General features: G+C 43.2%; 1 protein-coding gene across 6 annotated transcripts; it reads left to right on the forward strand.

The window, feature by feature from the left end:
• The first annotated feature begins 870 nt into the window (after positions 1-870).
• ARHGEF7 (Rho guanine nucleotide exchange factor 7) lies at positions 871-221,459 on the forward strand. 6 transcript variants are annotated; one of them, XM_030568714.1, is made up of 23 exons: positions 871-1,490; positions 26,389-26,475; positions 78,161-78,245; positions 86,627-86,757; positions 96,525-96,726; positions 118,368-118,456; positions 127,548-127,642; positions 128,029-128,124; positions 137,855-137,977; positions 152,766-152,904; positions 153,992-154,051; positions 155,356-155,502; positions 157,130-157,216; positions 165,392-165,470; positions 167,252-167,391; positions 173,000-173,224; positions 181,169-181,189; positions 181,738-181,831; positions 190,487-190,576; positions 193,644-193,820; positions 206,948-207,047; positions 207,642-207,696; positions 218,075-221,459. In XM_030568714.1, exons 1-23 carry the CDS (start codon positions 1,326-1,328, stop codon positions 218,195-218,197), a joined length of 2,610 nt encoding a protein of 869 aa, XP_030424574.1. In that variant the 5' UTR covers positions 871-1,325; the 3' UTR covers positions 218,198-221,459. The 6 variants fall into 6 exon arrangements, with proteins under 6 accessions (XP_030424574.1, XP_030424582.1, XP_030424611.1 ...); XM_030568722.1 differs by lacking the exon at positions 181,169-181,189 and having other exon boundaries at positions 873-1,490; XM_030568732.1 differs by lacking the exon at positions 193,644-193,820 and having other exon boundaries at positions 875-1,490.
• Positions 221,460-288,358: the final 66,899 nt, after the last annotated feature.

A 288,358-nucleotide genomic window follows, 5' to 3' on the forward strand; every position in this document is an offset into this window, starting at 1 on the left:
AACCAATTCTGCTCCTTCAAAAAACTGTAGTTTTCTTGTGGAAGTCTTTGTTAAGCTATTCCACGAGGTTTCTTTTTTCTTCTAGTGCCTGTATGGCTCCAGAAGCAACACTGTCACTGACTGCTTCAAATATAATAGTAGTAAAACACCTTCACTTGGAAATATCAAATGATACAAAACCATTATTTATAAACCTGTTCTCTTATATGGTGAGTTCAAATTGCAATTAAGTGGCATAAACCAACCCTCCACTAGAGGGCACATACAACATAAACTGTTTGTTCAACGTTAGATCGTTGTTAACGTTACCAAGGTCAAGCACAATACAGCGTAAACCTATTCCTGACAGATTTATGAGTCTATTCTGCACTGTTTAGGATCCATCTGGTTACATCGTGAATTAAATTGTTCACTCAGCAACTGCTGGCTTCCTGGGTAGTAAAAGAGTACATGGCGCACATACTTATTTGAATGCTAAAAAATCCTGACGGATGCCACGATTTGAAGATCAAATATCCACTTTACCTCTAGGTGAAATGCCAGTATAAACATTACCACTATTAGCCACCATGTATATTGGGGAAGGGGGGAAGGGTTTAAATGGTCTCCCAGACAATCTGCCTAAATCTGATCGTGGATACTGGGGATGTGTATAAAGTATATGATTTGCCACTGTGTGCATGGGAACATACATCCCCATGTAATATGTGTGACTATATAATACACACACACAGAGTCCCTATTACTTACGCAGGATGCATTTGTACAATAGCTCAGACGTTTGCATTTGTATCCCGCGTGCTGCAGATGCCAAGCTCTGCGAGACGGCAGCTCCCCACATATGTGCAAGCAGCGCTCGATGCGTGTTACAAAGGAGACCTGCCCGCAGCAGCTGTGCCCTGAGTGAGCCATGCCCGCCGGAGGGGCGCGGGCTCCGCCGCAGGTTTGTGTGCAGAGAAGGGGCCTCGCGTCTTTTCTTCTCCTCCGGCTGTCAGTGATGTCATGCGGAGGCAGCCGCCGCGGCGGGGGGAGGAGGCGCTGCAGGTTCATGTGTATGTAATGAAAAGGCAGTTGACAAGCTGCCAAAACGCACGAGAGAGAGAGAAACTGGACCCACTGGATTTCGCAAAGCGAGTCGTCATCTGCAGCAGCTCCATGGCGAGGGAGGAGGGAGCGGCGGCCCCGGCCTCTGCTGCTTCAATGTGAACCCCCAAGCCAGGGGTGGGGGATCCTAGGGGGGGCACAGGCCAAATACAGCCTCCTGCGGCGCGCGCTTGCTTCCCCCCTCGCCGGGATTTACCCTCCGTGTGGCGGCGGCAGCGGCCATGAACTCCGCGGAGCAGACCGTTACATGGCTGATCACCCTGGGCGTGCTGGAGTCGCCCAAAAAGACGATCTCGGACCCCGAGGGGTTTTTGCAATCGTCTCTGAAAGACGGAGTGGTGCTGTGTCGGCTGCTGGACCGCCTGCTCCCGGGCACCATAGATAAAGTAAGTGCATGTTCCTCTGCCCCTGAATCCCACCCCTACCCAGCCAGCCAGCCTTGGCGTGTGTTTGCACCAGAGAAGGAACACACACACACACACACACACACACACACACACACACACACACACCATCCCCCTGCAGCATGCACAGTCCCACAGGATCTAGGCTCACGCAGCTCAGAATGCACCGGGTGCTGAATAATGCATCCACCCTGCAGGGTGTCAGATGCACCCCGGCTCCCGTGGCAGCTGAGCCGGTGACTGCAAAAGCCCAATGTGCAGAACGAGCCTGTGACACTAACGTCGCCTGCTCTGTGGGGAGGAAAGGGGCGCCCGGGTGGGGCAAAGCTTAAGCGCCCCAGCCGAGAGAGCGCGGTGCTTGCTGCACGCAGCCACATGGGCTGACGAACCCGAGAAGACACGTCCCCGCCCTGATTCCCCTGTCGGGGAGTGAACTGAGCCGGGATTAGATTCACGCGCTTTCCTTTGTGCAAAGATCCCCCCTTACCCCACCCTTGAAAGCCCGGGGAGCGGTAAAGGAAACGGGCGGCTTGTGCCCTCTGCATGCGGCCGCCTCCCCCAGCCCGCCGCACGGCAACCTCCTCCAGCGGGGAGCGCTGCGAAGGCGCCATTGCCTGGGGCTGGGGGCAGAGGAGGGGGCGCAGGCAAGGCTGGACTCTAGTAGGTCACGTTTAAAGAGACAGGAGCCTGGAGCGGGCTAGTCCAGAGCTGTGGAATAACCCCTCCCCGTGCGAGGGAGAAGAGATTCAGCCCAGTGGATAGGAATGAGGTTATTTTTTGTGGCTGTAATGTGTTAGCCTCAGTCCTGGTGTATTAAAATGGCCAGATAAAAACAAGTTCCCAATCAGACATCGTCCTGTGGGAACCACGTGACATGAGTTTATTTAGGAAAATGCTAAAGAAGATATATTAAATATACACTATGGTCATTATTGGTTATGAAGTACTGGCAGTGTGCTAGGTGCTGTGAAGACAGAGTCCTTGTCCTGCGTAATTTACAGTCAGAAGCCCCGATTTCCTTCCTGTGGGTGCACCTGAATGGAGCCCCAGTGGTTCTGTGCAGGCACAGGGATCCACCCGATTGCAGGATTGGGGCCTAAGTAGAGGTAAAGATAATAAGCAGGGAGAGTGGATGAGGCAAGTAGTGTGCTCAAATGGTGAGCTGAGTTAGTACATAGGTTTTTGGGGTTTTTGAGTTTCATAATTTTTGTGAGATTATTTTATAGGGGAGAAAATGCCTCTCAGTATTAAAATCCTAGCTGTATGCGAAGGAGAAATGTATACAGGATCAGATGTATCCATTTCAATCTTCCTTTAGGACATTCCAAAACCAGTCCATATAACGTCTGGAATACAAAAAGTGTTTCAAACAGCACAGGATGCACTGTGACCCAGTCTCAGTAAACATTAGAGGAATGTTTTTAAATACTAGAAATAGTTTTCAGGAGGACTGTTTGTTTTTGTATTGTTTGGGCCTTTTATTGTTTACCTATCACTCAGAAGATCCTACTTTGTTCAAAGTGACATAAAAATGGCATTACAGTTTTATTTTGCATTGTGTGACAAATATAAATATATGGTGTGAAATAACTTCCATGTACACTTATATACAATAGTTCCTCTAGTATTCCAAATAGAGAGGATTTATTCCATGCTCAAAAGAGGCTACAGTACTTGGAATGTTCAGGTTGAAACATCGGGGCTTTATTTACCAATTTTTCTTCAGAATATTAGAGGAATTAGTGTTTGTATGGACACTGTGTTACATATATTATTTTTTCTACAGAGCACATAGGCAAACTTTTATATATATATCAGCACTTAAGTTCAAACTTTGCCTTTATACCATATAAGATACCGAGGAAAAGAATGTTGAAGAGTGTTTGGTGGGCCAATGGGAAACCTCTGTTTTTTAAAATACAGTATGATTAATGAGGCAGAATGGTTTAGTAGTCAAGGCACTGAACTAAAATAGAAGAGATCTGGGTTCAATTCTTGTCTCTATTACAGACTACCATTACTCTTTATTTGCATTGTCATTGCAGTGGTGCCCAGGGGCCACCAATCAGGGATTAGGTCCCATTGTGCTAGGCACTGTACGAACACATAACCAAAAGAAAAAATTTGGTCCCTGACCCAAAGAATATGCAATCTAACGATGAGATATGGCAACAAGGGGAAGTGACATACAGAGGGCTGAAGCACAAAATATCAATGAGGTGCATATGAGCAATGTGATAAGCAATGGTCACAGCACATCAGCGAGCTAATCGCTGTGTGCCTCAGTTGCCCATCTGTAAAATGGAGGGGATAGTACTTCCTTTCTCCCACCCTGTATCTTGTCTGTGTAGGATCCAGTGCTGCAGAGATTCACCCCTGGTTTAATTTTCCACACTGTGCGTAATCCCAGAGTAAGTCTTTGCTGGGTCAAAGCTTTAGATTCCTTGGTGCAGGGACTATCTCTTACTATATGTATGTACAGAACCTCGCACAATGGGGCCCTGAACTTAACTGGGGCCATTAGATGATACTGTAATATAAATAATAATAATTAAGAAAGTGGAATGGAAGAGAGCATGAGAACAGTATCTTCAGAGAGTGCATGAATTCTACACGAGTGCCAAGGAATTGAGTATTGAATTGTTCATGCAAATGATGGACTATCTGCCATTTTTATACCAGGTGCCAGAGTAACTAGAACCAGCAAAGTCACACAACTTTTCAGACAGGATGAAACTCACTCACCCATGGCGGGTCCATTCAAGGCTCACCATGACACTTAAGCTCTGTAGTAGGGTTGTGCAGTAAGGCACAGTACTTGGTCCACTGCGTAGAGGGCCATTCACATTCCCTGTGTGCTGAACTTGCTGTGACTAGGTCTCTGTTAAGAGGACTCAGGAAGAGCCTATTGGACCCACACTTTGACAGATCTAGTGTCTTGGAGCCACTATCTAGGGCAGTAGTTTTCAACCTGTGGTCCGTGAACCATGGGGGGTCCAGAGACCATGTCGAAGATTTCCACAGGGGTCCGCACCTCCATTCAAAAAATTTTAGGGGTACGCAAATGAAAAGTTGAAAACCACTTGTCTAGGGGGTTGTACAGCAGTGTCAAACACTGTTTAAATTCATTGACTAGAATAGCTACCATACAGGAGCTGTGGTCTTCTCATTTTGGGTGTGTGTGTGGATTGTGTCCCCCTAATCCTCAGATACTTTCCTGAATAAATTCCATTAATTTATTCATTATAGGGGAAGGGATGACTTTCATTCATACTGCACTTTCATATCCAAAAAACTACACTCAAAAAACTTTGCTAATGCTCCATGTCAGCATTTTAAAGATTCTGTTTAAATTACGAACACATATCACACATTGCTAGCAATAGGAGTTTTGGTGCACAAGAAATGTAGGATTGGCTCCATTTTCTCTAATTCTCATTTTGTTTCTCTGTTACTAGAACTATCTGCATGAAAACAGAGTAGTTGTTTTTAAGTGTTCATGTTCTCCTAATGTTATCATTCTGTTTGCAACATTGTTACTACTACCAAGAGTAATTAATATAGCTCGAGACACATGCAGAGTTCTTTTCAAATCTGGGCCTTGGTACTTTACTCCTTGGGACCCAAAAGCCTACTGACTTAAATGGGCATTTTGGAGGCCCAAGAAATGTAGGATTGGGCCCATAAACTAAGGCCTTGTCTACACTACAGAGTTTTGTTAACAAAAGTAAGCTTTCATTGACAAAACAGTGGAGGTGTACACACTACAATGCTCCTTCCACTGACAAAACCCTCCTGCTTTGCCGACAAAATAAAACCACCTTAATGAGAGACGTAAAGCTTTTTGTGACAAATTATATTGACAAAGGTTCAGTGTAGACACTGAGCTTGGTTATGTTGCTATAAATGGCCTCCTGGAGTTGTCCCATAATGTCCATCCTGACCACTCTGGGCAGCAGTTCAAACTCCGCTGCCCTGCACCAAGGTACACAGGCATCCGCCCCCCCCCCCTTTGAAGACCAGGGGATTTTTGAAATTCCACTTCCTGTTTGTTTGGCACGGACAGTTCACATCACATCTTCCCAGCTGATCATGGCTGCTCCCCACAGCAAACGCTGTCCCGCTTGGAGCACATCTGAGTTGTTAGATTTGCTAGCGCTGTGGGGAGAAGAGGCTGTGCAGTCCCAGCTCCACTTTAGCTGTAGGAACTTTGATACATACAGTCAGATTTCTTGTGGCATGTTGGATAAGAGCTACAACTGGGACACACATCAATGTTGTGCAAAAGTATAGGAGCTGAGGCAGGTGTACCAATCGGCAAGGGAGTCAAACCATCACTTCGGTGCTGGGCCAAAGATTTGCTGCTTCTATAAGGAATAGGTGCCATCCTTGGTGGCCACCCCATCTCCACCACCAAGAGCCCTGTGGATAGTTTGGTGGGGCTGGAGACAGTGGACTCAACTCCGATGAGGAAGTGGTGGACGAGGAGGTCAAGTTGGAGGATGATGTGGAGCACCTGGCAGTGTCATCCAGTGGGGCGGCGAGTCAGGAACTCTTTTCCATTCTGGAGGGGTCTAGCCAGTCCCAGCAGTCTGTCTCTGGTGTGCATGATGCAGGAGAGGGGAGCTCTGGTAAGTGATCTTTTTGAGTTGTTGCTGCTTGGTTATATGAAGCAGAGCTGTCCTTTGCTTTATTATATGCTAGAAATGGGTGACGGGATAGAAATGTACAAGACTAGCTGTGTTGGCACGTGCCTCATGTTCCCCTGGGCAGCTTTGCAGTGCGGTGGAACAGTGTATTAATGCACACTGAGATTTCATGGGAATCCTTCAGAGAGATCTCTAGGAAGCTTCCCTGGAGATACTTGCCAATCCTCTGTTGAAGGTTCCTTGGCATAGCTGCTTTGTTCCTTCCCCCATTGTAGGAAATTTTCCTGTGCCAGTCAGTAATCACTTGTATAGTAACCAAAGTGGCACACAGGCGAAAAGCATAGGGACCTGGTCTGAAGCCACACTCATGCAAGAGATGCACCCTTGCATCCTTCCTTACCCTCAGGAATGAGATATCGTCTTCTATGACCGCTGCCTGTGGTAAATGGTGGCAGAATTTACAATATTGGCCCTAGTCACCTGCAGTGATCCCCTTAAAAAAACGAGACCCTTTGCCCCATCTTGAGCGCCCGCCCCCACTGACCTGGGCTGAACTCACCATATTTAAGGTGTTCACCGAGCTGTGTGCTTGCCAAAAGAGACAGTGAGAAACTGATTCGTATTTTTTATAAGGTGCATTTTACTCTAATGAGTTGATGCCGTGCGTGCACTAAAATTCATGCTTCTGTTTATTGTTTCTTGTGCTTCTGCAGATGTGGACTTCAGTGGAACCCTCTACACACTGGCAGAGCACCTCTGCTAGATAAGGAAGCAACCAAGGAGGTGCAAGGAGTACCTGTTTTGAGAGGTGTTCCAATCCTCAGAGGCCAAAGAACAAGAACGCAGGTTGTGGAGAGAAAGTTTAAAGGAAAATGATAAAATAGAGAGGCAGGACAGAAAGGAGAGCCAGGAGTGAATTTTAATGGACCAGGAGCAGATGATAAAAGTGATGGAGGAGCAAACAGAGATGTTACAGTCCCTAATCACACTGCAGGCAGAATTCATGCATGCTCGACCCCCCTGCAGGTGATACAGAACTGCTTTCCATGCCCTTCCCAAACTCCTCCCACACATTCCTTGCAACTTCCTGGCCCATCTTGGTACCTGGTCACTCCACGTCTTCGGACTGCTTCCAAAATGATATCGGGACTTACACATAGCTATGAAAGCCTACACAGCCCTTCATTGTTATCTCCCTGCCCACCAAGCTTTTGTGTGTATTGTTTATGGGTATTTAATAAAAACAAACTTGCTGAATGATAACCAATCTTTATTTGTCTCCAAAAGACTGTGGTTGTTGCTGGAATGAATACACAGTGGCAATTTAATAATTTGCTGAATAAAAATCCCAGTCAGGAATCATCAAAATTTTAATGCAAGGTGGCAAGTTAACAAAGCATGGCAGGAGTGCTGTATGGAATGACTTATTACTGGAGCTGATTGTCAGAATGGTGCCTCAAAAGCTCCCTGATTCAGATAGACCCCTCTTGTGTCCCTCTAATAGCCCTGATATCTGGCTGCTCAAAATTAGCCGCAAGGTGATCCACCTCTGTGCTCTACCTGGGGGGAAACTTCTACCCCTTAGCTTCACAAGTATCATGGAACACACAGCAGGCTGCTTTGACCATGAGAATATTTTCCTCATTTAGGTCTAATCTGCCATAAAGGCAGCGCTAGCATGCTTTTAATCTGCCAAAGGCACATTCTATGGTCATTCTGCACCTGCTCAGCCTATTGTTGAAGCACTCCTTGCTGCTGTCTAGGCTTCCTGTGTAAGGCTTCATGAGCCACTGGAGTAAGGAGTAGGCTGGGTACCCCAGGATCACCATGGGCATTTCAATATCCCCACTGGAATCATCTGGTCTGGAAAGAAAGTCCCTGCTTCCTGTACAGGCCAGTGTTCCTGAAGATGCATGCATTATGCACCTTCCCTGACCACCCCACGTTGATGTCAGTGAAACGCCCACGGTGATGAACAAGCGCCTGTAACACTATGGAGAAGTACCCATTCCTATTGATGTACTCCGTCGCAAGGTGGTCTGGTGTCAAAATTGGAATGTATGTGCCATCTGTTGCCCCTCTGCAGTTGGGGGAAACCCATTTCTGCAAAGCCATCCACTATTTCATGCAAATTGCCAAGAGCCAGGGTCCTTCATAGCAGGATGTAATTAATGGCCCTTCACACTTGCCTTAATGCAGCCCCAGCGGTGGACTTCCCAACTCCAAACTGATTTGTGATCGACCAGTAGCAGTCTGGAGTTGCCAGCTTCCCCCAGCGATCGCCACACGCTTCTCCACCAAGAAGGCAGCTCTCATTTTGGTTTCCTTACACTGCAGTGCAAGGGCGAGCACAGCACACAGTTCCAGGAAGATGGATTTCTGCATCTGAAAGTTCTTCAGCCACTGCTCGTCATCCCAGACCTGCCTAATGATGCGATCCCACCACTCAGTGCTTGTTTCCTGAGCCCAAAAGTGATGGTCCACTGTGTGCAGCTTCTCTGTGAATGCCAAAAGTAATCTGGTGTTGTTTCTTTTCATGGCACGCAGCAGGTCAAGCAGATTTGGTCCTCATGATATACTGCAGGACGAACTGTGATGTTTTCATAACAGGGACTACAATAGTAGAGAGCAGTGCAGGATCCATCCTTTTAGACAGAGAAGGTGGGCGCATAGTAAACAGGGGCTGTTGAAAAATGCTGTGAAACACAGTCAGAAGCCCAGGGAATCATGGGATGGAAAAAAACTGCATCATAGGACATTGAGCCCTCACCCATGATGCATTGCAATCCATTCTGCCTTCCCACAGCTCCTAGCTACAGAAGGCGGTGAGTAGCGCAGTGGGATAAATACCCACAGTGCACTGCTCTCTCTGTCAGTGCTAGAGCACCAATTGTGGGCATGCTCTGTTGACAGAATAAGCGTTGCTTGAACATGCACAAACGATATAATTATACCGGTTTTTGATTGTCAGCTTAACTCGCATTAACAAAATTCTATTGTGGATACAAGGCCTAAGACTCTTTCACTTCCCCAAAGAGTTAGGATTGTGACTCACTAGGCATAAACAATATGAACAGACCTCATTTTCATGCAAATACCCTAGTAATTAAAAACAGATGGGACATACAGAAAATACATGACAGATCAGCAGGAGAGGATCTAAATAGAATGTTTGTCAATCAGCTGCTTTTTAGAAAATGCTTTTAGAAAATAGTATGTGTTTAGAAGACATCTGTCTGGGGAGAGGGATTGAGGAGGAAATTACATATAACAGTATTAATACTTTTTAATGCCCTGCTTTTAAGGCCTTTGAGCACCATAATAAAAATTAGTGAAAACAGAAGTATAATAAACAAAGGCAGTGTGCCCATTAAAAGGCAAAAAGCTCAAAGAACAGGTTTGTCTTAAGCAGAGAAACAAGTCAATGGATTTTGATACTAGATGGCCTGACCTTTTTGTCTACAGTAAATACACTACCTCATGCACAGAATAACAAGGAGAGGTTCCTTTCAGAAAGCTGTGGTTAAATTATTTTCACATTAAAACTGTATTCGCTCTTCAATACAAGAAAATTCTAAACTTACTAGATTTCAAGATGTGTAAAATGAAAAAATTAGGAAAGCATTGTTACTGTAGATGGTGTCTCTTATTTTTAGGCAGTCATGTGAGATCATATTACTCTCTGCATTTCAGAATAAAACACGTTAATGCTGAACAGAAATTTTAGCATGCTGGTTCTGCTGAAAACTTTGACTTGAATATGAGAAATGAACGAAAGAAAAAACAGTTCTTAAAAGAAAATTGTTACAAGCTTTTTGGAGCACATATGTTTATATTGGGGAGCTGTTCTCTTTTAAAGAGTAGGGACCTTATCATGTGTATCACCATCAATGTTAGAAATTGTTTGACTGAAAAGCCATGGCTTCAAATTACAGCATTTCAATCACGTGTTTTAAATTAGAGTTACGATGAGAGTGGGACGGAGGGAACTATTCATAAAAGTTGCTGTGGAGATGCCTTTCATTATAGGAAACATTTTCTAAATAAGTTGCTCTATCTTAGACCAGTTGACCCACATTTGATACTGTATATAGGGATTAAAACTAGAGTGGGAACCTTCCTTGTCATTTCAGAGTAGCAGCCATGTTAGTCTGTATCCGCAAAAAGAACAGGAGTACTTGTGGCACCTTAGAGACTTAGGTGCCACAAGTACTCCTGTTTTTTTTTCCTTGACATACTCCACTAAGTTTTGTTGTACTTTTGCTTGTAGTTTGATGTCCCTATTTATAAAGAGCATTATTCTAAAGAGACTCTTATTCAGCTAACTGCCATGTTGAGGAAAAGACGTAGGGATTCCTCATTGTGATCTGGCACCTTTATTGTGCTCCTCCGCAACTAACAGAATCATCCAAAGCACAGGACTTGGTGTTGATGGGGGACTTCAACTACCCAAACATCTGTTGGGAAAATAATACAGAAGGGCACAACTTATCCAACAAGTTCTTGGAACACATTGGAGACAACTTTTTATTACAAAAGGTAGAGAGGCTGTTCTAGATTTGATTCTGACAAATAGAGAGGAATTGGTTGAGAATTTGAGGGTGCAAGGCAACTTGTGTGAAAATGATCTTGAAATGCTAAGTTCATAATTCTAAGGAATGGAAGGCGGGAAAACAGCAGAATAAAGACAAAAGATTTCAGGAAGGAAGGCTTTAGCAAATTCAGAGAATTGGTCATTGAGAGCCCATAAAGCAAGTCTAAGGGAAAAAAGAGTTCAGAAGAGTTGACTTTTTTTAAAGAAACATTAAGGGTACAAGAGCAAACTATTCCAGTGCATAGGAAAGATAGAAAGTATGGCAAGAGACCACTCAGGCTTAACCAGGAGTTCTTCAGCAAACTTTGAAACTCAAAATGTCATGCAAAAAAGTGGAAACTAGGTCAAATTTCAAAGGATGAGTATTAAAAAAACCCCAACACCACAAGCATGCAGGGGCAAAATTAAAAAGGCCAAAGTACAAAACATGATTAAACTAGCTAGGGACATAAAGGGTAACAAGAAATATTTTACAAATACATTAGAAGCAAGAGGAAGACCAAGACAGAGTAGGGCCATTACTCAACGAGGAGGGAAAGACAATAATAGAAAACACAGCAATGGCCGAAGTGTTAAATTCCTTTTTTGTTTCAGGTTGGCAGTGATAGGAAAACTAACATAGTGAACATCAATGTAAATGGGGTAGGATATGAAGCAAAAATAGGGAAAGAACAAGTTAAGAATTACTTAGACAAATTAGATATCTTCAAGTTGCCAGGGCCTGAAGAAATATATCCTAGAATAGTTAAGGAATTGGCTGAAGAGGCAATCTCTGAGCCATTAACGAGGATCTCTGAGAACTCGTGGAGGACAGGAGAGACCACAAAGGACTGGAAGAGGGCAAATTCAGTACCCTACCTATAAAAAAGGGAATAAGAACAACCCAGGGTATTATAGACCAGTCTAATTTTGGTATCCGGAAAGATAAAAGAGCAAATAAACAATCAAATTTGTAATCATCTAGAAGATAATAAATTGATAAGTAACAGTCAACATGGATTTGTCAAGAAGAAATCTTGTGAAACCAACCTAATATCCTTCATTGACAGGGTAAAGAAGGCAGTGAGAAGCCGTGGATGTGGTATATCTCTACTTTATTAAGGCTTATGAGACTGTCTCACATAAGCCAGCTAGAGAAATATAGTCTAGACGAGCCTACTATAAGGTAGATGCACAACTGATTTGAAAATTGTACTCAGAGAGTAGTTATTATCAATGGTTCACAGTCACGCTTGAAGGGTATATTGAGTAGAATCCCTCAGGGATATGTCTTGTGTCTGGATGATGGCATAGAGAATATACTTACAAAGTTTGTGGACATTACCAAGCTGGGAGTGTTTACAAGCATTTGGAGGACAGGATTAGAATTCAAAATGATCTTGACAAGCTTGAGAAATGGTCTGAAATAAATAGGATGAAATTCAGTAAGGACAAACACAAAGTACTTTACTTGGGAAGGAAAGTCAATTGCACAAATACTGAATAGGAAATGACTGCTTAGGAAGGAGTGCTGCAGAAGAAGGTCTGGGCGATATAGTGGATAACAAATTAAATATGAGCCAATGATGTAGTACTGTTGCAAAAAAAAAAGTGAACATAATTCTGGGATGTATTAGTGTTGTAATAAAGACATGGGAGGTAATACTTCCATTCTACTCAGCACTGATAAGACCTCACCTGCAGTACTGTGTCCTGTTTTGGGCACCACACTTTGAAAAAGATGTGGATAAACTGGAGAAAGTCAAGAGGAGAGTAACAAAAATGATTAAAGGTCTAGAAAACATGACATATGAGGAAAGGTTGAAAAAATTGGGTTTGTTTAGCGTGGAGAAGAGATGACTGAGATGGGGACATGAAAACAGTCTTCAAGTACATAAACATTTGTTATAATAAGAAGAAGGCGATAAATTGTTCTCTATATCTACTGAGGACAGGACAAGAAATAACTGTCTTAAATTGCAGCAAGGGAGATTTAGGTTAGACATTAAGAAAAACTTCCTAACTGCAAAGGTAATTGATCACTGGTACAAATTACCTAGGGAGGTTGTGGAATCTCTGTCATTGGAGGATTTTAAGAACAGGTTAGACAAACACCTGTCAGGGATGGTCTAGATCAGGGGCAGGCAACCTATGGCATAAGTGCCGAAGGCGGCATGCGAGTTGATTTTCAGTGGTACTCACACTGCCCAGGAACTGGTCACTGGTCCAGGGGGCTCTGCATTTTAATGTAATTTTAAATGAAGCTTCTTAAACATTTAAAAAAACCTTATTTACTTTACATACAAGTGTTTAGTTATATATTATAGACATATATATAATGGGTGGAGGGATAGCTCAGTGGTTTGCGCCATTGGCCTGTTAAACTTAGGGTTATGAGCTCAATCCTTGAGGGGGGATCTAGAGCAAAAATCAGTAGCTGGTCCTACTAGTAAAGGCAGGGGGCTGGACTCAATTACATTTCAGGGTCCCTTCCAGTTCTATGAGATATAGGCATATCTCCATATATATTTTTATTTTTTTAAAGAGACCTTCTAAAAACATTAAAATATATTACTGGCATGCAAAACTTTAAATTAGAGTGAATAAATGAAGACTCGGCACAGCACTTCTGAAAGGTTGCCGACCCCTGGTCTAGATAATATTTAGTCCTGTTTCAGTGAAGGGGACTGGACTAGATGACCTGTCGAGGTCCCCTCTAGTCCTACATTTCTGTGATTCTGTGTAATGGGGTTTCACAGGTGAGATGGCTTTTTGAAGCCCTTTGAATAGGAGGCATGCTGGGGAGAGAAGGGGTATGGCTGAAGCCTAGCACGCTTTGGCTGTTATCTGTGGAACAGACCCTAGTGAGTTCCTGAAGTTGAGTGTAAGTTATAGCAACCCTGAAGCTGCTCTGATTTATGTAGGAGGCAGGACTAGAATACAGGAGTGCAATGCTGATTTAAAGCCACCTTTGCCACTTTCCCCTTCTGTTCCTGCATCAAGGAAGAAGTATAGTGGTGGGAAGAGCACAGTCTGGTTTAGGAAGAATAGAGCGCCATTTTTTTGCTGGTTGAGACTCGAAGGAAATTTATACTCATATAAGAATTTATTTTCTACATGGGAAAGCTCGGACACCAAAGTAAAATTAATCTGGTTATTTAAAGGGATAGTATCAGGATTGAGGGGGCAAATACATTTGAGTCCTCTTAATCCCTTTAGGAGTGAGGTCTCTGGCCTAAATAAATGTCTCGAGCTTTAATTTTGGACAAAAATAATTTAATTTGCTAATGACCCACAGAAAACAAATGCAGCACTGGATGTACATTGAATAGGAGCACAAACATTTATGCACAATCACTTCCCACAAAGGGAGCCCAAGCATTCATGCACATCTGCTTTTCCTTAACTGTTCTGCTTGCAGGCAACTACGGTGATTAGCAAAATGAGAACGATGTTTGAAACCAGTAACGATCATTTGTCTCTGACTTCACACTGAATTCTTGGGGCCACATTTTTCTATCAGATACGCAAGTCTGAGGACAGAGTCTAGTGTTTTGAGGATTTGGGAGGAAGAAAGAGAAGGTGGTTAGGAATCAGAAGAGAATGGCATTTGGAGGTGTACTGAGCTAGAAAGCAATGGCATTTTTGGTGGGGAAGCCTGGCAACGTTGTACATAGTGTGAGTTTATAGTGCTAGCTGAGAGCAGATTGTGGGGCACAGACAGTGAAGCAGGTTGGTCCCTGTGACATCAATCGGGGCATCAGAGTATCTCCACCTGAGGGCTGTACCATGCAGATTAGCACCAAAAGGATGTTCCGTTCCCCCCTGTTGAAATCCAGAGAGAAACAGTTTGCAGGCCCTCATCACAGTAGTTGAGAGACATAGCAGGGCTGGACCTAGGGAAGAGGAGACATGTTTGCGTATTTATGCGCATATGGTCTCTCTCCTGGCAATAGTCCCTTACTTACTAGCCTCCCAAGGAGGTTATCTGTGCTTCTGGCAGGAATAATGTGCACCAGGATTCCCTGTGCAGATTAGCTCTACTTCTGCAGTATTTTGAGGGCTGGTTACCACTTTCCCTGCATTGGCCAGAATGTGGCCCATATAATTTACTCAGAGAACGTATTTTATTGCCTGTGTTTTACAGCTGCTCCAAAGTCTAACAAAAATGACAGCTTAATGCTGTTAAGGATTCATTCATAACACATTTAAGGCCCCTTTGTCCCCTTCATCCCTGCTGCTAGAAGGGATGAGACTCTAGCAGACACAGATAGAGGGGTGGTACATTGCCATTTCCACAGTGACTCCTCCCCAATGGTTCCCCGGACTTAGGCAACTGTGCCGTCAGCCAAGGAAGCACTGTATGCGTGCCAGAGAAGAAGGGAGCTTTGGTGGCTCTTCTTTGAAAAATGGGTCTTGTCAAGAAGGGTGGGTGTGGCTCTTGGGTAAAATCAGGGCTGCTGAGGACTGAGGAGTCATGGAGAAACCCACCTCCCCAAACAATGAAAATACTGAGTGAGGAAAATACTTTTGTGACAAATACTCCTTAGGTGCTCCAGCCCTGGAACACCACAGAAAAAAAATTAGTGGGTGCTTTGCACCCACCAGTAGCCAGCTTCCCCTCCCCATCCCCAGCACCTCCCATCTGCTGCCGGACCTGCTGATCAACTCCTCCCCCCCATACCCAGCGCCTCCCGCTTGGCTGCGATCAGCTGTTCCACGGCATGCAGGAGATGCTGGGTGGAGAGGAGCAGGAACAGGGCACGCTCTGGGAAAGGGGTGGAACTGGGTGGGAGCAGGAGAAGGCAGAGCAGAGGCGGTGCTTTGGGGGAAGGAGTGGAGTGGGGGGTGGGACTGGAGGTTGAGCACCCCCAGGGAAAGGAGGAAGTTGTTGCCTGTGCTGTGAGACAAATTATTTTATTGGTATTGTTCTCATTCATATTGCTTCCCTGGACTCTGGTTGCCACAGGGCTTTCCAGACAGGCCTGGTTCAGCCATTTTCTCTCCCTGCCAGGAGGGCAGATGGGATCCTCTCTCCTTAGCTCTTGGGTTCTCAGTTGCCCCAGTGTTACCCAGCTCAAACTCAGAACATCCTCCATCTGTGGGAGGAAAGGAGAGAGCTTTGAGCCAGAATCAGCTGCCTGCCTCCCTAAACCAACCTACAGTCCTGACTCCTTGACTCACTGGCGGTGTGCAGATGCCAGACGTTCAAAAATCAAGCTAAAGAACTCTTGAGAATGACTTAAAATTGAGATTTTCAAAAATAATACAGTTTGGGTTCTTTTTATTTACTTTCTGGCTTTTGAGCCTGTTGGGGTCACATTTTTCAAGCTTTCCTCCAAAAAATGACTTTTAAAAAAAATGAAAGTTGAGATTTTCATGCAGCCACTTAGTTCTGAAGCAGAGGCTTTAAGAAAAACACAAAATATCACGAGGCTTGTGATAAAATCATGAGAGTTGGCAACCGGTTAGAAATGGACTCCAGCTGGCACCCTTGGGAGCTCTGCTCCCTGGCTCCTGGTCAAATTTGGCAATCCTGGCCTCACTAACAAGATCCAAGCTTGGCTCCATGGAACAGTGTATAGTTCCCTCCAGACCTTGTTGGAGAAGTACAGTGGTGGTTCCAGTGCCCCATGCTCTTCAGAGCAACCTGTGTGATATGCTGGATCTGTCCTGCTCTGGACGGGCTAATGGCTGCAAAGATTGGAAAGAAATCTCCTTTTCCTCTTGGCTACCCTTTTAAGGCCAGCAGAGTGGGAGCATAGGTTAATAATCCAAATAGCTCTTCCTTTCAAGGAAACGTGGAGACAAAGAGGCAACTGCGGGCAGGCTGGTGTATGGAGAAGGAAAACAAAACGTGGGGTGCCTGCCTGCTGCAAAATGGAGAATTCTGCATCCAAAATGTTGAATTTTGCCGCTTCTTTCAAAATTTCAAATTTTGCAGCAAATATCACTGATCAAGAATCACAGAGCATACCAGTTACGCTAATCTTATTTCTGACCCCAAAGCCAGAGATATCCCCTAACATGTTTGTATAAAATATTTCCATTACAATAAACAGTCCTTACTTTCAAGTTTCTGAGGGGAGGAAATAGGAATTCATTTGAATGGAAGTTAGGTCGCAAAGTAACAATGAGGCAGTAAATTCAACCTACAAGGTGTTAAAATAATGATGGGGGGAACTGGCGGGGCCCCTATATTTATGTTGTGTAACACTTTACATCATAAAGGGGTCTTGTTACCTTTTCTTTTAGAAGCTCTCACATCTTCAGTGTTTGCCGTAGACCTTTGATCATAGAATATCAGGGTTGGAAGGGACCTCGGGAGGTCATCTAGTCCAACCCCCTGCTCAAAGCAGGACCAATCCCCAACTAAATCATCCCAGCCAGGGCTTTATCAAGCCTGACCTTAAAAACCACTAAGGAAGGAGATTCCACCACCTCCCTAGGTAACCCAGTGCTTCACCACCCTCCTAGTGAAAAAGTTTTTCCTAATATCCAACCTAAACCGCCCCCACTGCAACTTGAGACCATTACTCCTTGTTCTGTCAGCAGGTACCACTGAGAACAGTCTAGATCTATCCTCTTTGGAACCCCCTTTCATGTAGTTGAAAGCAGCTATCAAATCCCCCCTCATTTTTCTCTTCTGCAGACTAAATAATCCCAGTTCACGCAGCCTCTCCTCATAAATCATGTGCTCCAGCCCTGTAATCATTTTTTTTGCCTTGCACTGGACTCTTTCCAATTTTTCACTGTTCATCAGGGGGAATTGCCCCAGGCTACAGAAGTGCCTTTTCTTTGACCTGTGAAATTCCATTCAGATTTGGCTGAGATATAAAATATTAACAGTTGCCATTTCCCTTCTCTCCTTCCGTTCCTCAGGAAAATGTTGTCAGCCTGCCTAAATCATTGAACATTCTGAGGCTGGGCTCATGCCACCACAAAAGCAGCAGTACACACTGTAGAGAGAATACCAGAGTGCTCCTAGTGGAAGGAGAGGTGTAGGCAGGGAAGATAACTAGGCTGGGCTTTCCTGCTCAATAAACCCCAATGCCTAGGTCATGGCTCCAATGCTCCTCCAGGGAAGCACCACAGGGGGTAGGAGCGCCCTCAACTCCTGGTCTGGGAGAGATAGGCTGGGTTCCTTTCAACCACTCGCTGGAGCAGCAACCCATCAACTTCTCTCCTAACGTGCCAGCTCTGGAAAAATAAACCTTAATCAGCTGGCAGCTAATGTTAGTCCTTGTAGCTCAAGTAGTAGCTGTAATGCTGACAGATGTTATGGTTCAAACCCTGCTGATGATTCAGGGTGAGGGTTTCTGACAGCTGTACAAAATAAAAAATCCATACACTTAGAAAATTACAATGTAAAAATTATTTAGGCTGCAGAGTCAAACATTTGAAAATTAAGAAATGCAAAGGATAAAAGTTGCCAGAACAACCTTAATTTGACTACCTTGGGTGTAGGCATTAAAATACAGTCATTAATTATACAATCACATACTAATTTTTTCACAGGACTCCTGCCTCAGTACACAGGATGGAACCACAAGGGGGCAGGATTAAAGTTGCATGGACAACTGTAAATGTTACATTTCCTAACTTTCAAGAGCTTGACTTTGCAACTTAAATAACATTCTTTGAATGTCCTTTTGTGTATAATATGAACATATATGGAAACAAATGAAAACAAGTATGTCATTAGCTAAAGCTGTCATGGCATCTTTAGTTCATTCTGTTGTGTTTAAGGGCTTGAACCAAAGTCCACTAAAGTCAGATGGAGACTTTCCATTGACTGCAGTGGGATTTAGATCAGGCTGTGAAACAGATATTGAAACACAGTATTTTACTTACTGCACAGTATATAGTGTTTTTTCTGAATATTGATTAATGTTAGCATGGGTGCAAATTAACAAGGTGAGTTCAAGTTGCTGTGTCAGTCTTAAAGCATAATTTGCTTGCATCAGATTAAATTAAAAATGGGTCCAATTTCTGTGCAAGCCCCATAGAATCAATCTTTTGAGGCTGGTACAGAAGTGCATTGGAGTTTTTAGTGAAATGGTAGTGTCTATCCCTAATTTACTAATGCTATTATAACTTAGTTTTTCGCTATCTACATTGGCTGTGCTTGAGCCTACGTTTTCAGAGCTTTCCCATACAGAAATGCAAGTATGCAGCACACAGCCATTGCTGCATGTCTGTTATGCATATTATCTCTACAAACTCTGTGTACACAGATGTTCTTATATACTTTCCAGGTCACTTAAAGTCAGTACTAAAGAACTGTAGCACCACAGATGCAATATAGTTTTATCCATAAGATGTGGTAAGACACTGCATTTGAAAAGAGAACTAATTGTTAAATACATTATTTGTAAAAATGAATGAATTAGGCTGGGATTTTTCAAAGGGGCCTAAAGGAGTTTGGTGCCCAATTCTTGTGAAAAGTCAGTGGAAGTTGGGTGCGTAACTATCTTGTACCCCATTGAAAACCCCAACCTACATTTTTAAAAATTAGTTACATATATAAGGGCTAATTCAAAGCCTATTGAAGTCAATGGCAAGAGGATGGCCAGCCCTTGTGGTTTTTGGACCAGATCTTCAGGTGCTGTATGGTGCTGTATGTTGCTGATTTACAACAGCTGAGGATCTGGCACTTTAACTGTAGCTACAGATGCTATTATTATTACTATACTGCAAGAGTCTAATTCTTTTCTGAAACCTATCAAGAATGTAATATTCAGTTTAAGGTGAATATGTATCGTTTATATATATCATGTAGTATTCTATTACTTACCACATTACTCTCCATCTTTTTCATACTAAACTTTTGTTCACTTCTGGATCAGTGCTGTGCATCTGTCCTCCATAATAATTTCTGAGCGATTAACATTTAATCAGAATCCACTGTATGGTTTAAATTGTCCCTGCTACACCTGCTACATATTTTACCTTGCACTTATCTCTTTGAATTTCTTTATGTCGCCCCAATTCCTACTTAAATATTTGTTAGATCATTGTGGCATTCCTGTCGTTTCTAATTATTACTATTCTCTGTTATTTGTATTACTGTAATACTTACAAGCCCCACTCAGGGAACAGGGGCCCCATTTGGTAGATGTTCTACCAACATGTAGTGAAAAGATAGTCCCTTGGTTAATAACAGATGTGAATAATCCAATAGGCAAAAGTGGGGAAGGAGCGGGGGATGTGATAACAGAATTACAAATATTTTTTTCTCAGACTAGGTGTGCACAGTATTTATTCTTTATTAAGCTAAATAATTTTGGGTCATGAACCTATTTTGCTGCTTCTGTTATGCCTCCTATCTTCTAGATAATTAGCAAATGTAACTGAACAACATCTTTCTTAGTGATTGGTAAGACAGCCCATTGTTGGCCTCCTTTCACGTTGAGAATTGGCTGTTTATTTCTACTGTTTCCTATCCATGTTTTAAATAATCCATGGACAAGACTACTTTTGAGTGTGAGCGGTAAAGTTTCCAGGTTTCCTATAGCTTCTTGTAAGGGATGCATTTTGAAATTATATCCACAGTTCTCTGAGTTTATTCCTTGTGTCACACTGTTTCTAAGCCATTTGTCGAAGAAGATTGCAAGGATCTTCACACAATTTTAAGAATTCCCTGAGTAATAACTGGGTGTTGTTGCTTCTATTTTTAGGCTCTTTACTCTTGTCTGTGAATCTCTGATCATTTGCCCAGATGCTTTTATTTCCTGGCAGATGCAAAGGTAGTTCTGTCGAAGCAGCTGAGAAAATTGAATCTATGTTTGTGCCATTGATCTGACAAACAGTAAAGCAGGGCTTTGAAATGTCTTCCCTTTTTTGAGAGAAAAGGAACTGCCTTTTTAAAGAATTGCCAGGGTTTATTAACTGCCTTTCTTCTTTGGAGGGAAGCACAGTTGTCAGCTAGAAAGGTGCATGTTTTTGACAGGGATGAGACATCTGGGCAAGTCTAAAACATTCTGAAAATGCCATATGATCCATGTTTAAACTTCCAGAAGTGGAGGGTATCCTCTGCCATTTTTGCAAAGCCTTGGTTGGCAGTTGTCTCCATACTACCATATTTGATGGCATCTTTTTCGAACTCTTTGTTTGTCCTGTTACCAGGTACTGTAGCCACCTAGGAGATAATTTCTGTGACTTCTGGGCCAGCTACACTGGGTTAGAAGTGGCACCTTATAGACTAACAGATGTATTGGAGCATAAGCTTTCATGGGTGAATACCCACTTTGTCAGATGTATGTATGGAAATTTCCAGAGGCAGGTATAAATATGCAGGCAAGAATCAGGCTGGAGATAACGAGGTTAGTTCAATCAGGGAGGATGAGGCCCTCTTCTAGCAGTTGAGGTATGAAAACCAAGGGAGGAGAAACTGGTTTTGTAGTTGGCGAGCCATTCACAGTCTTTGTTTAATGCTGACCTGATCGTGTCAAATTTGCAGATGAACTTGCAGTTTCTCTTTGAAGTCTGGTCCTGAAGTTTTTTTGCTGCAGGATGGCTACCTTTACATCTGCTATTGTGTGTCCAGGGAGGTTGAAGTGTTCTCCTACAGGTTTTTGTATGTTACCATTCCTAATATCTGACTTGTGTCTATTTATCCTTTTAAAATGCCTGAATCCTGTTTTTAGCTAGTTGAGAGCCTAGGAATAAGGATTATTGCTTATTAAAGAGATAATCCTGATTGAGTCACAAGACAAGAATCACTTGATGGACAAGGAATTTGTTTCTTATGAGAGAAACTTGGATTTATAGTGACTTGTTACGTGTCATTCTTATTTTTGCACTGTGCATAGTTTTGGGGGTTCCTTATTATGAAAAGAGATCTTGATAAAATGGAGACAATCTAGAGGAGGATGTAAGAAATGATAAAGGTACGGTGACCATATTTCCCAAAGGGAAAATGGAATACCGTGTGGGGCTAGCTGAAGCCTCTCCTCCTGCTGCACAGGGTTATCCCAAGCCACTTGTCCAAGCCTCCCCTCCCCCATGCAGGGCTGGCCTCAGCTGCTTCCCGAGCCCCACGCAGGGCTGGCCTGAGCTACTTGCCAACTTGGCAAGAGCAAACTGGACAAATACCCACTTTTGCCAAAAAAAAGTCAGCATGGCCAGGACCGGGTTTAAAAAAGGGACTGCCCCAGCCAAAACGTAATGTATAGTTACCCTAGATGAAGGGATTAGAAGATACAAACTATGACTAGAGATTAAGAGAATTTAATATGTATACATTTTAGAGAAAAGACCCAGTGGGGGATATGATCATGCTATACATACTTGAAAGACAACACAGAGAAGAAAATATTTAAGATTGCACAATACAGAGCATAGACATAGGAGAGAAAAGGGAAAGGTAGACTTTAGGAAACATATTCTAACCACATGTTCATTTGGGTAATTTACTGAGGGAGTTTGAGGCACTGTCGTTAGAGTTGTCCAAAAGTAAATTAGGCAAAACAATTAGGAGGTATCATAAAGAGTCCACTAATGCAAGAGGGATGAACTTAATGAACCTTTTCAGGCATTTTCTTCTACAGTTGTTCCCTTTTCCAAAGAATTACTTGCTGAGGTTCCTGATCAGTGTGGTGTAGTCCATTATGAAAATGTTCTTGTTTTTAAATTATATTTTTGATTTTCAATAAGTATAGAACAGGGGTCGGCAGCCTTTCAGAAGTGCTGTGCCAAGTCTTCATTTATTCACTCTAATTTAAGGTTTCACGTGCCAGTAATACATTTTAACATTTTTAGAAGGTATCTTTCTATAAGTCTATATTATATAACTAAACTATTATATGTAAAGTAAACAAGGTTTTCAAAATGTTTAAGAAGCGTCATTTAAAATTAAATTAAAATGCTGATCTTACGTTGCCAGCCTGGTGTTCTGTTCACCTAGGCCGGCAGCGGGCTGAGCAGGGCCTGCGGCAGGGACCCCAGACCTGGGGGGGTGGGTAGGAGTGGTTTCAGGGGTCAGGACAGAGGGCTGGGGGAGGGGGTTCAGGGCAGAAGGCTGGGGTGGGATGGGGGATCAGGGCAGAAGGCTGGGTGTGTGTGAGGGGTGCAGGACAGAAGGCTGGGTGTGTGGAGGGTTCAAGGGTCAGGGCAGAGGGCTGGGGATGTGTGTGTGGGGGGTTCAGGGCAGAAGGCTGGGGTGGGGTGGGAGTTCAGGGATCAGAGCAGAGGGCTGGGGAGTGTGGGGGGTGCAGGGCAGAATGCTGAGTGCATGTGGGGGTCAAGGCAGAGGGCTGAGGGGTATGGGGGGTGCAGGGCAGAATGCTGAGCGTGTGGGGGGGTCAGGGCAGAGGGCTGAGGTGCTCGGCTCATTGGGATGCTCTCACCCCCTGCCCTGAGCAGCTCATGGCAGGGGGCTGGAAGGGATATGCCCTGTTCCACCCCCTTCCCCAAGGCTCCATCCCTACCTCTCTCTGCGTCCTCTACAGAGCTGTATACATGCTGCTGGTCTTCCCTCTCCCCCTCGCTAGGGCCATCAGCTGATTGGCGCAGGGATGGAGAGGGGCGGGCAGGAAAGCACCCCGCTGGGGGAAGAAGTGGGGGAGGGGGAAGCTTGGCTGCCACAGAATCAAGCTTCTGCCTCCTGCCCCCGCAGGGGAGAGCAGTGGGCGGGGCGGCTGAGTGGGGCTATGGGCCAGGACCGCGGAAGGCAGTTGCGTGCCGCTCAAAATTGGCTCACGTGCCGTGTTTGGCATGCGTGCCGTAGGTTGCCGACCCCTGGTATAGAATATACTCAGTGAATGTAATACAGAAACACTAAAACCTTTGATTGCTGAAAGATAAGCAAACATGAAAGTAAAAACATTAAGCAGGCAATCATGTCTAGTAGAGTATTAGCAAAAACAATAGTTTAAGCATGTTCCTGAAGTTTTTACGGACCCTGTATATTAAAGATCTTCAAGGGCTTAGGGCGCTGAAGTTGAGATGCAGAATTCCCTAAAAATTTAACACGTGGTTTAAACCTCAAATCGGCTTGCTTGATGTCACTTGGATCCTGATCTAAAGGCGCTGGCATTGGTTGTTTTTTATGGTCATTCCCCAATTGCAGGCCGACTTCACTACAATTTACACTTTAAATCTGGAAGCTCGTTGTGACTAAGTATTTCTAATAATTCAGATTTTCCTGATTCAAGCAAATCATCCATTTTTATTGACTTTTACTTAAATTAGCATAGAGCCCAAAATGTCCTTGGCACTGTACAAAGGCACTGTACAAAGTCCCTGCCCAAAAGAACTTGATGTCAGCATTTCAGGAGTTAAATATTCTAAGGGAAACCTCAAGTCTAATGGAAGAATTATACTTGTGTCTATAGTGCTATAAGCATGCCTGACATACACGGATGACTTTTTTTTTTTTTAAAAAGTCACTGCCTAAAGTCGTTTATAATCCAAGGGACAATTCTTGTGTGGTGCTGAGCCCTCTCAACTCCCATTTATGTTGCACTTGCATACAATGTTTTTCCTCCTTCCAAATAGAGCTACGTATTCAGGGCTCAATTCTGCCCAGCGTTACTCAAGCTGAGCAGTATCTTACTTGGTACATTTTCCCATTGAAATCAATAGAATTATTTGTGAAGTAAGGTCCTGGTACTGCGAACATTTAAGCACATGCAGAACTTTACTCATGTGAGTTGTTCTATTGAAGCTAATGGGACTGTTTACACATGTGGAAGTATGCATGTGCTTATGCATTTACAGGACTATGTCTAAGCTACCACTCTATGAGTAAGGGGGCTGTAATAAGTGATAATTGGCTGTGGAGCACAGACACTTCTGTTTTTTAAAAGATCTTTATTTCAGTCAAGTCTTTCCCCTTTGCAAGCTTCAGAAATCACAGTGTCTGGTAGACTATGGGCAAACAAAGTTAGCTAATAATCTCTGTTAAATTCCACTATCTGGTGTTATCTTTTTGATAACTAGTAAAGCACATACTGATGCTTTGCTATAAAGTTTTTCTTGGGATTTCCATTCATGATTTTAAGGCATAGGGGCACATTCTCCTCTCACAGACGGATTGATTTTGAAGTGCAAATTGGAGTCAAACAGAGTGCTGCATACACAAAAAACAGCAGACTACATTTATGTTCCCTGACATTAAATTGCATTCTTAATTGACATTTGAATTAAAGTTTTGTCTGTAGAGCCATTACAAAAATAAAATGAAAATTATTTGTTTTTGAAATGTCAGAATTTTGGATGTTGGTTTGGTTCTGAGCCAGTGAACACATTGGGATTTCCAGGTCTTGGTCTTCAGAAACAAAGAACCAGCTCCTATAAGGTACTGAGCACCTCTTGAGAGGCGCTGATCACTCTCCTCTCCCCTTGAGTTCAACTTTCATTGACTTCAGTGGGAGATGGTGGTGCTCAGCATCTTGCAGGATTAGACATTGTAGCAGACATGATTTCAAATATGGTCTTTTTTACTTGCAGATAAAGAGTTTTAATGGTACAATCAGTTTTTCATGTGGTCACTATTATCTCTTTACGTTTTTTGTATTGTGTGCTCTGGATTTTTTATTTGCCATTACTGAAAATGATAAAGATCGTACAAATCTGCTCTTTGTTGTCACACATTTCTGTCACTGTTACCCTTGTCTTCCCTTGCTTCATTCGTTACACCCACTTGTGTCTTAATGTAGGCACCAATCCTGCAATCTAATCCAGATTGCTACACGTGTATGGACCTCTTTGATTTCAGTGGGAAATCAACTTAATGGGCCTTTGCACAGGTACAGTGGTCTGTCTGTCTGGATCAGACTGCAGGACTAGTGCCTTTGGTTGAAAACTCTTTGGGGGCAAGTACCCTCTCTTACACTATATGTTAGTGCAGCGCCCCAATACAATGGGCCTCTGGGTCCTGCCTAGGCACTACTGTAAAATTCTGAGTGAGGTGCAGAACAGCCTGGCTGCATTCACTTTAGGATCTAACCCCACTCTCTTTGCAGATTCAGTGTGTTTGAAAGATGCTGTGCAGAAGGAAGTTGTGTTGCACCCAGTATCTTTTCCAAGGCAGGGCTTCCTTTCCACGCGGCTCAGGGAGAGTCACCGTTTTTTTTTTTTTTTACAAAGAGAGCAAATTGCGCTGTTAGATGTATAGGTTTGAGGCATGTTATCGCCCACGCTCGGCAGGGGCAATGGCCAGTGGCTGGCTCCCAGGTGGCGGCGGGGTTAGTCGCTGATGGTGCTGCACGCGGAGTTTGTCCATTAGGCAAAGGCGACCACAGCAGCGCGATTGCCCCCGTTCCTGCTTCATGTTGTGTATTGGCCAAAGCCGGCCCGAGCGCCGGGGCTGGGAGCGCAGCCGGGCCCCGGACCCATCCTGCCGGGCGGGGAGGCGCTGCCCCTGCCTGGCTCCGGGCTGAGCCCCAGACTCCGGCTTAGGGGCAGCAGCACCCGGCGCTGCACAGCGATGGGGGAAGGAGGCAGGGGCCAAGCCCTGCACTTTCCTCGGCCCCTCCCCGGCCCGCACGTGATTTCCTGGCTCCCTGTTTACTTCCCGGGTCAAAGCCCCTCCACGGCCCCCGTGCAGCAGCTGCCGCCTGCGGAGGGAGCAGGGGGGTGAGTGGGGCAGGATCAGCCGGGGCAGGATCAGCTCCCAGCGCGGCCCCCTCACCCAGCGCCTCTTCTCTTGCAGGTTTATCCGGAGCCCCGGACCGAGAGCGAGTGTCTGAGCAACATCCGCGAGTTCCTGCGCGGCTGCGGCGCCTCCCTCCGCCTGGAGGTGAGTCTGGGCTGGGCAGTGGGGTTTGGGGCCGGGCCGGGCTGGGCACGCAGGCTTTTGTGGTTTCCCTGAGCCCCTTGAATTCTCCGGGCAAGTTGCAGAATGTGTTCCCCTTTCTCCCATTACCCCCCCCCCCGCCCATCTTGGGGTTAAATTTCCTGCCTTCAGCGGGGCTGGAACAATTTGTACAGCGGGGCGCTGAGAGCCATTGAACCAAGCTGTAAACTCTGTATATGATGGAAACCACTTCAAGCCAGGGGGTGCAGTAGCACCCCCTGCACCGTTAGTTCCAGCACCTAGGCCTGAAGTTAGGCCGGCTTTAGGAAGTGCGAGGCCCGATTCAAATAGTTTCGACGGGGCCCAGCAGGGATGACTCACCCGGCGGTGCTCCGGGTGGCACCGAAGGACCTGCCATTGAAATGCTGCCGAAGACCCAGAGCAAGTGAGGGACCTGCCACCGAAGTCCCGGAGCGCCGCCGGGTGAGTAAAAATTAAAAAGCACCTAAGTTAGGTACTCTTCTTTAGGATGCGGGGCCGTCTTAGGCACGGGGCCTGATTTGGGGGAATTGGCCTAAAGCCGGCCCTGCCTGAAGTGATTTATGTTGGCATTTTTTGGTCCTGGGGGATTTCCTAGAACTACTGGTGGGGTCTTTGGAGTTGCCTTTGGCCCCAGGAGGTGAGGGAGCCATTGAACAGTGATCTGAAAAGGGTTCCCATTTCTGTATGGGGAAGTGGATGCTGCTGGGAGCCGTTGGAGGTAAAACTGATCTGTAAAAGGTGACGAATGTGATGGTGCTAATCTCTTCTCTTGAGTCCATGCTGAACAAATGACTCAGCGTGGTGCTGAAGTGTACTTTGAAGGGGTTTTTTAGTGAGACGTTATATCAAGTTTTTGATTTCATGTGATCATTCAAGATCCCACAGGCCAGATTCTGATCTGACAGGTTTTGTTTTTCCTACTTAAATTTACTCTCCAAACTGAGTATCAGAGGGGTAGCCGTGTTGGTTAAACTCCTGATCTCAGGTATTTATTGTAGCTGGGTGCTCTGTTGGGGTATTCATTCCACCACAAAGGTTGCTGCACTTCAGAGGTGGATAGGGTAAACTTTGGTTATAGTTAGGGTCCTACCAAATTCACGGCCATGAGGAACACATCATGGACCGTGAAATCTGGTCTCCCCCCTGTGAAGTCTGGTTTTTTTGGTATGCTTTTACCTTATACTATACAGATTTCACAAGGGTGACCAGAGTTTCTTAAATTGGGGGTCCTGACACAAAAGGGAGTTGCGGGAGGTTGCAAAGTTATTTTAGGGGGCGATTGTGGTATTGCCACCCTTACTTCCGTGCTGCCTTCACAGATGGGTGGCCAGAGAGCAGCGGCTGTTGGCCAGGTGCCCAGCTCTGAAGGCAGCACCCTGCCAGCAGCAGTGCAGAAGTAAGGGTGGCAATACCATACCATACTATCCTTACTTCTGCGCTGCTGCTTGCAGAGCTGAGCCCTCAGAGCAGGGCCCCCCGGCCAGCAGTCTCCACTCTCCAGCTGCCCAGCTCTGAAAGTATGATAACCTTGTGACACCGCCCCCCTCCCCCCCCCAGTTCCTTTTTCAGTCAGGATCCCTACACTTATAACACTGTGAAATTTCAGATTTAGATAGCTGAAATTATGAAATTTACAATTTTTAAAATGCTATGCCCATGAAATTGACCAGAATGGACCCTGAATTTGGTAGGGCCCTATGGTTCATGATTCATTTTAAATGTGTATAATGCATAGGGTCCTATGCGATTAAAAACACTATATACAAAAAATACAGGAGTACTTGTTACACCTTAGAGACTAACAAAGAGTTTATTAGAAGTGAGTGCACATAGCCAGTTTACAGAAGCAGTTAAAATGATATTGTATCTGACTGTAAACAGTATTTACAGGCTCAGTAGGCCCTGTGGTGCCTTTTCTAAAGCAGGAGAATTTCATCTGGTGATGTTTCATGTTGTTAAAACTGTGATTTTGGATCGACAAAGGGAACACTAACTTCTTGTCATTTCCTCCTCAGAAGTATTGAGGAGTTTGGGAGCGTACTGTTTCATTACCTATAAAAGAGAATGGGAGGGATATTTGCAGAAGGTTGCCAAAATTCTGTTCAGTGACTTGATATGATTTGTTTATGGGTTTATTGACATGTAGATATAAAGTTTATTTTGGCAGGTGAAAAGATCCTGTGTGTAGTGTTTCAATGATAAAATTCAAGTTGTATTAATTTTGTTTACTAAAACTGCTCTTAGATGATGACTTGTCATATAGGACTTAATTCAGTAAAAGTCCAATGAGATTTTTTTTTTTTTTTGATATGTAGAGTTTAATAAAACTCTTAAGGAACCTTACTGCAGGAAGCGGCGCCTGCCCCCATTGGCCTGGAGCAGCGAACCACTGCCAGTGAGAGCTGCAATTGGCCAAACCTGCGGGCGCTGCAGATAAACAATCCAGCCTGGTCTGCCAGAGGGCTTACCCTGGCGTGCCACGTGCCAAAGGTTGCCAATCCCTGGTCTTATAATTAAATTATTTTTAAAATGTGTTTTAGATAAAATACTTATCATGGACATTTTCTATATTTCCTTTCCTGTCATTGCAGATTACCAGGATGTTGCATATCACTTGTAGATTTTGCTATATAACCAATCCCTGGTGCCGTCTGACTTCTTCAGTAATGTCAAAAATTTAGTGTTCATGTGACATTACAATGGGTTGAAAAGTCTGCTTAGTCCTGGTGACTGAGAAGATATCCTTAGCAATTGAGCAGACCTGCAATAGTTATGTAGAATTTAAACTTTCTTTAAGAAAAAAGTTTTTATCCCATATGATTATAAAGAATAACTTCTGAATCTAAATCAATGCAGTGCTTGTGACGTTACTGTTATAAACTGGGACGATATAGAACATGATTTGCAACCAAGGTCCTGTAGTGGTACCAAATCTTATGTAAAGGGGGTCATATAAGATGTCTAAGACCAGGTTATGGGTTGCTAATTATGATTATGCTGTCTGTATGTCTGGATCATTTTGTAGTTGCAGTTAGGAATATTGGATCTATATTGTCTGTATTTCAAGTTTGTGCTGTGTTTCTGGGGAAACACCCCAGACAACTTGGTGTTAGTTCTGCCTAGCCTGCTTTATGGCTCATTAAGGACCATCAGCTATACAACTGACCCATTGAGAGGAGGCATATACGCCTTGTGACTCAGCAGGGTGTGCAGGAACTTGCCTATGTGACTGCAGACTCCATTTTACTGTAATTTTCCACAGTAAGAACCTCTTTGTTCTTACGCCTGGAAAAGCCTGTATAAGGCTAATGCCTCATCTCCATTGTGGCCATGATTACACTGGCGCTTTACAGCGCTGCAACTTTCGTGCTTGGGGTGTGAAAAAACATCCCCCTGAGCGCTGCAAGATACAGCACTGTAAAGCCTCAGTGTAATCAGTGCCGCAGCGCTGGGAGCGCGGCTCCCAGTGCTGCAAGCTACACCCGTAAGGGATGTGGTTTACGTGCAGCGCTGGGAGAGCTCTCCCCCAGCGCTGGCGCTCCGACCACACTCACACTTCAAAGCGCTGCCGCGGCAGTGCTTTGAAATGTCAAGTATAGCCATACCCCTTGTCTTCAGTCCTGCTTCTTACCTCTGGAGGGAGTTTGCTACAAACTGAAGCTCTGCACAAAGGACTGATGACCCATCCCAGCGGGGGATGTTCTCCAGAAACTTGATTTGAACCTGCAGTTTACTCCATCGTTGCTACAAGCCTGAACTAAGAACTTTGCCATTACTGTATGTAATTGATTCCATTTAACCAATTCTAGCTCTCATCTCTATCTTTTTCCTTTTATGAATAAACCTTTAGATTTTAGATTCTAAAGGATTGGCAACAGCGTATTTTTGTGGGTAAGATCTGATGTGTATATTGACCTGGGTCTGGGGCTTGGTCCTTTGGGATCGAGAGAACCTTTTTCTTTTATTGGGGTGTTGGTTTTCATAACCATTCATCCCCAGGACAAGTGGCACTGGTGGTGATACTGGGCAGCTGGAGTGTCTAAGGAAATTGCTTGTGTGACTTGTGGTTAGCCAGTGGGGTAAAACCGAAGTCCTTTTTGTCTGGCTGGTTTGGTTTGCCGTAGAGGTGGAAAAACCTCAGCCTTGGGCTGTAACTGCCCTGTTCAAGCAATTGGTCCTGAATTGACACTGTCAGTTGGGTCCAACCAGAACTGCATTGTCACAGTACCGTCTTCATTAATCCATAGATCAGTACAGTGCCTGTGGTGCTGCTCATAGTTTTGCCAAGCAGCAATGGAATGAAATTAGCAAGCCCATGGTCAGTTTTGCTGCTGTTATTCATAACTGTTGAGACATCAGTGAAACTTACAAGAATCATGTTAATTTTTGTGTTTCAGCTTGGAAAAAGTTATTAGTAAAGACAGGGTTTAGAGCTCCATTGCTCACCTCTCAACCCTTTTGGGTTTGGTAGAGGGAGAGAGATGGAAGCTCTTGAAGCTTATCAGCCAGAAGGGGTTGTACAAGGTGAAGTATTAGGTTTATGGACAGTAGTAAGTATTCAGCATTGTCCTCCTTTTCCAGCAGCTGGACATCTCATTGGGGCAGTGCTCATAATGCCTGTTACAGAAAGGCTAAGTGACTAGCCCAAGGTAACACAGGAAGTTGGTGGAAGAGGGAATCGAACCCAGATTTTCTACATCCTAGGCTTGTTTCCTGATAACCAGACTCTGTCTTTCATGGAGTGCAGTAGTGGGTTTCCCACTCATCTTTTGTATCTATTTAAAGCAAGCAAGAGTTTTAATTTTTTGTGTGTGCTCTGGACATATTATTTTGCAACATATCTGTAAACTCCAAATGAAGAAAAAACATAGGGGGTTGGAAAGAAACGAAAAGAAAATTAATTTCTAAATCTGAATTTAGAATGGGACTCTGCTTGTGGTGCAGGTCAGCCATGTCACACCTGCTGGGCTAATGGGACTCTGCTCATCAGGTCTTTTTCAGTAAAATAAAGAACAAGAGGTGTAGGAGTCTCTTCTAGTTCCCCATAACACAAACCTTTCTAGTGCAAAGGTTCCAAAATTGATAAGAAAGGGCCCAGAAACTGCAGAGGGCTCCTTATATTAATCTTCCTGGGACCAAGGGCAGGCTTTTTGGACTTGGAGCCAGAGCTCACAGAGGAGAAAGCTCAGAATTAGTTTTTCTTTTGAGAAGGTGTATTTTTAAACCAGTGTGCGGACTTTATATTTCTCCAGGTGAGTTCCTGAAGAGGGAACCATGGGAGGAAGTGGAAAAGAAGGGGAGTGAATCCACCCACAAGTAAATATGTCCTAATTTATACTTCCAAAAAGTTCATACAACCCTGAAGTCTGGGTAAAGAAATGGAAAGTGTGCATTTAAAATAACAAGAAACCAAGTAAAGCCTCTAGCAATCCATGCATTTGCTTCTTCCACATTATGGCTAAAGCCATGCATGCAGAATCAAACTTCTTAGTGCCCACACTGCAATTCCAGGTCAGAAGATCTCTGGTCTGGGAGCATTCTTTGAGAAAGGTTTCCTTATCAGTGACTACATGTCAAGGTTTTTTCCCCACTTTGAACTTAAGCGTCCAAAAAGTGGGGACCTGCATGGACCCTTCTAAACTTAATTCCTAGCTTAGATCTGATAACGCTGCCACCAGCCAAAATATAGTGTTTGTCACGCTTCCTGTTCCCCCCAAACCTTCCCTGGGGAACCCAAGACCCAAACCCCTTGGGTCTTAAAACAAGGAGAAATAAACCATCCCCTTACCTTCCTCCACACACCTCCCCCCCACGACTTTCCCCTCCCTGGGTTGCCTTGGGAAGCTGTACAGATCCAGACTCCTTGGATCTTAAAACAAAGAGGAATTAACCATTCCCTATCTTTTCCTCACACCAATCCCTGATGAGTTTAGACTTAATCCCTTGGATTCCAAAACAAGGGGAAAAATCATTCAGGTTCTTAAAAAAGAAAGCTTTTAATAAAAGAAAGGAAGAAGTAAAAATTATCTCTATAAAATTAGGATGGTAAATGCTTACAGGGTATTCAGATTCATATAGACTAGAGGGATTTTCGCCCCCCCCCCTCGCCCCCAGCCTGAGATTCAGAGTTACAGCAAACAGAGGTAAAAATCCTTCCAGCAAAATGCACATTTACAGGTTAAGAAAACAAACATAAGACTAATCCGTCTTTCCTGGCTAGTGCTTACTATTTTGAAACATGAGAGACTGATTTAGAAAGATTGGAGAAAACCTGGGTGTACGTCTGGTCCCTCTTAGCCCCAAGAGCAAACAACGAACAAAACAAACAGCACAAACAAAGACTTCCCTCCACCAAGATTTGAGAGTATCTTGTCTCCCCATTGGTCCTCTAGTCAGGTGTCAGCCAGGTTCACTGAGCTTCTTAACCCTTTACAGGTAAAAGAGACATTAACCCTTAACCATCTGTTTGTGACACGCCCCCCAAATCTCAAACAGTGTGGAACCACATTGGCAGTGATTTCTTCCTAGAACTTTAGAATAAACAGATTAATAAAACATATGCACCTTTACTAATTATGTGAACTACCAGACTTTGTACATTTTAAGGACAATTTTTTACCAGTTGATTCTGGGAAACTTTTACGGGAGAGTGCATCATCTACTTTGTTAGAAGCTTCTGAAATGTGTTGAATTTCAAAATCAAAATTTTGGAGAGCTGATCTCCATCGAAGCAGTTTTTTGTTATTTCCCTTGGCAGTATGAAGCTACTTTAGCGCAGCATGGTTGATTTGTAGCTTGAACCTCCGTCCCCAAATGTATGGGCGTAGCTTTTCCAGGGCATACACAATGGTGTAGCATTGTTTTTCACTGATTGACCAATGGCTTTTCCTCTCAGACAGTTTCTTGCTGAGAAACACGATGGGATGGAAGTTTTGATCCGGCCCTTCCTGCATTAAAACTGCTCCTACACCACGCTCAGATGCATCTGTGGTTACTAGGAACGATTTGTGAAAGTCTGGGGCCCTTAGCACAGGGTCAGACATGAGTGTTGCCTTAAGCTGAGTAAAGGCCTTCTGACACTCATTAGTCCACTTAACTGCATTTGGCTGGGTCTTTTTGGTCAAGTCTGTTGGTGGGGCAGCGATTTGGCTGTAGTGTGGTACAAATCGCCTGTAATACCCGGCCAAGCCTAAGAAGGATTGGACCTGTTTCTTTGACTTTCGGACAGACCACTTTTGGATAGTATCCACCTTGGCCTGTAGGGGTTTTATGGTTCCTTGACCCACCTGGTGTCCCAGGTAAGTCACTTTGTTTTGGGCTATTTGACACTTTTTAGCCTTAACAGTTAATCCTGCCTGCCTAATGCGCTCAAAGACTTTTTCCAGGTGTTCTAGGTGTTCGGGCCATGAATCAGAAAAAATGGCCACATCATCGAGGTGGGCAACTGCATATTCTCCCAATCCTGCTAGGAGACCGTCTACAAGTCTTTGGAAGGTGGCGGGTGCATTTCGCAGCCCGAAAGGAAGCACATTAAATTCATACACCCCTGCATGAATGAAGGCTGACCTTTCTTTGGCGGGTTCATCTAGCGGTACTTGCCAGTACCCCTTGGTTAAGTCTATTGTAGAGATGAACTGGACATGTTCCAATTTTTCCAATAGCTCATCGGTGTGTGGCATTGGATAGTTGTCAGGACGAGTTACAGCATTTAGCTTATGGTAGTCCATGCAAAAGCGTATTTCCCCATCTGGTTTGGGTACCAGAACTACTGGAGATGGCCATGCACTGGTAGAGGAGTGGATTATACCCATCTGTAGCATGTTTTGGATCTCCCGTTCTATAGCAGCTTGGGCATGAGGGGACACCCGGTAGGGTAGGGTTCTAATTGGGTGAGCATTACCTGTGTCAATGAAGTGGTATGCCCGTTTAGTCCGTCCTGGGGTGGCTGAGAACAATGGGGCGAAGCTAGTGCACAGCTTCTTGATTTGTTGCCGCTGCAGACGTTCCAAGGTTGTGGAGAGGGTCACCTCTTCCACGCCACCGTCACTTTTTCCTTCATAGTAGACACCTTCCGGCCACTCAGCGTCATCTTCTCCCTGGGCTTTAAACTGACAAACCTTTAAGTCTCTGGAATAAAAGGGCTTGAAAGAATTAACATGGTACACTTTAGGCTTTAGGGAGGAGGTGGGAAATGCTATGAGATAGTTAACAGCTCCCAGGCGCTCTTGGACCATGAATGGCCCTTCCCATGACGCTTCCATCTTATGGGCCTGTTGCGCCTTCAAGACCATAATCTGGTCTCCTACCTTGAAGGAACGCGCTCTGGTATGTTTATCATACCAGCCCTTTTGCTCTTTCTGGGCATCCTTTAGGGTTTCTTTAGCAAGGGCTAAAGAGTGTCGGAGGGTGTTTTGTAGGTTGCTTACAAAGTCTAGAATGTTAATTCCTGGAGAAGGCGTAAACCCCTCCCATTGCTGCTTCACCAACTGTAATGGCCTCTTAACCTCGTGGCCATACACAAGTTCAAATGGTGAAAACCCTAAACTGGGATGTGGTACAGCCCTGTAGGCAAAGAGCAACTGCTGCAACACTAGGTCCCAATCATTGGAGTGTTCGTTTATGAATGTACGTATCATGGCCCCCAAAGTTCCATTCAACGTCTCCACCAGGCCATTGGTTTGATGGTGGTACGGGGTGGCAACCAAGTGATTCACCCCATGAGCTTCCCACAGATCTTCCATGGTCCCTGCCAGGAAATTAGTTCCTGAATCTGTAAGGATGTCGGAGGGCCAACCTACCCTGGCAAAAACGTCTGTTAAGGCTTGGCACATAGTTTTAGCCCTGGTGTTGCTTAGAGCTACTGCTTCCGGCCATTGGGTAGCAAAGTTCATGGAAGTCAGTATGTACTGCTTTCCTCTGGGGGTCTTTTTTGGGAAAGAACCCAGAATATCCACAGCTACTCTCTGAAATGGGACCTCAATTATGGGGAGTGGCTGGAGAGGCACTTTGACCTGGTCTTGGGGCTTTCCCACTCTTTGGCACACCTCACAAGACCGGACATAATTAGCAACATCCCTGCCCGTCCCCTCCCAGTGGAAGGACTTCCCCAACCTGTCTTTGGTTTTGTTCACCCCAGAATGGCCACTGGGATGATCATGGGCTAAGCTTATGAGCTTTCCCTGGTACTTAGTTGGAACTACCAACTGTTTTTGAGGATGCCAGTCTTCCTGGTGTCCACCAAAAAGAGTCTCCTTGTATAAAAGTCCTTGTTCTACAACAAACCGGGATCAGTTAGAAGAGCTGAGAGGCGGTGGGTGCTCCGTGCCGCCTCCCAAGCTTTCTGAAGGCTGTCATCTGCTTCCTGCTCAGTCTGGAACTGTTCCCTTGAGGCTGGAGACACCAGTTCCTCCTTATACTGTGGACTTGGGCTTGGTCCCTCTGGAAGGATGTAGGTGATGGGGTTGTTTTCGTTGATGGTGAACTGCTTTCCGCTGGTGCACCAGGGGCTATTTCAGGCTCTGGCTGAGCCTCTTGGGTAGGGCTGTCTGCTGCTTGTGCCAGTTCAGGCCCACTGGCACCCTCTGGCGTTGGAGTTGGAGATGGGTTTGCAAGCGCTGGCGTCAGTGCTGGCAACGGTTCTGGTGCTGGTTGCTTTTCCAGTTCTGGTTCTGGGACTGGAGGCACTGTGGCTGTTGCCATCATTGGCAGGGGATCCGGGTCCACTGCCTCTGTCTGGGTCTCTCTATCTGGGTCTCTGGTAACACATACAGGGCCCTTGTGGATGGCTCAGGAACAGGGATGGGTCTGGTAGCTTTCCTGGCTTGGCTGCGTGTAACCATTCCCACCCTCTTGGCCCGCTTCACCTGGTTGGCCAAGTCTTCCCCAAGTAGCATGGGGATCGGATAATTGTCATAGACAGCAAAAGTCCACATTCCTGACCAACCTTTGTACTGGAGAGGCAGTTCAGCTGTAGGCAAGTCTACAGATTTTGACATGAATGGGTAAATTGTCACTTGGGCCTCTGGGTTGATGAATTTGGGGTCCACTAAGGATTGGTGGATAGCTGACACGTGTGCCCGCGTGTCTCTCCACGTGATAACCTTCTTTCCGCCCACTCTCAAATTTTCCCTTTGCTCTGAGGGTTTTTGAGAGGCATCTGGGCCTGGGGATCTTTGGTGTGATGGTGGTGTAATGAACTGCACTCGGTTAGGGTTCTTGGGGCAGTGGGCCTTTATATGTCCCGGTTCATTACATTTAAAGCACTGCCCAGCTGACTGGTCACTGGGCCGAGGTGAGTTGCTGGAGACTGGTGAGGTGGGACAATAGGGTGTCTGGGGCTTTCCTTGGGTTGTAGGGGGGGATGTCTTGGTTTGGCCTTGGTGATAGGGTTTATTTTCTGTTTGTCCCCTGTTATATTCGCTCCCCTTGCTAGTGGCTCTTTTCTTTTCTGCCACTTCCACCCATCTGGCTCCAATCTCCCCTGCCTCGGTTACAGTTTTGGGCTTCCCATCTAGGATGTACCTTTCTATTTCTTCAGGAACACCCTCTGAGAACTGCTCCATTTGTATTAGGAGGGACAGCTCGTCCAGAGATATGACATTTGCTGCTGATTTCCAGGCATCCCAATTCTTTCCGGTGTGGTAGGTGTATCAGGTGAATGACACATCTGGTTTCCACCTTAGGGCTGTGAACTGCTGACTGGCATGCTCAGGTGTTAGCCCCATTCTGATTCTGGCCTTGGTTTGAAAAAGTTTATAATCATTCATATGTTCCTTAGGCATTTCAGCCACCACCTCTGCTAAGGGTCCACTGAGCTGTGGCCTCAGCTCTATCATGTACTGGTCTGTAGAGATGCTGTACCCATGGCAGGTCCTTTCAGCATTTTCTAAGAAGGCCTCAGTGTCGTCACCTGCCTTGTAGGTGAGGAATTTCCTGGGATGGGGAACAGTACCTGGAGAAGGATTGTTAGGGTTGGCTGTTCCGTCTGGCCTAGTCTGTGCTAAGTCCAGTTCATGCTTTCTCTCTCTTTCCCTCTCTTCCATTTCTTTTTCTTTTATTTCTATTTCTTTTTGTTTCATCTCCATAGCTCTCCTGTGGGCCGCCTCTATGGCTTTCTCTTCTCTTTCTCTCCTCTCCATCTCTCTCCTGTGGTCAGCTGCCTTGGCTTTCTCCTCTGCTTCCAGCCTTGTCAGCTCCTGTTTAGTTGCTTTCTTGGTACTCATTTTTCTGCTTTCTTGTGCTACCCGCACCCCTCTGCAGCTTACTGACTGCTTGGTTAACAGAGATTTTCTAACTAGCTATGCCCGAGAGGTAGAAAGAAAGAAAGAAAACAATTCACCTGTAAATGCCTTTTGCTGGCTGTCTGCTGGCTCACAGCTTGAGCCTCTTCTTAACAAAGACCCTTGTTAAGAAACTTAAGACCTCTGCCCTCAGACTGCTTTCCAAGCAGCCAGAAAGGAGAGAAAAAAACCTCACTGGCTTTGGTTCTTTAACCCAATCCCACCGCTGTGCCACCATGTCAATGTGTTTTCCCCACTTTGAACTCTAGCATCCAAAAAGTGGGGACCTGCATGGACCCTTCTAAGATTAATTCCTAGCTTAGATCTGATAACGCTGCCACCAGCCAAAATATAGTGTTTGGCACACTTCCTGTTCCCCCCAAACCTTCCCTGGGGAACCCAAGACCCAAACCCCGTAGGTCTTAAAACAAGGAGAAACAAACCATCCTCCTACCTTTCTCCCCTCCCCCAGACTTTCCCCTCCCTGGGTTGCCTTGGGACGCTATACAGATCCAGACTCCTTGGATCTTAAAACAAAGAGGAATTAACCATTCCCTTCCTTTTCCCCACACCAATCACTTAATCCCTTGGATTCCAAAACAAGGGAAAAAATCACTCAGGTTCTTAAAAAAGAAAGCTTTTAATAAAAGAAAGGAAGAAGTAAAAATTATCTCTGTAAAATTAGGATGGTAAATGCTTACAGAGTATTCAGATTCATATAGACTAGAGGGACTTTTCCCCCATCCCCCCCCAGCCTGAGATTAAAAGTTACAGCAAACGGAGGTAAAAATCCTTCCAGCAAAATGCACATTTACAAGTTAAGAAAACAAACATAAGACTAATCCGTCTTTCCTGGCTAGTACTTACTATTTTGAAACATGGAACACTGATTTAGAAAGATTGGAGAAAACCTGGATGTACATCTGGTCCCTCTTAGCCCCAAGAGCGAACAACGAACAAAACAAACAGCACAAACAAAGACTTCCTTCCACCAAGATTTTAAAATATCTTGTCACCCCCATTGGTCCTCTGGTCATGTGTCAGCCAGGTTCACTGAGCTTCTTAACCCTTTACAGGGAAAAGAGACATTAACCCTTAACCATCTGTTTATGACATGCCCACACTGCCATTCTAGATCAGAAGATCTCTGGTCTGGGAGCATTCTTTGAGAGAGGTTTCCTTATCAGTGGCTGTTGTGGGAGATTGATTGGGGGAGGGCATTTACAGTAAGAGCAATGAGTTCTAACTGTCACAACATCAGTCCTGCCTGAGGCTGTGGAAAACCAATCCCCAGACAAAGAAGGCACTGGGTTACCACTCACCAGGCTCTTCAGGAGGGAGACTTTTCAGTGACTATAAAGAGCTGCCATGGAAACCTTTTAAATAAAAATAAACTTTTAAAATGAAAACTCAGAAGGCCTTTGTAGCTCAAAAGAAAACATAGACCCTATTACAATTCTTGTTACTCATGATCCAGCCGAGAATTGCAAGAGGGATCACCAACTGGATGACTGAATATATCAAGTGGCATCAGAGAGAGCGGAGATATGACAGGAAAACCATCTGCATCCTTCAAGCATGCAGGTTGACTCTATATGATGTGGCTCCCAAAATATGGGACAAGTGGCCAGAAGTCTTGAAGTGTTGGATCAATAATATGTTTACAAAATAAATAAAAAAAGCATAGGTAGCAATATACCCAGCCAACTTTGCACTTCAGAATTAAATGCAGCTACAGACCCCAGGTTATTGAAATCCCTTCTTCCCCTAACCAGTTGAAACAGAAATATCAAGACTGCAATATAACTGCTTCAGGCTGGGGTAAATCAAGGAATCAAAGGTTTAAGATTCTTCACCATCCTCCTCTTATTGTCCGAGTGTTCCAAACACAGAGGAGCACTCAACCAGATGTTTTGAACACATTCCTCCAGGAGCCACAGTTCAGCATGGAGGACCTAAATTCCACCAAAACAGCAATTCCCCAAAGGAAGACTTCAGTTTCGCTAGCAACAGATCTGAAGAGGACCTATCTACACATTATTATGTGAATCTCCCATAAGATATCTCTGCTTCACATGCAACTCACAGTGCTATCAGTATGCTGCTTTACTGCCTCTCTAAGGGTGTTTCCCAAAGTGCTAGTTAATGTGTTTTTATTTGGGCAGAAAAGGGTTAATGCTTATCAATTCTAAGATGACCTGCTTATTGGAACACTTTTCCTGCAAAAGGTCGAAAGGAGCCAGTCCAGATTCTAGTCTGGAATAACATGGATGTGGCAACCCCACTGGGAGCTAAATGGCTCTACGCAGTTGATATTACTTATCAGAGTTGTTGTAGATAGCAATCTCTACAAACGTTTATTTCTGTCAATGGACAGGTTTCAGAAGCTGATGGTCACAAGTCACAGTGTAATATTATTTTCCAGTGACATCTCTCAGGATGCTTTTTGCCTTGGATCAGAATGTTTGTCTCTTGCACCAATACATGTGTCCTCCCCAGAAGTTTCTTAATTTCTGGGTTCCATCATTCCAATTGTACCTTATCCTGTTGCTAAGGGGTGTTTGGAGGGCCTGGTACCTGAGAAAGGGAGAGGATTAGTGAAGAAATCTGTGCTAGCCGCAAGAGCAGGGAAACTCATTAAGGGAACAGTTTGATCCAGGGTTTATGGAAGAACAGCTCTCCAATATAGTATCAGTTCGCCCAAGATTTGCTCTTTCCCCACGGAAAAATTAGTTTAGGACAGGGTGCTTGTAAATAGTGGTTGAAATTGGGAAAAAATGAAATAATTATTAGAATATACTAATGAAAGTTACTGACACATATTTAGCAATTTGATACTAGTTTTGCAGTAGTATGGTTTTGTTTAATTTTTATTCAAGGAAGTAAGATAAAACAAAGCTTCAACCTAGAGCTGCAGGCTATTGGCTTAGCTACCTCAAACAGCAACTGAAACATATGAACTTGGGAATTCCCCTTCTTTGATAAGTAAACAAAGGAGAATTCCCAGATTCAGAAACTGAAGTTTCTGTTTGAGGTAAACTGCCTAACTAACTGCCCAGTCCAGTGCTCTGTCTCCTGATCAGGCTAGCTGGAGTGTAACTGCAACCAAACTCAGTGAGTACAGTGACTCTTGTCAAAATATTTCAAAGATGCAAAACCAATTGACCCAATTCATGGCTATTTTGAGAAAGTTAATGAAGATGGTGCAGAAATTGCAAAGCAAAAGTGAGTAGAAAGGCTGCATGAGGAAACATTTTGAAAAATGCAGTGGAACAACAAAGACACGAGAACCACTGACTTTGACTCAATGTACGTGTGTATTAGAATCAGTCTCTGCAAATGGAAGTACTGATAATACCTGCATTGCCTTTAACCAAGTACATCAAAAGAAAGCTGGATCTAGGTCAGCCAAAGAAAACGAGGAGGAAACTGAACTGAAACAAAAGGTTTGAAAATTGCAGCATTTTTTTTTTATGGTTGTAATATTCTTTTCCATTATTGAGCATCCAGGAGTGGGCGGGTGAGGTTTTGTGGCCTTCAGTGTACAGGAGGGCAGACTAGATGGCCACAGTGGTCCCTTTTGACCTTAAAGTCTATGAATCTGAGCACCCAGTCAAAATCAGGTAGCAGGTGAACTGTTAGATTGATGATTTAAAGGTGGAAGTACACAGCAAATTACATGGAAAAGCAGTTAAATTAATACAAGGTGGCTGGAGTAATGCGCGTAATGACCCAGTGACATTTAATGGTGGCTTATGTATCCGCAGTTGATAGTAGAAGCAATAAGAAGACTTGTAAGTACTGTGCTACCCTGGCAAGAGAAGCCAAAGCATTAGTCAATGAACAGTATGGTTGTGGTGTTAAGAACTACCTGACAGACAACGAGAAAAAGATCCGAAGTGATTTGGAACAAGGGGATGACACTTTGGTTATGTATGGATGTGCAGTTTTACTCTTAATTTGAACAACTCTAAATTAACTTCCTAATCTACTTCCTTATGTAGTCACAATTTGAATATATAACTAAAACTAAGTGTATGTGGTGTACATTGCTAATGGTAAGCGCCCCCAGTGATCCACCAGCACTTGCATACCCTGGAGAAGGGTTCCTTTTTCGGTTTATGTACTCACTGGGAACATGGGGTGGTGGCAGGATAGAGACATATATCCCATATCCCATCTGTCACCCCACCACAGTTCAGGTAGCTCCAAATCCATCTTCTGTTTCCTGCATATTGCTGAGAATTGCAGTGCGATGCAGCAGGGTATGCTTGATGGTCTGGCACGCTCGAATGACAGCAGCCCCTACTGTGGATTTTCCAACTCCAGACTGATTTGCTCACTGACCAATAGCAATCCAGTGTTGCAAGCTTCCAGAATGCAATTGCCACTTGCTTCTCTGCTATCAATGCAGCTCTTGTTCTGATGGCCCTGTGCTGGAGAGTTGGGGCGATTTTGGCACATAGATCCAGGAATATGGTGTTTCGCGTCTGAAAGGTCTGCTGACACTGCTTGTCATCCTAAGCATTCATTATGATGTGATCCCACCAGTCAGTGCTTGTTTCTTGTGTCCAGAAGAGCCAATCCATCATGTCGAGTGCTCTATGAATCCAGTAGCAACCTGACATTTTTACCTGCTATGTCCATTAGCATTCACAGTCCTCAAAAATCTCTTCCGTGTCCTACCACAAGCTGTAGTAGTAGTCGCTGACGTTTCACAAATACAGGATAATAGTGTGTCCTGTATTAGCAATGGTCTTGAGAATTGCACTGAGCTCTGCAGGGTCCTTCCTTCTATGAAAGATGGCGGAGATGGAAAAGCAATGCACGGGACTGTATGAATTTTAAAATTGATGTGAAATTTATATGGGATGGAATAAGCACTATGGGATGGAGAAAGTGGCATTGTGGAAATTTAACCCCTAGTCCAGATATCCTGGGGCTAATTGCTGGTATTCACAAAGCAGTGCAAAAATGTTCCACAAAACATTGTGCAGGACTGCACTGTGGGGCATGCTGGAATGCCTAGCTATGGTGCATTGCATTTTCTATAGACACAAATGTTTATGGTGAGGACTTGCAGTGCTGATGTGAATAGCTGAGGTGCACATGCCTGAATGGTATACAAATGTTGCGGGCTATATTCTGACATATAAATCAATATAACTGTAGTGTAGACAGAGCCTTAGTGTTACAAGTTGGGAAGCTATTTTAACTAGCAGACTTTGATATTGTAAACTGATAGGTCATAAGAGTTAAACTGACCACCTCTACATATTATTTAAGTTAACTAGTTGGCTTGGAGGACTCTGCTGTTTCAAAGGTGCCTGTCACCTTGTTCATTTCTCTGGCCTACACTTGCTTATTAGTCAAGGCGGTTCAGTGTTTTGCTTTACTACTTTAGTTCAAATTGCATTTTGGATGCAATGAACATCTAGTCACAAACAAAATCAACTGATATTTCAGGATGCCGTAAATGATTGTAACAAAACTATTTTTATTGCTATTATCATCAAAACAATATTTTCATGGCTCCAGAGCAGTCTGGATGTTCTGGACTCTTCCTTGCAGAGACAGAAATGAGAGAGAAGGTATAGTATACCCTAAATTATTTATCGGAGGGGTAGCCGTGTTAGTCTGGATCTGTAAAAAGCAACAATGAGTCCTGTGGCACCTTAAAGACTAATAAATGTATTGGAGCATAAGCTTTCATGGATGAATACCTACTTCGTCAGATGCTAAATTATTTAAAAGTACAAACACACATAAACACAAATATTAGATGGGAAAAGCAAAGTGCAGCCTATAATTCAGGGCTTGTCTCCATGCAGTTTTTGCACTGGATCACAAAAGAAAGGTCCATATGTGAAAGGCATTATCATAATCTCGTAGCCAGGTGCAGGTGGTAAAAAGTGCTCCTTGACACTGCTGCTATATGATCATCTAAACCAGGGATTGTCAATCTTTGGCCTGTGGCCCATCAGGGAAAGCCACTGATGGGCTGGGCCAGTTTGTTTACCTGCTGCGTCCGCAGGTTTGGCCAATCTCCACTCCCATTGGCTGCAGTTTGCTGTCCCAGTCCAGTGGGGGCTGCGAGAAGTGGTGTGCGCTGAGGGATATGCTGGCTGCTGCTTCCCGCAGACCCCATTGGCCTGGAGTGGCGAACCGCGGCCAGTGGGAGCTGCGATTGGCCGAACCTGCGGATGCTGCAGGTAAACAAACCGACCCGACCCACCAGCGGCTTTCTCTGATGGGCCGCATACCAAAGGTTGCCGATCCCTGATCTAAAAGCAGCTTGGGGATCCACCAACATATGCATCACAAATGGTAGACACACACTAGATCAGAGTTGAAGAAATCATCTTTTAAAACTTCAAAGCCCTATGTGTTGCTTTAGTCAGTGAAATGCAGAACAAAGTTAGCACGGCAGTCAATATTTCAGGTGGTGTACTGCATATAATTACTTCATCATACATGGAACATTGGGCCATATGCCATTTCCTGTGTGGAATGTGTGCAGGCTACTCTAGATGTATCTTATGTCTGTGGAAAAGCAAATGTTTATACTGCACAACCAATCTTTAAAAATCAAGCTTTGCATTTGTGGAGTCCCCTGTATGGATCTGATTTTTCAAAACCCTGCATGTGCAATTGCATGCCTACTGTTCACATGTAAACATCATGAGTGCATGCACAAAGCAGATGCATAGCTGTATGCAAAATCCTCTCCACTTTCATTGGCTATTTGCACCCACACTTCAGATATTTGAGAGAACTTTTGCAAATCATTGTCCTAGACTTCTAAATCGGAGAAATTAGAAATGACTTGGCTCTCTTTTACATTGTCATTGTTCTACCCTGCACTTTAATATCTTGGTTTACTGTAGGGAGACCAGATGTCCTGTTTTTAAAGGGCCAGTCCCATTTTTTGGGAACTTTTTCCTATACAGGTCCCCCACCTCCGGTCCCGTTTTTTCACCCTGGTTTAGATATTAACTCTCTCTCTTTGCCTCCTTTCAATGCCATACACACTGTTTCCCAACCTGCCATTTTTTCCTGTTTTCACTCCTCTCTCATGAGTGTGCTCTCTGTCCAATTTCACTTGATTGCCTTGAATGTTGCGTCCCTCCAGTCCACATCTTTCTTGCCACATCTTTGTGTTTTTTCCGCAGATGGCAGTAGTCCTGTATTCACACCATGTACAGGGTAGAGTGAGAGTACTATAGAATGGGCAGTGGCATGGGAAACAGACAAGCAGGGTATACTACTGATTAGATAAGGGGAATGAGACACAGACGACCATTGTAGGAGAGAAAAGGATTAGGCAGCTGAGCCACAGACTCAGCCCCAAAATATAGCTATCTAAGGCAAGCCAGTGGCTAGCATGTGAGCAATGGTTTGGCAGAGTTTGAAATAGTATTCCTTGAATAAACAGAGGGCAGCATTTGCTAACCCCCCCCCCCCCCACTGGGTTTACTTATTTTGTGAGTTTCTGTTCTTTCCAGGTCATCAGTGTGGCATAATATGCTCATTTGTGAAGCCTAGGTCTATAACAGGGTATAAAAGAGAACTGGATAAATTCCTGGAGGTTAAGATGAGGCTGCAGACAATTGGAACAGGTTTTTCTAGGTGTGTTTCAGGTTAGAAACAAATCTCCTGGTTTTTCGTTTGACTTTTTAATATTTGGGTAAGATAGATTCTGTCATATTACTGTCTTTGGCTCATCTCAGACACCATCTATGCATGCTGATTCAATCATGCAGTCTTACCCAGCTGAGCACTCTGCACCCCCTGAAAATGGTTTGATAATGTTGACTTTATGCTCATCTTTTTACTGTATATCTAATTGGCATCTTCCAGGCTGCTAAACATAGTATGAATGCACATAAAAATACCCTTTTTTTCCAACCTTTTGGAGGCTGAAGAAAAGAATGTTCACTTGAGTTGTTTGCCAGAACTGTAGTTAAGACACACACATGAAAGGAAATTTGTACCATAGCAGTGGTTTTTTATTATTATTATTATTATTATTATTTATTAATTACTATTTTTTTCTGCAGCATAGCTATCTGAAATAACTTATCCATGAAATGACTGGAGTTTCAGTCTTCTGAACCGAATTCAGTTAGTTATGGCCATCATTCTGGAAAATGACGTAATTTGTAACACCAACTGCGTGAGAGTCTGTAGCCAGAGATTGTAAAACAGTTCCACTTCGCTGGAGCTAAGCTTTTGATTTAATCAAAGTTTCCAGCAGCATCCTATTGAATGACTTATTGTTTGGCTCTTCAACCTACTTCTGGGGTTGCTTATTTTTTCCATGATGTTTTCCTAAGTAATTTCATTCTCTTTTTTATTTGTTGCATCTGTTGTCATTTTGCGTTTTCACCTGAGAGCAACCTATAGGACTTTGGAAAGCTGTCAAAGTCCCTAAGCATTTATTGCACATGCACAGAAGAAGAAGAGAATAGATAATAACCTGTTAACTCCTGATACTTTGACTTTTGGGGGAGGAGGAGTAGGATTAAACGTAGACGCATATGGCATGTTAGAGGAATTGGTATTGCCAGCTCTGTTCCAGGTACCCGGCAGACTTGAAACTCACTTGGTGCTCACATGCAGAAGTTGTTGCAGTGGTGTGTAGACTTTGCTAGCAACTGCATTTGCCCAGGACAAGTCTCACCATAAGTGTATCCTGCAGCAGGTCATTCTACATCACTGCAGTGCTAATCTGGACTGAAAGAGCTGGCAGTGTAGGTGCACCGGCGCAGCTAATCCTCCCGGTGCAATCCCATAATGCGCCTGCAATCTCTTCAGTTAGAATTCTGATGTCTCAGAGTGCTTATTCTGCTATCTGCCAAGCTACTTGCAGGGGAACTCTCCCAAGTTTGAACTCTCCCAGTTTAGCATGTATGTCTTGTCTATGCTGGACTTTTAAGATGAGTTAGTTAGTATGTGTTAGATAGTTGCATAGTTAAATTCTAATGTCCTTTGAGTGTGTTGCAGACACACCAGCCTTCTTCTGCTACTTCACTTTGTACGCAAACTTGACATTAATTGCTACTACGCATAGTTCTGTTTCTCTTCCCACTTCAAATGAGAGAGCACACCACCTCAGATGTTGCGGGGCACAGTAGCAGAGTTTGACATTTACAAAGCATCTTGCTGAATGCCTTATTGAACGGTTCTAAGACTTAATGGAAAATTAAGTTCTACCTGGATCTACTCTGTCTGTTTTAGTTAAAATGGAGTTCTTGCCCTAGTAGCTTGTTGATGCACAAATAACTTTTTACTCAGGCAGTGTCTACACTACAAGCACTATCTTGGCACAGCTGCAGCATCGCTGCGCTATGCGGCTGTAGTGTAAACACTTCCTGCAGCGATGGAAAGGATTTTTCTGTTGCTGTACTAAATCCATCTGTCTCAAGAGGTGGTAGCTAGGTTGACCGAAGAGTTCTTCCATCAACCCCAGTGGTGTCTATACTGGGGGTCAGCTTAACTGTCTCTTGGGATGTGTATTTTTCACACCCCTGAGTGATGTAGCTAAGTTGACCTAACTTTTAGGTGTAGACCAGGCCTAAGTGTGACCCCTTGTTCTCCAGTGTCACCTCTCTCCACTCTTCAGCACTACCTTAGCATCCCACCTAGTCTGTCCTATCATATAGTCCTGGTCTCCTGTTTAATATGTAGCTCCAACAACACATACTAACTACTCTACTGTGTCCCTCTCCCCGACCTTCCTTTTAGCATTAGAGGCCATATTCTTATCACACCACTGACTTCAAATGGAGTTGCATCAGTGTTATATGGGTGTACTGGAGATCAACCTCACATGTTTCTTGTTCTAGCTCACTCAATAGCTGAATATTTTAGCCATTTATGCCTTCATGTTGATTTACATGATAGATGGTATGAGTTTATAAGTACATAATAGTTTCATGCATTTCCATTAGTTTTCTTTTTTATTTTTTGAAATTGTGTTTAAATGATATGTTTTCAGTATGACTTCCCTTTCCCCATTAGGGCTTCTTGTGCTTTGATGTATTTGGTGTCAAAGGATAACCCTGAATCACCTGCAGAAGTCCCATTAATGTCAGCTGTGTCTATGAACTGAGAGCAATATATAGCCTGTAATTTATAAGATCACTCCTAGGCATGGTAGAATGAATTCCGGATAGTATTTCAGCCTTAATTCTGAATTTCCTTTGTTGTAAGTGGTAGTCTACATCATAATTGTAAGCTCTCCCCCTCTTCCCCCCCAAAAAACCCGAAACAAACAAAAAGAAAACACCCCACTGACACTTGTTAGTGTAAGATCATACATAGAGGAATATCAGAAAAATAACTCCATCTCTTACCATCTCCAGGTCAGTGCTCATCTTGACATTGATTGACTGGTAGCTGTTTTTTGAAGAAGTACTAGAGATTAACCCATATCAACATTTTCTAAATGGTTTATGTGAATTCAAGTTCTGGGTCTGGTTCTGTTCAATATCTTAATCAATGATTTATAAATACGCACTCTGTGCCATTATCTATCTCACTCGATGGTGTTCTTTACCTTCAGCTGGGGTTTTGATATTGGGTTCACCTTCCCTACTATTTTTTTTTTTTTGAATTATAAAACCTACCAGCTGACAAATCAGAGTTACCGGTTACTCGCTCTTAAGTCTGCAGTAGCCAATTGCTCAGGAAAGTCTTTCCTACTTAGAGGGCAGCACTGCCCCCAAGTATCCCCTGGACAAATGGATTAGTGGTTCTTTGAGGTCCTACAGTTTTTGTGTGTGTTCATTTGGCTGTTTCTGTTCACTGTAATTTGCCAGAGATTTTAATCAGTTAGTTCTGAATTTCTCTCCTCTTTCATAAACTGTGGCATAAAATTCCCTGGAGAACTTTTATCACTAGATATAGGCATGATCTCCGTTCTCTTAGCTCAGTGTTTCTTGGCATCTTAGTTGAATTTGCCCTGTTCTGGATTGTAAAGTTTGAATGGTTACGTTGCTCCCCAGTGGTTCAGCAGTCCGACACCCTTTCGTTTTAGTCAGTGCCCATAGTGAGCTTCCTTGCTTCAAGAGACTGGTAAAATGCCTTTCATGTGTCCAGTTGCTTTCCAGCTACTACTGTTTTGCCTCTGGTAAGTCTGTCATGCAATCCTTCAGCTTTTATCCATTTCAGATCTTGACAAAACTCTGGTAGCTGCTCACTTCTGGAAGAACAGGATCTTGTTAATTTCCTACCTTCACTGGCTGGTTCATGAATCTCATTTTTCAGAACGTTACCATTTACCACATCTTAGTTGTAGTGCTGGAACCTGTTCATAGCTATGGAACTGGACAAGAGCATGCTCATCCCACCTCAGAACATCATCTTTCTGAGTCTACTTGTGCAGTGGCTTTGAGAGACCCTCCTTGATTGTAGAGAAGGCAGCCAAAGTAGTCCACAGACAGGGAACTCCTCTCTCCAACACTGTTCTCTTTGCCAAGGACTGTACATGAGCAGCCATTTTCTTTGTCCTCGCAGCTATTCCCTGGGCCTCTTCCTAGTTTTGGACTTGACGTCTGTTCCTTAGCTGTGCCTGAACACATGGGACCAAAGACTTAGGGTGTGTCTACACTACGAATTTAGGTCGATTTTATAGAAGTCAGTTTTTTGAAATTCATTTTATACAGTCGATTGCGTATGTCCACACTAAGCGCATTAAGTCGGTGGAGTGCATCCTCATTACCGAGGCTAGCATTGACTTACGGAGCGGTGCACTGTGGGTAGCTATCTCATAATTCCTGCAGTCTCTGCCGCCCATTGGAATTCTGGGTTAAGTTCCCAAAGCCTAATGGGGCAAAAACGTTGTCGCGGGTGGTTTTGGTTACATGTCATCAGTCGCCCCTCTCTCTGTGAAAGCATCGGCAGACGATCGTTTCATGCTTTTTTTCCTGGGTTACCTGTGTAGACCCCATACCACGGCAAGTGTGGAGCCTGCTCAGCTCACCGTCACCCTGCTGTTGCATCAGAGGGGCTTTGAAAAACCAGTTTGACTGGCCAGGCTTCGGTGTGACAGTTTTGTGTGTGTTTCTCCTTGATGCAAACCCACCCCCTTTGTTGATTTTAATTCCTTGTAAGCCAACTACCCTCCCCACTTTGAAATAAAGTCACTATTGTTTTGAAACCATGCATTCTTTATTAATTAAAAAATTAAATAAATGAGATAACGGACAAGGCACCCCAGGTGTGGTGGGGGAGGAGGGAAGGACAAGGCCACATTGCTATTGTAGCCATACTAAAAATGAAACTGTTTGAATGACAGCCTTCCGTTGATTGGGCCATCCTCTGGAGTGGAGTGGCTGGGTGTCCGGAGCCTCCTCTCCTGCATTCTTGGGCATCTGGGTGAGGAGGCTATGGAACATGAGAAGGGTAGGCGGTTATACAGTGGATGCAATGGGGGGTCTGTGCTCTTGTTGGCTTTCCTGCAGCTCCAGCTGATGCTTCAGCATGTCCATTTGCTCCCTCATTAGCGTCAGCATCATGTCCTGCTTCTGCTCTTCGCACTCACTTGATTCTTTCCTGGCCTCTGCCACTGAATTAAGCTGTGCCCTATCAGTGCGGGAGGACTGCATGAGCTAGGAAAACATGTCATCACGAGTGCGTTTTTTTTCCTCGCCTTCTAATTTGCAATAACCTCAGGGACAGAGATGATGGGAGAGCGTAGAAACATTCTATGATCCTGGGGGGACTGCATGGTCACCTGTGCTGCTGAGTTCGCCATGCTGACCGAACAGGAAATGAAATTCTAAAGTTCCCGGGGCTTTTCCTGTATACTTGGCTAGTGCATCTGAGTTCAAAGTGCTGTCCAGAGCGGTCATAATGGAGCACTCTGGGATAGCTCCCAGAGGCCAATACTGTCAATTTGAATCCACAATACCCCAAATTGGACCCAGCAAAGTTGATTTTAGTGCTACTCTCCTCGCCAGGGAGGAGTACAGAAGTCGATTTTAAGAGCCCTTTAGGATGATGAAACGGGGTTGGTTGTTTGGACGCATTCATTTTTTAAATCGACCTAATTCAGTTAAATTCGACCTAACTCCATAGTGTAAACCAGGCCTCAGAGACTGATAAACTGCCCTTTTCGTGTGAATCTCTGAGACTTGAACTTGTTAAAGGGGATTCTCTCTTCCATCTCCAGTGGATAGCTGTAATGCAAGATGTGAATTTACTTGGAAAGGGAGTAGGATGGCTCAGGTGAAATGTTCTCTGTTCAAGTGTGAGCAATAGTAAATAATTGTTCTAATAATGGCCTTATTTCCATTCTGGGAGGTATTGACAAGCAAGTCCTAGTCCAATGGGATAACTCAGTCATGGCTGCCTAACTAAATTGCCTAAAGTTACGAAAAGCCACTGCCTCTTCAGTCCTGCCTGCTATTTCAGTGGGCAGAGAGGAATCAGACTTTGCCTAGAGTCTGTTACTTGTTGAAGAAGTAAATCTTTTCCCAGATGAGCTGAATAGACAGTTGTTCCTACCCGTGAAATGTTGTTGACTTTCTCACAGTGGTGTTTAGGTGTGTGGGTTTTCTTGCTACTTTGCTTTCTGGACTCACAGGTGTTTTGGGAAGTGCCTTCCTTATCTCCTAGCCTAAGGGTCTCTTTCCTGGTTTCCTAACTGCCACACCGCAGTAGTCATAAAAACTATTTGATTGGCATGTGTGTGAAAGCTTAACCCTGAAGCATGAAAGGTTTTCGAGTAATGAAGATTTTGTTAACCAGAAGTCCTCTTTCTGCTTTATATTTTAGAGTCAGTGAATTTTTTTTTGAGTACCATGACTGGTTTATTGGGACCCAGACCCACTAAAAGTCTTCTCTGTAAAATGATATATGTTTTTTTCAACAGGAGTTTCACAAGGGTTGCATTATCATGTCCTTCAAGCATTAGTGTTTGGGGTTTTCAGGAAACTATTTTGAACTATCCCAAACTTTAAGTCTGCTCTTCCAAACTATTTACTTAAATAGCAAATGAGCCTAGACCACATTTTAAATACCAAGAGCCTGTAAAATTAAGTGTTTATAACTGTAGTCAAGCTTGCCGAAAACAAAATTGTAAGTTGTGGATAGAAGGGGTGTAGGGAGGGTTATTTTTTTGGTTAGTTGTAGTTTAAAGATGTTATAAGCAGTTTTAAACCGTTTTAGTGGATTATAAATCAACTCTTTGCATGCCAAATTTCATCTGGTTCCAATACTAGAAATAGCAGAAACATACAGCCCCTAAAATAGGATTCTAAATGAAAACTGTACAGCCAATAACTATAGAGTTCCTGCAATAATTATTCTTGTTTTGGTTTTTGGCACTTTAACAAGGATCTTAATTTGCTTCCTGAACACAGTGAATTCTTCCCATCTGCAAGAAGACTGTTTGGTAACACTTATTTTTGTATTTGTATGATTAGTGCTGCATTTTAAAACGTCCTTTAAATAGCTTTCCTTTTTCCCTTGTTCTAGATTTGTCAGGGCTTATGCATTCTATCTCCTCATAAACCAATCCTGTCCTATTGCAGAAATGTGAAAAGAATTTTCCTCCCCCCTCTCAGTTAGTAATCTAAATGTTTTGTTTCAGAAGGTGTAGGAAGTAGCCAGGGGATAGCCATTTTAGACTTCATGCTGATTAACAGTGAGGAATTTGTTGCAAATCTGAAGGTTGAAGGTAATTTGGGTGAAAGTGATCAGAAATGATAGATGTAATGATTCTAAGGAAAGGAAGGAGTGAGAGAAGCAGATTAAGGGAACAGCAGTAAACTATCCCTATTTGAAGGAAAGACAGGGAGAATAGTAAGAGGTCAATATGGCTGTATTAGGAGCTCTTTAATGACCTGACAATCAAAAGAGAATCCTACCAAAAGTGGAAACATGGACAAATTTGCAGGAAGGAGTACAAAAGAATAGCATAATAGGGACAAAATTAAAAAAGCGAAGGCACAAAATGAGTTACCCTTAGCCAAGGTGATAAAGCAATAAGAAGAGGTTACAGTGCACTAGGAGCAAGAGAGACTAAGGCCATGTCTACATCTAAAATTTTGCAGCGCTGGTTGTTACAGCTGTATTAGTACAGCTGTATAGGGCCAGCGCTGCAGAGTGGCCACACTTACAGCAACCAGCGCTGCAAGTGGTGTTAGATGTGGCCACACTGCAGCGCTGTTGGGCGGCTTCAAGGGGGGTTCCGGGAACGCGAGAGCAAACCGGGAAAGGCGACCAGCTTCGCCGCGGTTTGCTCTCGCGTTCCCGGAGCCACCCAGCAAACCGCAGGGAAGGAGACCTGCTTGCTCGGGGTTCCGGGAACGAGAGAGCAAACCGGGGAAGGAGACCAGCTTCGCCGCGGTTTGCTCTCGCGTTCCCGGAGCCACCCAGCAAACCGCAGGGAAGGAGACCTGCTTGCTCGGGGTTCCGGGAACGAGAGAGCAAACCGGGAAAGGAGACCAGCTTGATTACCAGAGGCTTCCTCCTTCCACGGAGGTCAAGAAAAGCGCTGGTAAGTGTCTACATTGGATTACCAGCGCTGGATCACCAGCGCTGGATCCTCTACACCCGAGACAAAACGGGAGTACGGCCAGCGCTGCAAACAGGGAGTTGCAGCGCTGGTGATGCCCTGCAGATGTGTACACCTTCAAAGTTGCAGCGCTGTAACTCCCTCACCAGCGCTGCAACTTTCTGATGTAGACAAGCCCTAAGTAATCCTGAGGGAATTCTACACCAAAAAAGTAAAAATCCTGCGCACAATATTTGAAAATCATGCAGAATTCTGTAAATTTTATTTGTTAATAAATCTGGAGATTCCAGAATGGGAAGCACAGGCCACTGGTTGCATGGAGTCAGGAGATTGCCCTGCAACCCCCCCATTTCCCTCCCAGCCCTGGGGCAGGGACTTGCTGGTGAGGGTGCACCAGACCTTGACACAGCGCAAGGGCTGGGCCTTCCCCAGAAACACTCCAGGGTCCTGGCCCTCTGTGCCAGGAGCACCAGATGTGGGCAGGCGGGCTCAGCCTATCTGGATCCAAGTGTGCAGGGGCTTAGTGTGGGTGGAATCCAGGTGTGGGGTGAGAGGGTTCTGTGTGGAGCAATCTGGGTATGGGCAGCTCAGTGTGGGGTCCAGATGCTGGGTGGAATCTGGATGCACAGGGGCTCATTGGGGATTTTGGGTGCAAAGACAATAGGACTGCAGGGAGTTCTAGGTGATGGTAGTTGGGGCTCAGCAGGGGGGGTTCTGGGTTTGGGGTCATGAGGGTCAGCACGGGGGTATGGGTGGGTTCAGTGTGGGCGAGTCTTGGGTTCTGGGGCTTGGTGAGGTGGGTCTGAGTGCAGCTGGTTGGGGATCAGTAGGGTGAGGGTCCAGGTGTGGGGAGCTTGTCGAGTTGGTCGGGATGTGAGGCTCATCAGGGTGTGGGTTTGATGGGCCTGCTTAACGAGAGAGCCCCAGCTGCCGCCGGGACACCCCATACCGGGTGTCCCACTTTCCTGCACAATTCCCCTATACCCTTGATTCCCCCTTTCTCTCTCCCCACTGCACCCTATCCCTCTGCCTCCCACATCCCCTTTCTCCTGCCCTATCCCACCTTCTTTCCCTGCCACTGCCTCTTCCCCCCTTACCCTGCCCCACCACGGGCACTCACTGTTGTACAGAAAACAGGATGGCTCCCAGCACACAGAGGAGGAGCATGACTGGTGCTAGGACCCAGGAGGCAGTGTCCAGCTGCAGAATCAGTGGAGCCAAGCAGCACCCTCCTTCAGCCGGGCATCGCTGCACTTGCAGAAATGGTGTGGGGGAAGGGTGTGGGGAGACAATGGCATGTGACCCCGCATTCTCCCCCCTCACCTTTGGGGGGGCAATATTCCACCCCCAAACTACACCTCCCCACCCCCATGTGGCTTCCTTTTCCTTCCTCGTCTTTTTCTGCAGGGAAGCAAATAAATTCTGCAGAGGGACATGAATTCTGCACACGCGCAGTGGCACAGAATCCGCCTAGATGTAACTAAGGTGTAACAGGGTCAGGACTCACCACTTTTGGCGCCTCCTGCTGGTTGCTCCGGGAATTAGCTCTTGTCAGCTGTGGAGCGCCCTCTGTGCATGGTGTCTCACCCATTGTCTGCTCTGCTGATTTGGGAACCGTGTTGCTCCCCACTCGGCAGTGTCTGCTTCAGGATACTGCCCTCCGGCAGCTCCCACTGCTCCACTCTCCACTCCTTCCAGGGAGTGTGTGGGTAATGACAGTCCTTTGGCAGTCTAGCTCCCACCTCAGGGCAAGTTGCAGTCTGTCTTGGCCACACTACTCCGTGGCTAGGTACAGTGCAAGGGGGGGACCCAGGCCCACCTGCAACTCCGGATCCAAACCTAGGGACCCTTTAGCGGCAGCCTTTCTCTGCTCTCCTCTCCCCTCTTGTCTGCCTATCTTCCCTGGGCCACTTCCCCTTTGGCCCTGTGCACCTTGTTGACCCTTTTTAGTAGGGGCCGCAGCCTGGCAGGTAACTGGGCCGGAGCTCTCCTCTACTCCTCGGAGCCTGCCCAGCACTGCTCTGTCCAAGGTGCTACCTCCTTATCTCAGGAGCCAGTCAGGGAGAGACTGCCCTCTCCTTTGCTAGGCAGCCTTTATATAGGGCCTAGCTCGGCCCTGATTGGCTGCCTCTTTCTTTGCCCTGATTGGCTCTCCACAAGACTTTGCTGATTGGCTGCTGGTCTGTGCGGCCTCTCTGGCCTGTTCCAGCCCTTTTTCTCATGGAATGGGGCTACACAAGGAAAATGTAGGTCCTCTGCTTAGGTAAGGAAGGAGAGTTAACTGATGACATCAAGGAGGCTGTGGTGCTTAATGACTTTTTTTGCTTCAGTCTTCACTAAAAAGTTTAATCATGACCAGACACTCGTCAGAAAAAACAAGAGGGAAGAAATGCAAGCCAAAATAGGAAAAGACCAGATTAAAGAATAATATTTAGATAAGTTAAATGTACTCAAGTTGGCAGAGTCTGATTAAGTTCATCCTCGGCATACTTAATTAACTAGCTGAAGCAATCTCAGAACTGTTAACCATATTTGAGAACTCATTGAGCGTGAGTGCGATCCCAGAGGACTGAAAAAGAGGAAACCATAATACCTTCCTTTAAGAAGGTGAAAAAGGTGACCCAGGGAATTATAGACCAGTCAGCCTAACTTCAATACCTGGAAAGATCTTACAACAAATTATTAAACAGTTAATTTGTAAGCTCCTAGAGGATGATAGAGTAACAAAAAATAGCCAACATGGATTTGTTGAGAGAAAATCATGCCGAATGAACCTAATTTACTTCTTTGACAGGGTTACTGGCCTAGTGGATGAGGGGGAAGCAGCTGATGTGATATATCTTGATTTTAGTGAGATTTTTGATATAGTCCAACATGATATTCTCATAAGCAAACTAGATGAAATTACTATACAGTGGATGCACAACTGGTTTAAAAAACCATACTCAGTAGTTATCAATAGTTCGCTGTCAACCTGGAAAGGCGTATCTAGTGGGATCCCTCAGGTGCCAACTCTTGGGTTTGGTACTATTCAATATTTTCATTGAATGTATAACAGAGTGGAGAGCAAAATTTGTGGCTGATGCCAAGCTGGGAGGGGTTGCAAGCACTTTGGAGGACAGGATTGGAATCCAAAACAGCCTTGACAAATCAGAGAATTGGTCTGAAATCACAGGATGAAATTCAATAAAGACAAGTGCAAATACTTAGGAAGGAAAAATCAAATGCACAACTACAAAATGGAGGATAACTAGTTAGGCAGTACTACTGCTATAAAGGATCTGGAGGTTCTAGTGGATCGCAAACTGAATATAAATCAACAATGTGGTGCAATTGGAGGGGAAAAACCAGTGTCATTCTGGGATATATTAACAGGCGTGTCATACGTAAAACATGGGAGGTAATTATCCTGCTCTACTCAACACTGGTGAAGTCTCAGCTGGAGTACTCTGTCCAATTTTAGGTGCCACACTTGAGGAAAGCTGTGAACAAATTGGAGAGAGTGCAAAGGAGAGAAACAACCGGATAAAAGATTTTGAAAACTTGATCCATGCGGAAAGGTTCAAAAAAAACCCCAAGTGATCATATTTAGTCTTGAGAAAAGAAAATGGAGGAAGGGGGATCTGATAAGACTTCATATGTATTAAGGGCTGTGGTAAAGAGGATGGTGATCAGTTGTTCTTCATGTCTGTGGAAGGTAGGACAAGAAGTAATGGGCTTAATTTGCAGAAAGGGAGATTTAGTTTAGATATTAGAAAATTTTTCTAACTTTAAGGATAGTTAAGTACCTGAATAGGCTTCCAAGGAAGGTTTTGGAATCCCTGTCAATGAAGCTTTTAAAGAACAGGTTAGATAAACATCTGTGAGGGATGGCATAGGTTTACTTGGTCATGTGTCCCTGCAGGACTAGGTGATCCCTCGACGTCTCTTCCAGCCCTACTTTTCTATGATTCTATGAACAGAATTACCTTACAGTATAATTTTCCTTGTTTGCACAGTTGTTGATACATTGAAAGACATCTTAATGTATAATAAAATTATTTGGTCAGGATGTGAGCCTATTACTCAAATTGGGAGGCAGAATTACCCGCGTGAGAAGCTGCATTGAAGTTAATGGGACTGCTTGCATGTGTAATTACCCACCAGTGTAAGGAAGGGGCTCACATTTATTCTACTGAAGGTATTTATGTGACCCACACTACTGCAATATATGAGTTCCTCACAAACTTGAATGTGTTTATCCTCACAACTCTGTGAGATAGGAAAGTGTTTTTATCCCATTTTACAGATGGGGAAGTGAGGTACAGAGAGACTGTGACTTGCTCAAGGTTGCACAGGAAATCTGTGGCCACAGTCTGACTCTGATCTATCATGGCAAATATTTTGTTCCTGTGTTTGAGGTGTGAATATGTAACTACTTAGTTTAGTTGATATGTTCCCATTCTTTGCATTGTGTAACAAATCTAAAATTTAATTTTTTAAAAGCCCTCCAGAATGAGACAACTTCTTGTTTCTGTTTTTGGTTTTAAAAAAACAAAAACAAAAAAACAAAAAACATTCTTCCTAATTGTTTATTTCCTAAAACATAGCTTTAAAGTTTCCTCTTATGTCCATAGCAGAATCCGTATTCTGACTAGTATGGTGAGTTTTTCCTCAGTTCAGCCACTAATGAACAATAGTTAATACTGCAGAAACAGCATGTACATACATGACTGGGCATATATTTATATTCAGGACGAGCATGCTGAACTGAATGAGCAAGAAGACTATTTTCTCTCATTGCTGGAGACCAGCTGGGTGGTTTGTTTCTCTAATCTTAAGAGTTTATGATTGACAGAGTCCAGTCATATGTTTTGATTTGTGCTACAGTTATATCTAGTCTGTTTGAGGCAACATGATTCTTTTTATGAGCACAAATTTTTGTACCTGTATTTAAAAAATGGCTTTGTAATTGTTTCTGTTCTTGTGTGTATTTGTTTTGCATTGTTGTCCCCCCCCCCCCCCCCCCCCCCGTTTTCCAACTGTATTTAGGTATTTGTTTTTCAACATTATCCAGACTCTGGAAGAAATCTTGATTTATTTATTTATTTATTATAAAATACATCTGTACTATCAGACATTATCTCTGGGAAGCTGCCTATGACTGATTCATACTGCTTTATGCTTTCAGATTGGAAATAGGGTCATGAAAATTTCACAGAAATCGTCTTGCTTTTTAGATATAGAATTAATTCTGACATTAATTACCAGAGACAGAGTGAGTGCTCTTGGCCCCACAGTTGTACCCAGGAGAAGCCCAGTGTATAACAAAGACCTCTACATTTCAGACCTGTCTTCCTTTCTGTCGGGGGTGTGTGTGTGGGAGTACCCCTTCAACCAGGATAATGTTCATACTCCTCTCCAATTATTCCAGTTGCTTCCCCCAACCTTCTTGCATTACCTCAGTCATGTCTGGATTGAATTTTAGCCAGCTTGCTGTCATTCAGACTCTGAACTTGTACAGACACTGGGTCATTTGTTTCACTGTGTTGGCAGGATTGGAGTGATACAGGCATACACGGTTATTGTCAACATGCTGAAGGCATTATAGCCTGTGTATGCATGCTAACCCTTCCAATGGCCTTTTATACAAGTTAAACAGGATGGGTGACAAGATGGAACCCTGTGGGTACTCAACATGGGAAAAACTTTGGGGCAGATGATCAATTCCCCAAAACTACCCTCTGGGACCGTACATTAAAATGAATATACCTACTCAAGAGGGACTCCATTTATATCTGCCAGGGACCGCAGATGTGTCAACACTATCAAAGACAGATGATAAATTTAGAAGAACAAGCATTAAGACTTAATCTAATTTCAGAAGAGAATAATCAGACAGTGCCACCAGTTCAATTTCTGTCCCCATGCCCAGGCCTACAAACCTGAGAGAGGGTCTGAGGACACCAGATTTGCCCTGCTATAATCTTTTTCCTCCAGCTTAGCCCAACAAGGGAAATTGAACACAGGTGGGTTGCTAGCAACATTACCAGCATCAAGAGATGATTTCTTGAGCAGATGTCTCACAACATCTTTAATAAAAAGCGACTGATATTCTCATCCCTTTTCCTCCTGTAACTCAGTACGTTTGACAAACTGGCCACTTCTGTTGAGGAGCCTCATTATTTGGAGGTCCAAGTTTAGGTGCCTAGGTTTGAAAAAATTGGCCTGAAGTTTTATTAACTAGGATTCTGTATCTAATACTAATTACAATGTTGGTCGTTAACCACCATGTGCTTTTAAGTTTGTGCCATGCAGTGGCTGAAGATAACATTGATGTTGAGGTGGCAGCCTGTGTTTAGCAAAAGACTTACTGACAAGTTTAATAGTAACATACACATGCTGCATTCTCTGTCAGCATAGGTGTTTTTATCACTTATGCTGCCAAGACAGCACATTCATTCTCTGGGCTAGAGACAAGATTTTATAGCTCTCTCAAGGGACTTGCTGCTGGTTGGTTTTTTTTTTTGCAAAGAAGCACTAACAGTCTCCAAAAGTCCAGCTGTGGGTGAGTTGCTGTGATCTTTTAGTGGAGGGTAGAGGGAAGTCCAGTAGGACCTTTCTTCCCTGTTCTCAATGTGTTGGAAAAATGTATACTTAATTTAATAAGTGCCTAGTTTTGATCCCTAGTACATGCAGTTGTTACATGGGTGTGTATCAAAGCAGATACACACCCAGGCCCAAACACTCTATTTAAAGGTGGCAAGAAAAAGGAAAGGGATCTCAATATCTTCAACTTAATGCATCAAAATACTGTAATTTACTCCATTTCTGCTCTACTTCCAACAACTTCTGTCTATTCCTCCATTTTCAACCTCCTTCCAGTGGACCAAAACCTAAAGTAGGATCCATGCCTGTATCTTTGGTAAAGAGAACTACCTTTGACTTCTGATAGCATTCCTTACACTCCACCACTATAATGTTCATATTATTTTTTTTCAAATCCTTAACTGTTTAATCATATTTTTTTCTTGGTGTCAGACAGGTTGACAGGATTTGTGTATTTTGTTAACGTATTGAGTCAGAAAACATCAACTGTACCTGGAGAGTTATGCATGACAGCTGTCTTCGTGTGGTCCAAGGTGAAATAGACAGTCACGATATGACACAATACTTCATTTTGAATGCCAGTTTACAAAAGCATAAGAAATACATGATGGAAATGTCATTTATTTTGTTCTCTATTTCTAGAGAAGGTTTGTGAAGCAAGATGATGTGGCAACAGTTGTTTGATCAGAATGTTGTCCTCATGGAGTGAAGGCCATTTTAGGTCTGATCACTTGTCTGTCCAAAGGAAATTAGATTATTTTTTTAAAGATTAAATCAATTTTAAGATTCTCTTGTATAAATGTTGAATCACTGATATGTGTGCAGTCATGCCACCATGTTATAAGCTAAACAATGTGAGGCTGAGTCATTGCTCTGCTAGGAGACCTCCAAGGCACACCTGGGTGTGCTGCAAGACATGGAATTAATGATTCTGCATATGGCATTCTTTCCATTGAGTCAATATTAAACTAATTCCACAGTGTGCTGTTAAGAACTCTGAGCTGCTCAAGACACTGATTTTTCAGAGGAGATCTAAAACTGAGGTTCTACCACTTTCACAAATTAAACAATCAGTGCACACATTTTTGTTTGCAAGAGGAAGATTCTTAGCTCTAGTGTTCTGGTCAAATTACAACTCCTGCAATTGCATTCTGACAACCCACATTCCACCTGCAATTCCAACTGGAAAAAATATCCTTTAACTCTTGCCTTAAATCATTTTGTAGTGTTGTAAACACTTAACAGTTTGCAACGGTATTTTACCCTAGCTACATTTCAGAGGTGGATGAGATTATCCCTGTGGGCACTATTTTAAATTTATAAAGCAATTTGCAATGCATCAGGATGAAGGTGTGACTCTGTTAGTTTATTATAATTAGCTAAGCAGGTAGGCACTTTGAAGATGCTGAGGCTTTTTCATGTGAAAGTACAAATGCAGTTGCATTCTCAAACCTTTCCTCACTGTTTTTTTTTTTTTTTTCATTTTATGTCTCCTTTGTTTCTTCCAGTAACTCTTAAGCCTAGTAAGACTTGAAATATTCTTGAAAGATTCTTTCAGTTTTAGGTTTCAAAGAAAGTCTACTAAGAACTCACTTTAAGATACCAAGAAAGCCCTCCTGCAAACCTGACAATGCCAATTTAAGGGCCTAGCTGCACACAAAGATTCAGAAAACCTAGGCAGTTGTATTGTCTGTGTCTGGGAGGGGAATCTGATACTACCTGAAGTCTCTCAAATTACATTTTCTGGAGCCATCCACGCTGGAGTTCACAAATACAAATTGTAAAGTGTGCCTTCAATACTTTCACTAATGTTAAAATTTGAACTGGGGTTTGCCACCCTGCATACAATAAAATATAACGTAGCATTTAAAACTAAAAATATGCACCACATAATTGATATAGCTAGTGTCCTAATGCTAAAGACCATTGGAAAAGGAGCTTGGGGTTTGACAATGTGAATTGCTGAAATCAAAGTGATTTAAATTGCCAATTTTAATCATGATTTGAATCAGCAATCAGGAAACCTTCATTTAAATCATTGATTTTATTTGTACTTTTTAGTTACTTTCCTTAACGAGTTGATTCTCATTGGCTGGTAACCATTGAAACATGTGATTTGCAATTAAATGTAACTTTTACACTAAATTTGGTGCTATTTTTTGTTTAACAAGGATGATAAACTATTTATACAGATTTAAGCAATTACATCTTATATTTATTCAGATTCTTAATTTTTGATTGTAAGAAAATGGTGAATGATGCATTTCTTATTTACTAGATAATTAATTTTTTACTTATAATTTGTGTCAAACTGAAAATGCATAAAATCTTTTCATTTTTTAATTGACTAAAACTATCTTAAATGCTCTGTTACATAAACTTTTTTCTTATCTAAACATCTTTGCCGTTTAAAACTACTGTAATTGTTTATTAAACAAAGGAAGCATTATCCATAACTAGTGAGTTGAACTGGTTGTTTCTGCTCACTATGCTTTTCAAGATTTCAGTAGATGTCATCCTTTCAGGCCTCATTTTGATTTATAGATTGGAAGAGAACAAGTATTCCTACTTTTTCAACTCTCAGTTGATTTCTAATGTTTAAAGAACTAGTAATTGAACTGAATATTTGAATCAGCTGAAATGAAGGAAACATTCTCTCTGCACCTGCAGAAGAGGCTACTGCTGTCAAAAGCTGGCTTAGGACGTCAACAAACCCTAGTTCCAAATGCATGTTGTGATGCTTCTTGCGGCACCCAGGGCTGAGGGTGACCTTGTTGCCACCACCCACCAATGTGAGAGGGTTTTGCCTGTGCCAGCTGAATGTTAGCTCCTGTCATAAACAGATAGTTAAGGGTTAATGTCTCTTTTACCTGTAAAGGGTTAGGAAGCTCAGTAAACCTGGCTGACACCTGACCAGAGGACCAATGGGGGGGACAAGATACTTTCAGATCTTGGTGGAGGGAAGTCTTTGTTTGTGCTCTTTGTTTTGGGGTTTGTTCGCTCTTGGGACTAAGAGGGACCAGACGTCAATCCAGGTTCTCCAAATCTTTCTGAATCAGTCTCTCATGTTTCAAAATTGTATGTAACAGCCAGGCAAGGCGGATTAGTTTTATTTTTGTTTTCTCAACTTGTAAATGTCCCTCTTTTTTTTTTTTTGCTGAGAGGATTTTACCTCTGTTTGCTGTAACTTTGAACCTAAGGCTAGAGGAGGTTCCTCTGGGCTGTAGGAATCTGATTACCCTGTAAAGTATTTTCCATCGTGATTTTACAGAGATGATTTTTTTTTCCTTTTCTTTCTTTAATTAAAAGTTTTCTTTTTAAGAATCTGATCGATTTTTCCTTGTTTTAAGATCCAAGGGGATTGGATCTGTGTTCACCAGGGAATTGGTGAAGCCTCTCAAGGCTGCCCAGGGAGGGGAAGGTTTTGAAGGGGACAAGAAGTGATCCAGACACTGAAATTTCTGGATGGTGGCAGAGTTACCAGATCTAAGCTAGTAATTAAGCTTAGAAGTGTCCATGCAGGTCCCCACTTTTGTACCCTAAAGTTCAGAGCGGGGAAGGAACCTTGACAGGTCCCTAACACAACCAGTCACTCAGGCACTCTCTTCTGGGCTGTACCAGCCCTACCTTTTCACTGCAGGTTGACAACCAAGGAAGGCTTCCCAGTCCCGGAACCTCTTCAGCATGTCCCCTTGCAATGTCCAGCCTCCAATCACTGGATGGACCCACAGAAATTCCAGATCCTATATTTCCAAAAATCCTAATTTTACCTTAGACTACCACTCCTGCATACACCCAGCACTTGAGTTCAATTATAGTCAAATATAGGGGGATTAAATCAAGAAAGAATGGAGATTCAAAACAAATGTGAGTGATAAATACAAATGGTTACATACAGAACAAAATAATAAAATGTGAACTAGGGCCTATATGTATTAATAGTTAGCTTCCCTATCTAATAAAGTAGATTCTCACCCCCAAAGTTCAGTCTTTTGCAATGCTTGCTTGCCCTAAGGAGCTAGGACCCAGTATTTCATGAAGCACCCCCACTCATGAAGGTACTTCCTCAGTGAACGGATCTGTAGTGTCTTTCTCCATCCTGTGATACCCTGAAGTAGTTTTGTCTTTTATTCACACAGAGGGATTCCCTCACTGTCATGTTATCCTTCTCAAATGGTGTTGATGTTGATGGTTTCTTTGCTGGCTTTCATTGACTTTTCTGGGGTGGTGCAAAGGTAGACAATTGAGCAATACATTAGATAATAGGCTAGCCAGGGAGGGGTGACTACTCAAATGGGCCATCATTGAGCCATTATTCCCTGGTGATTCACCTTCACTCCAAGACCGTAAGAGCATAATTTTCAATATGGTCCCATTATTCCTTAAATATTATTCATACATACATCTCACAATGACTGAGTATTGATAAGGTACAACCTTTCAGTAGAGACCTCACATGCTGCCCTTTGTGGGTAAATATCATGGAAGTGATGTATTAGATGTAGTGAGTTTGTCAGGTCTAAGACAGGAGCTGCTTGGGAAGAATGGTGAACCCTTTGCCAGTTGTCACCATGGGCCTCTGTGTCACCAGTGACTTCTACTAGTTCAGTGGTTTGACTTTCTCTACAGTTTGGCAGCAAACATGTACTGCTTAATTTTTTTTTTGTATTTTAATTTATTTTAATACATTATAATAATTATAAGCCTTAATGAGTTGTGAATTTCAAATTTAATTTTAAATAGGTTTATTTAATTTAAACTTTTTTTAAATCAGATTTTTTTATTTTTATGTACTTCTTTAAATCATTCATTTTTATCTACCCTGCCACTGGAAGGGCTTTAACAGAGGATTTTCAGATGGCTTTAAAAAAAAAAAAAAAGAAATTTCTCACCTCACTACAGTACTCCTTGAATTTTTCTTCAGTGTGTACCAATATGTACATTTTGTCTATGTAGTCTATATTTGTATTACCTGCTCCTGTAGCTTTCTTAAAGATGTATTACTAAATATTGGAATTAAAACTGTTTAGGTTTTGCAATGCATTAATGCAATGAAGTTTTACCTCCTGAAGAAATGGATTTATATCTGGGTGAGATTTTATACTAGGTTCCTTCCCCCTCCCCCCCCCCATCTGATGTTTGCACACATGAAACAATGTTACATTTTAATACTAATTTTTTTTTTTAGCTACAAAACTATGTGGCACTCCTACCTTGAATCTGCTTGGCCTCCCAGTCACATATAACTCCTCTTCCCCCCCCCCCCTTCTTTTAAAAAAAACCATATGATTCTCAACTTTTTGCAGCTAATTAGCAGATGTGGGTGGGAGCAGTCTTCCTCATGTCATATCCCAGCAAATTGTCATCACCATCTCTTCTTTCCCCGTCTCTGTTCCTGTTGTCTTGGTTCCCTTTTTTCCTTGTCTGTCTGCCTCTTTTTTGTTTGTTTGGTTCCCTTCTGGGCTGCTCAAGGTTATGCGCTATTCAGGGTGGGAGCTGTCAGTTGTTGGCTAAAAGAGGCCAGCTACATTTGTTTTCTCAAAGGCTGATGTGAGTGGTAGGAGAAGAAAGAGAAGCTTGAGCGGAGGGGCTTCTGTCCTCGCCTACAGTCTTGCATACCTAGTCTGCTCCCAAGGCAGGCCGCATTAGTGGCATCTGCAGGAGCAGAGGAAGAACCTTTCAGGGAGCCACCAAGACAGCTGGTCCAAAAAAAGGGCAGGGGGTGGGTGAAAGAATAGGAATTCTGGGAGGGGCTGAGAGGGAGTTTTTTTTCTTGGTGGCTTTTTATCAGTGTCCCACTTTCAAACGTTCAGGTATTTTTTTCCCCAGCAGCTCCAGCCTAGCTGCTGCTTTGGTTTCAGCCACCAGAACATACTTGCAATGTGGAGAGGAAAATAATGAAAAGGACAGGTCACTCAGCAATCTGGGTCCCCTTGTAAATGGGCCCAAGCAAATGATGATGTGGGTTTTTTTTTTGTATTGCCAAATGTAAAGTCAAACATCTAGGAATAAAGATTGCAGGCTTTACTTACAGGACAGAGGAACTCTTTCTTGGGAAGCAGTGAATCTGCATAAGGGTTGGGAGTCATGATAGATAATTAGCTGAATGAGAGCGCCACAGCACTGCACTGGGCAAAAAGGGCAGATGTGATCTGTAGCTGTATAAATGGGAATATTGAATAGGAAATAGAGGATATTTTACATCTGTATTTAACATTGGTACAATTGCTATTGGAATACTGTGTTCAGGGTGGATTTGATTTAAATCATTAGTCAGGAAGACTTGATTTTAATCATGAATTTCTACATAAAAGCGCCTTCTTGTTGATTGTTATAACCTTAATATGTATTCTTCACAATTCAGAGATAGATGTAGGTTTTATTTTTAGAAGGTACACACTATATATGTTTAAAATGATTTATTTTGAAAACTTTTTAGGTTAGTTTTACAGCTATATCAGAAAATGAATGGTGGTTTGATTATTTCATTTACCAAAGATACCAGAAGCAGATATTTTTGAAGTTATTGGGAGGTGAACTATCTCCAATTCAATAGATTAATCATTAATATTTGTAGGATTTTCTTGCCATGCTATATTAGGAGGAGAACATCACCAGACAGACATTTAAGATGTTTTATTTAACTAAAACAACAATGTTATGTATTCTGGATTTTTTTTCTTCAACAGCAAACATGTAATATTTTAACAAAACAAGCATATGAATTTTTAAATTTAGTTAAACCTTCAAGTATTTTAAAATCAGGTTTGTTTTTGTTAATTGTTTTTAACTAATAGTTAGATTTTTTTTAATTTTTTTAATATTTCATTTATGTCAGCCAGGTCAACATGAGAAATTTTAAATATTGGCTTTTGCTGCTAGCTCAGTCGTCTTCACCTTCATTTTCCTGTTTGTTCATAATCTGGAAAAGAAAAACAAGCTTTCCTGATTTTTCAGGTCCCAAACAATTTCTCAATTTGGAATGAATTAGTCCAAAGGAAGAAAATATTCTTTCGACACTGGCAGAAGAAGGTACAGCTGTTAAAAGTGAGATTATTACTTCAACAGCCTCTGAATCCAAGTGCTTAAGTGACTTCCCCCAGTTCACTGGTGTGACTTAATTTAAAACATCATCAGTAAACATATATTTCTTGAATGGTTCACCCTTAGCTCTGAAGTTTATTAAAGTTGGCATTATGGATGGATGATTGCTCGATGTCCATGTCATAGCCATTTCCTCTCCTTCAGCAGTTAAGGGTTGACCCTGGCACCGAGTATTGAGAATATTTGCAAGAAAAGTGACCTGGAGATAGTGCTTGTCCCATTCATTTGTTTAATGCTTGTAATTTAACACTGTCATTGTATAGTTCTCTTTTTAAGATCTCACTCAGTTCCTTCCAAATTTCAACAGCTTCAGAAATAAAACAGCTATTTCCCTGCATTTTGTTCAAGGTTGCAAAAATAGACTTCAGGGTACTCAGCATGTGTTCAACATTTCTCTTAAGTCCAGTCTTGAGAACTTTGGCTGTGAGAGTTCCATCTATTTTTTTACTATTTTGTTCACAAACTGTCATTAGATTAGGCCAGTTCTTGATATAGTGCTCAAAACAGTCCACTGCTGAGTTCCATTGCACATTTTGTGGGAGAATTAGCTTTGTTCCTCCCACTTTTTTTCAGAGCAGCTGCTGCAAAGTGGTTGTTATGGAAGTATTTTGCAATTTTAACAACATTAGCCTTTATTTCTGGAACACTGAAGTCTTTGGCTCGGAAGTGCATCAAATGAGCACTGCAATCGTATGTTATTAGTTTGGGACTGTCTTCTAAATATTTTCTTCTCATCTTGGATACATTTGCAGCATTGTCTGTGACCAAAATGTGTACTAGACATTTGAATTTTTTTTCGCAGTTTGTTATAGCTTTTACTGCTACTTCTTGTAAGTATTCTGCTGTGTGTGCATTTCCTGATGTATCAATTGTTTCTGTAAGGAAGACATTCCCTTCTTCTGTTGTCACACAAGCACATACAACAGGATCATTGTTGACATTGCTCCACCTATCAAGACTCAGGCTAACAATTTTACCCTATTGACCTTTTGCATACTGCTCAATTTGTCTTACATACACTTTATCCAGCAATTTGCCTGTGACATCTGCTCTGTTGGGTGGACTGTATCCTGGTCTTAATGATTGAACCATGTTAATGAAGTGTGGGTTCTCAATCATACGGAAAGGAGAGTTTGTTACATAAACAAACCGGGCAATTTTTTCATCAATTACCTCTTTTTGTAATCTGCTGGTTCTTATTACGAATTTATCTGTTTATTTCTGGATGATGGAGATTTTTTTCTTTTTGCTACAGGTGATATACTGTGGCTATGTGGCATACGTGATGTGACTGAAACACTATCATTGGCAGATAGCTCTGAAACTATGGAAAATGATGGTGATCTTGAAGGTGGATAGTCTTCAGAATGCTGTATAATTGAGGATGGATTCTCCTAAACAAAATAAGTCAATGCAGTTATTTAACTAGTATTACCATACTGCTCCTTCATTATAACTCATTGTATTCACTGACACGCAGTACTACTTTAAAGGTAAAACTGTAAAAGGAAGATCTGCCTATTTCAGCTATTTATTTTTTATCACAACTGCATCTAAAATGCTAGTACCATAGAGTAACAACTAATTTTTTTTGCTCAAACATGAGAATTCAAGAATAATATAGAAAGAAGACACGCAGTCCTTAAGAAAAAAATATTAAATAAAGTTTACCAACCTGAAGATGCTGCATGTTCAGACATGTTCCTTTCATCATCTTCGGTGCAGCTTCCTCCTGAGAAGGAACAGTTCTCATGGTATTGTTTCATTTGGGCAACCAGGCCTTGCATGTCTTTGTTGCACTGTTTGCATTTTGCAGACGTGCCTGTCTTACCACAGGTAGAGGAACTTCATTAAAATAGTCTCAAACTGTGCCTCTTTTATGGTCTGCTGCCATTATAGGTTTTCCCTTCTAGTGATAGAATGGTACGATAGATCTCAAATCAATGAAGGCTACACACTCAGAAAGACCTCAAGATTTATGGAATATGCTGCTCAAGCAGTTTCACTTTTGTTTCTATTGCCTGTCCCTCCCTTCTCACATTTATCTCCAGACTTCTTCTCCTTGTCCAAATCTATTCATTGAACTTTTTTGAAACTTAGCACTGAGTCTTATAGATAGATAGAAAGATTAGCCTAAATAATATATACAGAAACCCCTGGAACCCTATAAGATTGGGTTCCTAATCTGTGAATTTTTGGAACTCATTTACAAAACTTTTCTTAAACATTACATGAATATATTGTCTCATACTATAAAATTAGAATTTATAATCCCTATTCCGTGATGCAATGTCTTTGAGCCATAACATATCTTAATTAAAACTATTAAAACTATCTTTAGGTTTTTTCCTCAAAAAGCATTTTATCGAAAAAAAATCTAATTTTAAATTAAAAAAAATCCTTTAAAAAAAAAAAAAACTTTTAAAAAAGGCCTCAGTACAGAAGCAGAATCCTTTGTCACTTACTGTCTTGGCAAAACAGCAATTCTGATATGCCCCTGGAGAACCCCACACCTTTCTGCAATTCATTCTGCTTCTCATCATTTTACAGTGCTTGGTGTGAGATTGCCTTGGATTACTGAGTACCAGATACCTTCAGACAGTTATTCCAATTTTCCACTGGGTCCCCTCACTTCCCTCCCCCTCCCCACTCTCCCTTTGGGGACCTCTCTCACAAGAAACTCCTGTAGCAGGGGGGAAAAAAAAACTTTCTTTTTCCCCCCTCCCCTAAAAGGAAGATTATAGAGAAACTTCCTCCACAACATCAAGGGAAGGGGTTCTACTCCAGATATTTCCTGATACCCAAGAAGGGAGACTGTGAGAGACCTGTTCTGGACCTCAGAGACCTCAGCAGATTTACAAATAATGTTCAAGTTCAGGATGTCACTAGGGGACTGTCATTGTTCAGCCCCATCCGAGGCATCTTCCTGTAGTAGGCCACAGCATGACAGGTCTGTATGCCTCAGTTTCCCTTCTTCTGAGTCTCCAGAAAAAGTCCCCCGAGTCTCCCCAAATATAAATACAGCCCTTGTAGCTTTAACTTATTACAAAGGTCCCACAACCATAGTCCAGAACCCCCCTGGCAGAGTCCGAAAAGTACATGCCACCAGTGCTGTTGCTAGGCATAAGCAGACTAAGCAATTACATAGGACCCTGAGCAGCTCAAGGGGCCCCCCATTCACTTTTTTTTAATGTGTTGTGTGTATGGGAGGCTCCTCAAAATATTTCTACTTAGGGCCCCTAATGGGCTAGCACTGTCTCTGCATGCAACATACAGCCCTGGCATCCCTCCTCATGCCCTGGCTCTCCAGCGCAGCCCTGGTGTCTGTCACCCCACACCGAGTCTCCAGTGCAGCCATCTTCTGTCCTTGTATCATGACAGCCACACAAATCCTTTCAAGTGGAGTGCAAACCTGCTCTTCCCAGCAGGAATACCTCTCTGCTACGAGCAGCCTTGCCAGGGGAGCATCCCTCACTGTTCCCTTGGGTCCAGCTCTCAGGCCCTGGAGATGTCTCCTCTGCTCCCCTGCCTTTAGCTATCTCTGCCCTTAACGATCTCTCTGCTTCTCCCCCTGTCTTCAGCCCTGTGACCCTGATTCAGACTTGGGTGTGCCAGCCAGCACATTCCTCCTGCTGCTCTCCTGCCTTCAGCCTTCTCCCAGGTCCCAGACATATAGTCTCCTAGCCAATTCCTCCGTCTTCCCAGGGAGAGTCTGCAGAGAACTTGCTACGCTCGGCAGCGTTCGCCAGAGAGCTCCTCCTGTCCCCTGAATGACTCTCACCAGGACTTCTGATGTTTATAGCCTCTGATGCTGCCCCACCCTCTTCATTGGCTAAATGGGAGTACCTGTGCTGGCACAGGGGAGCTGTAGCTAGTTTATTTACAGGGGCCAGCCGCACTGACAGGGACATTATGCCTCCAAACTTAAATGATACTATAACAGGATGATCTACCCCTTCGATAGCGGGTAATGCCAACTTGAAAAAACTAGACGCTTCTTACCTGTCAGGGGTACAGAATGACCTATCAGACCATCTGAGCCAGGGGTGGGCAAACTTTTTGACCTAAGGGCCACATCTGGGTATGGAAATTGTATGCCAGGCCATGAATGCTCGTGAAATTGGGGGTTGGTGTGTGGGAGGGCTTGAGGGCTCTGGCTGGTGGTGCAGGCTCTGGGGTGGGGCCAGAAATGAGTTCAGGGTGCAGGAGGAGGCTCTGGGCTGTGGCACGGAGTTGGGATGTGGGGAGGGAAGGAGTGAGGGCTCCGCCTGGGGGTATAGGCTGGGGGTGTGGGAGGTTGCTCCGGACTGGTTCGGAGGGCAGGAAGGGGATCAGGGCTGGGGCAGGGGGTTGGGGCGTGAGAGGGGTGCAGGAGTGCAGGCTTTGGGCAGTGCTTACCTTGAGAAGCTCCCAGAAGCAGCAGCATGTCCCCCCTCTGGCTCATATACAGAGGCACAGCCAGGCAGCTCTGCATGCTGCCCTGTTCGCAGGTGCTGCCCCTGCAGCTCCTATTGGCCACCGTTCCCAGCCAATGGGAGCTGCGGGGAGAGTGCTTGGGATGGGGGCAGCATGCAGAGCCCCCTGGCTGCTCCAGCATGTAGGAGCCAGAGGGAGGACATGCTGCTGCTTCTGGGAGCTGTGCAGAGCAGGGCAAGTCCCGCTCCCTGACTGCAGTGCCAGAGCGGGACAAGCCCCGTATCATGATCCCCAACAGGAGCTTGAGGGCCGGATTGAAATGTCCAGAGGGCTGGATGTGGCACCTGGGCTGTAGTTTGACCACCCCTCATCTGAGCAGATGGTTTATGATTCACCACGAGTGGTCTTTTTGCCCAGTTGTGGCCAGATACATCTTCCACTGGTGGGGGTTTCCCCACGTAGCCTTATTTGCAACAATGTCCATTTGACAGTGTCAGCATTTCTTCTCCCTATGGGGTTATGGTCCAGGTTCCATCATAAACATGTTTTTTTATGATGATGTCAGGCAGGCTCCTCTGTGCTTCCCCACCAGTCATGCTCATTCACAAGGTATTACTAAAGATAAGATAGGACCAGGCCAGTGTCATACTTACCATCTCAGTATGGGCCCATCAACTCTTGTTCTCCGCTCTCCTGGTACTGTCAGTGATATCTCTAATTTCTGTTCCACTAGATTTGAACCTAATCCTCCAGTATCATGGTCTCCTACTCCACTCGAGCCTACAATCGCTTCACTTACCTGCATGGCTAGATACTCCAGCTCCATGGCTAGATATTGTAGAGCAGGCCTACTCAAAGACATTCAAGAGATCCTGCTAAAGAGTAGAAAGCGTTCTACAAGTGCTGCTTCCCTCTCTAAGTGGAAGCGTTTTTCTGTCTGGTCTCGCCAGTGTGAAGTATCACTGATCTGTTCTTCAGCTTAACATATTGTGGACTACTTATCATATCTGAAACACCAAGGTTTTGCAGTGGAGTTCCATCATCTGGAAGCTATTCCAGTGGTCCAGTCTAAAGTGGACAATCACATTATTTTTTCCAATGACGTGCATAAGATTTTTAAAAGGCTTAGTCAGATTATACTCTCAGAGACAAGACCCAGTTCCCCCCAGGATCTAAATTTAAGATTGTCAAGAATTAGGTTATCCATCTGAGCTTGTTCCCGTTCTCTGCTGCAGCAATCAATGAAGGTGGTGTTTTTGGAGGTCGTTACCTTGGCCAGAAGAGTAGGGTAACTATGGGCATTAGTGTCGGGGCTTCCATATACAATCCTTTTTTTTTTTTTTTTTTTAAGGACAGGTTTACCTCTGTCTTCATCTGTAGTTCGTCCCAAAGGTGGTTTCTTCTTTCCACATCAAGCAATTTATTTGCCCGTATTTTACCCAAAGCCACATACGAGCAGAAAGGAACAGCATTTGCATATCTTGGACGTCAGGCGATCCTTAGTGTTTTATCTGGACAGAACCAGGCACTTTCATAACTCCTCCCAGCTCTTTATAGCAGTGGTGGACAGAATAAGAGGTTGGTCAGTATCCATCCAGAGACTTTCTTCCTGAATAAAAAGAACAGGAGTATTTGTGGCACCTTAGAGACTAACAAATTTATTTCAGCATGAGCTTTCGTGAGCTACAGCTCACTTCTTCAGATGCATAGAATGGAACACACAGACAGGAGATATTTATACATACAGAGAACATGAAAAGGTGGAAGTATGCATACCAACAGGAAGAGTCTAATCAATTGAGATGAGCTATCATCAGTAGGAGAAAAAACTTGAAGTGATGTATCCTGTATATGCATGTACTATGACTTGGCTAATGTTGCCCTTTCAGACAGAGTCACAGCTCGTTTGATGAGGCCACAGTCGGCCTCAGCAATCTTTCTGGCACAAATTCCAATTGCTGACATTTGTAGAGTGGCAACCTGGTCCTTTGTCCACACATTTGTCTCCTACTATGCTGTGGCTTAAGACTCCAGAGACTATGTTAGAGTTGGATGAGTTTTTCTCCAGTCTAGATCCCGATCCCATCTCCTATTCTTACTACTTCCGGGTCACCAGGAGTGGAATGCACTTGTGCAATCGCTCAAATTAAAAATGGTTACTAGCTTGTTCCATAACTGTTGTTGTTTGATATGTGTTGCACATGTCTGTTTCATGACTCATCCGCCTGTCCTTCTGTATCTGAGTTCCAGCAAGAAGGATTGGAGGGGTGGGGGGTTAAGGCCTCATGCTGCATGGCAGCAGGAGGAGTTTGAGCCAACTGCAGGGTACCGCTGAGGGGAAAAAGTTTCTGATGGCCATGCGCTGGGTGCACTGACACTGAGTGGCATGGACGCGTGCAACATGTCTCAAAGAAGAGTTGTTACAGAACAGGTTAGTAACTGTATTTTGTCATGGCTAGACAGCCTTTATAAGGGCTGCTTTGTTTCTAGTAAAATGATGTATTACTCACCGGCAAAACCTTCCTCTATCTTCTCACTGTCTGTCTGTCTTCCTCTGAAGTCATACAGACTAGATATGCTTCCTAGTTACAGTTTCTAGATGCCGTTATGCATGCTGGAATGACCCATTAAATTGTTCCCAGTATCCCATATAAATCTCAGCATAACAGGAAACTTAAGGCTTTTTTACTTCCTGCTATTCTTGAGTTAAACTAGTTTGGGTGCAAAGCTTTTCGCTGTAGGAGAATCCACAATGAAGGTGAGCTTAAATATACTTTATGCTTTTTATTTGAGACTTGCATAAATGTTTTCCAACCTTTTGTTCACATTTTTAAACTGTATTTTTTAAAAAGAGAAGTTAATTTTTTATCTTTGATCTAATGTCTGTCTGGGGCATAAATTCTAACGCTGTTGATTTACATGGCAGGAAAGTAGCAGAGAATTCTTGTTCCTCAGTATATAATGGACATGGGCTCATCTTTATGAGCAAAAGACTTACTTTTTACTTAAAAAAAAAAAAAAAGTTTAGGAAAATTTGAAATTGAGTCACTATTTGTAAGCAATACCCTCCTATCCTTTTATTTTAATTACTGCCTTTAATAAAACAGTCCTTCCTTGTGGTACCAGGTTATGAAGCATTTCTGATGTGTACTTATTGTTAGAATCCCCAGTCCAATAGAGGGTTCTGAAAGCACAAATTATAGTCATATTGAAGTCAACAGGACTCTGTGTGGGAGTCAGAGTCTGCTCTTGTGGATCCCCTTATAGGATCAGCACACTGTAGTTTCATACCTCTATTACACTTTGTAATTTATGTCCACTTAAAAGCTACCTCAGTAAACAAATACTTGCAGGAAGTCTGAATCTTTGTAATTCTTTTGGCACTCTCTTTATTTTTCCAAATTGGATGCCAAATTAAAAAAAACCAAACAAACACACGTCAGCAAGTTGATTTCCAGTAGAATATATACAACCTATGCCATCCTCTTAATACTGTGTCATCCTGGTGTCCTTTTTTTTTTTCTCTTTAGCTTAAAATGCAACTTTGCCAAAAGGGCAAAATCAACAAATTCTCTGTTCCCTTCTTATAGAGGCCAGCAGTGTCTCGTCCACTTACGTTGTATATTATATATGTAGATGTTGGGGTTTTTTTTAATACTTTTATCTCATGTTTCATAGTTGGCATCACAGACTCGCAGCTGGGGGATACTTGAGAGCCCCTTATTATTTCTTCCAACTTCAAATAAGCCTGTATGTTCTTTGAATTGTCTCTGGTATGGTGATATTTAAAGAAGAAGTTCTCTGAGATATTTTGTACAAGCTGTACTTGCTTGGAGGACTTTAGTACTTAGCCACTGACTAACAACTTGATTCTGTAGGCACACAGAGCTCTTGAGCCTTGACTACACCAGGGGCTCCCAGTCTTTCCAGACTACTGTACCCCTTTCATGAATCTGATGTCTTGAGTACCCCAGGTTTCACCTCGCTTAAATACGACTTGCTTTCAGAATCAGACATAAAAATACAAAAGGGTCACAGCCACACTATTCCTGACAAATTGCTTATGTTCTCATTTTTACCATATAATGATAAAATAAATCAGTTGGAATATAAATGTTGTACTTACATTTCAGTGTATAGTATATAGAGCAGTACAAACCAGTCATTGTCTGTATGAGATTTTAGTTTGTACTGACTTCGCTAGTGCTTTTTGTGTAGCCTGTTGTAAAAATAGGAAAAATCTAGATGAGTTGCTGTACCCCCTGGAAGACCTCTGCGTACCCCCAAGGTTGAGCACCACTACACTACACTATGAAAATTATCCATTGCTAACAACTAGTGTCAGCACCAGTGCAGCTAAACTGGAGCTGAATGCTGTTCGTCTGCACTTAGAGTGAAGGACAAGCTGTGATTTTGGCAGCCTTTTTTTTATTTTTTGGTAATCTAAGCAACAGTGCAGCTAAGAACAACTTAGATATAGTGAATCCTTTACAAAAGACTTTCTTTATTAGGAGACTGCCTGTTCCACCTTTATTAGAAAATCAGCTAAACCCATGGTTCTCAAACTGTAGGTTGGGACCCCAAAGTGGGACGCGACCCCATTTTAATGGAGTCACCAGGGCTGGTATTAGATGTGCTGGGACTCAGGGCCGAACCCGAAACCCGAGCCCCACCGCCTGGAGCCCAAGCAAAAGGGCTTCAGCCCTGGGCAGCAGGGCTCAAGTTACAGGCCCCCTGCCTGGGGATGAAGCAGATGGGCTTTGGCTTTGCCTCTCGTGGTGGTGGGACGTGGGCTTTGGCCCTGCCCCCGCTTGGGGCAGCAGGGCTCGTGTGGCTTCAAGCTTTGGTTCCCCCTCCTGCAGTCATGTAATTTTTGTTGTCAGAAGTGAGTCAGTGCAATGAAGTCTGAGAATCCCTGAGCTAAAAAACTGCTTTGTCAGTCCCATAAATGGTCACTTGAGATAAGTTTCAGTCTGCATGTCTTGCATGTCTTCTCATTTCTCAATTCCTCTCTCCTTCTCTTCCCTTGCCCCGAAAACATATCATCTTTTCATTTCCCTTCTATCTGAGTTCTCTCTTTGGAGGTACAGACTCTTTCTGACATGCCTGTGGGGTTGGGTATCTTATTAGGAGAATAAACAGGAGCTTGTTGACTTTGTAAATAAAAACTGCTGTGCTGGAGGAGACTGAGATTCTCTCCCTGTCTTACATCAGACAGAGCAACTATGATAGTGCTGTCATTGTTCTCTTTCTGTTCTTGCGCATGAGAATTCCATAACTCCTTTCAGCATGAATAGGGTCATGTGCAAGATCTGTTTTCATGAGGTTTTGGTTAAGTTTTACCATTACCTCAAGCAAATGTTCAGGGTCATTTTTGTCTGCAAATCCAGATGTTACATGTCCTCACCTAGTTCTGCAAAGTTTCAAGTGTGTTTTGTCTACCGAATAATTATATTTAATTATGGATTTTGTGAATTTAGATTCCTCTCCAATAGTTTGTATTTAAAAAAAATTTTTTTTTGTCTTAATATGATTAAGCTGCTAAGTTCCAATGATTTGACTGTTCAGAACAGAAAACTTTATTGATGCATTGTCTGGGGGCTCATGTCTTCTGCGTTTTTGTAGAGCAAAGTGCTTTATGAACTATCGTGCGTGTGTGTATGTGTGTGTGTGTATGTAATATGTATACATACATTTAATTAGTCACCACTGTGGTGGAAGCATATCTCAGGTAAAACACAGCAGCCATTTAACAGTACAGTAAGAATAGATTTAAAATTTTTATTGAAGCTAATGTTAGAATTATGTAATACACAAGTTAAGGAAGGAGTGTCTCTGTACAACTGCATATAGCACTTAAATTATCCAGAAGTGCAAAGTTTGGTTTAAAAGTCATACAGCACATATATTATATAATGAGGAATAACTCAAATTTAGATTAATAAATTTAACCATACAGTTTAGATGTTAGCATCCAAATATTCTGGTACCCTCAGGAAAATTTTAATACAGACGGTTATAGAAAACAGATATAGCAATGAGTGTAGATTGTCCTCAGTAACTGAGCATTTAGGACAGGTTGTCCCTCAGTAGATATAATCCATCAGAGAAGTATTCCAGTTAGTTTCACAGCTGTTTCTCAATGGCTCTCCAGCTCATCTTTCCTGGTATTGCTGATGTCTGGTGATGTGCTCTAGATAGAAGTCCTTCAACCACCTGATGGTGTCCAATACCATGAGTTGCTGCATCAGCCGAGCATAGTGCTGATTCTGCATTCCCGCTCGTTACTGGGGTCCCATCCACCCAGGGCTCTGACGATCGGCATGTGTATTCAAACCTTGTAATCCCCCATCAGATATGATTGGAAGAATAACATTTTCTGCTTGAAAACTATAGAGAGAATCTTGGTAGGCAAACTGTAATGGCCAAAGCTGGACCAATTCTGCATCATTATAATTAACACTCAGCTATCTTAAACTCGCACTTCCATATCTCACTGTGCCCAAATAGAACTATCTGTACTCTGTCTCTAGTTTAAAATAAAATAAAAACATGCACACTAATTCTTACCTTGTAGCTTAAAAGAAAAATAGTACAAAATTTTGGTAAGAAATGTTTGTTCTTGTACTTGTTTGTTTTTCTCATTACTGGTAACTGTAAACTTACTTAGCTTTTAGTAGTATTTTCTCGATGACTGGTGTCCTAATGTTGTTGTTTTCATTTTCCTTTTCAGACTTTTGACGCAAATGATCTGTATCAGGGACAGAACTTCAGCAAGGTTCTCAGCTCCTTAGTTGCTCTAAATAAAGTAACTGCAGGTAAGTAAAATCTGTTCTGCTTTGATGCATACTGTGGGGAAGCGGATCTATGATATCATCCTTAAGCAGCTTGGATAAATTAATATAATTGACTTTTCCAAAAATGCTGCCAATGGTCATTTTGCAGAGATAAGAACATAAGAACGGCTGTACCGGGTCAGACCAAAGGTCCATCTAGCCCAGTATCTGTCTACCGACAGTGGCCAATGCCAGGTGCCCCAGAGAGAGTGAACCTAACAGGCAATGATCAAGTGATCTCTCTCCTGCCATCCATATCCATCCTCTGACGAACAGAGGCTAGGGACACCATTCTTTACCCTTCCTGGCTAATAGCCATTTATGGACTTTACCACCATGAATTTATCCAGTTCCCTTTTAAGCATTGTTATAGTCCCAGCCTTCGCAGCCTCCTCAGGTAAGGAGTTCCACAAGTTGACTGTGTGCTGTGTGAAGAAGAACTTCCTTTTATTTGTTTTAAACCTGCTACCTATTAATTTCATTTGATGAAGCCTAGTTCTTGTATTATGGGAATAAGTAAATAACTTTTCCTTATCCACTTTCTCCACATCACTCATGATTTTATATACCTCCATCATATCCCCCCTTAGTCTCCTCTTTTCCAAGCTGAAGAGGCCTAGCCTCTTCAATCTTTCCTCATAGGATCCTCTCCAAACCCCTAATCATTTTAGTTGCCCTTTTCTGAACCTTTTCTAGTGCTTGAATATCTTTTTTGAGGTGAGGAGACCACATCTGTACACAGTATTCGAGATGTGGGCGTACCATGGATTTATATAAGGGCAATAATATAGTCTCAGTCTTATTCTCTATCCCCTTTTTAATGATTCCTAACATCCTGTTTGCTTTTTTGACCACCTCTGCACACTGCGTGGACATCTTCAGAGAACTATCCACAATGATGCCAAGATCTTTTTCCTGACTCGGTGTAGATAAATTAGCCCCCATCATATTGTATATATAGTTGGGGTTATTTTTTCCAATGTGCATCACTTTACATTTATCCACATTAAATTTCATTTGCCATTTTGTTGCCCAGTCACTTAATTTTGTGAGATCTTTTTGAAGTTCTTCACAATCTGCTTTGATCTTAACTATCTTGAGTAGTTTAGTATCATCTGCAAACTTTGCCACCTCACTATTTACCCCTTTCTCCAGATCATTTATGAATAAATTGAATAGGATTGGTCCTAGGACTGACCCTTGGGGAACACCACTAGTTACTCCTCTCCATTCTAAGAATTTACCATTAATTCCTACCCTTTCTTTCCTGTCTTTTAGCCAGTTCTCAATCCATGAAAGGACCTTCCCTTTTATCCCATGACAGCTTAATTTACGTAAGAGCCTTTGGTGAGGGACCTTGTGAAAGTCTTTCTGGAAATCTAAGTACACTATGTCCACCGGATCCCCCTTGTCCACATGTTTGTTGACCCCCTCAAAGAACTCTAATAGATTAGTAAGACACGATTTCCCTTTACAGAAACCATGTTGACTATTGCTCAACAGTTTGTTTTTCTATGTGTCTGACAATTTTATTCTTAACTATTGTTTCGACTAATTTGCCCGGTACTGACGTTAGACTTACCGGCCTGTAATTGCCGGGATCACCTCTAGAGCCCTTTTTTAAATATTAGCGTTACATTAGCTAACTTCCAGTCATTGGGTACTGAAGCTGATTTAAAGGACAGGTTACAAACCTTAGTTAATAGTTCCGCAACTTCATATTTGAGTTGTTTCAGAACTCTTGGGTGAATGCCATCTGGTCCCGGTGACTTGTTAATGTTGAGTTTATCAATTTAATTCCAAAACCTCCTCTAGTGACACTTCAATCTGTGACAGTTCCTCAGATTTGTCACCTACAAAAGCCAGTTCAGGTTTGGGAATCTCTCTGACATCCTGAGCCGTGAAGACTGAAGCAAAGAATCCATTTAGTTTCTGCGCAATGACTTTATCGTCTTTAAGCGCACCTTTTGTATTTTGATGCTTTCTCTTTATATTTTCTTCATCTTCCCATGTATTAGTCTTGCATTGTTTTAAAGGAGCTTGTAAGGATTTGTCAGGTTTTTTTAGAGGAGGTTTCACAGTGAAGTAAATGTGGAGGTTCTTAATTTTTTTTAAAAAGTACCTGATCAGTATGTTTGTTTCTTTAGATGCTAGAAACATACACACTGGGTCCAGTCCTGCAGTCTTCACACCTGGGTCAATTTTACTGGTGTGACTAACTTACTTGAAGTAAATGACACCACTCACAGGAATAAGATTTGCAGGATTGGACTGATTGCCACTAAAGACTTTCTCCTTCCTTTTTAAGTTTCATTCTGATCCTGCATGGAGTCCATAATCCTGTGTTTATGACAGGACACTGTTTTGTCACAAAAATGTTACGAAGTAATCATTAGGTCATCATATTAAGTATCAAAACGAGGAAGAGAAGATGAGCTTTAGAACAAAGGCCCTTATTTAAACACTCCAAACTTTTAAGGAGATAAAAGGTTTGTATAAATGGATGTAAAGAGGAGTCAGCTGTAAATGAATTTTCCTTAGTATGACAGTAACTCTTCAAATGCAATTTCTGATTTTTCATTGTGCTCATTGTTATGTCCGTGGCATAAACACATAGAAGTTAGATAGAAAGTAGCAACGTACTTTATTTCTTAGAAATCAGAATAATAACACAAGAACCCTAAAACAGACACAAAACAGTCTGCTGCCTAATACAGAGAGGCACGATCCACCCCACCTAACTATATAGGCTTTCTGTCTGTCTGCAGACTAAGTCAGAGGTCGCACTCTTCCCTGTAGAGCTCCCGAGCTTGCAAGCAGAACTAGGAAACGCGCTCTCCCCCACTCTGAAAGTAATGGACTGCAGTTCCAACAGAGGCCTCAATATACCACACTCATTTGTTGTATTACACAAGGAAAATTGTGTTTTTGTTTTACATCAGAAAATATTTTTTTTGCACTGGTTTAGTAGATTAGTAAGAACATTTAGGACCAGATATACAGCTGGTGTAAACCGGCATAGCTTCAATGAAGTCACCAGCTGACCTTCAGTCTAAGGGCTTGTCTACATCACAAAGTTGCAGCGCTGGTGAGGGGGTTACAGCGCTGCAACTTAGGAGGTGTACACATCTGCAGGGCATCACCAGCGCTGCAACTCCCTGTTTGCAGCGCTGGCCGTACTCCCGTTTTGTCTCGGGTGTAGAGGATCCAGCGCTGGTGATCCAGCGCTGGTAATCAAGTGTAGACACTTACCAGCGCTTTTCTTGACCTCCGTGGAATAAGCAGGTATCCCAGCATACCTGAGGAAGCGTCTGGTAATCAAGCAGGTCTCCTTCCCCGGTTTGCAGGGGGGTTCGGGGAACGCGAGAGCAAACCGCGGCGAAGCTGGTCTCCTTCCCCGGTTTGCTCTCGCGTTCCCCGAACCTCCGTGCAAGCAGGTCTCCTTCCCTGCAGTTTGCTTTTGCGTTCCCCGAATCCCCGAGCAAGCAGGTCTCCTTCCCTGCGGTTTGCAGGGGGGTTCGGGGAACGCGAGAGCAAACCGCGGCGAAGCTGGTCTCCTTTCCCGGTTTGCTCTCGCGTTCCCCGAACCCCCGTGCAAGCAGGTCTCCTTCCCTGCGGTTTGCAGGGGGGTTCGGGGAACGCGAGAGCAAACCGCGGCGAAGCTGGTCTCCTTCCCCGGTTTGCTCTCGCGTTCCCCGAACCTCCGTGCAAGCAGGTCTCCTTCCCTGCGGTTTGCTCTCACGTTCCCCGAATCCCTGAGCAAGCAGGTCTCCTTCCCCGGTTTGCAGGGGGGTTCGGGGAACGCGAGAGCAAACCGCGGCGAAGCTGGTCTCCTTCCCCGGTTTGCTCTCGCGTTCCCTGAACCCCCCTTGAAGCCGCCCAACAGCGCTGCAGTGTGGCCACATCTAACACCACTTGCAGCGCTGGTTGCTGTAAGTGTGGCCACTCTGCAGCGCTGGCCCTATACAGCTGTACTAATACAGCTGTAACAACCAGCGCTGCAAAATTGTAGATGTAGACATACCCTAAGTCACAAGTGTGAATGTGGACCATTTCAGTATTCCTTTAAAGTTGCTACTATCCACTGGCTGTGGTGGTCTGTGTGTTAAATACCATACGTTGGTGCTCATGTTTCAAAAGGGAGAACAAAGACTGGATGCTCCTGCAAGCTGAACTGTCCTTTTACTTGTAGAAGTGGCCAGAGCTGTTAAATATCTGAGGCTGACTCCTCATCCAAAGAGTTGCTTTTCCTGTTTTGATGGGGAAAGTATGTGGGAGGCACTCTAGGCAGTATTTCAATGGTTAGTCCTGATGGACTGCTGTCATGATCTCCAGTGAGTTCTTAATAGTAATGAATATGTAGCTGTTATATAACACTTTTCAGCAGAACTCAAAGGAGGTCAGTATCAGCCCCGTTTTACAGATGGGGAAACTGAGGCACAGGGAGGTGACGTGACTTGCCAGTGTTCACCCAGAAGGACAATGGCAAGAATAGAACCCATGTCTCCTGAGCCCCAGTCTGGTGCTCTAGCCATTAGGCCACACTGCCTCCCTCAAAGACTCTTAACCGTACAGACCTTTCCAAGAGCACAGTTCCCAGCCTACCCACAGGCACAGGGATATGGCTAGAGTACTAGTCAGTGAGATAGAATGCTACTGTGCAAACATTCACTCCAACCGTATTTCTATAACCACACATGGGGTGGGGATTAGCACACTCCAGGCAATGTCCTATAATCACAGATTACATTGCAGGAAGATAGGAGAAATTCTAAGGGGATAGAGGGGAATCAGGGATGGGGGAAAGTTGAAGGTTTGAAAGTGGGAGTCAGAGAAGTGGTAGGTATAAGGTGGTGAGAGTCTATGCAAATGAGACAATGCATATTTTATTAAATATGCAAATTACAGTATTCCATCAACTTCTGTATTTATGCAAGTTTAGCAGAGACTTTTTCAAAAGATTTTAGTGGAAACATGACCTTTCTATGGAGCATTTTTGCAGAGTTTAATTTGTTTCCACTAACTCAAAAATTGGGGGGGGGGGAAATGAGCCTTCTATTTTTTCCCCTTTTTCTATTTTTTTTTCTTTTTGCCTTTCCCTTTTTGAAGTGGCTGAAAATAATTGTTTCTTGTCCATTTTTGAAAATAAAAAAAAATTCAGTATTGCAAAAGAAAATGGGGCAGAGAGAATTAAAAAAAAATCATGAACAAATTAAACACAAATTGATCAATTTCAAATCCTGGAAACTACTAAACAATTTCAAACTTTTGAAAATTGTAATGAATTATTTTCCTTTTTTTGTCAGCTCAGCGTACCAGATATGAGCAGTCCCTTCTGTTTGGCGTTGGGGGAACATGGACAGGGCATTTTGGCATTGCCCTTGCTATCGTGTACTGGATAATATTTTGCAATGGAAAAATAGAGAGTGACAGGCATTCCATAGGCTGTCCAAACTAAACTAAAAAAAGAAAAGAAAATAGAAAACATTATCAGCAAAGTGAACGTTATCATAGATCTTTACAATATGGATACAAGAAACAGTTAGTTATATTAAAGATATTATGCAAGTACCACACCAGAGCAAAACTGCAATGTTTTCCTATGATATGGTAGTTGCAAATCTCAGCAGAAGTCCTGACCCTGATTTCATGGAAAAGAGAATATCAGGACGCAGCACACATCTCTTAAAAACAGGATTTCCAGATAAGAGGTTTCAAACTGGTCTTCCTACCACGTTCAATACAAGCTGGATAACAAAGCAATATATCAAAGAGGAAATACCTGATGATCTCCATTTGCAAAGCAGGAAGTGGCGGGTAGGGATTTCCATCTGGAAACGCAGAGATGAACTGCCTCCAGGTTTACCACTGGATTTGGTGACATGTCGGTTCCTCTGCTTCAGTTCATTTGCAAATTACAAATATGTTTTCTTTTTTCATGGTAATATATGCATCACAAGGACATTTCAGGTCACTGTTATCCTTTCTTTAAAATATCTTGGTCTCTGACAGTCCTCATATCTGGAATTTTAAAGTTGACTATAAGAAATATTAAAATAACCAAGATAATTACCTTGATATTGAACTTGTGATCTATAAGTGAAATGTTCTGTCTTGTGCAATGTTTTCTAGTCCCTCGTGCTTCCAATGTATCATAAAAAAAATTAGAGTTTAGGCATACTACAAATGGAAGAAAACCCCAAACCTATTTTAAGCTCTTATATTAACACAACGATTAAAAAAAGAAAAAACAAATTAACGTAGGAAATTTCTAAACTGTTTGGAATATAAGTGCTCCATTGATTTCAAGTTATAGTATGTTGCTGTCAATCTGAATAAAAAATATTCACCTCTACCCTGATATAACGTGACCCGATATAACGTGAATTCGGATATAACATGGTAAAGCAGCACTGCGGGGGGGTGGGGCTGCGCACTCCGGCGGATCAAAGCAAGTTCGATATAATGCGGTTTCACCTATAACGCGGTAAGATTTTTTGGCTCCCGAGGACCGCGTTCTATTGGGGTAGAGGTGTATTTTAGTGAGAAAAGAGAAAAATAACTCTAATAATGCACCAGTTAAACACTGTGCATTTGTAACATAGTATATTTATGATCTTTCTGAAAGATAAAGATGAGTTGTTGGTACAAGATAAGAGTATTAGGAGAACTTCTTGAAGGAACTAGAGCATCCTACGAATACGCCAGCACTCTGCTTCTCTGCTGCACCATTCATCTTTCACCCTACATACACACATCCTTACATTTCTGCCACACCAAATGAGTTGCTTTACTCTCAGATTTAATTTGACATGGAATGGTGGGTATCTTACATTTCCTTTTGTTTCTGTACATGGCACTGCTGGGGAAGTGCAACAGCTAGAGACTCAGATTACAAGCCGTGTGTCTGTTTCACTTAGGGTGACCAGATGTCCCAATATCATAGGGACAGTCCTGATTTCTGGGTCTTTTTCTTATATAGCCTCCTATTACCCCCACCCCGTCCTGATTTTTCACACTTGCTGTCTGGTCACCCTAGTTTCAGTCTGCTGCTGAGAAAGTGCCATGTGCAGGAGCATAGTTGTTTCCCCACCAACCAACAGAACGTCCATGCTACAAACAAACAGGAACGATGGTAGAGAGGCCCAAAGAAAGGGGAAGAGTTGCCTGGTAGCCTACTAGTACAGCATCAGAGCTGGGGTGAAATCTGTTACCTTGCTGTTTGGGATCACTAGGCCAGGAGTTCTGCCCAAAGAAGTGACGTTGTGTTGCTGTCTGATGAAGGAGCAGCACTGATGAGCTCTAAAGAAAGCTGAGTGTGGCACTCCTCCTTTGGATGGAAGGTCTCCGCTGTGTGGTCTGTTGGGAAGGGAAGCAGATGAAGAGGTTTAAAAAAACAAACAAAAAGCCCACCACAACAACACCCCTCCATCCCCAGCAACAGCCTAAGCCTCGGCGGAGAGAAAAAGGAGACAAATTAATATAGAAAAAAGGGGCAGTGGGGAATGTTGTTTTTTTTTAATTAAATGATGAATGGGCAGAAATAAAGGGTGTGGATGAAGAACTAAATGAGCAAAATCCAGGTATCAAAGTGGGTAGGAGGAAGAGGGCAAATAAACAGATACAGCTGGCTTAAATATAGGCAAAAATAATGTATTTGAGTTTCTTTTGACTATCAACTGAAAAGATGTTGGTTATTAGACTCTCTTTAATTGGACTGGTAGCGGATAGGAAATGAGAGATACTCTCAATCCTTTCTCTCCTCCTAAAATCTTGGTCTTCATCCCCCCCCCCTCCTGACCTCCATAAGAATGTGTATGAAGTAAACTGCCACTGTCACAGGAGATTAGATTAAATTAGCCCCTTGTAAGTAGCGGGAGTTGATTGAAGATTGAATTATGGCTCGAATCACTTGAAATCGTGTAACTGGTGTAAGTATTAAGCATAGTTTTTAACTGACATTCTAATGTACCTTGTTTTGTTAGAATAAATATTTTAACTTCAGAAATATGTTTTCATAACGGAAAAGGGCTGGTATGAATTTTTTTCCAAAATCTTTAATTTTCTGAAAATATAATAGGGGAAATTAGTTAGTTTTCATTGTGCAGATCAATGACTGACTACATTATGGTTGTGTGGAGTTTTTTTTTTTTTTTTTTTTTAGGCCAAGATTTTCAAACTTGTGTGCTTAAGACTGGACACTTAAATCCACATTTAGGTATATTTGATCTTATTTCTTGTGTTCAGAGGTATTGAGCACCCACAAATTCCATAGTTCTGCTTCAGGCACTCAAGCTTGATCTTGGTGTGTAAAAAGTGTATATAGTTTCTGCAATTCTAGTATTTTGCTGTCATCTCTACAGACATTGGACTAGGAAGTGATTCCGTATGTGCACGACCTTCATCTCATCGGATAAAATCTTTTGATTCCCTTGGATCCCAGTCTTTGCACAGTAGAACGTCAAAACTCTTTCAGGGACAGTATCGAAGTTTGGTAAGTTCTGCTGGAATTTAATCATGTTCAAGGATTTTTTTTTTCTTTTTATCAATCTAGATTAAAACACTTTTGCAAGCCAAAATGGGTGAACTCAATTTCACAAGTCCTTGACTGCTTTTTTGCTCTTGCATACATATAACTGGTGCCTCTGAAGTTATGCTATGTTTCAGTGACCTTTTTTTTATTCTCTTCTGAAATAGTCAGTCTTCTTCATGCCCGCAGCCAGAAGTATTTCTGTTGTAACACTAAGCACTTGTTGTTGTATGAATGTGTACATATTTTTTCTTTTCTTTTTTTTTTTTTTTTTAAATAAAGAATCACCTCTCAAAAGGGCAAATTTTCCATCTCCTCCAATGGGGGACTGTGTCATCCCAACTCTCCAGGGTTTCCAACGGAAGGGAGCCTCCTCTAAAGCTTTGTTCACTCAATCCCAGAGAGGGCAGTTTGGAAGATCTCCCAGCCACTTAGCAGTTTTGGCAGCCTTGTACACTGAGACCCTGAGTCCCAGTTTTCTGAGGACACGCGCGCGCGCACACACACACACACACACACACTTTCACTCACTCTCACTCTTTCTTCATACACAGAACCACATTGTTGAAGTGTCAGGTATACACATCTTAAGAATCTGTGTTGCAACACCTAATATGGGGTTTGCCACCAAATTGAGAATCTCATAGTTAACAGACTTGTAGCTTTACTGGAGTCACAGAGGACAAGAGACTGCTACCAACAGCACGGTCCTCAAATAGCTCCTAGTTCCTTCTTATCCCCAAAGTATGGTGGCCTGAGAGAGTCTGTCTTTGTGCACTTGTAATAACTGATTCCTCAGCAATAGCTATAGGATCACTGTGATACTATGTGAGTGTACTGTGTATATGTCACATGCTCTAAGCAGTTGACTTCCAACTATGTTTTGAACACAGTATAGTCAGTGTATAGTAAAAAAAAGGACCCTCTTGCAGGTGGGGACATGTGAGACCAGGTTCAATTTTTTCAAGCTTTTTCTTAAAACTCCACTGTGGGAACATCAGTTGCAGGACATCCCAACCCAGTGGAATTCTAGTTATAAGACTCCTAATTACTGAAGTCGTGGTATGAAAACTGACTTTGTCTGTCTAGGAATATACAGCCTGTTCTATAAAGAAGGTAGTGGTAGTTATTGGCTGGCTTGTCCATTGGACTCACTTTCAGATTTAGAGACAGGAAATGTGGAGGCGTGCCACAAAACACACTGGGCTGTATGGGCTGCCCTCGCCACTGGTTTTCCAAAATCAGGTTGTCCAGCAGAGAAGTCATGTACCAAAACGTACCTTCCTGTTCTGACGCTTCCAGGGGGAACCCGGCATTGTGAGACATCTCACTATTACCTTCCCTTCACGTGAGGAAGCCTTGTCTGTGCCTGCTGGGGGTCAGTTCCCCATTTCTGGTGGCCCCAAGCACTCTCTGCTAGGCCTCCCAGACCTCTCAGTCTCTACAGGTTAGTAATAGGCACACTCCAACCCTCAAGCCCTCTAAGTGTTATCCTCCTTTCGTGAGCCACACACGCTGTCAGCTTGCCTCATGGATGAAGGATCCAGATATACCCAAACAATCCATTGTCCTTTTTTTAAAGTAGGACATGCTCCTGCTCTTTGTTCCATCCTGTAGACTTCCTCTGTTGTAGATTTTGCCATCTCTTACTGTATGTGGCTCAGTATGTAAACGAACATACTCTGTAAGGCATATGATACACAAATGACCAGACAGTGAGAGAGTTTTCTGTTATCTCCTGCCTGAAAGAAACATTCCTGAGGTATGTCACCTTCTGGTGGAGTTAAACCAGGTCAAGACCTTAAGAATCTTTGCTTTTCAGTATAAATACTTAACTCCTTAAATATTATCTGTACCTATGTTTTGGATGATTATGCCAACCAGTGGGCTACTGGCTCTCAGAGATCTCACATGCTACCTTTCAGTGAACTAATACACATTCATCCAACCCAGGGGATCCCTGTATAAGCCTGTATAGGAAAAAAAGTCTGCGTGATCATGGGGAGCTTCCATTTGAATCGCACATGCTGGTGCTCTCATGCTTCCAGTATTAAAACAGCCTGGGAACTTCTAAATATTATAGATGATAGTTTCGTAACTCAGAAAATGTTGCATTAGATCTCCTCTTGACAGATATAGAGGATCTGGAATTGATTACATTTATAATGTGCAAACAGAATGAAGTCCACACCAGTGATATATATACTTCATACTTTAAAAGGATTAACTTCACAAAACTGAAAATAATTATGAGCCAAATCAGCTGGGAGGAAAATTTAATCAGAAAAATGTGAAGGATAATTGGGAATTGTTGAAGAATATGTTACCAAATATCCGAAAAGCCACAATCCCACAACTGAGAAAGAAGGCCATATTTGTTTAAAAAAAAAAAAAAAAAAAAAAATTGATTTAGAGGGTAGGTGAAGGCAGCACTCAAAAATGGAAGAATTGAGAATTTGATAATCATCAATATAAATCAGAAGGTATAAATGGGAGAAAATTGACACAAGGAGAACAATATAGTCAGCAGAGTTAAGGAAAATGACGAGTTTTTAAGTATATGAGGAACAAAAAAAATACTAACAGTGGTATTGTTCCATTAGTAGATGTAAATGGTGGAATTATCAATAATAATGCAGAAAAAGTAGCAATGTTCAATAAATATTTGTCCTGTATTTGGAGAAAAAACAGATGATGATGTCATATAACAGCATTCTTTCCATTCCACTAGTATTTCAAGAGGATGTTAAACAGCTACTAAAAGTTAGATCTTTATAAATTACCAGGTTCATATAACTTGTAGCCAAGCTTTTTAGAAAAGCTGTCTTGAGGATCTTGCTGGACCAACATGTTGAGTTTTTTCCAATAAGACTTGGAACACCAGGGAAGTTCTAGAAGACCGGAAAAAAGATAACGTTCCAATATTTAAAAAGAATAAACAGGATGACCTAAGTGATTATAAGCCTGTCAGTCTGACATAGATCCTGGGTGAGACAATGGAGTGGCTAACAAGGGAGTTGATTGATAAAGAATTAAAGAAGTGTAATATAATTAATGCCAATCAGCATGAGTTTATGGAAAATAGATCCTGTTAAACTAATTTGTTACTGTTGTTTTGCTGAGGTGACATGATTGATAAAGGTAATAGTGCTGATATAGAATACTTAGATGTCGGTAAAGCATTTTGCTTGGTAGTGTATGACGCTGATTAAAAAAAAAAAGCCTATAAAGATATAAAATTAACATAGGCCACACTGAATGGATTAAAAAATGGCTAACTGATGGGTCTCAAAATGCAGTTGTAAACAAGGAGTAGTATTTGAGCACGTGTGTTTCTAGTGGGGTCCTGGAGGGAGCAGTTCTTGGCCCTATGCTGTTTTTAACATTTTTATCCGTTACCTGGAAGAAAATGTAAAAACATCACTGATAAAGCTTGCTGATGACGCACAAATTGGGAGAGTGGTAAATAATGAATACATTGATACAGACAGATCCAGATTGCTTGGTAAGCTGGGTGTAAACAAACAATATGTGATTTAATATGGCCAAATGTAAATGTATACATCTAGAAACAATGTAGGCCATACTTACAAAAGGGAGAATCTGTCTTGGCAAGCAGTGATTCTGAAAAAGATCTAGGGGTCATAGTGTATAATCAGGTGAACATGAGCTGTGGCCAAAAGAGCTAATACAGACCTGGGATGCATAAACAGAATAATCTTGAGTTGGAATAGACAAGTTATTTTACCTCTTTGTTTGGCGCTGGTGCGACCACTGCTGGAATACTGTGTTCAGTTCTGGTGTCCAGAATTGAAAAAGGATATTGATAAATTGTAGATGGTTCAGAGAAAAACTGTGAGAATGATTAAAGGATAAGAAAACGTGTTTTATAGTGATGGACTCAGGGATCTCACTCTGTTTAGCTTATCAAAGAGAAGGTTAAGGGATGACTTGATGAGTCTATCGTTACCTATATGAGGAACAAATACTTAATAATGGTCAGAGAATGGAGCAGAGAACAGTGTAATATGATCCAGTGACTGGAAGTTGAAGCTTGAGAAATTCAGACTGCAATTAAGGCATACATTTTTAATGGTGAGAATAATTAGCCATTGGAACAATTTACTGACACTCATGGTGAATTTTTATGCCATTGTCGTTATTAAAACATAGTTGCAATGATAATTTAAGTCCCATCCCAATTCTAGGCCTTCCAGAGCCTCTAAACAAATTTTATTCTGGAGCAGTCTCTGTTAGTTTTCGACATAAGAACAATAGCAAAAAAATTGTTCTGTAATTATACCAAAAACAACTGAAAGGCAAACACTTTGACAAGAAGGTTGCACCCATTGAAATGAATAACATACACTCATAGACTTTAGGACTAGAAGTGTGATCTCCTGTACGTACCCAGGCTACAGAGTTTCACCTACCCACTCCTCTGATAGGCCCATAATTTATGGTTGAGTTACTGAAGACCTGAAATCTTGATTTAAAGACTTCAAGTTACAGGCACCAACCATTTATACTAGTTCAAACCAGCAAATGGCCCATGCCCCATGCTGTAGAAGAAGGCAAAAAAACAAACAAACCAGGGTCTCTGCCAATCCGACCTGGGGGAAGATTCCTTCCTGACCCCAAATTTGGTGATCAGTTAGACCCTGAGCACATGGATGAGACCCATCAGCCAGACATCTGGGAAAGAATTTTCTGTAGTAACTCAGAGCCCTCCCCATCTAGTGCCCTATCTCTGGCCATTGGAGGTACTTGTTATTTTTAGGCAGGCGCATTATATTATGTCCTCTGTGAATTTATCAAGCTCAGTCTTGAAACAAGTTAGGTTCCCCATACCCCCTCTTCTCCCCTGGGAACTGCCTTGCATGTGGCACAAATCAAACAGAAATGATTGAAACACTTCACCCTGCATTTACTCCTCCAGTTAGATTTAAAGTTGCAGGTTTGTTAATAGATGCTGCAAGTGAGGGATAGAGGAAAAAAGAATCAGCAATGATACTAATGCAAGATGGTTAGTTGAAACCAAACTATGACCTGATAATGGCTATAAGCATCCATACAGGCAAATATTGTTACACTTACTGCCATTGATTCTGTGCCTCAAAATAAATCCACTAACTATTGTGTCCAGGTTTTTGTGAAAGCACCGTCCCAGAAAGCAGAGGAAAAATATGACCAGGATGTGACTGCCATTTGCTCAAACAATGAAAATGTAAGAAGTATGGGTAATAAGCAGGAAGAACTGGAAGTGCTAATAAATAAATACAACTACGACATTGTTGGCATTACTGAAACTTGGTGGGATAATACACACGACTGGAATGTTGGTGTGGATGGGTATAGTTTGCTCAGGAAGGATAGACAGGGGAAAAAGGGAGGAGGTGTTGCCTTATATATTAAAAATGTACATACTTGGACTGAGGTGGAGATGGACATAGGAGATGGAAGTGTTGAGAGTCTCTGGGTTAGGCTGAAACGGGTAAAAAACACAGGTGATGTCGTGCTGGGATTCTACTACAGGCCACCTAATCAGGTGGAAGAGGTGGATGAGGCTTTTTTCAAACAACTAACAAAATCATCCAAAGCCCAAGATTTGGTGGTGATGGGGGACTTCAACTATCCAGATATATGTTGGGAAAATAACACCGTGGGGCACAGACTATCCAATAAGTTCCTGGACTGCATTGCAGACAACTTTTTATTTCAGAAAGTTGAAAAAGCTACTGGGGGGAAGCTGAAAGAATTTGAAAGTAGAAGGAAGCGTGGATGAAAGTGATCATGAAATCATAGAGTTTGCAATTCTAAGGAAAGGTAGAAGGGAGTACAGCAAAATAGAGACAATGGATTTCAGGAAGGGGGATTTTGGTAAGCTCAGAGAGCTGATAGGTAAGGTCCCATGGGAATCAAGACTGAGGGGAAAAACAACTGAGGAGAGTTGGCAGTTTTTCAAAGGGACGGTATTAAGAGCCCAAAAGCAAGCTATTCCGATGGTTAGGAAAGATAGAAAATGTGGCAAAAGACCACCTTGGCTTACCCTTGAGATCTTGCGTGACCCACAAAATAAAAAGGCGTCATATAAAAAATGGAAACTAGGTCAGATTACAAAGGACGAATATAGGCAATTAACACAGGAATGCAGAGGCAAGATTAGAAAGGCAAAGGCACAAAATGAGCTCAGACTAGCTATGGGAATAAAGGGAAACAAGAAGACTTTTTATCAATACATTAGAAGCAAGAGGAAGACCAAGGACAGGGTAGGCCCACTGCTCAGTGAGGAGGGGGAAACAGTAACGGGAGACTTGGAAATGGCAGAGATGCTTAATGACTTCTTTGTTTCAGTCTTCACTGAGAAGTCTGAAGGAATGTCTAATATAGTGAATGCTTACGGGAAGAGGGTAGGTTTAGAAGATAAAATAAAAAAAGAGCAAGTAAAAAATCACTTAGAAAAGTTAGATGCCTGCAAGTCACCAGGGCCTGATGAAATGCATCCTAGAATACTCAAGGAGTTAATAGAGGAGGTATCTGAGCCTCTAGCTATTATCTTTGGGAAATCATGGGAGACGGGGGAGATTCCAGAAGACTGGAAGGGGGCAAATATAGTGCCCATCTATAAAAAGGGAAATAAAAACAACCCCGGAAACTACAGACCAGTTAGTTTAACTTCTGTGCAAGGGAAGATAATGGAGCAAGTAATTAAAGAAATCATCTGCAAACACTTGAAAGGTGGTAAGGTGATAGGGAATAGCCAGCATGGATTTGTAAAGAACAAATCGTGTCAAACTAATCTGATAGCATTCTTTGATAGGATAACGAGCCTTGTGGATAAGGGAGAAGTGGTGGATGTGATATACCTAGACTTTAGTAAGGCATTTGATACGGTCTCACATGATATTCTTATAGATAAACTAGGAAAGTACAATTTAGATGGGGCTACTATAAGGTGGGTGCATAACTGGCTGGATAACCGTACTCAGAGAGTAGTTATTAATGGCTCCCAATCCAGCTGGAAAGGTATAACAAGTGGGGTTCCGCAGGGGTCTGTTTTGGGACCGGCTCTGTTCAATATCTTCATCAACGATTTAGATGTTGGCATAGAAAGTATGCTTATTAAGTTTGCGGACGATACCAAACTGGGAGGGATTGCAACTGCTTTGGAGGACAGGGTCAAAATTCAAAACGATCTGGACAAATTGGAGAAATGGTCTGAGGTAAACAGGATGAAGTTCAATAAAGATAAATGCAAAGTGCTCCACTTAGGAAGGAACAATCAGTTTCACACATACAGAATGGGAAGAGACTGTCTAGGAAGGAGTATGGCAGAAAGAGATCTAGGGGTCATAGTGGACCACAAGCTTAATATGAGTCAACAGTGTGATACTGTTGCAAAAAAAGCAAACGTGATTCTGGGATGCATTAACAGGTGTGTTGTAAAGAAGACACGAGAAGTCATTCTTCCGCTTTACTCTGCGCTGGTTAGGCCTCAACTGGAGTATTGTGTTCAGTTCTGGGCACCGCATTTCAAGAAAGATGTGGAGAAATTGGAGAGGGTCCAGAGAAGAGCAACAAGAATGATTAAAGGTCTTGAGAACATGACCTATGAAGGAAGGCTGAAGGTATTGGGTTTGTTTAGTTTGGAAAAGAGAAGACTGAGAGGGGACATGATAGCACTTTTCAGGTATCTAAAAGGGTGTCATCAGGAAGAGGGAGAAAACTTGTTCACCTTAGCCTCCAATGATAGAACAAGAAGCAATGGGCTTAAACTGCAGCAAGGGAGATTTAGGTTGGACATTAGGAAAAAGTTCCTAACTGTCAGGTTAGTTAAACACTGGAATAGATTGCCTAGGGAAGTTGTGGAATCTCCATCTCTGGAGATATTTAAGAATAGGTTAGATAAATGTCTTTTAGGGATGGTCTAGACAGCATTTGGTCCTGTCATGAGGGCAGGGGACTTGACTCGATGACCTCTCGAGGTCCCTTCCAGTCCTAGAGTCCATGAGTCTATGAAAATAGAATGAAAAAAAGAGACTTTCATGAGTGTCGTCAACCTAAACTTCTGAGCCAAGGACTATTTAATATCAATGAGGAAGAAGTAACACCTAATACAAACCTAAAACACATTGTGAATGTTCCAAAATACTTCTGCAACAGTCATTCTTATGTTTGAAGAATGGCTATCTTAATAAATGTATCACATAGTAATTGTGTTACTTCCAATAAACCTTTGTGGGTTTTTTCCAGAGCAGAGTTGTCACGATTTTCCCCAGTTTAACTAGAATTCAAACACTTCAGTCCAAACACTCCAGATCTGAATCTCCTAATATGATGTATTACAGAAATAAGTTTGAGATGCAAACACTGACATAGATCTAAACGTTAAGATTTTGGTTCGGGTCCATCTGTTTTCCCTTCCTCACCCCTCCAGTCTCGATCTCGGAGAGAACATTTTTCCGTGAAGCAGTTCTGTTTCTTGGTAGTTGTAGGGTTACCACACTTCCGGGTTTTCCAAGACATGATTCTCTTTTTTTGGTCCGCCGATCTCTTGAAATGTGAAGAAATGTGTGGGATTTTTTCCTTGCTTGTGGAAGATCAGAGAGACCCTCCTCCCGAGGGCCATAGCTAGACTCTTTAGCTCCTGGGGCAAGCAAGGGGAGGGATAGCTCAGTGGTTTGAGCATTGGCCTGCTAAACCCAGCATTGGGAGTTCAGTCCTTGAGGGGGCCACTTAGGGATCTGAGGCAAAATCAGTACTTAGTCCTGCTAGTGAAGGCAGGGGCTGGACTCGATGACCTTTTGGGGTCCCTTCCACTTCTGTGAGATAGGTATAAGCAAGCATATGTAAGCTCCCTGCCTTTGAGTCCCTGTCATTATTCCACTCCCGTGGCTTTGCGCCCTGGGTCCTACTTGCCCTGGTCCTGTGTTTCCTCCACGCTCCAATTGGTCTCGCCCCTTTATCCGCAGCTGCTGGATCCTGCCTGGCCTGCCAGGTAAGTGGAGCTGGCCAGCACCTCTCAGCTGGGCTGCCTGCCCCACTGCTGAGTTTCAGAGCCTAGCAGGGAGGGGTGTCAGAGCTAGGCCCCAGCACCCCCGCAGGGAGGTACTGATGGATGGGCTGGTGCTGTGTCCTGGGCCTGTACCAGCCATCCTGCCACTGTGTCAGGGAGCGCAACACTGCCCCTTACTTAGAGTATGAGGCTGTATGCTCTGCCCTCCAGCACCCCCCAAATAATGCCTCCAGCAACACCCTTGAATACCCCTTCCCAGTACACACACACACCCCGCTAGAGCCAACCAACTGTACTACCCCCAGCTCCCTTTCTCCTTCCCCTGGCAGTGTCTTCTGTTTGGGAACTTGAAACAGGGTAACCCTAGGTAGTTTCCAAAGACATTTTCAATTTGTGCTATTCATAGAGATCTTGAATCTGGTCTTTGAAGAGCACAAATCTTTTTCTTTTTACTTTTGTTGGCCTTGTCTGATTCTAAGAAGTCTGAGTGGGATAAAGTACTGCCTAGATTGGTAGACACAAATCACAGAAATACAATGGCGAGATAGATGAACCCTTGCATATTGGGGTCTGCAGGTCTTGTTGTACTGCTTCTGATAAAAATGGTGTTTTAATTTTAATATTGTTCTTTTTGATGAAGAGACTTGTATATTGGTCATGAAATAACCCTTGTGCACCTAAAGTTCTGTCCTTCATTTACGTTTTCACTTTTTAGGACATGACAGATAACAGCAATCATCAGCTGGTGGTGAGAGCAAAATTCAGTTTTCAACAGACCAATGAAGATGAACTTTCTTTTGCAAAAGGAGACATTATTCATGTTACGAGAGTGGAAGAAGGAGGCTGGTGGGAAGGGACTCACAATGGCAAAACAGGATGGTTTCCTAGTAACTATGTCCGAGAAATAAAATCAAATGGTAAGTCTGAAAGAGAGCATATTTGCAAAATGTGATTCTTGGCTTTCAAGAAGAGATGGAAATAACTGATTATGTTTCCTAATGCTAATGAATGCATGATTAGTGTTCAGTATGTACACTCAATCTGTCCCAGCCATAAGAATCCTTAATTCTTACAAATTATTAGCAGTTTTTGTTCCTAGATTGAGTGCATGGGGGAGGAACATTTTTCAAGGTGCTGAGTATGAGTGCGCTATAGAGATGTAGACCTATCTCTGTTTGTATCCACTATATTTACAATCACATTTGCCTTTGTCACCTATAACTAATGATTTCAGTATTGGGGGGGGAGGGTGTTAAGTGGTGGTTTGTTCTGGTGTTGACTTCTGTTATTGATCGATAACCTTTCCAGGGAGGCTCTCCACATTCTCAAACATTTTCTACTAAAATCTTACCATCTACCTAGGCTGGTTAGTACATAGGTGTTTCATGGAAATTACCATAGACTGTCGGGGTTGGAAGGGACCTCAGGAGGTCATCTAGTCCAACCACTGCTTAAAGCAGGACCAATCCCTAGACAGCTTTTTGCCCCAGATCCCTAAATGGCCCCCTGCAGGATTGAACTCACAAGCCTGGGCTTAGCAGGCCAATGCTCAAACCACTGAGCTATCCCTCCCCCACTTTGTGCTTTTTTATTATTGACCACTGCATGGACAACCCTTAACTTTTAACGTTCTGTACTTTGCATATAATATCTAAAGAAGCCAGAGTTTTCTTAAAAGGTAATCTCCAACAATATGGAATTGTAAGTTTTAAATGGAACATGTCGTATTTTTCATAAAACGTTTATCTTTTTGAAGTAAGTATGAATAATCATATTTCTATGTTGCTAGCTATATATTTTAAGCATGTCTTTGTACAATTTCGAAATGATTCTTTCTGTCTTCCTGCTCAAAATATGCATATTATTTTGAGAGGAGACAGGCTTTCTATTTCATTTTGTATTTCAATAAATTGTCTCCACACACTGGATTTTTTTTTATATACATTTTTTCATACAGTGTAAAGGGAAAAATACTGGTGAGCGTGCACACACACTTATTTAATATTCATAAGCTTTGGGCAAGATTAGCTTCTTTAAACAGAAGGATAATTTGTTAGTTAAATTTGGATGCATGTTATGATGATATACATGTAACCGTTCCCGTCTGTCACGCTGATTTTTATATGAAATCTCTCTTCTTCCTTTAATAAATTTCCTTTTCATTTTATAATTGAGGTCAAGTGCTGTGTGTCATACAGGCGTGGTGGTCTAAGGTAAAACTGGTAAACTGAGATATGCTATTCCTTTGGAAACAGAGGATCTGGGATTTCTGTGTGCATCCAGTGATCAGGGACTGGATTCCAAAGGGAGCCACTTTGAAGGGGTGCATCTGTTAGCAGGCTTGTCTTTGCCTTGCAGGTGGGCTTATGCACATATTCCCCATGATTTAAGAGGGAGAGTACTTAAGTAGCTGATAGGCTGATTTTGTTAGGGAGTTAACGCCCATGCAAGATAGGTTGGGCCCTACCAAATTCATGGTCCATTTTGGTCAGTTTCACAGCCAGGGGGTTCTAAAATTAACCACTGTAACTGTGAGAGGTCCTAACCCAAAATGCGGTCAAGGTGGAGGGGTTCACAAGGCTATTGGGATTGCTACCCTTTCTTCTACTGGCAAGGGTGCTGCCTTCAGAGCTGGGCCGTCAGATAGGAAGGCTGCTGGCAGGGCATCCACCTGTAAAGCCAGCATCACCTCCAGCAGCAGTGCAGAAGTGAGGGTCACAGGGTATAGGGGATGGGTTACTAATGATCTGGTTTTCCTGGCAGTCTCCTGTCCCAGTGTGGGGCTGACAGTTGGGGCTGCAGCCTCCCCATGTGGGGGTTATAGTTCCAGCCGCAGCTTCGTGGGGCGGGGGGAGGCAACAGCTGGAGCCATCCGAGCTTCCTGCAGCTGGAGGAGATCCCAGAGGTGGGTCTAACCCACCCCAGGAACAGCCCCTGCAGGGGAGGAGGAAGTCTCCTCCCTTCTCATCCCCAGCGGATTAGCAGCTGGAGCTCTGTGTAGGGCAGGAGCCCTAGCTGGGTGCCATGTTTCACAGAGGAGATTAGATTTCACAGTCATGAATTTGGTAGGGCCCTAAAAATATGCAAGACTGCCTGATGCTGGAGGCAGGTGGTAGCAAGGTGACTGTTAGCCCTGAGTACCCCCGAAAAAGTCACAGTGGCATGGTCGGCAGGATCGGTACCCTGTTTGCTAGCTAATCAAAAATCGCTCTTCCAGCATTTATAAGCCAGAGACTCGGAGATTCAGAAGTAAAAAGGTTGGAAACAAATAAAGTAAAGGTTGGAGTTTATTAATTTGTTTATTTAGGGTAAAGGAAATAAATTATAAGATAAGTAAATAGATTAAATGGCAAAGAGATCAGACTGATTAACCAAAAGGGGACTGAGCTCAAGGGATTGACAGGCTTAGAGGACCAACATGACACAGTTTTCAGTGAGGCAGCCAAAAAGGTGGGTTGTTACCCCCCTCCCTCCTAAGGGGTACAGAGGAATGTTTAGGGGGTGAGTAATGACACCAGATGTCGGGCCTGGGACTCCCAGGCTCAGCCCAGGCAGCGGGCCTCAGGCTCTTAACCACAGCCCCAAGTGGTGGGCTTCAGGGAGACTCGGGCCAGCCCTGTGTGGTGTTGCATTTTTCCTTGGGAAATATGGTCACCCTATGTAGGAGTTTCTATTAAAATGGTATCAAATTACACCAGAGGAATGTCGCCTCAAATTTAGAAACCTCAAAAAAGTTGATATGTTAAGTCATGGGGAATATGACGGTAGATTGTTTGGGAACATGGATAAAGAGTAAAGACGCAGACAGCCATGATGAGTTGATAGCAGTTCTTTGAGGTTGGCTCTGAGGAAGTGCAAACTGCTGTGTGGGAAGAAACTCCAGCATTACTGGAAGCAGCGGTGGAAACAGCTGACTTGTACAAACGAGAGACTATTCAGGGAACTCAGGCTGCATAGGGAAGGCCAGGAACCTGGAGTAAAAGTGGATTCCCAGTTTGTCTGTGGGAATACAGAAGGGATTGAGGGAGCCAAGTCCATACTGCCTCAGTACTGGTCTTCTCCTAGTAACTCTAGTTATTGGACCCTGGCCAAAGAAGGTTTTACTCTTGGGTCCCTTGATCACATGAAAAGGCAATGCCCTAAATATGGTGGTTCCAAGTTCATTCCCCAACCTATCTGGGTTAATGCAGCTACCCTTGAGTCAGACTTCAGTGGTGGCAGAGGGAGCCCTGTTTAATGTCGTCAGGTCTGTCTTCATGGAGGGAGACAAGAGTTCATTAAAATGCCAAAGTAAATGGTAAAGTGTGCCGGGGTGATGAGAGACTGGTGCTCAGATTTCCCTGGTCAGGAGGGATGTGATTCAATGGAGAGTAGTATGCTTCCTGAGGAGAGGTAAAGCTGCTAGCTTTAGGACAGATACAATACTTTTAGCCTGCATCAGATTGGCATGGAAAAGTTTAAGGGGTACCTTTGGAAGGCGGGGCTTCTTGAGAATTTACCATCTGATGCACTGGTTGGGAATGATGTAATCTCACTGCCCAAAGCTGCTGATATTGTGACCTGTAGTAAAAGGGAATATGTCCCTAAGTACACAGAGTAACCGCTGAGGAGGGAAAAGGGAGCGGAAGCTGCTTCCCTCTTATCAGCAGAGAGAGGTACGCCTCTACCTCGATATAATGCTGTCCTCGGGAGCCAAAAAATCTTATCGCGTTATAGGTGAAACCACGTTATATCGAACTTGCTTTGATCCACTGGCGTGTGCAGCCCCGCCCTGCTGGAGCATTGCTTTACCGCGTTATATTCGAATTCGTGTTATATCGGGTCACTTTCTGTTGGGGTAGGAGGTGTAGTTTATCACAAGGGCAGAGGGAGGGAGAGTCTTTTTCACCTGCGAGAGCTCTCTTTGAAAGCAAAAGCTTAACAGATTTTTGCTACAGAGCAGGATGCAGACCCCTCCCGGTGCAGGTCACTTGGGTGCAGAGAGGACATATGGAAGGTTAAAGAAAAACTTTTATTGGCCTGATATTCAAAATAAGGTAAAGGAATACTACAGCACTTGTGACTTGTGTCAGGAATGGAAAAAGCCTGTGGGACTCTGCAAGAGTCCTTTGCATCCCTTGCCAATAATCAAGGAAACATTTCACTCTGTTGCCATGGACATTAGAGGCCCACTATTCAAGGCTCCCCAGAGAGGAAACAAAAAGTATATTGGTGGTAGTGGATTTTGTCGCTAGGGGCATGTCTACGCTACAAAGTTAAGTCAATTTAAGGCAGCTGACTTTGACCTAACTATGTAAGCATACACATTACAGTGTTCATCCCACTGTTGTAACTCGCCTACTATGCTGACCTAGTAAATCCATCTCGAGGAGAGGCGTAAGGCTTAGGTCAGTGTAGTTCGGGCTTCCCTGTGTCTCTATAGAAACCAAGTGTCTGTTGGCTGTCAGGGTGGCTGACAGCCAAAGCAGTGAAATTGACAAGAATTCTGCTGGTAGGATTCCTGTTTTGAAATTGGGTGGAGGGTGTTCCAACTGTGAGCTCAGCGGTGCTGACAGCTGCAGCCTCACTGCCTGGTGCTGAGAATCGAGGGTGTGGGCTCCCCACAGAGGTCCCAGCTGGAGCCTGTCTGGAGCCCGGACTGGGCTCTCAGTTCTCTGTTGTGCATGGAGCTCCCAGCTGAAGCCTGGCTGTCCCCCAGGCACTCAGCTCCCCACTCCGCACGGAGCTCCCTCCTGGGAACAGAGGATCTGGGATTTCTGTGTGTATCCAGTGATCAGGGACTGAGTACCCCAGGGAGTCACATTGAAGGGACTCAGTGGTTGGGGTGCATTGGCTTGCAGGTTGACAACAGAAGACAGGGTTGGTATAGCCCAGAGGAGAGTACTTGAGTGTCTGACAGGGCAGTTTTGTTAGGGAGTTAACACCCAGGTAATATCAGCAAGACTTTCTTACAGTGGAGGCAGGAGGTAACAAAAGACTCTCAGCCCTGGGTGCCCTGAAAAGCATCACAGTGTTGTTTTGAATTGAGGGACTGTGCATTTTCAGGAGGCTGTACTTGATTATAATAAATATCATCAATCTGTTATAGTTCATGTTCTTAACAAATTAAATAATAAAAAAATAGAAAAGGCATTTGTTACTTAAATACTCTTGTAAATCTTATAAGACTTGTAAAAGTATACATTTTCTTTAAAGGTTGTAAAAAAAAAAGAAAATGTATATTTGTTGAAATTTATGCTGAAGTCAGGCATGAAACTAGTCTTTAATCTTTGATATAGGAAATGTTAGATCTTAACTTGTAATACCGCCCTTGTATAGTACGTAGCGTGTGAGGGTAGTATGGTGGAGAGATGAGAGATCTGGAGGGAAAGGTAGAACAATATGGATGTACATGGGATTAAATCTGAGATTAAATTTTGGTTGTTGCCTCTTCTGATTTGCAATTCAGTTGCTAACTGCACTGTAATTAGTGTGATGTTCAGTTTAGGGTTGTTAACAAAACTAACAACACCTGTATGGTGCATCATATGATCTGCAAAGAAAAAAAGAATCTGCTGCCTAATTTTATTGCTTTATGATGTGCAAAGAAAGTCTGAACTTTGTACTAAAAGGATTTTTTTTTTTTGCTGTTTTAACATGAGAAAAATCATGTTTTGTCTACTCTCTGGAAAAAGAATAGGATTATGTCTTTGCAAATTCCAAGAAAGGAAATCTATCAGTTGAGAAGGGAAATTATTTTTATTCCGTTTTCATAGACTCATAGAAAGGTATGTCTACACTAGAAATGTAAATTGATCTATATTAGGTCGACTGGCAGGCACCACAGTAATTATTGTGGTGGTGCATGTCCACACTATGCTCCTTGGGTCGGTGGTGTGCGTCCTCACCATGAGCGCTCCCACCAATTTAAGAGGGGCAGTGGGGGAGCTGAGAGCCCCATCTTTCAGCTCCATTGGCAGCTCCCTGCTGGGAGCCCGGCTCCCCACAGGCTTCCAATGGGCTGGCCCCTCTTTCTCTCCCCTGTTTTCTGTTAGGAGCAGGGGAAGCCGCCTGGGGCTTCTCACTTCCCCGTTCCCTGCCAGGAGTGGGGGGAAAGCAGCCCAGGGCTTCTTGCCCCCGGGGAGTGAGGTTCAGCTGTCCCAGCTTCTCAACCTCACCTCTCTTGCTTCCTGCTTGGAGCCGGGCAGCCTCATCAATTTCATGGCCCCCAGCACAGAGCCCTGAAATAGACAAGACAGCCCATGCAAGAGACACTGTGTCTGCACAGATGCTGTGTCGCCCTAACTACACTGATGTAAGCACTACGCCTCTTGTGGAGATGGAGTTATTATGTCATAGGGCACTTACATCAGCAGGACAAGGCTGTAGTGTAGATGCTGATATAATTAGGTCGACATAAGCTGCCTTATGTCGACCTAACTGTGTAGTGTAAACCAGCCTATAGAAATGTAGAGCTGGAACAGACTTTGAGAGGTTATCTAGTTCAGCTTCCTGCATTGAGGCAGGGCCAAGTAAAGGTAGATCATCCCTGGCCGGTGTTTGCCTAACATGTTATTAAACCTCCCATGATGGGGATTCCACAACCTCCTGTGGAAACCTGTTCCAGTCCTTAACTATCCTTATAGTTAGAAGGTTTTTCCTAGTATCTAACCAAAATCTCCCTTGCTGCAAATTAAATCCACTACTTCTTGTCCCACCTTCAGTGTACATAGAGAACAATTGATCATTGTCCTCTTTGTAACAGCTCTTAACATATTTGAAGACTTATCAGGTCCCCCCAGTCTGTCAGGTCTCCTCAATCTTTCCTCATGAGTCAGGTTTTCTAAGTCTTTTGTCATTTTTGTTGCTCTCCTCTGGACTCTCTTCAATTTTTCCGTATCTTTTTGTGACAGGTCCACTTCCCTGCCCCTCTTCCTAGGCCTGCTAGTTGTCCCAATAAAGTGCAGAGAGGTCTCCAGTTACGCAGCACCGGTGGCTTTATTTATACACACAGTTCTCCCACCACCAGTGATGAGCTATATACAAGGCTTGCAGGGTTAGTTCCCTCTTTTCCTGCAGTCAGCCTGCAGCTAGGAAACTGACCTTTCCCTCACTGCTTTTCTGTTGGCTCCCAGCCCTTATGACTGCTGGCTTGTCAGGCCCGCAGGTGGAGCCAATCCACAGGCCAGGCATCAGGTCTGTTTCATCAGCCCCAACCTATTTCTCTTGATTGGAGCTGGCTGAGCAGGGGTAATTAAGTGCTTTTGCACCAGCACCCTGCCACACTTTCCTGAAGTATGGTACCCAGAACTGGACACAGTACTCCAGCTAAGGGCCTGAGCTGAGCAGGGCAGGACAGCTACCTCTCCTGTCTTACATTTGACACTCAGATTAACATACCCTAGAATATTAGCCTTTTTCACAACTGCGTCATACTGTTGACTCAAATTCAGTTATTGATCGCTGTAACCCCTGAGGTCCTTTTCAGCAATACTATTGTCTCACCAGATATTCTCCATTTTGTCACTGCAGTTTTTAAACCAGTTTTTGGCATCTTGTTTGAGATAAACAAAAAGCAGGTTTTGTTTCTGTCAGAAAAACGAACCCCTTTTAACCCTTTGTTTACACTGTAAAGAATCAAAAAGAAGGGCACATCTTTTGCCCCCGCCCGTTGGTCCCCTTTGAAGTCTACCTAATACTTCTTTTTCTTCCAAGAGATATTTTGAGCAGCAGATAGCAAGTTATTTGAAGTGAGAGACTATCCTTATTTTCATCCCTCTGTGTAACTACTACATATGATGGGGCAAAAAAGATTCGCTGGCTAAAAAGACTTACTGGGTAGCGTATTTTATAGCATGTCCTCTTTGTTTAAAAAAAAAAATCCCAAAAGTGAACTTGAGAAGGTGCGAAATGTGTCATTTCACATCAGGTTGGATTTAATTTAAATCATTTAAATCACTAGTCAGGAAGACTCGATTTAATCATGGATTTCTACATAAAAGTGCATTCTTGTTGGTTGTTACAACCTTAATACATATTCTTCACAACTCAGAGGTAGATGTAGGTTTCATTTTTAGAAGGTACACATGATACATTTTTAAAGTGATTTATTTTGAAAACTTTTCAGATTAGTTTTACAGCTATATCAGAAAATGAATGGTGGTTTGGTTATTTCATTTACCAAAGGTAGTTGAAGCAGATATTTATGAAGTCATTGAGAGGTGAACTATCTCAATTCAACAGGTTAATCATTAATATTTGGAGGATTTTCTTGCCATGCTGTATTAAGAGGAGAACATCACCAGACAGACATTTAAGTTGTTTTAGTTAACTAAAACAACAGCGTTATGTATTCTAGATTTTTTTCTTCAACTGCAAACATACAATATTTTTACAAAACAAGCATATGAATTTTTGAATTTAGTTAAACATTCAAGTTTCTTAAGATCATGTTTGTTTTTGTTAAAATTGTTTTAAACTAAAATAGATAATGAAATATTTTTATAAAATGAAACAAAACAAAAATTATATCTATGTCAGCCAGGTCAACATGAGAAACTTAAAATATTGGCTTCTGCAGCTAACTCAGTCGTCTTCAGCTTCATTTTCCTGTTTGTTCATAATCTGAAAAAGAAAAACAAGCTTTCCTGCTTTTTCAGGTCCCAAATGATTTCTCAATTTGGAATGAATTAGTCCAAAGGAAGAAAATATTCTTTCTACGCTGGCAGAAGAAGGTACAGCTGTTAAGTGAGATTATCACTTCAATAGCCTTTGAATCCAAGTGCTTACATGACTTCTACCAGTTCACTTTACCAGTGATTTCCTTTAAAACATCATCAGCAAACGTTTGTTTCTTGAATGGTTCACCCTTAGCTCTGAAGTTTCTTATAGTTGGCATTATGGAGGGATGATTGCTGGCTGTCCATGTCATAGCCAACTCCTCTTCTTCAGCAGTTAAGGTTTGACCCTGGTACCGAGTTTTGAGAATATTTGCAAGAAAATGAGCTGGAGATAGATTTGTCCCATTCATTTTTTTTAGTGCTTGTAATTTAACTCTGTCATCGCATATTTCTCTTTTTAAGATCTCACTCAGTTCCTTCCAAATTTCAACAGCTTCAGAAATAAAACAGCTATTTCCCTGCATTTTGTTCCAGGCTACAGAAATAGACTTCAGGGTACTCAACATGTGTTCAACATTTCTCTTAAGCCCTGTGGCAGGGCGACAACTCACTGGCGCAGCACCTCTTGCTGGTCGTCCAGGGAATTAGCTCTTTCCAGCCAGAGCACCCTCTGCAGGCTGGTGTCTCGCCTGCCCCTGGCCCCATGTCCTTTCCAGACCACGGTGCCCTTTTATGTCAGGGTTCTGCCCCCGCAGTAACCCACAATCTGGGTCCTCCCCCATCCAGGGGAACCCCCAACCCCCTATCCTCTCCTTGCCTCAGTAGCTACTGCCAGTCATTGTCTAACTGCCACTTCCTGGGGCAGACTGTAGTCTATAAACCACCCATCATCGGCAAGGGGGGTTGGACCAGCTGCCTCTGCCTAGATCTGGGCTGCCCCTCTGCAGCCCTATTACCCTTTTGTGGGCCCTTAACTTGGCCTGCAGCCTGGAGCTTTGCTAGGCTGGAGTTTCCCAGCTCCCTCTGCCCTTCCCCAGCACTGCTCCACCTCAGGGACTCTGCTCAGCTGCCAGGCAGCCTGGTCCTTCCCTCTCAAAAGCTAGAGAGAGAGTGTTGTTTTAGCTTCTGGCCCTCAGCCCTCTGATAGGGCCAGCTGTGGCCTGATTGGGGCGTGACCCCACGTGTGGCTGCCTTCCCCATCAGCCTAGTCTTTGGCTCGCAGCCCCAGCCCTCTCCCAGGGCTGGCTGTAACCCTTTCAGGACTACAAGCCCAATCTTGAGAACTTTGGCTGTGACAGTGCTGTCTATTTTGTCACGATTTTGTTCATCTCTTGAAGCCGGAAAGAAGCCATGGCCCTGCACCTGCCGGGAACTGAGAGCACCAGCACCCGCAGCCCCGGAGTTCTCTGTCCCTGGAAGGCAGGGAGCTGCGACTCCTCTTGAAGCCGGAGAGAAGCCGTGGCCCTGCACCTGCCGGGGACAGAGAGCACCAGTGCGAGCAGCCCTGGAGTTCTCTGTCCCCGGCAGGCGAGGGGCTGCGGCTTCTCTCCCCTGCAGTGGTGTTGGGGACCACTGGTACTGTACAGTACCGTGAAAACATTATCTAAGTTGTATCTGCTTTAAAGGGGAGCCGACCTATGATCGTGTTATATGCGATTTTGTGTTATAGTGGGGCGCATTATTGCAAGGTTTAACTGTATTCTGCTGTGTGTGCATTTCCTGATGTATCAATTGTTTCTGTAAGGAAGACGTTCCCTTCTTCTGTTGTCACAAAGCACATACAACAGTATCATTGTGGACATTGCTCCTCCCATCAAGACTCAGGTTAACAATTTTACTCTCTAGACCTTTTGCACACTACTCAATTTGTCTTTCATACACTTTATCCAGCAATTTGCCTGCGACATCTGTTCTGTTGGGTGGACTGTATCCTGGTCTTAATGACTGAACCATGTTAATGAAGTGTGGGTTCTCAATCATACGGAAAGGAGAATTTGTTGCATAAACAAACTGGGCAATTTTTTCATCAGTTACCTCTTTTTGTAATCTGCTGTTTCTTATTACAAATTAATCTATGGTTGTTTCTGGATGATGGAGTTTTTTTTTCTTTTTGCTACAGGTGATATACTGTGGCTATGTGACATCCATGATGTGACTGAAACACTATCATTAGCAGATAACTCTGAAAGTATAGAAAATGATGGTGATCTTGAAGGTGGATAGTCTTCAGAATGCTGTATGTTGAGGATGGATTCTCCTAAACAAAATAAGTCAATGCAGTTATTTAACTATTATTACCATACTGCTCCTTCAGTATAACTCATTGTATTCACTGACACTCAGTACTACTGCATTTTAAAGGTAAAACTGTGAAAGGAAGATCTGCCTATTTAAACTATTTATTTTTTATCACAACTTCATCTAAAATGATAGTAGCATAGAGTAATAACTATTTTTTTTTTTTTTGCTTAAACATGGGAATTCAAGAATAGTCCAGAAGGAAGACAGGCAGTTCTTAAGAAAGAAGTATGAAATAAAAAAGTTTACCAACCTGAAAACATGTTCAGACATGTTCCTTTCATCAACATTACATGAATATATTGTCTGATACTATAGAATTATAATTTATAATCCCTATTCCATGAGGAGATACATTATAGCTCAAAGATATCTTAATTAAAACTATTTTTAGATAGGTTTTTTCCTTAAATAGCATTTTATCAAAAAAATCCATTTTTAAATTAAAAAAAATCCGATTTAAAAAAAAAATCATTTGATTTTTATCCACTCTGTTTCACATAGGCAGTGACATGTCTTGTATAGTAAAAGGATAGATCTGGAGACTTGTTTTAAGACAGTGGTCCCCAACCTTTTTGTGGCTAGTAGCACATTCATGTTTTCAGAAGAGTGTGGGAGGGGCCAACAATTTTTAAGGCTTAATTTGCATTTGTACAGTAAATAACATGAAACGCATCATATTTAATATTACATAATATATGAATCCAGAGAGAAGCCGGAAAGAAGCTGTGAGGACAGAGAACACCGGCGCCTGCAGCCCCGAAGTACTCTGTCCCCAGCAGGTGCGGGGGCCCCAGCTTCTCTCCCTGTTGGGCACTAGTCAGGCCCCGCGCCTGCCGGGGTAGGGCTGGCTCTAGGTTTTTGGCTGCCCCAAGCAAGAAAATTTTTGCCTGCCCCCTACCCAGCCTTGGGCTCTCCCCCACATGCACCCAAATGCACATGGATGACATAGGGATTAACCCTCAAACCTTGTACTCAGAAAGTGATGGGGATCTAGTAAAGAGGGTTCAGGCAGAGGAGTGGGTGTGGGGGTGCCTGGGGGCTCTACACTGGCAGTGAAGCGGGGTGTGATGTACTCACGAAGGAGGAGAGGGGGTATCAGGAGGGTTGCGGGAGAAGAGGTGCAGGGGAAGAGGGAGGTGCGGGAGGAGAGGGCTGGGGGAGAGTACAAGGGAAGAGATGTGGGTGAAGGGAGAGTACAAGGGGAAGGGGTTTGGCGAAGGAGCGATGAGGGGAGGTACAAGTGAAGAGGCTGCGAGCGGGATGGGAGATGCAAGGGGTGAGAGGGGCAGGCGCTGACAGCTGCTCTCCTAGCCCTGTGCAGGCAGAGCCGAGAGGATGGACACTGACTCGCAGGTGCCTGAGCTGCTGGTGTCCCCGAGCGGGGCAGTATCCCCTACTGCCCCGCTCAGAGCCAAGCTCTGCCTCTCCCTGGCACTGTGTGGCCTTGGGCAAGCAGCACAGGACTGAGGCGGGGAGGTGCACAGCGGGCTGGGTCTAGGGGCAGGAGGGGGCAGCTCCCTGACAGCTCGGGCTGCCCAGCCACTCACTCCATCAGCGCACGAGCCGGGATCCATGCCCCCTGCCCAGCCTAGCGGTGCCCTGCACAGCCCACTCAGGCGGGGAAATGCCGTGCTGCCCTGGGGAGACTCAGAGCAGCAGCAGTGGTGGTAGCGGTGGTGGCAGCAGGACCCCTCTTCCCTCCCTGCATCCTGGGCCCCGCTTCCCTCCCTCCCTGGCTCCTCTCACACTCCGGGAGCCCCTCTCACCGCTGCAGGCAGGGCTCTGGCTGGGGCCGGCTCCCGGCTTTTTGCTGCCCCAAGCAGCCCCGGAGTTCTTTGTCCCTGCCAGGCATGGGGCTGCGACTTCTCTCCGGCTTAAGCTGCGGCTCCGCGTCTGCCAGGGACCGAGAATACCGGCGCCCGCAGCTTGGAGCCCCGGAGTTCTCTGTCCCTAGTAGGCGCGGGGCCACAGCTTCTCTCCCCTGCTGGGCACTAGGCAGGCACACATAAATGCCCTGGCGGGCGCCATGGCACCTGCGAGCACCGCATTGGGGACCACTGTTTTAAGAGATGGTTAATTTGAGATGAATAAGAAATCATACTTGGCAATGATACAAGTACTAACGTGACTGTCATCTGATTCACAGATCTTTAATCAATCATGCAATCACTCGGTAAAACTTTAATGTTCTTTTCTAATTACACTCGAAATAAAAAAAAATATTCTGTAGTCAGATGCTGGACACGCTTAGTTATGTAGCATACTAATTTCCAAGGGAAAAAAAGCATGGCCATGTCTCACCTGCCTATGAACTGTTACTGGACATGATCCTGTAACCTTTCTCTTACGGAAACCTTTTAGGATTGGTACCATGTGGCACTGATCACTCTCACAGTGGGTTGACATAAGGGAAGACAGTAAAAGTCATAAAAGTCATGTTTTTCCCTCCATGCTATTGTCCGTAGTACATTCTATCTTAATGTTTGTTGTCCAACAGCTGTTCTTCACCTGTAAGGGTTGCTTCTTCCTCTTGCCTTCATTTGTGCACTAGCTCTTCTGATTGTTTTGCTGTAGCAGAGATATTGCTTGCTTGTTCTTTCATTCAAATTCTTAGCCTTGGAGACAGCATTTTATCCAGGCTGTAATAGTGAGGAGAGAAGGTCTGGTTTTATCAAACTTTATTTTTATGCACTGCTGACTTACTGAATAATTTTTTAATTTTTTTTTTTTGCTTTTCCTGCCACTCTGTTCCCATAAAATGACTTTACCTCTTTCTGTTTCTAAAATTTAACCTGCTACTTAGATTCATTTTCAAATCAGCTGCCTTAATGACTGTAGATTTATTGAGCACTTACAATGCGTTTGGTGCTGTACAAACATTAAGGAAACTAGGAATTTAACTCTAGTGTAAGTATAAATAGAACAGTTAACACACACAGTCTGGTGATAGGAATTTAAGATCACAAAGAAATCTTGCAATTGAAATGTTTTGCTGAAGAAGTGTGTTCTGGAGGGCAAGGAGGTAGTTTGCCTCGTGACAATAAACCTGAGGTCATCTAGTCCAACCCCCTGCTCAACGTAGGGCTAATCCCCAGACAGATTTTTGCTTCAGATCCCTAAATGGCCCCCTCAAAGATTAAACTCACAATCCTGTGTTTAGCAGGCCAGTGCACAAACCACTGAGCTATCCCTTCCCCTCTTTGTTTCAGACAGTCCAAGATGTTTTATGTGCATTTATACAAGGTTATTCAAATAGTCTTCCTAGCTGTGATCATGAGCATGAGGGTGAGCATTTCTACTCTATGTAACAGGTACTATGGGCTATAACAAGGATGTGGGGGGTGGGAGAGTTTTGAGTTTACCTGGAGCTTAAAGAAAATGTTTTAATCAGGCTCTGGGAAGTAGGTTTCTGATGATAATGATGATTACTGGTGCGAGCTCTCTATTTAAGCAGAATTAGATAGGAAGGGATGTAATTATTGGTTACTCAGAATGGAAACTTCGGTAACAAGTGACCTCTTTGTCCCATCGTTGTTCTAGATTTGTCCCTTTGAGTGCTGGGTCAGGTGCTAGTTTCTGTGGGATTTGATTTTTGGATTTTTACATATTTTCACTGAGAGTGGAACTGGGACTCACAAAACTGGGACCTGGGAAGTTGAGTCTTATCAAGAAATGGTCTCCTAGTCTGTTCATTATGACAGGAGGCTCACACACGCAGGAGGTTATGACATTCAGTGCTGTATGACACATGATAATGAGGGCAGTGTTACCTAGTGGCAAGTGTCAGACAGGATACCAGGGAATTATTCTGGTTCTGACACCATCTCACTGATGAATTAGTGGATTTGCTTGGGTCAATTATATATCCTCTGTCTGTTTCCCCATATGTTTAATAGGGTTGGTACCTATTTCACAGGTGTATTAAAACAGTGTTTCACAAATGGCAAGTCCCGATTTACGTGTGGAAGGGGTCTTGCCAGTCACTGCCCCCCATATCGTTCCCTGCCCCACGCATCTTAGAAGCACCCGCCCCAACCAGGGCCATGGAGGGTGGGGAAGGGGCAGTTTGCCCCACGTTCCCATTTAAGAGGATCTTCAAACCCAGTGGTATTATGACGTGCACTGAGTCATGACACCACTTGAGTTTAGCGTGGCCTCCCCTCCATCGTGATAGAGGGGGGCCAGGCCAAACCTACATGGTGTTGTGACCTTGTGTCCTGGGTCTCAACACCCAGTAGCCAGGCCCAGCACTGCAGGACAGGAGCCATTGCTGCAAGTGAGTGTGAAGTGGGCTTGTTCTCCAATAACCCCTGTCTTCTCAGGGCCTCCCTTGCTAGCCTGGGCTACAGGGTTGGGGAAAACTGAGTAGATAGCTGAGGGGGCTTAGCTGGGGAGGGGAGAGGGAAATGGAGTTGGGCGGGGGTATTAGTAGCGTGGAAAGCATGCAATTTTTTGATTTTTCTTTTTTGTTTTGTGTTTGAATTACTTAAGAAAGCGTGTGTGTGTGTGTGTGTGTGTGTGTGTGTGTGTGTGTGTGTGTGTGTGTGTCCGTGTCCCCGTATATTTACACATACATTCTTTATATGTAAAGATGGGTCCCCAAAAAAGACAAAATGATTTTGGTGGGTTGGCTTAGTAAAAAGTTTTGGAACTACTGTGTTAATAAATTATGCATCATAATATTTCTCAAATTATCTGAGCTCCTCTGATGAAAGAGGCTACAAAAATGAAAAGTTTTGTTATTTGTGATTAGTCATAGTAAGAAAGTAATTTCATTTCACACTTCCTTGCTTCCACCTCCACATGCTGCACCGTTGGTCATTTCCATTGTGGCTCTTTTTATACCCTCTTATGAAGCAAGGCACTGACCAGAGGCAGAATACCAGACGTGATTTGACAGCTCATCTGATGTGCTGTGTCAAATCCTATATTTCTAGAGCAGGGATCAGCAACCTTTGGCCTGCAGTCCACCAGAGTAAGCATTCTGGTGGGCCGGGCCGGTTTGTTTACCTGCCGCATCCACAGGTTCAGCAGGTAAACAGCCCGCCAGGGGGCTAACCCAGGTGGGCTGCATGCCAAAGGTTGCCAATCCCTGTTTCAGAGTTAAACAAATCCTATATTTTTAAAGGTTTTAAAAGTTGAATTTGTTTAGAGCTATTCACTCAAAATACAGTTTATAATGAACCTACCAAGTGATTTGGGAATATCTGAATTTGATCCTATGGCTCTATGGTTAAATGATAAGAATTGTTTTAGCTGAGTAGTTCATAGTCTGAAATTCTAATTATTTATGTATTCCAACAAAAATCTCTAGTACTTTACAGCAGTTTTTTAAAGAGAAAAGTAAAATTGGGAAAGTAATGAATTTATACTTATTTGAATGGACATTTGATCAGTCAAAAAATAATTGATTGATTGGTTTAATTTTATCAAATTAATGTAAAAAGTGGTCAAATATTTAAAGCACAAATTTATTAGAACAGTAACTTCAGTAACAAAAAGAGCAAGACTTTATGGTCGTGGTAAGCTTAGCCTTAGGTACTTAGGCCTAATTAAAAAAAAAAAAAGTTATTTCATAACTGAATTGTTTTAACTCAGAAAAATTGAAATACAATGAAGTTCTAAAAAATGAAAATAATTATTAGTACCTTTTTTTTTAATCAATGTTAGGCTAGCATTTAAATGTGAACATTATTCAAGTGTGAACAGTTACAAAAAGGAAAGAAAAATGAAATGAAATTAAACAAATGTAGCAGCTAAAAAAGAAAAGTCATTTTGAAATGTACTTACGATAGGTAAGCAGCAGGCCAACTGTCTTAGCAGCTTAATGACTGTGCATCTTTTCTTTTTGTTGGGGGAGGAGTTTTAATGACCGTGAACTTTCCTCTCTCTTCCTCACTCCCTTCTGGCTTTATTTCTATGGCTTTGTCTACACTGCAGTTATAAACCCGTGGCTGGGCCCATGTTAGCTGACTTGGGCTCGGGTTGCAGGACTTTTTAATTGGAGCATAAACTTCCGGGCTCACGATGTAACCCTGTGAGGTGGAGGGGAGGGGGTGTCCTAGAGCTCAGGCTACTGCAGTCTGAGACTGTATAAACAGCCCCAAAGCCCAAGGCACACAAGCCTGAATCAAGTGTCTGACTTCAGTGTAGATATACCCTATGTTTGTCTAATCAGTTTAGACTGTAAGTTTTTTTTAGGCAGGAACTGTATCTTTAAAATGTAAACCAGCATGTATGTTAATGTCCTGGTATACAAGTGAAGATATCTATACGCACACCCATGCAATGTTAGTTCCAGAAAATTGCAGCCAGTCAAGATGCTCAACTCTCATTTGGTCACCTTTTTCCTAACAGGTGGCATTAGCATATGGTAAAGTGAATAATCAAGGCCTTTAAGTAGTCTTGTTAACAGATGGCACCAAGATGAAATGAAAAAAGGTAGGTTGCTGCCTACATCAGGGCATTCTCGCTGGAATATTTTTTAATAATTAAGCATGGACAACAAATAGGTGATCAATGGACATTATTTGTCTGCTCAGTTTGCTAAGCTTATGTGATGTAGCAGGTGGAAGAAGAGAGCCAGCACTATATGACTAGGCAGCTTCCTACAGGTCACTAGCAAGTGGTAGTCCGTAGATCACAGTTTAAGAACCTCTGTACTACGATAGTTTTCAGACACCTGTACGTGTGTGATGGACGAGTTGAGTGAGGTAATATCTTTTGTTGGACCAACTTTTGTTGGTGAAATACACACTTTTGAGCTTGCACAGCTCTTCCTCAGATCTAGGGAAGCTACCCAGAGTGTCGCAGCTAAATACAAGCTGGAACAAGCTGTTTAGCCTAAGGAGTTCCCATGTTGTAAGAGACCGTTCAAGGTGAACTGGGCAGTTAACTCCTCTGCAGTCATAGGACAAAAGAGAGTAGTGAGTTATAGATTGTTATGAAGAGCCATACATTCAGCATCTTTTATTAAATCCATGATTTTTAGTATGTGACTCCCGTTGGCCTGGAGCAGCGAACTGCGGCCTGTGGGAGCCGCAATTGGCTAGACCTGCGTACGGGGCAGGTAAACAAACCGTTCCAGCCCATCAGGGGCTTTCCCTACACAAGCGGCAGCCTCAGTTTGAGAACCACTGCTGTAGAAGGCCCCTGGGGTAAGTTCATGGGGGATGAGGTTGTAGAGTTTCTCTTGGAGTTCTTTGGAGAAAAAATTGATGATCTCCTCAAATTCTTGGGTGCATTGCGGTATGAGATTTTCACTGAGCTCTTTGTAGTAAGTGGTGTCAGAGAGTACATCTATACTGGATAAAAAATCAATGGCAGTGTGTCTCAGAGCCCGGTCAATTGACTCAAGCTCGCAGGGATCAGGCTCTGCAGCTGAAAATAGCTGTGTAGGTGTTTGGGTTGGAGACCAGCCCCAACAGCGACACTGTAGTGTTTTAGCCCCACAGCCTGAGTCCCATGAGCCTGAGCCAGCTGACCTGGGTCAGCTGTGGCCATGTCGTGGGTCTTTTATTGCAGTGTAGATGTACACGGAGAGAGTTGTTGGTTGGGCACATCAGCACTGTTGGGAACATGATGGTGCCCCCTTTGTCTGCTGGCTTGATCGCTATCTGATAGTTGGATTTCAGAGACTGTGTAGCTGTCCTCTCAATAGCAGCGAGATTGTGGTGGATGTGATGTCTTGTTAAGGATTTCACAATCACCACAGCCTACAACCCCGCACTGAAACCTAGCTTGTGTATTCCCCATTTTGTAGTTGTGCATTGAGTTTTCCTTTCTAAGTATAGTAATTTGCATTTATCTTTATTAAATTTCATCTTGTTGAATTCAGACGAATTCTCCAATTTGTCATGGTCATTTTGAATTCTAATCCCGTCCTCCTGAGTGCTTGCAACCTGTCCCAGCTTGGTGTCATCTGCACATTTTATAAGCAGGTTTTCCACTCCGTTGTCCAAGTCTTTAATGGAAGTATTGAATAGTACCAGACTCAGGACTGACCCTTGCAAGACCTCACTAGATATGTCCTTCCAATTTGACAGCGAATCATTGATATTTGAATATAGTCTTTCAACCACTTGTACACTCGCCTTGTAGTAATTTCATCTAGATTCAATTTCCCTAGTTTGCTTATAAGACTGTCGTGTGGGACTGTGTCAAAAGCTGTACTAAAATCAACACATACCAATCTATTGCTTCTCCCATCTACTAGGCCAGTAACCCCGTCAAAGAAGAAAATTATGCTCGTTTGGTATAATTTCTCCTTGACCTTGTATTCCTATTCTCCAGTAGGTGCTTACATACCTATTTAATAATTTGTTCCAGTATCTGGGCTGACTGGTCTGTAATTCCCTGGGTCCTCTTCATTCCCCCTTTTAAAACTAGCTACTGTGTTTACCCTTTTCTAGTCTTTTGGAACCTCACCCATCTTCTGTGAGTTCTCGAAGATAATAGCTAATAGTTCAGAGGTTGTTTCAGCTAGTTCTTTGACTACCCTAGGATGAATTTCATCAGGCCTTTCTGACTTCAGTACATCTAACTTACCTAATTGTTCTTTAACCTGTTCTCCCCTATTTTGACTTACGTTCCTTCCCCCTTATTGTTAATATTGTGTTGTGTGTGTGGTCACCATTAATCTTTCTAGTGAAGACTGAAGCAAAATAGGCATTAAACACCTCAGCCTTCTTGGTGTTATCTATTACTAGCTCTCCGCTGTTAAGTAGAAGTACCTATACTTTCCTTCATCTATCTCTTGCTTCTAATGTATTTAAAGAACCTCTTCTCATTGCCTTGTATATCCCTTACCAGGTGTAACTCATTTGGTGCCTTCGCTTTTCTGATTTTTGTCTCTACATGGTTGTGCTATTCTCTTGGGCACATTGTTAAGGAGTAGTACATGCTTCCCTGAGGTCATAGCAAAGAACTACAAAGAAAGATTTGAGGGACAAAGCTACCACTTGCACCAAATCCTGCAGTCAGGCCAAAGCGTGCACATGGCAGCTGTGAGGTGCGAAGGCAAAAGAGTATCTCATCACCTCTTCACTCAGCCTAATCCTGGGGATGCTGTGTGCATGGCCAGGCCTTGGGCATAATACACAGCAGCCAGTGGATGGCTATAATTTAACAGCTGCTGTCGAGCCCCAAAGCCACAGCTGGCTATTGGTGCAGCATGATGTGCCCTGGCCCACACCCCTTTTCCTCTTGAAAGTTCCTCCCGGATGGCAGTGTGATGGGGAGTGGCAAAAGAGCCACTTGAGAATCCCCCTCCGATGCCTGGTTTATCAACTCAATGGCAGATTCCTCATGTGATGTAAGGTGCTGCTCTGCATTTGAGAGAGATTCTTAAAAATCAGCTAACCAGAATTAAAGTTAAATTTTAAATCAAATATATTTATGAATTAAAGCTTGACTGAACAGAAGAGTTTGTCTTCAAAATAGTGGCATGCCTAGATTTTCAGTAGGAGTGTTTTGATCCTACTACAGTTCATATCAGACAATTAGTCATTTTACTGTCTAGTATTAATAACTAAAGTACTTGTCTGAAGTCTCCCTATAAAACAAGTCTGGTTTAATATTAAGTGAAAAGAGCATCATGTCCAGATGAATAAAGCCTTTTTACAGTATAATTGGCAATTGCTAAAAGAGCACACTCATTCAGATCTGTTACATCAGTCATGTCCATGAGGTCAGGGGGAAACGCTATACTGTACTTCCCATCTTCTGATTTGGTGGAGACCAGCTTTATATTTGAAATTCTTGCATCTCACTAGTGTTAAATCAGAGGAGTGGTGGAAGGAGGGTTTGGAGTGTTTATTTTGTGTCTGTATGTACTGCTGAGAGAGGCAACTCTCAAAACAGCACATTAAGTGATTCGGGCTTGTACTGCAAGCTGTCAGGACAGTCATTTTAATCTTGCAGACATATGTTGTCTCTCTACAGAGAGCATAATTGAGGAGTAGATTCTTTACTTGGTTGCATTTTTCGGGGATGTTGTTTGGGGTTTTCTTTGTTTCGTTTTTTGTTTATTTTTGGACAATTGCACATATTCTGTGTTGATGGAGAAATTATTTTCAGCTGCAGAGGCATTTGTTTTACATAGATAATAAGTGTGATTAATATTCCAGAAGATCACCTGGTAAATCATTTTATTTCTCTACTAACTTGTACAATTTTTTATATTTTATTTTAACAAACTACAAGTATAGTAAAGTTAGACTTTTTTGTGGATTCTGCTTGTATCCATTTTAATTCAGTGAAAGCAAAACTAATTTATTGCTTTCGTCTAAACATATGACCCCTTCTAGACTACTGCAAATATCTAATTTTAAAATCACAGCCTGCCTGTAATAGTGTGTTCACTTTTCAAAAGATATTGTGGTCAAGTTAATCTGATTGGCTGAAATCCTGGTCCCAATGAAGTTAATGAGAGTTTTGCCATTGACTTCAGTGGCGCTGGAAATTCATTTTTGTGAACATATACACCATTTTGATCGTGCATTAGTATGTAAGACTTGACTTAAACACATCTCTGTACATTTCTCAGGAAAGCATTGTTTTTCCATTGTACTCATTTCGATGATCTTAGAGCAGCTTGTTTGACCTCTAGTGTTGAACTATGAAATTGCATCCCACTGACGAAACATTTTACATTTCAGAAAAACCAGTCTCCCCCAAGTCAGGAACACTGAAGAGTCCTCCCAAAGGTTTTGATACGTCTGCAATTAGCAAAAGCTATTACAATGTGGTGAGTGATCCCTTTCCTTATTCTGAATTATATATAATAGAACCTCAATAATTTGCTCACTTTAGAATCCTAATAAAAAGTGCCACCTCTTAGCCAAAATTAAAAAGCCAAGGGCTGTAGTGAATTTTCACATTACCAAGGCCTTCCTTATTTTTTCAAAATATGCTATTGTACATTTATGAATATGCTGTAAAGTGTGGTCATAAATAAGTTGAACTAAACAGTGTAAGAGTAAGTGAAGAAAGTTTATTTCTGGAGTGCATTTTGTACTTTTTTTGTTCACTTGTTAATTTGCAAAAATCAGCTATTTGCTGTAAATCTCTGCCAGTCATTTTAAATTAACAAGGTTATACTTTATTTGCCCTCTGCCTTAAACCAAAGAGGTGAAACATTTCGGCAGAGAAGTTTTTTGTCCTCCCTGTCTATTTTGCTGTGCTCTTTAATCAACCTACGTAACTGAGTAATGAGCTGCTGGGACCTCTCATTTACACCATTTATCTGAACTTTCAGAAACAGGGAATGTGTAGATCGAGATGGTTAACCTTTAACAGATTTTATATATTTTCTTAGCATATTACTGACATTTCTTTAGTAGATACAAGGTATAATGTTAAAAAACTCCTGGTATTTTTTTTAATGAATGCAATAGGTTTCATCCCTTATTTATAAAATATGGGTACTTATGGAAGTTCTGTCATCTTGTTTACAATTAACACATGTATCATTTTTGTTAACTCCCGCTCTTTGCTGATGTCAAAACATCAAGTCTTTTTCTTTGATTCAGCTATTTTTTTGTGTGTGTTGTTAATATATTTTCAGCAGAGTTCTTAAAGTAGAGACTATAGTTATTAGTTTGATTTTCTTACGTTTTGTGAAGAAGTGGGATCACCTCGAAGAATGCAATTATTGTACATAGCTCAATTATTTGAAAAACACGCACCCACCCACCCACCCACCCACCCACCCACCCTTTCCCTAGATCAGGAATTCTCAAACTTTTCCTTTCTGAGGCTCCCTCAACATGCTATAAAAATACTAGAGCTCAGCACGGGGTGGGACCCATTTTGGGCTTCAGCTGTAGAGGAGGAGGGGCGCTTGGGCATAAGCATAGTTTGACTTCTATATCTGGGGAGCAGGCTCAGGCCAGCTCTACGTGGCAGGGGCCAGGAAGGCAGTGCAACCTCCATCCCCTGAGTCACTTCAGCAGGCCCCCCAAAATGTCTGGCATGAGGGGGGAGTGCACAACCAAAAATTATAATTCAAAGGGGCGGGGGGCTCAGCTCAAAAAGTTTGAAAACTGTTCAGGGTGCAGGGAGGGGGTTAGTTAGGGGCTGTGTGCAGGCAGGGGTGTAGCTCAGGGTGAAGGGAGGGGGGTAGCTAGAGGCTGTGTGCAGGCAGGGGGTAGCTCAGGGTGCAGGGAGGGGGTAGCTAGGGGCTGTGTGCAGGCAGGGGAGTTTCCCAGGGTGCAGGGAGCAGGGTAGCTAGGGGCTTTGTGCTTGGAGGGCCCCCCACTGTGGTCACTGCTCCCTGAGGGCTCTGCCGGCCATGGAGCTGGGTCCCCCCACCCAGGCGGCTCTTACCAGCTGCACGAGCAGTCAGAGGGGGCTGGGAACTAAGGAGCAGCCACAGCCCCACGTACCAGCAGCAGATGGAGGAGATGAGGCAGGACCACATCACCCACTTTGTGGTACCAGCCAGGGCAGCAGCCTGGCCCCACAATCCTGGGCTGTGGCTTCCTGCCACCAACCTGCCCGGGGACAGAGCCTCAGGGGGTCAGGGAGAAGGAATGGGGATGGAGCCACCCCTGGGGCTGCCCCAGCTCTGGTTACTGCACTGCTGTTTGAGGGGGGAAGAAGCAGGAGAGAGGCAACGTCCTCGTGCCTCTCCCAAACTCCACCCATGGTCTCAGGTCAGGGCTCTGGGGCTCGTGGACCCCCTGAAACCAGCTTTAAACCAGACCCTCGGTTGAGAACCACTGCCCTAGAGTGCCTCTATCAATAGTTAATATTATTGGGAATGGATGGTTGCTGATGGATCGTGTATTGCATCCAATACCTGCTAGCCAGGATGAAAAATAACAGTTCTGCCATTTACCCTCTGCAATCCGAAGGAATCATACTTGTTTATAGATCTAAATGTAGCATGACAATCAACTTGCTATTTAATAATTTCTTAAAGTGTGTAAAGGTATGTAACCTTAAATACAAAACTTCAAAAAATTGGCAGTGTTGCTGTTGGTTTTTAAAACATTGTTCACTTTTCACTCCTGTTAATGTTAAAATTTTTAGCTGTAAAGTGATTTTCTCAATGATACCATCCCATGGAAGTGTGCATGATCCTGTTATGGTTTGAAGTTGTCAGTAAACTAGTGCCATTTCTCTTAGCCTTTTCCATCTTATCTCCAGCTATTTTATTTCATTTTGTTGGGTCTAGATAGTTAGCTGATGTGAAAATGAAAAAAGTGGAAGGAAAAAAATCTGACTCAGTTTCACAATAATGTATTCAGCTTTTTGTTCTAGCCATTTTATGATCCACAAATGAGCCGCTTGAGAAAGGGTTGGCTTTGTTCAAAGTATGGGAGAAGGGGGAGGGAGTGGGGCTGGGGCAGATTACCTATCTTATCTTTTTTGATTCAGAAATTCAAACTGTGACCAAGTTAAATTCCCAATTTTTTATTTTCAAAATTGCAATTTTTACACCCAAATAGGACCAGAGATGTTTTTCATGAAATCATGCTTTGTTCTTCAGTGACCTTAGGCACAAGGTAATGGGTCTGTCAACATGGCAGCCTTTACTTAGAATACATTTTGCATTTACTGAGGATTAATCCTTCTAAAGTTATTAGAGTATAAACATTTATGTTCAACAAAGGTGCAACCTGTATCTCTCTAGTTTTATTTCTTCATAAATAGTAGTAAGTGGTACTTTAATATTGGCAGAGACTAAAGAGAAAAGAATAATCAAGGTATGAAATTCAGTTTTCTAGACTTTGACTAAATCTTTTAGAAGCTAGTTTCTATGCCTCCCTTTGAAATAAGGATATAAATAAAGCTCAGCATTCTTTGCAGTTGTGCTGTTAGTTTACATCACATACATTTTGGTTTTTTGGGCACATCTAGTTTTTTTTTAAGTTATTTTCACTCTGCTTGTTGCTCTGTATTGTTTTGATCAGCATTTTAGATTTATTACTAGTGTTTTAATTAATATGAAGTTTTCAAATATGAACATAAATCAAAATTTGACCTGTTGAAGCTTTCTGAAAATTTTATCTTGGGAATGAAACTTCATTCATAAATAATAAATACTTTTACAATTTGTCAATCTGTATTAAGGGTAAAATCCCCCCTCCACAGAAAGCTGATGTAAATGGACTCTTACGTGGGAGTTAAGATTGGGACTCATTGCTTAACCTATGGACAGGGTGTGACAATGCCAATAGACCCATAGCCACTGTTCCAACCTCTGGTCTTGAACAAGATTGCCCTAAAATCTTAGCTCTTGTGTGGGTGTTTTGAAACTGGCAAGCTTGGATGTGGTGGTGCTTGTGGGATTCTAGTAATGTATTGATGCATGGTGGGAATCTCCAAGGGAATATGGTAGAGGTCTATAAAATCGTAACTGGTGTGCAGAAAGTAAATAAGGAAGTGTTCTTTACTCCTTCTCAGAACACAAGAACTAGGGTTGCCAAATGAAATTAATAGGCAGTAGGTTTAAAACAAACAAAAGGAAGTATTTTTTTTTTCCACACAACACGCAGTCAACTTGTGGAATTCCTTATCAGAGGATGTTGGGAAGGCCAGGACTATAACAGGGTTCAAAAAAGAACTAGATAAATTCATGAAGGATAGGTCCATCAATGACCATTAGCCAGGATGGGCAGGGATGGTGTCCCTAGCCTCTGTTTGACAGAAGCTGGAAATGGGTCACGGGATGGATCACTTGATGATTACCTGTTCTGTTCATTCCCTCAGGCACCTAGCATTGGCCATTGTTGGAAGACAGGATACTGGGCTAGACTGATCTTTGGTCTGACTCAGTGTGGCTGTTCTTGTGTTCAAGCCTCACAGTAGGTTTTTGGAGAAAGAGTTGTGATATTAGACAGTCCTCATGGAAGGAGGAAGACGTCAAAGTACAGTTCAGAGCAAGCTCAGAATATGATGGGTGAAACTTTGCCAACTCCCCTTCCAGGATGGGACTGGACAGTGGAAAATCTCATAATCTCATAAACCTGGAGGCTCTTTCCACAAATATTCCACTCACTGCTCCCTGAGCATTTTATTTTATTTTATCAATTTATAGAGCACCATCTCCAATTAATAAACTATTATCATACACTCTGATCTCAAAGTAAGTTTGATTTAGTACATATTACACTATGTAGTTGAGTATGCAGGACAAGATGTGTGCTTGGCAGGAGAATATATAAATAATAAATAGCAGAGAATTATTTTGATGCAAAGCCCGTTCATCTTGGGTATATAAATAATAAAGAACTTCATAATCTGAACCAGATTTAGAATTAACAAAGAAATAAATTACTTTAAATGAAAGATAAATAAGTAACCAGTTGCTTCAAAGTGGGCATGTTATCACATGACATCCCTGTAGGACAGGCTTTTAAAAAAATAAATTATTTGTACTTTCACATTTTGTTAGTTGACCATTATAGAATAATAAAGCTTAATGTGTCAAGTTTTATTTCTCTATTATGTAAGTCTATAAGCTAATTGCCTACTATATGCAGATAGCACAAATTCAAGTAGAGGATTTCTAGTGACTCTTTTAGGGGTGGAAGAGGAGGTAAAGAAATAGTTTACTTTTCTGACTCTAATTTTCCATTATTTGTTCCTATATGCTTTAAAATGAGAGTCCCTCTGTAAGGCTAAACTTTCCAAGCTGCATCAGCTGATATTTGCACGTGCAAAACGCCAAGTACCCTTTGTTTGCTTGTAGATGTGGAATATGTGCATGTGTAACATTTGCATGCTCTGCTTAGGAGCCCATGTTTAAGGATGTGGCTTGTCGAGTCCCAGTGATGCAAGCAAATTACACAATGATTCTTATTCGTTGTAATGAGGGGCTGTTTTAGATGAGTGATGTTAGTTATGTGACAAAATGGGAACGTGCTGCATGTCCCTAACGTTATAATGAAATCTGACTTTCTTTTCTTGTGGTTTGAAAGTTGCTCAGTTCTATGTAGGTCATTTAAATCCGTTTTTGGGTGATAGTTTTTGCCTTAGGGAGGTTACTGGGTTTTGTGTGACAGAACTGTTAACCACGCTTGATTTTTCCATGCCTTGTGACTAAGGGAAAGCTTGCACTGGATGAGCTCAGCTTTGTATGCCATTCATTAGTGTTATGTATTGTAAAAGCTGCCCTTTCAATGAAAACGACCCGTTCCTTTGGTACCCAGACTTATCTGTGCAAATGTTGTGATGGAGCTTTGAGAACAAGGTCTTTTGAGGTCTAATGGGGTCTTGCAGCAGCCAGAACATGCAGAAAGCAGGAAAGGCAAGAAAGGTGATTATTAGAGAATACAAGCATGATGGTGAGATTAGGAATTCAGAAGTGCCCTGGAGAGGCACTGTAAATACTCATACTTGTAATACTGAGCACTTTATAGAACTTGACATCTTCAAAGTGCTGTACAGACATTTAATCCTCACAACTTCTTTGTGAGGTAGGTAAGTAATACTGAAAGTTGCTAGGGATAGGGTGACAGAAAAATGGCATTTAGATCTCTCTGAACCAGGTTTTAAAAAAATGCTTCTCAAAGTAGAAACAAAAATGCCGTATACGATGACAGTCATCACTGTTTATGCAGACAGGAAAGTCAACTAAAGGAGGAGTTTAATATATTTTAAATGACTTTTAATAATATGTGCATGTCTAATAGCATTGCATTGCACCAGTAAAGTTTTGGAATGATTTAAAGCAGAGTAGGTGAATGTGGTAACTCATCTTTTTGAGTAGGGCTTTACAGCACAGTGATATTTACTGTTCAATGCATTTTCATTTCCTGGGCGTATTGCGAATATTGATTCTTAAAAATGTTGAAATATTTGCTGCCTTTTTAAATGATTTTTTTTCCCCAAAAATCAAGCAGTCTGTGTACAGGTTAATATTATTTAGTTGTCAGATTTTCAGGCAGTTATTACGTCATGAAACAGAATGTATATTCAGAGTATTTGCTGTGTCTTAGAGACTGCCATGGTATTGAGGCTTTTTTCAAGTCTCCTGCAAATTTCTTTCACTTTGGTACTGGAGCACTTTATAAAATGGTTCAGTGCTTCAGCAGGCTGGCATGTTCTTGTTATTGGTTCATCTCCTTCCTTCCCCATAGCTTTGGAAAGTTTTGTGTGTGTACATCCTGTTTTATGGGAAAGCCATATTGGAAAAATTAATTTTGGAGTTAGCCCTGAGAGGGCAAATGGCTATATGTATTATGCATTTTATTTTAGCACTCTTTTTGTTATATTTTTGCATGAATCCTTGTTCACTGTTATTTGTGATTCTGTAAGGGTCAGCTATTGTTTTATCTTTGTTTAGTCCCTTTCCAAATACATTAAAACTAATAAGTTTATTCCCACTTACAGTTGGTGCACTAACCTTGTACTGTATGTGCTAGCTGCCCAATTAATAGCTAATGCTTTCTCTGTGGCATTCCTCTGACATGGTGTCTTGAAGAATGGAGACATTTTAATCTTTGGGTCAGGATTCAGAGTTCCAACAAGAGAATGAACTCGAAAGTGGTCCCTTTTCCTTCAAATGAATAGAACCATTCAGAGAATAAAGCAGAATTCAATGACACCAATGAAAGAAACAGTGAATTCTTCATTTTAAATAGTTCAGATGTCATTTGTTTCATCAGGTTTGCATTTAGACAAGAATGGCTTTTTTATGTCTTAAAACAGAGTATAGACTACAACAGTGAATAATGCATTTAGTGCAGTCCTTATTATAAATGATAAAATTAGACTTTACTTTCTCTCTTGTGTGTTATATTTGTCTATATTAATGTGGCATCTTACATGCAATGCATTAAAAGTCACAGAACTATCTAGAACACATCCATGTTACGTTGGTATACATAATATAAGCGCAAATCTAACTGTGATTCTGTAAAGCAGAAAAGCTTAAAAATTGGTCTGTTTCCTTGCATATAAAATATTCTAACAAATGTAGGGAAGTATATTTAATTCAAACAGGAAAGGCCATTCTGTTGCTGAATTGCCAGTGAGTAAAATCAAGTTCATGTTCTGTACTGTGCATGTCTGTTGACATTTTGGAGACAATGAAACCCGTCTGAAGGGGCTACAAAATGGTGGTTGCTTAACAAAGGGGGGCCTTCTACTATAAATACATCAGGTCAAGGAAACAACACCATGCTCTGGGTGTCCCTAAACCCCTGACTGCTAGAAGCTGAGACTGGATGGTAGGGTGGATTCCTTGATAAATTTCCATGTTCTGTTCACTCCCTCTGAGGCATCTGGCACTGGCCACTGTTGGAAGACAGGAACTGGGCTAGATGGATCATTGGTAAGGCTGCGAGTCTGTCACCGAGGTCACAGATTCTGTGACCTTTTCATGATCTTTGTGACTTTTACAGTGGCCGGTGCTGACTTGGGGCTGCCTGAACCGAGCAGCCCCGGGGCCAGCAGCAGCAGTTTGGGTGTGTGGACTAGGAGTAGGGGGGTGCTTTTCTCAGGGTGGGGGGCTCTCCGTCTCCCACTGGCATGGCCCTGCAGCTCCTAGGCAGAGGGGCCAGGGGGCTTCCGTTTGCTGCCCGCAACCACATGCCCTGCCCTCACAGCTCCCATTGGCTGCAGTTCCTGGACAGTGGGAGCTGTGCAGCTTGTGCTTGTGGCAGGAGCAGCACATGAAGCCCCCTGGCCCCTTCGCTACCTAGGAGCTGCAGGGGCATGAGGTAGAGCCGGGTAGGGAGCCTGCGAGTCACACCAAATCCCCCCAGCACCAGCATGGTCCCAGACCACCTTCCCCAGCACCCGCGGCATCTCAGGACATGTCGTTGTTCTTCCCTCCCCCCCCCCTCCAATTTTTAGTTAGGGGTATATAGTAAAAGTCATGGACAGGTCACAGGCTGTGAATTTTAGTTTATTGCCCGTGACCGCTCCATGACTTTCACTAAAAATATCTGTGATTAAAACGTAGCCTTAATCACTGGTCTCACCCAATATGGCCATTCTTATGTTCTTAGAACCAAGCAGAATACATTTTAGGATATTTTGGGGCAGTCTCTTTAGAGGAGGTTGCCTAATAAAGAATGATCTCCTGTATACATTGCAAGTTATTCTAAATTACTGCTGTTGATTTACATGTGGTAATGTGATGTTAAAAACCAGAATGTGCCATATTGTTTGTCTTTGTTTTATGTCTGAAACTGTAGTAACTTTTTTCTGCAGTAGTTTACTGCTGTTACATTCACATTCAGTCAACATGCTCTAATGTATTTTTAAACAGAATTATCTTAAAATAATCACGTTGTCTATTTAAAATTTACCTGCAGTCCTCCAAGACACAGAATTGCACTTCCAGGTAAACTCAGTAACAAAGTTTGAGTCAAGATTAAGTGACTGCATTGGTCTTAATCATTAAGATTGAGGAAATAATCCCAGCAGAAAAATAGATGGCAACAAGGGACTCAAAAGACTAGTGCTCACTTCTGGTACTTTTTGTAATTTTCTGATAACCCCTCAACCAGTTTAAAGTGTATAGAAGCAATAATATTCTCCTACTTTTGAAAAAGCTCGGTGTGTAGGTATTTAAATTCTACAGGAAACATTGTTGCTAAGTATAATGAAACCTTCCTTTGGGCTTACTCCTTTTGTGGTATATAGACATCTGAAGGAAAAGCGTTTTTCATAGCTGCACTGTGTAGTATTTAACAACTCATTGTCAGTGTATGAATCTAATTCAGTATCTGATTATTAGCTCTTTGTGTAAGTTTTATGGTCTTACAGTATACTAGTTACAGTAAATACTAAAAAGAATATTTCAAAGAAATTTTAATCTTTTGTAATGTCTCTGAAAATAACAATAGTAGTCACTAATTGTCATATATTTATTGTAGGTGCTACAAAATATTTTAGAAACAGAAAATGAATATGCTAAGGAACTACAGACGATGCTTTCAAACTACTTGCGACCGTTACAAGTCAGTGAAAAGTATGTGAGTTTTTTGTTTTCTTTTAAATTAACTAAGGCTTAGATTTTGTTTTTCATATGATCAAAACTTCTGTTTTACAAGCTTTTCAGTTAAGTAGATGCGTGGCATTGAAATGTATGCCTGTAATCTCTTCGACTTTGATTGTGAGATCATTGGTGCAGGGTCTATCTTTTTGTCCTCTTTGTCCAGTGCCCAGCCCAGTAGGGACCTGATCCATGACCAGGGCTTCTAGGCGCTATGGTAATGCAAATAAATAATAATAGTAAATATAGATTTGACAACAAAAATGTGACTTTGAGGAAAGCAGAAATAGAAGTAAAATTATATGAAGGTTGGTTTTTTGAGTTTGCAGCTGCTTACTGAGCTTTATTTTTCTTGGCTCCAGATTAAACTCTGCAAATACTTCATATTTAATGGGAAACCTGGAAGAAATCAGTTCTTACCAGCAGATGCTTGTACAGTCATTAGAAGAATGCACCAAGTAAGTACAAACAGGCTGCAGAATTAAAATTGGGAAGTTCTTTCTTCTGCATATTCTGAGGGACACCGTTGTTTCTGGAAAATGAAACTTTCATTTTTCAGTGATGTCATCCCAAGGATTGGTTCATCTTCTTACAGCAATCTAGGCTTGAAATGCCTCTTTACTTTGTCACTTCACTTCTGTTACCGAGTTCTGTGGGTGCCAATACAATGGTTGCTGAATTTTGGAGGTCACTTAAATGAAATGTTTCGCATGTACATATTGTAATTCTTCATGCATTTTGACAGGTAAGATATTATATATCAATTAATAAGAGGAGAATACCAATCTCCCTTACACAAGGAAGCTCCTTTACCATGTAATAATGCCAGTTTGTGGACTTCTGACATATAGATTAGCGTGATGATTTTCATCATTTAAACTTACATGAAGATAATTATTTAGACTTTTCTATCTGATTTAAACTGTAGTAGATCACCTTCCTGTAATGTCCTTTATTTCCTGTTCTTGCTACTTAAAATAATGCTATTGTGTAACATATTGAGACCATAACGGATGCTGGTAGGTGGGCAGAGGAAACAGTCCCCCAGGACTACAGAAAATTGCAAATATTTTATATTACATTCTCCTCATAAACACATTGGCAATGCCAACTTGTATTTTCAATTTAATTTTCATCCCAGTGTACTGACTTGAGTTCCTGACTTCCTGCTGTTTCGATCCAATCCATCATAACTCCTGTAGTGTAGAAGAATGCTTGCCATGATGTCTTGATTTTTGTCAACTTACCATGTTGTTTTGGCTGGCAGACCTGCTCTATAAACTGATAGCAGCTTCTAGGCTCAAAATAGGTTTACCATTTTATTTTTTGGCAGGGACCTTAAGGTTTCATCGTTCGGGCACTTTGTGTTGCAGTGTACAATGAAAACATGTGATGTACACAAATGACCAAATGCAGACTCTCTGCCAGAAATTTTAAATAGCTTTTATGTTATAGTATTGCGAGCCTAAATAATGTGACATATTGACATGCATGAGAATGGAAATAAATTGACTATCACTTCCTCTTTTCAAGTAGGGTCATTTTTTTTCTGCCCTTTGAGTTGCTTGCAAAAGGTTCATTGTATCTCAACAACAGATATTTTCCAGTGCATTGTTAGGCGTCTTTTCAGGCATCTTTCTGTCTAACTTGTTTAATCTTGCTACTGGTGTAAATTAGATTATTACAGAACACACACGCCTTAGCCGCTTGATAAAGTTGTGGTTTGTTGTAGAATTTTTTAGCATGGAAAAATCTCTAGTGGTTTGGAACCTAATCTTTGCAGGGTAATTTGTTTTTTGTTTGCAGCGTTCTGGAAGTTTCTCTTGTGTTCTATAGAAGGTTTGTCCTCCTTAAACTTGCCTCCAGACACTTATATTACAGCATAGGCAATGTGGTGCCCCACAGACATTTCTTGTCTGGCTGCCTGGAATCAGACAAATTATTTTAGGGTTGCTTCTCTCTTCAGGTAAGTGACAGTAAAGTGCAGTATTTGAAGAGATCCTAACAAACCTACACCTCAGGACTCTTCCTAATGCTAGATTTAAATTAAGTTAAACTATTCTGTCTCTACAGATTTTGCCCAGCCTGTCATCTCATTTCGTTTTATTGAATAATATGTAAGGGAAGCGAGAATATGATTATTGGGTGGAGCTGAGAGAGATCCACAAACTATCTCTGAAATATACTTAACTTTGTGTGAGGAAGAGAGGGAGAGAGAGAGAGAGAGGAGTAAAGGGACCAGCAAGGGTGATGGTTGAAGAGGGATGGCTTTAACTGAAACCTTCTCATAGTCATGAAGAAAACCTTGAAAATATGAATTGAATTGTAAACTAATAGAGTTCTTCCTGAGTTTGTAGGCAGCCTAAAATGATCACTTGGAGCACTGTGAAATGCCTCTCTACATTTCTCTCAATGAGTTGTTAATTGTGAAACCTAAACATAACACTATAAACATCAACATCCACTTAATGCAGTGGTCCCCAAACTTTTGAGGGTTGCTTCCCCCTTTACCTGTGGAGGGAGGGGGTTCTGGACAGGGGTAGGGGGGCTGAGGCTGGGGCCGCAGCTGGGGGTGGGTCTGAGGCTGTGGTGGGGGCTGGCAGCTGGACCTGCAGCCAGGTGGGGTTTTGCCCTCGGCCCTGCCCCCAGCCTTGGCCCTGGGCCAGTAACGGAGCTGCAGCCAGCAACCGAAGCTGGGGACAGGGCCAGGAGCCGGGGACGCGGCTGGGTGCAGGACCAGAGCAGAGCTAGGGGCAGAGCAGGACCCATGGGAGCTGGCCTAGACCCTGCCACACTCTGTCAGATGTTCCTCTGTGCCCCCTGGGGGTTGCGCCCCACAGTTTGGGGACCTCTGAGTTAATGTGTTTATTCCACTATCCCAAACAGCATCCTCGAGTGCCAACAGCCTTACTCAATTGCCAAAACCTCCAGCTTTCCTCTGACATCTTGTACAGGACAATTCTAGGTACACCTCTACCCCGATATAACGTGACCCAATATAACATGAATTCGGATTTAACGCGGTAAAGCAGTGCTCCAGGGAGGAGGGGGGACTGCGCACTCCAGTGGATCAAAGTAAGTGCGATATAACACGGTTTCACCTATAATGCAGTAAGATTTTTTGGCTCCCTGGGACAGCGTTATATCGAGGTAGAGGCTTACCTCTCTCTGCTGATAAGAGGGAAGCAGAGATGTGCTGTGATGTTTCGAAAACTGAAAATGTGGGGACAGCATAAATTAATAACAATAGGTCTGCAGTACTGGTTATATTTATTGTTATAGTGAATTCTATAAAAAACTAAATTTTAAAAAATGTGTCTGAAGCTACCATGTTTCTAAGATCTTCACTAGAGTATTGCTGTATCCCAGGGTCCTTGCAGCAGAATTTAGGTCCAGCCTTCTGCAAAATATAGGATTTAGTGTTATATAATACTAATATTACTTTCTATGTTGGCTGCTAGTCTAGTCTTAGATATAGCTCATGGTCCTGGGTGTCCAGACACATGAAAAGATTGTGACTGATCGAGTGAATATCGCACTTCTAGTCACTATATTTTCAAAAACTCAGGCAATAATGTTCCATTTGAAACCTAAGAATATCATTGAGGCTAGTCCTTATATCTATATATCTATATCTATATGTGTATATCTATATATGTATATGTGTGTATATATATATATGTATGTATGTATATGTGTGTGTGTGTGTGTGTGTGTATATATATATATATAAATAAAAATGAATAACAGTAATCTACAGATACATTCATATGTCAGCTTGTATAGTAAATGTGCAACAATGCAGGTTGTGTATTACAGACCTTATAATTCCATATGCAGAGTAAATACATGTTTTTTGTCCTCTTATAACTCACTGTCACACTACTTTAATTAAAAATTTATCTGAAAATAGACTAGCTGTTGGTCTGAGACTTAATCTAATTTTTAAGTGTCATCTTGAAACTTCATAGAGCTAAAAAAAACCAAAACCAAAAACCTTAACACTGTCATTTATAATGGATATTTTGTCAGACCCTTAACAGTAACTTTACTAGCAAAGAAAAATTGTCATTTCTAAAGTCATTTGTGTGTATGTTATATACATACATCTGTTGAGTATTTTTAATTCCTGTAATTGCTTTTTAATTACAATAGCAAAAATATGAGAATACTGATGGAATGTCAACTTCAGAATAAATTATGTAAAATAACTATCATCTTTATTGGATTTGAACATGTTAATTGCTAATAGCTTCATGCGATATGGTGACAGATATTAACCGTTGTTCTTCAGACAGCTAAAGGAGATAAAAATGACATGCTCATTACAATAGTTAATGCATTCATTGCTTCTGCAAAATAATAGAAAAATATTAATGACTGATGCATGAGCTAGAAAAGTGAAAGGAAATGGGTTACCAACTGCCTCATATAGTGTGTTGTGTGTTAATTAGCTCATGTCGGTGGGGAATGAATAGTCTAATATTACAGTGCTTCTAAAAACGTACAGTAGAGAATAATTTAATGGTCTTTTGGTAAAAGTACAGAATGTGTAAGGGGAAGGTACAGGTAATTTGATGTCGCTGTGTGGAAAAATTATCAAAAATGTGTCAGTTAAACAGAAAACAATATTAAGAGAGACAGAGAAATCCTTTTTCAGCAGCAATTCAGGGGATGAGGGGTGGCCTGTTGCCTAAAAACATTGTTAGTGGCATGTCAGTTTCCTGGTGAAGACCAAGCCTATGTGGCTTTGAAATAATGTGAAAAAAATTATGCTGTAGTTCTGATTATTTTTGTTGCTTCACTATATGTCCTTATACTTGGATAGGAATGTTGATTTTACTCATATTAACGGTATGACCCTCTTATTAAGAAAGTCATCTTCAGTCAGAACTATGTTAACGCGAACAAGGAACCGTCTAGTTTGCTCCTGCAGTGTCCACTTGGGGGAGTTGTGGGGCAGTTAGACAATCCCGAAGGCTACTACTTTTGAACATATTCCCCTCATAATATTCCAAAAGTTGTTATCTATTTGCATCCTTCCTCCCACCCCACCAAGTTTATATATAATTGTTTTTATATTATTTTCTGTTTAACTACCAAACCTTAAATGGAATGTTTTTACATTATCACAAATTCACATAGGATGCTAACAGGGTGACATATGCTTGTACTCCCACGAGGATGCAGAACTCTGCTATTGAGTCATCTTGGTATTAGGTGCTTTGAGATTTTTGCTGAGCACTCTGAGGTTAGATCAGATGCATAGGAGCTGCATAGGAGTGCTTTGGGACTGGTATACTCACAGAAAAAAAATAATTGATGCTCGGCACTCACCAGCCACCCGCTGATCAGCTGTTTGGTGGCCCCCACCAATCAGCTGTTTGGTGGCGGGTGTGAGGCGCTGGGGAGAGGGGCAGGAAGAGGCAGAGCTGGAGTGGGCCCTTAGGGGAAGGGGTGAAGTGGGGGTGGGTCCTTGGGGTGGAAGGGGGCTGGGGCACCCACCCAGAAAAATCGAAGTTGGTGCTTGTGATCAGATGTGTTCAATTAACTCTAGATTAGAAGTATTAGAGGAAACGTGGGTCCAGACAGAAAAAGTGCTGCAAGGAAATCCACAAGAACAGCTGTTGTTTCTTTAAACGGTTGAGGGATGCACCCCTTTCCCCCAAAAGCTAGCTGAGGAGGGCAGATAGGCATCTCAGTTATTCTCCGAAGTCGTCGTGACTGTTTGGTGTACTATCTGTACCACTTTTGAACTGTGCATGACTTTATGAAATTGCATCATGAACTTACTGTCATGGAAAGCCTGTAAGGATGTGGATGAGCCATGAATTAGCAAGGTTGTGTCCTGCTTCTGCCTGGCCAGAGACAATAGTGAGGGACCAGCCCACAAGGATGGGCTGTTCAGAATAAAACAGGTTGAGACAGTGGATTTGTTCTAGCTGGGAAAAAATGCTTCCTCCTCTTGTCTGAAGAGAAGGGGATTTGGAAGCAGTGGAAAGTTACCAGGAGGCAGAATGAAAGAAGCAGAAGTGTATTAAGGGACTCATAGGACGGAACTAGGGGAGAGAGCCATTTTGTACCAGATTAAGGTGAGGGAGGCAAAGCAGGGGCAGTGTATGTAGGCAAAGGGGTAGAGGACACTGGCTGTCTGCCTGGACCTGGATGGTTGCACAAGGGAAGGGTGAAGCAGGAAGTGAGGGATGTTTTATGATTTCAGATGTTGATTTTACTGTATGCTTTGTACTGTCTTGTGCTTTACATGAGTTAGGATACAAAGGGCATAAACTGGGCAAAGTGTGTGTGCTCTGTGCCTCACCAACTGCTGGGTACACCTGAGAGAGTTCAGCTGTAAACCCGAAGCTTGCCACCTTTGGGGTGCAGTTCTGGGAGAGGGGTGTGTTTTTAAATACCTGGAAGTCTGAAGCACAGGTGCCGACTTTCTGATTTTCCGAGGGTGTTCCAACCCCACTCTGTCCCCGGCCCTATCCCCACTCAACCCCTTCCCCTAAAGCCCCACCCTGCCTCTTCCTGCCCTGCCCCCTCCCTGAGTGTACTCCACCACAGAAGAATGGTGCTTCCCCATACGGGAGGGGGCAAGCTAAAGGGAAAGTCACATGATCGGTCATTCATCCCAGTCCCACCCCCAGCAACCCCCACACACCCAGCCCGGGGCCACCACGCTCTCCCCGCCGCACGTTACCGGTAGGGGAGCGCTCTGTCCTTCTGCTGTGCCTTCTCCCCCAGCATTTTCCGCCGCCCTCCATGGTGGGAGGGAGTCCGAGCGGGGAACTGCCTGTTTAAGGCAGTGGTTGGGCTCTGTCCAGGATCTTGGAGATCCAGAGTGGCAGAGGCTTGGATTCCCATCACAGCAGTCTTGGTAGGCGCTGGTGCTGGAACTGGTGCTGGGGTTGCTGCTGCACCCCCTGGCTTGAAGTAGTAATAACACACCAAATACATGGGTTCCATCATCAGCACCCACACGGCAAACTGTATTCCTGCTAATGGGTGGTCAGGAATGGAGGCTCACTAGGATCTGTGACAGTCAGAAGTTTTTGTTTTTCTGTTTAAATAGGTTCAGTCTCAGGTGGTTATGGCTGTTGGAAAAAAAACTTAAAAATGTGAACTGAGTGCAGCTTATGCAGCTGCATCTTCCGGAGCTTGCAGAATGCCTGAAATAACAGCTCCATTCATTTAGGGGGTGTTTGCTCACATGCCAGTCATAAGACTTTTAATGTCTACGTTGCTTTGATAAGAAGTGAAGTAGTTAACATATACTATACAGATCTACACATTTCAATCTGAGTAACTGCTTTTTTAGGACTGGATTTTTAACTCCCCACAGTGGCCCTGAAATTGGACGCAGTTGGTTTTATTTTCATAAAGGAGGGTTCAATTTTCAAAAATTTGAGAAACACTGGTTAAGCTGTAGTACGTTTGTAGTGTTTAGTTATCATTAAAGCCATACTCTGAGAAGTGCGTGGTGTGCGTGTCTATGTGTATGTAAATTTAAATGTTCGGGGGTTTGTGGTATATTTTATCTTCCATAGCAGGATTGGGATGTTACTTCTAACACCAGGAAGGTGACCCACTGCTGATCACTGTTTTCAGAAACAGGCTTCTTACCTGCTGCTGAAAGTGTTTTAACTGCTTCTGTTGATAGGACAAAATTGTTTTTAGCACCATTACAGAAAACATTTTTGAGGTTTGGTGAAAATGATGTTCTCTCTATGCTAGCTGTTAAACTATTGTCAGTACTGGGCCAAATGTTAATAATGGGTCGTTTTCCTAATGCTTACCAGAGAGCCTGTGTTGCTTTGGGGTAATAGGAAATTCTGAATTTTAACATTGTGTTCCATTTCACTGATATTTTTAAAAAGCTGCAGAATATATAGCCAGAGGAAAAGGCTTGCAGACTATTCATTTCACTCTGATTAAAGAGCCATACAGTAACTGTATTGTGTTTTAGTTTAAATTTTTCCCCATCGTGCTGTAAACTTACACAGCATGTTAGATTGGAGCAAAGAACATGTCTTAAGAGTTTACAGGCTGAGCGAGACAAGGTGTACAATTCAGGGGAAGACACTTTTCTCAGTAACTGTTCAGGGAAATGGAAGAATATTGATGAGGAGACTGCTGGAAGAAGTGAACTTAAGTGTCAAGAGCAAGCACATCTTGTAATGATGAAAAATTTTACCCCATCTACAGTATCAGTAAAGTTTTTAGCACCAGTTCAGGTGAAACCAATTTATTTTGACAACCACTTCCAACAAGTCAGTTTTCTAGTTGAGACAAAATTTAATTTTCCAACTGTTTTTTTAAATTGAAAGTATATCATTTTCTCCCAGAATAACAACACATGCCTGTCAATAAAATGTATTTTTTAGGAAGGATGTAAATTGTTATATTATTATTATTATTGCAAGCAGGCCTGCTGGCAGTTAGTGAAGGAAAAAAGAAATTGAACTGCTGAATTTGGCCTCTTCCGCCCTAATTCCCATCAGTCTATTTCCTCAAATTGAAATGACTTTACAGTTGAAAGGGAGTTAGTATAATTATTCTGTTGCTCATTAATATTTTCCAGGGATCAAACTAATGAATATTTATATTGTGAAGTGAAATATTCAAAGTAAGGAAGTGACAAAGATAAGATTACCCACACAGCCTTAACTGTGCCCCCTTTGTGTGTATGCATTATTAGAAGTCAGGGCCTGATTCTTCACTGGGTTACGCCAAATATACACGGTTAACTTCAAGGCATGTACACTCCAGCCCCTTGCTAATAGAAATTTGAGAGAGAATTATGCAAAAAAAGTTATTAAAAGTGTATTATGCCTGTATGTGATATACCTGTTATATCTCTCTGACATATCTAAACAGATCTTGACCAAGACATTGTGAAAAGCAATTTTCTTCCTAAAGGGCTGACTCCCTGACAAATTTCAACTTTGTTACCCATGCTGAGGCTAAAGCAATTAAAAAAAAAAAAATTTTTTAAAAATGGCTAAATTGTTTTTGTTGAAACTTTTCAGCAAAATTCACCCTCACACAGAAACCAAACATGGGAAATTCCAGCCTAAAAAATAAACGATTGAAAAGGTTTATGAGCAACTGACAAAGGCCTTAACTACAATAGAAAGTTTTAGGGCCGCCCAGACGATTCAGGGGGCCTGGGGCAAAGCAATTTCGGGGGCCCCTTCCATAAAAAAAAGTTGCAATACTATAGAATACTATATTCTCGTGGGGGGCCCTGCAGGGCCTGGGGCCTGGGACAAATTGCCCCACTTGCCCCCCCCCGGGCGGACCTGGAAATTTGTACCACTTTACAACTTGTTGTTAAAGCAGTACAACCCCCCTAGTGTAAACGCAGTTATGTCTGTGTAAAGGTGCTTTATACTAGTATAACTATTCCACTGAGTGTAAGGTACCTTTTATGCTGATATAGCTACATCCATACTAGGGCTTGTCCAAATATAACAATACTGGCAAAACATTGATCAGCATTATCATACCAGTACAACTTTGATGTGAAGATCCCACCAAAGACTACCTTTAGTGATAAGTAAGGCTGCGAGTCTTTCATGTGAGGTCACAGATTCCAGCATGGATAGCAGCAGTGGCAGGGTTCCTGGCCACCCCCAGCCCAGAGCAGTAGCAGTGGTGGAAGGGCCCTGGGCCATTCCCCCACCCCAGCAGCTGGGGGGCCTGGAGTGCCTCTCCCCTCCCCCCCCCAGATCAGCAGCATCCCCAGAAGCACGTGCGCACACACACACAACATAACACACTCCAGCACCTAAGATTTAATTAGGGGTATTTTTAGTAAAAGTCATGGACAGGTCACCAGCCTGGGACTTTTTGGTTATTGCCTGTGACCTGTCCATGACTTTTACTAAAAATACCCATGACCAAATTGTAGCCTTAATTTTAAGTGTCACTATACATTCTGCCTTCAGTATAGTGACATAGCATTGCATAGCAGGATATGGAGATTACAGGGTAGAAGCACTGGGAGAGGAAGATATTTGTAGTTACTGATTCTAGGATAGACTGATGGTTGTAGAGTAATTTTAAATGAAGTGGGTTGAGGTCACATTTCTCAAAGTGTAACATGTTCTTGCTGCTTAAGTCTTTGGTTTTGTCTTGATAGTGTTACTATAATTTAATCTTCCTTTATGTTGCTTACTTTAGGTTGCCTGAAGCTCAGCAGAGGGTCGGAGGATGCTTTCTAAATTTAATGCCACAAATGAAAAACTTATACCTTGCATACTGTGCCAACCACCCGTCAGCAGTAAATGTTCTCACAGAACACAGGTATGTTTATTTTATATTTAATTAAAACTCCTACAGAAAAAGTGATTAAAAATAAGTAGAATGTATTTTTTTAAAAAAGCTGATAGGTGCACTTACTTTAAATATCCTACAGCCTCTTTTGTTGAGTACACAGAGCATTGTCGCCTGTTTTAACCAAACCAAAGCTATTCTGCGCAGCCAGGACCATTGTATCACTCATCAGAAAACTATTATTTGAGAAGATTTTTATAACATAAAGAATGCACATAAACCGTGAACGTGTAAAGGAAACCATAGTACATATTATCTTAGTTTTGAGAATATCTGTGTGAAAATGTTGATTTTGAAAGTTCTGGCATGACTGATTTTGGTTTCTGTAACTTTCTTCTGTCTGCCATCTGTATCTTAACCTTTGAAGGGTTGTGTTGGAGAACTAACCTTCCAGCCTCTGAAAGACCGAGTGCAGGACTAGAGTCTAATCTCAGATGCATAAGCATAAATCACCACATGCCTTGAAAAAATTGCTACCTTTCCACACACACGTGCAATGCTAATTTTTCAATACAGTAAGAGGTGGTGTGCATTTCCGCATATTGGAATTAGAACTTGGATCTTACATTTTGAGAGCAATACATTTACATGGAGAAAGCATTCAGAAAATGTTAACGTAATAGTCAGTTCTGAAAACATTTATATTTATTTTCAACTTCACTCTAATGAGCAGCTCCAGTGAAGTCAGTGTGATGATTTATGTGACTATAGGTGATATGTGCATAGGTGTTGCGGGATCAGGGCCTTAATTTTGCACAGTTTACAAAATGAGCACCTCTTGTTTGTCAGAAATAAGTGTTTGAGGTAACATGACTACCTTTAGCTGCTGAGGTTTTTTTGGCTATGTTTAGGGCCCCATTCATGTACAGCACAGTTGCAGGCACCGTGTCTTACAGAGGGAGAAAGTTTGGAGCTAGACTGTTGCTTTTAAGCCACAGCCAGCACTTGAGTAAAGGTAGGGGAGCTGTCCTGCAACTGGATCTCCTCCTAAGGATTCCTGAGAAGCAAATGCTGTGGCAGTTGTTCTAATAATTTTTCAAGGGTCTGAGTGTGTGTTCGCCTTGGAACTCTGAGAAGCTTTGGTGGTTGCTTTGGGCATGAGTCAGAGTACTATAGACACCCTACTCTGCCCTCCTCCATGAAGTTAGAAGCCATAGGGGAGCTGGCAGGGAGCACAGCCTATACTTCCCCCCAGAATTTTTGCCCTAGGCAATGAGCCAGGGAAAAGGCTCTTTACACCCTCTCCATCTTTCCTGTGCAAAGCCAGGCATGACTGAGGCCTTCATTTTCAACAATATTAGTTTTTCAGTAATACGTTCTATGGTCTAATCATGCCTCTTCTTCATTCACAATCATGTAAAATATAAACCTTTTGAATCATTTGATACAGGTGATCTGTCCCCAACTTCCTCATTACCTAAGGTTTTCTAACTTTTTGTGTGTGTGAAAGAACAAATTGAAATGCTTGCTACATGTTACAGTGAAAGCAACAGTGACAGAGTACTCTGTGTGGGGGGTGAGGAGGAAGGAGAACGAAACAAAATGTATAAAATGCTGTAATTTTTTTTTCTAGCTGGTGATTAGTTTCAGCTGGCATTCTCTGTATAATGTGAAGTATTCAGACATACGCGTCCAGGATTTTTAATAATCTTGTTCAGCCTAAGGACTTTCTCACATTTTCTGCTAAGTAGTTCGTGCCTCTGCCATCTTCCCACATTCCAGGTTGGGATTCCATGTAAATAGGATGTGGTAATTGATAGCAAAGTGAACAGATACATTTCTTAAGATTTGGCTATGCATAGCGGAAAGATTTATCCTGTGCTTCTGGAAGATATCACCCAGGTAAAAGATACTGCAGTCACTTTCTGGTCTGTAAAATCAACTTTGTGAATCCCTATAGGAGTCATAAATATCATAGAACAATTAAATAATACACTGCAGACATAGAGTTAGTTTCAAAGTAATCTTGCAAAGGGAAGCAAGTCCTGATGAATGAGCTCTTGTTTAGCATGTCATATTATCTGTTTGTTTGAATTAGATGTGTCAATGGAAATATGAACCCTGGATTTGTAATTGCCTCCTTTAGTGGCTTAGAGTGGGTCATCCCTTTCAGTCTCTGAAGGAGGCCACTTCACCTTCTATGCCACCTAACGGCTGACGGTCTGTTGCCAGGGGGTTAGAACAGTGTCAGCAAAAAGTCTTGGCACCTGGCCCCTAGGTGTGAGGCAGGGCAACTGGCAGTCTTTAGTCCAGCTCCCTTGCTGGGACAGACAGCAAACGCAGACAGAGTGTCTGGCCTATGGTGGGGAGGCTGCCACTCCAGGGGTGGAGTTGGCAGCAGGGAGGTAGGGGGCCCAGCTCCACCCTACTCCACTGCGTCCCTGCCCAGGACCCTACCAGTAGCAAGTGGTCCTGCCACTGGGTCAGCATGGATCCTGCCAGAACACACTGACTCTGGTTTTGACAACACAGACAGACTTATGTCTGGTTTCCCTGGACTACTTCCTACCCCCTACTTGTTCGCAGGGCTCCGTTGCTCGTGGGTGCTCAGTCTCTTCGGGGTACTTGGCAGCTAGTATTCCCAGCAGCTCCTTGAGGTATTCGTCTAGCGGCAGTCTCGACAGCTCCTTGGGGTATTTGGCCGATGGCAGACTCAGCAATTTCCCTCCCTTAGGGTCCTCATCCAGGGCAGGGGATGGCACAGCTCAGTCCCTGGCCCAAGGCCCAGCCGCAAGGCAGCGGCATCCAACTCCTTCCCTGGCTCTGGACCAACTGAGCTGGAGGCCCCACCTATTATACTTCCTGTTCTGCCCCTCTGCTTCCAACACAAGGGGCAGGTCGAGCCTGGCTCTGCCCACTAGTGGACAGGGAGTGGTTCGTCCCTGTGAGTGTCACTAGCTACACCTCCATTTAAAATTTTAAGTGCTTTTTCTTTTATTAAACACAGCGATAGCAGACCACAGTGTATGCCATCAAAATACTGTTTTCAAAATCTGCCATAAAGAAACAAGAAGTTACATTTAAACAGTGCAGCTCCAAAACTGTTCACCTCTCTTATAGAACAGATTATAAGGCTTTAAGGTTTGGAAACATGTCCCTTTTTGCCTTGAGTGTCACTGAACATACTGATTGCACAAAGTAAAAATATATAAATATGTAAAAATTCTAATAATGCCATCTATTGCCTCCTAGGCCTAGTCTACACTACGCGTTTATACTGAATTTAGCAGCATTAAACCGATTTAACCCTGCACCCGTCCACACAACGAAGCCCTTTATATTGATATAAAGGGCTCTTTAAACCGGTTTCTGTACTCCTCCTCAACAAGGGGAGTAGCGCTGAAATCGGTATTGCCATGTCGGATTAGGGTTAGCGTGGCTGCAATTCGATGGTATTGGCCTCTGGGCTGTATCCCACAGTGCACCATTCTGACCGCTCTGGAAAGCAATCTGAACTCGGATGCACTGGCCAGGTAGACAGGAAAAGCCCCGCGAACTTTTGAATTTCATTTCCTGTTTGCCCAGCTAGGAGCTCTGGTCAGCGTGGGTGGCGATGCAGTCCCAAATCCAAAAAGAGCTCCAGCATGGACCGTACGGGAGATACTGGATCTGATCACTGTATGGGGAGACAAATCTGTTCTATCAGAGCTCCGTTCCAGAAGACGAAATGCCAAAGCATTTGAAAAAATCTCCAGGCTATGATAGACAAGAGGCCACAGCAGGGACTCAACACAACGCTGTGTGACAAGCGTAACGGAAAGCCAAAGAATCAAACGGACGCTCATGGAGGGAGGGAGAGGTGACTGAGGACTCGAGCTATCCCACAGTTCCTGCAGTCTCCGAAAACCATTTGCCTTCTTCTCTGAGCTCCCAATTCCTGAAGGGTCAAAAACATTGTCGCCAGTGGTTCAGGGAATATGTCGTCAATTTACCCCCACTCTTTCCCCTTCAAAGAAAAGAGAAAAAAATTGTTTCTTGCCTCTTTTCAGTGTCACTGTATGTTAATGTCACTGGATGCTGCTGGTAGATGGAGTGCTGCAGCGCTAAACAGCAGCATCCTCTTCCCTCCCCTCCCCGGTGGCAGATGGTAAAGTACAATATGACTGATAGCAGTCCTCGTCATCATCCTGTGAGTGCTCCTGGCTGGCGTCGGTGAGGTCGGCCGGGGGTACCTGGGCAAAAATGGGAATGACCCCTGGTCATTCCGTTCTTTAAGCTTTGTGTCCTGGAGATTCAGTCCTGGCAGATTCAGTCCTGGCAGATGGTGCAGTCGGGCTGGTAACCGTCCTCATCATAGCAGCTGGAGGCTGAGATCCCCTCCTGCGTCCCCCCCTTCATGTCTAATGGAGATTGTGGACTATCATAGCAGCAGGAGGCTGTGCTCCTCTTCCCCCCCCCTTTAATGAGTAATGGAGATGTCCTGCCTGGAATATCATAGCAGCTGGAGGCTGCCTCCCCCTCATTTTATCTCGCTAAAAAGTCAGTGTTTCTTATTCCTGCATTCTTTATTATTTCATCACACAAATGGGGAGATAACTGCCATGGTAGCCCAGGAGGGGTGTGGGAGGAGGGAAGTAACGGGTGGGGTTGTTGCAGGGGCTCCCTCTAGAATGGCATGCAGCTCATCATTTCTGCAGGATCTGACCTGGAGCGGCTATGCTCTCTGGTTCTCTAGTAGACTTGCCCCATATTCTAGGCAGGACTGACTGTATTTTTAGACAAAACATAAAGAAGGGAATGACCTGGGAAGTCATTCCCAGTTTTGTCCATGCGCCCCCGGCCGACCTCAGTGAGGCCAGCCAGGAGCACCCATGACAGCAGCAGATGGTGCAATATGACTGGTAACCGTCATCGCCAATTTCCAAAGCAGCAGACGGTGCAATAGGGCTGGTGACCATCTCTGCTACCTTGCAAAGGCAAATGAATGCTGCTCTGTAGCACTGCAGTACCGCGTCTGTCAGCAGCATCCAGTACACATACAGTGACAGTGAAAAAACGCTAAACGGGCTCCATGGTTACCATGCTATGGCGTCTGCCAGGGCAATCCAGGGAAAAAGGGCGCAAAATGATTGTCTGCCGTTGCTTTCATGGAGGAAGGAATGAGTGATGACATTTACCCAGAATCACCCGTGACACTGTTTTTGCTCCATCATACATTGTGATCTCAACTCAGAATTCCAATGGGCGGCGGAGACTGTGGGAACTATGGGATAGCTACCCACAGTGCAACGCTCTGGAAATCGATGCTAGCCTCGGTACATGGACGCACACCGCCGAATTAATGTGCTTAGTGTGGGCCGTGTGCACTCGACTTTATGCAATCTGTTTTAAAAAACGGTTTCTGTAAAATCAGAATAATCCCGTAGTGTAGACATACTCCTAGTTACACAGAACTGTTTCTGTTGACATAAAGATCTGTGCGAGATATTTAGTTTACACTGAGGGATAGCAGCATCTAAAACAGTGAATGAGGGAACTTCATTACAATTATTAAATGCCAAAAACTAGGTTAAGATTGCAGAGTTAAATTTACACTAAATCAGACAATGGAAAAGTTAAGATTGCAAAAGCAATGTTCAGTTGCATTGCAAAGCCTGTATATGTTTATGGTATGTATTTAACAGAAGAAACATGAATATTATTGAGCTATACTTTTAACAAGAAAAAGGTAGAGAATATTACATGTGTACTCTGAATTCATTCATTGACTTCTGGGATTTGAATTGTATATTGTGCAACTGATTTAATAGTATTTGAGAGAGAAAAATGGAAAATGGCTTGGAACTAACACCCTACAGCTTTTCCATCAGAGATTGTACCCTCCTTGCACTCAGCCTCTGTGCGCTTGAGTAACTAAACACTTGTGCATAGTGCTTGCCTACAAAATGGTCCACTTCATGTGCTCAGTATACAGTTTTAAAGTCATAACTTTTGCTACATAAAAAAACTAAAACAAATTTTCTGCAAATTTATCAAAGCCACTGGTCCTCAAAGAGGACTAAGTCCATGCCAAGTTATAAAAAAAACTTTAGGATATTCTTACTGTAACTAAGACTTTTTAAAAGGATTATTTTAATTGTTAAAAATGATATTTTTTTTGTCACTTTTTTTTTTGTGAAGGATTTTGTTCTAGCTTTAAAAAAATATAATGATAAAAATTGATCAGAAAGAACTTCATCCATAAAGGTGAATTTTTCATAGTCACAAACATGCAAAAATGTGGGTTATAGTAGAAACCATTTTACAGCCTTCATTGTAGCATTTGTTACCAGTTGAATGAAATAATATCAAGCTCATACGATAAGTGTCCATCCAGTCCATTTGAAGGAAACAGTAGGTAGCTGGCTTCTACTGCTTCATATTTCAAAAGAAATATCAAGCTGTAAATTGCAGTGAGCTGGTATCCTGATGCCTGTTAAAATTCCATTAAAGTGTTAAGGGATGGAGATACTGTTGAGGTGAACACTGTTTAAATATATATGTTAAAACACCACTTTCCTATCAGGTCATACATAATTTCCTTGAATGTTCAGCATGCAATTCAGACTAGCATTATTGAGTTAACTCTTCTAGCTCCAATGTTGAGAGCAGTTCCCCTTGCTGTGATTTTTTTTTTAGGTCACTCATACTCTCGTCGCTGAAACCCATCTCCTTGTGTTTATCTTAGTCTGAAGTTATACCAATTTTTAAAAAGTGGGGGCTTCAAACCTGATCCTATTAAAGCTAAAAGGGGTGTTGCCGTTTACTTCAGTGGGAGCAGGACTGAGTCCTATATATGTGCTTATTTTTTCATCATTTATGTCGGATGTTGAGAACGTCTGTTGGCTTGCTCTCAGTCATCCCTCAAATCTTGGACGGAAGGTTCCATAGAGGCTCAGAAGTGAGGAAGTCTGCAAGAGTTTTGAGGCTGCATCTATGTTGTGAAGAGATGGGGAAGATTTATAAGGCCTGATCCTCTAAGGTGCTGAGCACCCTCAATTCCCACTGAGGACAGTGGAAGGAGAAGGTGCTTTGCCCTATTCAGGGTCACATTCATTTCAGGCTTCAGTCTAACAAATGAAAAATATAAGTTAATTCAGATTTCTTTAATGCACAGTATAAAAAACTGTCATGAGTCCTGTTGGAGGCATTTCCAACATCTAGCACACTCTTCACCCGTTTGATCATCCGTTTCCTGCTTCATACTGGTGTACCCTCTTTTATTCACACCAACAGACTTCTTGTTCTCTATAAATGTAGTGCAGTCTGGGTGCAGTGTAATTTTTCAAGCATCAGTTGAAAGAAGAGAGAGAGAGCGAGAAAATGAGAAGATTTATTTTAAAGGTACATTGAGTGGAGTTAACCTGCTGTTTGCACCAGCCACTGTAAATTCCAGTCTGTATCACTTCCTGTTCATGTTCTTCATAGTTTTCTTCTTAGTCACATATAGATAGCATCAGCACGAAAAGAGGCTTTTTTGTACAGTTACAGTATTGAAATATAGGATGCAAACAATAAACGACTGTTTAAAAAAGCTTTGGGGTAGTTTGTCTGCCTTTTTTTTTTAATATATTATTACTTTCATTGTGAATGAAACAGAATCTTGTTCAAATTTACAAAGCCACAAACATACATTGTTCTTTTCTCTCAATTCAAAATACTAAAGTAATCAAAAATAAACCATTGAAATAAATGAAAATAAAAACCAGAATCCTAAATTTTCAAGAATGAACATGCAAAAATGGGGGCAATATCTCGTGTAATGCATGCTTAAGTATGACTGCTGGGCCATCTGTTCTTGAGTTGTTGCCTGCTTTCAGACAAGAACTCTCACTTTTCACCTCCTCCATTAAGTTTGGACAGTCTGAACTGGTTCTGTTATTCTGTTTCAGTTGCGGGAGTGTAACTTTATCCAAGTATTGGGGTCGCTAACCAAGGTATTATTCCTCCAGTGAATACTGTTCTTTGTGAAATTGGGCCAGTGTTTTTATATGCCACAAAAAAAGATTATTTCAGAGTCATCAGCTTCTTTCCCAGGAATAAGTCTAACCAGGCTTTTTCTTAAAAATTTCCTGAGTCTTTGTTCAGGGGGGAATTTATCAGCTTCAGTTTTTTTTTAACCTATACAAATAATGTGTAAGCTGACTAAGTACAAGCTTAGAGGAAAAAATATTTTCCCTATAATTTTCCTGTTTACATTATATGTTTGACAGTACTTTGCAGGAATTTTACGCATGTGTATAAACCCCTTAGCTACTCTCATGTATAATGTCAACAAGGGAGAGAAAAAATATTAAAAATAGGAAATTATTATTTTAAAACTACTGGGGTCTAAATGCAGGTGTCTCATCAGAAACTTCAATCTTTTGATACCGATTATATTTTTAAAGGATGCAGTCAACTTAGACATAAATAAGTTTGATGAACTCTCTGACATGAAAACTATGTTGGAAATCAGTACTTCATATTCTCCCTCATTTCCCCTCTCCTAGTCTGCTACTCTTGTCTCTCACTTTTAGTGCCTGCTAGCATCCTCTAAGTTCCCTTCTTCCTCTCCACCTTATCCCTTAATGATCTTGTCTGCGTGGCTTCATTTCAGTGGGAGTTGAGTGTCTAACTCCCTTAGGCTCCTTTGAAAATCCCATCCCCATATGGTGGACATTTATGTATTTGAAGACGTTGTTAGATAAACAGAAAATTTCCAGCTCCAGGGGGAGGTATTTGAATGTCTATAGAAGTAGCAGTAAAGTGAGGGATATTTAAAGATGCATATTCAATGCCTACTAAGTAGCATTGGCCTTTAATGAGACTACTTACATACATTATAGCACATTGATAACTTGCTTGTCTTCTTGTGAGGGAAGGCACAGGGGGAAGAAGCAAGGGAATGGAGCAAAATAATAAGAAAAAGGGAGAGGGAGGGCAGGAAAAGTGGAGGTAAAGAATGGAGACATAATTGTCAGGAAAGGGAATGGACAGGAAAAATAGTCAAGACATGGCGTCTGTCTTATCGGCATGAGGGGATGTGTGTGGGTTTGGGGAGGAGTCCAAGCCACCACATCTATTGTGAGGGAAACTCCAGCAAAAAAGCCTATGGAGAATTAATGTAAAAAAGAAGCAGGGAGCTGGAGTTGGACCTTTAAATGGCGTATCCATAAACCGAAGGAAACATAACCTGTTGGAGGGGGGGGAAGGAGTGATGACATAGTTAAAAAGAAAAATCGCTTTAAGTGTTACATTCAGTTATTACTGTGTAATTGTTCTGAAGAAATATGAGAGGCATAACCTTAATATAACATTAAGTATGTGGGTGTCAAGTGTGATATATGTATTTAAACTTGTGAACAATGGACTGAAAAAAATAAAAGAATTTTTGCTCATATTAAACAACCAAACACACCACAGTTTCCTTTATTAGATAGTGTTTGCGCATAATCTCAAAATAACTGGAAAAAAGACAGAATAACATTTTCAATACTGAAAATAATTTAAAGACCCCAAAAGAAGCCAGAATCACTATTATTATAAATATGTTTACCTTGTTTCTTTGCCAGTGCAAAACTTAAAATGAGTCAATTTTCAATGATAGATGAAATTATCCTTAATTTAAAGTTTTTAAAAGATATGCAAAACAATATCAATTTTTTTTTTAGATCTTGTGACTTCAGCTTTATTGGATCATGCCTGTCAAGCACTTGCTGTATTTATACTTTACATCCTCACCTTAATAGCAGTTTGGATAAAGCTGTGGAGCTTGTACATTAGTTACTCCAAATAATTGGAGCGTGGAATACGGATAAGTTTGAGTCAGAAAACTCTTTGTACCTCCTCTGCTTTGTGTATCCCAGAGCCTGCAAGCGTGCAAGCTGATGTCATACTCTAAGCAACAGTTCTAGAGTAAGGAGCTCTTTTGAAAAATTCAGCACGAGAGAAGTAGAAGCTGTAAGACTTAGGTTTATTAAGTGAGCCAAGGTCTTGATGTAACATTGTCAGAATGCGATGTTTATGTGCTGTCTTCAGACCCCTCAGCAGTGAGAGTTCATGTTCTATCTACTATAAACAACGATCTGCTTCAGAAGTGTAAGTTTAAAAAAAAAGTCTTAAAAGTACATGTTTAGCTGTGGTTTTTGTGTCTGATATATTGTGTAGCTTTTTCTGCCCTCCAAATTAGTATAGGCAGTCTGAACTTTGAGTGAATCTTTCTTGTTTTAGCTTTTTTCTCATCTGTTTTGTAAAGCTGCCTGTTTTGTAACTGTTGAGTCTGTTATGGAGCTATACTTACTAAGGTGTGAATATTGATAAATTTTGAAGACAGAAGTTGTAGTGCTGATTTCTAAAAACATTGCTAAGATAGCCTTCGTTTGAACCGCAGACCTTAGCATAGACGTTGTAATGATCACTTTATAGAACAAAGGCCTCCAGTATGCTTTTATTCATATACTAATTCTGTAAAATGACACAGGTAGCATATTGAAATAGCCCTATTTTTTGTTCTTCAAAAAGCAGGTATTCATGATCAGTTATTCTGAATAAATCCTCGGTTTGATCGTATAGCCTTTCTAAAAATATACATTATTCCAAAAGCATAATTGTTACTTTGTGCTCAGTTAAATGATGCTTCTTTTTGTGTGTGCTCTGTTTCTTAACTGTGTCATTTCAGTAACTACAGAGGCAATACGCTGTGCTAAACTTGTAAGTGCCAGTTAAAATTGCATGATATGAAAGAGCCATTGTCTTTGTCAAAACAGCTGTGATTTTGAGCTAACAGCATTGATTTTAGTTCTCATGATCCGGTGAAAAAGTAAATAAAACTGATGTATGACCTGCAGTTTGTTCCCCAGTTCCAGTAGTATTGTGTTCCAGCATTGAAAAATATGTTGGCTAAACAGGGCATATTTCACTGAAAGTAGATTGTTCTGTTATCTGAATGAAGTTCCATTTTGTTTGCATTGTCTTTATCAGACATGAAGAATCCAAGGATATTCATGAAACTGCACATGTAGGAGACTCTTTGATGGGCTTGAACAGACTCCTAATAGGGTCTGCATGATAGAACGTTTTTGTCTGAATAATTCAGTGGCAGTTACAGTAAAAGAATAATGTTGTACTTGTTTTTTAAAATCCTGCTGTTTGTACAAGTTAGCATGACAAATCTTACAAGACTGAAGTTTAGAGAAGTACTGTGTGAAAGAGAACGTCATTTTAGAAATGTTAGGAGCAAAACAGTGTAATTCAATTATAATTACATCTATTAACACCACTCTATTAAATGGTCTTTTGATGCTTCCGTTAATAAACGTATTTTTCCAGGTTTTGAATCTGTTTAAAATTCATTTAGGTTTAAAACTTATGTTCTCATGCTTTGAGCAAATAAACTGATGCAGCACTCTGCAAGATATCTTTTGTTTTGAAGAACAGAGACTAACTCAGAAAATACTGTTGAAGTCAACAAATACAGGAAGGAATCACAAAGCATACTGTGGAAAAAGTTAAGGATAATATTTGTCTTTATTTCAAATGTTATGGGTTTGTATGGGGCAATATGTCATACTGGCTCTTCCCCAATACCCTGCCAAATCTGTGGCCCATTGAAACCTCCATGGTGCCAAAGTCAGACACAATTGGAACAATAGTAATTTCTCCCAAAATATTTGGCCAGCATAAGGAGCAGAAGTTTGTGTTTTGGTGGTGGGAAAGGGATTCAGTGATCATAATTGCTCTATAGTAAGAGGACCTGGTAAGTAAGGAACATTGTACTTGAAGATGTATCAGCAAATATTATTTATATTATGCCATCAAATGTAAACAACTGTATGCAGTGCCTATAATGTGCTGAATGATGAGGGGCAAGGATTCGTGTATATATAGTCTAAAGGTACATGTTGGTGCTGTACCAACCAATACGATACAGCTGAAAGAGTGGGCTGTGATCTTTGTAGTTGGAATGCATCATGGAACAGATGAGTTTTTTTGAGGAACAAAGGGAGGCTGCCCAAACATTGAATTGGATAGCATTACATGAAAGGGGGTAGAGGAGCAGACAATGTGAAGGAAGTAATTTATAAGGGAGGAGCAGGACAAAGAAGGTAGATAGTATTCATAAATGGGGAGAACAAGATCTGAGTAAAGAGGTAAATAAAAAGGTTTAAGCATTTGTCTGATATTTAATAAAGGAAATAGCTATCACTTTGTTCATATTTAGATAAAGGTCACTTATGTATAGTGCAGTGTTTCTCAAACTGAAGTCTCTGCTTGTGTAGGGAAAGCCCCTGGCGGGCCGGGCCAATTTGTTTAGCTGCCCTGTCCGCAAGTCCGGCCGATCATGGCTTCCACTGGCCACGGTTTGCTGCTCCCACTGGCCGCAGTTCGCTGCTCCAGGCCAATGTGAGCTGCTGGAAGCGGGTTGGGCCGAGGGACTTACTGGCTGCCACTTCCACGAGCCCCCGTTGGCCTGCAGCAGCGAACTGCGGCCAGTGGGAGCCGCGATCAGCCAGACCTGCGAACAGGGCAAGTAAACAAACTGGCCCGGCCCGCCAGGGGCTTTCCCTACATAAGTGGCGATCCCAGTTTGAGAAACACTGGTATAGTGCCATCCATGGGTATGCATGGCATTTTCCAGGAAAGTATGAAGACATTGTGTAAACTCCATTTGGAAGGGAAACTGAGTCTAGAACTAGTAAGTAACAAAACTGCTGGTATGGAGAGGCTATTGACTTTCCATAGCTGCTAATGTAAATTTTACGTAAGATCAATTTTTGACAATCTCACCCTTGCTAACTTGTTTGACTTTAAATTGTGTTGTATTTGGGACAGGGATTGAGCCTTATTTTTGTTTGGAAAACATAATAGCACATCTTGAGTACTATCAGACACAAATAATAATCAGTTACTAAAATCAGTGTGATTTTATGCCATGTTAGACATTGTTCTGGGAAGTTTAAGGCAGGTCTGATGAGGCATTCTGGAGATTCACATATTAAAATCAGGTAGCTCTACTTCTTGAAAATGTTCAGAAAGTAGTTTTATTTAAATTATTTATCAATTTTGCCTTGTTATAACTCCAACACAGTTTGGCCTTGAAACCTCTCATGAGTCTGAATCTGTTGGGTTGGGGGTTTTTTTTTGTTTGTTTGGTTTTTTTGGCAAGGACTTGTTTGTGCATTTAACTGATTTTGGGAGACATGGGGAGTTTATGATTCTGCAGGTCTTGAACCCAAGTCCATGAGGTTGTCAAGTGAGAATGTTACCCCCATGCCTGGGGGAGGGGCCATGGCCCATCCACTTTTCTCTACAGGCCTCCCCACACTAGTGCCCCCCAGGCCAAGCTGGCAGCTGGAGCCTGGCTAGGGAGCCCGGGCAGCATGGGGCGCTGCACCGTGGACCCTCCACCTGCCCAGGGTGGGGTGGAGGGGCGAGAGCAGCCTCCAGCCCATGTTCCTGCCTCTTGGCTCCCCACCCAGGGTAGTACCACAGCTCCCCACAGCTGGTTGGCCATGTGGCTCTTACCGTGGCTGGGCTGCAGCTCCAAGGCCCCATCCCCCAGTAAGAGACGGGTCATGGAGAGCCCACGGGCAGCTGTAGGGAGCCGCAAACCCTCCACCTGCCCTGGGCAGGGGACCCCCGGGCTGGGACATGAGCTGGGGGCTGCGTTCATCCCCCACCGCATCCCAGGCAGGTGGAGGTTCTGCGGGTCCCGGTCAGCTCCAGCTTGTGACTTGACCGGGGTCGGGACCTGGGGCAGAAGGGGCCACAGGGGGAGGGGACCCTTAGCCCCTCCCACTTTTTTGGAAGGCTCCACCACAGCTGCCCCCTGCACTACCACACTGCAACGTCACATAAGGGAACTGATCTAATAACCCAAAGGCAGAGGCTGTAGCTACTGATTCAGCTAGGTCAGGTGACTAGCAACAGACTGCTGATTGGACCAAGCATAAAGCTTCCTGTCCCACCTCTTGTCACTAGGCCAGGTGCTGACTAGATCCTTGAGACCAACTTTCTCCTTTCTTCCCTGCGTTCCTCTCCTTGCTTGTGTTATCACACCTTGATTCTAGTTCCTGTCTCCTCACATGGTTTCCACTTCTTGCTCCTGGTTCCTGTGTCCCTGCCCTAATTCCAGTGACTTACTCTGGCCTGACCCTTAACATGACTTCTGACCCCAATTGCAACCTACCCCTTGGTGTGACCCTGGCACTGACACTTCATGTGTCTCCTGACTCTGACTCTGGATTCACCCTTGATATGGCTTCAGACTCTGGCTTTGACCTTTGGTGTGACTTCTGACTGTGACCCTGACTCCGCTCTGGCTCTGATCACTAGTTCAGACTGCCCAGTTACAGGACCTGACAGGGACTGATTAATTATTTAAAAGAAATTCATTTGGGAACCCCAGTAATTCCCAAATCCACATGTCAACTTTCAGGGAATTTAGATACAGAACATTATAGAGAAAACATAAAAATAATAAAAGAATCTGCACGCATGCTAATAAGCTTATCAGAATTCATCCGAGCTCTCTCAAGCACTCTGGCAAGTATAGTCTTTTAATACACCACCCTATGGATATCTTTGTATTACAAGTCCATCAGAGTTTCATCTCAGAACGATAAAAAATAAATAAAAATACATATTTTGTATTTGAATTACTTCTTGTTTGTTTTCATCTCTTGCTGGCTCAGGCAAAATTCCCTTGAGCAGAAGGATCAGAATAATCAAGAGTCTAATTTATTTTTCATCTGTTGATAATTAATTCTTCATTTGTTTAAATATTTTGCATGTGCAGTGAGGAACTAGGAGAATTTATGGAAATGAAAGGTGCCAACAGCCCTGGGATCCTTGTATTGACCACTGGCCTCAGCAAACCTTTCATGCGCCTGGATAAATACCCCACGTTACTCAAAGAGCTTGAAAGGCACATGGAGGTATATCTTATTAGCATTTATGTTCCATCTTAATGATGATTTGACAACAGTTAATTTAAAGGTACATGTCAAGCATGTTGGGCCCCAAATTGTGTTCCTTGTCTCTCCTTCTCTCCCTTCTGCCTTCTGAACAGTGCTCCAGTCATTTAAAAAAAAAAAAAAGTGGTGGTGGGGGGGGGCAGAAAGCACCATCACTCATAAAGTGATAGTATTGGAGGTACCAGAACACCATGATAAGTGCCAAAATGGCATTCCGACACGACTTGAGCCCTGCTTCTAAAATAAGAGAGGCAGTAGGCTTACAACTCAGTGTAATCAGATTAACTGAAAAACTCAGTAAGCGTAAAGCAAAACCCACTTAGGAATCTGAATTTCTCACTGATTGATCTGATCCACAAGATCTCCAGGTGGATTGTGTTCTGAACCTGTCTCCTAAAAACTGTAATTAAGACTATTCTAAGTTTTATCTTACAAAAAAGGATTTTTTTTTCATAGTAGTGGTCTTGTCGTTCAAACGCTCCCTACTTGATCTAGTCTCACTTACTTCTGTTAGACTATGCCTGACAATGAGACCTGGAAGTGTTCTAATGTGGTGGTGTTTGAAGGGCCTAAATTTGCATTTAAATGTTTTATTTTAAAAAAAAATTGAGGGGGTGGAGTTGGTGTGTCATGTCTATGATTTGCCTGCTCTGATAGTGTTCCATGTTAACATAGCATGAAAAGAAGAGCGTGGTTAACTGTGACAATAGGAAAGAGCAATATAAGAGTGTAAGATATATGTTAGCCTTTTTAAAGGAGTACTAATGGCAGAAACTTAAGTTTGAAAGTAATCCGTTGAAATCTAAGTCAGGTATATTTTTACAGACACTGCCTCATGGGTTCATGAAAGAATAGCGGTAGTAACATCCTGAGAGTTTCTGCATTCTTGCTACAAGTGTTATATCAATGGAAGGAGGCAATGAAGAGGGCATAAAGAGGAGAACAAAAAGGGTTGTTACAAAGTTGTCTATATTGTAGTTACTATACCTCCTAGGAAACATTTCATTACCATCACCGGGAATTACTGTACTATTGTTTTTGTCTTTAGGATTATCATCCTGATCGACCAGACATTCAGAAATCCATGACAGCCTTCAAAAATCTTTCCGTAAGAATTCTGAAGAGTAGATGTGTGTTTATTTGGGCAAATGCTTGCTAATTTCATGCCCTGTAAAAGTTAATATTTTGACATGTGAAATCTTTAGAAATGTAGGGCTTGATGCTATGCTCAGGCCAGGGCCGGCTCCAGGGTTTTTGCCGCCCCAAGCGGTGGGGGGGTCGTGATCGGTGGCACTTCAGTTCTACTGCTGCTTCATTCTTCGGCAGCAGGTTCTTCCCTCTGAGAGGGACCGAGGGACTCGCTGTTGAATTGACACCGAAGAGCTGGACGTACCGCCCCTTCCCCTTGGCCCCCCCAAGCACCTGCTTGCTGAGCTGGTGCCTGGAGCTGGCCCTGGCTCAGGCATAGTGAAGTATGTGGGAAGTGTCTTCTGGCAGCCTGTTCCAGCTCTTGTTTGCTCAGTCCCACTGGAAATTCAGGCAGTACATTAGCAGCCCTAACTTATTATCAGTTGAAAATTAGGTGTAGCAGAGCTCTGCTTTACCCCCTCCCTTTCCAGTCCACTCCTTGCTCCCAGATCATCCCGTTTTTAGCTTTACACCAGAAGAGGCCTCACCTGCAAGAAGAACTTGTCTCTGGCCTCCTCCAGCCAGTTTATGGCCTCTTTGTGCACTTAGGGAATGTGGCAATAGTGGGCTAAGGAGTCCAGCCTATAGTGTACGTCCCTAGTGCAAGGGCGCTAGAGTAAAAATGAGCATTACATCACTGAAGCCCAGAATGGACGAGCTGAGAGGCTCCTGATGATGGGGATTAAGACCTGCCAGTTCTAATATGGGTATGCAAGCAAAGAAATAAGAGGTGTGCTTGTTAGTGACATATGTGTGCAACTCACTAACACTTTTTGTAGCTACTAAAATAGTCAACATTGTGTGTTTCCTGTTGGATAGGCCTGTGCCATTAGTGTGACTTTGTAATATATATTTTGTGGACACTTTGAGACCTGGGGACACTTTTTTGGGGGTTCTGTAAAAACAAGTAGGAGGAAACAGTCCCTGCCTCCCAAGAGATTCAGACCAGCTGAAACAAGTGGAAGAACAAACAGCAGAAAGGATAGGGGAGAGGGTATGAATTAGATCTGTATTCCTGGTTTCTGCTGGGCTAGCCAGTTATTGTTTGGGAGTGAATAATAAGCATAACATTAGAAGTGGCTGTAGGAGAGCCTTGAAGAAGAACAAGGTAGTGACTTTTTAAAGGGATGTTGAGATCATTAAATTAAAAGAAAAGTAGTAGTTTTGTAATTAACAATATTCACACAGACACCACCTTATTAGCACCTTCCCTATCTTTAACAGGCGCAATGTCAAGAGGTACGGAAAAGAAAAGAACTTGAACTCCAAATACTGACAGAAGCCATCCGCTGCTGGGAGGGAGAGGACATTAAAACATTGGGCAATGTAATTTACATGTCCCAGGTCATGATTCAGTGTGCTGGAAGTGAGGTAACGCAGTTCAAGTTTTCATTAAATATTTTTCTGTTCCTCTCTTGCAATTACAATTAACAATGAATAATGGATTGTACGTGGTAGAAACAAGAAGACCACTCCAAGAAAAAAAATATAGACTGAACAAATTTTATGTCGTATTTTGTTTAACCTAAGTGTCCTTATAAACGGGGAAACTACTTTAAGATGTACAAGCTCAGCTAAAAGCTGACTAAATTGTATAGCCAGATAGAGTTGTTGGAAACATTATAAAGTCTTAAGGGGTGAAGTGCAAATTAAAGAGAATTTTCTCTGTGTATTGGTTACATCACAAAATAATTTGCCATGGTATCTATTACTATATGTAAAGACAATTTGGAAATACTTATTTTATGTTGCTGTTGTCCCAGACATACTCCTCCTTGGTTGATGGGGTTTTTGGACACCTTCCTCAAATATTAAATATTAAAAAGACAAAAATCAGGGGACTGAGTGGCTCTGGGGAATTGTAATGCCTTTCACCTTGAGGTCATTGGTTTAATGCCAGCTCTGCTTTGTTGTGATCGGAAATCTTCACTTTCTGACCCATGTGCAGTGTCCTATATAAAATAGTTGAAGATCGTTGTCTCAATTTCCTAATACACAAGCAACCATGTCACAAAAACCATCACCACGGTTGACACTAATTGACAGGTTTGTTGGCAGACAGGCCAAAGAACTGACTGGACCTGGATTATGAGTTACTCTCTAGAGGTGGTCTCTGTGTCACGATTGAGGCCGGACCTATAGCAAACTAAATTGAAGTGGGAAGGCAGGGAAAAACTCAGGAGTCGGGTTGCGAAGTTTTTGCATAGAAAAATTTAAAATATCAGATGCACTATCCTGAATTTTAGAAGATTTAAAAACCATTTAAAATCAAAGCTTGCACCAAAAAAAGTAATGATACAAATCCAGATTTCTGCCATAAGGCAACTTGCCACTGTAGCAGGTTAGGTTCTTTTATAACACTCATAAACATATGTCTTACCCAACAAAACCCCAGACTCCCTCAAATACTCTCATATGTTTTATCTCTTATCAAATGCATATGAAAACATTGGGCTGGATCCTCAGCTCAGGTCACTTAGCTTATTGGCCATGAATTTATAAGTAGCTGTGCAGTTTATCCCAACTGAGGAACTGGCCCATAGTATACACAAATATTGAAAAACTCCATTTAGAATACTTTGGATTAAGAGAACTTTTAGGAGGGGCAGGGAGGGAAAATGATAAATATTTTGCTTAAAAAGAAAGACAACTCCTAAACAGAGAGAGCTAGCATGAATGGAATGTCTCATATGCAACAAGAATCCCTTGAGTGGCAGTATAGTCAGTTGCTACTGTTGAGGTTTATTTCTTCAAGTAACTTGCATTATAAAAACCTGAATACAAGATCTTGTCACAAACCTTTTTGAACAGAAAATTGAGTGCCATTTGATTCCTCTTATTGCTGAGCACATATAGGTTTAATTGTGCTAAAAGTATAGTAGTATTGGTACTACACCAGTGAATGTTTTTAAATAAAAAAAAAAAGTTAGGGTCTACTGCCTTATATTTATTTATTTATTTATTTATTTATTAATTATTTTCTTTGTTTTTTCATAAGGAAAAGAATGAAAGATATCTTCTTCTCTTCCCTAATATTTTGCTTATGTTGTCTGCCAGCCCTAGGATGAGTGGGTTTATCTATCAGGTAAAACAGATGTTTTAACCATGGTTATTTACAGCAAACTTAAAAAAAGCTTTCTAAACTTCTTTTCACTTCTCTTTCTGTATGTATTCAGTATGTATATGTACTCTGAGAGGCAGAATTGTCCAGCTCTTGGGATCCTGGACTGAGAGTCAGGAGACCTAAGTTCTGTTTCTGCCACTGATCTGCTATATGAACGTAGGCGAGTAACTTCATCTCTGCCCTATTGTTTCCCCACTACTGATACTTTCTTTTGTTAAGTGCTGTTAGATTTATAAAGGAAAATGTGATATAAGAGCTTATTAATAATAATACATAAACTGTTAAGCATCCAGGTTGAGAAGTCAAGCACTCAGAAATCAGGAAATGCCAAAATTAAGGTTGCCCATGCAACCTTCATTCAGTCTCCTTATGTGTATGCATTATGGTGCAGTCTTTAATTCTGTAATTGCATACTGCTTTTTCCACCAGATGTCCCCTTTTTCATTCAGTGTTTTTTATAGTCCACATTCACAGTGTGGCGCCAGGCCTTATTTAACATTCACTGTCCGACTTCTGCACTGAATAAAAAGTTAACAGCTTCCCCATGGGTGTTTCTGTGATGCTGTCACCATAATAACCGAGTGCTTAACAGTCATTAATGAATTTGTCTTCACAATATCCCAGTGAAGTGACGTAGACACCTAGGACTGAATTTACTTTGCATTATACAAGACCCATGTTCGAAGCTCAGCTTCCATGGACTTCAGTTGCAGCAGTGAGTGCTTAGCATTTCTGTAAATCTGGCCCCCGGTGTCTCATGTTAGGCACACTGAAAATAAGGAACATGCAGTTGGTGACCACTTTGGAAAAGTTTGGTTATTCTTCGTGTGGTGAGCCCAATGGCTATTCACTGTGGGTGGGCACACACTGCAGGCACACAAGACAGGAAGATTCTTTTCTAGCAGTGGGCATTGGGTCGTGCCTACACGCTGCACCTCCTTGTGCTCCGAACTAAGGGCATAAGGAGCAGCGCGGACTGAACGCCTCTCCAGTTCTTTTCTACTGCTCATGGTACAAGATGGAACTTCACCAGTGTCCTCGGCTGTGCTAGTGTTCCTGCCTTCAACTCAGGTTTCTTTGTAAACAGTTATTTTCTGTAGTTAATTAGTTAAATAATTAGTTAAATAATTAGTTAAATAATGTAGTTAGTTAGTTTGAGGTTAGTTTCCTGGCTCCAATTCCTGTCTGGGCTACCCTCTGGTCTTCCTGGTTAGTGAATATGGGAGTCTCATATTCCGCCAAGTGTGAGCTTTGTTGTTCTTTCCAACCTTGTCTGGAACAATCTCACAAATTCCAAGTTAGGAGGCATCTCATGGAACTCTCCATGAAGCCACAGCCAGACCCTGGGACTTCTGACTTCTCTGTCCATAGGTATGATCTCCCTGTTAGTGCGCCTCCAGACCCGGCGCTTCCCAGTCCTGGGTTATCTGAGTCCAGACTTAAGCTGTCTAGCAAGCAGAGACGGGAGAACAGAAAGGAAAAACAGCCTCATAAGACGTGAGAGAAATCCCCTCCTAAATTCTCTAAGGGCTTGTCTACATCACAAAGTTGCAGCGCTGGTGAGGGGGTTACAGCGCTGCAACTTAGGAGGTGTACACATCTGCAGGGCATCACCAGCGCTGCAACTCCCTGTTTGCAGCGCTGGCCGTACTCCCGTTTTGTCTCAGGTGTAGAGGATCCAGCGCTGGTGATCCAGCGCTGGTAATCAAGTGTAGCCACTTACCAGCGCTTTTCTTGACCTCCGTGGAATAAGCAGGTATCCCAGCATACCTGAGGAAGCCTCTGGTAATCAAGCTGGTCTCCTTCCCCGGTTTGCTCTCGCGTTCCCCGAACCCCGAGCAAGCAGGTCTCCTTCCCTGCGGTTTGCAGGGTGGTTCGGAGAACGCGAGAGCAAACCGCGGCGAAGCTGGTCTCCTTCCCCGGTTTGCTCTCGCGTTCCCCGAACAAGCAGGTCTCCTTCCCTGCGGTTTGCAGGGTGGTTCGGGGAACGCGAGAGCAAACCGCGGCAAAGCTGGTCTCCTTCCCCGGTTTGCTCTCGCGTTCCCCGAACCTCCGTGCAAGCAGGTCTCCTTCCCTGCGGTTTGCAGGGGGGTTCGGGGAACGCGAGAGCAAACCGCGGCGAAGCTGGTCTCCTTCCCCGGTTTGCTCTCACGTTCCCCGAACCTCCGTGCAAGCAGGTCTCCTTCCCTGCGGTTTGCAGGGGGGTTCGGGGAACGCGAGAGCAAACCGCGGCGAAGCTGGTCTCCTTCCCCGGTTTGCTCTCGTGTTCCCCGAACCCCTCTTGAAGCCGCCCAACAGCGCTGCAGTATGGCCACATCTAACACCACTTGCAGCGCTGGTTGCTGTAAGTGTGGCCACTCTGCAGCGCTGGCCCTATACAGCTGTACTAATACAGCTGTAACAACCAGCGCTGCAAAATTTTAGATTTAGACATACCCTAAGAGATCTGCTTTCCTTCTACCCTTTCTAAGTCAGGCACAGAAACTTTGTGCCCCAGTATAAGTGTGTCTGGAGCTCCCTGGGAGCATCGGCCAGTACCAGCAGTACTGAGAGCCAGGACACCCAAACACCGTCCCACCTTTGTAAAGGAATGGTGTGGCCCAGCATCAGCAAAGGAGAGGAGAGAGTGGTCAACCTCTGCACAAGTAGTTCTGCACTGCAAGAAGAAGAGGAACTTGCCACTGCCAACACCTACTGCCATCCCAAATCTGTACCATTGGACCTATCTGTGCATAGAAGCCCCTCCTGTTCTCCACTGGGAGTCAGAAGTCCCAGGGTCTGGTTGTGGCTTCATGGAGAGCTCCGTCAGATACGTCCTAATTTGGAATTTGAGAAATGACTGCATACAAGGTTGGAAAGGACCTAATGGTGGAGTTGCTGCTTCTCTCAGATCTGGTAATCTCCAAACAGCTTCCTACACAGTTGGTATGCCACTTGCCAGTCCCTTCCACCAGCCATGGCATCAAGCTGCCACCACTAGTAATGCACCACTCACCAATTCCATATGCCAGCCATGGCATATCAAGGCATGTGGTAAAAAAGCCTCCACCTGTGGATGCTGAGGACTGTTATTCCTCTAATGAGTTTGCAACAGAGGATGATGCACTGGCCATTCCAGTGGTCTCAAGCCAATACACTAGCCCGACAGGGGTTCCAGAGACTCATGGGTACCCTGTCGCCTCCCACAAGTCATACTGTCGGACTTGGGACCAGAGGTACTCCCACATGAGGATTACCTCTGTGCCCATACAACCCTACATTCTTGTCCTATTAGGGTGCTCTGGATCCTTACAGTAGGCCTTCTGGCTACATGGGATTGGAGCAGGAATATGGTCAGAGATCACCTCAGTGGAAGAGCCCCAATTCCCTCATGAGCGCTATGAGGAAGAACAGCCCAACCAGTGAGTACTGCCCAAACCAGCTATGGTTCTCTCCTGTTCATCTTCCGATGAAACAATGATGCTAGCCCCGCCTTCTCCACCTAATGATTGTATCTCTTGAAGAGGCTTAATGTACAGGTTCCTCTGGAGGAAGTTCAGGACTTTACTCACAAGTTTCTAGACATTCTCCAGCTACAAGCCCTGTCGAGGTGGCGCTTCCCATCAACAAGGCGATACTGGAATTGACTGAGGCTGTTTGGCACACTCCAGCAGCCTATGCACCAGCTCCAAAAAGGACATTGAAGATACTTTGTTTCACCTAAATGGGGGACACAATATCTGTTTTTTTCCACCACATCCCAAATTCACCGGTGTACAGGCTGTTACAGAGCACAGTCGTCTACACTAGCTTTGGTCTTCCCCCTCCGAGAAGAGTGCAAAAATAACTGGATCGTCTCAAGAGAGAGAATTTCTCTTCCACCAGCTTACTGTTTTTGATAGTATAATATGACTTTATTAATTATCATAACCTGAGTTCACTAGCATACTTTCTTATGAGCTCAGATCAAAGTTTCAAGCTATCCTGGATGAGAGGAAGCTCATAGCCTGGTTGTTCCTCCAGGCATCACTAAATGTAGTTGATACCACTTCCTGCTCCATGACAACTTTGGTAGTCATCAGGTGGGCTTCTGGGTTTAGTTCCCTGGGGCTCCCTAAGGATGTCCGAGCAACAGTGGAGGATCTCCTCTTCTGTTCAGGGGGGAAAAAAAGGATGAATCATTTCACTTATTCCTGGGCTACCCTCCAATCCCTAGGGATTTTACGCTCCAATTCTTTGGAGGAAGTACTTTAAACCACCTCCTTACAGATAGCATCCCACTTCCTAGCCCTTTTTTCATCAATGGGCTTATGAGCCAACCAGGACTGGCTGACATTGCTTATGAGCCACCCCTGTTATTAATTCCTCCTCATCAGCAACCCCTTGCCAAGAAGTCATTTTGATGGGATCATCGAAAGCCACTAGCCTGTCACCACTCAGCTGGATACTCCCGCCCACTTTGGTGGCCACCTGTTCTGCTTCTTCCCAGTATGGCAACATAGCAGACGAGATTGTCCTGGAGATCATCTCCATGGGTACATGACAGAATTTACTTCTGTCCCTACACTCAAATCCCCTTCCCCATCCCTCTTCAAGGACTCATCTCATGAGAGTTTTCTTAGATAGGAGATAGGCTCCCATCTTCAGCTAGGAGCCATAGACCCCATCCCTCTTCAAGGTTTCTATTTGAGATACTTCCTTGTTCCCAAGAAACAAGGCAGATAGACCTATCCTAGGATTTCAGACTTCTAAACATCTTCATAGCCATTTGAGATTAAGGATGACCATCCTAGTCTCTACAATCCCCTCCCTCAACAAAGGCGACCCATTTACAGTTCTCGATTTGAAAGAAGCCTATTTTCGTATAGACATGCCCCCGTCCAGAAGAAGTTTCTGTGCTGTACGGTGGGCCTAGATCATTACTAGTACAGAGTCCTTCCCTTCAGTCTCTTGATGGCCCCAAGGGCATTAATGAAGATACTCTCTGTGTTAGCAGCACACTTGCATTGCCAGGGCAGCCTTGTGTTTCCTTATCTTGATGACTGACTTCTCGCAGAGTAATCATCTCAGGAAGTCCAGTAGACTCCCTCCTCAGCTTCTTGCAGTCCTTAGGGCTACAAGTAAAGCTAGAAAAAGCCCACTTCAGTTAGAGTGCCTCTGGGCTTGACTTCAGTCAAAGCTTGCTTACCTCAGGACAGATTCCTCATAATGACAGACCTTCTTGCCCAGCTCTGACTGAATCCCCAAATGACAGCTTGTCCTGTCTGGTCCTTCTTGACCACATCGGCGACTGCATGTACATAACACCCTTCTCTAGGCTCCTTCTTCGTTGCTTTCAGGAATGGCTATGCACAGTATAGGTGAGTTGTAAACCCTCAGATCATTCTGTCTTTCAACTGGTGGGAAAATGAGAAAGTCCCTTCTATTCTTAAAGAAACTAATCAGATGCAGTCTTCCTACTAGATTGGGGAGCACTTCTGGACAACCAAGTAGCGCAGGTTCTTGGACCCAACAGGAATCTGAGCTACACTCAGTCTATCTGAACTTTGAGTAGTGCAGGAGGCTTGCAGAAGGTTTCTGCCTTTCCCACATTTCTATTGTGTTCTGATCATGTTGCACAACTTAACTACAGTTTTATACATAAACAAGCGCAGGGGGTCGCGAGGTCTGCCCATGTTTGCACAGAGGCCATCAGGCTCTGGAATCAGTGCCCCTGACACCAGGTCACCCTCTCAGCAGTGCACTTTCCCAGAATAATGAACACCTTAGCAGACAGTCTCAGCAGACATTTCCACAGGCAGCACTATTGGAAGCTTCACAGTTCAGTGGTACTGAACATCTTCCAGCTTGTGGGGTGAGGGAGGGGTCACCATCATGGGACTACTTTGCACTCCAGGTAAACAAGAAGTATCCAGCCTATTTCTCCTGTGCTGCTCAAGGGCACATTTCCAGAGGGGATTCATTTCTGGTTCAGTGGTGAGAGTCACTAATGTATTCTCTCCCTCTCGCCTCCCTCTTACTTTTAGTCCTGAACAAGTTTAAACAGGACAAATTGACAGTGATTCTGGCAGCACCTACATGGCTGAAACAGTTTTGGTTTACCAGCATCCTCCAGATGTCCATGTGTCCATGCATCTGCTTGCACAGTTGCTGAACCTCCTGACTCAGGATGAAGGGAGAACCCTCCATCCCCACCTGACATCCATTTACCTCGCAGCTTAGTGTTTGGATTGGCATCAAGCATGGAAATATTGTGCTCAGAGGCTGGTGAGTTCATTCTCAAAACAGCAGAAAGGGTTCCACAAGAAAATACTATCCTGCTAAGTGGAAGAGATTCTCCATCTGATGCATCGCCAGGTAGCTCAACTAGACTCTGGAATCTGTGCCATCTTGGAATATCTTATCTTCCTCAAGTCACTGGGACTATCCAATAGTTTGTTGCACAGGCATCTGACAGTGATCAATGCTTTTCATTCTCTAACAGATATTCACCTGCCCTACAACTATGAGGTTTCTAAAAGGTCTAGTCCGAACCTTCCCTCCAGTATCAGCACTGAGTCCTAACTGAGACCTCCGTCTACATCTGTCAGCATTTATGAATCTGCCATTCAAGCCCTTAGTCCCCACTCCTTTCCCCATCTTTCCATGGAAAGTAGCCTTCCTAATGGGAATTACTTCTGCTTGGAGAATAGGGGAGCTTGTGATGCTTATGGCAGACACTCCCTATATGGTGTTCATAGGGATAAAGTGTCCTCAAGTTCATCACAAAGTTTCCTCCAAATTCCGCCTGAATCAGATCACACATTTACTGATGTTCTACACAAAACCTCACGTCACTGGAGAAGACAGAACCCTTAATTCTTTGGTTGTTCATGGAGCTGTTAACTTCTGTCTGCAATGAACAAAGCTCCTTAGAAAATTCCCAAGCTTGTTCATCTCCTTCACTGAACGGATGAAATTTTATCACAAAGGCTGTTGAAATGGATTTTGGGCTGTATTTGGCTGCGTTTTGAACAAATGGAAACCCATCCTTCTCGGGGTGAGGGCTCATTTGAATACAGTGCATGCTACCTCTGTAGCTTTTCTCCAAGGTGCACCTCTCCAAAAATCTGAAGAATGGCAACATTGTGCTTACTACGCACCTTTACCGGGCACTAGGCAGTGGTCCAGATTACCTCAGCAGGTATATCCTTTGATTCAACAGTCCTGACTGTATTCTGTCATACAGCACGGATCCTCACACTCTCCTCCTCTTGTGAGTTGTCTACAGTGAATAACCATAGGGACCAGTGTTTGAAAAAGCAAAAATAGGTGGATATTTGTGGAATTTCCATTTGTGTATATACTTATTTATACTGGAAACCTGATTCTAAGAGTTCGTCATCCAGTTAGCACACAGAAACATACCATGTGGCCTATATATCCCATTAAAATAGCTCAAATGTGGAATATTTGAATGAGCTACAGACAAAAAATTATGTGCAGTAATTAGTGAATCATCTTAATTTAATATTAAGTAAACATGAGAACTGCAGTCTGCTTGCAGACCATTTTGGGTCAGAAAAAGAAATGTAATTTGTTGACTATGTTATTCTCTGTGAATTACGTGCCCAGTTCTGTTTAAAACCTTGGTACTCTTGCATAAAGTGATGTTATAGCCTTTGATGACAAGAAGGGACAGGTCCTCAGTTTTACATGTCATCAGAAAGACACCTCCACTGTGTCATAGGGTCTGTTGGCTGGTGTCTTGGTTCGGTACTGTCTCAGATAGAAGTTCCATCTATAGTGCTGAATTATCAACTTCACTAAGTGTGGAAATATGTGTTCCTAGTAGGTCTGAAATCCACAGATGGTCAAGGTCCTCTCTTGGTGAATTTGCATTGTAATGTATTTACATGCACTACCCGTAGCTTGGGCAGATTTCAGATTGACTGATGATATTAAGCCCAGAAGTTGTCCTTGGCACAAAAAGCTATGTAATTTGGTTATTTTTCCATGGAATTTTAAACATTATTGATGATCTAATGTGTGCGTTTCAATTTACTGGTTTATCATCTGTTTGCCTTTTTGAATTATGCATATTTTAAATGTGTATATGTTTAGCTATTAAACATCTTTGGGTTTTTAAAAAGAAAAAAAATGTTATGACTTTTCTAGGGAAAACTGCCAATGACAGGAATGACCATCACAAAGTTAGAAGACAGTGAAAATCACAGAAATGCATTTGAAATAGCAGGTAATGTTCATGAGCATTTCTGTTGATTTTGTTTTTGTTTATCATAGAAACATAGGGTTGGAAGGGACCTCAGGAGGTCATCTAGTCCATCCACAGCGCTGAAGCAGGATTAAATACAACTCGATCATCCCAATTCATCTTACCTGTTCTTTAAAACCTCCAATGATGGGGATTCCACAGCCTTCCTTGGTTTAAAATTAAAAAATAAAATACTGCCCATCCCAGCTGTGTGTGCCCTTGACACTCAGTTTATTTTGTATAATTTTTAACTCCACAGTTCTCTCCTGTGTACCCCAAGCAGCACATTTTATATTAAACATAAGCTTTTCCCCCGGCCCCTGTCCCCATCAACACAATTGCCTAGACCCTCACAAATATTTTCTCCCTCTATTCCCTTTAAAAGCAAGGAACTAAAGACAAGCCTTGTAGCCTGTCTCTAACAGTCAGCAAATTCAGGCTACTTCTTGGGACCAAGAAAGGAAGAAAATTCTAGAGGATCTCTGGCAGAGAACTTTCTACCAGAAGCAAACTCCCATCACCAAGGGGCCTCAGCTCAGGTTTCTCCACTGGTGGTTTGTCGTGGGAAGAGAGGCAGTTGCTTAGGTATATTCCTGGCCATTTACTGTTTTATAGGTCAACACCAACACTTACAATTGCCCCAGAAACCAAAAGGATCCAGTGCAGGGTACTGAAGACAAGTTTTACATGCTCACAGAAAAATATACTGCATAGCAAGAGGGCTGCTCTGCTGAATTCTCCACCTGCTTCAGTTTCTGGGTAAATTTAAGATGTAGCCCCAAGTAGATTCTATTGAAATAGTTTAATCTCAGGGGGATGAAAATGTCATCAGGGTCACAAGGTCTACAGCCAAAAGAATAGTTGCAACCTCCTGGCTATATGACTTGGGAGAAAAAGCCAAAGCTAGTTATTGCTGCTACCAATTGCTGCTTTCAGAGGCAGCTGAAAATCTAACTCACATACCTCCTAGCAAACCAGAACAACCAAGGACCACCCACCCACCCACGCTCTTGCTTGCTCTCTTCTCAGTTAGCAGCACTGACATCCTCCTAATGCCCTCCAGTTGCTTTCCCCCAGGTGACCAACTCTCACCCCAGATTTGTTATCTAGATTAAGTGTCAGGCAGCCAGACTGGATCAGTGCCACCACTCTCTTTTAAACATTGAGTAGTGCAATCAACTGTTCTGGCCAAGTCAAATGAAGTGGAGACTCTAAGCTGTGTCAGCCGCATGCTGAAGATTCAGCAATCCATGTCTCCTCACTAACTGTGTGCCTTAATCTTGTGGTTCTGTAACTGTATAGAGTCTAGGGAGAAACTATAAGGTTAGATGCTATATGCAGAGTTGTTGCAGCCATATCGGTCCCAGGATAATAAAGAGTCAAGGTAAATGAAGTAATATATTTTTTATTGGATGCTGTTTTTTGATTGATTGTTTTTGGTGGAGGGGCCTCATCTGTGTTTCTCAACAGAGACCAAGATGACTTTAATTGCTCGATCAATTTCTTTGCATAAACTTTCCTTAATAAAGATTGCAAAATGGCCTGTGTCTATAAAGACAGACGTCTGAAGAAAAATCTATCACAGTGAGGAAAGGGGTTGAAATATCATTCGTTCGGACAGATAATACACTTTTAAGTCTTTGTTCAGCCCTTAGATACTACAAGGATTCAGTGCGTGACAAAAAACTATTACTATTTTAGTGTTTCTAAAGAATAAAATAAAGTTGTATTTTAGACTTTCTAAATCTTGTATTTTCTTCTAGGAAATATGATTGAGCGGATATTAGTATCATGTAACAACCAACAAGATTTGCATGAATGGGTGGATCATCTGCAGAAGCAAACCAAAGTTACAACTGTTGGGAATCCCACTATTAAACCTCATTCTGTGCCATCTCATACCGTAAGAAATACTTTAGTCATAGGGGCTGAAACAAAAGCATTTGCTTGAGTTGTTAGGAGAAAGATTATCTGGATTATGAATCTCATACTACTGTGTAAATCATTCTGATTTTTTTTTCACCAGTAACAGGAACCAGATGTTTTAATTGACTCAATTTGTTGTTTACCCAATTTGCTTTATATATTTTCAAAATTAGAAGAAAGGTTTGGTCACTCGTGCACAGATACAAAATATATTAATGTAATTTAACAGTTTGGCTTCAGGAGATGAAAAAGAAAACCCTCAGGAAATTTGTGGTAAAGGCTGAGACTCCATCTCTAGCTTTTTGTTGTTATGCCTGAATATTGCATTTGATATTTTCCTTTAATTGTCCTTAGAATAATGGGTTATACTGCATCACGATGGCAAAGCAGGTTAAGACTGGTGTGGAAACTTTTTTCATCACAACATTTTTTTCTGATAAAAAAATGCTTCTTTTACAAAATGTTGTTTTTGATGAAAGTGTTGATTTTGGCTAATGTTCCTGCAGGGCAAAGAAACTTCTAAATGAAAGAAAAAAAAGTTAGAGTATGTCTACACTACGAAATTAGGTTGATTTTATAGAAATCGATCTTTAGAAAGCGATTTTATACAGTCGATTGTGCATTTCCCCACTAAGCGCATTAAGTCGGCGGAGTGTGTCCTCAGTACCATGGCTAGTATCGACTCATGGAGCGGTGCACTATGGGTAGCTATCCCACAATCCCCACAGTCTTTGCTGCCCAATGGAATTCTGGGTTAAGCTCCCAGTGCCTGATGGGGCAAAAACATTGTCGCATGTGGTTTTGGGTACATGTTGTCAGTTTCTCCTCTCTCCCTCACCTCCTCCCTCCATGTAAGCAATGTCAGCCAATCCTCTCGCGCCTTTTTTCCTGGGTTACTCGTGCAAAAGCCATAGCATGGGAAGCGTGGAGCCCACTCAGCTCACCGCTGCTGTTATGAGCATAGCAAACACATAGCACATTATACTGCAGTATGTGCAGAACCTGGCTAGGAACCGCCAGGACGAGACAGTTGTGAGGAGGACACAGAGACAGACATTCCTGAAAGCACGGGATGTGGCATATGGCGGCAGTGGGGTAGGTTGATACAGTGGAACACCGATTCTGGGCCCGGCAAACAAACACAGACTGGTGGGACCACATAGTGTTGCAAGTATGGGTTGATTCCCAGTGGCTACGAAACTTTTGCATGCATAAGGCCACTTTCCTGGAACTTTGTGAGTTGTTTCCCTGGCCCTGAAGCACAGGAATACCAAGATGAGAGCTGCCATGACAGTTGAGAAGCGAGTGGCGATAGCCCTATGGAAGCTTGCAACATCTGACTGCTACTGGTCAGTTGGGAATCAATTTGGAGTGGGCAAATCTACTGTGGGGGCTTCTGTGCTCCAAGTAGCCAATGCAATCATTGACATTCTGTTATCAAAGATAGTGACTCTGGTCAGGTCATAGTGCAGGTCATAGTGGATGGCTTTGCAGCAATGGGATTCCCTAACTGTGATAGGATGATAGACGGAACGCACATCCCTATTTTGGCACCGGACCACCTTGCCAACCAGTACGTAAAACCGCAAGCGGTACTTCTCACTGGCACTGCAAGCATTGGTGGATTACAAGGGACGTTTCACCGACATCAACGTGGGATGGCTGGGAAAGGTGCACAACGCTCTCATCTTTAGCAACTCCGGGCTTTTTGAACAGCTGCAAGAAGGGACTTACTTCCCAGACCAGAAAATTACGGTTGGGGATGTTGAAATGCCAATAGTTATCCTTGGAGACCCAGCCTACCCCTTGTTCCCATGGCTCATGAAGGCATACACAGACAGCCTGGATAGTAATAAGGAGCAGTTTAACTATAGTCTGAGCAAGTGCAGAATGGTGGTAGAATGTGCCTTTGGACATTTAAAAGCTCGCTGGCGCTGTTTACTGACTAGGTTAGACCTCAGCGCAACCAGTATTCACATTGTTATTGCTGCTTGCTGTGTGCTCCATAATATCTTTGAGAGTAAGAGGGAGACATTTATGGTGGGGTGGGAGGCTGAGGCAAATTGCCTGGTGGCTGATTTTGAGCAGCCAGACACCAGGGCGATTAGAAGATCACAGCTAGGCGCGCTGTGCATCAGAGAGGCTTTGAAAACCAGTTTCATGACTGACCAGGCTACGGTGTGACAGTTGTTTGTGCTTCTCCTTGATGCAAACCCGCCCCATTTGTTGATTTTAATTTCCTGTAAACCAACCACCCTCCCCCTTTCGATCACAGCTGGCAAAGGAAATAAAGTCACTGTTGTTTTAAAACCATGCATTCTGTTTTATTAATTAAAAAAAAAAGTGAGATAACTGACAAGGTAGCCCTGGTGGGGTGGGGGAGGAAGGAAGGACAAGGCCACATTGCTTATTGTAGCCACACTACAAATCAAAACTGTTTGAATGACACCCTTCTGTTGCTTGGACCATCCTCTGGAGTGGAGTGGCTGGGTGCCTGGAGCCTCTTCCCTCCCCCCCCCCCCCCCCCCCCCGTTCTTAGGTGTCTGGGTGAGGAGGATATGGAAGTTGGGGAGGAGGGGAGGCGGTTATACAGTGGATGCAGCAGTGGTCTGTGCTATTGTTGCCTTTCCTGCAGCTCCACCAGACTCCTGAGTGTGTCCGTTTGCTCCCCCATTAGCTCAGCATCACCGCCTGCCTCTTCTCATCGTGCTCACTTAATACTTTCCTGTCCTCTGCCACTGAATGCCTCCATGCATTCAACTGTGCTCTATCAGTGCGGGAGGGCTGCATGAGCTCGGAAAACATGTCATCGCAAGTGCGTTTTTTTTTTGCCTTCTAATGTGATAACCTCAGAGACAAAGATGATAGGGGGAGTGGAGATACATTTGCATCTGTAGGGGGATAAAAAGAGAGAGTAGAATTTAAGACGATACATTTCTGAGAACAAAAGGGAGACTCTTTCACAGTGAATCAAGCAATTAACAGCAGACAGCACATGTGCTTTAGGTACAAGGTCGCATTTTGCCTTTTTATATTGGGCGCCTTCTGGTCTGGTGACACATCACACACAGCTGGGCAACAGAATTCGGTTTCCAAGCAGCCACGGTAAGCCAGAGAGTACGCCGGGTTGGCTTCTTCCACCTTCATAACATGTGGGAATGGTTTCAAACAGCAGCGCCCTCTTTTCCCATAACAAGCAGTGCCGGTTGGGTTTGCCATTTAAAAGGAGGGGCTGCAGTTTTCAGGTGGATGTGCAGCACACCCTTCCCCCCACTCCACCATGTGGCTATTCTCTGGGATGAGTCCTTCACCCCTCTCCGCCTTCCCCCGCGTCTCCCCACGTGGGTATTCTCAGGAATCTCTTTTAGCCAAGCACAAACAGCCCAGCATGAACAGGGTCCTTTTACTGTTCCGTTACAAAAATTCCCCTATTTCAACCAGGTGACCATGAATGATATCACTCTCCTGAGGCTAACACAGAAAGATATAGACCGAATATTGCTTGAATGCAACCAAAACCCAGGACCATTCGCTGCCATGCTTTGTGCTGCAATGATTCCAGACTACTTGCTGCTTTCTTAATGTGGTAAAGTGTCCTACCGTGGAGGACGAAAAGGCTTTCAGAATACCTCCAGGAGAGCGTCATGGAGATGTTCCTGGAGGATTCCTGCTCCATTCCCAGACACGTTAACAGACTTTTCCAGTAGCTGTACTGGCCGCAAATTAATCCCAAGTCATCAGGGCAAATCAAATATTAAACACAATTGCTTTTAAACCCTGTAGTGTAGTTACAAATGTGTACTCGGCAGAGGTGCCTTTTCTGGCTTCAGGGTTGGGGATCCCGCCTTGGGAGGGTATTGGTCCCAGGGTGATGAAAAGGTCCTGGCTGCGGGGAGAATTGATTCTCCACTTCCCTGCTGCGCATTCTCCTCCTCCTCCTCCTCCTCCACAAAATCCTCCTCCCTGTTGCATGAGACTCCCTCCTTGCAGGTGTCCACGGACAGTGGTGGGGTAGTGGTAGGGTCCCCCCCCTAGAATGCCATGCAGTTGGTCATAGAAGCGGCATGTATGGGGCTCTGACCCAGAGCGACCATTTGCCTCCTTTGTCTTTTGGTAGGCTTGCCTGAGCTCCTTAACTTTCACACGGCACTGCCGTGTATGCCTGTTGTAACCTCTCTCCACCATACCGTGTGCAATTTTGGCACATATGTTAGCATTTCTTCTTTTTGATTGGAGTTCGGCCTGCACAGATTCTTCTCCCCATACAGCAGTCAGATCCAGTGTCTCCCATTCGGTCAGTGCTGGAGCTTGTTTGCGATTCTGGGACAGCATGGTCACCTGTGCTGCTGCGTTTGCCACACTGACCAAACAGAAAATAAAATTCAAAATTTCCCGGGGCTTTTCCTGCATACCTGGCTAGTGCATCGGAGTTGAAAGTGCTGTCCAGAGCAGTCACGTTGGAGCACTCTGGGATAGCTCCTGGAGGCCAATACTGTCGAATTGTGTTTGCACTACTCCAAATTTGACCCAGCAAGGTTGATGTTTGCACTACTCCCCTCGCCGGGGAGGAGTACAGAAGTCGATTTTAAGAGTCCTTTAGGTCAATGTAATGGGGTTGGTTGAGTAGACACATTGTTTGTTTATAAAATTGACCTAATGCGGTTAAATTCGACTTAACCTCGTAGTGTAGACCAGGGCTTAGTTTTGAAAAACCTTACATTTGGGAAATTCTGAAGTATCATTTTTAATTATAATTTATTTTATAGCTTTTTTTCATTTGTATCTTAGTTTTTCATCATTTCATAATATGTCAGTAAGAGCCATGCACAATTTACATAGCTGTTTTTGACGTGTCATAATATGACAGTCTGTTCTTATTTTAAGTTTTATGTTAATTATTATATTTCATGTATTTTATTTGTGTCAGATTGTTTCATTACAACACAGAAGAGACACTTGGACCTAGAAAAGAAGATAAAATGTTTCAGTCTGCACTAAGTAGCAGCTGTCTACAATGATTTTAAAAATAAAATATAAAATAAGATATTTCAACTATTATGCCATATTATGATGTTAATAGTAGTTTTAGTGGACATGTTATGAAATAATGGAAAATTAATGGGAAAATGGAGAACATGTTAACAAAATTTGTAGCAAAATTCTGAAATGAAAAATGTATTAAACTGATTTGCAGGCAATTTGGAAAATATTTGTTTTGTTCTGATTCAGTTCAAAAACTAATTTCCAAATGTCGCCACAAACCAGAACTTTTGAGTTTTAATCTGCTCTGCAGGTAATTTCCTGGCAATTCTAAATTTGAGTGAGTTAAACTAAATTGTTCTTTTGCACTCACTCTTTAAATGTGAAGCATGAAAGGGGTGTGAGCAAGAATTTTATAGCTGTTGTGGTTCAATATATACTGTTTGTGTGGTAGACAATTATAGTTTCTTGAATGAAATTATGTTCTGTTGTCAATAAATATTCAGCTTTTAAAACTGTGTTAGTTGGAGCTGTAATAAATAGAAATGTTAGGTAGCCAGTGTAAATGATTTTCTGTTTTTGAAAATTACTTTTTAATTTGGCAGCTTCCTTCTCATCCAGTAACACCATCCAGCAAACATTCAGACAGCAAACCAATACCACTGACTCCTGCATACCACACGCTTCCACATCTTTCACATCATGGGACTCCACATACCACTATAAACTGGGGACCTCTGGAACCTCCTAAAACTCCCAAACCTTGGAGCTTGAGCTGTTTACGACCTGCACCTCCACTACGGCCTTCAGCAGCTCTCTGTTATAAAGAGGTGAGGTATTGGAACCCAGAAATGTTACCATAAAAGTACAGGACTACACTTAAGAGGTGTAACTCAGTTCTTTTCATATCATGATCTTCTATAGTTCTGTATGTGTGTTTATATTGTGTATGTTTTCACTTAAATTAAGTTAACACTGAAACAGTGGTAATTGATTAGTGCCCACTTGTATTCATTATTATTATCATCATCATCATCATCTGTTGGGCAGATGGAGTGGAAATCCTCTGCATTCATGCGTCCCTATCTCAGCTATGAAGATTTTCTCCTAGTTTTTTTTTTTTCCTACTTCCCATATATCTAGTTCTTCTTCGAGTGATTGCTCATATCCATTCCAGTTAGGTGTACGCGCCGCGCGTGCACATTCGTCGGAAAACTTTTACCCTAGCAACTCAGTGGGCCGGCAGGTCGCCACCTAGAGTGGCGCCACCATGGCGCTCCATATATACTCCTGCCGGCCCACCCGCTCCTTAGTTCCTTCTTACCGCCCGTGTCGGTCGTTGGAACAGTGGAGCGCGGCTTAGCTGACCTCCACTTCCCTAGCTACTCGTTTTCTCGTATATAATTATGCAGTTATAACCCTTTTATATATATATTTGTATGGTTATACGTGTTTCTTTGCTAACATGGTTAGTTTAGTTAGCGGGGTTCAGGAAGTAGCCCTTCCATGAGCCCAGTGCCGGAGCCATGCATGGCTCACCCGGTTTTAAAAGGGGCCCGGCTTGCCAGAAGCCGCGGCCGAAGAGAGATCTACATGACTCCTGTTTGAAGTGCCTCAGGGAATCACACTTGACAGATAAGTGCCCCATTTGCAAGGCTTTTAAGCCGAGAACAAAAAGGTGCGGGACTTTCACTTATCCCTCCACCTTGGGCGCCGAGCGATGTTCAAGCGGCGGGCAGAAGCGCCTCCTCGGCACCGGACCCCGCCGGTACCACCAAGGCCTTTCGGCACCGACCGTCGCCGGCACCGATGTCGACTCGGCACCGCTCCCTTCTTCCGAGGTCGAGAGAGTCTACGATTCCTGCTGGTGCCTGGCAGCTCCCCGGCACGCGCCGTGGTTGAGCCCCCTGCTCCCGCTACTTCCGTGCCACCTGCATCGCAGCCAGAGAGCTCGCCTAAGTTGCGTTATCCGGCACCGTCACCTGCAGAGGCACCGATGACTTCGGCTCCGTCGATTCCAGTCCCCCAGGACCATGGAATCCGGTGCCTGGCAGCTCCCCGGCTCGCGCCGTGGTAGAGCTTACTGCTCCTGCTGCTTCTGTGCCAGCTGCACCACAGCTAGACAGCTCGTCTAAGATGGCTCGCCCGGCACCGCCGACGTCGGCACCGTCGATCCCGGTCCCACGAGGGCCGTAGAATCCGGTGCCTGACGGCTCCCCGGCACGCGCCGTGGTTGAGCGTATTGCTCCTGCTGCTTCCGTGCCAGCGGCACCGCAGCCAGAGAGCTCGTCTAAGTCGGATCGCCCGGCGCCGACACCTGCTACGGCACCGATGACGTCGTCACCGTCGATCCCGGTCCCACAAGGGCCGTAGAATCCGGTGCCTGACGGCTCCCCGGCACGCGCCGTGGTTGAGCGTATTGCTCCTGCTGCTTCCGTGCCAGCGGCACCGCAGCCAGAGGGCTCGTCTACGTCGGATCGCCTGGCACCGACACCTGCTGCGGCACCGATGGCGTCGGCACCGTCGATCCCGGTCCCACAAGGGCTGTAGAATCCGGTGCCTGACGGCTCCCCGGCACGCGCCGTGGTTGAGCGTATTGCTCCTGCTGCTTCCGTGCCAGCGGCACCGCAGCCAGAGGGCTCGTCTACGTCGGATCGCCCGGCACCGACACCTGCTGCAGCACCGATGGCGTCGGCACCGTCGATCCCGGTCCCACAAGGGCCGTAGAATCCGGTGCCTGACGGCTCCCCGGCACGCGCCGTGGTTGAGCGTATTGCTCCTGCTGCTTCCGTGCCAACGGCACCGCAGCCAGAGAGCTCGTCTACGTCGGATTGCCCGGCACCGACACCTGCTGCGGCACCGATGACGTCGGCACCGTCGATCCCGGTCCCGCAAGGGCCGTAGTATCCGGTGCCTGACGGCTCCCCGGCACGCGCCGTGGTCGAGCTAATGCTCCGGCTGCTTCCGTGCCAACGGCACCGCGGCCAGAGGGCTAGTCTAAGTCGGATCGCCCGGCACCGACACCTGCTGCGGCACCGATGACGTCGGCACCGTCGATCCCGGTCCCGCAAGGGCCGTAGAATCCGGTGCCTGACAGCTCCCCGGCACGCGCCGTGGTTGAGCTCCTGCTCCGGCTGCTTCCATGCCAACCGAAGCCTCTGAGGCACCGACAACATCGGCACCGTCGATTCCAGTCCCACAAGGGCTATCGAATCCGGTGCCCGACGGCTCCCCGGCACGCGCCGTGGTTGAGCGTATTACTCCCGCTGCTTCAGTGCTGACGGCACCGCAGCCAGACAGCTTATCTAAATCGGTTCGCCCGGTACCGGCTCCTACCGAAGCTCTGATGACCTCGGTACCGTGGATCCCGGCCCCACGAGGGCCGTCGAATCCGGTGCCTGACAGCTCCCCAGTACGCACTGTGGTTGAGCCTGCTGTTCCCTGCACGCCGGAGATGTTACCAACGGCGAGGGCTCTCAGTGCCATGACAGAGTCAGTGCTGCCTGACCCGGGCACCGCCGGTACGGGTAATACAGTCTCTTCAAGGGACTGTCCCCTGTCAGTACAGCAGAGCGGCACCGTTCATGATCACGGTCCCGCAGACACTCCAAGTCCTGTCGGCACGCCGGACACCACTGGCAGTCCCGGTGCTGTTTTCCTCGGTACTGGTCACACTCGCTGCACCGGTCGGTATCCCGTTCGCCGACCTGCTATCGGCACCGTTCCGACATCTGGCACCGGGGCAGGTACCTTGACTCCTGTAGCTCTTCTCCGAGCCTCGAGATCTCGGTCGACCTCCCCAACACCGTTCTGGTTGCGGGTCTGGATCTCGTTCCAGGTACCGATACGCCTCCCGATGCCGGCCCCCGGTGCCGAGTTGGGCAAGGTCCGAGTGAGTCAGAGACTCGGCCCATGCCTTCTTTTAGTACCTCCATGGCCGTCCGGACACGCATCCGTGTCAGCCCATATGCGCAGATTTTATGCTCAGGACCACGATCCTGATATGATGGCCAGCGGGCGCCAGCCCCGAAGCAGAAAGAGCCTTGGCGAATGCAAGGTGTACTCTGCAGGGGCCCTGCACCTCTGGGTAGCAAAGCAACAAGCCTTGCTTAGCTGCGATAATTATAGCACCTGGGTGGAGGAGTTTCTCCCTCGAACCTCCCACCTGGAGTTCGCTGCCGTCTTGGAGGACGGGGGAAAGAATTTACCCTTTGTTGGTAAAGGCATCTTCGCGGCAGAGACAGCCCCAGACTGCGAAGCCTGCTGGACAATAGGGTCCTAATACGTCTCAGCATGTATACGCTAGCGACCAAACGCAGGCCTTTATGGCCCCAGCCGCCATACTCTGTGCCTAGCCAGAGGCAGAACTCTGGAGAACGGCAAGGCCAAGGTGGTTGCAGACAAATGTCAGGCCCCCTAAAAAGCCAAAGTCAAGGTCCCTCGCAATTACCACTGGGACCAAAGACGGACCTTCCAAGGTTCGCCGGAGGGCGGTGTACCAGTCGCAGGACGGGATCCCGATCCCGCTTTCTCCTGGCATGGCCCCAGTTACTTTCAGATCGCTGGGTCCTGCGCACGATGGAGCATAGGTACCACCTTTAATTTGCTCCAGCCCTGTCCCCCTTCAGCGGACGAAAGGGGCAAGGGGTTTTACTCCCGTTATGCCCTAGTCCCCCACTCGAACACAGGTCTCAGACCTCCCTGGTCCTGCATGGACTCAACCGGTTTAGGATAAGGTTGAAGTTCTACATGGTATCCCTGGGAACCATTATTCCATCCTTGCCTCCTGGGGGCTACTATGCCGCCCTGGATATGAAGGACGCGTACTTTCGCAGTGCCATCTTCCCTCCACACGGGAGATGCCTCCGCTTTATAGCCAGCGGTGAATACTCCCGGTTTACGGCCATAGTCGCCGCCTTCCGTCGCTGATGTCGGATATGCGTTTTTCCGTATCTGGACGATTCGCTTATCCGAGGAGACTCTGAGACACAAACCGCTCAGCCGTGGGCATCGTCACGGTCTTATTCACAGATCAAGGCCTGATGATTACTATAGAGCAATCCACTCTGGTTCCCACGCAGAGGTTGGGCTTCCTAGGGGCTATCCTGGTCTCCTACCTAGCCGGAGCCTGCTTATCACAACTGCGGTTTTAGGCGAGGGCAACAATCATCTGAGGTCTGAAGGCTTTCCCAACGACCTCAGCTCGCTCTTGTCTCAGTCTCCTGGGTCCATGGTTGCCCGCAAAGTTGTAACCAAACACGCCAAGCTCCGCCTCCGTCCTCTCCAAGTCCGGCCCACCTCGGCGTACCGCTTGGTCAGGGAGCCAATGGTCATGGTAGTCACCGTTCCCTCGAACGTCTTAGGCTCCCTAGAGTGGTGGCTAACTCCCTCCTTGGTGTGGACAGGGATGCGGTTTCATCCGCCCCAGCCCTCACTGCCCCTGACGGCGGACGCATCATCTCTCTGCTCGAGTGCTCATGGTCGCCTCCGAGCTTAAGGCCTTTGGTCTTCTAAGAAGCTGGCATTCCTCGTTAATGCCCCAAAAATGAGAGTAGTCCGCCTGGCATGCCAGGGGTTCCAGCGGCAGCTGCGAGGCCGTTGTATCTCGGTGTTTGCAGCCAACACAAGGGCCAGGTGCTTCATAAGTATTCAGGGGGGACATAGTCCTCCCCCCTTTTTTGTCAGGAGGCCATCCATTTCCGGGTCTTTTGCATGGCCCACTCGATGGAGCTGGCGACGTCCTTTCTCCCAGGCGTTCGGAACGTCTTAACTCTTTGACTCAGCAGGTTTTTCCTGTCTTACGAGTGATCACTCTGCCCCATGTGAGGCGTCCCGCTTTCCGGAAGTGGAGATGTTTCCTCACACAGACCTGTTCGCTCACCGCGAGAGCAGGAAATGCCAGGTGTTCTGCTCCTTCCAAGGTCTCTCCTCGGAATCGATCTTGGACGCATTCCTGATGCCGTGGAACGGCCAACTGCATTATGCCTCCCCACTGTTCCCACTGGTTCGTTACGTCCTGCTCAAACTCCGCAGGGGCAGAGCGTGCATCATCATGATCACTCCAGAGTGGTCCAGACAGCACGGACATACCACGTTGCTCGGCCTGTCAGCCCAGACCTCATCACTCAGGGCAATGACAGGCTTCGTCACTCGGACCTGCAGCCTCTTCGCCTCACGGTGGCTCCTGCGTACCTGAGTCGGGGTGACAGGCAGCCTTCCACCTGGTCAACGTACCGAGCCAGGTGGAAGCGTTTCCTTTACAGCTGCAGTACGCTCGATCTTGCTCCTGCTGAGGTCTCGATCCCCTCTATTTGGCCTGTCTCTGGCCTTCAGCGGCAGGATCTGGCGGTATCATCGCTGAGGACACTCTCAGTGGCCATCCCTACCTTCCAGCAGGCTAAGATGGACGTTCAGTGTCCCACGCTCTATGGATTCGAGGTCCCTCAAGGGCTTGGAGCGCTTGCACCCTCGGGTGCGCCGCCCAGCCCCGCCCTGGGACCTCAACCTAGTCTTGGCCAGACGGGTCTCTGAGATCAGAGCTCTTACGAAGGTTCCAAAAAGACAAGGTGCAGTTATGACCGCACCCGGCTTTCCTCCCTAAGGTGTTTTGGCCTTTCATGTTACCCACAGCTCAACGCAATGGGCATAACCGTTGCACTCCTTGGACATCTGTGGAGTGCTCGCATTATATTGTGCTGACAGAATCATTTCCTAAGGTGCCCCAGCTCTGCCCCGGTAGCGGGCCAAAGGGAGGGCTTGCTTGTTTTCCTCTCAGAGGATCTCATCTTGGGTGATGGCGGACATCCCCACTTGTTATGATTTGGCTCATATTTCCCCAAGCCACATCACCGTGCATTCTACCAGGGCTCAGGCTTCATCTGCCGCCTTGCTGGCTCGTGTTTCTACCCACGAGACCTGTCGCGAAGCTCCATTGGTCCTCGGTCCTTACCTTTGCTTCGCAGTATGCCCTGGTTCAGCAGTCAAGAGAGGCTGTAGCCTCTGGCTCGGCAGTTTTATTCTGCCACATTTCGCTCCGACCCCACCGCCTTTGTAAGGCTTGGGATTCACCTAACTGGAATGGATATGAGCAATCACTCGAAGAAGAAAAGACGGTTACTCACCTTTGTAACTGTTGTTCTTCGAGATGTGTTGCTCATATCCATTCCGCACCCGCCCTCCTTCCCCACTGTCGGAGTAGCCGGCAAGAAGGAACTGAGGAGCGGGTGGGCCGGCAGGAGTATATATGGAGCGCCATGGTGGCGCCACTCTAGGGGGCGACCTGCCGGCCCACTGAGTTGCTAGGGTAAAAGTTTTCCGACGAATGTGCACGCGCGGCGCGTACACCTAACTGGAATGGATATGAGCAACACATCTCGAAGAACAACAGTTACAAAGGTGAGTAACCGTCTTTTCTCTATATCCTACTCTACTTCTACCATCCCTCTGGTTCAATAAGGCGCAAGAAACACCTTTTGCAGTGAGACAATGCTGTTTTAAAATTGTCCAGCGAGTGTCATGAGTGAGAAAAGTGAGACATTCTCTTGGTAACCCCAGAGATCGAAGTGTTGCCACTGCTCGCTGGTGAATGGAGAAAGAGTCCAGAATCAGCAATCTAACCCGCATTTCCTACTGCATAGGAGTCTCAAATAATTTTGAATATCTACAATTGTTATGACTAATTTCATTCCTGAATATTAAACTGTTGTTTACATGCACTTAGTAAACCTTTAAATTTAATCCTAGAAGTTAAAGTATATGACTTTTTGTGCATCAACTTCAAATTATGGTATCATTTATGATGACGCGCAATGATTCTTCGTTCTTTTTTTATACCCCACCCCGCATCCTTTAATGTTGCAGATTTTAATCTGGGCTGTACAAAACTATTTTTATTAAGCCACAAAAGGATGGCAGTGGTAGACAAACTTGTTCTTATCACTAAATTTTGCCTGTGTGTAAAAATGAAGAATATTTAAAATGTTTGGTTTATGCAGAATTTGGTGGTGCATGTAATTTGATGATAGAGGCAGCTGTGTCTAGGGAAGTAAGTCAGAGATTCTATTACTGACTTCCTGTGAGACCATGGGTAACTCAAAGCCACTTTGTCTCTCTGTTTAGAAGCTGTAAAATGGGGGAAATAGGGGTTAGTCACTTTGGTAAAGCATGCTGAGATCCTGTGGTGGGGGTGCACTATAAAAGGGCAAGGTAGTAGGCATATGGCAGAAAAGTATTATACTTTATTCAGAAGCAATACTAAACTTGTATTGAAAAGCTTGTTTCATGGTTGTCATGGTTCTGATTTAAAGTTAAGAACAGTTCCCTAAGGAGTTTGCACAATTGTTCCTGCAAATATCTTGAGTGTGCATGCAGGAGATGAGTTTTTATGGGCAGAAATTTGAATTTTTTGCGGGCACACAAATTGTGCTCTCTGTTTAAAAAATGGGGTCAATCTTTTGTCATGAAACACTTTAGCAAAAAAAAACCCAAAAGGAATATGGGGAGAGAGATGGCCCTTAATTTGAAGGTTAAACATTTTGGTTTAATTACTACATTAGCTTATTCAGCTGCAGTGCATGTCCATCCTTTAAATTAAATATAAGTGAACTTTTCATGCATTGGTATGTATAACATTTATTTAATTCTTAAATGTGGCAAAATTTCACTCATCTTTACAGTGCTTAGTATATGACTGAATGTTTGAAACCTATCTTCATCCTCATTGGTCTTTGTCCTGCTCATTCATCTTTTCACTTTCTTGTTCTACACATGTATAGAGGCTGTCTTGTATTCTGAAGGTAAGGGGTAGATCAGTATGTATTTTGTATCCCTATACATTAGCATGACTCACTATAGAGTGGAAGTGTTGAATCTCTGTCACTGTATTCTTTTGCTGTACTTCTCTCTGTTCAAAGCTATAACAAGCACTCCTCAAATTTTGATTTAAAGAAATAGATGTGTATAACCTACCAACCTTCCACCTTAGAGCTTGTTTTATCTGCTTCTAAATAAGATGGGTCGACCTCTCAGAAGTTAAGAAAAATACTTTTGTGTCCCACTTGCCATTGTTCCCTTTGCTCTATCTCCCAGACAGCCTGCATACTTACAGAAGCATTGCTGTGTATTTCTGTTAATAGGACTAAAAGAATAACATGCAAACAGCCAGTGGGGTTGGGGGGAATAAATGAATTCAAGTAAACCTGAAATAGGCCAAAAATAATATCAGCCAGCAAAATTTTGATGTAACTTTATAAGATTTTTACAATTAACAGCTACTTAAACACAAATTAAAATTTCAGCATTTGGAATCTTTTTTCAAAAAAATTTTTCTTTTCTTTTCACCCAGGATCTCAGTAAAAGCCCTAAAACCATGAAAAAGCTGCTTCCCAAGCGCAAGCCTGAACGGAAGCCATCAGACGAAGAGTTTGCACTGAGAAAAAGTAAGAAATATCTCTGTATTCACAAGGTGCTAGTGTATAAAAAAATAAATTTACAGAGAAATGGATGATATTTTTTTTCCCCAATGAAAGTTGCAATTTTCAATTTTCTCTAGGTACCAGTACTTCTAGTTTGCTGTTTATATTAATTGGCAACAAGCAATAAATAAATAAATAAATAAATAATAGGAATGGTTTGTACTGAAATGATCTCAATATACTGGAAAATCACTTCTTAACTCTCTAGTTAAATTTTTACTCTGTAAGTACCTTCATGAAGTGAAAGAAAGTACTGTAAATTTGAGTACAGTAACTTTAGGTCTGTGAGGAGCAATTTAGAGTGTAAAAATAGTATCCTACCTTCCCAAGGTATAATTAAGTATGTAGACTATTGATTGTTTTCAAAGTTCCCATTGAGTTGGAGGTTTGAAAGCAGATACCTACAGGTCCTGGTACTGACACTGGTGTCTTTCAGGGTAGGTCATTTTTTCGGTCTAACAACTGAACTGATATTTCCTTAGAAACGGGGTCTTTTCTGTATGTCATTTATCTATGACAGAGGTCAGTGAAAAATCTGGACTGTCCTGTTCCATAGGCTATGACAAAGCTGGAGAAGTTTCCAAGGAACAAGATGGGTTTATAGATAAAAAATATCATAAAGAACAAAAGCTTAAGCAAGTATAGAGGTAGCATTGGCAGCATAATAGAAGTGTGGGGGAGTAGGAAGGATGAAAGAAAAGATAAGTGTTAATAACTGTGTTATCCAGGTGGGAAAAAAGTCTTTATTCTACCGTCTTAACTTCAGTCCAGTTCTGTCTTGTTTAATGTGTACTAATATATCCTGATTCACATGTGTGAATGGATAAGTAACATTTGTGATAACAGGGGTCTGTGTGGTGCTTAAAATAATTAAGCCATTTAGATTGAACTAGTTCATGTACTCAAACCACATTTGCTTTTCTCAGTTTTTGTCTATTTCTGTATCCTTAAGTTGTGGGCTTCTTAGAAGAGAGACCTGTCCATCTTGAGTTTGTGGAAAATGTGAAGCACATAGTGAATGCTGTCATAAAGAATCACCATACTTTGAGTTGAGAAGGATTTTTTCCCATGACACACTGTGACGGGTTCGGTCACAGAGATCCCCATGGGACTGTCACCTGATGTGCTGAAATTACCTCTGAGCCCATTTTCCCTGCCAGCTTGGGACTTCCAGAACCCTGTCTTGCTGAACCAGACACACTAGCCTGCAGCAACACAGACCCAGGTTCTGGTCCATGCCTCCAAAGCTGCAGAATTAACTGAAAACAGCTCAGCAGGTTACTTATCTCCAGCACGTAGACACACAGCTCCCAATGGGATCCAAACCCCAAATAAATCCCTTTTACTCTGTATAAAGCTTATGCAGGGTAAATTCATAAATTGTCCGCCCTCTATAACACGGATAGAGAGAGATGCACAGCTGTTTGCTCCCCCAGATATTAATCACTTAACCTGGGTTTATTAATAAACAAGTGATTTTATTAAGTATAAAAAGTAGGATTTAAGTGGTTTCAAGTAATAACAGACAGAACAAAGCAAGTCACCAAGCAAAATAAAGCAAAATCACACGAGTCTAAGTCTAATACATTAAAAAGCTGATTATAGGCAATATCTCACCCTCAGAGATGTTCCAATAAACTTCTTTCATAGACTAGACTCCTTCCTAGTCTGGGCCCAGTCCTTTCCCCAGTACAGCCCTTGTTAATTCCAGCAGACATCCTAGGTGGAAAGCAGGGGCTTTCTCATGACTGACCACCTCTTTATCCTGCTTCACCCCCTTCTATAGTTTTGGCAAAAGGCAGGAATTTTTTCTCTCTCTGGGTCCCGCCCCTCCTTCTAAATGAAAAAGTGCCAGATTTAAGATAGATTCCAGTTTCAGGTGACATGATCACATGTCCTGTGAGACCCCAGCCTCTATTCTTCCTGGGCTGGCCCACACGTACACAGGAAGGTTTGCAAGTAAACAGAGCCATTTACAGTTCATTGATCCTGAAGCATTCTTAATGGCTTCCACTTAATATGTTTACATCAGTAATTCGAGTTTATATCCTGTTCTCCTAACTTCAGACATAGAAATAATACATGCAAACAAATAGGATGAACACGCTCAGTAGATTATAAGCTTTGTAATGATACCTTACAAGAGACCTTTTGCATAAAGAATATTCCAGTTAGATCGTATTCACATTCATAAGCATATTTTCATAAAGCATGTGGAGTGCAACATCACAGACACTTGCTGCATACAGTGGGAGCCTTCTCTTCCCCCAGGATGTGCTGTGGATTTCCTATGGTATGAATTTAGGTTAGTGAAGGGAATGGTATGTTGTTTACACGTACTGATGGAAACTTTAGTTGAGTAGTATGTGGATGTGGATAGCTGACTTGTTTCACTTGCAGGTTTCCTTGCATGACACAGTTGGGCTATAAAGCTTGGGCTGTTTGTTTTTAATGTGACAGCTGCATAAGCAAGCATCTCGCTCACTAGAACCTTGCATACGGATGGAATGAAAGACAGTGGAGAAGACATAAGGCCTTCTCAAGAAAGGACCTTGTTACTAAGCACTGATACAGGGCCTCCCATGAAGAAATTTGTTCCTTCCTTTTTTACATATACATATCGTTAGAGAGTTCCAGGTTTGAGCTTTTCCAATAAAAGTTGTGGCTTTGGCCTTTTAAACCAATTCCAGTGTGTTGTCTTCTACATCATACCAAGACATCTTGTCAATGTCCTTACTATAAATTGGCCCAATAAAATATTTTAGAAGTTAGTTTTGTTGTTGCATTCTGTGGTGGTTGTAACTGAATACAGCATATACACAGCCCTTTAAGGAATCCACGTTGTGTGAGTTTGTTTGAAATAGTTTTAATATAATTTTATTAAGCAAGTTAAAAGAAACTTGTTGGGAGTCTAGGAAAGTAAATACTCTGGCCAACTCTTGAAAATTTTAATGGGAGCTGTGAGAATGCCTTTGCAACTCTGAATATCCAAGTCATTATTTGTTTAGGTGTTTAAATATGGCATTTGATGCTAAACAGTAATTAACCAAATTTGAAAATATTGGCCTATGTGGTTTTGAATATAATTTTTGATTTATGGCAAAAAAAAATGTTTTTTAAATTTAGAAAGCCTGAAACAGATTATAATATACAGTGGTCATCATTTGACCACAATATTTTCTTCTTTAAAAGCGATTCTTTTCCTTCTGTCTTTCCACTTTAAGAACATAAGAACAGCCATAGGGGTTCAGACCAATGGGCCCATCTAGCCCAGTGTCCTGTCTTCTGACAGTGGCCAGTGCTGGATGCTTCAGAGAGAACAAACAGAACGGCATTTATCGAGTGATCCCTTCTGGGAGTCAGAGGTTTAGGGACCCATCAGTCTTGGCTAATAGCCTTTGATGGACTTGTCCTCCATGAACTTAACCAGTTCTTTTTTTTTGAACCCTGTTACAGATTTGGCCTTGGCAATGCGTTCCACAGGTTTACTGGGCATTGTGTGAAGAAGTACGTCCTTTAGTTCGTTTTAAACGTTCTGTCTGTTAATTTCATTGGGTGATCCCTGCCTCTTGTGTGAGGTGAAGGGGTAAATAACACTTCCCTATGCACTTCCTCACACCATTCATGATTTTATGGACCTCTATCATCTCTCCCCTCAGTTTCTTTTCTGAACTAAACAGTCAGTCTTTTTAATCTTTCCTCATATGAAAGCTGCTAATTATTTTTGTTGTCCTTCTCTGTACCTTTTCTAATTCGAATATATCTTTTTTGAGATGGAGTGACCAGAACTGTACATCAGAGTGTGGGTGTACTATAAATGTATATAATGGCATTTTGATAGTTTCTGTCTTATTATCTACCCCTTTCCTAATGCTTCCCTTTTTGACTGCTGCTGCACACTGAGCTGACATTTTCAGACTTTACATAATGACACCAAGATTTCTTTCTTGAGTGGCAACAGCTAATATAGACCACATCATTTTGTCTGTTTAGTTGGGATTATTTTTTCCAGTGTGCATTACGTTGCATTTATCAATATTAAATTTCACCTGCCATTTTGTTACTCTGTCACTCAGTTTTGTGAGATCCCTCTGTAACTCTCTGCAGTGAGCTTTGGACTTAACTATCTTGAGTAATTTTGTATCATCTGCAAATTTTGCCACCTCACTGGTCACTCACTTTTCCAGATCATTTATGAATATGTTGAACGGCACAGGTCACAGTACAAATCCTTATTTAACTCTTTCCATTGTGAAAACTGACCATTTATCAATACCCTTTGTTTCCTATCTTTTTAACCAGTTACTGATCCACGAGCGGACCTTTCCTCTTACCCCAGGACTGCTTACTTTGCTTAAGAGCCTTTGGAGTCAAAAGCTTTCTGGAAGTCCAGAAACTGGATCACCCTTGTCCAGGTGCTTGTTGACCCCCTCAAACAATTCTAATAGATTAGTGAAGCATGATTTCCCTTTACAAAAGCTGTGTTGACTCTTCCCTAACAAATCATGTTCATCTGTATGTCTGATAATTCTGTTCTTCACTATAGTTTCAACCAATTTACCTGGCACTGAAGTTAGTCTTACCAGCGTGTAATGTAATGTCTGGAGCCTTTTTTAAAATCGGCGTTATATTAGCTACTCTGTAGTCATCTGGAATGGAGGCTGATTTAAGCAATAGGTTACACACCACAATTAGCAGTTCTTTAGTTTCATATTTGAGTTCCTTCATATCTCTTTGGTGAATGCCATCTGGTCCTGGGACTTATTACCGTTCAGTTTATCAATTCATTCCAAAATCTGCTCTATTGACGCTGCAGTCTGGGACAGTTCCTCAGATTTGTTGCCTAATAAGAATGATTTGAGCGTAGGAATCTCCCTCACATCCCTCTTCAGTGAAGACCATTGCAAAGAATTCATTTAGCTTCTCCACAATGGCCTTATCTTCCTTGAGTGCTCCTTTAGCATCTTGATAATCAAGTGGCCCACTGATTGTGGCTTCCTGCTTCTGATGTACTTAAAAAAAAAATGTGCTGTTACTTTTTTTGCTTTTTGCTAGTTGCTCTTCAAATTCGTTTTTCGCTTTCCTAATTAGACTTTTATATTTACATGCCAGAGTTTATGCTCCTTTCTATTTTCCTCAGTAGGATTTGACGTCCAGTTTTTAAAGGATACCTTTTTGTCTCTAACCACCTCTTTCGCTCTGCTGTTTAATAATGGTGGCATTTTTGGTCCTCTTGCTGTTTTTATTATTATTTGGCATATACATAGTTTGAACCGCTATGATGATGTTTTTATAAATAGTTTCCATGCAGCTTCCATTCACTTTTGTGACTGTTCCTTTTAATTTCTGTTTAACTAGACTCTTCATTTTGTGTAGTTTTCTCTTTGAAGTTAAATCCTACTGTGGTGGATTTCTTTGGTATTTTCACCCTACAAAGATGTTAAATTTAATTACATGATGGTCACTATTACCGAGCAGTTCAGCTATATTCACCTCTTGGACCAGATCCTGTGCTCCAGTTAGGACTTAATCAAGAATTGCCTCTCCTCTTGTGGATTCCAGGACTCGCTGCTCCAAAAAGCAGTCATTTATGGTGTCTATAAATTTTGTTTCTATATCCTGTCATGAGGTGACATTTACCCAATCACTATGGGGATAGTTAAATCCCCCATTATTATTGGGTTTTCTGGTTTTGTAGTCTTTCTAATGTCCCTGACATTATACAGTCACTGTTACCATCTTGGTCAGATGTTTGGTAGTATATTCCTACTGTTTATACTCTTATAATTCAAGCATGGAATGTCTATACATAGAGATTCTGTGGTAAAGTTTGATTCATTTAAGATTTTTCTTATATTTGACTCTATTTTTTCTTTCACATAGAGTGCCAGGCTTCCCCCAACCATGACCCACTCAGTTAATTCCTATATATTTTGTACCTTGATATTACCGGTTCCCATTAATTGTCATTCCACCAGGTTTCTGTGATGACTGTTATATCAGTAGTCTCATTCAATACTAGACACTCAATTGCACCCCAGTATTTAGACTTTCTATTTGATATTGTTAAAACAAGATTTGCTTTATCCCTTCCGCATTGTCACTTTCATTCTGGACTGATCAAATAAGAGGCATTCCTTTTTATGTAATTCTGCTGTCCTCTCAAAATCTTCAAAGCAAAAGGGAGTAATGGTTCCCCACAGTACAAAATAAGTTGGTGCTGTTTTTTGTTCTCTCAGTCTTCCCAGATCACAGAAGAGAACATTTTGGGAAATCTTTTTTAATCAGATTCTGCTGAATAATAGGTAAGCGCAATAGAAGCTCTTTCTTTAATGGGACAGTTTTGTTCTGTTATATCAACACATGGCAATGACATTTTTATCCCAAATATTTATATCTTTGCTGATATTTTTATTTTAAATCCATTTTAAAGGACATATACAACATAATTACATCAGACCATTTTTCTTGTTACCCTTTAAATTTACAAAGCATACTTCCTTTAAGTATTTATCTTAAAGATTGTAGAGCTTACTGCTGCTTCCCAGTAGTAAAATATTAATTACTAGTACTAACTGTTTGATACAGTGGGCTAGTTAGAGATGCAGAAGCCACATAATTTAAAAACAGTTGTAACATCCTTTTCATTACTATGCCTTTTAAGTGAGTGGTATGATGGTTACAGATGGGCTGATGGGGGCGGGAAGTGGATCTGTGATCTTAAAATGCCTTTGTATTTCGCTTTTATGCCATTTAAAAGCAGTTATGTCACAAACTTGATTATTTGAGGAGAATGTGAGAAATAAAGAATTAAAATATGGAAGAAAGGATAGAATAGAACTGAAAAACAAACACATCACTACTAATCTAACCATCTTTTAATTTCAAGAACTGCTGAAACATAAATGTTTTAATCTGTCACAGCTGCCATAATTAGGAATAGAAATGAAGCAATGTTGAGAAACAATGCTGAATTTGACGTGTTCTGACCAATGGAGATCAGTTAAGTAATAAAGAAACTTCTGCAATGCAGTCGCAATACAACAAATCCCATCAGATATTTGTGTGGAACTTCAGTAGTCACCAGCATGCAGTTGTCCTTGAGTGTTAATTGCGCTTTGAACAAATAAATCAGATACCTGAGATGTATCAACCAAATGCTTCCATGAACCTGGGTATAATGTAAGAAAGTTAATGCCTACATAATTACTAGTTCTCCATCTCTACTGTACGAAACAGTACAATGGTGTTACACCCTGCCTAGAGGAATTGCTTTGCTGACAGGTTTTTTCCATTTATTAAAAAAAGGAAATCGTTTTGGAATAGGTGAGAAATGTTTGTACATCTTAAACGTTATTGGGAAACTATCATGTTGCTATGAGCTCTTCTTAGTGGTGTTTGCAAACAGTCATCACTGGTGGATATTCTGTAGAGTACTGTTTGGTTGTGATCATAAATAATTGAAAATAAAAATGGGAATTTCTGGATGTCTTGCTTGCTAGGAGAAGATTGCTGACTTTGAAAGACCTTCGTATGCTCTCAGTGAAAATCTTCAAGGCCAATGGTATATAAAGCTTTGTGGGGATGGGAAAAAATGGATGGAAATTTAAAAACAAACCAACCAACCTTGGTGAAATTCTGGCTCCACTGAAGTCAAGACTTAAAAACTCCCATTTACTTAAAAGGTGATCAGGATTTCACGCCCTGTTCTTAGCTGATGCAGCTTTGATAAAAGGATCTAGTTGAAGCCCAGGAAGAACAGTTTTAGCTTCACATGGATTTTCTTTTAATTAACTCCAAAGCAACTATTCATAGAACTTTGTATCTGGAATGTTTTCTCTGCCCTAAGCTCTGTTAAGAAACCTAACAAGCTTCACTTAACACAGTCTGAAAATAGTTGTCAGATGCTGTCAAATTTCACAAAAGTACTCATACGGTAAGTGGCACTTTTCCTGATAGCCACAAGACTGAAATTGTACAACAGTATATGTTGTAATATTATGCTGAGTTTAATTTTCAAAATGCTAGACTTCCTTTCATAGTATTGCTATGGAAAAATTGTATGATTGTTTCACTTGTGAACCTTAATAAAGACTTAGTTATGGAACTACATGATGCTCTGATTTATTTACTAGAAGATAATATTCCATTCCTTGTGTTTCTCTAATTAAACTGTGATATGAATTAAAGTGCAACTAATAACTGTTTGGGTGTACTTTTTGTATCTGATTGCTGTTTGCATAATACCATAGAGTGAAAACGTGCTTCTTCAAAACACTTATATTCCACATAGCTCTCTTGGAAAAGAAACAGAAAGGGGCAGCTTTAAAATATTCAGAAACCTTCTTTCCCAGTTTTGAGGTGTTTTTCAATATATTTGATAACAACATTTAAGTATATATTTGTTTTTCTTAAAATTCTTTTCGCTCATTGAAACTCACTCCACAATATAGATTAAGGTATCAGCTACAATTTTGGGGGGGTAGTAAATAGAATCACTGAGCTGAACTTTAATTGGTTTATCTGGTACTTGTCTCTAGGCTTTAAACGACTTTATAATTACATGACTGGCTTAATAACTAGAGCCATGGTAAAGATTTATTTTTCTGTTGACTTCAGGTACAGCTGCATTGGAAGAAGATGCTCAGATTCTTAAGGTCATTGAAGCGTACTGCACAAGTGCCAAAACGCGCCAAACACTAAATTCAAGTAAGTTAGAAAAGGCTGAATTAATTTACCAAAATGCTATTTAGATACATAACAAAAACAGTGGTGGGTCCCAACACTACAAATAATGGGATTGTCCTAAGGAAATCAGCCTTTGGAGTGGGTCTCGACGTGGGCTGCTTGGGCGCTCTACTTAAAGCATCAGAAGCCCTGCCTGAAGTCCAATTTTGGTGAATATAATCCATGTTACTAAATTTGCCATGGTATGAAACCTGTATCAAGCATGCACCAAGGAATGGGAAGTGTCTGGATTTAATGACACTTGCAATACACTTTCTTGAGAGAAAATGGTAAGTGTGGAGGTAAATGGAAGAGCAATATTCATTTCAGATTTTGGGGCTATATCTGCTTTATGCCTGTGAGGGTTCTGTTCAACAAGATGCATGTTTTACTCAAGGGCTTCTGGGAAACCTTCACTCCTGTTGTGGAAGGGTAAATGGGACAATAAAGTTTTCCTTGCCACTAGCTGTTTAATATTTACTATTACAAATTTTAATCCTCTCTTATAATAATTTCAGGGAGCAACTGTTAATTTTCTTAGATCTCTGTGTTGGGTATTCTCAGTTTTTCAAATTTACATTCGGCTAATTGGTACTTACAGTGCACATCCTCACTTAATCTAAAACAAAGCTGAAGTTGTGAAGGTTCTTTGTGTTGTAAGTAAAACACTCCACATAGGGAAATCCACCAGCATGCGTTAACGTTTATGTAAGGGAGGAGAGCATGCTGTTCAGTTTGCTCCAATTTGCACAGTTTTACCATAGAATATAAACCTTGTTTAGGAATTATATCTCTTCTATGCTGTAAAATGATCCTGAGATAGTTATTGATTTTATTGTTGTCAGCAATTATTAGTGTGGACATTGTAAATAACTCACTGCCCATTTAAGTTGTTTAATTTCCAAGTATCTGTCAGTGTTTATTATCAAAACAGTTTTTTGTACATACTTTATTTCCAAGCAGAAACATTTTAGACTGGCAATTGGAAAGTCACAAAATATGACTTGAAATTTAGTGCACAAATTCTTTAACACGTGCAGTTGCCTGCCTTCTCATCACCTTGAAAAATCCTACTTTGCGTGCAAATGTACTTAATATTGGAATTTGGCTTTTTGTAGGAAGGAAGAATTTATTGCAAGGTTATTTTATGTATGTTTTTAATTTTCATTTACATTGTTTCAAGCTAAAATGTGTACGAAAAGGGACTCTTCAGGTCTGTCTTTGTGATCTATTTGATCAAGTTCTAAGTCTTCAAGGTGATAAAATTGAAGTAATTTGTTAGCTCATCCCTGTTTTGGACTGGTTTCAGTTTCCACACGTTTGATTTTAGCCCTATGATCATTCTGTTTTATTGTGGCTTACGTCGTCAAAATGAAAGAAACAAGTTTAAAATTGTAAAGATAAATTATGGAACAAAATAAGGCTAAATTAAACTGTTGCTATTTTAAATGTCACAACTGTGCTCAGTTGGTGCTGATCGTTTTTCAAAGATAATCTGACAAGAAATGGTTTGTGAAGCATTTAGTTTTTAATTATGCAGTTGTGTGTGTACGCAGAAACACATACAACTGATGCGAAGTATATTTTTGCTTTTCGCCCCCCTATTTTTGCCTTTCTATGTATATTTAAGAAATATACATAGTGCAGTAGATATCATTACATACATCAAAAATCAACAGCTTTTATTTGCATTTAACCGCACTAAGAAACAGCTGAAGTATCAGTTACATGCACGACCTCTTCTCTTGTAAAGGCTGGGTACTGGCATTAAAATTTTAGATTTTCTACCATTCCAGGTCTAGCTTTCCATCAGAGGTGGAAAAACTCCATTTGGTTTTGGGATTGCTTCTGTAAGAGTAACGGTGCATTTCAAAAATTACCAGACAGTTTATTAAAATTTTTACATTCTTTTTGTACCCCTTTCTTACCTCTGTGTTCACATTCTGCCTGTCCCTCACAGCGCTGATTTGGCAATTCTTCTAGTAGCACCTTCTGTTTGGCATCCAGGAGGTGCTGCTTTTGGAAGTGCAAATTCAGCACGGCTAGGGCACCAGTCGATTGGAAGGCAGTGACATCAGAGGTAGGACAGCAGCTTTTTGTTACTACTTGGGGGGAAAAGAGGTTTTGTTTTTTAAAATCTGGAGAGATTATAGGGCAATAGAAATGAAGAGCAGAGAATGAAGGGTGGGGCTTTCCCTTCTTATAAATCTGGTCTTTTGCTGTGCATTCTTTCTTGCTCTCAGAAAAATAAGTTAGTTCTCTAGGTAAGGGTTTAACATCATTAGTAACACAACGTGTGTAGTAGCTCACATTATGGCCACCTACAGTTTCAGTTTCCAAATATTTCCAGGCATTTACCTTTCATAAGCAAAAACCCAGCTTCAAAATAGAAATAGAAGAGAGAAAGCAGTTTCATACCCCCTTGTTCACCCTAAACATTTTACAATGATTATATCGAGAAGGTAAGTTTAGAGACAGTCATGAAAATGACTACTGTGGATAGCTAGTCTTGGCAGGGAGGTAACTGGAAATAGTACAGTAAGTCTAAAATATTTTAAAGTATTTTGGAGTTGATCTGAGATAACTACTGTGGCTTGCAATGTTTGATTAGCCCTATCAACTTTGCATTTTGTAAAAAGATTTCCAGTTGATTTGTTATAGCTAAGTTGTAGCTGTGCTTCTCCCCTTTCAAATTTCTCTGTTAACTAGAGTTGACTGTCCTTTTCATAATAATAATCAAAGAATCTCAGGGCTACTCAGGTCAGGACATATTTTCAATAAAACTGCTCAAAATTTAACAAATTAAAAAATTAGATTGTGACAGTTCAAAAGTTATTACATACCAAGTGTAATTTTTACATCAAACCTCACCAAAAATAAGAATAAAGCTTTGCTGCCTTTTTAACAATATTTTCTCTTTTCCTTCTCTTCCCATCACCTTTTGCTTTTGTTTTCATGTGTTTTGGTTGTGGCTCTTCCTTACGTTCCCCTCCTCATCCCACCTCTGCCTATCCACATCCACCATTTCATTTCACCCGTACATCCTTAGCATGGCAAGGCACTGACCTGATGCATAATCACGTCTTGGCTGATGATGACCAATCAAGTCTAGACTCCTTGGGTCGTCGCAGTAGCCTTTCTCGTTTGGAGCCTTCAGACCTCTCAGAAGACTCTGACTATGACAGTATATGGACAGCCCATAGTTACAGAATGGGGTCTACATCTCGTAAGAGCTGTTGCTCATATATCTCTCACCAGAACTAATGCACTTCTGAGCTTTTCTTAACAAATGCTTGTTGTATCACAGCCTGCTTTTCTTAGATGTTTTCTTGCTGTTCCTTGTCTCTTCAATGTGATATTTTAACAACTTTTGAGAGCGTTTCTGATATTTCAATTGTACCTCGTGGGAGGCTCTATTGCCAATTTAATACATATACAATTAAGTCATTCTAAATCGATAGTATATATCCTGATAAGGATATTATACCTTTAGGGTTTTTTAAAAGTGACAGCCATTGATTTGTAGCTCTGAATAGACTGTTTTTTGACTTGGTCAGTGTAGCAGCAATTCCTCTTTTTTTCCTCCTGATACAGCACGTTTTTGTATTTTGTACTGAAACCATACTGGTTTGTGAGCTAAGTGCCAGCAATATGGAACTACTTTAGCCTTATAGTGGTCTAATTTTCTATGTATTATAAACACAAGGTATAAAGCAGGGAGAACAAGAGAAAATCATTTTTAAAATACGCAGTACAAGAACTGTAAAATTATTCAGATACTCCTTTATCTGGGCAATCTGTATGGCAGAGTGTTTGATAATCTATGAAAATGTTCATATTGCTGTCTTTTTTTCATTGCTTAGACATGGATGAAGAATTATACATTTTTCACAAGTTGAGCAGTTGTTTTAAAGACCTGAAAGTCTGTGTTGTTAAATGCAGTGTATAGTTCACTCTACCAGTAGTCATACTGTCACTTTACTGCATATAGTAGTATGGAAGGTTCCAGGCTGATCTGCCTTGTAAAATGCACAACTATCAATAAATCAGCGGTCCTTCTCTGTGAAAACCACAAAATCCAATCTGAAAAAAAACATTCAGAAAGGTTCCCATTATGAAAGCTTGAGTGTTCAGAATCTGAAGCTGTTGGTATAATTGTGGTCAAAATGGGTTGTAGGAAGTCCTTAAAAGTAGAATGCCTGGTTTTGGTTTTCACAGTCTGGATACATCTGAGACATGTATTGATTGTGTTTTGTAGTTGCTCTCGTAAGCACATTGGTTTTCAGCAACTAGCTCTTCATTCAGAGTAACTTTAGCTTTGACACATTATCTGTTCGGTTCCGAATGTGACACAATATATATTCTGCACCTGGGACATTGGTGGGGGAAAGTTGTGTTCTGTATTGTGGATAACATAACTGGAATTGAAATGAAACTTTTTTGTATTCTAAATCATTATTAACATTAGCATTAAGAAAACAGCCACATCCTAAAAGGGTGATAACATTTTTTTTGCTTTCCTTAAGATTCCTTTTTATTTCAAACATGTACAGTGCTCAGTGTTCTGATATCACTATATGAACAAATTAAGATAGGTGCAATTGTTGCTGCCTGGGAATTTGATCATACTATTTACAAGTCCTGAGGCAATCTTAAACTCCTGCAGGTGATTTAAACAGGAAACCAGTGGTTACACAAACGATCCCTCAAGGATGTCAAAATGGACAAGCTGTGTTAGCAGCAGTTCATATCCAAAACTTCACTATTAGTTTTAAATGTTTGATAACCTACTTGTTACTGTAGATAATGAAAATTTAGATGTTTATCAGAAAGAAATTTCAGGGGTTTATTATTGTACTAGTCATTTTATTGACCCGATATGGCAACAAGGTACATGTATGCACTGTATCTAACTAGGAAAAATTGCTGAGGGGACAAATACATGGTGTATGTACTCCATGCTATATCAGACAATGCCTCTGTAAACCACTTAGCTTTCATTTTTATTTTAAAAGTCACATAGAGGATTCATTTCCGATTTATAATGCTGCATAGATCATTTTTTCCCCCTGATTTTCTTCTTTTTAAGCAGTAGTGTTCTGGTGGAATAATATTGATGTTTTCTGCACTGGTTAAATGCCTGTTCATTTACATAATACTATGTTACATATTTTATGTACTGTAAATATTATGAGTTTTTGAAATAGTTGCTGCACTTAAACTTTCCTTTATCATACACAATAATGCTCTTGTTACCCAGATCTGAAGATTTTATTGACTTTCTATGCACCAAAGCTTTGACAATTTACCACCATTAATTATTATAGCAGTTAAATCATTAACTGTCATCAGAATGATGTTATTTTAAGATGATGATCTTCAGTGCCAACATCACTGCAGAATTAAATATCATTGCATTTTCAATGTTACAGATCACTAGCTATTGTCAACTAATCAGAAGTATTAATGCAAGAAGTTTAAAAAATACCAGTGTGAAAATGATGGTATTCAGTCCAAAGGTTCAGTATTTCTATTTTTGTGGAACTTTAGTCATGCTAATAATAGTAACTTATGTTTATGCAATTCTGTAAAATATATGTGTACAGTTAGTATTATACTGAAAGAATGCAGAATCTGAATTAGAAGGTAGGTTTAAGCCATTGTCAGCTCCTTTTCATGTGGCTTAAATGGTGTTTCCATTAAATGAGTATTTAACATAAATTGACACCAAGCTATATTAATTGTGTTTTTTGCATAATCTTGCCAAAACACAGTAATGTGTATATAGTGACGTAAAGCATTGACAGATCTATATATTGTGCATTTCATTTGTGAATGGGAAAAGACATCTTTAGTAGATGACTGACTTTTGAAAATACAAACTGGATGTATATCTAAATGTTGCATTGTATTGTACATTATGCCTATTATTGTTTGTGGTTGCATATAGCAATTAAGTGTTTTGTTTTATAAAAAAAAAAAGGACATCTGTTATGTACAGTTGAAATAAATTTTGCATTTGCTAGCCTGTGACATATTTAATCATTATACAGGGGAAAGGACAGCATAACTCACAATTTCACATTTGTTGTTTGGCTTTTCTGAAAGTAGCATATTAAAATGAAAGCCAAATGCTAAAATAAGAGAACCAACCTGCTTTAGTGAAGGTGTCACGTATGATTTGCCTGTGATGTAATCTAGACAGTCTAATGTAATCCATCATAGTACAAGTTATTCTGTCCTGCTGATTTTTTCTTCTTTTAAAACTTTCCATCTCCAGAGATATTGTCATCTAGAGAACATGTTTCCCATTTCCATTTATGGAAGCAGTGTTTCCCCCCTTAATATAAGAGGACTTAAACTGAAAACAGGCTAAGTAGTTGCTCAGGAGAAAATTGGATCAGTTTAAAAAAGATGGAATAAAATATGCAGAGGGCCTGGCACACAAGTACAAATTAGTGCATGTATCTGTGGTCTTAAAGTTTTGCTACTAATGTAGCAATTCTTTTCTAGTCCCACAGCCATCTAACTGAATGGTGAGCATAATCCTTTCTGATGAACATCTGTATCAGTTAGGGAAATGTGGGGATTTTTGTATGTAAAGTAAGTACTCTTTGTATATGCTTTGAAATTTTTTCTTAGGGCTCTTCATACTGTCATTATTCCAAAAGTAGAAAGCCCCTTATTTAGTATTACTCCATTCATATATACCAGCTGTGCATCCTGTTATTTTTTCAGGGTTTTACTTGTGTCTATAAACTCTTTAAAATTGGTTCTACTCCAAAAAATGACTGAATTTGACATATTGCCATACAAATAAAATGATGGGGTTTTAGTTCCCAGCCCTACAAACTCAACCTGTGATCAGAAAGTCATGCTAGGTTCTTTCTTACTTATGCATAACCACCAGCAACAAAGTTTCTTCATGCCAGATTCTGTCTTTAGCTAATAACTACACCTGTGCAGCCCCTTTGTGCCTAAGCTTATCACAACCTAGTAGTTTTCAATGGTATTTGATATGTTAGACTTAGGGAAAATTTTAGCTCTGCAGTTGGAACCTGGTTAACAATTCAGTTGATGCACAAGAAAGCACAGACTGCAGCTCACTCTTTTTTAGACTTGTTAGGGCTAACAGATTCTTCACAGTAGAACACTCTGTAAAGTTTGTTCAATGGGCAACTGGGTACCTGATTTGACAGCAATATCCATCTGTGTTAATGATTAGAATGTGAATAATGCAATGAAAAGTTGAACATTTAAAGTGTGCACTGGTCTAATTTGCATGTGAATATACCACAAGTGTGCATGCAAATGGCCAGTTAGATATCTAACTAGTAGGGCTGTCAAGCGATTAAATAAACGAATTGCGATTAATCACAGTTTTAATCGCACTGCTAAACAATAATAGAATACCATTTATTTAAATATTTGGATGTTTTCTACATTTTCAAACATATTGATTTCAATTACAACACAATACCAAGTTACAGTGCTCACTTTATATTATTTTTTATTACAAATATTTGCACTGTGAAAAAGATGAGTATTTCAATTCACCTCATACAAATACCGTAGTGCAAGCTCTTTATCGTGAAAGTATAACTTACAAATGTAGTTTTTTTTAACATAACTGCACTCAAAAACCAAAACAGTGTAAAACTTTAGAGCAGTGTTTCTCAAACTTTTTATGCTGGTGACCCCAGTTAGACTTGAAAAAAATCATGACCCCACCCACTAGAAAAAAATTGTGATCCCTTACATTCAGCCTCTTGGGGCACAAGCCTTCGGCCCCCGCCCAGGTAAGTGGGCCTTCAGCCCCCACTGACTCTAAAGTCCAATTAACGGATTAAAAAAATTTATGCCTTAATCATACTGTGAATTAATCTTTAATTGACAGGCCTAGTGCAAAGTGAAAGGTCATGGGGACTTATCGAAGTGACAGAGGAGTGTTTCAGTTGATGACTATGAGCTATCAATGTGATGCAGCTGTGAAAAAGGCTAATTCAGTCCTAGCATGCATCAGGCGAAGTATTTCCAATAGAGACAGGGAAGTGTTACTACCATTGTACCAGGCTCTGGTGAGACCTCATCTGGAATACTGGGTGCAATTCTGGTCTCCCATGTTTAACAAAGATGATTTCAAACTGGAACAGGTTCAGAGAGGGGATGCTAGGATGATCAGAGGAATGGAGAAACTACCTTACAAGAGGAGACTTAAGGACCTTGGCTGGTGTAGCCTAATCAAACGAAGGCTGAGGAGCGATATGATTACTCTGTATAAATACATCGGAGAGATAAACATCAGGGAGAGAGATGTGCTATTTAAGTTAAGGGCCAGTGGTTGTACAAGAACAAATGGATATAAACTGGCCATCAACAAGTTTATGCTTGAAGTTAGATGAAAGTATCTAACCATCAGAGAAGTGAACTTCTGGAACAGCCCTTCAATGGGAGTAGTGGGGGCAAAAAAACTTACTTATTTCTAGACTGAGCTTGATAAGTAGGGCTATCAAGAGATTTAAAAAAATTAGTCTCGATTAATCCCAGTTTTTGATTACATAAAAAGATGGTTATATGTAGCTATTGCAGGGCTAAGTTCCAATACCATCAAAGTATTTCAAGTCTGCAGTACCACCTACATACTAAACATGCTCTTGCCTTCAGATCTTGTGCTACAGATAACATACCAACTGCAAATGAATCCCATCAGCCATAACAGAGTACGCTTAAAGAGTTTGTTTGATCCAGGGGCTTGTAGTGATCCTGAAAGTACAACAGCTTAACCAATGCTATTGCAAAGTGGATAGTTATGAACTGCAGACCACTCAACATTGTAAACAGAGAGCTGAAAGATGTTATTCAAATTTCATCTTCCAATCAGTCATACACCTTTCCCTCCAAAGGAGCCATTCCATCATGAATACATGACCTGTATTACAACGAGAAGACCACAAAGTTGGAGCTTCTGAAAAATGCCCTAGCTGTTGCTTTGACTGGTGATCACTGTACATCCTTGAGCAATCACAGCTATCTTGGAGTCACGGCACACCTGATTGATACTGGATGGACACTGCAATCATTTGCTTTACCAGTAACGCATACTGAAGAGAGACATCATGCTGAAACGTGTAGAATGTTTCTGGGATGTTGTGAAATAGTGGAATATTCAAGACAGGTAACAACAATCAGTACTAACAGTGCAATGAAAACTGTGATTACTTTTTTTAATTGCAATAAATTTGTTTTGAGTTAAATGCTGAGTTAACTGCAGTTAATCGACAGCCCTATTAACTAGACCTTGAAACTCAAGCCCAGCAACTCTATTAGTAGATATTTTTAAAAGAATTTCTTAGAATAGAATTTTTTTTCCATTCTATTAAAAATCAGCTCTTGTAGAAAGAGATATAGAAACAAGAATGTCTGGCGTTAATGTGAAAACTGTACAGTTACAAAAGATTTAGGTCAGTGTAAAAGTCTGCACCCTCACCACTTTTTTTTTTTACCATTGAAAATATGAAAAGCTAAAGACAGAATGAAATCTGTACAAGTTGTTTAGTCCAGTCATCAATGATACTCCCAATTTATGCCATTATTGTAAATTAACAGCTGTTAAACTATAGTGTATATTGAGTATTTGTCTCTTAATAGTTTTTTTAAAAACAATTTTAGTTAATCCAGTCCAAGGACTGAGTCTAGGAAAAGGCCTAATATGTGGTTATTACAAAAGTTTACTTTTTATTTTCAACCTTGCACTTACCTTTTAAAATATAATTTGTTATGTTTGCATTTATCAAGACACCCTCATATAGTACCTAATGTCAGATTCAAAACCAACCGTCAGACACATCTCCGAGGCAGCTTCTTTGAAGGCAGTGGAGCTGCATCGTATATCAATGTGTTCTTGCATGTGTCTTTTTGTAGTCCATTCCAGTCGCATTAATAATAGGTGCATTGGATGCCAGGGAGAACTTCGTTGAATTCCACTCTGCATTCTTACCTTTGTTTGGAGTTGTGCTAAATGGTCATGATGTCCTGCTGGTTTTAGAGTGAGATCAACTGGCCATTTTTGTCATGTGGATGTTTTAGCGTCTCTTAATATAAGTGGCCATAGGCTGTTGCTTGATGAATGTTCCAGATGTGTCTGAAACTGCCCGGCCATGTGAATAATCCATGCCTAGAAGATGTCAGTCAGTATTGACTAAAAGCACTTGATCACTGAGGAAATCTCATATGTGCATTCTGCAAGTATATATCTTCCTTTCCCATGTTAACAGAGTGTGCATCTGAAGTCTCTTAATACTGCATAGAGTACCATGAATGAGCTGATGTACAGATGTACTTCTCTTACCTTGTGGATTCTAGAAGTGGAACCTGTGCCTTGGAGGATATTGCTAGAAGGAAGCATCAGAGCTGCTTCATCCTCAGCCCTGGAAAAACAGAAGTCTTACTGCTGGATAGAAGCTTGTGTCTCTCCTTGTTGATAGAGGTTGTGTGTGTTTGGATGTAGTGAATTGAGTTCATAACCCTGGCATAACTTTCAACTCTGCGTTTTCTGTGTCAGGCAGTGTTGGGCTTTTTTTCAATTGTACAGTTTTGCATCAGGTATGCTCTAATTTTATTTTGTGACAGTCATCTCAATAGTAAAACATGCCAACAGGATATGTGCCTTAATTGTAATTTGTTCACAGGAAGGGAAAGGCAGCTTCGCTATATACAACTTGTTCAGAATGCAGTAACATGTTTGCTTGGACATTTTAAATAACCATGATTATATTATACTCTTGAGGGCATTTTGCACCAAAATATTAAAAATTCTATGCACAATATTTTAAAATTATGCAAAATTATACAATTTTTATTTGTTAATAAATAATTGCAGAGGTTCCAGCATGGCAGTGGGGAGCACAGGCCACTGGCTGCATGAAGGTGGGAGATCACCCTGCAGCCTCCCCACCACCCACCCCGGAGACACTGATTCAGTGATGAGGCTGCACCCGACCCTGACACAGTACAAGGCCTGGGCCTGCCCCAGAAACAGCCTGGGGCTGTGTCCCTCTGTACCAGGCACACCAGGTGTGGGACAGGCAGGCTCAACTAGGCAGGATACAAGTGTGGAGGGGCTCATTGTGGGGTGATCCAGGTATGGCATGAGAGGATTCTGTGTGGGGCAATCTGGGTGCAGGCAGCTCAGTGGGGGATCTAGGTGTGGGGGGATCTAGATGCAGAGAGGCTCGTTTGTAGGGGAAGAGGTTCCAAGTGCAGGGGCAATGGGACTCTGCAGGTGCTTCCGGGCAAAAGTTTTTGGTGCTCAGCGGAGGAATATGCGTGTGTGGGGGTCTCAGTATGGGGGTCTAGATGCTGGGGGAGTGGGGCTTGGTGAGATGGAGATCTGGGTGCAGCTAATTGGCGTCAGTGGTGTGGGGGTCTAGATGTGGGGGCTCAGGGTGATGCAGAGGGGTGGGGCAAGTCAGGGTGGGAGTTCGAGTGCAGGGAGCTCAGTGGGGGATGATCTGGGTGCAGGGGGCTCCAGATGCAGGGGTTGAGGTTCAATGGAGTGGGATTTGGGTATGGAGGGATAGGGGGGTTCTGGGTATGCGGGGGGAGGCTTGGTGGGAGTGCCTGGGTATGGGACATCCAGATGCATGGGGGTTGTGCGGATTGGGGAGCAGCTCCCTGCACAGTGACCCCTCCCCCTGCAGCTGAGGAGCAATGGGGGCAGGATGCAGGGGAGGATGCTGAGCTTCCTGCCGCTGGGGGAGGTTTCTGGCGGTGGGTCTGATAGAGCCCCAGCTACTCCTTGCAGGGGAAGAGGAAATCCCATCCTCTCCTACCTCTAGCCCAGCTGGGACTAGCAGCTGATTCCAGCTCAGAGTAAGAGCCACTGGCTGGGGTGTCCCCAGCCCTGATGTGATTTACCTCTTCTCTGGGTGCCTGAAATGATGTACCTGTGCAACTAGGGAGTGGTGCGTGACTACTCTTGCAGCTTCTCTTTGCTTCCCTGTCAGAAACTCATTTTTCTGTGGGGAAGCAAAGAAATCTGGGAGTGGGGGGCGGGGCATGAATTCTGTGGACGTGTTATGGTGCAGAATTCCCTCAGGAGTAATATTACAAGTTTCCTGCACTTTTGCAATGGCTGCCTAATAATGTTTGGATTGATTTTTTTCTTTATTTAAATTGGTATTTTGGAACTTTAAGAACTGAAATAGCGTAGACCTGGCTACGTTGTAGATCTTTGTCTGGATGTATATCTGACTATGAAACTACTGTCCTTTTTGGAATATCAGTAATCTCATCTCAGGTCAGCAGGCAGTTGTGGTCTGCTGCTGGATTGCTTCACCTCCCCACCCTTCCCAACATCTGTTTCACTTACCTCCCTCCCCACTTCTAAAAATAATTAGGAATTTTAAAAATTATTTCAAAGGTGGGATTTTTTTTTGTTTGTTTTTCAGTTATGACCTCTTTTGCCCTTATCTACTACTCATGGGTTTTGGTTAACATTTTTGTACTACACCACACCAGTTTGGATTGAGCTCTTTTTGAGATTTCAGAGAGTTTGTTCTATGTATATATTGCGTTGTAATGGTTTTCAGTTTACACTAGGCCAGTATGTCATCATGAAGGTGTTTTATTTATAAATGTCCCAATCCGGCAGAGTGCAAGTGTGTAATTGTACTTACTTGAGAAGTCCTGTTGACTTCAGTGGGACTGTTCACAAATGCAGTTTTATACAAACATTTTTGCTGGGAAGGTCCCAGTTATTATTACGTTTTAAAGAATGAAACTAACAGGTTACTGCTGTTGTAGATTCCGTCTTTAAAGTTTAAAAGACTTGGGGTGAGATTCTTTGTTGTGCCTCTGAGGTGTAATTTGAACAGGCCTCTTGGGTCCGCCATATAAGTGCAGCACTGCTGCGTCTTTACAATGCTGCATGCTTCAGCCCAGCCTCACCCAACACACCCTTCCAGCCCCCAGCCCCACTCCATAAGCATGCCCCCTATGCCATAGCTTGCAAGGAGGTCATCTGAAAACAGTCTGGAGAGGGGCTGAGGATTTATTCAGTCTTGGCCTTTGAGATTTTCAAAGACCTTTGGGGGATTTAGCCACACACCCGCCATTAACAAAGTTTTATCTCAACCAGAAAATCTAAACTTATTTCAAATGGAAATTTACAAGTAAATGTAGCAATGTCAATATGGTTTCTCTTTTAAAATAAAAGGTAATAAAACAGTTTAATAGAGATTTGCATTTTTCTCTTGTAGGTTATTGCATCAAATCTGTATTTTCTGCAGATACTGTATAAGTAGTCCTACTAAAATGTTTTTAGTACAGGTTGAAAATTTTTTGTTTCTTCATACCTCTATTAATATTCTATCAGCAGGTGTTTGTGAAGTGCAAATAGAATATGACAGGCTGAAATACAAAATTACTTTTTTTCATGGGAACAAGATAAATACAGCTATCTGAAGCCAGAGCGGTGAGAGCCGCATGGTGGCAACAATAAAAAGCAATTACAACATTAGGAAGCTTGTCAATGCAATAAGAATGACAATGAAGCTCTTGATGTTCTGACTTCTTCATCATCATTCACTCTGGCCCACAAAAGACCAGTAACATGGCAATAGTTTATATTTTTCATAACTGGTATACATGTGCGTGTGTACAGTGTTTGTTAATGTGAACATTTTCTTTTTTATAAAATGTGATTTAAATTTTACTTTAGCATTCTACACCCCAGTGTCACAAGGTATTTTCTATGTGGTCTGTTTCAGTTTTAATATACACATATGGTTATCTATGATGAATATATATATTGTGTGTGTAGATTATACATGGATTAGATATGGTGTTTGTGAAATAGCTTTATATTTGTAACATTTTCTGGTTTTAGCTGTCTTTCTCCCATGCCATCCCCACCCCTCCAAAGGCCCGATATCACTGCATCCTTATTTCCAGCAGAGAGACTTGGATACAGCTCCGTCTAGAGATAAATGCTTCATTCCTTCAACTAGGTAAAGGGAGTCACTGGAGACAAATACAAGACATTCCTCTTTCCCAAGTAAACACCACCCTCTGCCCCTACTGGCTTGGGGTGCTAAAAACTGACACTCAGGGTATGGCTACATTTGGAATTTCAAAGCGCTGCCCCGGCAGCGCTGCGGGAGCGCAGCCGCGGCAGCACTTTGAAGTGTGAGTGTAGTCAGAGCGGCAGCGCTGGGAGAGAGCTCTCCCAGCGCTGCATGTAAACCACATCCCTTACGGGTGTAGCTTGCAGCGCTGGGAGCTGCGCTCCCAGCGCTGCTGCCCTGATTACACTGACGCTTTACAGCGCTGTATCTTGCAGCGCTCAGGGGGGTGTTTTTTCACACCCCAGTTGCAGCGCTGTAAAGTGTGAGTGTAGCCAAGGTCTGACTGAGACCCAAACTCCGATGCTGCTCGATCATTAGTCTAGCCTCTTACAATTATTTTTACCTCATTGCTGCACAATAGCCTGACATATCACAATTAGCCTGACCTGCCTCAGGCAATTCCCCAGCTTATTAGTTATTCATAAGCACAAGACAAATAATTTTTGAATCAGTCAAAATTATGATGAACAATGTCAGTACAGAAATTTCTTTCACCACATACGCAGAGCTCTGCTGTGCCTATGTTTCAGGTCACTTCTTCCTTGCAAAATTATGATTTTTCTCATTGTACAACAGCATGAGTTCATTTTAAAACAGTATTTGACTCTTTTTTATTATATAGGATTTACGGTTGTTTAGGACCAGATTCTGCTCTCAGATCCTTTTCTTGTGATCGTTATTGTATAGAGATGTGAATCTACTGTTAGATCCTCAGTGCCTGCCGAAGGACTATTCCCACTGATTTAACTGATTGCCCTCATTTACTGAAAAGTAATTTGAGCTTTTCTGTATCACTAAGCAGGGGTCTATTTTTCTCCTGTTGGCTTATTTGTTCTCAGAACATATGACTGCAGTGTTTTGATAATTAATGTCTTTCATTGGGCTCACGTTCTTCAACATGATTTGCCCTGTGTTTAGAGATTACAGTATTTTTTTACCATCTGTGAAGCAAAGACAACATTATCATGAAGCAGCTGGTCATCAAGAATGAGCAAATTTCCACTAACAGAAGTGCTCCCCACAATTCACATTTATTGGGTGTAAACTGAAATCATGCTAAAATTAATACATTCCTGGTTAGAGGAAGACCATGATAATGAACTGGTAAATGAGTGGGTATTGTCTATAATTTCATAGTTGACATTTTGGGTAAATATACAACAGCTCCAAAGCTTTATTAACTTTTATTTAACTAAACTGTTTAGGAAGCATTTTATTTACAGACCTTTTTGAAAAATGCTAGTAACTTGTTGCAGCCTAATTAACTATCATTTCTAGAACAGTTTGATTCATGAAAGACACATGCCTTCAAAGCATCACAGTATCTGTTCAGAGCCACCTGTTTCACAATTTACACTAATTATCTTAGAGATGCATCATTTTGGAATGATAATAAAAATGTTCATTGCAAAATGGTGCTGGAGGAGATGTGTTTTGAGATTGTTGTGAAATCATTTTTTCCCTTATAGTTAACAGTTTTTATATTTTTTTTAACTGTGTACTTTGTATAATGATTTTAATAATGTAATTTGGTAATTTATATGAGTTTAAAAAGTACCATCTTTTATTTATTTATATATAAATGATGTTATTTGTAAAATTCTCAGATGTATAAAGAATAGCTTGCTTTCTGAAAAGAAAAATTCAACTCTTTTTATTTTTTCTTGCTACTCCCACTCTTAGGTGATTGATTTCATTTGTGCCCTGAAACTGCAGTTTCAACATTTGATCTCACTTTCACTGCTTCTCACTGGTGTAGCTATTGACTTTGCTGGAGTTACTCTGGATTTATACTGATGTAAAAACGTTCAGAAATAGTCCTAAAGGCTTGACTGCAGTTTGTTTATATACACACATAAAACTCTTATTTACCTCACTGCAGTGAATCCATATGAGTCTTACAAATTCAGAGACAGATCTTTTTCTATGCCTTGATCTCTGGACTGCATCACCACTGACGACACTGGGGAATTCCACCACCAACAAAAATGAAAAAAAAAAGTCAGATTTAAAATAAAAAGAAAAAAAATTCCGAGTCTACAGAAAAACATTGTTAAGGAAGTAAAGGATATAAGTCAATAGCTGTGTGTTCATGAGAAAAACAATTTAAAGCAAATACTTGGTTCATAAAAGAGTGTCATGCGTTATAGAGATGAAACAATAATCTCTTGAAAGTCCTCTGCAGTGTTTGCATGTTATTCATTTTGTAATTTTTTTTTTGTAATAGGTTCCCGTAAAGAGTCTGCTCCCCAAGTGCTGCTTCCAGAGGAAGAGAAAATTATTGTAGAAGAAACAAAAAGCAATGGTCAGACTGTGATCGAAGAAAAGTAAGAAAATGTCTAAATTTAAAAGAGGAAATTTCACACTTGCACAAAAGTAATTTGTGTGATATACTTGGCTGTGAAGTTGTATTTCTGTTTATTCTGTAGCAGTAGGTTTAACAGCAATAGTGATATAGTGGAGGTTTTTTTGCTGGTTATTCATAGCTTACACTACCAGCTGAAAATCGATCAATTGTGTTGCTGAATGACATAGTCTTTCCTTTAGTGTCGACTTGCAGGCTTCTTTCTAACTATATATATTATTTATTTTACAGTGTATATAACTTAATTTACTAGGCATGCATGGTGTTTTAGACACAAATAAAATTACAACAGTTATGCTAGATGTTACAAATACGATGACAGGTCCTTTTTCTAAGAAGTTTTCCTGGCTGGTTTATGTCTTAATAAGACTGTATAACATTACGCAGGGGTTGGGGAAGTATTAGGAGCTATCTGGGTCTTTTGCTTCATGTTTTTTCATTTTTCATGTGTTGAATTTTATTGCATGGTACTTAATGCCTTTTAATAATATATACATCTGTTAATCCATTTACACTTTATGAAATGATTGTAGTAGATCTTAATCTTCTATTTTAGAAGCCTTGTTGACACAGTATATGCATTAAAGGATGAAGTACAGGAATTAAGACAGGTTGGTAAATAATGCATACTATGTTTTATCAACACTTATGGATGGTGAGGGAGGGTGCAGATTGTATGTTGTAGTTGCAGCTGATAATAATTTAAATAATTTAAATAATTATTAAAGTTAGTAGGATTAAGGTTTTTTTCAGTAGCAGGGTTAGGACTTGATTCAGAATCTTCAGCTTTTAGTCCAAAAAAGGAGGTCTATCGCAGTTGAATTAAAAAAAAATTTAGTTTAGAAACTGAGGGAAGATAATGCAAAACAAAAACATAAACCCAGGAGAAAGGAGTTAGGTATATTATCTCCGTGAGTTGACTGAGTGAAACGTGCCCTGTTTTCAAACTGCAGCAATTTGTGACATATTGGGCAGAAATTTAAAATACTATAAAAGTTTACCAACTGAAAAATAGAAAAAAAACCCAAAGATACTGGTACTCAGACTATAATAACCCCAGTGATTTAAATATGTCTGATTCTATTTAGGCCTTTATCCCTTCTCCAGTCCCCCCCAGTACTTGAGCACCTCCTTTTGATCAATTCTTATATCTTCTCATTTCAGGAGATGAAGAGCCGTTTTCCTTTCCTTTCCCTCACTTACTGTCATGTGACCGCTATTCAAAAGTCATTCATGCCACAAGTTAGCTCAGATATTATTTTATCCCATAGGTGAAACATCTTGCAGAATTCCGCTTGAGAAACTAGCATGGAACTTGCAACTAGAGCTGTCTAAATAACTGATTTTTATTTGTTTGTTTGCTGGCCATTCAAAAAAATGAAAAGAAAATTAAAATTAGCTTTGGGTCAACCCAAAACCTAAAATTTTTCAAAATTTTCAGTGATCCAAACAGTTGAAAAAAATTCAGGTTAAACAAAATACTTAATTTGACCTGAAACAAAATGGTTGGTTTCTTTATTAGACTTTAAACCTTTTAAAAATAAAATTGATTTAAATTTCTTAACAAAAAACCATTGAGAATGAAAATGTTTCATTTAGTAAATGTCAAAAGGAAATTTTTTTTTCCCCAGAATTTTTGGGGAAGGTTTCTACCCCTCAAATTTGGCAAATTGAACACGAATTCGCAAAATGTTTTGATTGATCTGAATCTGCAGTTTTTATGGCAAAAAAAATAATAATAAAAAAAGAAAGTTTCAGACATAAGATTTCACCCAGGTATACTTGCAGGTGCTTTCTTTCAGTGCGGGTCCACATTTTCAGTGCTTCACCTACAGGTAAGAAGCATATGGAAGCTTAATAACAGGGAAAGGCTGGTACAGAATAAAGTCTGTTCAGACCCAGGGAGGCCCTGATCTGTGATTGGGGCCCCAACTGGCTTCCATAGTCTGAGTACTAAATAATATCCATAGCTTAAGCAGACTACTCACTTGCTTTAGTCCTTTGCTGAAACAAGGCTTTTAATTGTGTACACATTCCTTATATAGCAGATAACCCAGGTGAGCACTGATCTTGATTGTATTACTGGAAAAAATGTTCATGTAGATGTATTTATATCTGTGGTGTACCTGCCATGGTCCTTGGGCTATTCCAATCCTCCGCTCTGTAACTTACAAGTCAGCCCACACTTTCAAGGTTACAAGGTCTTTTATCGTTTGGGGTAACCATAGAATCTCTGGGTTCTTCTTCGAGTGCTTGCTCATATCCATTCCAGTTAGGTGTACGCGCGTTGCGTGCACATTTGTCGGAGATTTTTACCCTAGCAACACTCAGAGAGCCGGCAGGCGCCCCCTGTAGTGGCACCGCCATGGCGCTCGATATATACCCCCGCCGGCCCATCCGCTCCTCAGTTCCTTCTTACCGCCCGTGTCGGTCATTGGAACAGTGGAGCTCGGCTTAGCTGTTCTCCACCTCCCTAGCTCTTCGCTCGTTTATATAGTTAGTGTGTACGTAGTTAGTTTCTCCATAGTTCTAGTTAACCTTTTTTATTAGTAGTAGTTTTATAGTAGTTGTGTAAATAGTTAGAGGGTCGGGGGCTAGCCCCTTCTCCTCCCCCAGTACCGGGGCCCATGCCCGGTTCACCGGGCTTCAAACCTTGCACGGCCTGTCATCGGCCGATGCCCACAGGAGATCCACATGACTCCTGTTTAAAGTGCCTGAGAGAGTCCCACTTTGCGGACACGTGCCGAATCTGCAAGGCATTCAAGCCCCGAACGAAGAAAGAGCGGGACATTCGCCTCAAGCAACTCTTGATGGAGGCAGCTCTAACTCCTCCATTCTCGGCACCAACTCCAGCGCCGGGGACGAGTGCTTCCGCCGCACCAGAACGCATGGTTCCAGTGAAGACTTCTCGGCACCAGCCTTCACTGGCTCAACCCTTTGGCAGACACTGATCCCTCTCCCCGAGGAGCAAGAGGCACAAGGCTCCTGCAGCACCTGTATCTATGCCGCAGTCGGAGCGTACATCTAAAGCGGGCCGCCCGGCGCCGTCAACTGCTGCAGCACCGCTTGCCTCCGCACCGTTGATTCCGGTCTCTCAGGAACCATCGAGTCCGGTGCCTACCAGCTCCCCAGCGCACGCTGTGGTCGAGCTTGTCGTGCCTTCGATGCCGGAGACTTTCTCCATGGCTCAGGAGCTAATTGCTCTGACGGAGCCCAAGCTGCCCCAACCCCCGGCACTGCCGGTGCAGGCTGTTCAGTCACTGGGCAAGCCCGCCACGATGAGGCCATCTTCGCCGGACACCGCGCAACGCCACCAATCTCGATCCAGGTCCTGTGGACGCTCTCGGTCCCGCCATCGCTCTCGCTCTCGGCGCTGCTCGCAATCCCGGTACCACTCTCCATCCCAGTACCAGTCGTACTCACGGCACCGCTCGAGATCCCGGTCTCCATCACAGTACTCTCGGCACCGGTCTAGATCCTGGCACCGCCGTACCTTTCGCAGCCGATCTCGGCACGGTGATGCGAGGCACCGGTCGACCTCCTGGCACTGCGCTGGTCTCAGGTCCCGGTCCTGCTCCCAGCACTGCTACGACTCTTGGTACCGTTCACCGGTACCGTGCAGACAGGAGTCCAATGGACACAGAGACCTGGTCCAAGGGTCTTCGGCTCCTCTGTGGCCCTCGCGTCATCCCTCCGTCTCCTCCCATGCGGACAGTGCCTCCTATGGGGACTCGGATGCGCATGCCCATGGCCAGGACCACGGACCTCATCAGTGGTCCTTTTGGACACCTTGGGCTTATCATCAAGCCAAGGCGAACCGACTGGCCCATCACGCTCAGGACACTCAGAGCACCGCGTGCCCGAGGCCACCGTCAGCCAGCCTCTCCCCGCTGACACAGAGGAAACCAGTGCGCACGCACCGGAACTGCATGACCTTCCGGAGACGGAGGTGCCCCCGGATCAGGCATCAGTGCAGGACCCACTCGTCCTAGGGCTGTCATCCTCCTCTTCCCCGGATGAGGCGGTAGCGGGGACATCATCATCGGGACCACCTCCGATTGACCTCCGGTCACACCAGGACCTTCTGCGGCGTGTCGTCCAGAATATCAACTTGCCGGTAAAGGAGGTTCCAGAGGTGGAGGACCCGGTGATTAGCATCTTGTCCGCAGAGACACCTACCAGAGTGGCTCTCCCATTCATCACACCATCTGGCAGTCCCCGGCTTCCATCCCACCCACAGCCAAGGGGGTCGAACGGAAGTACATGGTGCCTTCCAAGGGGTATGAGTACTTCTATGTGCACCTCGCTCCCTGTTCCTTGGTGGTACAGTCCGTCAACGAATGGGAGTGTCACGGCCAACAAGCCCCCGCGCCTAAATCTAGGGAGGCCCGGCGTATGGATTTGTTGGGGCGAAAGATCTATTCTGCGGGAGGTCTCCAGCTCCGCATAGCGAACCAACAGGCCCTCCTCGGCAGATACAGTTACAATACCTGGGAGGCTGTCAGGAAGTTTGCGGAGTTGGTTCCACAAGATTCCCGCCAGGAATTTGTAGCATTCCTGGAGGAGGGAAAGAGGGTTGCGAGGACCTCCTTACAAGCCTCGTTAGATGCTGCCGATTCGGCAGCCAGAACAGTCGCTTCTGGCATAGCCATGCACCGTATATCATGGTTGCAAGTGTCCGGCCTGCCACCTGAATTGCAACATATGGTGCAAGACTTGCCTTTTGATGGTCAAGGGTTGTTTTCACAAAAGACGGACCCCAGACTGCAGAGCCTCAAGGACAATAGAGTGATTATGCGTTCGTTGGGAATGCATACCCCCCAGACTCAAAGACGGTCCTTCCGCTCCCAACCGCAGCGCACTTACTCCCCGCCTCAGCCACGGCAAAACTTTGCCAGGAGACGAGGTCGCACTAATCACAGACGTCAGTCTGGACCTTAAGAGGACAACAATTCCGGTCCCTCCAAACCAGCGCCGGGACCCAAACCAAACTTTTGAGGGTGCGCCTGAGAGCAGTGTACCAGTTGCCTCCCCGGATCCCTTTCAGTTCTACAACCGCCTTTCCCCGTTCCTTCCGGCATGGTCCCAGTTGACGTCAGATCGTTGGGTCCTGTGCACGGTGGAGCTTGGATACCATCTTCAGTTTGTTTCACCCCCTCCCTCCTACCCCCCCTCATCCCTCTTCAAGGACCCCTCTCACGAGCAACTCCTCATCCAGGAGGTCCACAAGCTCCTCTCAATCGGAGCTATAGAGGAGGTTCTGGCGGAGTTAAGGGGCAGGGGGTTTTATTCCCTTTATTTCTTCATTCCCAAGGCGAAAGGGGGCCTCCAGCCTATCCTAGACCTGCGAGGACTGAACAGATTCATCAAAAAGTTCAAGTTCCGCATGTTGTCCCTGGGAACCATTATTCCTTCCCTGGATCCCAGAGATTGGTACTCCACTCTCGATATGCAGGATGCATATTTCCACATAGCAATTTATCCCCCTTACAGGAGGTATCTGCACTTTGTGGTAAACCATCGACATTACCAGTTTACTGTCCTCCCCTTTGGCCTCTCCTCGGCCCCTCGCGTCTTTACGAAGTGTATGGCGGTTGTCACTGCTTCTCTACGCCGTCGTCGGATACATGTCTTCCCTTACCTCAACGACTGGCTTATCCGAGGGGCCTCCAAGGCGCAAGTCATCAGCCATGTGGCCATTATCAAGGACCTCTTTCTGCGTCTAGGCCTGATCATCAACTTAGACAAGTCCACTCTGGTGCCTACGCAGAGGATAGAGTTTATCGGGGCAATGCTGGACTCCAACCTTGCAACGGCCAGTTTATCCCTCCATCGGTTTCAGGCCATAGTCTCACTTGTCCAAGGTCTTCAGCGTTTTCCAACAACCTCTGCCCGCACTTGCCTTGGTCTCCTCGGTCACATGGCTGCGTGCACATTCGTCACAAAACACACCAGACTGCGAATGTGTCCTCTCCAAATCTGGCTTGCCTCTGTCTGTCGGCCGCACAGAGATGCCATAGACCTCATTCTGACAATTCCACCAAGCGTTCTCTGCTCCCTCGACTGGTGGCGAACGTCCTCCTGGGTGTGTGCAGGATGACCGTTCCATCCTCCCCAGCCCTCCCTGTCCCTAACAACGGACGCATCCTCCCTGGGCTGGGGCGCTCACCTCAGGAGCCTGCGCAACCAAGGTCTTTGGTCGTCCCAGGAGTTGACACTACACATCAACGTCCGGGAGTTGAGAGCGGTCCGGCTGGCGTGCCAAGCATTTCAGCGCCATCTACAGGGCCGTTGTGTTGCAATCTTCACCGACAACACAATGGCCATGTATTATATAAACAAAGGGGGGGGTGCGGTCCTCCCCCTTGTGTCAGGAAGCAATCCAACTGTAGGACTTCTGCATAGCCCGCTCCATAGACCTTGTGGCCTCCTTCCTCCCAGGAGTCCGGAACACAATTGCAGATCATCTGAGCAGGTCCTTCCTGATGCACGAGTGATCCATCCATCCGGACATTCTCCATTCAGTTTTCCGGAGGTGGGGCTTTCCTCAAATAGACCTCTTAGCCTCCAGGGAGAACAGGAAATGCCAGGTGTTCTGCTCCCTACAAGGTCGCTCCCTGGGCTCCCTGTCGGACGCGTTCCTCCTTCCATGGACGGGCCACTTCTGTTATGCCTTCCCACCGTTTCCTCTCGTCCACCGAGTTGTGCTCAAGATGCACAGGGACAAAGCCCGCCTTATCCTGATCACTCCGGCTTGGCCGAGGCAGCATTGGTACATCATGCTGCTCGACCTGTCTCTGTCAGATCCGATTCCCCTGCCTCTCTGCCCGGACCTGATCACGCAGGACTTCGGCAGGCTACACCACCCGGACCTGCAGACCCTTCATCTGACTGCATGGCTGCTGGCTGGTTAAGCCAATCGGAGCTGCGTTGTTCCGCCGCAGTGCAACAAGTGCTGCTGGGAAGCAGAAAGCCCTCCACACAATCAACATACCTTGCAAAATGGAAGCGCTTCTGTCACTGGTGCGCTCAGCAGGACCTTTTTCCACAGTCTATATCAGTCCCCACCATCTTGACTATTTATGGTCTCTCAAAGAGCAAGGTCTAGCGATCTCTTCGCTAAGAGTGCACCTTGCAGCTATTTCCATCTTCCATCCTGGGGAGGCTGGCAGTTCCATCTTTTCCCATCCTGTAGTTTCCAGATTCCTCAAGGGCTTGGAGCGACTCTATGCCCAGGTCAGACAACCAGCCCCTACCTGGGACCTGAACCTTGTCTTGACCAGGCTCAAGGGGCCCCCCTTTGAGCCTTTAGCCACATGCTCTCTGCTGTACCTGTCCTGGAAGACAGCATTCCTAGTCGCTGTCACCTTGGCTGGATGAGTCTCGGAACTTGGAGCTTTGACTGTGGATCCTCTATATACGGTGTTCCATAAGGACAAGGTACAGCTGCGACCGCACCTGGCGTTCCTCCCTAAGGTTGTCTTCTCCTTTCATGTCAATCAGGACATCTTCCTGCCAGTCTTTTTTCCAAAACCGCACTCATCGCGACGGGAACAACAGCTGCATACTTTAGATGTCCACAGGGCTCTCGTGTTTTACATCGAGAGGACCAAACCCTTCCGACGTTCACCTCAGCTATTTGTAGCAGTGGCAGAACGTATGAAGGGCATGGCAATCTCTTCCCAGCGGATTGATTCTTGGGTGACATCCTGTATTCGGGCATGCTATGACTTGGCTCACGTTCCGACTGGCCATCTTACCGCCCATTCTACTCGGGCCCAAGCCTCATCTGCCGCATTTTTGGCCCATGTTCCCATACAGGAAATCTGCCACGCAGCCACCTGGTCTTCCATCCACACCTTTGCATCACACTGTGCATTGGTCCAACAGTCTAGAGATGATGCCGCCTTCGGCTCAGTGGTTTTACATTCCGCAATGTCTCGCTCCGACCCCACCGCCTAGGTAAGGCTTGGGAATCACCTAATTGGAATCAATATGAGCAAGCACTCAAAGAAGAAAAGACAGTTACTCACCTTTGTAACTGTTGTTCTTCCAGATGTGTTGCTCATATTATTCCACACCCGCCCTCCTTCCCCACTGTCGGAGTAGCCGGCAAGAAGGAACTGAGGAGCGGATGGGCCGGCAGGGGTATATATCGAGCGCCATGGCGGCGCCACTACAGGGGGCGCCTGCCGGCCCTCCGAGTGTTGCTAGGGTAAAAATCTCTGACGAACGTGCACGCAGCACACGCACACCTAACTGGCATGGATATGAGCAACACATCTCGAAGGACAACAGTTACAAAGGTGAGTAACTGTCTTTTCTTAAAAAATCTTGATTGGCTGTGCCTACCTAAAGGAAGATAGATGTATAAAAAAAGTATTGCAAGTATATGCTTATCATTTTCTGGGCATTCTCAAGAATCAAATACTGTCAAGCTATCTTTACTAAAATCTAATGGATAGAACTGTCTATGTCAGACCTGTGCACTTACTTAAAGCCATAGTTGCCCTTCTGCTACCACTTCCTAGGAGGGCCCAGTGCAATTTATCTGGTTTCCTAGTCAAGACACATTTTCACTGGAGCTGTTAAAAATGTAACCAACACACAGAATCAGTTCTATTTGAGAAGTCCCAACTGTTGTTCTCTGCTGCTGCACTTCTGCATTCCTTAATGTGCAGGTGGGTAAAAAGCCATTAAATTAGCCCCTTTTCCCTATATGTAAAGTTGTTAAGTGATCTTCGCTTCCAGTGCTAGAGACTATTAGATGAAATCTCCCTTCCGGTGTACAACCAAACAGGTTTTTAACCTAGCTGATTCAATTATATACATATAAATATGAATCTGTATTCTCTGTCTCTGTCAAAATTTTTGTTCCAGAACAAATGAAATAATCACATACCATATGTCTCCATAAATATCACAATTGCTGTGTAAAATAAAATGTTTGGGGGGGGTTCTGTTGATTTCAGCATATAAAGAATGCCTATCCCAGGCTCTAGGTACCTTTGATGGACCATTCAAAATACAATTAAATTAAGACAAAACATCAAAAGTAAACTAGCAGCATTTCTCTGCACCAAAGCAGCAGGTCCACAAAACAAGAATGCCTCACGTTAACTCCTGCAGAACTCTCAATGGCCCTAGATAAAAATCTGCATCCTCACCTGCTGTCACCTCCATACCCAAGGCCTCTCCAAATAGATGGACTTTTCAGGTAGTCTAATGGTCAACAAATCTGGTCTATTTCTGAGTAATGGGGGAGTGAATTCCAAAGTCAAGGGGCCCACATGGAGAACACCCTGCTAATGTTTTCCTGTCTCACACACCTTGAGAGTTCCCTTGAAGGCCCCTACTGTGGCAGTATCATATAGGGAGAGGGGTGATCTCTAAGCTAGGCAAGTCCCAGGGCTTTATACTAGGTAGGAATCAAGAATTTAAACTTCATCTGGAAATCCACATCTGGATTCCAGACCACTGGTTTCATGTACTCATGGTGAGGTACACCACTTCGGTTTCTAAGCTATTTCAGATCATAGCATCAAGTAGAGCATACTACTTATAGTCCAATATTGACGTGACAAAAGATAGAAGTGTGGTCTTTGTCTGAGAGAAAAGATTTCACTCCCAACCTGATGCAGATGGGGGGGAAAAAAGCAGTTACAGCTCACTGCCACTATATAATCATCTGATAGATTCTGAGAGTACAGTGAAATGTCCACATTGCAAATCTGATTGCTGACAAACAGCAGACACACAACCTCGTTCTTGGGGGCTTTAATGGAATCCATGTTGTATCCTCTGATTGCTTCCTTCCAGCCCCTACCAATATTAGTCTCCACTGGATTGAATGATGTAAGCCAGGAGCCGGCAACCTCTGGCACATGGCTCACCAGGGTAAGCACCCTGGCGGGCCGAGCCAGTTTGTTTACCTGCTGCATCCGCAGGTTCAGCCGATCGCGGCTCCCACTGGCTACGGTTCGCCGTTCCAGGCCAATGGGGGTGGGAGGAAGCCGCACCCAGCACATCCCTCAGCCTGCAGCACTTCCTGCCTCCCCCATTGGCCTGGAAAGGCGAACCGCGGCCAGTGGGAGCCACGATCAGCCGAACCTGCTGACACGGCAGGTAAACAAACTGGACTGGCCAGGCAGGGTACTTACCCTGGCGAGCCACGTGCCAGAGGTTGCCGACCCCTGATGTAAGCATTAGTATCATTCAGTTGGTAGCACCCTTACTTATGGCCCCAAAGGTTATGGGGTTGAAGTTTCAAACACAGAGCAAAATGCTGGGGCTTGGACTCTCAATCAAGTGGTGAAACTGCAATTAGAGGAGCTGTCTTTCAGATAATACCTCAGTCCTCTTTGTTTGACTGGTGGTTGTCTAGCTGGAGGTGAAGTCACAGAGCACGTGTCAGAAAGAATAATAGTTAATGTCAATGTCCTGACCAATAAAGCAATTTAGATTTCCCAGTAAAGCAAATTAAAGCTTGTGTGAGCTCTGCAGTAGTGTTTTAGGTTTGTGAGACTTATTTCAGTGTGTAGAGTTCAGAGTAAAGAAGTTTTGAAATACCAGAAGGCAGAATTGGTTCTTACACGTTTTTTCATTCTAACTTTTTTTTATTTCATTCTCTTTCTATTTTATTACAAATATATTCCATAGTAGTTATTGATGTGCTTAAACTCTCACAAGGGACTTGAAAACTATTTTCCATTTGTGACTTGTTTCCAATAATAACTATGTATGAGAGAGAGAAGCATTTTAGTTTTCATTAGGCATTTCTGCTTCACTGTACCAAGTAATTGTGTAAGTAACTTTTGAATATTGAATAAGTATAACACAAAATAGCTGCGTCAGGCAGCAAAATCTATAACAGACTTTTATTTAAAAGAGCCCTCACTGCCTGTCAATTAGCAGCATGCATTTTGGTGAGGAAAGATCAGTTTGCTGTTGAAAAAAGTTACCATAAACTATTTGTCCTCTGTTTAACAGGATAACAAAAAGATGAAGAAATCTTTAGAAGAAGAGCAAAGAGCTCGCAAGGACCTGGAAAAGCTTGTTAGGAAAGTGTTAAAGAATATGAATGATCCTTCTTGGGATGAAACCAATTTATAACTAATTTACCATTGTTTGTTTCTTTCTATTGAAAGACCAGTTGTCAGATCATGCTGGGAACCTTCTGACTAGTCAGTGTTGCTTCAAGAGCACTACAAAGCAGGATTTAACTGGATCTAGTGATTTTTTTTGCTTGTAGCGTATACAAACAAGTCAAACCTTTCAACTGAAGCAATCTATAAGTGTGGAGACCATGGATCCTGAACTTTACAAAACTAAATTTTGTTTTCATCTAAATTACCTCATTTTGCAGAACGTGCAGCAGCTGACTAGAAGTCCATGTTTTTCAGTGGCTTATTAATTAAATATATATATTTTTCTTGTAAATATCTGTAATTTTGAATGCATACGTGATTGATGTATCAGGGCTGATACAATGTTATACTGTACTTTCTCCCCATTATTATAATTGTCACAAGTTTTAGAAATAACAGTACACTCTCACCTCAGAAAGATCAGAGTTCTTTGATGCTGTGTTTGGATCATTTGTAGGTTTGTTTCAAATTACCCTACTCATATCACATGCACAAATCTACAAAACCTATTTTTTCTTATTGACCAATGTATTTAAATCATTTAATTAACATTATTTATGTCTGTGCAAACATTTAAACACAGTTTTAAATGCTTTTCAGTATTAAATCAAAAAAAGATACAATAAATTGTGGATTGACACCATTTTTTGTTTCATTCTAATGGCCCCATGACATATTTATTTACACTCGTTTGAAGCACTAATATACAACACTATTTTGGCCAATTAAAGACTGATGTGCTTGCTTGCTTTTTTATGACTGATTTTTAGGTGTTTATGTACTACATTTTCTATTGTTGTGCATGTACTTTAATTTACACTGGCTGATAATTTCAAAAAAAAAAATCCTAATCTCAATTTTGTGAATAAAAATGCTATTTATTTTATGGTCACAATACTCAAACAAATTAAATAGGCCACTCAGGTTAGGCCAGCCTAATTCTTTTCGTCCTTTAGTAGGCAGGATGTTTTTATCCTGAAAACCCTCAGTGGAAGAATAGTCTATCGGTCCCCATCCCCTTCTCTTTTCACATGTAAAACAATATTGTTTCCATCACAGCATGAATAAACAAAATAAAATTTAGAAATAAGGTTTGTATTTACAATTGGCCTTTTTGTGGCATCTGTTATACTAATAAGTGTGTTTTGAAGCTCGGCAATGCATCCAGTGGGCACCACTAAAAACATTCAGCCCATAGGTTTTATAACGGCAATAACTGCAGTGTCTTCCTAGATTTAGAATAGAAGACACTACAGAACTGCAGCTGGTGCCCTCTTTAAGGATCTTATTCAAAGGTCATTGAAGTTAATAGTAAGATTCCTACTGACTTCAATAAGCTTTGGATCAAGCACTAGGAGACACAAATTTCTGCTCTGCTTTAGTCATCAAATTAGAGGAGAGAGGTGTATCCTCCTCTCAAGTGATGTGTTCCAACTCTCTCTGTTTGTTTTTTCCAGCGGACAGCAGCCCGAAATGGAGGTATAGCGTAACCACCTGTACATCAGATTCAAGCAATGGCTTTATCATTGTTGTGAAAAAGGCCTGAACCTTTACTCAAGTTGTTCCATGACTTCAGTGGTACTTGTTGTAGCCTGATTCAGCAAAGCACTTAAGCATGTGCTGAACTTTAAGCTTGGACTTAAGTCCCACTGACTTCAAACTGACGTAGACGCTTAAGGTCTTTGTGGAAGCAGAGCCCAAACGAAGACAAATAGAATTAATGGGTTTCTTGTTTACGTTTATTACTCATTAATATTTTTATCTGATAAACCATTTTAAAAGTAGAATGGATGGTATTTCTCACAATTTTTCATAGGGCTCATGCTCTTTTATGTCCTATTTTAGCAAGATGACTGTTAGAGTTCGCTCTGAAAAGTCCATTTGATCTACAAACTTCATTTTTCTTATACAGTTTTCAATTAATTCTGTTGAAAAGTGAATTTTCAAATTGCTTGGCCGAGAAAAATGGATGGAGATTCTTTTAACAATAGGTTAAAAATATCATCACTTAACAATACAAGGGATTAAATTAATAGCTTGGGAACCTAATGTTAGGGATCTAAATGGACATGTAGCTCCCAAGTGACCATTTTAGACATCTAAATATATTTTTAGGTACTTAATTCCATGTGCTCACATTTGAAAATTGGTCCCCTGTCCCATATTCTTAAAGGAACAGATTGAGAAAAAGTTAAAGCATTTGGGTGTGTGAGAGATTTTTAGATATCTTTCCAAAGGCTCACTACTAATTACAATGTCTAATCTTGAAGTTATTTCCTGTTGCTATATTCAAACCAAAATGTTGGGCTGATATATTTAATTAGTCTTTTTTGTTGAGCAGAATTTATATCAATACTTAAAAAAGAGTAAGCTAAATGATGCTAAACATCACAGATTCATCATGGTTTTTCCTGAATTTAGATTTGGGAATAGCAATGCGATTTGAGTTTTTTTCAGGTATGCCGAAGTTGTAAAGTTCAGGCATTGAAATCCAAGTGACTTACTCAGCTGTTATTTTAGTATGAATTTTAATTTTCTGTTGAGTATCCGTGAAAAGACATTCCAGAGGAAGGACAAAGGAATACATTTAATCTAGCGGTATCTAGCAAATTTTAACTCAGGAACAACTTCCATCATAACATGATCTTATTTTATATTGTATTGTAAAGAGTAGCATTGCTGTGTAAATTTGCTGACAGTACGTGTGAGCTCTAATGATGATTTTTACTTTAACAGTACCCCCATACTGGTATCTTACTGAATATGCCTTTGATGAATTGGGATGAGAAAATTGGTATTAAAAAACAAGAAGAACAAAAGGCTAATACAGTATGTTACATTTTGTCCTTAGCTCTACAACAGAGAGCAAGATCAGGGTTTTGGGAACCAAGAAATGTCTAGATAACTTCTTTTTTTCTAAAATTTGTTATACTGTATAAAGATTGTAAATTTCACTGTGTGACCTTCTGAATTGTTGGGAACATACGCATGGATAAATGGGGCACTGTTATTTAACTTATTAAAGGGTTGTTTCTTTGCTCTCATCATTTAGGGATGAGGAAGTGAAGCCATTTCTTATCCTATAGATGTGAAGCACTTTCAGTTCTAAACTGTTCAAAAATGTAACATAACATTACTATGTACTTAAAATGGTGTATGTGCTTGTTTGTTTCACCATATCATGACATCTTAAAAATTAAACAACTGACTGCCTTTGTATAAACCTTCTTTATGCCAATCATTTAAGGAATCTAGGGTATACATTTACAATAATTGTGGAGAAATTCAACCATAGTCTAGATCACGGATAATGTCCTGATACTGACTACTACAATTTTTATATCACTTTGTTGTAATTAAACAATGATATTTTCCACCTACACCATGAAGAGTTAAATTTCATCTAGTGTGTGATGTATGATTTTAATATACAAAACCTTACACAAAGGCCTCAATCTGTTACATGTTTAATTTATGGGACTCCATGGATTAATTCAAATTGGACTACTTACATGAGTAAAGTTAGTCCTGTATGTTTGCAGTATTGGGACCTAAGGTAGGCATAGAAGGGATTAACGAGGTGCTTGTTACCATAGGGCTAAATAGAAAACACAGGAAGGATAGAGATGGGATCCTGAAGAGAAGTGGAAATGTTCTCCTTCCTCAGCCTAGCCAAACGAATATGAACTTGGAAACTGGCCACCTTGCTTTTTGTTTAATAGAGTATGATGCAATTATTAAACATTTCTCAGCCATCCTTAGAATTCCTCTCAGTTTACATTTTGTCAAAGCAGCTGAAGTTCATGTTTCATAAATTTGTGAAATGCATTTTCTGAACACTTTTGAGCATTTCATGAATATTTAGATTTAAGACGTTGTTAGACGTTTACTAAGCATTTTTCCAAATGCTTGGGAGCAGTTTGCAAGGATATGACTGTAGATAGCTGGAAGAAAGAGCTGCTGCCCCAAAACTTGCATGTCATTCATAAGTTTACAGTCTTATCAGTACTGTGAGAAAATATGTTGTTGAATGGGGGAGCATAAGGAACTGGGAAGCATGGCAATGAAGTGGGGGCTTGGAGGGCCAAAGAGGAGGTTGGGGGAACATGGAGGTGAGGTGAAGTTGAGTGGTTGTAGGGATGAGACTTGGGGTGGCTATGCTGAGCATGGAGTTGGGGGAAGGGAAATTTAAAGGGGCTGGTGGAGAGGCTGGAATTTTGTATCCTGCTACCAGCACAGAGCTGGAACACTAGCCTCTGATCTAGGGTAGAATGGCTTGTTAGTGAGCAGGAACAGCTGAGAAAGGGACACACTTCTGTATTGCTGGTGGGTATTGTGGCAGCTTCCTCAGCGTAGAGGACTCTTACTACTTGAGTTTCTGTATGACCTTGAAGGTGCTGCCCTGCTCTCCTAGCTCACCTAACTCCCCAATCATTGCTTGAGCTCTGCTGCCTTCTGACCCTGGAGTTCAGATGAGAACATGGCTGCTTCTCTCTAGAGAGGCCTCTTCTGGGCAGGGCCATCAGACTCTGGAATTGGGCATGAGAGTGGCTGATTATGAGGGTACCAAAGAGAACTGAAATAAACAGGGAGAATGAGTGATGGGACCGGGGTCAGAAAATGCTTGGCGACAGGGTTGCAGAGGTGACCCCAGAAATGTGTAGACAGCAAGCAGTGAAGAAATGTTGAAAGCAAATTCAAGGTGAATTTAATTTGTAATTGGAGCTGGTTGGGAAGGCTTCAAAAACAGGTTCAATTGGAAAACTTTGAGGGAATCTTCTGCTTTTGGGGAAACTTTTGTTGAAAGAGGTTTCTCAGCTCCAGGCTGGAATGCCTGGTCAAAACCAGAGAGAGCAAGCAGTAACAGCCAATAGCTTCTTTGTCGGGGCCTGACCTGTGATGTGAGAGAGCCAGGTCCTAGTCCATGGTCTGCCTGATTTGAGACTTGAACTGGCGTGTCTGTTGGCTAGTCTGGGATCTTGTTCTGAAATAATGACAATTTTCATGGGACACAAAAAACATTTCCTGCCCAGTTCTATTGGTAATGCCCATTCTGATATCTGGGAAGTGGATTTTAATATGAAGGAAAACTTTATAACTTTCTTACTGCCTTTATTGATACACATTTTCATAAAATATAATTTCAGATATTTGTATATAATTTAGTCTGCTATCCTGCAATCGCTGGCCTCCATCCCCCCTACTGCACAGGGCGTCGATCGGAAGTACATGGCCCCCTCCAAGGGCTATGAGTACCTCCATGTTCACCCGACACCGTGCTCCCTCGTGGTGCAGTTGGTGAACGAGAGGGAGCGTCATGGACAAGAAGCCCCAGCTCCCAAATCCAAGGAGGCCAGGCGTATGGACCTCCTCGGCCGCAAGGTCTATTCAGCAGGGGCCCTTCAGCTCAGGGTTTCAACCAGCAAGCCCTTCTTAGCCGCTACGCCTTTAACTCTTGGGTGGCAGCGGATAAGTTTAAAGAGCTGTTGCCACAGGAGGCGCGTCAAGAATTTGCGGCAATTCTTGACGAGGGCAAGAAGGTTGCAAGAACCTCGTTGCAGGCCTCCTTAGACGCTGCGGACTCGGTTGCTCGTACCCTCGCCTCGGGGGTGACAATGCGCCGCATCTCCTGGCTTCAGGTTTCTGGCCTTCCACCGGAGCTCCAATACACCATTCAGGACCTCCCGTTCGAAGGCCAGAGCCTGTTCTCGGAGAAGACAGACCCTAGGCTAAAAAGTCCGAAGGACAATCGGGTCATTATGCGCTCCTATGGGATGCACACGCCCGGGACACAATGCAGACCCTTCCGGCCGCAACAACAGCAGCAGCACCGGCCGTACCCCCAGTTCCGCCAGCGGCAGGACCTCAATAGGTGCCGCGGCAGAAATGGCAGGCGCAGACAGTCGGGGAATCAAGGGGGGCAGAACCAAAGCTCTTCTAAAGCCCCACCTGGACCCAAACCTTCGTTTTGAAGGTGCGCCCGAGGGTGTAGTACCAGTTTCCCCCACGGATCCTCCCCCCCCCCCCGTTTTCCAACTGCCTTTCGTTTTTCCTCCAGGCGTGGACCCGAATAACATCCGACCGCTGGGTCTTACGCATGGTGCAGACGGGATACCGTCTGCAGTTTATGTCTTTTCCTCCCTCCCACCCCCCACCCTCGTCCCTCTTCAGGGACCCCTCTCACGAGCAATTCCTCCGCCAGGAGGTGCAGACACTCCTTGACAAAGGAGCCATAGAGGCAGTTCCGGAGAACGAGAAGGGCAAGGGGCTTTATTCCCGCTACTATCTGATCCCCAAGGCCAAGGGAGGCCTCAGACCCATCCTCGACCTGCGGGAGCTCAACAAATATCTGGTGAAGTTGAAGTTCCACATGGTATCCCTGGGGACCATTATCCCATCTCTGGATCCTGGAATGCCGCCCTCGACATGCAGGACGCTTATTTTCATATCGCCATATGGCCACACCACAGACGTTTCCTTCGGTTCGTGGTCGACCGCCATCACTACCAATTCGCGGTCCTCCCGTTTGGCTTCTCTACGGCGCCGAGGCTATTCACCAAATGCATGGCTGTCGTTGTCACACATCTTCGACGCAGTCACATTCACGTGTTCCCTTACCTCGACAATTGGCTGATTCGGGGCACGTCAGAGCTGCAGGTCCGCAGCCACGTCCGCAGGATCACTGGCCTGTTTACTACCTTGGGCCTCATGATCAACGTGGACAAGTCCACTCTGCTCCCCTCGCAGAGGGTAGAGTTCATTGGGGCCGTCCTGGACTCCACCTTGGCCAGGGCCGTTCTACCGTTGCCCAGGTTCCAGTCGCTGTCGACCATCGTTCAGCGCTTGCTGGCGGCCTCCCTGACCTCTATAAGGACATGCCTAACCCTGTTAGGCCACATGGCGGCCTGCACATTTGTGACAGGGTATGCACGGCTCCGCATGAGGCCCCTCCAATCTTGGCTCATCGCACAATACTGGCCGGCCAGACAGTCGCTAGACACGCTTGTCACAATCCCCCAGGGTGTGTTGGATTCCCTCGGCTGGTGGCTAGACCAGTCCGTCGTGTGTGCGTGGCTCCCATTTCACCCACCCCATCCCTCGGTGTCCCTAACAACGGATGCCTCAGATCTTGGCTGGGGGGCCCACCTGGGAACCCTGAGGACACAGGGCCTGTGGTCCCCACAGGAGGTGGATCTACACATCAACATGCGGGAGTTGAGAGCGGTCCACCTTGCTTGTCAAACGTTGTGTCACCAGCTTCGAGGTCGTTGTGTCGCGGTATTCACCGACAACACGACGACCATGTACTATATCAACAAGCAGGGCGGCACCAGATCCTCTCCCCTATGTCATGAGGCATTGCGACTCTGGGACTTTTGTATAGCCCACTCCATTCACCTCACGGCTTCCTTCCTCCCCGGAGTACGGAACACGCTGGCGGACCGCCTGAGCAGATCCTTCCTCTCGCACGAGTGGTCCCTCCGCCCGGACGTCGCCCGCTCGATCTTCCAGAGGTGGGGTTGTCCCCGTGTGGACCTCTTTGCGTCCAGGGGGAACAGGAAATGCCAGGCGTTCTGCTCCTTTCAGGGTCGGGAACCCGGGTCTATAGCGGACGCCTTCCTTATTCCGTGGACAACCCACTTGTTCTACGCGTTCCCCCCATTCCCACTGGTCCACAAGGTCCTTCTGAAGGTGCACAGGGACAGGGACCCCGTGATTATGGTAGCCCCAGCATGGCCCAGGCAACATTGGTACCCCATGTTGCTGGACTTGGCCATAGCCAACCCAGTTCCCCTGCCCCTTCACCCGGACCTGATCACCCAGGACCACGGTACTCTCTGTCACCCGGACCTCCAGTCGCTCCACCTAGCAGCGTGGCTCCTGTGTGGCTGACCAGATCCGAGTTACGCTGCTCTACCCCGGTATGTGAGGTACTCTTGGGCAGCAGGAAGCCTTCCACCAGAGCGGCGTACTCTGCCAAGTGGAAGCGTTTTTCCTGTTGGTGCACGGAGAGGGGTTTCCTCCCTATGGAAGTTACGGTGGCCAATATTTTGGACTATATTTGGTCCCTCAGGCAACAGGGCCTGGCGATATCGTCCCTTCGGGTTCACCTGGCGGCTATCTCCACCTTTCACCAGGGTGGGGATGGCCGCTCCGTTTTCTCTCACCCGACGGTGACTAGATTCCTTAAGGGGCTGGAACATCTATACCCCAATGTCCGACCCCCTGCCCCTACCTGGGATCTTAACCTGGTTCTGACTTGGCTCATGGGGCCCCCCTTTGAGCCGTTAGTGACTTGCTCCCTGCTCTATCTTTCTTGGAAGACTGCCTTTCTAGTAGCCATTACCTCAGCTAGACGGGTGTCAGAACTCCAGGCTCTCACGGTAGATCCCCCGTATACGGTCTTCCATAAAGATAAGGTGCAGCTCAGACCACATCCTGCTTTTCTCCCCAAGGTGGTCTCAGCCTTTCACGTCAACCAGGAGATCTTCCTCCCAGTTTTTTTCCCAAAGCCTCATTCCTCACGCAGGGAGCAACAACTGCACTCACTTGATGTCCGTCGGGCTCTCGCGTTTTATGTGGAGAGGACCAAACCGTTCCGCAAATCCTCCCAGCTTTTCGTGGCAGTAGTGGACCGCATTAAGGGGCTTCCCATTTCCTCGCAGAGGTTATCCTCGTGGGTAACGTCCTGTATCAGGACCTGCTATGACTTGGCTCACGTTCCTACGGGCCATGTGACTGCGCACTCTACCAGGGCGCAGGCGTCGTCGCTGGCTTTCCTCGCCCGTGTGCCCATCCAGGAGATCTGTTGGGCAGCGACCTGGTCATCGGTCCACACTTTCGCTTCCCAGCAGTCCAGAGAGGACGCAGCCTTCGGCTCTGCAGTGCTCCATGCCGCGACTTCTCACTCCAACCCCACCGCCTAGGTATGGCTTGGGATTCACCTAACTGGAATGGATATGAGCAATCACTCGAAGAAGAAAAGACGGTTACTCACCTTTGTAACTGTTGTTCTTCGAGATGTGTTGCTCATATCCATTCCGCACCCACCCTCCTTCCCCACTGTCGGAGTAGCCGGCAAGAAGGAACTGAGGAGCAGGTGGGCCGGCAGGGGTATATATCAGGCCCCATGGTGGCGCCACTCTAGGGGGCGACCCGCTGGCCCACTGGAGTTGCTAGGGTAAAAAGTTTCCGACGAACGTGCACGCGCGGCGCGCACACCTAACTGGCATGGATATGAGCAACACATCTCGAAGAACAACAGTTACAAAGGTGAGTAACCGTCTTTTCTCTTCCCCCTCCTTGCCCCCCCCGGTTCAGTTTTGGGGCTATGCATTTCGGAAGTTAGTCGTGGTTAAATTAAAAACATCATGGGACTGTATAGAGTTGGAAAGATAAGAGAATAATTCTTTTTGTGGAGAAAAAATTACATTTAATCTACAATTAACTCTGCATTTCTATTCTAGTGTGTGTATATTATATATTTAATTTATAGCTCTTCTTCTGAAGCCCAAGCATGCTTGTCCCACAACTAAAAGTTCACCAACAGAACAGGCAGTACTGAACAAAGACCAGGAAAATACCTATACTGCTTTTTAGAAAATAACTAAAAGGCACTGATTCTTAGTACCAGTACCACCTGGTTCATTTAAGAAGTTCTATTGAACACCCTTTTAAGAAGCTATATAATTGAACATCCAGATTGAACAGAGGGATAACTTGGATGTTTAACAATATTAATGTACATTGTGTATTGTATAGAAAAAAAGAATAGTGCTACATGAGGAGGTTGGTTTTCTGTTTTGTTTTTCAAGTTGACGTGAATCACGGAATGGAGTAAAGTTCTGAAGAATGCTAAAAGACTGTGACTGATGCTTTTCTATGAGTGGCTGTTGAAAATAGCTAACTTTTATTGCAAATAGACCCAGGTATGAATCAAAACAATTCCCCGTACTACTCAGTATTGTGGAAGGAGTAGGGGAGAAGATGGTTTTAGACAGAGGTGAAAGGAACTTAAAGGATTTACCAGTATGCCAGCATCCTGAGCAGAGGGTGTGGCCTCAACTGGAAGAGGCAAGGCCTTTAGAGCCCCAGGCCTTTTAAATCTCCACTGGCTCCAGCAGTGGGGCTCTGGCAGCAATTTAAAGGGTTCAGGACTCTAGCCACTGCTGGGAGCCCCAGGCCCTTTAAATTGCCATCTGGGGAAGCCGGTCTGGTACACTGTACCAGACTGTACTGGCTTACTAAAACCTCTGATTTTAGACCAGGATCCAAATCTCAGTTTGGAGGGATACATGGAGTCTGGATCCAAATCAAAATTAACTTTCTGATCTTGCAGGTAGTTTGGATACACATCCAATTTTCCCGGTTCAGGACCATTTTTCTGTAGTCACAAAGGAATTAGAGTTGACTGTTTTAGTAATTGCTGTGATTAACTAGGTTGTTTGTCCTGTTTCTGAAACAATAATGCAGTTTTCAGCTGTACACAATTGCTTCAACTAGAGGCACCAGATCCTTAGGCCTTGGCTACACTTGGAGGTCTGCAGCGCTGGGAGTTACAGCTGTCTTCGTACAGCTGTGTAGGGAAACGGCTGCAGTGTGGCCACACTGACAGCTACCAGCACTGCAGTGTGGCCACATTTGCAGCATTTGCAGTGTTGTTGGGAGTGATGCATTATGGGGAGCTATCCCACAGAGCATCTAGTCCCATTTTGGCATTGTGGGAAGGGGATGGAAGGGTGCTGGTCACTCTGCTTCCTGTCCCAATGCCCCGTGATGCATCGCTTTGCATCCCAGCAGTCCCTGTTTTTCCGTCCACGTTTGGCGCCATTGTGACTCTCCCAACAGTTTCTGTGCAGCGCTGTGTCTGTGGGAAATGGAGCCCGAACTGCTGAAGACTTTGCTGACGAGTGTCACCAGCACATCACATTTGGCAGTTGAGCTATTCCTTAAGCCCCAAAGTGATGAGGAGTCCGACGATGATTGCGAGTCTCCTGACGCTTACAACACGACATTGCTTGTGGCTTTCATGGAAATGCTCAGCACTGTGGAACGCCGCTTTGGGGCTCGGGAAACAAGCACTGAGTGGTGGGATCACATTGTCATGGAAGTCTGGGATGACGAGCAGTGGCTGCAGAACTTTCGGATAAGAAAAGCCACTTTCATGGAACTGTGTGCTGAGTTGCCCCCACCCTGCAGCGCAAGGACACGAGATAGAGAGCTGCCCTGCCGGTGGAGAAGCGGCTGGCTATTGCAATCTGGAAACTTGCAACTCCAGACAGCTACCGATCGGTTGGGAACCAGTTTGGAGTGGGAAAGTCGACCGTTGGAGTCATTTTGATGCAAGTTTGCAGGGCCATTAATCCCATCCTGCTAAGAAGAACTGTGACTCTGGGGAATGTGCAGGACATTGTGGATGGCTTTGCACAAAAGAGTTTCCCTAACTGTGGAGGGGCAATAGATAGGACGCATATTCCTATTCTGGCACCACCCCACCTAGCATCCGAGTACGTTAATCGGAAGGAGTATTTCTCTATGGTTCTCCAGGCGCTTGTGGATCACCGTGGGCATTTCATTGACATTAACACAGGCTGGCCTGGAAAGGTGCATGGTGCACACATCTTTCGGAACACTGGCCTGTTCCAGAAGCTGCAGGCAGGGACTTTTTTCCCAGACTGGAAGATCACAGTAGGGGATGTTGAAATGCCCATTGTGATCCTTGGAGACCCCGCTTACCCGTTAATGCCTTGGTTCATGAAACTGTATACAGGGAAGCTTGACAGGAGCAAGGACCGGTTCAAATACAGGCTGAGCCAGTGCAGAATGACTGTGGAGTGTGCTTTTGGCCATTTAAAAGGGCGCTGGCAATCTCTGTATGGGAAGCTAGACTTGGGGGAAAGCAGCATCCCTGTGGTTATATCCGCGTGCTGTACCCTCCATAATATTTGTGAAGGGAAGGGTGAAAGATTCAGTCAGGCATTGACCTCTGAGGTTCAATGCCTGGAGGCTGAATTTGCACAGCCAGAGAGCAGGGCTACTAGAGAGGCCCAGCACAGGGCTTCAAGGATCAGGGATGCCTTGAGGGAGGAATTTGAGGCTGAAAACCAACAGTAATGTTTGGTGCCTTGCATGGGAGTGAAGTGCAGTGGTTACAATGTTAGTAGGAATCTGTTTTTCCTAAGCTGATTTGCAGTGCCTGTTTCTTTCCTGGGCTACGGTATCTTTGACTTTCTGCAATAAAAAAGACTGTTTTCAAAGTCAAGAATTGATTTATTGAAAAGAAAATAACTTTATTGACAGACGCACAACATTTTGGGAACCTAAAAGGGCAGGGGGGGTGGGGTGGGGAATTGTACAGTCACAGGTTTGAATATGTCCTGTCTGGAGTGCTGTGCAATGACTGCTGCACTTCAGGATGCCTGTTCTTCATAGTGATGGGGGTTGAGTGCAGAGGGTAAGGGTCGTAGTTCTCAGGGCTGGTTGATGAACGTACAGGTGTTGGAGGCAGCCAGTGGTGGTAAGAACCTGGATGCTGGGGAAGGGGGGTTGGAGCTGACATTGGGGCACAAGAGAAAGAGCTTTGGGACGGGTGGGGGGCGGTGCAGTAGTGCTCTGCCTGCATGGCTACGAGCGCCTGGATAGAGTCCGCTTGGCTTGCCAGGATGCTTATCAGCTGCTTTGTGCTTTTCTTCCTGGTCTCTGTGTTTCTCTGGCGGATCCTCCTTTCCCTTTCTCTCCAGTCCTGCACTTTTTGATTTTCTCTGGCAGAGTGATCCATAACTGTTTGCAGCAAGTCGTCTTTGCTTTTTCGCGGCTTCTTCCGCAGGTTTTGGAGTCTTTGAGCTGCTGTTAACACTGGCAGCTGAGAACTCAAGGTCACTTGTGGAAAGGCAAAAAAGGCAACACTTAACAGAGGCAGCATTGTTTATATCTCAGACAGTTATTCCCTGACAGTGAAGGAGTTTACAGTCTTCACTTTAGCATAATTTTCCCATACCAAAGAGAGCACACATAAACCCCAGGAGCCCCAAAATTGTGAGTAACGGGGACTGATTGCTTCAGGGCTGTGCAGGGGTTTCTGTGCATTGGGGAAAGCAAACTGCTGCGGGGGGCATCTACACAGAACACTCTCCCAACGTTTTCCACAGGAGTTAATCCTGGAAGATATCTCACTGCTGCGGGTCACCTTGGAAGAGCTGGAGGGTCTTCTACAGCAATGCAGATTCCGCCCTGGCCCCTATGCAGCTTGCCTGTGTGCAGCAGTGGTCCCCCCACCCATCGCGGCACAGTGGCGCGGACGCGTTAGCCTGATCGGGACAAGGACCACAGTGGCTCTCCCTATAAACTTGCAGAAGTGCATTGCCTACGCTCTGGCTGAAACTTTTGAAGAGATTACTGAGGCCAATTACCACGACGTGATGGACCACATCAATGGGCTATTCCACGTCTAGGCATGCATTCATGCAGCCCTAACCCTCTCTCCTCTCCCAAAACATTTCCATCCTGAAAATAAAAGCCGCTTACTGGGAACCCACTCCTCTGCTTGTCCTTCACCAAGTACAGGCTGCTGCGACTGGCTACCTTCCTCCTGGCTTGAGAAGAGCTCCTGGCTACATGCCTCCTGGGACTCCGGGGTGTCTCCCCTCACCCCAGTACCCTCACTCTCGGTTTCCTCCTCCCCCTCCTCCTATTCCTCCACCTCCCCTCTCACTCTGAAGTGTCCATTGTGGTCCTCGGATTGGCGGTGGGGTCACCCCCAAGTATCGCGTCCAGCTCTTTGTAAAAATGGCAGGTCGTGGGGGCAGCACCAGAGCGGCGGTTTCCCTCACGGGCTTTACAATAGGCACTGCCCAGCTCCTTCACTTTAATCCTGCACTGCACTGCGTGCCAGTCATGGCCCCTGTCCAGCATGGCCCTTGATATCTGCCCATAGGTATCGTAATTCCTACGGCTGGAGCGCAGCTGGGACTGCACAGCTTCCTCCCTCAAACACTGATGAGGTCCAGCAACTCGCCATTGCTCCATGCTGGGGCTTGTTTGGCACGTGGAGGCATGGTCACCTGGAAAGATTCACTGATTGCACTCCACACCTGGTTGAGCAAACAGGAAGGGGATTTTTAAAATTCCCCGGGGCATTTAAAGGGCGGGTCACCTGAGGCCAGGGCAGTAGAGTTTGAACTGATGAGCAGAGTGGCTGAGCAGGCATTCTGGGATACCTCCGAATACCTCTGGAGGCCAATAACAGGGCTTTTGGTGGCCATACTGGCGGAGCAGCGCTGCATCACCAGTGTTGCAGTCATTATTCCCCAGGCAGAGGAGTACAGCTAGCATTGTAGCCAGGGAGATACAGCGCTGGATGTGCCTTGCAAGTGTGGACGGTGAGTATGTTGCAGCGCTGTAAAGCCACCACTAGCGCTGCAACTCTCCAGTGTAGCCAAGGCGTGAGTGTCCTGATTGATTGATTCTTTCTCCTATCTGGGAGCATGACAGTGGTTGGGCTGTGGCTGTGAGAGCTGCTCCCTGAACTTTTTCAATGAGTACAAACTAAAAGCAAGAATTTGATAAACTATCTGTAAACACCCAAGGGTTTAATAGTAGGCATGGACTCTACCAAAACCCTCCGCTATTTGACTTCACACCAACATATCATTTCAACCATTACTAGAGGTGTATTGCCTGTTGAGCTGCCTGTAATACTTCTGCATTCGATACAGATGGATGGTGAGGTGTGTCAGCAATGCTTTCACAGCAGTGGGGAGTCCCAAGTATTATTTCTTAGTCATCTTCAAACTGCTGCTTAACAAACAAGTCTCACTGAACTTGATATAGCTCTGTCCAGGAAATATTAAGCAGGATAAGCTTTTTTTAATAGCTGACTGTGGCCTGTTTTCTCTGCAATGTGGAGCTGCATTTCTGCCCCCTGCATTTCATCTTTAATCCCCTTGGCAGCAATAAGTGGCACTCTTGCTACATGGCGCAGAACACTTCCTGCAAGCTGGCGTCAGTACTGGGAGAGTTCAGGCCCTTGCAGCACTGGGCCTTTTTGTCTTCCCAGTGGGACTTGCAAAGTCACTGTCAATGCTTCTTTGTGTGTTACGTGGCCTGGGGGTTCTTTAAGCACCCAAATGAGGCACTAACATGCTCTCCATTTTACCAGAAGGCAAACAGGAATGAAGAAATGAGCTGATGGTTATAGTTCAGTCCCTGGTGCACAAGTGTTCAAAGTACAATATACACTCCTACAGTGAGTCTCCTTGTTGCCAATCTCAGCAGAGAAGCCAAGGACTAAACAGCTGTGGAGAGCAGATTAACCTGTTCCTACTTTAAATAAAGGGGCTGTATACTGATGGGGAAACTTGTACAGCTTCTATTTATGTTGTACCAGTTTTGTGGGTAACCAGAGAACTTCAGTTTCTGGCCTTTGCCCATACAAGTCACTTGTCTGCACACGTTTTGCTCACTCCCACGCATATGCACAAATGACAGAATTTAGAAACACAAACATGTATGTTTGGTTTTGGCTTGCACATCACTGGTGGACAGAAATGGTCCTATGTGTATACATTGTATGATTTGCGTTCCCCAAGTCACAGAACACAAAACATACAGCTCTTCTTGCCTTTTTCAGTTGCAGATTATTAGATTGTTTTTAGTTTTGTAACATTTAATTAACCAGATTTTATTTGAAAACAAACATGGATAACATTTAACTTTAAAAAATGACTGTTAGGGAACTATTCCATTGAAAAAAGCTTCTGAACAATCTGATTGTTCAGGATGATTTCTGTTCATTTGGAGTGTTGTATTATCACTGTACGTCACTTAAATATAGTCAATTATGCTTGCAATAATTATATCACATAGAGTGGGTTTAGGTACACCTGTAATTTGAGAAATTCTTGCATATGGTGGGGGAAAATAACACGGTAAATAAAACAAAAACACTAAGTAAAACAAGAGAGGCTACATTTGTGTGATACTGGATGCATCCAAGTAGCCAAGCTTGACTCAAGGTGCTCCCATGGGAGGTTAGATGGCAGAGGGAGTCTCCTCCTTTGTGATGCAGAGGCAATGGAGACATTCTGAAACTGCTAGTGCAGCCATGAGGCAGCAATCGATGTCTCCAATGCTGGGTTCCTGCTCGTACTGGGAGTCAGTGGTCAAATCAGCTCGCATACTGACAGATTGACTGACCCTTGTCCCAAAGCTGAACTTCTTCAGGACAGGAGCAGAGGAAGGGGAGCCGCTGTGGGGACTGAGCTCTGCAGTATGGATGAAATAAATCAGGTCTGCAGGAAAACAGTCAAAATTAGTGTCTTTCCTGCATTAGTTTGATAGAGAAAAAGTGATGTTCTTTGAGTTTGCTGCAACTCCTGTGCTCTACCTCCACAGCAACTGTGGTGTTACGAACCGCTTCCATGACTGGAAGCTGCTTAGATACCATGGTGATGAGCATGTTAGGGAAACCTAGCTAGATACCAACTGACAGAAGGGCTAGGATCGGTTTGGATTCTCTCAATCAGCTTGATAGACTTTAGTGAGGGGAAGAGCTGGAAGCTAATGGATTTGGGATTGTTGCTTTGGGGGATGGGGAGGTAGGGAAGGAAGAGGAGAGGTAAGGGGTAAAGTATTTTATCCAGGGATTATCACGTGTCACTGCCAGAGGTGGAATTTTTTTGTAGGGAGCTCCTTATTAAAGGTTTGGCTGCAGAACATTGGCCTTGTTATTTCCTTCTGAAGACAAGACTTGTGTCTGCATTTTCCTGCTCAATTCCTCTTCTGAATCCTGCTCCAGCCTTCCGCTACCCAGGCAAACCAGGATTGTGACAACACAGGGAGCCTGCTGTGATGTCACATTCTCTGGTTGCTCACAGCTGTGGGAGGGACCGAAGGATGCAGCATCTTGGCAGGCAGAAAGTGGGTGAGAAAGAAAAAAGATCTGCCTGACTGTGAGCACTAGATTGCTATCTGTCTGCTAAATTGCCCACAAATATGTCCTTCTCTTTGACTTTTTGAATGCTTTCATTTGCCATACAGAAGACTGGGCTAGAACTCTCTTTCAGCTGCCTTCATGCCTTTCCACAAACTTTTCTCTTTAGTGCTGCCAACAAAAAGGCTTCAGGTACCTGGACTGAATCCCCAGGTTATTTTTTTCCTGTGTTTTCTCACAATGTGCTGTCTTCCATGTGCATTTGTTAAAATTTCCCCTAACTCAGATAGTACAATGAAATCTGCACCTTTTGTTCATTTGTTAAAGAAAAGATCTACACATTTTCTGCGGCATGGATTTGCAGGTAAGATGATGGACTGAATTTTTATGTTTTTGCTAATAAATGTATTGTTGCCCCTTTGACCTGAAGAGTAAGCCATTATCTGGGTATAGGGCTGAACTGTTTCCATCCGGAGGAGAAATTGATACCAGCCAAGTATTTCTTTTGTTTAATCCTGTTTATTTATGAAGAGTGTACAAAGGGCCTGTTTCTCTGAACACAGTGGCAACAAACAGCAACAGTGTTAAAACAGCAACAGGCTTATAAATCCCCAGGTCTGCATTTCCAGTCAGTTCTGTGCCCAAAGGAGCGCTCTCTCTATGCTTCCCACCAGGGCCACACTCAAGACTGTTTCTGTCACCTTCTGCTGGTTTTCTCCTCTCTCATGCACAGCTTGCCTAACAATCACCTAGCTCATGCATTTGCAACCAGTCCCAGGAAAAACCCTCACACTTCATGGTTTAGCCTTGCTTAGGCTTTGCCTTGTGGGCCATTGCTTTGGGTGGTGGCTTCTGTTGTTTCCAGCTACCTCACTACACATAAAGGGGTTTCATAGAGCCTTCTATGAATGGGATACTTAGCTCTCCCATCAGGTCTGTGATTGTCCAAAGATCAAAGATCCACTTGCTGGCAGTGATTAACACCTTCAAGCACAACAATATTTTACAGGACATGAAAGCCCACTTCATAGTTTATTGAAGTACTCAAATAGTTCAAGTAATAACTCTCTAGGCAATAATGTGTCAAGATGTAAGATTATTCAGGATACTGGGGTACCTTGAGAGTGTTTTTAAGTATTTGGACTAGCATCATGATCTAGCTACTTATTGTTAATACTTGAGGTAAGCCACACTGGTGCACTTTCTTTTCCACCCGTGCAGTGGCTACACTAGAATTTGCACTGCTGCAAAAAACCCTAGTGTAGACAAGACCTTATTTACACACACAGTGTTTCAGAGGTGATGAGCAAATTTACAAACCTGGCAAGTGAGAAAGCTCAGAGTTAAACCGAACACTTAAGTTCTTATCAAAAGGGGCATATCTATATCTGGCATCAGCAACCTCTGGCACAAGGCATGTAGAGCAGAGGTTCTCAAACTGTGGTCCATGGATCACTGGTGGTCCATGGATAGCTCCTTCTAATGTGTGTGCCTGGGCGGTTGAACACAAGAAAGTGAAGGGCCACCCACCTAATTAGTGGAGCTGCGCCAGTGTGACTCCACTAATTAGGTGTCTGCACCCTGGAGTAGATGCACATGTAAGGTGAGGTGGAGTCCTTGGGGCAAATAGGGGGTAGGTGGGAGGGAGAAGTGAGGTGAGAAGAGGGGGTGGGAGGAATTTGGGATATGCAGAGCTGCAGCGGCCAGAGAAAGAGGTGACTTTCCCCAGCTTCAGGGCTGCAGCTGCTGGGGAGAGATGACCCTCCTTCCCAGTCCCAGCTCTGGGGCTGCCGCGGTGGGGGAGAAAGGGCACATCCATTGCATTACAAAGGTAAGACTATTGATATTAAAATATGAGTTGTGTGCTTTATTTGTAGAACAAAAATGTTTATTGTTTTTTTATATAGCGCTTTTATCCAAAGTGCTTTACAATAGTTAGCTAACAGGTCAAACAACATTTGGAAAGATCATTAAGTGGTCCGCTGAGACCCTCAGCAATTTTCAAATGGTCCGCGGGAAAAAAAAGTTAGGCTTGATTATACCCAAATGCGCAGTGAAGCCAGCTCCTCTGCTACTACCAGTTCAGACAAGAGAGTGCTTAACCCACACAATCTCCTTAGATCACTATCCGGGAGTGGTTGTTGTAGTTGGTCCCTCTGTGGGCTTCTCTACATGCAAAGTTGCCATGGTTTAACTAAAGATGTGTGCAAAAGGCTGTATGGATATGCTTACATTGATATCACCCTGGCTAATGTTGACTTAGCTGACCTGCGATAATTCAATCCTAAATGAAATAAAAGTGTGCACATAGGGATTTGTAATGGTTTAACTAACTGAGCTTAAATACAAGGTTTAAGTTAAACCAGTGTAATTTCTGTGTGTAAACAGGGCCTATGACTAGCCTTTCTATGGAGAGTTTCATATCAAGCATTTGCATTAATCACTGTTAGTATGCATTTCATTCATACTTTTGCCACAATGCTATTTATGAGGTCGAGTTAGTGATTTGGTGGTTGAGGTTTCTGCCTCTACTTGCTAGTAGAACGTACCGTTTTTGGTGTGGTGAGTTGAAGGGAAGCACCACGGAATAAGAAATTTGAGGATGAAGCAGTGAATAAACAAGAGGGTTGAATAGCTGAGGGATTACATACAAAAAAATTACCTTAAAAAAAGGTTACAGTTTCAAAGTCAAGCACTCAAAAGTTAAGAAATGCCAGAATTAAGGTTGCATGTGTGACCTTAATTTAACCCCCTTGTGGATATGCATTAGGATGTAGTCTATTTACATAAAGGCTCCATATCCTAGTCTCCTGAGATTTTCAGGGGGATGGCAAAAGGCAGATCCCTGATAAAGGCCCACTCACTGGCAAATTTTGAGTTACTTCTCCAAAGCATGGGGATGCTAGAGCTTCTCATTATACAAGTTGTAACATTGTTTTGCCTGTCTTAAAACCATTCTATTTTTTCCCTAACCCTGTTCTTAGAAACAGCTGAACTGTTTTTGCTGCAGATTTAAAACATAAATAAAAATTCAGCCTTCTGCAGATACCCAGCATGGGAAATTTCAGCCTGCAGGGTTAAAGTTTGACAAAGGTATAAGCAACTGAAAACAGAATCTCGTAATGGGAAGTGTCAAGCAACCTGAACTACAGGCATTGCTGCCTGCAATCAAGCTTTCATGTATATAGAAATATATCGAAGAGAGAGAGTGAGTAGTAGGGTGATGGGAGTTGAAAAAGACTGACCCGAGTGAGATGCTGCAGTGGATATGTCTCCAGCTGAGGAGTGTGTATTGACGAAAGAAATGATTGGGAAGGTTGAAGCACAACCAGAACTAAGTGCCTGAGATGCTTATGAACATATTTTTCTTGGGTTATGGGAGCTGTCATAGGGTGATTCCCCCCTGGGAGCCCTCCAGCGTCAGGCCATGGCACAAAAAGTGCATCTAGCCTCTGTTTCCCTTTGGTTTGGCCATAAAAGGGTGATAGTTTCTCGGTGTTTGATATAAAGCCATTATATAGATATTCCCCAAAAGCTTTGTAGTAAAACCATTCTCTAGTTCCCCCTATAAACACATAAAGACAGTGGTTTTCCAGTTCCCTTTCCAGGGACATCATGTCTGAGTCACCCAGCCAAGAGTCAGTAGCAGCACTTTGTTCCCAGTTCCTTTTGCCCCAAATCCAGGGTCCCACTCGCCAGCCCATCCATCTGAGAGTGACCAGACTCTTTTACCCTGGCCCTTGTCATGGGGCAAGTGCACCCTGCCTCCTCTTGGGGCGGGATGAGCGTAATTATCTCCCCCCCACTGAGTCCATATGATCACCCCTTGTCTCAGGATAGCGTGGCTTAGGGGTGAAAGTCAATATGGCTGCCCTCAGGGCTGTATGGCCTAGCAACCAGAGGCAGTATGGCTGCCCTGTTCAGCAGAACTGTGTGGCCTAGTGGCCAGAGTCAGTATGATTGCCCTGTTTGGTAGGACTGTGTGGCACAATGGCCAAAGTCTGTATAGCTGCCCTCTCTCATGGCTGTGTGGCCTAATGGCCAGAGTCAGTGTAATGGCCTTCTTCAGCAAGGTTGTGTGGCCAGCCAGCCAGGACAGTGGGTCGCCACCTATGGGTGGGTGGCTGCCAGGTAGGGGGACCCAGCCCCCTCCCCCCTCCATCCCACCGGGTCCCAGCTCGGGGCCATGACAGTGGCAAGTATGCTCGTCAATGGGGAATCGGCCCAAAACATGCTGACACCACTCAGTATAATGACTAGTCCCCCTGAGCTACTTCCTACTCTGTCCCTGTGCAGTGGTCCTGGCATCTCTGGAGTCTCTGGTCTCCTCTGTCTGTGCAGCTCTTCACAGCTCCATCATTCCTTGGGCATCCTCCAGGTTCTCAGCATCTACCAGGGGCATCAGTGACTCTCCAGCTGGAGTCTGCAGCATGCATCCTCCCTCTTCCTGGCCAATGGGAGCTGCGGGAAGCTGCAGCCAGCTTGTCTCTGTGACCTGTCGATTCCTGCAGTGCCCATTGGCCGGGAACAATGAACTGCGGCCATGGGGAGCTGCAGGGGGCTGTGCCTGTGGATGGTCAACATCAGCAAAATGTCTTGCAGCCCGCAATCAGATTGATGGGCTGCATGTGGCCAGTGGGCCACATGTTGACCACCACTGACCTACATACTTTTAAAAATCTGGGTCTTAGTCTGTTAGTCTGTTTTCGTTGCTGATTCTTTTACATTTTTAAAAAATGATGACTTAGAGGGAAAAGCTGTGTATTATCTGGAAAGTTGTAAAGCATATTCTGTTTGTGGTATGTGCAGCACAACTAAAATCCACCTATGCACACTGTAAACCAGGCTCGTTGGGCAAGCGGCATAGATGTTATAAATAGTTGAGGAGCTCCTCCTGGTGGTTATAAAGTATAAGTCTGCCTTGGGTGAAATCAGGCACGTTAAAATGTGCAGATAAATCTGCAGATAAATGTAACTTTTTGGGTAGATTGAGCTCCCTGAGTCGAACAAAGGGAATGTTAGGGGGTGACTTGATCAGTTGATAAATATGTATATGGGGAACAAATACTTGATAAAGAGCTCTTCAATCTAGCAGAGAAAGTTATAACATGATCCAACGGCTGGAAGTTGAAGCTAGACAAATTCAGACTGGAAATAAGGTGTAAAGTTGTAAGAGTGAGAATAATTAACTCTGGGACACCTTACCAAGTATTGTAGTGGGTTCTCTCTCACTAGCAATTTTAAAATCAAGACTGGATGTTTTTCTAAAATGTTTTAGGAATCGTTTGGGGGAAATGCTATGCCCTGGTTTGTATAAGAAGTCAGAATAGATGATCACAATGGTGCCTTCTGGATCTGGAATCGAGGCATATTTGTAAATCAGCTGGAAAATAGTTTAACAAAATGATCTCAACATTACAGAAAATTCAAAATATTGTGGTAAATATATGATGATTCCTCATTGAGTCTCTTCCTCTTGTAGATAATCTGGGCTGCTAGTGCTGCTCACTTTGAAGTGTTTAGCTAGATAGGGCAAAAGCAAAAATGTTGAGGCAATGGAAGAGCTATGTAGTGCTCAGATACTCAAGAACAAGTCTGCTGAAATTCAACAGGATCTTTGCTACCCAGGTAGCCTAGTGCCAGCAATTATCACTAAAAAGCCATACATAGCTACTGCTTCAATATGCCTTTGAAAAATAGTATCTCTAATGGATATACTAGGCACTGAGATACTGTGGTGATAAGGGACATTGAAATACCTAGACAGTTTAGAGGGGAAGCAATAATTGGGGTTCTTGTTGGAAGGGAAAAGACTGAACGGGTGAGTAGATGAACTAAATTACCATCTCATCCATTGAAGCCAGGGTTCTAGGCATGTTGGATGGGTGCAATAGGGAGTTGCACAGCTACTGTTACCTGTTTCAGAGGTAAAGGCAAGGCTTAATTATGCAGGACTCAGTTTTTCAAGGGCAATAAAATTAGCCCATATCTTCTGGCTGAGCTAGAGAATATCCTTTAGAAAGATATTCAGTCTTGATTTAAATGTTTCAAGTGATGGAAGATCCACCACTTCCCTTGGTAAATTGTTCCAATAGTTAATCACCCCAATGTTTAAAAATTGTGCTTTATTTCTTCTCTGTCTTGATTCTCCAGGGTCCTTGCAGTGCCAATGTGCTAATGTTCAATTCTTATGTGATTTGCAGTGTATGTGAAGCAACATTGATTTAATGAGCAACCATACAAATATTTTTCATAAGCCTGGGATCATTTAAAAAATATTTTTGAGGAAGACTGCAACAACAATGGTATCTGAAAACAGGATTTTGAATTCCCATCATGCACCATGATTATGAACAGATCGATGCGAGCAAATCCATGATTCTGGGCTATGGATGCTTCCAATTATGTTTTATAATAAAACTTCTATTGAGATGAATGTTGGTTTGTTTTAATTTATAAGTATTTTTCTTTTTATTAGTGCTTGTTTTGTAGCTGGGACATGCCTATAGTGCATTCTGCTCATTCTTTTCCATCCTATTATGAAATATTTCCCAAGTAGTCCATTTGATATGTCTGTATATAGGGGTCTTTTTTATTTCAGAATTTTTATTACCTTGTCAAAAAGATTTTGACTCACATTTCCACTTTATAATACAACCCCCTAAACCCATTCTTACTGCGAATGTTGAATTTATTGAAAATGTCTGTTTTCTTTCTTTCTTTTCTTTTCTTTTAAAAATAGTCTTCTCCTGTAGTACATCACATATTCATTATCTATCTTTTCTGTCAAAATTGGAGTAAAAAAATGTCTATCTCATTACATGCACTTAAAATTTTAAAAAAGAAAATCCCATGATATGGATAATTTAAACTTGGAGTACATTTAAATTTGAAATAATTATACATTACAAACTGAATTCCAAAATTTCTGTTGTATTCAGTCCCTGTCTTCTGCTTCAGTGCACAGAGTACTCAGATGGGCACTGGCAGAAGTCTTATTTTATTTGCTCATAAATTTAATTTATTCTATATCTTAGCTAAATTTTCACTTTGAATGGTGTAATGAAAAATGCTACTTTCAATGGAATTACATTAATAGCTAATGTAAAGTCTGTTGCTTTATTTTTCGTGTTTTTTTTTGTAGTATGTGAGCTTCCTCTTTATGAAATATGTTCCCAAAATGTATCAAGAGTCCAGTGTTCAGCATTAGGATGTTGCTTCCATAAACAAATTTGCTACAGGAAAGCGGTGCCATGTAAGTATTTAGAAAGCAATATGATAAACTCCAGATCCAAGACCTCATTTGTAATTTTAAAGTGACCTTAACTCTCCTTTTGTGTACCTTGCCCAAATCTCTCATTCCTCAGGTGGCAGGATTTAGGACCAAGTTATGAGCCTGGTCCAAGGCCAAGTGATATGAACAAGAGTCTTTCCATTGACTTGGTTAATATCAGGATGCCGTTGAAACTTACCTACCTGTTTTTAATATGTATATTAATCCACCTACTTTACATTTAAAAATATTACTAGGTCAGAAATACACGCACATTTTCAAATTGGCAATGACATGCACAAGGCAAAATAAGCCTTAAATGACCTTATCTATATGATGGGGATCTTGATATACTGGTTTCCCGCATTGAATAGAAGTTTGCATTTAAAGCTTTGCTTGTATTACAAGGTGTATTAATTTTAGCTGTGCGAATTATATATTGTTGTTCATGCAGTTTGGTAAAACACTTGAAATCACATATAAAGACCTTCACCACCACTAATTTGGCAAAGGTGTCACCTTGACACTAATATATGTACTAAAATAATATGTATTATCTGCACCATATAGTAATATTCACTAAACACAAATAACATAGCAGTTATTTAGCCTAAATTGACCTATATCTTTACTGTAATCCTGTTCTCTTGTGCTAAGTATCCTATAATGCCTTGCATTAGCTGAAGTAAGCCTTGGCATAAGCAGATTGGAAACTTGTCAAAAATCAAGATACGTTTGTTCTATGTCTTAGTACAAGCTAGGGAAGTACCTTCATGGACCGCTCCCTGAAATGCTAGTAGCCAAAAGAAAGACAAGGAAGGAACAGACCAAGAAGTTAGGGAACTGGGATAAACAGGCTGGATTTTAGAGACGTGTAAAGAGATGTGTAACTCAAATCATCAGGTAAATAATACCAGCTGAAATATGCAACTTTGGGAGCACACCTTCTGTGTAAGGTGAATTAATTTCACTGCATAAGCTGGCTTTCTGGAGACTGGTGTGGCACACATTTCTTTTTCCTGTACTATATTATTGGTTTATAGCAATAAATTTAATGGACATTAGTTATTTTGTCTCTTGAGTATATTTTATAATGAACCAAAGTGTGGCCAAGCAATTGACTATATCATTTATGAACAAAATGATCTCTATGGATCTGTCGTGACAGGTAGTGGTGTGCCAGCTTTCTCAAACTGTAGGTCTGACACAATATATGATTTTTGAGGGAGATACTACAATCCCAGATTACACAAGAAATCCCTGCATGTCAGACCTAGATACTAAATTATGAATGTTATTAATCTTTGAGAAATCTGCTAATTTGGAGAAGAATTAAGGATTGTGGCCATATCTGTTTCAGTCCCATTCACCATTATGTTTAGGTTTATATTCTGCAATTGGTACCCTGAATTTTTTAGACTTTTATTTGCATTTCTGAGAATTCAGCTCTGGTTTCAGCTTCCTATACTTAAAACCACAGCACTAGAAGATGACATTTTCTACATATCTTGTCCATAACACTTCTCTCATTTCTAACATAACATGGACAGAAAAATCATAAAATATGATTGCAAAAATGTAAGGAAAGAAATTTGAAGCACATGCTTAATGGGAGGGAAAAATCTTGAAATGACTAATGCCAGAAGACATAAAGGTGAGATCGTGGACTGAAAATAGCCTCTGCCTCCATGGTTGTGGTACTCCTGTAATACAAATTGTTTTTACATGATTTTATGATACCTTGAATGTTGCGTTAGGAGGACCTCATTGTCAGAAAGATACGGTCAAAGGTATGACAGAGATAAGGTGGGTGAGGGAATATCTTATATTGGACCAGCTTCTTCTGGTGGAAGAAACCAGCTTCACAAGGCTCTTCTTCAGGTCTGGAAAATATTAATCAGAGTATCACAGCTAAATACAAGGTGGGACAGATTGTTAAGGATTAAGGGCTAACATATGTTGCTCATAGACTCATAGACTCTAGGACTGGAAGGGACCTCGAGAGGTCATCGAGTCAAGTCCCCTGCCCTCATGGCAGGACCAAATACTGTCTAGACCATCCCTGATAGACATTTATCTAACCTACTCTTAAATATCTCCAGCGATGGAGATTCCACAACTTCCCTAGGCAATCTATTCCAGTATTTAACTACCCTGACAGTTAGGAACTTTTTCCTAATGTCCAACCTAAATCTCCCTTGCTGCAGTTTAAGCCCATTGCTTCTTGTTCTATCACTGGAGGCTAAGGTGAACAAGTTTTCTCCCTCCTCCTGATGACACCCTTTTGGAGACTACGTAAAATGAAGTGGGCAATTAACACCTCTGAGGTCATAGGACAAAGGGGGAGTAATTTACAAATTATTGTAATGAGCCATAAAACCAGTGTCTCTGAGTCTAGTATGCTTAATGTCTAGCACAGCCTTCTTCAGAACACCACCCTTGCCACCATGGATGTCACATCCCTGTACTTCAGTGTCCCTCTCCACAAATATCTACAAGATAATGGACCCCACTCAGACATCCACCCCAAACACATCATCAGATTCAACCATTTCATCCTTATCCACAACAACTTTACATTTAACAACACACACTTTGTCCAAACCATGGGAACAGCCATGAGTATTAGGATGGCTCCCCATATGCCAACCTTTTCATAGGCCCCCTTGAAGAAGAATTTCTGGACAAATGCACAATGAAACCAATAGTATACCTAAGATACACTGATGGTGTTTTCATCCTCTGGACAGAGGACCTAAATTCCCTCAAATAGTTCCATAACGACTTTAACAACCACCACCCATCCTTTAGATTCTCCCTAGAACACTCCCTGACCAGCATCAATTTCCTGGACACTAAGATCAGCTTCACAATGGAACCTTACAGACAACTATATACAAGAAACCCACGGATCACCACACTTACTTCCACAGATCCAGTAACCACCTCAAACACACTAAGAAATCTGTTATCTACAACCAGGCACTCAGATACCTCAGAATATGCTACCAGGTGAAACTCCAGAATACACACCTTAAAATGTAAGAATGTAAGAATAGTCATACTGGGGCAGACCAATGAGCCTTCTAGTCCAGTAACTTATCTTCTGACAGCAGCTGGTCAGAAGATAAGATACTACTTATTGAGTGATCCACACTCTGTTATTCATTTCCAGAGTCAAGGATTTATGGACACCCAGAGCATGGGGTTGCATCCCTGACCATTTTATAGCCATTGAGGACCTATACCTCATAAACTTATCTAATTCTTTTTTGCACTCAGTTATAATTTTGGCCTCCACAATGAGTTCCACAGGTGGATGGTGCATTGTGTCAAGAAGTATTTTCTTATTTCTTATTTCTATCTATTAATTTTATTGTGGGACTATTGGTTCTTGTCTTATGTAAAAGGGTAAATAACAATTCCCTGTTCACTTTCTCCACACCATTCATGATGTTACAGACCTCTATATATCCTCCCTTAGTCATCTCTTTTCTAAGATGAACAGTCCCAGTCTTTTTAATCTCTCCTCATATGGAAGCTGATCCATACCCCCTAATCATTTTTGTTGTCCTTCTTTGTACTTTTTCTAATTCTAATATATCTTTTTTGAAATGGGGACAACCAGAACTGCACACAGCATTCAAGGTGTGGACACCCCATGGATTTATGTAGTAACACTATGATATTTTCTAGTTTAGTATCTATCCCTTTCCTAATGATTCCTAGCATTGTGTTAGCTCATTTAACTTTTCTGTGCCTCACTCTGCTCCCTCACCATACCCCACTCACAGTGGTTGTCCTTGATCAGTGAGGATCCAGGGTACAGAAGTGCATCTATGTGAGTTCACCTCTCACCCAGGGAAGAAGACACCTGGCTTTCTCCACCATCTGAGCACTTGCTCTGGCTGGTTGCCTCACCAACTGCTGTTCCTTGCTGCCTGGCTACCCTGCCAGCCATTGTTCCTGGCAGCCGCACCAGCTGACTGCTTGCCACTTTCACCAGCCACTCCCACCGGCCACCCATCAGTCACCTTCTGCTGCCACCTTGCTGTGACCTCTGTAGGTCAATCTCTTCATGATTTTTAGCTATCATCAGGGGGACAGAAACACTGCCCCAGCACAAGTGATTACTTAAAATAACAAAAGGCTTCTAATGAACCCTATTTAGCTCTGTCTTTGAACACTTGGGAGGAACAGGTTAAACCAGATCAGAGACCCTTAGGGAGAATCCAGACCTGTTGGCTGGGACAACTGTTCCTTTTACTTTCACAGGGATCTGGCATTCAAGCTCCTGGCTTAGCGAGTTCCTTTCAGCTGAGGATGACACCTCAATCAGGAGGTGATCTGTAACTCAACACCAGCCAAAGCTGATCACTTGGAGCTACACAGCTCCTGTCTGTTGGATACTTACACAGAGTAGGTGTGTTCATATAAATACAGTTTGCTCCTGAAGTCTCTGTTCCTCCCCACCTAGCTGCCAGGGAAGAGTTGATTCAGACTCTGCTTACAGTATAAGAGGGAAAATTGCCTTCACCAAACAAGGACACTTCACCACAGCAGGAGATTGCATCATGAAATCGGCCACCCAAATACCTCAAGAGAACTTGCTTCAATATATTAAAAAAACCCACCTCCAACTGCACACCCTAATTGTCACCTACCACTTCACACTGGAACCTATATGGGGATCATCAAACAAGTATAACCTATTGATTGGGACCCCATCTGGAAAGACCTCTTTCCTGACCCCTCTTTTCTGGTCTTCACACAACCCCTCACCAATGCCAATTTCATCACCAGAAACAAGCTCCCCACAGATCAGGACAGAAACTCAAAGCAGCACCAGACCTGCCAGAACAACAGTTACAAAACCTGCAGACGTATCTCCAGTTCTACAAATAGCAACACCCCTCATAACACACCTTACAGGATCTATGGGTCCTACACAACATGTGGTGGTCTGCATCATGGACCAGACCACCCAAATACCCTGAAAGATCCTGCTTCAATACAGAAATAAACCTCCCTCTGACCACATACCCCTACCACTCCACATTGGAACCCTTACAGGGTATCATCAAACTACAACCCATACTTGATGAGGACCATCCTGAGATAAATTTTTCCTGAACCCCCTCTTCTGGCCTTCAGACAATCCTCCCAGCCTCTCAAAGTTCATCATCAGACACAAGCTCCCCACAGACCAAGAAACACCAACTCCACGTGTTCCCTACAAGAACAATAGATAAAAAAAACCTGTAGACATATATCCACTGCTACAATGATCAATAACCCCAGAATACACCTTTCCAGATCCATAGGTCCTACATCTACCTGTAAAACATGTGGTGTACCTTATCCAGTGCATCAATTTCCACAACAATTATGTGTTTGAAACCAGACAATCACTACACTCTCAAATGCAGTCACACAGAAAAATAAGACAAAAATTCCCTATTACTCAACAGCAAATACTTTTCACAAAGCAATCACTATATATGATTTCTCAGTTCTTGTCCTCAAAGAAAACCTGCACAACACCTTCGAATGATGAGTCTTGGAACTTAAATTCATATCTCTGCTAGATACTAAAAATTCTGGACTAAACAGAGAAACTGGCTGTATGGCTCATTACATGAATTTGTAACCTACTAACCTTCTTTTGTCCGATGCCTGCAAAGGTGTTAATTGTTCACTTTATTTTAAGTGATCTTCTGTCTCCTGGGACCAACATGGCTACAAAAGCACTACCAACAATGGTGGAAAATAGTCAAAGGTATTCAGAGAGGCAATAATGAACTTTTTAATGGGACTAGATGCATTGATTTACCATGGACCATTAAGCAAGCTAAATATGAATAGCTTGGCTAAGTGACAACTAAGTATGAGATGAATCTGAAAATACTATAGAAAAGTTTAACACGAAGAAGGGAGAGGATTTTTTTTTTAACAATAATAAATGGAGAGGGAGTATGTGTGATAAACGGGGAATGGAATGAAACTAAGAAAAGGGAGATTTGGGATCCATGTTGAGAAAAGCTTTCTGATAGTGACATCATTTAGCCTGTGAAATAATGGAAGTGGTGGAATCACTTTTACTAGGTAGATTTAAATCTAGACTGGGCAAAAGGCTAGTAAACCCACAGCTGGAGGTGATCCTGTACTAACAGCATGGGATGGACTAGTTGACCTAATTTTCCATTTGTAGAATCTTTTCATTTGAAGACTCTCTGCCCCTACATACTATTTGTTTTTTACATGATTTTTATCTTCCTCTTTCCCTTCCTCTTTGTGAAGCAAGCCCACGTGTGTTTGCGCCAGTCCTTCATCCTGAGAATTTGGTCTGCACTTTGTGAAAAATAGCTTTTCTACTTCTCCTTGTTTATTTTCAGTGACCTAGGGATCTATGCTCCCCTGTAGCAACGGGTACACTAAAGCCTTGTGGATTTTTTTCCTAGAGGTGCGGGTGGCAGGGTTCAAGACACCTTTAACATCAGTGCTCAGAAGAAGCTTTGCCAATGTAGGCCTCTTGACAATGTGCTGAACTGGGCACATCCCCTTCTTATTGGAGCTGATTGGAACATTTTCAACAAAACACTTTTTTGTTTGAAAATGCCGATTCATCAAAATTAAAACTTTCCCCTTGAATATCTAATTGTACAATAATTGTAACTTCCAACATAGTTCTGGTCAGAATAAACTACTTCCTTAAAAATTTGGTTCTGGGTGAGTGTATATGCATTTATTGTGATACCTTGGGAGTTCAAACACATTGCTACTGTACGTCTACATGTCTGAGAAAAGGTTTAAAGGGGAATTCCTTCAGAAATTGGCTGAATTTTGAAGTTGTTTTCGTGTTTTATTTGCAAATCAAAGGAGAGAGGTGAAGAATAACCTTTTAAAAAGGTAAACTAATTAGGATTCTTAGTTTAATGGCGTCAATACTCAGCAGAAAAATCAAGACTCCAAACAATAGCTTCTGGGAACAGCTGAGTGTCTTAGACATTACAAAGGAGAGCACATATTGGCTGCAAAAAGCTGCTGCTATTTCAGAGATTATTGCATGCAGTTAGTACGGAACTCTCCATGCTGTTCCTGTATTTAATCTGCAGGCTGCCCCAAGTAGTATTTAAAGAAGAAGAAAAAAACCTGTGGCAGCTTTAGATGACACTAAAGTGCAATTATTTTTCAGCATACATGCAAGTGTTCATCATCTTGATACTACTCATCATGGGATCCTTCATTTTATTTGCATTCCACAGGTGAGTACTTTGATGTTATAAAATCAATTTAATTGTTTTGACTCAGACAATATCAAATGAAAATGCCTCATAACTTGATTCAAAATACATGGGAATTTGTCAGGTGCCAAGGCGTTTGATTTACAGGCAAGACTGTTAGTCACCCAGGGAATGTTCAGTGAACACCACTGTGTTTCAGAGAACTATCTATAGTATGAACCACAACAAAACTATTTGAACACCTTAATCTGCAATGTAAGCTTGATGGTGATTCATTGAGACTAACTCCTCTCAGTCATGAAGAAAGGGTGACAGAGGTTGATTACAACTCTATACCACTGAAGGAGGAATTGAGAGAAATGATAGATACTTAATCATATCTAGAAGACTTGTGGTATTAAAGAAGTCTGGGTTAAATCCCTCTTTTTTGTGCTTTACATAAAAGCCTTGAATACATGAACAAAGATCTGCAAAAAAGCAGAAAGCCAGATGGTGATCATAGTATGCATTTATTTTAAAGACTTAAGCTGTTAGGAATATAGGAAACCTAAAGAAATTAACCATTCTATGAGCCATTTCAATTCCATGGAACACTTGTAAAACCAGCTTATGTCCAGGTACAGAAGTGCTCCAGCTGGTTTATGTGCATACTCATAAGGATTAGACTTATTCCAAGCAAATGCAGAAGGTAATAAAAATGGTTTGTATTGAAATAGTACAGATAGTTGTCCTACTGGGCACCAGAGGCCTTTTCAAAGCTCTCAGAATCTATTGCTTCTGGGAGATATGCCAAGAACTGTAGGAAATGGTATCCTGAGATCATTGCAACTGACACAGTTAAGAGAAGGATGGCAGGATTGTCTTATTCTGTCTTGACAGAAGATATTGGTAGCCTCCTAGGAGCTGCAGGTGAATTACTTCTGACTCACTATGGGAGGCATGGTTCATTAGATTTCACCCTGTACATAAGAAAGATGAGAATAGCCTCTGGGGAGATGAAGCCAGAGTCTGAGTAGACCGGGCCTAAGGAGAAAAAGTCCCATACAGCTAGCTCAGATTAGAGAGAAGGCTTAGGCTAGGGTCTGTATAATATTATTTTTGATTTACCTTTTCTGTGGTGATTTTCTGATTCATTACAAGTGTGTAGGTTGTTGGAGTTGTCTGGAGTATCCACCTGTTTAGTGGCCTATAGCTGGCCAACATTTTAGGGTGAGAAAGGATGGTTAAAACACTGGACTGGGACTTAGAGGATCAGGGTTTTGTGCACAGTGCTGCCATTGTCTTGTTGTGTGACAAATGACAAGTCACTTAATGTCTCCATGTGCAGTTCTCCATTTGTACCTTACCTAACAGGAGTGAGAAGACATGTATGTTTCTCTAATGTTTGTGAGGGACTAAGATGTTCTGGTGATATGGGCCATATGAGTACCTAGATAGAAAGCTGAGAAGGAGAAAGCTGTGCTCCAAGAAGTGTGAATTTAAATTTAGAGAGTCCTGTACCTCTTAGGTAAGTGTAACATCAAACTTCAATACTTTTAAGCTTGTTTACTCGATATAAAAACCTAGAAATATAGTGTGTATAGGGTCTGTAATATATAACCAACTTCTTCTGTTTAGAAAGGGCATTCAGAGAATTTTCAATACAGCCGTCACCTCATCAAAAGCTTTGTAAGCATCTAGAATATTTAGTTAAACCCAATCACTTATCAAAATGTGTCACTTGCATTATTTGGCTTACTCAAGCAAATCAGCCTTGAATAGTTAGTTGCTCTATCAGCACAATTCACTTAACCTTGGTTTTCTGACAGATTGCCTGCAGCTTTGTTAATTATAATATGGGAACAGAGAAGAGTAAAAAAAATAATCAACCAGCTCCCTGATGTTTTTAGATTTATTTCTGATGCAGCTGATGTGTAGGAAATGATATGATTTGGTATCTAAGGTTCATTTGATCCATTAAGGCAAAATATATGATCATTATCACTCCGTGCCTCAAGTTGGAAGGGTAGAAAATTAGACAATTAAGGACTCAAGTAGCGAAAAAGAAGAAACAAATACAATGGAATGATCTAAAATAATGAAACACTTTTGGTAATTTCATTTGTTCTGGGGAATGCTTTTGCAGGAAGGGCCCCTCCTCTTGCCCCAGTGCCTTGTTCTGCTGTGGCATCTACAGCCTTCTCACTATTAAGAGCAGCTGGGCATTGTCATGAATTCTAACCTAAAGGGACTGATCACATGTTTAAGAAAAATGAACATCAACCGGTTGAGAGCCTTATATGGTGTTCTCCCCCATTCATTCAAAAAATGCCAACCTCTCAGGTAGCTTCTCTGATAAGTTCTAGCAGAGGATTTTTCTGTGAATATACTGAGGAAAATACTCTCTGCCGTGTTCAGTGGGTGGATGGCAAAGAGCTTTCTTTTTTTGTCAAATTTCCTCTCTTCCATACAAGTTCTGCCCTGGGAATAGTAATCCAGAGGGCTGGATTTGCTGGTCTGTTACATTCACTTGAGTTTTAAACAGCTAGAGCATGATTCAGAATTCTGGGCCCCCGAAACCCAAAGCCCCTTCCTGCACCCCAAACCCCTCATCTCTGGCCCCACCACAGAGCTTGCACCCCAGCCCAGAACCTTGACCTCCTCTTGCACCCCAACCCCCTGCCCAAGCCTTGATCTCCCCCCAAGCCCAGATCCCCCTCCTGTACCCCAAAGCCCTCATCCCCAGCCCCACCCCACAGCCTTCACCCCAGCACCCTAACCCTTCTCCTCAGCCCTGAGCCCCTCCCACACCTCAAACCCCTCATCCCCAGCTCCACTGGGACATGGGCATCAATAATTTTCTTCAACTAGGTAACCAGACAAAAAGTTTGAAAACCAATGCCCTAACCAACGCTTCTTTGCCTTCATCTAGAACCCTCTTTCCTAATTACTAGAGGAAATCTTTATCCATTACAAACACTTGTATAAAAACTAAACATACATCTTTACGTACCTTCAGTGAAAGCCATACTATGAGTGTGGTTCTCCATGTAGTCAGAACACCCTTGTGGCAGGGCTATGATTTTGTCCAGCCTCTTAGCCAGTATTAGAAACCTGCCTAAAGATGCTGAAGTCCTGGTGATAAATACTTGTGGCAGATGTGATTCATTAACTCCAACTGAGATAAAGGTAGCTGGAGTCTTTTCTGGAGGGAGGAATCTAGGGGACAGTCATGCTCAGGGACATGTATGTTATGTTGCTGGTTTTGTATTACCAGTTAAGGCAGACTCAAGATAGGGAGGTGAACTGGGGCATTGACTCAAGGCCTGGGTGTTGTGTTGCAGAAAGAGAGGAGTCTCCCCTTGTATAATACCACATTGACGCAGGGTGGTGGTAATACTTTGCGCTGTTCATCTTCAAAGCACTCTATAAATATGAATTGCTAATCCTCCTTCCGTTCCTGTGAAGTAGAGTGGTTAGTATAGTTAGAATTCAGCATTCCTGGCTCTAAATCCCATGCCCTAAGTAAGAGACAATGCTCTGTTCTCTCCCTGCATGTAGTCTGAAGTGTGCTGTGAAACTAACAATGCTATAACAATTACATCAGGAAATCATTTCATTTAGCTTTCTGGTAGAGAAGAGGAGAAGAAAGAACATGAGTCGACAGAAAAATATCCCAGAACTGTATCCCACTGCTCCTGATTTTAATGAAGAAGACAAAGAGCAACTACATGAAAAAAAACTTAGCTCTGATGATTCAAAAAGTAAGGCCATATTTTTATTACACTAAGTATAATGGATATACCTGGACACTCTCCTTGCATGTTGTGCAGTAATGCTGCTTGAAAAGTAAAAGAAATTGCTGTATAGAAGAATGCTAGGTTGACATAAAAGCATGAGATTGGGCAAATGGAAAGGAGGGTAGGAGAACAGAGTTGGAGAAACAAATAACACTGCAAACACTTAAATGAGAAGCTCTCCACTCGCAGCACAGACTAAGTTAATTTTTGCTGAAGCACTTCTAGTACTAACTAGCTTAGAGGGCAAAAGACCAGAACTGGGAACTGACCCAGGTTTCCTGGTTAGTGCACAGCATTACCGTTGGATCACCAAACTGGCCCAGTCTGTAAAATCATAACAAATATCATGGCTGCATTCCAACTGTCCTCTGCCTGGGCTATGGCAGTGACTGTTAAAATTTTTTAAAAAGTTAACGTAGTGCTCTCAAAGGTGCCATATTGTCAGCAACGGACGCTCTCAAAGGTGCCATATTGTCAGCAACGGACGCTCTCAAAGGTGCCATATTGTCAGCAACAGACACCAAAGTCCACTACGGTGGTGCCATAATGTTTTGATCTTTTCCTGAGGGAGGCCTGTTCTTTTAAAAACTTTCACTGCTGGACCATGGAACAGCTGAGAAATTCCAATGTTTGCTCACTGCTTGAAATGAATTCGTTCTCAGTCAAGTGACTTCACCAAAACACACGGTCAAACTTGGCGCTAACTGACAAAGCTTTATGGACAGTTTCAATGCTGTCACTAGGACAGCGCTTGCATAGCTTCCCATGCCAGTAAAGCATTATTTAATTTGAACTGACACAGAGACTGAGCTTCCCTCTTTCACCCAGAAGTGGTCCTTCCATGTTGTTCAAAGAGGATTTGTGCTGAAGCTCATATTGCCACTGCCCATGCTGTATATCTTCTGAGGTTAAACTCTTGCATTACATAAGCATCAAGCTGACTTTAACTGATTACCTACTGTATGTTTAACTGTTGCAAGCTGAAGTAAGTAATAAGGCTATTGCTATTTTTACAATGTGATCTTTTTGCATAAGGTGAAAGTCAAAATGCTGGCGAAGATGAATGAAAGATGGTACTGGAAGAACTGGAATAAGAAAAAAGAAAAAAAAATCCCGTGGTAATATGGACTTGTGGTATTGTACATTCCTCCATTTTGTGCAGTGTATCTTATTGTATAATACTCATTAGAGCCCTCCTAAAATATTCCTTACAACAATATATTTTCTTTAATGTTTCATTATATACTTTATTTGACATGTTGTAAATGGCCATAGGGGAGGGAGACTTTTGGAAAGTGTTTCTTGGTCAATTAGGAGTAAGTCCCTGTATGAAAGAGTTTAAAGCAAAACTTCCAAAATTGGTCATCGTGTGTTGACTTCAGTGGGGTTTGGACCAGGCCCTTAACTAGAACCTGCACTTTACAATTACAATATTAGACCAATTTCTCTGTGGTCTAGGGGGCACTGTGACTCTGGCCTGATTTTACTACAAAAATCATCCTTTTAAGTATTCCTTGAACACACATGTGTAGAGAGAGAAAAAGCACCATTAAAATGAATGGAAATCAAGAGATGAATATTTTTTCATTTTGGAAATGTTTTCATTTCTGGTCAGCAGAGTCTTTCAGAGGGCGAAAAGGTGGGTTTCAAAAGTCTCCTGCTGATACTAAAAGTCTTCCTTGGGGAGAACAGTCAATTTGTTATGCTCGTCGTGGCAGTGACTTTGCGAGGTCGATATTTTCCAGAGTTGACTTAGCCAGAAGCCAAAAAGATAGTGTAATAGTTGCACGACTAGCTGCATCTTTCCCCGCCCCCTCTCAGAATGCATCCTTTCAGGTGCCCGGCCTCATACCTTTATATATCTTGGGACGGAATTTTGCAGTTCTCCCATTCCTCAACCAGACCCTGGGCTACGGTACCTTATGTATCCATGATTGTTATCCCATAGGTCCAACTGAGTTTGAGCACCTTGTAGTTCCCTTTAGGTATGTGACCAGTGGTACACAGTGATGAGGCAACCTTATTAAACCAAAGCACAGTCTATTTTATTAGTTGGAACAAAGCATTAGAGAAAAAAGGATTTTAAAACAACCGCCTATGTGCATGTCTATCTCTTACCTGAAGCCCAGCCTTCCTGTGATGGTGACCTAAGCAGGCCTAGGTTCTCCAGACACCCTAGCTTTGTCTCAGACTAGTTCCCCTGAACAACTGGAAACTTTGAATCTATGAATCTACTGCTTCTCTCTTGAGAGTTTGTGCTTATTTAAAAGCTGCTACAGTTGTTCCTTGCCATTCATGGACCTTTCCTTCCCTATTCAAAACCACTTTTATAAGTTGACTGGAGACTGAGGCAAAATCATCAAAACTAATGGTTCTGGCATTGTCCCTTAACAACTCAAAAATGTTAATGGAGAGATGGTTGTCTTGAACCATATTTTTCCTTCCTGCCTGTTTTTCCAGGCAACCTCCTATTGGAAATAAACCAATATATTCATACAGTAAGCATCCCAATAACCAGGCCAAAATGCAGCATTCATAAAGTGTCTCAGGATGGCTTAAAATAGATCAGTGACAGGGTTGCCTCTGTGGCACTCCCCTGTGGCCTATCAGGGTATGATTCGTCCAGCTGCAGGTCTCTGCTGGTCTGCTACTGTCTCTGTGAGGCTCCCTGGCCTTTAATCCTACCCTTTCTAGTCTGTTAAGGTCCAAAGCAAATGAGGAACTAAGAACTCAAAAAGGGTTGTCTGAACCTTCAGTGGGAACCTGCCCTTCTAGCTAGGACTTGTCTCAAAACAGTCCATGCTTCTGTTGATCCTCAAGGATCTGGGTGTCCCTATTGGCAAAGGCTTATTTGCCTGGTAGCTAGCGCAATCTCTGTGTTGCAACCAGGCTTCTTTCCCACCAGGAGAAGTGGACCTCTGCTCTCCTTCCTGGTCAGCAGGGTTGCACAGAGGTTTTTGGGGACCTGGGGCTAAATCTGAAACTGAATCCCACCCTTCCAAAAATTACCTCTGAGAGGAGGGTGTGTGTGTGTGTGTGTGTGTGTGTGTGTGTGTGTGTGTGTGTGTGTGTGTGTGTGTTGGAGAGTGAGTCTGCCCCGCACTCACCCTTGTCTTGTGGGGCTGGACCCAGCTTCCTGATCCAGGCATTGTGACCTGGTGTGTGGTGTCTCAGTGCCACTCAGGTTTGGCCTGCTGGAGGGGTGAACAGGACAAACCTGAGTGGTGCTGCGACCCAGTGTGCCAGGTCACAATGCCATTCAGTTTGGGGGCTCTCTCAAATGGAGGGCCCAGGGCAAACTGCTTGTTTTGGCCCTCTCTCCCTCTGGGCAGCTCTGGTGGTCAGCCCTGAAGTTGCTCGGTCTTGTCCTTTTAACTCCCCTTTCCATACCTGACATTTGGTGCAGGTGTAACAGGGCAGGGCCAACTGTATCCACAGGTTCTCCTTAACCTTCTGGTTGTCAGGGTGGGACCCATCTGTCCCATCACCCCATCACACATGGTTAGAGAAGAAGAAGAACAAAGCGGGTACAAAAATGACATGCAAAGGAGAGGGACTATCCAAAATTCCAAACCTTAAATCTTAAATGTTTAGCATCCAGCTGATCTAGTGGCAGTGGTCCAATGTCATCAGCGGTCAGGTTGTGACTTGGATATATGTATCCCCAGAGTCCACAGCTAAAGACATTCCCAAGGCGAGGATGATGTATGTTATCTCCCAGAGCTCCTGAAGATGCTACTTGGAAATATGCCAATACTTTTGTGACAGTTCTTTAGGTATCCAGGACTGTGTGTCACCTTGTTACCCGCTCCCTCCAATGAGTGGGAGACTTGTTTGTGCTTCACTGGGTGTCAGCTCCCTGACACCACCAGCTTGTTAGCCACACAAGCACTCTCTTCTGGGCTATGCCAAACCTTACTTTGAAGCATTCCCTAGTAGTGTCTTCTCCATTGAACAGTCACAGAAATACTGGCTCTGTTGTCCCCCAGGGAACAATGTGCATACCAGCTTAAATGATTCAACTCGTGATCAGCTCCTTGTATAATACCACAGAACTGAGATATATTTATAGTGGAAAACAACAACAATAATAAAGTATTATCACACATTCAAGATTCAAGACATAGTGAGTGTGGATAATGGAAAGTAAAGAGTTACATATAAAACAATCATAATACAGTGCACTTTTTAGAGCCTAAACTTGGTAAGCTATCCTTCTGTCTAAACTAAGACATTTATCTCACCCTAATGTCCTCTGCAGTGTTTCAGCTCAACTTGGTGGAGATCCAATTTTCATGAATATAATCACACTGCCAGATTACTTCCTAGGTGCAGAGTAAAGGGGTATTGTCTGACAGAAAACCTATTTGTCACCTCTACCTTGATACAGACTTTAAAACACATTTTAAGTATACATACACAGCTCCTTACATAGTATCTGTGCATACATTTCACAACAATTTTGATAACTGGCATGATCCTCACTTTCATTTAATATCTCCTGTGACATATTTTGGTGAACCAGAATGTACATACCAGATCAGGTTATTATAATCCCCTTGCCAGTTAGCACTGAGGATTTCACACCTTCTCAATCTAAAAATGTCCAAAAGAGGTGTGATTGAACATCACTGTCCTTTCTGTGTAACCCATGAACAGTTTTTGGGTGTTCTGTATATACACACTTCCTCTCATCTTAATAGCATCTTGGTCCATTGCTAAAAAACTATGCTGTAACCTCACCAGAAGCCTTGAAAACATCAGTTAAAAAAATCCACTGCCTTTAGTTTAGACACATTAGTTTGCACCATTCAGACTCCAACTTGTACTTACTGTGGGAAAGTTCCTCCTCTACCTTGGTGGGTCCTGTGCTTATTAGCGGATTTGCTCACCTCAGAGATCCTCTCCTCTGGAGGAACCCACAGTCCAGGTCAACTCCTCCTGTGTCTGATCAGGAGTTGGGAGGTTTGGGGGGAACCCGGGGCCACCCTCTACTCTGGGTTCCAGCCCAGGGCCCTCTGGATCGCAGCTGTCTATAGTGCCTCCTGTAACAGCTGCATGACAGCTACAACTCCCTGGACTACTTCCCCATGGCCTCCTCCAAACACCTTCTTTATCCTCACCACAGGACCTTCCTCCTGATGTCTGATAACGCTTGTACGCCTTAGTCCTCCAGCAGTACACCCTCCCACTCTCAGCTCCTCACACCGTGCACCACAAGCTGAAGTGAGCTCCTTTTTAAACCCAGATGCCCTTGATTGGCTGCAGGTGTTCTAATCAGCCTGTCTGCCTTAACTGGTTCTAGCACTTTCCTGATTACTCTAGAGCAGCCCCTGCACTGGTCACTCAGGGAACAGAAAACTACTCATCCAGTGACCAGTATATTTGCCCTCTACCAGACTCCTGTACCCCACTGGTCTGGGTCTGTCACATTATGTTATAAATGCTTTTGAGGGCTTCTGTGAGAAAAGTAGCATGTAGTCATATCATTTAAAACTAGGGTTGAGATTTTCAAAGCTGACCTAGGAGATTTAGACACACAACTCCTATTGAACTAGTCAGTTTTGGAAATGCCAATCCATATCAAAATGCATGCTCACCTGGGGCCAGAATGAAACCCTCTGATGTTTCCAGAGGAGCGCTTGACTTTGTAATCTTAATATTTTTTAACATATTTTTGTTTGTGATATACATACATTGCACCATGATACCTCTTTGCTTATTTGAATATAAAAGTTTCTTTACTTTCTGGTATAGAAAAACTTGATAGCTACAGTTAGTTCATAAAATTTTTTGCATCTACATGTTAAGCTAAGCAATGTCCATGAGACCCAGGGCTAAATGCTACAACTAAATTTTGCACCACTATGCGTGCACAGAATTCATGTCTTCTGCAGATTTCTTTGCTTCCCTGCAGAAAAATGACTGATGGGGAAGCAAAGAGAAGCCCAAAAACAGATCTCACATCCCTCCCCAGCAGCTGAACATATTGGTTCAGGCACCCGGAGCAGCCAGCAGACAGGTAAATCACTGGGTATAGGGGGATGGGACTGGGGATGCCCTGGCTGGTGGCTCCTACCCTGCGCTTGGCTCAGCTGCTAGTCCCATCTGGGCTGGGAGTGAGGGAGGACAGGACTTGCTCTTCCCTTGCAAGAAGTGGTCTGGGCTGGGTGAGAAACCTCCACCAACTGCAGGAAGCTCTGCCCCACCCCTTCCTGCCCTTGTCGCTCCTCAGTCATGGGTGGAGGGGGTCACTGTGACAGGTTGGATCCCCTTGGGAGCTGCCACCTGATGTGCCAAGACTACCTCTGCTCCTGCTTTCCATGCCAGTCTGGTACTCCAGTGCCCTGTCTTGCTGAGCCAGACATGCCCGTCTGCTCCAACAAAGACCCAGGGTCTGAATTACTTGCCCCAAAGCTGCAGATTTACCTGAAAGCACCTAACAGAAGTGTTCCTGTCTTTAACACTTAGATGCCCAACTCCCAATGGGGGGGTCTAAACCCAAATAAATCAATTTTACCCTGTATAAAGCTTATACAATAGTAACAGACTCTCCACCCCCCAGGATACTTGAAATAAACTGGAACAAAGGACAGTGTGCGAGAGGTGTGAGTGATTTCTGGACCCAGGCTAAAAGGAGATTAGTCTGTAAAAGGGAGCATCCTGGAACTGGTAAGGATCTTATCTGTATTCAGTTTGATTAGACATAGATTTGGGCATTTTATTTTATTTTGCTTGGTGACTTACTTTGTTCTGTCTGTTACTACTTGGAACCACTTAAATCCTACTCTCTGTATTTAATAAAATCACTTTTTACTTATTAGTTAACTCAGAGTATGTATTAATACCTTGGGGAGCAAACAGCTGTGCATATCTCTCTATCAGTGTTATGGAGAGCGGACAATTTATGAGTTTACCCTGTATAAGCTTTATACAGGGTAAAATGGATTTATTTGGGTTTAAACCCCATTGGGAGTTGGACATCTGAGTGTTAAAGGCAGGAACACTTCTGTGAGCTGCTTTCAGTTATGTCTGCAGCTTTGGGGCAAGTAATTCAGACCCTGGGACTGTGTTGGAGCAGACGGGAGTGTTTGGCTCAGCAAGACAGAGTGCTGGAGTCCTGAGCTGGCAGGGAAAGCAGGGGTAGAAGTAGTCTTGGCACATCAGGTGGCAGCTCCCGGGGGTTTCTGTGATCCAACCCGTCACAGTCACAGTACGGGAAGCTGCTCCTCTGTCTGCCCAAACTCCATGCATCTGGACCCATCATACCCTGTCCCCACTGCTGAGCCTCACCCCCATACAGCCAGAACCCCTCACTGAAGCCCCTCCACCAGAAGCCCCCCCTCACCAAGCCTCACCCCTTGCATCTGGAGCCCCCTGGCACCCAGACTCCCCTGCTGAGCCCCATTCCCCACGGATCCAGACCACCATTTTCACAAAGCCCCACTGCCCCTGCATCCAGACACCCATCCCTGCACCCATCCCACCTTCCGCTGAGCTCCCACAAACTCCCACCCCACTGAGCCCCATCCCCCTGCACTTGGACCACCTCAAGGAGTCTCTCTCACCAACTCCCTCCCTGCTGAGTCCCCTCTCCCTTGTACCTGGACCTTACATCCCGCTGAACTCCACTCCCTTGCATCCAGACCCCTGTGAAGCCCCCCCCCCCACCTGCATCTGGATCCCCACCCCTGGACCCAGACCATCCCCTGCTGAGTTCCCTGCCACTAGAATCCCCACCCCAACAATCCCCATTTCCTTGTAGATGGTCCACCACCCGACTGAGCTCCATCCCCCCCTACACCCAGACCCCCTTGCTGAGCCCCATCTTCACACACCCATCCCCTCCCATGCTAAGCCCCAAATACCATCACCTGGGTTCCATTGCCTCTGCACCCGGAACCCCCAATGTGTCCCTGTGCATCCAGATCCCTCCCACCCCCACCACTGTGCTGCCCACACTCAGATTGTCCCACACAGAACGCTCTCACCCCACACCGGTATACCCCCACACTAAGCCCCTCAACAGTTGGATCTAGGGTGACCAGATGTCCCAATTTTATAGGGACAGTCCTGATTTTGGGGTCTTTTTCTTATATAGGCTTCTATTACCCTCCATCCCCTGTCCCGATATTTCACACTTGCTGTCAGGTCATCCTACTTGGATCCTGCCGGCCTGAGCCTGTCTGCCCATACCTGGTGCACCTGGCATGGAGGGGCAGGGCCCCTGAGGCATTTCTGGGGCAGGCCTGGCCCTTGTGCTGTGTCAGGATCTGGTGATCTTCTGCCTCCATTCAGCCGGTGGCCTGTGCTCCTCATTGCTATGCTGGAGCCTCCACATTTATTTGACAAATAAAATTTGCAGAATTTTAAAATATTGTGCTCAGAATTTTTAATTTTTTTGGCCTAGAATTTAATTTTTGATGCAGGAATTCCCTCAGGAGTAAACTATATAGACACATTGTCATTATCTTTACTGAGTACATTATTTTGCCTTTTATGAATCTTACATTTTGGCTACCTTAAATTCATTTTAATCTGGTCTTTCAATTCAATACATGATTTTTAATGTGTGAGCAGCAGAACAGTGTGGCATAGTAATGATACTTGGCACATTATAAAGTGACTTTTATTCAAGCTTCACAAAGCATTTTGCAAACATTAATGAATTTAGCCTCACGATATAGGGAAATATTATTATCCCTGAATTACAGATGTGTAATTTCTCTGAGAGAGGGTAAGTGTCTTGTGCAAGGTCATACAGGAAGCCTTTGGCAGAGCTACTGAATCCCACTCTTGTGTCTTGACTACTAAGCTACTCTTCCTTTCAGATTTTTTATGATACGGAGAAGAAAGGTTCTTTGGGAGCAGTAAAACCCCACCGTTTTCTTTGGTTTGCAAGTATTTATTATTGAATGTCTCTTTTTTCCCCCATCTGTGTTTTTTACTAGGTGCACTTGGGTTTTAAAACATTGGATAACACATGTTGACAATTGAACAAGAGCTACGTGAATATGAGGGGCTTGCCACCTTTTAAAAATGTTTTAACAAGCATTCTCCGCACATTAGAGTTGTTCAAAAATGCCATTTGTGAACCAGATGTTCAGTGACCAGCTGATAATTATAACGCTGGGTAGCGCTGTGCACTTGTTTGGGGGAGGAAAAGTACTCAGAAACATTGATTCTCACAGCACCCTTTTGAAGAAGAGAAATAAACTGTACTTCAGAGAGCCTGCAATGATTTTAGTTTCCCTAGGGATCATCTAGGCTGGCTCCCAGCATTTGTGTTTGAATCTCAGTCAATGAGCCAATGTTTCTTGAAAATTCTGAAATCGAGTTTTCTTCTTCCTCTACAGGGATTCTGAGGAGGATCCGGAGCTACTAAACCCAGATTAGATTACTATTGGTCCATCTTTTGAACAATTAATAATGTTTCAGCCATTAACACTACGATTTAGACATCCCTGAATAAGGGAAGGGAATATCACATAATCTTTATTTTGCTCAATTTGTGCATTTGTAAAATGGAAATAATACCTGATTTCCAGGTGAGTAATGAGTCTTAAATTTGGGAATGTTTTTGAAGTGCTGCGAGATTCTCAGAAGGTGCTAGAGAAGTCCACAGTGTAACCTAAAATAAATCTGATGCTGACAAAGAGAATTACTGGGAAATTAAGACAAGAAACCTGTGCAGGCAGGAGTGACTGGGAATGGAAGTTGGCCTGGGGGGCAAAACCTGGGACTGGATGGGAAAGGAAACTGGGACAAGGAACCTTAAATTGGGAGAGGATTAAGGGGAGATTGAGATTGGATGAGGAGCTCAGAGGCTGGGACTGGAACTCCGCTGATGGAAGACTAAGAATCAGATGCAGAGCCAGGGTGGACTGGGACTAGTTGGGCAAGAAGATTGGGACTGGGATGAGGAGCCAGAGAAGACTGGAGGAAGAGATGGGACTGGGATAGAAAGAGGCTTGAAGGGTTTGAGGGGTCTTGAGCTACTAAAACACATTCCCACCAGATTCCTGAGTCTCACCATTCTTCTGCTGTCAGCAAATATGCGCGAAACCCAGTGTCAAAGTGTCTTATACTTCTCTAGTGCTGGTCCACAGAGAATTACAATTTACTATTGCTTTCAGTTACTCTTTTTGCACAAGAGGCTGAGGTCTGTGCTGTGGAGCTAAATGTTCCAACGCTCCTGATGACCATGTAGGTGTCAATACCATCCCACATGATGGAGTTTCTGTTTTATTCGGTTTACTTTTTAAAAAACTTGCTCCCATGTTGACCTCTGCACCTGAAACAGTCTGTCTCTTATCTCCCAAGCCTCGCCACCTCATTCTCCTCTTTCAACTTCCTTCCTTCAGGAATCTGTTCTTTCTCCTTCTTGCCAATATTCTTAAGTGACTTTTAATAATAACTAACTGACACCCACACTCATAACAAAAGACAAGAAGCTTCCAATTGATCAATCTTTTCATTTTCTTGGAAGCTTGAAGTAAGTAGATGCAGCTTTTCCCTCCACTTTTTAAAAATGTATCTGTATTGCGATAAACACGGACTACATGAAATCCCAATACGTTGCCCACATACATAGTGCGATATTCATACCACTTTTTTTTTGTTCATGTTTACAACTCTTACGTTTTCTAACCCTGCCAAAGTCAGAAATCTCAGTTATCCTTGACCCCAAACTTTCCCCCTCAAACCTCCCTTAGCTGTAAATCTGCTAATCGTCACTTCTGTAACAAAGTCAGTAATTGTCCTTACCTTTATTCTACCTCTGCTAACATCTTTATTCATGCCTTAATCACTTTGTAGCTGGACTAGTTGTCATGCTCTGGAGAGCAATGCAGACCAGTGAGGGGTTGTGTCACCGTCTTTTAATAATAACTAACTGACAAATCTTGGGTGCCTCACAATGCTTTGTTGTTGTAGCTCCCCACCTGGGGTGCCAAACTGCATGTAGGTCACACCTTGAGTGTTTGTGGATAGCTGCAGCACTGGTCCAGCAACTCTGATTTCAGAATCCTGTCAGCAACACTCCAGCCACATTCTGGCTTCCAGCAGCCTTGGTTACTACCTACAGGGTGAGCCCAACACACTCCCAGTCTCGAATCCCCTCCCCCTAAATGTGTGTTCTGCAATGTCCACTCCTCTCCTGGGCAGTTCAGATATTAGAAGTCTGTTGCCCCTGTAAGGGATCAATTTACAACAGTATGCTACTTCAGCTGGAGTTACCAAACAGTTCATTTTCAACACAACACTGCATTAGTTTTGGTTAAAAAAATAAAACAAAGTTTGTTTAACTACAAAAAGAGACTTTTACTAGCTTAAAATCTATGAAGTATTAAAGTCAGAAATGGTTACAAGAGAAATAATGATAAAAGGCTTTCCAGTAACTAAAATTAACAAACTAGATTTGGTTCAAGGTAAAATCCTTATCAAGTGTTCCCAGGAGCACTGCTAACCAAATGTTCATGTCAGGATCTATCTCAAAGCCAAGAGGCTTGTTCCTTTGTTTTCTGAGGTGAAAGGTTGGGGGTGGGGGCAGAGGGGGAGAGATCCTAGGGTGTTTTTACCCCTTGCTTTTATAGTCCAGTCACCATTTGAAATGCATTTGTCTGAGGGTTACCTTTAGATAAAGTTCCTTCCTGCTGTGAGGAAGGGGATATGCAGTGTTGCAGTAAAAGAAGTTCCATGTGGTTTGTTAGAATGAAGATCGATCTGCTCCTACCTTGCTACATTGCCAAAGAATGGCCACTTGACAGGTGATTGCCAGTTAACTTTGATGACAGCTGACTAGAAGCATCAGCTTGTCCTTTGTCTTTGAGAAACTGGTTTACCCATGCCCCAGACTTGTCTGATAAACACATTTCATTCATCATTTCAGTGTATGTTCATAACTTTACACATAATGTTGCTACATGCATTTCACCAGGATATTATTGATCGGTGATTAACTAGTTTACAAATGATATCTTACAATGCATAAAGATTATTACAATAGTGGGTAGGGTGTGAATACAGGGGTGCTGTGACTGGGTGCTGAGCAGGAGGACTGCAGAATCAGCCCCCTGCCATGCCAGCCCCATTTAAGTGAATAAAGTGAAGTTAACTGGAAAGAACCTGCCCTAGTTGGGGAATGAGAGCCAGCTGCTAGTCCAATTAGCCCAGGGCTATATAAGAGGCTGGGAAGAAGGCAGCGGGGGGAGGAGAGCGAGGGAATGCAGGAAGGGAGAAAGCCCTGCCCTCCTTCGTTCAGACACAAGGAACCCAGAGCTGTGAATGTTGTATAGTGAGAAGATGATGGGAGCACAAACTTGTAAATAAAAGCACCAGTGGTTTCAGAACCCGAGGGTCTCAGAGTGATTTTATTGGACCCTAACAGAGGCAGGAGCCAGGAGGGCCAGGTGAGCTCTGTTACAGGTGCACTCAGTCACACTAGGGTAATGCTCTTTCTCTTCTGTGCTTCAAAATCCTTAGGCCAAGACTGAAAAAGTAAAAGCCTAAATGTAGGCTCCTAGACCCATATTTAGCCCTCCTAAGTAGGTCACCTGATTTTCATAAGTGCAGAGCACCCACTATCTCTCATGCAAATCAATGTGATCTGCTAGGCCACCTGGGAGGAGAAATAATGATTTTGGAGTTTAGCTTTAGGCTCATCTTTCTGAAAGTCTTGGCTCTATCACACATGAGGAAATACAAAATGCTGCACACTGACTATTTTCTTACTCTAAGACGTGGGAGTATGTCACACTCATCCTCCTTCACCTTAACTAGCTACTTATCCATCACGGAATGTAGTCCATATATTGCCTACCTGGCTTTCCAAACTATCCATGGATTTTCACTAGGCTAGTAATGCCTCTTTTTGTATTTTCCCCCTTGCTTGTGCTTGTAGACTTGGCACTCTGTGTGTCCCATCTCCTGGGCTCATCACTGATAGGGTGTGAATACGCTATTAGCTAAATGCAGTTAATCACTTGAAATCAATAGTGTAACTAGGCTGAATTTGTCCATAAGTGAGAAAATCTTGCCTGAAAGCTTGGTTGTCAGTCTTCCTTCTTACGAAAACAGCTTAGTGAGTGTGCACACTCTTTACATCAAAGGCTGCTCAGGTGCATTCTGAAGCATGTGTACCATGGTGCCGAGCACTATTGATGGGAGCAGATGGCTTTGAATCATTGACAAGTATTAAACTTTGTGCTACTGGATTGAGCCAGGGAGACTGGCTAAACTGCTACATCTGCAGTTCTTGTACCAACTCACTTATGCTGGGGAAAAGAAATTATAGATAGCTGCTGCTGGCTAAAGTGGACCTGAAACTAAATTCTTCATCTCAAGTATTATGACCTATTGATACAACCAAATGCTTGTAAAGTGTCAGAGTTGTGTGTAAGGCACTGTAGGGTTGCTACAAACTCAAGGCATTCCTACCAGTGACTTGTCGTAGCTTCAGAGAGGACCTGAAGCAGCAATTCATTTATTTAGAATTTTGTAATTTCTTCTGTTTATAACAGAGCCACTTCTCTTCTCAAAATCTCACCCATAATCTTCCTTTTTCCTTGAGTTTCTGCTTGAATATCTGTGTAGTGTGTTTACTATTGAGTGTAAAGAATGCTTTAGGAAAATGAAATGCATTTTACATGGTAGTAAAAGGGTTTAATGTCCTGATGATTTAATTTAGATTTCTTTTCAATACTCACCTGGAGCTCATAAGGTAAAAATGATTTAATGGATTTGTTTACTGGCAGATAACAAATCCACAAAATCAATACTCATTTCATAAAGGCAGACTTTAGTAATCATTCTCAGAACATTCCTACACCATCCTATCATGTTCCTGACATAAAATTACCAGATTATCAGATCAAAGTTAGAGTGCTATCAGATCAATGTCAAAGTAATGCAACAACATTGGCTGCATAAAACACTCTCATCATAAATTGGTCTTTAATGCCTTGAAGATGAACTGATGCTTTGAGATTTAAAAAATAACAATTTTGTTTGGCCAAATGTTCAAGCAATTGGCTGGTATTTGGGGAAAAAATGGTGTTTTGGGTTTTATGAAACTGACTGATCTGGATGAGCTAGCAACATGCTAATCCTCGCTATTGGTCAAAGCAAACTCTTCAGAAAAAACTAAATCGCTTTTTGGCATATAATGGGTGCACCATTATCTGCAAAGTCATGAATGGGTTTTTTTTAAATTTATCTTGCTGAGATCAATGTAGCCTATTTTATTCAGGTTCCTATACTGTCCTTGTCACTGTAATATATGGGAATTTCCCAGTAGTACATTATGTGACATGGCTAGCATCTGTCACATGTGGTTCCTTGTCCATTGTATGTGCTTTCTAGATAACATCACAATGGTAATGGGGGGTGATAATTTCAGCATTAACGAAAAAGGTGTGTTTCTGTCACCTGATGAAGAGATATTATCCAACAGGAAACAGTGGGATTTCCTAGCAACCGATTTGATAGACTTCTGATTAGGAATCACTTAGACCTGTAGGACCTAATCTAGCCTTGAATTTTCAGTTATGCAGCAACACCTCTTATTTGATTGGAGCTAATATTTGTGAGGTATCTCTATTAGTTAGCATGTGTCAATGGATAGTCATTTAATGGAAAATGCAAGGATAGAGAAGGCTATAGATTGTCAATCATGGTTATCTCTACCCTTCCCTAATCCTGTCTCACTACTTCTCACTTCTTCCCTTATTCCCCATACTTCTCTGTTTCCTTCTTAAGGGTTGTTTAACATTGGTCTCACTTGGTAACATCTTGTTCTGTTCATCCTTGTAACTCTTCTTAATGTCTATTCAAAATTCTGAGGCTAATACCATCATTTGGCTTGTGACAACACTGCTCGTCTCTCTTTGAATCCTTCTCTTTTGGTCTGAAACAGGCACAAATCAATGTAGCAAAAGCAGGTCATTTGAGCCCATGTGTTAGCTGCCTGTGTCCTCAAGTACTCCTTCTATTTTGTTTTATCAAACAAGAGCGGACGTAATTTCAAGGAGTATGGGTAAGGTCCCAGATAGATCAGTGGTTTTTGTAGTGAGAGGGTGTGGCCTCCCTCTGAGCCAAAGTAGGAGGAACCACTCTCTCTGCCTGGGTGGGTGGAGTCAGGCTGGGCTCAGCCCTCCCACCAGAAGTTGAGAGGTGGGGCAGGGAGTATAAAAGGAGGAGCCCCTACCTCAGTTGGAGTGGAGCCAGGGAAGGAGACAGATATGTCTTGCTCGCTACAGCCTGCCATCTCTGCTGCCGAGCCAGGAGATGCCCTGGACCCAGGGAGGACCGAGGCCGGGGAGGAACTGATGGTATTGCCGGCGGCTGAGTACCCTGATGAAACAAAGGATCCTGAGACCGTGGAGCCTGATCCGGAACTCTGGTAGAAAGTAGCCAGGGAAACCAGACTTCAGTTTGCTGGTGTGGTGGCTTAACAGCCAGTCAGCGTATTGTGGGAGGATCCCTGTTGACCCAATGATGGGACACCCCGCCACTGTTAGGGCCGGGGGTTGGGACACAGTGGAATCGGGTGGACCTGCGACCCCTAACCCTACCATCCTATCCCTGGAGTGACAGCCTCCCCACCATAGGCCACGAAGCCTGCATTTGTCTGTCACTCACTAGAGCCAGGACGATAGACCGCATGCTAGCTCATCCTTGCCTAAGTGCTAGAGCCTGTCAAACCTTAGTCCCAGATTTGGACCTTAGCGTCCAAAATATGGGGGTTAGCATGAAAACCTCCAAGCTTAGTTACCAGCTTGGACCTGGTACTTGCTGCCACCACCCAAAAAATTAGAGTGTTTTGGGGCACTCTGGTCCCCCTGAAAAAACCTTCCCTGGGGACCCCAAGACCCAAATCCCTTGAGTCTCACAACAAAGGGAAATAATCCTTTTTCCCTGGCCCCTCCAGGTGCTCCTGGAGAGATACACAGACACAAGCTCTGTGAATCCAAACAGAGTGACTCCCCCTCTCCGTTCCCAGTCCTGGAAACAAAAGCACTTTCCTCTTTACCCAGAGGGAATGCAAAATCAGGCTAGCAAATCCAACACACACAGATCTCCCCCTGATTTCTTCCTCCCACCAATTCCCTGGTGAGTACAGACTCAATTTCCCTGAAATTTCCCAGTAAAGAAAACTTTAACAGGTTTTAAAAAGAAAGCTTTATATAAAAAAGAAAGAAAAATACATACAAATGGTCTCTCTGTATTAAAGTGACAAAATACAGGGTTAATTGCTTAAAAGAAATATGAATAAACAGCCTTATTCAAAAAGAATACAAATCAAAGCACTCCAGCACTTATATTCATGCAAATACCAAAGAAAAGAAACCATATAACTTACTATCTGATCTCTTTGTCCTTACACTTAGAAACAGAAGATTAGAAAGCAGAAACTACTTCTCCAAAGCTCAGAGAAACAGGCAGACAGAAAACAAAGACTCAAACACAAACTTCCCTCCACCCAGAGTTGAAAAAATCCGGTTTCCTGATTGGTCTTCTGGTCAGGTGCTTCAGGTGAAAGAGACATTAACCGTTAGCTATCTGTTTATGACAGCCTGCTAAAAGGTTTGGGACACTAACCACTAGTTTGCTGATTCCCCCTGATACTAGGCCATAAGCCCAGTGTTGTAGTGAGGCGCTGTGGCCTCCCTCTGACCCAGAGGGGGAGGCACAACTGTGAGTCCACTACAATCATAAAGAATCGACTATAGATATCACATCCTTGACCCATACGCCAAAATCGTGCTTTGCTGGAAAAGCCACAGAAGAGATGTAGAATAGGATGCCTGCAGGCTTGAAGGGGAGCTAGAATTGGGGAGGAACAGCTCGTCTTTATGGTTTCCCTTCCTTTCATGGCTCTTCTAGTGTATGCATAGCTCAAATCCATAATTGGGGCGCAAAATGATTGGGATTAAGGACAGCAATGCAGCCTTAGCTCTGGGATAAATGATTTATTTTTGACTTTTTCCTGTGGGAAATTTTGTTGCAATCTACACATTCTCACCAAATGTTTCCATTTTGATGAAACTGCATTTTCTGAAAGGAAACAGTTTTGAAAAAATTTCAACCAGCTCTAATTTAAACTCAGATTCACATTGTAACCGTTATTACATATAGTGAAAACTGAATTAAACACATAGTGACTCTCAGTTTGAAGTACAAGCAAATCAGCAAGGACCTGATTCTGACTTCATCAGCGCAAATCAAGAGTAATTGCATTGTAGTCAGTGGGAGTTGCACTGATATGAAGTAATTATGAGAACCTGACCAAAAGCCCATGGAAGTCAATGAAAGGACTCTGGTTGACTTTAATGGTTTTGGATCAAGTGCTTAGTAGGAGAAGGATCAAGCCCAGTGAGTCTATTCTCTTCAGTGATATTTAAGTCATTTGCAGAATTCTTATGGCTCATGAATAAAATGTTTGTGATGGCAAGTAAAATACCATTAGCTGTTTAAAAATTCTCCTCTTTACAGTAGGGTTGGGTAATGACATCCTAATGATAATAGCAACCTACTCAGATTTTGGTTCTCATATAGGCACTTAGACACCACGTGGTCATGACACCCAAGAACTTCGCTAAGTAAGTAGGCTTGTGAATTTTCCTCCTAATTTGTAAGACCGATGGAGGCACATGTTTAAACTGGTGGTTTTTCTAAAAAAAATAATTTATTTTTAAAGTTGACTTTGTGAAAGGCCAATGATGAGGAGCAGCATGAAAGGCAGAAGTTCTTTTAACCTCACAATATCTCAAGCTTTGTTCTCTGCATGGCTCACTCACTACAGTATATATGATGAAGTTGTTTCTAAAAAAGAAAAAACTGGATAGATATTGTGGACAAATATCTTTTTCAAGGAACAGACCTTCCAACTCATCATAAATCTTCCATAAAAGAGGTCCTATTTTTCCACCCATGAATAGTTTTTTATGCTTGACTTTCTAAACACAGTATCTTTCCTGCAAAAAAATTAAATTAAAAGTGTTACTGTATTAAACCATTTGTTGTTGAAGTTGCTGGTTAATTACAGATGTACATCCATTTTTTCCCCAGTCTTTTTAAAGGGCCAATCACTATGGTAACCATATTACAGAAAATTGCTTAGTCTCCTTAAAATACCCTTCAGAAAAAGGGGTCATTTGGTATTAACATTTCCCAACTAAAACTTGAAATGTTAACAGCATCAAGAATATTGTTGTCACCAGTTACTATACTCCTGTGTGTTTTTTCTTTACTGTGCATATTTCAGTAAACTATCAAAACAGGACGGAATATTGAGACGTTAAACAACTGCAATGTTACAACATTTTGTATGTACTTTTGAAATATAAAGGTTTATTCAAGTTAGTGTGGTTTGACTATTAACACAGCTTTCTTTTGCTAGTTTCCTTTTTATTCTATTGGGAAAAATAGAGTTTGAAATTGCTCTTCCAGTCAGTAGACACTCCGGTATACATTAGACGTGGGGGCAGGAGCAGGATTATGGCAGACAGCAGCCCGCTGTTGAATTATGAAATAGCTGTTCTGGAGAGTCATATTAGAGACTGGAAATGGCTGGCTAAAGGTTTCCACTCTCCGTGTGAAATGCGTCCAAAGGGTGTGGGAGAGAAAAAAATAGGTCTGATTATAATAATAGAGTCCTATCCTGTGAAGTGACAATATACAAAGTTGTTCCCTTTCTGGCTCATGCTGCTTGTTTTCTGCTTGATTGAGCATGTTGTTTCTTTGCCGTTTTGCATTATCTACATTGCAGGCAAGGATGCTCATATTTGTATAGTTTTCTTGTTCCTCAAATGTCTATTTCTTTGTAGTTTTTATCCAAGAACGGTAAACGATTTAAAATAAAAATCCCTTTCCTTGGAGTTCTGGCATAATTTGGAATTGATAAACAAGTTAAAAGGCTGCCAAAAGAAAGCCAGAGTTGGGGGAAGTTAATTCGCATTGATGTGTGCATGCCACTGATAGCAAGTTATGCCTATGACATTCTGACATTGCCTCTCAATAAAGAGGAAGAGTGGAGTGGAGTGAAAGACTAAAAGGATGTTCATTTAATTGGAGAGCCTACTGAGATCTAAGGCAGCTGAGGCAAAGGATGCACCCCTTCTCTGCACAATGGCATTGGTTGAAGGTTGTATATAAGGTGGCCTTATTAAAGTGACAAGGCAATTTAATTCTTTTGTGCACAATGATTCTACTTCATTGATTTACAATGGGAAGGATATAATTTTGCTAGTGTTGGCAAAAAGCTCAAATGTCAGGCTTTTCAAATTGCCATACTTGCCTTGTTCAGGATGAATAATGAATAAGTCACCTTTTGTCTACAGTTAAATATTCTTGAATAAATACAAAGACCATAAAAGACATAAATGATTGCCTGATTTATATTTAAAATAAAGATCAACATTGTGATAAATGGTTGAAAATGCTTAGTGGGAAGCAATATGACGATGCTGATAATTACATTACCAATTAAGAAGCAGCTCAGGTGTAGAATGACCTCACCATATATTAAGCGGCAGGGGCCATTGTCTGGCTAGTAGGAAAAGGTATATAGCCCCTTTAGGGCTAGATACCTGGAGCATAACCTGCTGTAGCAGCTTTGGACCACGTCAGCATGGGGACACAGAGCCATCCGTCCACTGCCCAGGTGACTAGGAGAGAGAGGGGACTATTTAGGTTGATGCTGGTGCAGGAAAAGCCCTTTTTACGTAGACCAGGTAGACAAACACCAACCCTCCCACACATGTAATTAGTGTAATACCAGGTTTGGCCATGATCTGCTGGGGACGTTGTGCTTGTCATTCCTTTCTCGTGGAGGCTGAGAAGGATTTTTTTCCCTCCCCACCAAATTGGCCAAGGTGAGGTGGTTTTTTTTTTTTTGTTTTTTTTTTGGCCTTCCCCACAGTAGGTTCAGGGCTTGTTTGCGGATAGACACAAAAAAAACTGGGGTAGGCTATGATGTCCCCACTCATCGTGTAAGCATGGGGCAGATGTACAAGGCAGGGACCCTGTAGGGAAGGGATACGGTGATCAGATCAAATGGAATGAGAGAGGCTTTAAAGTAGGTATTCTTTAAAGGAGCAGACACAGAGTGGGCTTGGGGCTCCTCTGACTGGTATGGCTGATAGCCAATTCCCCCCTCCTTTTTAGCTCCCTTTAACCTTTATTCAAGGTAGGGTGTTGCGAGAGCCCAGCAGCGGGTTGACTGGGGACCAGTATGGGCAAAAGTGTGTGTGTGTGTGGGGGGGCTGACAGCAGCCCCGCCCTTGATATATATAAATAATTATGGAATTACCTGCACTGTGCACTTTTATCTGTCAGGTACTCCCTGACATTTAGAAATAAAGTTGTGGCCTAATGAAACCATGTCTAGTGTCTCCTGTCCTCCTTCCAGCGTGGCTGGACAATGCTGTAGAATATATGTCAGAGAGATACCTGCAGTGTACAACATGCTAAATTTAGCTGGGAAGGAGAGGGGAAAAAAAGTAAGAGTTATGTAGGGAACTTCATATTAAAATATGAATATCTCAAATGGTCTGGTATCTAGTCTCATTTTGATTTGTGGCTATGTCTTCTGATTTTGAGCTATGGAAGATGTATATGTGTAACCCCATTAGCATTATTAGGAGTTGTCTATATCTCTCGCTTGGGAATATATCTGGCAAGGTACTAAATGTAATTAACTCCAGTTAACTTCACTGGGACTTAAGGATGCTCAGTTCCAGTCAGGATCGGATCCTTATCCAGAGATGAGCAGAGCTGATGGATCTGCTATAGAGAATGACTCTACAAGCCATAATTTAGAAGTTTTTCAAGGACTTCAGTGGAAGATCTGGGAATGGTATTAAAATGAACTGACGTAGATATTATACCATCCTAGGCCAGGTCCACACTACAGCGTTAAATCGATTTAAACAGCATTAAATCGATTTAACGCTGTAACCGTCCACACTACAAGGCACTTAAAATCGATTTTAAGGGGTCTTAAAATCGATTTCTGTACTCCAGCTAAACGAAAGGAGTAACCCTAAAATCAATATTACTAAATCGATTTAGGGTTAGTGTGGACGGATATCAAAGTTATTGGTCCTATTCTTTTACTGAGCTACCCAGAGTGCACCGCTCCGGAAATCGATGGTACCCTGGGACCATGGACGCACACCACCGAAGTAATGTGCCCTAGTGTGGACGCGTAAAACCGATTTTATAAAACCTGTTTTATACAATCGATTTTACTAATATCGATTTAAAGCTGTAGTGTGGACGTAGGCCTAGTAACATGCACACAACACCATTGCTCTTTTATAGTAAGTGATTATCAGGTAGCGATAGAAAATTCCATTAAAATGGATGTCATACACTATGTTTGCATTTTCCCCTTAACTAATGTTAAGCTGCCAGGTTATGAGCTGGGTGAAACCTTGCTATGGGTTAAGTTACAACCTCATTGAGATGAATTGGCGCAAACATACCCTTCAATTAACATAATTGGTTACAAGTCCCAACCTAAGACGAAGGTGTTATGTGAATGTGTCCAGAGGTTCTGGGTGTGTGTGTGTGAGCTGAGAGAGAAAGCCAAACAGCAGCCCTGGAAGAAGCCTGGAGGAAATTTCTGGGTCAGGGTTGAGAGCTGAAAGAAGCTTGGGCAATAAGCAAAGAAGCCATCTCCCGGTTTTGGTTCCTCCTGCATTTGGAATAACATGCCTTGCAAACAGGGGTGCTGGAACAATTTTTCTAGTGGGAGTGCTGATAATGGAAACCATGAATTTGGTGTTTGTTATTCCCACTTCAAGCCAGGTAGTGTGGCAACACCCCTAATTCCAGCACCACTGCTTGTAAATACACAAAATTGCATCAAAGAAAATATCAAACTTGTTAATTTCTACTTCACCTGGAACATTCCCAGGGCCCTAACCTTTGACTAGCAGCTCGGGCTGAAAAGGGGCAACTTCCTACATATGCATACGACATTAACGCCTATAGATGTATCATCATGAAGGACAGGATCACCTTCTTCAGGTTAGCTAGCCTTTTGCACTGCCAACATTCTTGTTACATATTTTGAGGATGAGCTGACACAACTCTCCAGGCCTTTTGTTTTTCATCCACATGGATGTGAAGATGTGAAGAAGGCATACAAAATATAATCTGTACTCTTCAGCCTCTCATATCTTGACCACAGGCTCTGGCCTTGTCTATGCACAAATTGGGTTAATTAAACTGCTGCAAATTAAGTTATATCAGTGCTAACCCCTATGTAGACCATCTTATTTTGTTTTAAAAGTAACTTATTTTGCTTTATCAAACAATCATTTATAAGACTGTATTGTAATGCGTACACATAAGGAGGCCAAATTAAGGTTGCAGACGTAGCCACTGTCTTAACTTCTGAATGGTTAACTTTACAACCTTAATAATGTTATTTTAAATGTTTTGTGTGTGTGTGATTTCCTAAGTTTTTAAAAGATCAAACTGAAAAAATAGAAATTCCATCATGTGGCTGTCATAAACAGATGGTTAAGGGTTAATGTCTCTTTTACCTGTAAAGGGTAAAGAAGCTCAATGAACCTGGCTGACACATGGCCAGAGGACCAATGGGGGGACAAGATACTTTCAAATCTCTGTGGAGGGAAGTCTTTGTTTGTGCTGTTTGTTTTGTTCTTTGTTCGCTCTTGGGGCTAAGAGGGGCCAGACGTGCAACCAGGTTTCTCCAATCTTTCTGAAACAGTTTTTCATGTCCAAAATAGTAAGTACTAGCTAGAAAAGGCGGATTAGACTTATGTTTGTTTTCTTAACTTGTGAATGTGTATTTTGCTGGAAGGAGTTTTACCTCTGTTTGCTGTAACTTGTATCTCAGGCTAAGGGGCAGGAAGTCCCTCTAGTCTATATAAGCTGAAGACCCTGTAAACATTTTCCATCTTGATTTTACAGAGATAATTTTTACTTTTTTCTTTCTTTAATTAAAAGCTTTCTTTTTAAGAACCTGATTGATTTTTTCCCCTTGTTTAAGACCCAAGGGGATTGGGTCTGAACTCACCAGGGATAGGTGGGGGAAAGGTTAATTCCTCTCTGTTTTAAGGTCCAAGGAGTTTGGATCAGTGTAATCTCTCAGGGTAACCCAGGGAGGGGAAAGTCTGGGAGGGGGAAAGGAGGGGGAATGGTTTATTTCCCTGTGTTTTAAGACCCAAGAGGTTTGGGTCTTGGGTACCCCAGGGAAGATTTTGGGGGGACAGGGAGTGTACCAGACTGGAATTTCTGGTTGGTGGCAGCGCTATCAGATCTAAGCTAGAAATTAAGCTTAGAAGAGTACATGCAGGTCCCCACTTTCTGGACGCTAAAGTTCAAAGTGGGAAAAATACCTTGACCGTGGCATCATATTGGGACCCGCATGGCTCATCAGCAGGATTGGAACCTGTAGATCCACAGGGCAGACCTCTGCTACTTGAGTCATTGGAGTAGCTGATAACAATAATTGTCAACCACCACGTAGACCAGCACTAGAGACAGAGGAGACACTTTGCCGGTAGGTTTCACAGATATTTGCTAACAGTGGCAGAACGGCGAGACTCTGGAATCTTGGGTTCCATTCCAGGCTCTGGAAGGAAGTGTACTCTAGTGGTCACAGACTCTTGTGCCCATTTCTCCAAGCATGATCCCTTTTGACTTGTCCCCTCCAACCTGTCCCAGTCTTTTCTCTTCCCTACCCCAGCTCATTATCCCAGTCCCAGTCTCCACTCTCTAGGCTTTTCATCCCAATCTCCTTGCTCAGCAGGTCCTAGGATAAGTCCATGCTGCAATGGGCCAGTTGTTGTTTCTCAAAGGAAATGTCACCAGAAATGTTTCAACGTGCATAAAAGAATGTGTTTTCTCCTTTCCTCTATCTAGGAAACAGTTGAATTGTTTTGACCAAAATTTTCCAAAAATATTCAGCCTGTGGCAGACATCCAGCATAGAAAACTTCAGCTCAGTCAATTAAAGTCTGGCAAAGCTACAAACAACTGAAAACAGGATTTTATAAGGGGAAGTGTTAGGCAACCTTAATAGTAGATGGTGCTACTATAAATATCATACTAAAACTTCTTCCAGACGAGTATTGTGTAGTATAGCAGCTTGTGCAGGCTGCTAACACTTCACACTGCCAAGTTTAACAATGTGCTAGCACTTTGTGTCCATAAACGTTAGTTCTTGAGTATTGAATTGTTCAGAAAACAAAGATTATCTCAATAACAGGAGGTCATTTAAACTCCAATTTCAATTAATATGGGGCCTGATTCTGACCTTGTACTAGTGAGTTCATTGTAATTATTCTTGCTTTACGTCAGTTCAAGAAAGCTCAGAATCAGGCTTTGAACACTTCTAGGGGCCAAATGGCTAGATGGAGCAAATGCTTGATTCTGAACAGAGAAATGTCTCTCTGGAAGCCACCATCACTTTTTCTTTTTTCTTTCTAAATAAGTGCCAGTTTCAGTCCTGGTACTGACTGAATTGCTGTTCTGCTGTCCTGTAGGTGGAGTGGTCTCTCTGCAGGTCAAGATGGAGGTTGATGGCTAGATAATTGTAGGGAGATTTCACTATGACTGCCCACATCACACTCATCTTCTAGGGAGACAGGAGATGTTGATTTCAGGCAATTATCTACCACTTTATTTGCTCCAATGGAATTCTGCTCAGTAGAGAGAGATTAATTCAGTGACATTTCAAATTGCCATGAAAATGTCATGATAGAAGTAAACTGTCACATGATACAGTGATCCTTGTTGTAGCTTAGGTCTGGTGACTTTCAAATGCTAACATTAAAAGAATAGTCAGCCTGAAAAGTTTTCTTGGAGATATACATAGTGGAGCGGACATTGCTGTAGCTCTGAACAGAACCAGTGTGTAACACTAGTCATGATTAAGGTTGTGAGTTTGTCATGGAGGTCATGGAAGTCACAGATTCCATGATTTTCCAGAACCTTCATGACTTCTGCAGTGGCCGGTGCGGCTGTCCTGGGGAGTTACCTGAACAGCTTGGGCCAGCTGCACCAGCCGCTGCTGGGGAAGTCTCAGGCCACCTTCGCCGCCAACCCACCCCCAGCAGCAGTAGGAGTTTGGGTGTGGGAGGGGGCTCAGGGCTGGGGTACGGGAGAGGGTGAAAGCTCTGAATGGCACTTACCTCAGAGAGCTCCCTGGAAGCAGCAACATTCCTCTCCCACAGTTCCAGTGCACAGACCGCCTAGGAGCTGAGGGAGAGACACATATCACCGCTTCCAAGGAGCCACACAGACCCGGGTTAGGGTAAGGAGCCTTTCAGCCCCGCCAACATCCTTCCCCGCACCAGTGGGGGTCCTGGGCTGCTCCCTGCAGAGCACCTGTGGCACCCCCAAGCCACCCCCCTGAGCACCTGTGGCACCCCTGGGCTGCCCGCCCCCAAGATTTAGTCAGGGGTATATAGTACAAGTCATGGCCAGGTCATGGGCTGTGAATTTTTGTTTACTGTCCATGACCTGTGCATGACTTTTACTAAAAATGCCTATGACTAAAACATAGCCTCAGCCATGACATGCTGCTATGTCACTAGATGGCTACTGGTGGTGGAAATGAATGTAGCTAGCAGTTATCTAACTGTGCACCTCTAGGGATGTGGTGTGTGACCCAATATATTTCCTAACTACGATACCCACATGAGGAAATAAGGAAACAAATCAACAGAGCCAGATGTGTACCCAGAAGCCTCCTGCTGCAAGACAAGCCCAAGAAAGAAACCAACAGAACTCCACTGGCCATCTCCTACAGTCCTCATCTTAAACCTCTCCAGCGCATCATCAGTGATCTACAACCCATCTTGACAATGATACCTCACTTTCACAGACCTTGGGAGGCAGGCCAGTCCTCTCCCACAGACAACCCACCAACCTTAAGCATATTCTCACCAGCAACCACACACCACGCTATAGCAACTCTACACCACATATCTACACCAGCAACACCAACCCAGGACCTAACCAGATCAGTTACAATATCACTGGTTCATTCACCTGCATGTCCACCAATGTTATATACGCCATCATATGCGAGCAATGCCCCTCTGCTATGTACATCAGCCAAACTGGACAGTCCCTATATAAAAGAATAAATGGACACAAGTCAGATATTAGGAATGGTGATATACAAAACCTCTAGGAGAACACTTCAACCTTCCTGGCCCCACAATAGCAGATTTTAAAGTAGCCATCCTACAGCAAAAAAACTTCAGGACCAGACTTCAAAGAGAAACTGCTGAGCTTCAGTTCATTTGCAAATTTGACATCATCAGTTCAGGATTAAACAAAGACTGTGAACTGCTAGCCAACTACAAAAGCAGGTTTTCCTCCCTTGGTGTTCACACCTCAACTGCTAGAAGAGGGCCTCATCCTCCCTAACTGAACTAACCTCATTATCTCCAGACTGATTCTGGCCTGCATATTTATACCTGCCTCTGGAAATTTCCATTACATGCATCCGACGAAGTGGGTATTCACTCATGAAAACTTATGCTCCAATACATCTGTTAGTCTATAAGGTGCCACAGGACTCTTTGTTGCAATATATTTCCCGTTTCTCCAATGACCAGAAGTGATACTGCCTTCCCAGGAAGGAAAAGTACACTTCATTTCTTACTTCCCCAGTTGCTCCAACATTGCAACAGTGCAAGAGAACCCAGAACCTACAGTAGACCAAAACATAGCATTCTTTCCTTACATCTTAGCAGCGGCCTCACTTCATAATCTTTCCACTTGATGATGACAGTGATAATACATAGTGCTCTTCATCTGTAGATATCAAAGTGCTTTCCGAAGGAAGGAAGTATCATTAACCCCACTTTGCAGGTAATCATTGTCACAGGATACATTTTAATTTCATACTACTTTATCTGAGAAATCAGACGTTTTTGATATTAGTTTATTTTTACTTAGTTTGTCTGCTCTTAAGGGGAGGGGCCATCTCTTTGTAATTTGCATGTACAATGCTGACCACAGTGGGGCTCTGGCTTTTATGCACTACAGCAAAACAAATAATTTGATGAGCATTGCACGTTACCTTGAGAGATTGTATATGATCTTAAGTGATGTATAGTTTAAATACTTCCTTTATGTAGACCATAGGCAGTATTTGTCTTCATGCCTTCATGTAAGAATATTGAGTGGAATGTTGTTGCTAGACTTAATCCTCTCTCTCAGGTTCCCTTTGTGGAGTCTAATTTACAAAGAAATGGCTCACTGTACTTCCAGGTCTATGGACGTAAATTGGTTTGTGATTTATTTAGGCAGCCAGACAGGCAGCACATTTACTATAACTTTACTTACAAAAGGAGCCTGGCGTGCAAGTATAATGTGCAATGGCCTCAAGGCAGCAATAAAGCTATGTGCGAACATACAACATATAATTTGACTTCTTTTTGATTTGAGCAGTTAGCTAATTTTCTGAGCCTAGTGGCTTGTTTCTGTTAGGAGGAGAAATTGATAATGGAGTCAGGTATTTCTTTGATGCAGTCCTGTTTAATTATAAAGAATGTACAAAGTTCTGTTTCCCTGAAAACAGTAGGAATCAAACAACAGGAGAGGGAACTGTGAGCAAACAAACTCAGTCTCTTTCAGCTTGTACTTTACCTAAAAGCTCTCTCTTTGCTTTTTTTCCAGGGCCATGCTACCAAGGCTGCTTTAGCTGTGTCCTTTGCTCCTTCTATGTTCCTCTATGTGTTTCTGCTGCTTCTCTCACATACATAGACACACAATTCCACTAATCAATACCCCAGCCCCTGAGTTTGCTAGACCAGTCCTTAGGGACACCCCTTGGGCCACACGGTTCAGCTCCTACTCATGCCTTGTCATGTGCCTATGTTTTGGGTGGTGGTTTCTATAGTTTCAGAGCTCTGTTTCCATAAAAGAGCTTGATTGTTTCTTTCATTTATTCTAAATGAAGAGGGGTGGTGATTCCCACCAACTTCAATGAGGTTTTCCCCTACCTATTAGCATAACAATAAAGTATGGGAACGAGATATACCATCTACTAAAGACCACAAAATCAGGAAGATTCGGGGTTTCTAGAACAAATAGCAGAATATCCAAAACACAAGACCCGATAATAATGGGGGACTTTAATTACCCAGACATCTGATGGAAAAGGTCGTAAGACAAAACACAAAATTTCCAGTAAGTGCTTGGAATGTATTGGGGACAACTTTTTGTTTCAAAAAGTGGAGGAAGTAACCACGGGGATAGCCATTTTAGACTTGATTCTGACCAACATGGAGGAATCAGTTGCGAATCTGAAGGTGGAAGGCAATTGAAGTTAAAGACATGATAAAATGATAGATTTCATGATTCTAAGGAAAGGAAAGAGTTAGAGCAGCAGAATAAGGATAATGGACTTCAAAAAAGTAGATGTTAACAAACTCAGAGAACTGGTAGGTAAGGTCCCATGGGAAGAAAATCTAAGGGATGAAGGAATTCAGGAGAGCTGGGAGTTTCTCAAGGAGACAATATTAAAGGCACAACTGCAAATTATCCTAATGTGAAGGAAAAAGAGGAAGAAAAGCAAGAAGCCAATAGGGCTCCATTAGGAGCTCTTTAGTGACCTGAAAATCAACAAAGGAATACTATAAAAAATGGAAACAGAAATGAATTGCTAAAGGGGAGTACAAAGAATAGCACAAACATGTAGGGACAAACTCAGAAAGGCTAAGGCACAAAATGAGTTACACATAGCAAGGGACATAAAAGGCAATGAGAAAAGGTTCTTTAAATACATTAGAAGCAAGAGACAGATGAAGGAAAGTATAGGTCTTCTACTTATCAGGGAAGGAGAGCTAATAACTGGTGACATCAATAAGGCTGAGGGGTTTAATGCCCATTTTGCTTCAATCTTCACTAGAAAGGTTAATGGTGACCAGACAGTCAACACAATTAATATTAATAATAAGGGAGGAAGGAATGTAAGCCAAAATAGGGAAAAAACAGATTAAAGAATATTTAGATGTATTCAACTCAGCAGGGCCTGATGAAATTCATCCTAGGGCACTTAAAGAACGAGCTAAAGCAATCTTGTAACCATTAGCAATTATTTGAGATTTCATGGAGGACGAATGCAGTCCCAAAGGAAATGGAAAAGGGCAAACATAGTACCTATCTTTAAAAGGGGAACAAAGGGGACCCCGTGAATTATAGACCATTCTGCATAACTTCAGTACCTGGAAAGATACTGAAACAATTGATTAAAGCAACTAATTTGTAAGCTGCTAGAGGATAATAGGATTATAAGGTATAGTCAGTGTGGATTTCTCAAGAACAAATCATGCCAAACCAATCTAATTTCCTTAACTGACAAGGATACTGGCCTAGTAGATGGTGCGGGGGGGAGGGGGAAAGCAGTAGATGTGATATATCTTGATTTTAGTGAGGCTTTTGATGCATGCCCACATGACATTCCCATAAGCAAACTAGAGAAATGTAGTCTGGATGCAATTATTATATGATGGGTGCACAACTGGCTGAAAGAACATATTCAAAAAGTAGTTACCAACAGTTTTCTGTCAAACTGGGAGGATGCATCTAGTGGGGTTCCATAGGGGTCAGTCCTGGGTCTAGTACAATTCAATATTTTCGTTAATGAGTGGATAATAGAGTAGAGAGCATACTTATAATATTTGCAGATGACATTGTGACCAAAAGCATCCCTGTATTCACGCCATATATACTCCTGTAATAATCTTTGTACAAAATATGCCTTTTGAGATAACTCACTAGCCAATTGTATCCTGGTGAAATGTGTATAGCAACATTATATTGTAAAGTTATGAAATCTCTCTGTAAGATGTTCTTAGTATATGTTCAAAACCACACAGCCCTGTCCAGGCAGAAGGGGGAGGGACAGCTCAGTGGTTTGATCATTGGCCTGCTAAACCTAGGGTTGTGAGTTCAATCCTTGAGAGGGTCATTTGGGGAACTGAGGTAAAAAATCTGCCTGGGGATTGGTCCTGCTTTGAGCAGGAGGTTGGACTAGATGACCTCCTGAGGTCCCTTCCAACCCTAATAGTCTATGATTCTATATGTAAAGTTCTTCTTCTAGTGATTGCTCATATCCATTCCAGTTAGGTGTGTGCGCCGTGCGTGCACATTCGTCGGAAAACTTTTACCCTAGCAACTCAGTGGGCCGGCAGGTCGCCCCCTAGAGTGGCGCCGTAATGGTGCTCGATATATACCCCTGCTGGCCCGCCCGCTCCTCAGTTCCTTCTTACCGCCCGTGTCGGTCGTTGGAACAGTGGAGCGCGGCTTAGCTGACCTCCATTTCCCTAGCTACTCGTAGTTCTCGTATATAGTTATGCAGTTATAATCCTTTTATATATATATTTGTATAGTTATACGTTTTTTCTTTGCTAACATAGTTAGTTTAGTAATGGTTAGCGGGGTTCAGGAAGTAGCCCCTTCCATGAACCCGGTGCCGGAGCCCATGCACGGCTCACCGGGTTTTAAAATGGGCTCGGCCTGCCAGAAGCCGATGCCGAAGGGAGATCCACATGACTCCTGTTTGAAGTGCCTCAGGGAATCACACTTGACAGCTAAGTGCCCCATTTGCAAGGCTTTTAAGCCGAGAACAAAAAGGAGCGGGACTTTCACTTATCCCTCCACCTTTGGCGCCGAGCGATGATCAAGCGGCTGGCAGAAGCGCCTCCTCGGCACCGGACCCCGCCGGTACTGCCAAGGCCTTTCGGCACCGGCCGTCGCCGGCACCGAAGTCGACTCGGCACCGCTCCCTTCCTCCGAGGTCGAGAAAGGCACCAGCAGGAATCATAGGCTGACAGCGCCCCGGCACGCGCTGTGGTTGAGCCCCCTGCTCCTGCTGCTTCCGTGCCACCTGCATCGCAGCCAGAGAGCTCGTCTAAGTCGGATTGCCCGGCACCGACACCTCTGAGGCACCGACAACGTCGGCACCGTCGATTCCAGTCCCACAAGGGCCGTCGAATCTGGTGCCTGTAGGCTCCCCGGCACGCGCCGTGGTTGAGCTTATTGCTCCTGCTGCTTCCGTGCCGATGGCACCACAGCCAGAGAGCTCGTCTAAGTCGGATCACCCGGCACCGACACCTACCGAAGCTCTGACGACCTCGGTACCATCGATCCCGGTCCCACGAGGGCCGTCGAATCCGGTGCCTGACAGCTCCCCAGTATGCACTGTTGTTGAGCCTGCTGTTCCCTCCACGCCGGAGACATTACCAACGGCGAGGGATCTCATTGCCATGACAGAGTCGATGCTGCCTGACCCCGGCACCGCCGGTGCGGGTAATACAGTCTCTTCATATGACCATCCTCTGTCAGCACAGCAGAGCGGCACCATTCATGATCATGGTCCCGCAGACACTCCAGGTCCCGTCGGCACACCCGACACCACTTGCAGTCCCAGTGCTGTTTTCCTCATCGGTACTGGTTGCACTCGCCGCACCGGTCGGTATCCCGTTCGCCGACCCGCTATCGGCACCGTTCCGACTCCCGGCACCATGACAGGTACCTTGACTCCTGTAGCCTCTCCCCAAGCCTCGAGATCTCGGTCGACCTCCAGGCACTGTTCTGGTTGCAGGTCTGGATCTCGTTCCAGGTACCGGTATGCCTCCCGGTGCCGGTCCCCGGTGCCGAGTTGGGCAAGGTCCAACAGAGTCAGAGACTCTGCCCGTGCCTTCTTTTAGTACCTCCATGGCCATCCAGACACGCATCCGTGTCATCCCACATGCGCAGATCTTATGCTCAGGACCACGATTCTGATACGCCCCCCGACAACCTGAGGTGGAGGAGGTCCCAGAGGTAGAGGACCCGGTATGGGGCCCTCTAAGGGGTACGACTACTCGTCTGTCCGCTCTCCTCTCTGCTCACTAGTCTTTCAGTCTGTTAAGGAGAGGTATTGGCATGGCCAGCGGGCGCCAGCCCCGAAACCGAAGGAGGCTTGGCGAATGAACCTGCTTGGCCGCCAGGTGTACTCTGCAGAGGCCCTGCAGCTCTGGGTAGCAAAGCAACAAGCACCTGGGTGAAGGTAGTTTAGTTTATGGAGTTTCTCCCTCAAAACTCCCGCCAAGAGTTCGCTGCCATCTTGGAGGACGGGGGAAAAAGGTACCCAGAGCGTCCCTCCAGGCCTCGTTGGACACAGCAGACTCAGCAGCCAGGACTCTGGCCTTTGGTGTCGCCATGAGGTGCATCTCATGGCTTCAGGTTTCAAACTTCCAGCCGGAGCTGCAGTATGCCATTCAGGATTTACCCTTTGTTGGTAAAGGCCTCTTCGCGGCAAAGACAGCCCCAGGCTGCGAAGCCTGATGGACAATAGGGTCCTAATGCGCTCTCTCAGCATGCATATGCCAGCAACCAAACGCAGGCCTTTCTGTCCCCAGCCGCCATACTCTGCCTAGCCAGAGACAGGACTTTGGCAAACGGCGAGGCCAAGGTGGTCGCAGACGAACGTCAGGACCCCTAAAGAGCCAAGGTCAAGGTCCCTCGCAATTACCACTGGGACCAAAGACGAACCTTCCAAGGTGCGCCTGAGGGCGGTGTACCAGTCACAGGCCGGGATCCCAATCCCGCTTTCTCCTGGCGTGGCCCCAGTTAATTTCAGATCGCTGGGTCCTGCGCACGGTGGAGCATAGGTACCACCTCTAATTTGTTCCAGCCCTGTCCCCCTTCAGGGACCCCTCTCATGAGCAATTCCTCGTACAAGAGGTGCAGACGCCGACTGACGAAAGGGGCAAGGGGGTTTACTCCCGTTATGCCCTAGTCCCCCACTCGAACGGAGGTCTCAGACCTTCCTAGTCCTGCACGGACTCAACCAGTTTAGGATAAGGTTGAAGTTCCACATGTTATCCCTGGGAACCATTATTCCATCCTTGCCTCCTGGGGGCTACTATGCCGCCCTCGATATGAAGGACGTGTACTTTCGCAATGCCATCTTCCCTCCACACAGGAGATACCTCCGCTTTCTAGCCAACCGTCAGTACTTCTGGTTTACGGCCATAGTCGCCGCCTACCTTCGCTGATGTCGGATATGCGTTTTTCCGTATCTGGACGATTCGCTTATCCGAGGAGACTCCGAGACACAAACCACTCAGCATGTGGGCATCGTCACGGTCTTATTCACAGGTTTAGGCCTGATGATTACTATAGAGCAATCCACTCTGGTTCCCACGCAGAGGTTGGACTTCCTAGGGGCTATCCTGGTCTCCTACCTAGCCGGAGCCAGCTTATCACAACTGCGGTTTTAGGCGATGGCAACAATCATACGAGGTCTGCAGGCTTTCCCAACGACCTCGGCTCGTACTTGTCTCAGTCTCCTGGGTCCATGGCTGCCCGCAAGTTTGTAACCAAACACGCCAAGCTCCGCCTCCGTCCTCTCCAAGTCCGGCTCACCTCGGCGTACCACCCGGACAGGGAGCCAATGGTCATGGTAGTCACCGTTCCCTCGAGCACCTTAGGCTCCCTAGAGTGGTGGCTAACTCCCTCCCTGGTGTGGGCAGGGATGCGGTTCCATCCGCCCCAGCCCTCACTGCCCCTGACTACGGATGCGTCATCTCTCTGCTCGAGTGCTCATGGTCACCTCCGAGCTTAAGGCCTTTGGTCTTCTCGGGAGCTGGCATTCCACATCAATGCCCCAAAAATAAGAGTAGTCCACCTGGCGTGCCAGGGGTTCCAGCAGCAGCTGCGAGGCCGTGGTATCTCGGTGTTTACAGCCAACACAACGGCCATGTGCTTCATAAATAACCAGGGAGGGACATGGTCCTCCCCCCTTTTGTCAGGAGGCCATCCATTTCCGGGACTTTTGCATGGCCTACTCGATGGAGCTGGTGATGTCCTTTCTCCCAGGCGTTTAGAACGTCTTGGCGCTTTGACTCAGCAGGTCTTTCCAGTCTTACGAGTGATCACTCTGCCCCATGTGAGGCGTTCTGCTTTCCAGAAGTGGAGATGTTTCCTCACATAGACCTGTTCGCTCACCGCGAGAGCAGAAAATGCCAGATGTTCTGCTCCTTCCAAGGTCTCTCCTCGGGATCGATCTTGGACGCTTTCTTAAGCCGTGGAAAGGCCAACTCCTTTATGCCTTCCCACAGTTCCCACTGGTTCATTAGGTCCTGCTCAAACTCCGCAGGGGCAGAGCGCGCATCATCATGATCACTCCAGAGTGGTCCAGGCAGCATTGATATACCACATTGCTCGGCCTGTCAATAACCGACCCAATTACCCTGCCGCCCCACCCAGACCGCAACACTCAGGGCAATGATAGGCTTCGTCACCGACAGGCTTCGTCACCTGGACCTGCAGCCTCTTCGCCTCACGATGGGGCTGCTGCGTAACTGAGCTGGGGTGACAGGAAGCCTTCCACCTGGTCAACGTACCGGGCCGAGTGGAAGCGTTTCTTCTACAGCTGCAATACACTCGATCTTGCTCCTACTGAGGTCTCGATCCCCTCTATTTGGCCTGCCTCTGGCCTTCAGCGGCAGGACCTGGCGGTATCATCACTGAGGGTACACTCGGCAGCCATCTCTACCTTCCAGCCAGGCTAAGGTGGACGTTCCGTGTTCTCACACTTTATGGGTTCGAGGTCCCTCAAGGGCTTAGAGCGCTTGCACCCTCGGGTGCGCCGCCCAGCCCCAACCTGGGACCTAAACCTAGTTTTAACCAGACTTATGTCTCCCCCATTCGAGCCGTTCGCGACCAGCCCTCTGCTATACCTGTCTTGGACGACAACTTTCCTCGTAGCTGTTACATCGGCCAGACGGGTCTCCGAGTTCAGAGCTCTTACGGTGGTTCCGCCGTACACTAGGTTTCACAAAGACAAGGTGCAGTTATGACCGCACCCGGGTTTCCTCCTTAAGGTGGTTTCGGCCTTTCATGTTACCCAC

This window comes from Gopherus evgoodei, chromosome 1 (assembly GCF_007399415.2).
Source record: "Gopherus evgoodei ecotype Sinaloan lineage chromosome 1, rGopEvg1_v1.p, whole genome shotgun sequence".
NCBI classification, from domain to species: domain Eukaryota; kingdom Metazoa; phylum Chordata; order Testudines; family Testudinidae; genus Gopherus; species Gopherus evgoodei.

Excerpts from the sequence above, each read along its gene's own strand:
- ARHGEF7 (XM_030568714.1), top strand. The coding sequence starts at position 1,326 with ATGAACTCCGCGGAGCAGACCGTTACATGGCTGATCACCCTGGGCGTG. Across the intron at positions 165,471-167,251 it reads AAATGCATTTGAAATAGCAG|GAAATATGATTGAGCGGATA; the intron begins GTAATGTTCATG and ends ATTTTCTTCTAG. Across the intron at positions 173,225-181,168 it reads CAGCTCTCTGTTATAAAGAG|AGGCTGTCTTGTATTCTGAA; the intron begins GTGAGGTATTGG and ends ACACATGTATAG.